The sequence below is a fragment of the Abramis brama genome, assembly GCF_963993115.1.
Source record: "Abramis brama genome assembly, chromosome: 12".
NCBI lineage: Eukaryota > Metazoa > Chordata > Actinopteri > Cypriniformes > Leuciscidae > Abramis > Abramis brama.
Window position 1 is genome coordinate 9606141 of NC_139974.1, and position 288358 is coordinate 9894498.

General features: G+C 38.2%; 8 protein-coding genes across 16 annotated transcripts in view; 3 read left to right on the top strand and 5 right to left on the bottom strand.

Moving 5' to 3' along the window:
- Positions 1-27000: 27000 nt before the first annotated feature.
- pvrl2l (PVR cell adhesion molecule related 2 like) lies at positions 27001-181361 on the bottom strand. 2 transcript variants are annotated; one of them, XM_084130124.1, is made up of 10 exons: positions 181072-181361; positions 117082-117191; positions 115761-116004; positions 113416-113709; positions 112176-112293; positions 109960-110108; positions 37238-37370; positions 36978-37035; positions 35684-35785; positions 27001-30683 (listed from the first exon to the last, which is right to left on the bottom strand). In XM_084130124.1, exons 1-10 carry the CDS (start codon positions 181133-181135, stop codon positions 30483-30485), a joined length of 1473 nt encoding a protein of 490 aa, XP_083986250.1. In that variant the 5' UTR covers positions 181136-181361; the 3' UTR covers positions 27001-30482. The 2 variants fall into 2 exon arrangements, with proteins under 2 accessions (XP_083986250.1, XP_083986249.1); XM_084130123.1 differs by lacking the exons at positions 27001-30683; positions 35684-35785; positions 36978-37035; positions 37238-37370 and adding an exon at positions 94980-95648.
- Positions 181362-209285: 27924 nt separating this feature from the next.
- tcf19l (transcription factor 19 (SC1), like) lies at positions 209286-215112 on the bottom strand. Its single transcript, XM_084130957.1, has 4 exons — positions 215007-215112; positions 213487-214103; positions 211518-212448; positions 209286-210580 (listed from the first exon to the last, which is right to left on the bottom strand). The coding sequence occupies exons 2-4, from the start codon at positions 213776-213778 to the stop codon at positions 210223-210225; spliced, it is 1581 nt and encodes a 526-aa protein (XP_083987083.1). The 5' UTR covers positions 213779-214103; positions 215007-215112; the 3' UTR covers positions 209286-210222.
- Positions 215113-215589: 477 nt separating this feature from the next.
- Positions 215590-233562, bottom strand: LOC311092988 (uncharacterized protein). Of its 2 annotated transcripts, none has more exons than XM_084130043.1 (9): positions 233395-233562; positions 230809-230867; positions 229898-229918; positions 229466-229741; positions 228584-228886; positions 227556-227843; positions 227266-227444; positions 220352-220444; positions 215590-219614 (listed from the first exon to the last, which is right to left on the bottom strand). In XM_084130043.1, the coding sequence occupies exons 2-9, from the start codon at positions 230852-230854 to the stop codon at positions 219201-219203; spliced, it is 1620 nt and encodes a 539-aa protein (XP_083986169.1). In that variant the 5' UTR covers positions 230855-230867; positions 233395-233562; the 3' UTR covers positions 215590-219200. The 2 variants fall into 2 exon arrangements, with proteins under 2 accessions (XP_083986169.1, XP_083986170.1); XM_084130044.1 differs by lacking the exon at positions 215590-219614 and adding an exon at positions 223079-223103.
- A 3827-nt stretch (positions 233563-237389) lies between these two features.
- flot1a (flotillin 1a) lies at positions 237390-247974 on the top strand. Its single transcript, XM_084130979.1, has 13 exons — positions 237390-237536; positions 238787-238836; positions 238931-239006; positions 240784-240874; positions 241060-241203; positions 241887-242006; positions 242085-242180; positions 242298-242450; positions 243226-243407; positions 244925-244970; positions 245119-245256; positions 246828-246992; positions 247103-247974. The coding sequence occupies exons 2-13, from the start codon at positions 238794-238796 to the stop codon at positions 247118-247120; spliced, it is 1272 nt and encodes a 423-aa protein (XP_083987105.1). The 5' UTR covers positions 237390-237536; positions 238787-238793; the 3' UTR covers positions 247121-247974.
- A 1867-nt stretch (positions 247975-249841) lies between these two features.
- On the bottom strand, positions 249842-264981 carry znf384a (zinc finger protein 384 a). 3 transcript variants are annotated; one of them, XM_084131182.1, is made up of 12 exons: positions 264841-264981; positions 261394-261461; positions 260768-261062; positions 260555-260677; positions 259024-259062; positions 258013-258179; positions 257685-257761; positions 256696-256920; positions 255113-255280; positions 254826-254904; positions 253644-253802; positions 249842-253504 (listed from the first exon to the last, which is right to left on the bottom strand). In XM_084131182.1, exons 2-12 carry the CDS (start codon positions 261454-261456, stop codon positions 253109-253111), a joined length of 1791 nt encoding a protein of 596 aa, XP_083987308.1. In that variant the 5' UTR covers positions 261457-261461; positions 264841-264981; the 3' UTR covers positions 249842-253108. The 3 variants fall into 3 exon arrangements, with proteins under 3 accessions (XP_083987308.1, XP_083987309.1, XP_083987310.1); XM_084131183.1 differs by lacking the exon at positions 259024-259062; XM_084131184.1 differs by lacking the exon at positions 255113-255280.
- On the top strand, positions 264733-271714 carry kifc1 (kinesin family member C1). Of its 4 annotated transcripts, XM_084131181.1 has the most exons (18): positions 264741-264780; positions 264871-265020; positions 265886-265912; positions 266204-266287; positions 266399-266495; positions 266584-266637; positions 267243-267278; positions 267410-267614; positions 267703-267868; positions 267964-268131; positions 268727-268846; positions 269147-269431; positions 269579-269743; positions 270030-270168; positions 270346-270485; positions 270897-270970; positions 271096-271171; positions 271259-271714. In XM_084131181.1, exons 3-18 carry the CDS (start codon positions 265901-265903, stop codon positions 271301-271303), a joined length of 1866 nt encoding a protein of 621 aa, XP_083987307.1. In that variant the 5' UTR covers positions 264741-264780; positions 264871-265020; positions 265886-265900; the 3' UTR covers positions 271304-271714. The 4 variants fall into 4 exon arrangements, with proteins under 4 accessions (XP_083987305.1, XP_083987307.1, XP_083987306.1 ...); XM_084131179.1 differs by lacking the exon at positions 264871-265020 and having other exon boundaries at positions 264733-264780; XM_084131180.1 differs by lacking the exon at positions 264741-264780 and having other exon boundaries at positions 264924-265063.
- Positions 271715-272453: 739 nt separating this feature from the next.
- zbtb22b (zinc finger and BTB domain containing 22b) lies at positions 272454-280246 on the top strand. The gene is made up of 4 exons (XM_084130745.1): positions 272454-272579; positions 273481-273707; positions 274471-275346; positions 276815-280246. Exons 2-4 carry the CDS (start codon positions 273483-273485, stop codon positions 277745-277747), a joined length of 2034 nt encoding a protein of 677 aa, XP_083986871.1. The 5' UTR covers positions 272454-272579; positions 273481-273482; the 3' UTR covers positions 277748-280246.
- A 736-nt stretch (positions 280247-280982) lies between these two features.
- Positions 280983-288358, bottom strand: part of daxx (death-domain associated protein) — an 11313-nt gene continuing 3937 nt past the window's right edge. For both annotated transcript variants that reach the window (XM_084130744.1, XM_084130743.1), the window contains exons 7-12: positions 287189-287420; positions 286820-286989; positions 285522-285696; positions 284908-285412; positions 283317-283446; positions 280983-282160 (exon numbers count right to left, since the gene is read on the bottom strand). In XM_084130744.1, the coding sequence (XP_083986870.1) occupies positions 282101-282160; positions 283317-283446; positions 284908-285412; positions 285522-285696; positions 286820-286989; positions 287189-287420 (1272 nt within the window). In that variant the 3' untranslated portion in view covers positions 280983-282100. The remainder of the gene's footprint in view (positions 282161-283316; positions 283447-284907; positions 285413-285521; positions 285697-286819; positions 286990-287188; positions 287421-288358) is intronic.

A 288358-nucleotide genomic window follows, 5' to 3' on the forward strand; every position in this document is an offset into this window, starting at 1 on the left:
TACATAAGATACTGTGCAATACATAACATTACTTTCCAACGGTGTTCTCAAGGCCAGATGAGAACACACAAATACAGTCCTGCGATCAATAAATCTTTACAGTTGTTTTTTGCAACCTGAGCTTGCTGTTCACACTATCTGCTTATGTCCCATTGAGTCTGGTAAACAAAGTTGTTCATTTCCAGAGAACAAATTAGCTGACAACATCCAAGCCACACTATACTTAACCTCTTTTTCATGTCATCCTCCATCAGGTCCCCATTGCAACAGCTGCTAAGTAACCTTGTCCCTTAATCAAGCTAGTAAGATATTGAGAAAATGATATGTGGAGGTGCATTTGTGGCATTGAAGGACATATTTAATTAACCTCTCTAAGCTAAAAATTCTAATTTAAGACAATACTTCTGAATTCTGAACTGCTGTAGAAGTTTCAGGTAATGTGTCTAATCATTCAACTTAGCATGCAAGCGCAGTTAAAAACAGTCTCTGTTTTGATTTAAGTGCACTCATTGTGTTCCCTAATAAGACTATTCTTTTACCGTTCTATAAAATCCTGCAGCTAGTGTTACATTATATATCTTTATGTCATAGATAAATGCTATATTAATCCCTGAGGTGAATTTAATGGTCATTCATTTAGAGCTTAGGACGTCTTAGACACATTGTTCTTATGCATGCTCAAGAACTCAACTATGAGTCATTGCTCTATTTTCGTCTTGGTCTAAATACGCAAGAAACCTCTAGTTTGTGGAAGTTTATACAACTACGTTGGTGGAGTCTCCCTTTTGTTGATGCCTAAACATCATGTTATTTGTCCAGTTGGATTTCATTTACTTTTTAATATGCAGCTTCTTGCATTCTGTATTAAATTACATGTGTAACTGTGCAATACTGTATTACATGTTAAACTTTATAAACATGGCTCAGGGTTTTTGAAGAATCCAGAGAGTGTTAAATGTAGTAAAAGTGAATGCATACTCGAGGCAACCTCTGGGGTTCATCAGACTGGCGAAAAATTCTCAATTTTTTTTTAAATGCTAATAATACAATGCAAATAATCATATACTCATAGTTCTGGTATAAAAACAATTAGGCTTATTTTAGTATTTTTTGTATTTTTAAAATGTCAAATTCAGGTTCATTTGCAGCAAAGATAAACGTGATTTGTGCTGGTCACATCTGTTTTGTGTGGTGAGAGCATGAAACCATCATCAGTAGATCTTTATACAACAAAAAGGCCAGTTCCCTGAATAATTTATAAAGCTTTTTGAAGATTCCAATGGTGGCTACAGGAAATTGGAGCTGAAGCTAAGTGCAAAATGGAGCCAGTGCATGCTAGAACATTAAAGATCTGTTTCGCCAGTGCAATACAAGGAAAACTTTCTGAAATATTTATTGAAGTTGAGTACACAACAGAGTAATCCGAGCACTTTTAGTTTTACAGTGGTGCACTGCCAAACCACAAATAACATTAGGAGTATGTGCTGTTTATAGACTTGCAGAAACCAGATTTTTTGATAAAAACAAATGTTGGTCAATCTTTATTAGATTTGTGCTAGATTTACTCTCATTCTCGAGCAAGAAAGGTAAGGGTTGAAACGATTTGGAAAGGGTTCAAGATTTGCCGCAAATCATGCCATTGCTGATCAATCATCTTGGGTGTCTTAAATTCACTGTAAAAAAAAAAAAGTCCTTAAAAATAGGACACAATGTACTGTACAAATACCAAGGAATTTTCAGTCTTGCTTTTTTACAGGTGTTTTACCTGTATTTTGTATTACACATTGCATTAGGTTGTGTTTTAAGGGTTAACAGAAATTTCCATAAAATTACTAGATAATGTCCTGGCAGAAAATTACCAGTACATTTTCCGTTTTTATTTTTTAGAGTGTATAACTTTAAAGTGTACATTCATACTATAGTATGAGTCCTGAAGAGCCCTGAAGCACCACCACCCGTAAGACTGAAGCGGTGTGCATAATGTGCAAATGTTGTCATAAAGTGAATTCAGGTAAATTGGCCCACAATTTGTAAGATGAATAGCATGCCAGCTTAAGTGCATTCACCATATATATATATATATATATATATATATATATATATATATATATATATATATATATATATATTATTATTATTATTATTATTTAAATTAATTGAAACTGACTGATAGACTATTTTTTACTCTTTACATTTATTGTGTAATTGAATCTATATTTGTTTGGTTTTGCATGTTTATTTGTGGGATTATTTATATGGAGCTGTGAAATAAAATATATGCAATATCCAAAACACAGATCCGCAAAAATGATTAAAAATGCTGTAATTTTCATGCCAGGCCAGTAGTTGGCGAAGTCACTCTGTAAAGAAACACTACACGCCTATAATGAACACATAACACGCATGCGCATGATGTCACTGTTTTCACAAATTCACATTTTTGTAGTTTAAATGGAGACTATAACGGTAATGTTTTCAAAGACTTTTCAAAAGTTTACGTTGTCTTCTCAGTTCTCGTGAACTCACTCAGAGGTCCACATGGAAGAAAATGAATAGGTGAATAAAGTCGTTATTTTGGGGGTTTTATACACACAAAAAGTATTCTCGTCGATTGATAAACTTAAGGCTGAGCCAGTCACTTGGACTATTTTAACAATGTTTTTACTAACTTTTCTGGACCGGCAGAATGAAATTGCCTAGAAGCGTATGACGGAGTCAGACAGCACTCAGATTTCATCAAAAATATCTTGATTTGTGTTCCTAAGATGAACGAAAGTCTTACGGGGTTGGAACAACATGAGGGTGAGTAATTACTGACAGAATTTTCATTTTTGGGTGAACTAACCCTTTAAATAAACGTACTGCTAGGAAAAATCCCTAACTGTACCTCTTCTTTCACTCAACCAAACCCTGACATTTTTGAATGATTTATCTATTGGTTTTCTATCTACAGTGCCTCTAAACATATCCCTCATACAAACCTTTTTTAAGTTTTCAATAAAACTTTTAATAAACTGTAAGTACAGTACCGCTGACTGGTCCACACAATAGGTTATTTCAGATTATCCTATTCTTGTGAGGACCACAGCAGTCAAAACCCACCCACACACACCTGCTGTTACATAAACCCTGAGTGAGTTTGGATGTGTGTGTATGACCATTTGAATCTGCATCTGACCAAAACACCTTACAGCCAATGATGTCTGAACTATTACCACCATTCATATTAATGACTCATTAAGCTTTCGTGTAAGTTTAGGCATCTAGAGAGCCAAAACTGTTGTGCTTCCCCTGCTAATATTAATGCAGGAACTAGTGGAAGATGTGGAAGATGTTCACACTTCCTCTGACATGAACATGATTTGGTTGCTAATGCCTTTCGTTCTCTCTCTCTCTCTCTCTCTCTCTCTCTCTCGTTTTTCTGGAGTGCCTAATCTGCCTTCAAGCTTTTTTTGTTACCCTCCTCTTCTCTTTCTTGTTATAAGCACCTCTTGTCATTTCTCCTTCCTCCCCCCACACATTCTGTCTGGAACGCTTCCTCAACAGCAACTGAAATGAATTAACAGAGATTATTTGCATGTTCCCATTTCTCAAATTGACAAATGATGCACATAAGACGACTGTACCAGATCTACTCAGACAAACAAAGCACGGAGGAGGATGGTGCGGTTTTGCATAACAGATGCAGAGGAAAATGTCACCGGAACAAAATTCACTTCTTGTAAGGTTGAACTGCACATCTAGCCACACGTTGACGGAAGACATAAAATGTCAAAATATTCAGTAATCATACATGAGGTCCTAATATTCATGAAATGCATTAAAAAGCAAAACGAATGCAAGTGAATGTCTGTCCAGCTAGGATAGATTTATTTATGTGGCAAGATTGAATTGAATCTGGATATTTGATTTACATGCCAAAATGTTATTTTGACACCTCCTTCATTATTCCTCTGGGTTTGCCTAGCTTATGTTTCTAGCACAAAATGCAAGCTTTGGTTTCTCCATAAAAACCAGTGATTCTGTGCAAGACACATGACAAAAGTGCCCATTATCGTATTTGAACCCATTAAACCAGAGCTTATGCTAAGCAAACCTGCTTTTTATTTACGTCAGATATTGATATCACCTAAAAGCTCATTGCCTTTTCCTCTTTTAGTTTTCATCTAGTCTTTTTCTTCTACTGTCTTCTACTGAGATCAGGTCATAGTAATGCTAAAGGCAAAACTAGCCTCCTCATGATCAACACTGAAGTCTGCTTATGAATGCAAAATCCTTATAACCTTGTCCTGTCCTATGACTGTTTCAGATATCTCCTGCAGTTTTGCTGCATCATGATAAACGTTATGCAGTTGTTAAAGAAGAAACACTAAGCATCTTATTTTAATCCTTCCTGATTATTCTAAATTTAAGTTTCAACAAAAAAGCGAAATATTTGTTCTGTGAAGGACTAAGAATCCAACATGGCTGCCATTTTAAATGCTCTCGTCTCTTTAAGCTCCAGTCGGAGAGCTAGCCAATCACAGAGGAGATGCTGCGAACGTCCTTGCCCGCGACCTTGATGAAGAGGGAACAGAATGACTGAAAACAATGGTTTATGAGAGGCACTGATAAATGGGTTTCAGCAGAGAGGAAGAGGAAGGGATGAAGATGGGGGGGGGGGGGGGGTGGCATGTGGCATCGGGAAACACACCAATCCTACAGTGATTGTGCTCGGCTTCCCCCATCTCTCCTCCGTCCCCTCCCCTCCACATCCCTCCATCTCACCTCCTCCCCTTCGCACTCACTACATTTCATGTGCGTAAATGTTTCATAATCTCTGCACTTGTAGTCAAGAGCTTGAGGCTGGAAAAGAAAAAAAGCACACATCAATGAACGAGTGATAATGCTCGCTCTCTTCTCTCTCTCTCTCTTTATCTCTCTTCCTCTCTCGCCTCCACTCCTTGTTTTACACATGGATGGGTTTGACAGGTGGTCTTCCGGAGCAATGACACATTATTATTGGCAGGTTGAGGTAGGACAAACACATGGAGGATAGCCTGCATTATGTGCCACCTCATTTAACAGGAAAAGCATTTAGTGGAAATGGAGGCAAACTTCATATTTCCCCGGGGTGTCATAAAAAGCTGTGCTTGCTTATTCTTAGGGCAGAAACATAATTCATGCAAAGACACAAACTACCAAAAGCATTGCAAGCATACAGTCCTGTTGAATATCATAGGCTATGTTTGTAAGATTCAGTACTCAAGGGGGCGATAGAGATACCTTCAAATGTTTTTAAACCAAGAGTGCTTAAGCTGGCTGTTAATACTTGCTCCACCTTGACAGTATTCGACTTGAAAGAGAAAAATGGCTGTAGAAAACTTTTATGCTAATGTGCCTAACAGCTAGCGCCTGTTCTGGCAATGCTGAGAACGCAACATGTCCTCGGGTGTGTTTTGGGTGCGAGTCAAGGAAAAAAAAAAGAAAAAATTAATACTTTTATTGAGCAAGGATTCATTAAATTGATCAAAAAGTGCCAGTAAAGACTTTTACATTGTTACAAACTATTCAATTTCAAATAAATACAGGTCTTTTGAATGTTAATCAAAGAATACTGAAAAAAAGTATTGAGATTTCCACAAAAATATTAAGCAGCACAAGAGTTTTCAACATTAATTATAATTTGAAATGTTTCTTGAGCAGCAAATCAGCATATTACAATGAATTCATTTGGGATCATCTTGGATCATTTGACACTGAAGACTGAAGTAATGATGCGAAAATTATTATTATTTTTTTTAAATTGTAATCATTTTTCACAATATTATTGTTTTTACAGTATTTTTGCCAAATAATTGCCAAATGTTTGAATGGTAATGTATGTTGCAGAGGTTGATTTTTATGAAAACATTTAGGACTATGTAAAAATATGGCAAAAATGTCAAATTTAGCATTTTGAGTTTTGAATTGCGATCTGACCAATTTCAAAATGCACCTGTGCACAAAACTGAGCTTGCGTAACCAGAAACATTTGTGCAACCCCCTAACAGCCAAATTAACATTCTAGCAAGACCCTAGCAACCTCATAGCAACACTAAAAACTGCATTGAGTTGACAACCACTCAGAACACCCTGACATAATGTAACGACTCAGAATTCAGTTCATTTCAGTTCAGTTCAGTTCAGTTCAGAACAGTGTACTGCGTTTACATTTCCATACAGGTCAGTTGCATACTGTCTTTTAAGAAAAGAAAAATCAATTCCGTCCACTGGGAAGAGGCAAGCTAAGTAACCAGTCTTTTGTCATTGCAGGAGGTCAATCAATCAGGCTCTATGTGCCACAAGCCCAACAAGCAACAGCAGGGAAGGTGAACCTCCCATCATTATAAACCAATCAACATCTTCCCACACGTAACAAAAGCCTCTAATTACACCCTTACAATCGTTCGCACCACACTGGGTCCTAGTGCTCAGTTAAAAAAAAAAATCCTATCTAAAATGGTTCCATGCCAGTAATCACACAAACCAAGAAAACAACTGCAATCAGTTTCATCAGGTCTGTATATTTGAATGAGATGGTTCTTTTTGGGTTTCAAATCCACAAATAAAGAATACTTTTTAAAGATAAATGAAAAACAAATTGGAGCCGTGACAAATGGTTAGAATGTCTGACACACCTGACCATTTTCTCCCCATCATTTTACAATGGTAATTAAGACAAAATGTAGTCTAATAAAAAGAAGACCCATGAACTGTTTTCCATGGACTCTTTATCAAACTTACAGTGATTTGAACAAACGTCTCCCACACCATTTGTGAATGATACTTCAAATCAAGGGGTTTACTGATGAAAAGTGAACTACAATTTTAAGTGATCAGACTTACAATTCCGCTTTTGCACGCCTCCATATTTTGTTACATATCATATCATTACATGATCCTTTTACATGAGAATGTAGTGTAGACATTAATTAGTGTTTGAATTATTCCTAGTAAGTCAATTAACCATGTATTACTGTTTCTGGAAGGCTTTTGTCTTTCAAACACATTAAAATGTACAAATTCACATAATTTACATACATGCAATGCAGGGATTCCCCAACTTTTCACCAGCTGAACCTCTTTGACCTAATATAGTGTTTACTTGAAGTACCCCCTGAGATTTTAAGCTAATAAGTTAGGTCAATAATAAAATGAAGTCAATAATAATAATACAAATAAATTAAATTAATTTCACAGTTCTCTGATGTCGGTTAATGATCACATGAAATGCAGGTAAACAAATTTTAAAAAAAAATTCAGGTAACATTTTTTTAGTAAAAGTATCTAAAAGTAATCAAAAATGAGTTTTATTTGGAATTTGGAATCAGTAACCCATTACAATTTGTATTAATCTACCCAGGACTGGTTATTGTTATTTATCTTTATGTTCTTGGAGTGTACGGACCTTAATAGTTAGAGTCTACATCAGAGTCACTCAGTCAGTGAATGTTCAAACTAAGACATCGCTCCACGAGTCATATTTTATACTATTGAAAATAAACCTGAAACTTTATGCGTGGGCTACTTTAGGGTCATGAGCTATATTGCTCATATGACAATTTACGTGCAATTAAAGATTTATGTTCACAACATAGTTTTGTTGTAAAAAATTATTAAAGGTACCTTTGTTTAGATGACATGTCAGAAGCATAATCAACATTTATTTATTTATTGTAAAGCAGGGAGAACATTTTTGTAAAAATGTATGACACGAATACAGTCAAATTGTAGTATTCAATTGAAACTAACTGAATAATTAATTAAAACCCTCACACACTTTACCAATTTTTAAGTATGAAGCTATGCCCTCAATGAACTTGAACTGCAGAACAACCATTGGGTGATTCTGTAATTTGTCAACTAAAAAAAAAATCATGTCTTGCTGCATAGCAACACCCTGAAACCAGTTAAAACACCACTCACATTTTCATCAAAAAATATATTAAACAAACTTGCTATAAAACGTGAGAGATGGTTTAATGTTAGCAAACACAAAGTTCCCCCACCACTTATCCATCAGACCTAAAAATAACCGCATACCTCACTGGCTCACTCGATCACGTCCACTCCCACGCGTCGCGTATACATGGGCCCCGGAGGGATGGATGGAGGGGGATGAGGTTGCTAGGAGACCACTGGCAGGCAGGTCATGTGACTGGAGATGACTGGCACTGGTATAGAATGCAGTCTCACGACACAATACACACACACTCACTCACTCTCATCACTTACTGTTTTAAATGGTGTAACTTAAAAATGTTCATAAAGATGTCTTTCACCTTTGAAAAGCCCTCTGTTTCACACGCTCAATGCAGGTTTGATGATACGGCTTGAACGATTGAGTCACTTTGCACCAGCTCAAAATGATACAGGTGCACAAAAAGGATATTGAGCAGCACAGTACATGATTAAACCGCTGTTGATTAAATGACTGTACAGTTTATAGATGTGTAAACAAGAAAAAGCTGCTTGTCTGTTTTTAAGTGACTGATGATGACTTAAACGGTTGTTGAGACCATGATGTAATACTGTATGCGAGTTAAATTACAGTATGTCTGTTCCATCTTCATAGCAGAGGCAATTTTGTGCATCTTCTTCTGTGAATGATAAAGGTTTGACTTGCAGGTCTTGCTGTTTTGCATTAATGCTATTTGAGACCATGATTTCATATTTCTTATTATGGTTATTGTATTTGTAACAGTCATTAAGAGGAAATATACAGGCACACTGAAAATTCAAAGGTATGTAACTTTTTAAGTGGTTTAAAAAACAAAATTGCCGGCATTTTGTGGAAGAACATTGTTTTGGTTGTGTTTTGGCTCTGCATGACTGTGCTGGTGAATATGATCCTTCATCATAGATAATGCTTTACAATGAACTCTGTTAGAGAGCTACATATGGCAATTTATCTGTTCAATAAAATACCTCACTCACCTGTTGGGGAACGTCACTCGCGTGACTGACATCTGAAACACGTGTCTGAACGTGACAATCTCATTGGCCCACGACAGTACATGACGTCATTACTGGTGCGACCGTGAGTATAACAGGGTGCCTGTAGTACACGTCATCAACTTCTTTGTCTGAAGGAGACGTGGGCAGGCATACCTGAAACATGGGAGTCTCACTCCCTTTCACAGGGAACCATGGTTACAGTTGTACCCGAGACGTTCCCTTTCGAATGTGAACTCGCACTGTGTCTGAATAAGATGCTATGGGGAACAAATACCCTCTACGCCATGCTGAGGGGGATATCTGCCACATCAGCTGTGTCGAAGCACTACCACAATGGGCAGAAACATGATGAATCAATAGACTTAACTGTCGAGGTCAATAAGCTTCCCCAACTCAGATGCACCTGATGACTCTCAGTGACAAAACTCTCTAAGGCCAAAACCCAAGCTTCAAACCCTAAACAAGGAAAGTCCCAGCCTTTACAGCCTTCTTCCCTTCCTTGTAGGGCCAGGCAAAAAGAGCCCGGCCCAATGACAGCACTCAAAGGTCTGGCAGCGTCAGTTTCTAATACACCGCATTTGAGGGAATACGGCCCAGGAACACTCAAGGGGAGCCAGCTACTCCCAAATTCAGTGCTCACCCCTTGCCAGGTGAAGGTTCAAGAGGAGCGGAGGACCCTGCTTAAAGACCCTCACAGAATCTCCCAGATCCAACTAAAGACAAACTAAAGGATTACCATAGTGAAACACATTTTGGAAGAAGGATTGAATACTGACTCATTATTTAAATTTAGTTAATTTTGAACAAAAAAAAGTTACATAGTGTAGCTTTAAAGTCCCTGTAAAGTCAAAATTAAGTATGTGTTCTGAGTTTGTCACACCACAGAAAAATGTGTTATTAGCCACCCAGCCAAATTTGAATGATAAAAAAATCTGCCAAGTAAATAAAATAAGCTATCAAAATCTTGAAAAAATTAGCAGTATTCTCTGCTCTCAAACGCAGGGGGCGTGTCCGCTGGTTGCGCTGAAACCACGCCCACTCGCGGGAAAGTTGACTCACGGGCACGCACTGCCAATCATGGCACCAGTTGTCGGCGGTACGGGAGAATGAAGGCCTAGGCGGGAGATAGTCGGTTCGGCCCCATTCACCAGTAACAGCGGATTATCAGTGATTCCCAGTTGTCTCCGACGAAAGTTTATAAAACTATCCTGTGTAAAATGATCACTACAGGGTAGCTCTCCATCAAGGTGGCTCTTCACAAAATTAATCCACCTCTTCTTGATATGACCGTTTTTCGGCAATTTAAATAAGGACACCGATCTGTTTTGTAAGTGATCGCATCCAGGTAATACGTATTTCCGTGACGAAGGCATAGCTAGCTAGCAAACTGTAGGCTGTAGTAACTAATAGTACTGACAGTAACTCGCAATTGAGCGGCGAACTGATGCAAATGTGCTCTAGTTATATTGTTAGGGGAGGGGCCAGCCTCAGTGGCTCCAGTGCGTCATCGACAGTAGGGGCGGGACCAGGAGCTCAGTGGCTCCAGTGCGTCATCGACCGTAGGGGCGGGACCAGGAGCTCAGTGGCTCCAGTGCATCATCGACAGTAGGGGTGGGACCAGGAGCTCAGTGGCTCCAGTGCGTCATCGACAGTAGGGGCCGGACCAGGAGCTCAGTGGCTCCAGTGCATCATCAACAGTAGGGGCGGGACCAGGAGCTCAGTGGCTCCAGTGCGTCATCGACCGTAGGGGCGGGACCAGGAGCTCAGTGGCTCCAGTGCGTCATCGACCATAGGGGTAGGGCTGGGAGGGTATGGATTTTTTCTTACCGCGGTTGAAAAGCAAGAAATTCCCGCAGTATTGCGATAAACCGCTTTAAACCTCAACCCCCCTCCCCACCCTCCCCCAGTTTTTTTTTTCTGCAACGTTGCGGCTGGAACAACAAACAAAGTGTGTCAATGATAATCTCAGGTAGTGTTTATGTGCTTTATTTAATGTTAAAAGCATGCAATGTGACTTTGAATATCGTTTAGTGCTCCAGCTTTGTAGCTGTAAAAGCAACAATGGATAATTCACCTCAGATCTTGAAATTAAACAAATGGAAACAAGAACGTTCAAACTGTGAACAAGTGTATTCTTTGACAAATATTGTTTTAGTAACTCATAGCCTATGTATTTTTAATAATGTTTAAATGGTGTAATATTTGTGAATTTGATTATGTAGCCTACTTATCCATTTTCTTGCAAGTGCCGTCAAGATTACTCTCTGGTGCTGTGAGTGTGCACTTGCCGCGACTCCGCGAGGGTTGACAAATGCGGTCTTCACGTGAGAGAATTGTGTTAAATAAGCACGTGCAATTAAAAGCTGAGGTCCTGCTTTTACTTTTTGTATTTATTTACGGTGCGGCTTAGACGCGGCGTCCGTCGAAAATAGACTAGGCGCCTATCTTTAGCGAAGCGGCGCGGAGAGACGCTTCTGAAACGCGCCGCGTCGTGGCTGTTGTAAACACAGGCATTGACTAGAGTGGGCGCGATCAGCTCCGGTAGCCGCGTCGCAGCCGTAACGCGTCACAGAGTGTAAATAAGGGGTTATAGTCAATAGCCTACGAATGGAATGTTATTATGTGTCATGAAACAACTTGCGAAAGGTCTGATTTGCTCCATCTTTTGATAAGTTTTGTTTAGAAAGCCTTGAATCCATGTAAGACACAATGTTATTAGACACAATCCATGTCATTAGAATCAATGAATCCATGTCATTAGACACAACGTGAACACATGTGAAGGCCAGTGTTTATTTTTTTATTTATTTTTTTTGCGGTGATGACGGTGACGAGCTCAGACCGCGGTAGGCGTCACGTGACCGTGGTATTGCGGTAATGCGGTAACCGTCCCAGCCCTACGTAGGGGCGGGACCAGGAGCTCAGTGGCTCCAGTGCGTCATCGATCGTAGGGGCGGGACCAGGAGCTCAGTGGCTCCAGTGCGTCATCGACAGAAGAGGCCGGACCAGGAGCTCAGTGGCTCCAGTGCATCATCGACAGTAGGGGCCGGACCAGGAGCTCAGTGGCTCCAGTGCGTCATCGACAGTAGGGGCGGGACCAGGAGCTCAGTGGCTCCAGTGCGTCATCGACAGTAGGGGCGGGACCGGGAGCTCAGTGGCTCCAGTGCGTCATCGACAGTAGGGGCCGGACCAGGAGCTCAGTGGCTCCAGTGCGTCATCCACAGTAGGGGCGGGACCGGGACCTCAGTGGCTCCAGTGCGTCATCAACAGTAGGGGCGGGACCAGGAGCTCAGTGGCTCCAGTGCGTCATCGACAGTAGGGGCGGGACCAGGAGCTCAGTGGCTCCAGTGCGTCATCGACCGTAGGGGCGGGACCAGGAGCTCAGTGGCTCCAGTGCGTCATCGACCGTAGGGGCGGGACCAGGAGCTCAGTGGCTCCAGTGCGTCATCGACAGAAGAGGCCGGACCAGGAGCTCAGTGGCTCCAGTGCGTCATCGACAGTAGGGGCCGGACCAGGAGCTCAGTGGCTCCAGTGCGTCATCGACAGTAGGGGCGGGACCAGGAGCTCAGTGGCTCCAGTGCGTCATCGACAGTAGGGGCGGGACCAGGAGCTCAGTGGCTCCAGTGCGTCATCGACCGTAGGGGCGGGACCAGGAGCTCAGTGGCTCCAGTGCGTCATCGACAGTAGGGGCGGGACCGGGAGCTCAGTGGCTCCAGTGCGTCATCGACAGTAGGGGCCGGACCAGGAGCTCAGTGGCTCCAGTGCGTCATCCACAGTAGGGGCGGGACCAGGAGCTCAGTGGCTCCAGTGCGTCATCGACAGTAGGGGCCGGACCAGGAGCTCAGTGGCTCCAGTGCGTCATCGACAGTAGGGGCGGGACCGGGACCTCAGTGGCTCCAGTGCGTCATCAACAGTAGGGGCGGGACCAGGAGCTCAGTGGCTCCAGTGCGTCATCGACAGTAGGGGCCGGACCAGGAGCTCAGTGGCTCCAGTGCGTCATCGACCGTAGGGGCGGGACCAGGAGCTCAGTGGCTCCAGTGCGTCATCGACAGTAGGGGCGGGACCAGGAGCTCAGTGGCTCCAGTGCGTCATCGACCATAGGGGCCGGACCGGGAGCTCAGTGGCTCCAGTGCGTCATCGACAGTAGGGGCGGGACCGGGAGCTCAGTGGCTCCAGTGCGTCATCGACAGTAGGGACGGGACCAGGAGCTCAGTGGCTCCAGTGCGTCATCAACAGTAGGGGCGGGACCGGGACCTCAGTGGCTCCAGTGCGTCATCGACAGTAGGGGCCGGACCAGGAGCTCAGTGGCTCCAGTGCGTCATCGACAGTAGGGGCGGGACCGGGACCTCAGTGGCTCCAGTGCGTCATCGACCGTAGGGGCGGGACCAGGAGCTCAGTGGCTCCAGTGCGTTATCGACAGTAGGGGCGGGACCAGGAGCTCAGTGGCTCCAGTGCGTCATCGACCATAGGGGCCGGACCGGGAGCTCAGTGGCTCCAGTGCGTCATCGACAGTAGGGGCGGGACCGGGAGCTCAGTGGCTCCAGTGCGTCATCGACAGTAGGGACGGGACCAGGAGCTCAGTGGCTCCAGTGCGTCATCGACAGTAGGGACGGGACCAGGAGCTCAGTGGCTCCAGTGCGTCATCGACTCAGTGGCTCCAGTGCATCATCGACTCAGTGGCTCCAGTGCGTCATCGAGCCACCGTTTTAGCCCTGCCCAAAAAATCCTGAACACAGCAATGGTGAAAAACTGTTCAACGGTCTAAATCCACAATTTAGTACTTCATAGTTCACAGTCTTTGAAATGTGTTTTAGCAATACATTTCTATCATTTATAATGTGTTAAGATTTTTTTTTAGAATTGCCTTTACAGGGACTTTAATAAAATCGCTCAAATCTAAATTTAAATCTCTGGAAATTTGATATAATCCTGGACATTTTTCAGTGAATCTTCTCACTTGTTTTTCAGCTGCTTCATTATTCGTCCATCCAAGAAGGCTGGGTCTGTGGAAAACTTGAAAAAGCAGAAAATTGCTAAATGTATTTTTAAGACTGTAAAAGTTCATTGTAAACAGCTTTGAAATTATTTATTGTGAAAAGCTAAATAAAAATAAATTGAACTACATTTTATCTTCAGGTTTACAACATCTAACAAAAAAGATACGCTTACAAATGCAAACACTTTATTATCTTTTAGACGAGTTTGAGAAAGCAACTCTTCTAAGCTAACTTACATTAGGCTTCCATGCAACGGCTTTTTACGTAAATCCAGCACTGTAATCTAAAAGAAAAGAAAACAGGTATTACATTTTTGCATCCAGATTATTCAAAAGCACAGGAAGAAAGAGACAGAGATTAAGTGAAAGAGATATTTAGCAATGCTTGCTGCTAAATATACCAGAATGTAAGTGCTCACTGCTCACGCATCCCTGAGCATTCACCTTGAGCACGCCAGGCCCACCACCATTGGAGGAGGATCCGGGACACCTCACGCTCTCATTGGCCATGAGTGGCCAGCCTGTTGCTGGGCTGTTTCCATGGAGATGGCTTATCGAAGGTAGTGCTGGAGCCATCACTGGGGAAATAGATGGGGCAAAGATGGTTAATGAGAAAAAGTGAGGATTGTGTGTGTGTGTGTGTGTGTGCGTGAAAGAGAGAGACTAAATGGATTGATGTAATGACGCATAAAAAGGATGGATTAAGCAAAAGAAACAGGTTGGTCGTATGTGGCTGATAGAGTGTGTGTGAGTGAATGTGTATCAATCAAACGTGTGGAGGAATGTCATCATTGGATACGATGGATTACCGAAGAAGAACAAGATCAATGCACATTAACATATGGCCTATCTATGTATGGATTTTAAAGTTTGATGTTTTAAGACGAGGGAAATCAGGTGAAAGACAGAAACATCCATTCTGAAGCATTCTGATGTTAAAAAATGTAACAATACATCTGATCAATAAGCTGCTAAAGCCAAATCCATCTATATTTTAACACTTTTCTTGCATGATGAAACACATTAAAGTGAACGTACCTAAAATGATCATGAGATTTTGACTGACTGAACTCAGTCCACTCAGAAAAGGCAGAAAATGTAATACCACTACACTTAATACCCAATTCATCTGACTTTATATTTATATATTAGCACATCTGCTGGGAATATGATTAACGTAATCCGACAGCTAAAATAGAGAAACAGAGAGGTTATGTTCAAAACAAATACAATTATTTTAGCTTGATATGATAAAAAAAAGATTAGCAGCATATTTTTATGATTAAATATTATTATCTTCACAAAAAAAGGCTATGGTGTAACTTCATGACATCTATAAATTCATAAACACTTTCATTGGAAATCATGGCATACGGTAAGAAACATTACTGATTTGTTCATAATTTTACATTTTAAAGGGAAACACTTTTTTAAAAAAAGCCAGCACACTAATAATGAAGGGGAACCAGTGGCAAAACAAAGAAGAAGTGGCAAACATTTCGGTCACGTGACCTTTCTCAACACATGTGACCGAAACGTTTGCTACTTTTTATTAAAGCACTGGTTTTATCTTGCAATTGGTGGTTGGCTTTTTTGAAGTGTTTCCCTATTTGGAGTTTTTGGTCTACGCACCTCATTTAGACAATTTTTAATTTTAGACCCATTCTCACCAATGCATCCAAAACAAATCGATGTCTTACAGCTGCATAAAGTTACCTGGGCCTAAATCAGCAATGTTCAGTATCTAAAAATTATAATGTTTTCATTTGCAACCAATGAACAGTGTACTGAGTATTGTAGATTAAACAGATGAGAATTAGAAGAAATGGGACTTCTTCCAGCCATTCTACTTAGTCATCATGCATACTGTCTCTGTATTTTGTAGCAGGTGCCATTTCAGGATGCTGGAAGCTCAATATCAGTAGAGTGTGATTTTTACTAGAAAAAGCGAATAGAGTCATTCAGCTGATGTTTGTACAGCTTCTGTTATCCTCATTAGTGTCCACTGACCTTCAAATGTGTTCCAGAGCGATACTGAAGGATTTGCCACGGAGACCAATCTCCACCCATGCAGCACTGAAGCACGTAATTAGCTCTGATCAGATCCTATGGTTTTAATAATCGGAGATGTGTCGAGCAACATGATTCTGATTCATTAAAAATCTAAGGATGATTGTAATCACTTAATTTACAGGGAGCAGCATTTGATCTTAAGGGTTTATATGTAGCTTAATGTATGAGATTAAAATAACATTAGTCTGTCTTTGACTAATGATTACTTTATTGCTTTGAGAAAGATTCAAATTTATTAATTATTAACCTCAACGTCAACTGGACATATATCCTCATTTCACTGCAGGGAATTCACCTACAGCAACTGACGTGAAGTTGACATGCCCCGAGGTTCGACATGCTACTATATTCCATTGCACTGAAACTATTTAAAAATATTAAAATATCTCAAATATTTTCATTTAGATTAATTATTCAGTGGACACTAATGAGGATAACAGAGGCTGTCTTTATGACCTCATTAATTTTGAGTACAGTAAATAGAAAATTGAGAAACTAAGGGAAATATTTATACTTTTATATGTTTGTCACAGTATTGGACCATTAAAATTAAATTTTAATGTGATTAAATGTGGCAAAAATGTGACTAAAAATACAATTTCTTAAAAATAACTTTAATTATAAATTGAAAATGCATCTATTATGCACTGAAGTTCCTTGAATACACACATTATGAGATTTGACGCACATACAAAGGATTAACAGTGTGTTTTTTATCTCAAAGGATCAAGGAAAATGTAATTCCTTATATATCCTTTAAAGGGTTACTTCAGGATTTAGCATTAAGCTTTGTATTAGTAGAAAACCTGTAGTATTTTCGAATTACCATGCTTTCCACCCTCATATCCCTCTGAGAGGAGAGATTTATGTATTTTTTGTCTGGAAAAAATCCTCCGATGACGCAAAAATCGTCATTTTGCGTCATCGGAGGATTTTCTGGCCAGAGGCTAAAGACTACAGCCAGTAGATGGCGTTGTTCCGCATGTTTTCAGCCCGCCCATAGAGGGTGGGATCTCACTCACAGAATGTACACAGTGTCAGCCGTCTTTCTTTGGAAGCTAAGCTAGCAGGCTCTTGTTCTGTGGAGAATGCTGAATAGTTGGAGAAAGCTGAGTAAGTAGGGGTTATATCCTCCTTTTCCCGGACATGTCCGGCGGGCGAGATCGTTCAAAATGTCCGGGATTCGGCTTTTGCTTTCTGCGGTTGCCATTCATTGTTTACATGCACACCTCTTGTTTCAATCTAACTGAATTCATTCCGACCGGTGAGTCTGAATGTAGTGTTTACATGAACGCTGATCAAGTGATCGGTTGATGTGCGTTTTAAACATTGCTAAGAAAATTCCTGCACCTCCGTTGCGAGACCGGCGCGTCTCAGTAATGACGCCACCGGCCTCGCGCCGTTCTCCCGCGGCCGTCAGCCTCGTCCTGCTCGCCACAGTAAACATGATGAATGAATGGCGACTGTAGAACGCAAAAGCCGAATCCCGGACATTTTGGGCGATCCCGAAATCCCAGGCAGACTCGTCACGGAGACTCACTGGTAGCCTCATAGGGTAGCCTAACCTTGTTTTCAACTGCGCTGTCTTACCGGTAGGCGTGGCCTCCTAGGGCAGTGAAGCAAGTGCATTCTGGGAGTTGTTGTCTTTCATCCACATAAGCCAAAAATACATTTTCTGGCTTTTCTCAGTCTAGAAAGCTCCAAAGTAAAAAATTTCTTCACATTTCTTCTACATAAATGACCTATTTTAAATACACATTCATCTTCCCAGAGGTGAAGTATCCCTTTAAGTATAAACCACATACTCGTCTGATATGTGAATGCTCAGTTCAAACACAAATGACTGGAGACAGAGAGAGCGCCACAGAAAAATACATTAAACAAGCCCAGTGCATGCTTTAATTAAATTATGAATCCACTGGGGACGATGAAACAGCCTCGGCTCTGTTTGTATCGCATCCCAATCACTCTTAGCATGGAGCTGAATGACATGGATTGATTTTGAATGGACAGAGACTATTCAACTGAAATGAAGCAAAGCCAATACAACTCAAGTAACGAAATGCTTGAATTTACAAGCAAACGCATATAACAATATTAAGGCAGATGAATGACCTTGACAGTTAGTTCCTGGACAAGGCCTGCGAAATACTAATACCTTATTCGAGAATGAAGTGTTGCAGAGATTGAGCTCACTTCCGTAGCGGTTAATGTGAGGAACGGCGCCCTCTGCTGTTTTTGGAGGATAATACACTTTCCTATTTCAATCTCCTTGTTTAGTGGCAATAAGGAATGGATGTGATTGATATGTTTTTTTTTTTTTTAGATGTGTGACAAATAAATCAAACGAAACGAACGTCTAAGTCCCGGTATACACAACTAAAGCGCATTATGCAGACGTTTTACTAAGTTTATCGGCAAAAGATGTGGCGACATCTTGTGGTCGAATGACACCATAAAATTACCTCAAATCAGAGCATCATCGAAGTTACTAATTTTCTAAAAGACAACAAATTTACTTGTTAAATAGATAGGAAATGAAACTTAGCCTAAATAGAGCCACGAAATGAAAATTAAGAGATAGCCTATATTCAGTGAACTGTGACTAGTTTTGTTTGCCGCGTTTTCTCACCTGCTCGATTAACAAGGTCTGCATGTAATTACCTAGAAGGTCTGCATGTTATTACCAGAATCACCAACCTTCAAAATCCCAAGATAACACAACCATAGTTGTCACCAAAATACCATAACAGACTGTCTACCGTCAAACTGTCTGTTAGAAAATCTGATTCAAGCTAGTAGCTGCATGCTTTGTATGATGGCCGGTTCCTAGCAAGTCACTGGTGGAGGCTAGATCAGCAACAAGGTCAGAGGTCATACAACCCTTAAGTGGTCAAGCAGGTTTTTAGATGGTGGGGTCAGTGAGCTAATGATCAGCTTGCACTAGCTAATGACCAGTCACTAGTTGTGGACAGTTTTTTATTCCTGGAACAGAGGAATTGGTGTTTGACCATCTGTTATTGGTGCTATGTTGAATTTGTATGTTCTGTATAACTTTATGTAGGCTAATGCACGACTCATGAGTAAAATTTGTTTGGTTGGTCCCTTATTTCATGTAACACTTGAACAAAAATCTAAGAGATAGGTGTTACAATGTTACACAATAATAAGCCTATAGTATTTTCACGGATAATGAATCTGCCTCTCTTAGTGTCACTCCTTTATATATATAATTGCTCTATATTTCCCCTATGTTTTAAATAATTGCTTAACTTTTTAGCATTGCGTAAAATCAATACAATGCCCTATATCCAACAAACACACCATTGTTGTTTTATTATTTATCTGATCCCATTTTAAATTTTAAATCGAACCTTCTTTTCTATTTAAAGAATTTCTCTGTTTCCTGCTGTCAGTGAACTTTTTGATGGGTTTTAAACCCGCTGTGACATCTGGTTGTAGTTATGTAACACTAACTGGTGCAACATGCTGTAATATAATACTTCCATGGGTGAAATTCCCAAGTGGCTGCTATGTAATAATTCTCTCTCCCCCACACACATATAGGCGTTGGATATCCAAATCCTTGTTTTACATCTTTTACATTGCTGTCTTAAATAGTTGCCATTTGATATCTGCTTGTTAACTACAACTGAAGATACAGTGATTGCATGGATTATCCCTTAGTGGTGACCCCGAGGTCACATGCTTTGCTCAAGGACACAATGGTGATAAAACAGGAATGTTACTTAATTTTTTATAGGACACCCTCATTGGGAATGAAACTTGCATTCCTTGTGCTGGCAGCCATAACCATACCTCAAATTTTATTAAAGGGCAACATTTTTTAAATATTAGATTCTCCCAGGCAATATTTAGCATCTTGGAAATGGGTTTTCACACATATTTACTGACTTTAATTAAACGCAGCATTTTGCTTGAACATCTGCATCCACAAGGAGAGCACACAGCTTCTAGTTTCAGCTTATAGGAAGCCCATTATCACTAACTGATCGCAGATATTCCTCACAGCTGGGCTGTTTTTAATGAAGGCCTGGTTTAGTAGTCTGATGCAGTATTTTGTTACTGCATGTGGCCTGCATTAAGTTGGATAAAACATCTGGGAAATGACATTTCTGTTTGAGTTAAGATTCACATAAAGTATGTTATGAACTATCAGCTAAAGTAAACAGAAATTGCTCACTGCTAAAGTACTAAGTAAGCACTATCCAAGGAGTCCCATTGTCAAAATTGTTCCGGTTAACTTCAAACATTTGTTCACTTACCAGAACGCACCATAGACACCTGTGAGCATCAGCTGCTTGCTATTCACAGCAAGAAATGTCATCATGTCTTTTTTGCAGTCATTATATATGAAAAACGAGGGCATATTTTACAATGCCGCAGTACTTTTTAACAGCTATGATGAAGAAGCACAAGAAACAAATCAAATGACACCAGGAAGATATTAGTCATGCCCTGTGTTATACAGGCATGTCCTTTATAAATACCAGCTACATTTTAATGTGCGACCTATAATTGTGTCTCATCAGTAACTGAGGCATCAGTTTCACAATGTTTTGTGGATAAAGACCCTTGTTAGTGCCTGAATTCATGTTTACACTAGGGAGGATAATAAGACACAGCCTATGTTCAGACTGGAATACTACTATGCAGTGCAGCCATATTTATTACAAATATGCAACATTTTGATAAATAGTATTCTACATTGATGTCCCATGACCTAATTATATTGCATATTTAATTTAACTATGTTAAGAGGTAAAATTTGCATTGGAATTTTTGGGGTTTATTCTTTATATGATAGTACTTTTGTAATATTTTAAATTAGCTTTTATTTTTATATTTTCAGTTTTCCTTTTAATTTGACTTTGTTTTAGTAATTTTGTTGTGTTATGCTTTTTTTGTAGTTTTAGAATTTTTTTTAACACTTCTATTTAACTTTATTTTTTATTTCAGTTTTAGTAATTTTAGTCCTACTTGAAACTAACAGCATTTCATTTCATTTTTAGTTGCCAAGGCAACATTTCTAATTTATGTTTAAGTTTTTAATCTGACATTTATCTTTTATTTTATGTCAGCTTTCAGATTTTAATAGTTTTAGTTAAAGGGATAGTTCACCCAAAATAATTGTTCTGTCATCATTTACTCTCCCTCAAGTTGTTCCAAACCTGTATGAATTTCTTTCTTCTGCTGCACACAAAAGAAGACATTTTGAAGAAAGTCGTTAACCAAACAGTTGATGGACCCCATTGACTTCCATAGTATTGTTTTCATACTATATGAGAAGAAAGAAACTCATACAGGCTTGGAACAACTTGTGGGTGAGTAAATCGTTTTTGGGTGAACTATCCCTTTAACAATAACAACACTGGTCCTTACTTAATAGTGTGCTTCCTCCCATTTAAACGAATAAAATGTCCTCCTTTATGCAAATAGCCTACATAAATATTGAGATTGAATGTCGTTAAAAGTCTAAAAGCACTGAGGTGTTGTTCTGGCACATGTAAATGCCTCTTTTGTGAGACTTTGCAGTATAAGTAGTGGCCACATGGAGGTGCTGTCTCCTTTTTTCCTCCAGTGGTCCACCACTTTCCACATCTCTCCCCGCACGTGCTACTACCTCTAATGTATCGCACCTATTCGCGATTTCTTTCCCAGCCACTTCGTCATCTCTTTATCCACAACAGAGGTCAAAGGCTGAGTAAACACGTCTGAAGAATGACCAAAAGGGTTCTGCGCCTTCATTTTTCTCTCCTTTTACCTCACTGCATTGTCTTCATTTCCGTCGTTCTCTCCCTCCTCCTCAGCTCGCGGTCTCTGCAGCCAGAGGTTAAACCGAGCATTAGCCCGAATGGCCCGTTTTAAATCGCTGATTGCACATCATTGCTATCAACATTTAATCATGGCCTCAGTCTCATCCCCGCACGCCCACAGCTGACTTAACAGGCTCTGACACGGAACAATCGCCACACTCAGCTTGTATCTCATCAGAGATGGAGCCTTGAGATCCAGCTCATTAAGGAAAGGGCTAACGAATGCAGGGTGACAGGTGCTGAAGGAGGCAACGTCGTTTAAAAAAGTCGCTAGTCGCTGGAACTGGTGTTGTTGTAGGCTACACTGGCGCTTGAAAGGATAAATTAGCAATGTATTCATTATGTCCTCATGAAAGCGATGTCAAGTCGCTGTGCGCAAGTGTTGAGGCCAGTTGGGTTTCAATTAGAGAGAATGCTATGAAGAGTTAATGGGAATTAACATAGAGTATGTGCTGCTAATGAATCAGGCAGCCTTTTGGTGGGCAACAAATGGCAAACAGTGTCTGACTCAAGCAGCCTGCAATCGCCTGCTTCTTCGGGGTGTCGTGAGGCATACAAATGACCCAAACGGCAATGAACAATAGTTGATGTCTTTGCAATGAAATTAGCATATTAATCAAACACAACAGGGGACTAGTTCTCATTGAGGTAACTGCATTCTCCATGGTGATTGGTTTTAAATTTCATGCTACCTGCCTGGGCCTTGTGATCAAAAGTTAGATGGGCTGTCAGAGTTTTCCTTATAAATCACACTATAGACCTTATTCAGAGCAGCGCCATGACAGGTGTGAAAGTGAGGCTGTGAGGGATAGACTTGCCGTGTTTCCAATGGCATCCACTGTAAAAAGCTGTATAAAGCTCGTAGATTACTTACAATTTTTCACAGCTTATATTGTCGGGAGTTTTTTGTCAACTGAAATTCCTTGGAAAGATATTTTTCCAGTGTTTCATGAGCAGAACAATCCAAAAACACATTAAATAACAGTACAGCCCATTGAAAAGATGCATGTCTGTCCCTCCCAGCCTCGCTTTCATTCCCATTAAAAATCAAAGATTTCACAGCGCTGCTGTGAATAAGGTCAATTGTAGTAGGCCAAGTCTTTCTGCCATATTTCACGTGGGGCCAACAAATGGTAGGCTACTTTTTTTTTATTGTAGGCTGCATCTGAAATCGCATTTCTGAGTAGGTTATTTTGAATAAGAAATTACTTTGCGACTGCTAAAAAAGTACGTTCTATATACTGTTGTATGAATGCAATCCGGACATACTACATTCGCCATGTTGTTCTTATCATGTGACCCACCACACGATAATGCGTCGCTTTACTGCCATTTGGCAAATTCCAATTGGAAGTGACTACCTGGCAAGCAATGTTGTTTTTTAAAGACGTCTAATAGCCGTCCAACACAGCCCAGACGTCAAGGCTAAAACAAGGCAAAATTTGGGCTGTCAGTGAAAATTTAATAGACGTCTAAACTATAGCCCAAGAATAGACTAGTCATCAATTAGATAAAGAAATGAAATGAGTGAAGAAATTAAACCAAACGTGTTATCACTGATTACTGTGCTTACATGATGGAATATCATACATCTCGCAAGTTATTTTGGCAAAAACGACATATAACCAAATTCAAGGTTATTTTGGCTAGAAGTTGGTTACTCAGCTGGACTTTATCGGGTCTATAGTTAACCTAGACCAGTGGTTCTCAAACTTTTTCGGTAATTCCCCACTTTGGACAAGGGGGAATTTCCAAGCCCCACCTGCCTCAACATGCTAAAGAAATAAAATGTTCAAATTTATTGAATTAACAAGTAGTATCAGTATAGTAACAAGTTATATCTACATACAAACTAACTATCTACATCAAATAACAGCAAGTTCAAAAATAAATACAATAAAAGTGCAGCTGTGTCATAATTTACATGAAATTCAAAAATAGAGAAAATAAAAGTGCAGCTGTGTCATAATTTGCATGAAATTCAAAAATAGAGAAAATAAAAGTGCAGCTGTGTCATAATTTGCATGAAATTCAAAAATAGAGAAAATAAAAGTGCAGCTGTGTCAAAATTTGTATCAAGTTCAAAAATAGAAAAGCAATAAAAGTGCCAGTTTGCAATCTGTTAAAAAAGAAAAGAAGATAAATCCATTTGGCAAGACAGTTCTATTTATCCCTGCATTAGTGGCTGCAATGAGCCTGTTTTGCATTGCACAATTTATTTATTGCCCACACTAGCCTGCTACCCATCGGCGCGAAACATAGATATAGCTACACATATACTCACTTAAAGGATTATTAGGAACACCTGTTCAATTTCTCATTAATGCAATTATCTAATCAACCAATCACATGGCAGTTGCTTCAATGCATTTAGGGGTGTGGTCCTGGTCAAGACAATCTCCTGAACTCCAAACTGAATGTCAGAATGGGAAAGAAAGGTGATTTAAGCAATTTTGAGCGTGGCATGGTTGTTGGTGCCAGGCGGGCCGGTCTGAGTATTTCACAATCTGCTCAGTTACTGGGATTTTCACGCACAACCATTTCTAGGGTTTACAAAGAATGGTGTGAAAAGGGAAAACATCCAGTATGCGGCAGTCCTGTGGGCGAAAATGCCTTGTTGATGCTAGAGGTCAGAGGAGAATGGGCCGACTGATTCAAGCTGATAGAAGAGCAACTTTGACTGAAATAACCACTCGTTACAACCGAGGTATGCAGCAAAGCATTTGTGAAGCCACAACACGCACAACCTTGAGGCGGATGGGCTACAACAGCAGAAGACCCCACCGGGTACCACTCATCTCCACTACAAATAGGAAAAAGAGGCTACAATTTGCACAAGCTTACCAAAATTGGACAGTTGAAGACTGTAAAAATGTTGCCTGGTCTGATGAGTCTCGATTTCTGTTGAGACATTCAGATGGTAGAGTCAGAATTTGGCATAAACAGAATGAGAACATGGATCCATCGTGCCTTGTTACCACTGTGCAGGCTGGTGGTGGTGGTGTAATGGTGTGGGGGATGTTTTCTTGGCACACTTTAGGCCCCTTAGTGCCAATTGGGCATCGTTTAAATGCCACGGCCTACCTGAGCATTGTTTCTGACCATGTCCATCCCTTTATGACCACCATGTACCCATCCTCTGATGGCTACTTCCAGCAGGATAATGCACCATGTCACAAAGCTCGAATCATTTCAAATTGGTTTCTTGAACATGACAATGAGTTCACTGTACTAAAATGGCCCCCACAGTCACCAGATCTCAACCCAATAGAGCATCTTTGGGATGTGGTGGAACGGGAGCGTCGTGCCCTGGATGTGCATCCCACAAATCTCCATCAACTGCAAGATGCTATCCTATCAATATGGGCCAACATTTCTAAAGAATGCTTTCAGCACCTTGTTGAATCAATGCCACGTAGAATTAAGGCAGTTCTGAAGGTGAAAGGGGGTCAAACACAGTATTAGTATGGTGTTCCTAATAATCCTTTAGGTGAGTGTATCTATGGGCGCGAAAGTTTGTTCCGCTAATATTAATATGCCTTTATAGTCACACAAACACACACACACACACACACACACACACACGCACACACACACGCACACACGCACACACGCGCGCGCGCAGTCACTCTCTAGTGCACGATTCCTGGAGATTGGATCTCATTTGCGGGCCTCAAGGAGCCGCTATCAATATGTGGGAGACTCCCAGAACTTCCGGGACAGTTGGGATGTCTGGATAAAGATAAAAAGGCATAAAAAGGAAAATTTCCTCCCGCTTGGCGCGCCCCACTTGTCACGTCTCTATTCCCCACCAGTGCGGTGCGCCCCACACTTTGAGAACCACTGACCTAGACGGTGAAATGACGACTTTTGCTTGCTGGGTAGTGAGGATCCCTATGCCCTACTCTCTGGCTGCGTCCGAAATAGCATATTCAAAATAAGTACCTACTCGTAAGGTGCAAAAAATGGTACGTTCAATATGGTTTGTATGCAATCCGGACGTACCACATGCACCATGTTGCCATTACCATGATGTGACTACAAACTTCACTGATTCACAAATCCTCTCCCTTGGCCTCATGGGATAGTAAAGTGTACCCCACCCACCCCAATTATTATTATCAAAATGTCAAAGTTGTTTTCCATACAATGAAAATGCATGGTGATCACTGACTGTGAAGTTTAGCTGCAATTTTGCTTGGTTTATTTAAACAACAAACTAATATCAACAAAGTAATATCCTTGCTTTAATATTTCTTCACATTTTGGAATAGCCTACTTTTCATCCATTTTATGATACAAATTATTTTAGCTGTCAGGAATAATGAGTTTAAAGCCCGAGTCTAAATGGGTCCATATAATTACTTAAGTCAAATTCATTTTAATATAAAATATGAATCGACCAGCTCAAGAGCAGCCTTCGGCCAGATAAAATTAAATAATGTTCATTACCTATTTTAAATATTCAAAAGCCATACAATTTTTATCCATTACTTGTGTCATAATTGCCCCAACCTCACAACCATAAAATAATCCTATATAGCAGCGATGGTGTCATTCATGTTAACTTTTATCTGACAACTATGTTGAGAACTTTTGACAGCAATTAAATAGAACCATTAAAAATGCAGAAAAATGCAGAAAAAATACGAATATGAAAGTCTTTCAACGTCACACTTGTTAGAGAACTGTTCTGAGTATATCCTGAGCTTTCACTCCAGTTTGTTTGTGACTGGAAAAAATTTTTTTATCATTATGCATTATTTATATTGCCCAGTCTACCAGACATATGGACAGAATGAGAGCATTTCAGAGGCACTAAAAGGCTTCTAAATTTGTATTTACCTAAAGTCGCGCTCTTAAAGTTTAGACAGGCTGATGTTTGTCTTGAGTCTGACATTTTCCCAGTTCAGGAGTTAAACCGCATCTTCTGAAGGTCTCTCAGATGGTAAATCAATAAGTGAATGCTAACCACTTTTTTGGCATTTGTTAATATCCACAAACTGCAGTATACATGTATTACACTGGAATTGTAGAACAAGGAAATTCTACAAAAGCAGTAGATTATACAGAAGCAATAATACCGATTGCACAAAGACGCTTCACAACAGGAGCTTTGGCTTTTAGTTTATTAGACATCACAATGATCCATAAAACATAGAACAAGTTGCTTATGCATATAAAATAATCTCAGTAGGGAAAGAAATAAGATGCAAAAACAAACATTAGAAATAAAAAATAATCACAATTCTCCCCATTAGGCGGTCTATATAGTTGATGATTTACTTTCATCTCAGGCAAAACAAAATCAGGCTGAAAACAAAGTAACAAAGGCACATCTGGCTTGACGATGACAGGGCAGCGCAGCGCATAAGCAAACACGTGGCAGATATGATTTGTGATAATGAAGTATAAACAAACATATGGCAAATCAAGTATGTTTGATTTTTCGGTGGAGAGTAGATTTGATTAATGTCAATAGTCGTTCTGTAACCAAAGACTAATTTTAGAGGGCCACTACTTTGTTAAAGAGATAATTCATTGCAAAATGGAAATCCTGTCATCTGTAAGACTGACTTTTTTGTTGTTTTGGACCCCATTGGCTTTCATAGTATGGATAAATATAGCGTTCTTCAAAATAAAAAGTCAGGTTTGGAGCTACATGACGTTGACTAAATGAGGACAGAATTGATTTTTTTTACTAAACAATCCCTTTAACATTCCTAAACTCCTTTGATTGTCTTTTTAAAATCCAAAATGACATTAAATATTTTTACTAGGAATTGTATGTATGTGATCTACAGTATATAAGACAGAAACGTAAAAAAAAACAAACTTAAATACAGATAAGCAATAATTAAATTAAGTTTAAAAATGCAAAAAGTCACAGTTTAAAACACAGAAACCCTTATGGATGAGTATAACATACAGTGATTGTCTAATACTGCACCATTGTAGCAAATGAGGGTTGCGTGAAGACGGTCCATTTGCGCGTGATGATAACATAAGCGAACCCCAGATCTCATGCAGCATGCAGACGTATACATTCCCTTCATCAGAAACAGTGACGAGACCACAACCCAGCTAACCCGAGATGACAGGTGAAAGATTGTCGTGTCACGTCATGAATAACCGTTTTGCAAGAATCAGTAATTTGCTGTGTTGTCCAACAGGCCAGAAGATCAGGCAGTGAATGTGATCGATGATTAATCAAGAACAAAGGAGGGCTTGTTAATTCATCTAGGGGAACCGTACCGTTCATCCATTGATTTCGCATGACGCCTGCCCACCTATTCATCCATTCACCCATCTGAAGGTGAGCTTTGTGAATGTGCAAGTTTCCGCTCCAGGTGACCATTAAAAAGCTATCCATTCATTCCCTTTATCACCTCTGTCACCTGTTAGCAAGACTTTAGTTCATTGCATCACTGTGGTTTTGATATGAGTTCTTTGGCACAATTACAACAATGTATTCAGACACTATGACACGATGATCTATCGACAGCTTTAAGTGGGTGTGCAAAGATTACATTCAAGAGTGAAAGACACAAACCGTGATGGAATTAGTTGCCATGCCATCCAAGAACCAGTGAAAAAGAAAAAAGACCATTAAAAAACTACTTCTGTAGTGTTCCTCATATATCTCTTAAAGGAATAGTTCACCAAAAATAAATTCATGTCTTTAAAAACTCTCTTTGTCTTTTCCATACAATGGAAGTAAATGGTGACCAAAGTGAACTTAAATTCCATCATGTCGAGAACACAAAGCCATCGTACAGCAGTTCTTGAAAATATCTTAATATCATAAATATCATATCTAGAAACAAATCATATGGAATTGCAACAACATGAAGGTGAGTAAATAATTTTTTGGTGAACTGTTCCTTTACATTTTCTCCTCTTCTTGCAAATCAAATTCTACTTCTTTTTGAGAAGAATTATAGGAATAAGAGAGCGTTAATGATAACATTTGGCCAAACAAAGGCAACAGAAGCGTTGTGGCCATGCTCAAGAAAGTGATACACAGTGCATTTAAATATTAAAGACCACATAAAATCAATGGCTTTCAATATTAATATCTGTTAACTTTGAAACCAATAGCTATATGTCATGGTATACTCCTTAAAGTTTACAAAATGATGTTTTTAGCAGATAAATACATTTAAAATGTACAATCTTTCTTTTGGAAAACAGATCAAAAATATTGATGACTCATCCTGCACTAAAAGTATTGTCCAATCAAATGCTCTCTAGGAGGAGAATGTCCCTCCCCGTAATTCAAACTAAACCCCATTGGCAATTTTAAAATGGGTGGGATCTTTTGTCTTTTGATCTTTTAAAATGTTTCAATAGGAAATGTCAGTACAGAAAGAAAATTGTGCTTGTCAAGAGATTTCACAAGGTCTTTAACATTAATGTTTCGCTTCAGAAGTGCAGAAAATGATCCAAACCTCCTGTCACCTTCAGCATCTCTATATGCGTATTGTGCTTCTTACGACCAGAAAATAGGGAAGCGAGGAAAGGTTGCGACAGGTGCCCACTGTTTTTAGGAAAGCAGCCAACCATGCCATGCAGATTATACAGTAACAAAATCCACACGTATCAATAAGTAAAACATCAGCATACGACTTTAGTAATACCCGTTAAAATAAATGTTAAAAAAAATGTACACTTTTTCATTTTGCACCCCACTGGCATTTTTTTTTTTTTGGATTTGTTTGCATTTTTTCTTTTTTTGTTCTTCTTTTTTGATTTTTTTTTTTTTGACGCATGTTAGACTAGCTATATATATATTATTTTCTTAAATTATTTACAGAACTTATTTGGTACTTTTCAAAAACAATGAACACGCCAAAGAATCAAAGAAACAAAAATAAGAAAATAATGCATACATCTGTTTTTAGCTGATATAATCGATCAAAATGACATCAAATATAAAATATAAAAATACATTTTTGCTGTATGTAAAATACATTGCATATACCACAACTTTTTCCCTTGACGCACAAAACCGACAGAAGCTAAAGCTTTAAAAGAGCACTACACCAAGATCGCAGAATAAAAATGTAGAGATCAGAAACATAAGCAAGATTTCACAGTATATGCAGTGTATTTTAAAATACTGAAAGAAAAATTCTTATATTTAGACCTTTCAGGAAAATTAAATGTTTGTCAAGTCAAACTGGTGCGACTATGTTTGCTTTTCACATAACCAGGATTAAAATATAACATAGTACCTCAAAACTGAATAGTACCTAACTACGATTCTCATGGTTTTGTTTTACCGTTCATTTTTTAAAGTTTGCTTTTCTGAAGTACTAAGAACTTGTTGTCATAAATTATTAAATGTCCAAAATCGGTCAAAAGTCTAAGGAACACGGATCCCAAAGATATCAATGTGTTTCACGGACCATCCACAAAACCATGAGAATAGGTTAAAAGGTAATTTAGCCACTTAAAAAAAAACAAATAAAAAAAACCTTGCACCAGGCTGGGGTGGTTTCTGATGTGTGTGTGCCGAGCCTGCTGTTGCTGTAATGGGCGTCCGCTGCTGGGTAGGACGGTGGCAGTGCAAATCGCAGGCACGGCCTATGTTTTTAGACCAACATGGGCTGAGACACGAAACTTTCTTCACGGGCTATGTTAGCATGGCTAGCTTCAATATCATTCTGGTCAGCTGGTGCGTATGGTGGAAGAGTCTCAGTGGTCGACTCATTATCAGGAGGGTGTCCCGAGCCGTCCCAGACATTGGGGGTGCCGCCGTTAGCGGGAGGGCCCATGTTGTCATCATCCAGATCCTGAAGCACATACAATAAAAGCATAGAGTAAAGTTATTTAAATGCATAATCCTTCTAAATAACATATAATGAATTATATACCATGGTTTATCTGAATACTTGATTCTGATTGGCTGGAAGGTGTGCATTAAAAGGACCGTTCACCCTAAAATGAAAATTAAGTATAATTTACTCACCCTGGTGTTGTTCTAATGGCGTATGCCCTTAAATGGACCATAGAATGAGAATTTTTTTTTAAATGTCCCTTTCGCACTCGTCCATATAATGGCAGTAAATAGCTGGCAGAATCAAGCTGTGGGTATATATACGATATGAAATGTAATGTGATGTATTATTTAACGAAAATCCTGACCTTGACCATTGGTCTGTGCATGGCTACATGACGTGCACGTTCGTGTGACTATAAGGATTTTTTTTAATCCTCCTTTTGTGGTACATTAATAAAAAAGTAGGGCATACGGTGGCAAAAACTCCAGGGTGAGTAATTTACGACTTAATTTTCATTTAGGGTGAACTATTCCTTTAAAACCATTCCAAGACAGTTTAATCACAATTCTATATTAATGCACTGTTTTAATTGAAGACACACAGAGATCGGAGATCGCGCTGCACACACACAGAAACTTGTCAATGCTGCCTGCGGCTTTTATTAATAAAATAGCTTCGCTGCTGAATCGATACATTATATTTCTCAGCAACGAGGGATTAAAATCACTGGTTTTGAAGTAATTAAACTCACAGCTTTGTTGTTAATAGAGAAAGACGCTGCACAGATTCAGGTAATTCACACACGCATCGCGCATCGCTCATCTCTCTCTCTCTCTCGATAATTACTTCAATAATTAATTAATTCAAATAAATGTAATCTTACACAATACTTTATCTCTCTGTGTCTGATTGATCTAATGATCCATAACTGACGAGAATATCCGTAATTTTTACCTGTCCGGTCCAATATCGGACGCTGCAAACGTCAATAACAGATTTGAGCAGGGCCGTGCACAGACATTTTGAGGGGCAGTGGCTTAAACCAAAAAAGGGGGCACTATAAGGAGTTTGAATGAGGCAGTATCATCTTAATACAGAAAATTAAAAACAACTCTTTTATATGAGCAATAAGATTACAATTAGGATTTAGTGCAAAATCAAGTTATGTTGTTATAATTACTCTTCCAAATAAATAATTCAATGCCAGTTTAACTGTCTGATGCTCAGTGGGCTCTCACTCTCTGAGCTGCCTCATCCTATGGAAGTAGTATAGACATTTAATTTAATATTATACACTTAAAGTATAAATTGAAATGATATACAGGTTACAACAGTTATAAAGTCACACCGGGGTAAAATGCGCATTTGACTTAATTCTCTTTTATACCACTCAATGGCACAAATTCTGCTCAGCACTTTTTTTCATAAACGCTTTTGATGAAATTTGGCTGATCGTTGACTTGATCAAAGTTGATTCTGTGCTAATTTAATCTACTATTTTATGTATTTTTTTTAATGTTTTAGACTTATGTAGCAATTTAAATACAAAGATCTCAAGAATCTTGTTTCTGTATTTTTAAAATGAAAATTATGACAGATAGCCTATATTTATTGAACAAACATTTATTATTTAATTGATCAAAATAACTCCAAAATTGTTATAAACTTTACTAAAGTGATTGGTTTGAACAAGTATCAACTTAGACATTATTAAAAGCATATTAATTTAGCTTAAGTATTTTTATCAATACTGTGTGTTTTACCATGCTGGTTTTACCCCGTGTGTAGCCTACCTCCTTGCCACCTCATACATTAATAAGATTTTTAAACAAACCACCTTTCTGATTTATTTTCACACAAAATCTGTTGTTCCATAAATTTTCAAACATATATTGTTCTGCAATCATACACTGGGAGTAGTGAAAATTAGAATTCTTGTTCAATCAAATTATTTAACCTGATCTAATCTAATATAAATAACACTAATAAATAAATCATGAATAAATAAATAACATTTTCTGTTGTTTGCAGATTTTGTAGACAAAAAAACAATGCCTTCACAAAATTAGAAGAACAGAGTGAGAAAGAGCAAAGACAAAGCCTATTCAACATGGCAAAAAATTGAATCAAAGTTCTAGAAAGCCAGAGGGTAAATCATTATAGAATATTTAGCAGACAGTTTTTCTAATCTAAATGAATAGTACTTTAGTATAGTAGGTTACAAGGTGGCTAACGGCACAAAACACATTTGCTTTTCTTCCAAGAACATGGATGTTGCACGAGTTGTAACTTGTTAGCACTATTTGAAGACCAGGAGCAAAACATTTTGCGACAGAAATACAAAAACATATTACCAAAATACTAATTTTGTGGATCGACTACTGTCTGTAATGTGGATTGTAATTTGTAATCGACCTGTGAATGGGACGAAATTCTATTCTGAAACTGTCGTCGGAGAGCGGGCACATGCTTGTCTACGAGTGACGCTGCGGAGCAAGCAGGAAAACACGGAGCGGATTAGCGGAATCAGTGGATCTTTAGCGGAGCGATAACAGAACGTTTTTATGGGAATCTTCTGGAGGGTTAGGGAGGGGGGCGAGAGGGGCACCTCAGCTGATGAGGGCAGAAGGGCAGTGGCTCTAGCCACCGGGCCACCCCCCTGTGCACGGCCCTGGATTTGAGTTGTCAATGCTGGCAATTGACCATGGTATAAGTGGGAAAAATCCAGGGCTAGCTGCGATTTCCAAATAATTTCCAAATAATTTCAAACAGCTCCTCTGATTATTAAGGCTGAGATGTAGTTTTGTCACGACACACACGTCTGGTTCAGACACATGTAACTAGCTGCACGTATACACACATTCACAATTCATTACAATCACTGAGGTGGTACTAATGCCAATTTAATAGATCCTCAATCGGTCATTAAGCATCAGTATAATAGCTGGAGAACAGAAGCACACATTCTTATTTATTAGAATTAATTTACACCGAATGAAGATTCATCTGATAAAACGATTTGATAGAACACTTCACCTCCTGACTCTCAGTGAGCAAAAATTTAATTTAAAAGTGTTAATGTGGTGTGATCGCTATCTCTTGCATGTACGTGTGTGATTCGGTGTCTGAACGATTGAAGCAAAAGTTTCTAATTATGTGAGGCGAATGTTCTTTTTTATGTCATAACGTAAGGTGATGCCAGTTCACCCCTGGTCATTTAACCCTTTTATAAAGGTCTGGACACAGAAAGGATATAAAAAGGGTTAAATTCTGTTTAATTTTTAAATTCTGAATAATGCCCAACCCTTCTGGCTAAATCACCTAAAACAATAAATACAGGCAGTTATTGAAAGCGCAAACTGAAGCCCTGGGGGCTTTATCACAAAAGGTACGTTTCTGAGTCTGGCCTTCATACACAGATCCGCTGTAGTAATTGGCTTTACGGTTATCATAGTTGATGAAATAACCAGCTCATCATATTAATCCACATAAAAGACCCTTTGGCAGTGTCAGCACATGCCACGCATAGTTATGAGTCACTAGCCTTCGCCGTTAGCATAAGAGTGTAAGCCGTCTGCTGCAAGACGGGGTGTCTTCAAGTCGGCATGAAACAGAAGTTGCAATAGTCTTTTCATTTCTTCCCTATTGTGACGTATATCCGAGTGGAACGACTTGATTTCGTCCTATGGAATCAGTGCCGGTCCTACGCTTCTGGGGGGCCCTAAGCAAAGTTTGGTGAAGGGCCCTCGTCGATATGACCCCACAACCCAGAGATCTGGACTGGAGTAGTTATTTTTTATTTCTTCAATTTAATGGTTTGTCAAGACTAAATACAAATTTGAAATGTTACAAAAATAGATACCCATTTCGTTCTTGGCACATTTTCTTTTTCTTTTGTTGCTCCAGACAGATAGCTTTGTTTGGAAGCCATAGCCATATGTCAAGACGCATGTAATTACTTGCTGCCCTGCATGATATTCATGTCCAAAACAGTTATTAAATAATGATATAAATTAGGGATGCACCGATACTTTCATTTTTGGTACTTGCCGATACAGAGTACCGATACCGATACCTGTATTTTCACTGCATTTGTCATTTTTAAATGTATTGGGTAGAGAAACCAAAATAATATAAATCATATTAGTTGGCTTAATTTGTTCAGCAAATATATATTTCCTTCAGTTATTTTCACTGACAAATGACACTATTCCACGCTGAGGGTTTTAGGGGTGAGCGCTTCGGATGTTTGTGTGTTTGCGTTCTTGACTTGCAAACATGCTGTAAAAATTTAGGGAACCACTCGTTATACATAAATAATAAGGTAACAGTTCATGGTTTACTTACGATTTAGTTTTAATCCAAATGACACGTGTGCCGAGTGAACGATCAGCAATCAAGAACATGCAACAGTAGTGCGTGCATGCTCTCTCTCTCTCTCTCTCTCTCATTGCATTACATACTCTTGTTACATTTTACACACCATATTCTCTTATTTTGCTCAATTTCACCGATGAATATAGTTCCAAACAAAACGGTTACTGAACAGTTTTAACGGAATGAGTGAGTCAATGATTCAGTGACACATTCAGAAATATTATAATTAATAAATAATATAATTAATTCATATTCATGTCACCTCTGAGCTGCATTAAACAGTCTGTGAAAATATACCTAAATGCCACTTCAGATGCAACTTCTGAAAAGTTTGTGTAATAAAATCAAAATATTTTTCTAAAGTTAATTTTTTTTAATGTCTATTCAATGCTGTTGTCTTCTAACACAATAATGACTTTAAATGATTAATTCACAATTAATTAATCTGCAAATTGTGTAATTAGTTAGATACAAAATTTGAATTGCTTGAAAGCCTATAGTCATTCAGGATGCCTGAAGTCATTCATTCCAACACCGTAAAAGGAGAAATGAGACGCCACCGAATGGGGGATGCTCATGGAATGGGATTCACAGCTTTCAGCATTGCACATCAAAGTTTGGAAAAGGGATCTTACCGTAACGGGCTCGCCAGAGTTAGTTTCATAGTAGTATGTCTCGGGATTGCTGAGCGGCTGGGTTTCTGTGATGGCTGTGGCCTTGTCCTGAGGTTTATTCAGCTACAGAGGGACAAACACATGAGATGATGAGTTCAGCACGCACATTTTAGTGCAGACGAGTCTGAATCTTGCTCAACTGCCAACTTTTTTTAAATAAAACTATTTTAATATATATTTATGAATGCAAAGCTGCATCATTCCTGCAGTCTTCAGTGTCACATGATCCTTCAGAAATAATTCTAATATGCTGATTGCTGCTCAAGAAACATTTATCAATGTTGAAAAAAGTTGAATTTTTTTTTTTTTTTTTTTTTTACAGGATTTGATGATGAATAGAAAGTACAGCACTTATTTTAAATATTTTTTTATATACTTTTTTTAAAATACATTATAAATGTATTTGTCGTCACTTTTGATCTAACGCGTCCTTGCTGAATAACAGTATGTTTATTCTTTCTTTAAAAAAAAAGTGACCCCAAACTTTTGAACAGTATAAATTACCAGGTCTCAAAGGCTAAAAAGGCTAATCCAAAGTTTTTACTGGTAAAAGGCAGTGTTCAGTGAAATAAGCTGCTAAAAATATAATAATATTTTACTGCGGCCGCTATTTTCAGCAAACATGAAGCGAGATCTCATAATCACATATTTTGAGGGTGCTGACAGCTGAATTAATCAGCTTTTTTAGGGCAGCCGAGATGAAAGATGCCTGTGATGCACAGGCTCATTTGCTCGTGCGCACACACATACACAAACATGTATGCACACACAAATTTATCTCCACCCACACGTTCTACATTAAGCTTCAATCAATACACATTACCCCCATGTTAACCCTTTCTTTCTCGACCGTAACCCAAGGGCAACATTAGCAATTCTCATTCTATTCGCTCGGCTTGCTTTTACATACTTCACAATACAAATTTGTTTCAAATGTGGTCCAAAACCAACCAAGCGAACAGGAAATAATCGTTAACTGGGGAAAAATAATGCAATTACCCTGGTTTGAGCAATACAAATTTTCCCTCGTCCCAATACGAAGTTTGTTCTTCAAAGGTTTAAATTCAAAGATCTTTTTTATGGTGGTTTATGTATATGTGTGTTCTCACCAGCTCTGATTTAATTGCCGCGCGTAGCCTGGAGAACTGTAAGTAATCTCAACATTGCGTAATGAAGAAAGCTCAATGCATTGAGTTGAAAGAGAATGTTTGATGTGAGCGTTGAGAGGTGACTGATGGAAAAAATGTCCGCTCACCATTTCTGTTGAGCTGCCAGACTTCATCGGAGGAGGTGGCTTGTGTTTGGGGGGGCCTCTGGAAAAGTAATACAAGGAGATGTTAAGCAATAACCGTGGAGCGCATGTATGCCATACCGCGAATTCACAAATTAAGATGAGTTGAGAATGAAAGAGATGAAAATAGCTTGGGTGTTCTAGCCAGGAGTGAAAGAGAGAGGAAAAAAAGGATGTTTCACATGAATGTGTGATTGTGTTTGTGGGTGCGCGTTCACACTTACTCTCCGTTCTCGGTCCTCTGACGGCGTTTGTGGTACATGGCCACACCAGCGCCGATCAAACACAGAATCATTACGGCTGCAATGATGCCCCCGATAACTGGCCCAGCCGAGGTGACTATTGGTAAAGGTTGATCTACAACAAGCAAGAGACGCATACAATTATCTTTGAGTTTTTTTTTGTCCTGTTAAAGTACAAACCATCCATGTAAACAGATATAAGAGAATGAAGAATTTCCTTTACACTGCAAGACCTACTGACTGATTTTTATCATCTTATCAAATCATATCTGCATATGCTATCTGAGCCTGGACATATAGCCGACTGTGATTACACGTGAAAAGATCCGCTCCGTGTTCAGCGGGTCACGCAGATGTTGGTCAGCACCACGCGGATCATTTCAGTAGCACGGTTCGATCCTCTTTTGGAGCATTTTGTTTTCCAAACAGCTTGTAACTACATGAAACAGGCTGTGGGACTATGAGGAAGGATTACTGTAATAGGTTTATGTCATTTGACATGCAGAGGCAGCGGATTTTAACATTTCTAAAATAAATACATATAACAGCAAGTGCTCTTATTCTTATCGCTCACCAGCGGTGGCACGTGTGTGCTCCCATGATGCACTGGTAGGCATTTCCATACGTTCATTAACCACCTGAATGCCAAGTGGGGATTTTAGACTGAATTCTGAGGACAAACAGATAGTTGATATCAGGGTTGTGTGCCAATCAGAACTGAATTGTTAATGCACTATAGACAATTCAGGAATTGAATTTGGACTGTGGCAGCAAACTTGAAGAAGAATTGTAATTCAAGATTGAATGTAAGGAAGTCGAATTTAAAATAAATTGAAATTCAAAGCAATTCATATAGCTAATTCATAAATTAACTAGAAAAGCTATTTTGTCAAAAGTTTGTCAAAACAGACTAAGAATAGTAGCTTGATAAAGCCTTTGAAAGTTTTATAGGCCTTGAGAACGACAGACAGACAGACAGACAGACAGACAGAACGATAGACAGACAGACAGACAGACAGACAGATAGATAGATAGATAGATAGATAGATAGATAGATAGATAGCACTATTTTACAGTCCCATTTCGCATGTATATACTATATACTTATTGTAGTGAGTACAATAAATGGGTAATAACCTACCCCTAAACCTAACCTTAACCCATGTAGTTACCTTATATTATTCAGTACTTTCTTGGTAAGTACACTGTAAGTACATTGAAAGTGGCCGTACAGTAAAATAAAGTGCAAACTTTTGCACAATCCTGGTTCAGATGTAGGTCAGATGACCACATACCAGATATAAACTGCTCTAGATTTCAAACCACATTTGAAATGGGCCCAAATTGGATGTGTAAAGAGATGTCTATCAGCCTTTTTTCTGTTTCATCTCCATTGTGATGTCCACCATTAGTCCCCCGGACCAGTAATCCGGTTTGAGAACTAATACACCACAGCTCCTTATCTTTCCCTTCGCAGTTAGACATTTAAAGCTGGAGTGATAAGGTGCTTTGTAGTGCGGCTCAGTTTGATGAGGTATTCACAGGGAAAGCTTGCTGAGACTTGCTGCTGGGGTGGGTATGCTAAAATTAGCAAGCCCCACTGCTCTCAGAGCGATTGATGAGACAGAAGGGAAGTGAGAGAAAGAGATGAGATGGGTGAGACAGAGAGATATAGAAAGGGGGATTGCCATCACTGAATATTTTATTGAAACTTTGTCCATTGTCATGCCAATGAAATGCTCTTGAAACGAGGTATGACGACTGGGAGAGGTAGGAAAAGACAGGAAGAGTTCAGTTGCGTTTGGACGGAAACAACAGTGCAGTAACGCTGCTGTCCACCAGGATTGCCATTTTGTAAATTCCTAAATGCACATTTGATCTGCAAAGTCACAATGGTGATCTTTCTGTGAATTGCAGCTTTTTTTGGACGGATCAGATTAACTCTGTTTCCAGTGATTGTAAAGAAACAGATGTGCTCATTACTTGCACGCACATACACTTGTGGTCACACATACATTTTTAATATAAAACAGATTCTTGATGAAACCGGGCATTGAGCCACAGAAATGCATGAAAGCTCACACACTGAGGACTTGTAGGGGGGCGAAAACAATATTGGACACTCTTAAAATGCAACAGTCTTTTCAACAGCAGCATCGAAATGGAGAAATCAGATGAATGTTAGAAAAAAAAAGTCTTTATTTGATAAAAGCTGATAGCCACACAGCACGAAACCTTCAGCAATCATTTTTACCTGCTGTGTATATTAAACAAGAGCATTTATTATCAATGTCCTCCCGAGCGAGAGGGTTTTGCTCAGTGTGTGTGCATGTATCAGTGGGGTTTATCGTATAGATCAGGCACCGAAAGCAACCTAAAACTTCATCTATAAACAAATGGCTGTTGTATATCGTGCAATTCTGAAAATGTATCGCACGCTGTTCATCTGCTCACGGCTTAGACTAGCTACTATTCCTCCGCACGTCTCCTCTGTTGGTGGGTTCTCGTTCTCACATTTGCAGTGCGTTTATTTGGCTGGGGTAAATTTCCTCTGAAGCTGCTTATGTTGGGTCGTAGCTCGTGCTGTGCGGATTGTTAGTTTGTTGAGTAGTGTCTCGCAACAAACAGCTTGCAATTAAACGAGAAACACTGAGGGCAGGAAGGGAACTTGAAAAATCCTTGCAATTTTAGTAGAATGAAGACTGTAGGAAGACAAGCTAAAAACAAAACAATATTGTAAATTAAATGATAATGATCACAGATAATAGTTTTGATGTAATCTGCCCTACTGAGACCTGGCTTAAAACAAATATTTCAGTCTTAATGAATCTACTCCATCAGGCTAGTGTTATAAGCATGAGCCTCGTGTCTGATTGGTCATGGTGGAGGTGTTGCAACAATCTATAGAGATATTCTTAATGTTACTCAGAAAACAGGACACAGGTTTAATTCATTTGAAGTGCTTGCCTTGTACTAAATAATACACTTTCAGATAAGAAAAATATCCCAGCTATCTCTTGCTCTGGCTACTGTGTATAGATCTCCAGGGCCCTATGTTGATTTTCTAAGAGAGTTTGCAGATTTTCCTCCAAACCTATTGTACAACGTTGATAAAGTGTTGAGTGTCTGAGATTTTAACATTCACATAATACAAATTATGTTAGGAGTTGCGATTACAGACTAACTAAACTCTTTTGGGGTCAAGCAAAACGTCACCAGACCCCATACACTTGATTTAATTATATCTCATGGAACCAATCTTACTGATATAAATATTCAACGCTATCTCACGACTAATTCGTACGAATTCGTACGAATGATAAAAAGTTGGCTAATTCGTACTAATTCGTACGACCTAGCTCGTACGAATTTGTACGATTTGTCTAAACCCACGTGATGGGTAGGTTTAGGGGCGGGGTCAGGGGTAGGTCATTCGTATGAATTCACACGAATTGGCCAATTCGTACAATATGTACGATTTTGCAAAAATCGTACTAATTCGTACGAGCCAGGTCGTATGAATTCGTACGAATAAGCCACCTCGTAGAATTTGTACGTTTTCCCGTGAGATCGGGCTCAAATATTCAATCGCCAAGTTATGATGCCACTGATCACTACCTTGTAACATGCTTTCTGCGTATACTGCGTATATTTGTCATAGCACTCCGCTTTATCGACCAGGTAGAACAATTATCCCAACCACTATAGATGGATTCAAAAATAACCTGCCTGATCTGCCAGCAGTGTTCCCATAAACACAAATTAACTTGATGAAATGACAAAGAGTATGGGCACTATCTACTTTGAACCTACTGTAGAATGCGATACAAGAATCCAAGGTTTCTATTTAGTACAGTGGCTAGATTAACAAATAAACAGACGTCACCTTAACTGAATATTCCATCACAGTTTAGTAGTAATGACTTAATGAATTTCTTTACTGAGAAAATCGAATGCATCAGAAATATAATTGTAAATGTACAATCTTTGACAACCCCCATCAAAGCACAGAAACTGCACTCGTTAAAATGACAAATGACTTCTAGCTTCTGACCAAGGCTGCATCTCAATACTAGTTTTACTTGATCTTAGTGCTGCGTTCGACACTATACAGTTTATCATACTCTTAGATCGACTACAAAATTACACTGGTATTCAGGGACAGGCATTAGGGTGATTAAAATCGGACTGTTACAATTTGGTTTATTTAAACTGGGAATTATCCAAATTAACATTGTAAATCGAAATAATGGAGGGCCGCAAGGGTCTGCTTTAGGCCCTCTGCTATTTTCAAAATACATGCTGCTTCTTGGTAATATTATAATAAAACATGGAATTAGTTCACACTGTTATGCCGATGATACTCAGTTATATAATTCATTACGACCAGAAGAAATCTCTAAATAATCTATAAAAAAAATATAAAATATTGGATGACCAGTATTTTCTTCTATTAAATTCAGATAAGAATCTCTTAGAATACAATTCAGGATGTACTGTTACTTTATCCTCTACAGTTAAAGAACTGGGTGTTATATTAGACAGCAACTTGTCTTTTGATAATCATATTTCAAATGTTACAAAAACAGCCTTCTCCCACCTCAGAAAAATCTCTAAGCTTCAGAACATGTTCTGACGCAGAAAAGGTAGCCTAGTTCATGCATTCCTGATCTCTAGACTGAAATATACACTACGAGCTGGTTGCCCTCCATCCTCAATAAATAAACTACAGTTAATCCAAAATGCAGCTGCTAGAGTTCTTACCAGGTCAAGAAAACATGATCATATAACACCAATTTTATCATCTCTACACTGGTAACCTATTAAGTTCTGTATCGATTACAAAGTATTGCTACTGACCTATAAGGACCTTAATGGTTCAACTCCTGCGTATGTAACCAATCTTCTATCACCCTAAAATCCATTACGCTCTTTCCGGTCACAAAACTCTGAACTTTTGGTATGTACGTCCACTAAGCGTTTTCACATTTGGCTCCTAAACTCTGGAATAGCCTTCCTGATAATGTTCGAGGCTCAGACACGCTCTCCCAGTTTAAAACTAGATTAAAGACGCATCTCTTCAGCCAAGCATTCACATAATGTACCGAATAACCTTGTACTCCAGTTATATCAGATGAAATGCACATGATTATATTTTGCTTGAATGTTATGAACAGCAGCTATGCTAATTATTTTCCATTTCCACCCGAGGTAAGTAGTACGCCAGCTCCAGTTTGGATCCAGCCCCGCACAAAGATTTCAGATGCGAAGGGATGACCCCAACCACTGCGAGGACTTCAGATGATGCCAACTCTGAATCAACATGCACCACTGACAAATTTTCTATATATTGTAATCATAATGATCACAATGTGTAATAATTGCTTTAATGAGATCATTGTTTCTGCCTAAATGAAGACATGATTAGCTAACTGCATGATATGCATTATCTTAGAACTGTACATTTCTGACTAATGGACATTACTTTTACACAGTCACCTCTGATAACAGATTACTTCTGTCCAAATTTCATTAGAATCAGGACTCTAATAAAAGACCAATTTTCAAAACTATTTTGTGAAGTCTCTGAAAAAACGACTTTTAATTCCTTCAGAAATCCTTGAGAGAATAATCCAAATTACAATTTTTAATACGAATGAAGAGTCTTGAAAAAATAGACTGCCACCAGGAAATTACTGTTGAAACCGCTGTTCGTGCTGATGCGTTTGTGTCTGTTTGAGAGGAACTTCTTAAAATCATTGAGTGCATCATCCATATTGCAATTTCATTAGAGTGAAGACTGACGGGGAAAAAAACTAGACCGTGACCAGCAATAAACCACAATTTCTTGTGAATCCGCAATGTCAGAGAGGGAGAGTCAATGGAATGACAAAAAGAAAGACAGACAGACTTGGACATTTATCTATTGATTTCCAGGAATGTAATGATAAGTACAGTACTGGAAAGAACCAGAAATCAAATGCATCACTGGAACACACAATCAAGAAAACTGCCATTTCTCTTCCTAATATCTCAAAAACATTCAACACTGTTATGTTTCTGCCATGTCACCCAAGGCCACCGAACCTTGCTTGTGTAGGAGGAAATTAAAACACACACACGAGTGTAAGAGGTGGGTGGACATTTTGGAGGGACTGACAAAAGGCTCATTGTTGAAATAATAATAATTATCAGCAGCAGCTTGACTTCTGATTCATCCCATTATCGCCCATATTCTTTCAGCATTCCACCACTATACTTAGCCGCCAGACTTAGAAAGAAAGAGAGAATTAGAGAGAGGTTGTATGCTGAGCTGCCCTTAAAAGCTTTATAAAGATCATGATAATTGAGATGTGCAGTCTGAAATCTGTCCACATGCAGAAAAACAGCCCTGCTCAGTCCACTGCGGCCGCTTCTTAATGCCACAAAGAGGATTACATGTATACATACACACACACACACACACACACGCTCAAAGTGTTTTTGCTAGCCCGTTCCTATTTTGGTGACCTGGTTGATTCTTGCCTTTACACAAATCCTATTTGCATACTCATCTGTGATTTGTTCCTGACTTGATTCATACTGGTGTTTCTAAACAAATAGTGGAAGAAATATTTAAAAGTTTAGGGTTTGCGTTTAGTCTGTTAAAGGGGAACTATGCAGTTTTTTTTAGCTTAATTTACCTTGACTGAACAGCTTAGGAGTCATTGGAATGGTTATATGACTTTTTTCGGGTTGAATGGTGGCCGTCTTGCTTCCCCCTAGCGCCTGTGAGCGGAAAAACCACCCTTGCAACTTTGGGCCAGCGGGAATTATCGCGTGATATCAGGTCTCGCGATGTAACGAATTGCTTTACGGCACTGCACACATACATTTATATGCTAGCCTTCTGTGTTTCATACATACCTCAGTGGACATGGCTCTGTGTGTTCGCCGGCTTCTTTGAAAACAAATGCACATGACCAGCGGGAGAAGATGGGAGGGGGGGCGAGTCGCAACGAGTTTTTAAGACAGTGTTGTCAAATATCTACTCCGAAGCTGTAGGGGGAGCTCTACAGAGAAACCCGCAAGCAAAAAACGAGAAAACAGCGAAAGATGTCAAAACTGCATAGCGCCACTTTAAGTTAACTTGCATTATTTTATTAAAAATACAGTAAAAACTGTAATGTCTTAGTTTACGTTACTTAATGCATTAACAATGAGCAATATATTTGTTACAGTATTAATCTTTGAAAACATTAGTTCATAAAAATACAGCTGTTCATTGTTAGTTCATGTTAAGGTTTATTAAATAATATTTACATACTTTTGATTTTAATAATTTATTAGTAAATGTTAAACTAAAATGAACTAAGATTAATAGATGTTTTAGAAGTATTCTAAAACATTAATTGTTCATGTTAACTAATGTTAACAAGTGGAACCTTATTGAAAAACAGATATATTTAAGAAATACTATTACAATATAAAATAACTATTTTCTATTTGAATATATTTTATAATGTAATTTATTCCTGTCATGGCAAAGCTACATTTTCAGCAGTCTTCAGTGTCACATGATTCTTCAGAAATCATTCTAATAGGCTGATTTGCTGCTCAAGAAACATTTATTATTATTATTATTATTATTATCATCATCAATGTTGCTTAATATTTTTGAGACTTTGACAAGTAACTGCATTTATTTGAAAAATAAATCTTTTGTAACATTATAAATGTCTTTACTGTAAGTTTTGATCAATTTAATGAATCCTTTCTGAATAAAAGTATTAATTTAGAAAAAAAAAAAGAAAAAAAATCATACTGACCCCAAACTTTTTAATGGTAGTGCAAGAACCTAAACAGTTTAAGTTTGTTACTTGAAAAATCTGAATCCCATTTGAACATGTACATGATAAGACCAACATCCTTTGTTAATAATTAATAATGTTGTTTGGAAATATAACTCCATCCTTTACATTTCCAACACACATTTTCTTTCCCTCTCTCTCTCTGACAGCAAGTCAAGGAAAAGTCTCTTCCGAGGAGCAGCAAATTCTGTAAAAAAACGTTTGTACAATTCTCTCAATATTTGATCCGTCTGCCAGCACTACTCAACGGATTAAAGGCACATCTATCGTGTGGTGTCTCTGCAAAACTCCCTCCCTCGTTCTTTCTCTTCCTCACACTCATAAGTGCATTTCTGCCTCTTCAAATAAAACAGTAGGATTGATTTTCTTTCCATAAAAGCCAGGGTGAAGTGAACCAAATGGATGGGGGGAGGAATCTTTTTTCAGGAACAGGACAGAACAGTTTTAAGCTAAAGTCAGTTTGATACAGGCCAATCACTCCAAATTGCTTTCATTGTGAATTGCCTGAATGAAAAGCAAGTTGTAGAAGAACGGATTCAAATGAAGCTTGTTCAGAAACCCATTGAGGCCCAAAAATACACTTTGTCTCACAAGGTCAGATCTTTTTTTAAGGATTTCAGAAGACCAGAACCATATACAGTATACAGCTTTTTTTCTGGTCAGATGTCCTTGTGCAAGTCAGGGTTTTTCAAACTGAACTGGGCTCCTAATATCTAACAATCCAAAAAAGATACCATGTTTAATTATCATTTTCTTGTTTGGTCTTTAGTATGATGACAAATTAAGGCCAAATTTATCAGGGTTGTCTTTAAGATCACACTTATTATTTCACACACATAATAGCAGCTATTTTAGAATCATTTAGATACTATTAGTTTTCATAAATATTTTAAATTAGGTTTTGCTTATATTTTCTGTTTCTGTTCTGTGTTTTTGTCATTTAAGTTTTTTTTTATAAATGTACATTAATTTTATTTATATAACGTTTTTATTAATTTTAATTAATTTTTTTTTAAACCAAATGAAAATAGGAAATTTTATGGTTTATTTTATTTATTTTCAATTTTTTTTTTATGGTTTTAGTTTTCAGTTATAATAACAACCCTGATAAACGGTTCTTTATACATCAAAGTGGCTTTTTCTTTCCTTCCAAGGGGATCATCATATTTGGGTGTTTTTCTCATCAAAAAGTACAACCCTCGGGTGATTGTCACAGTGACTTGAAAGGTTCATTTTAAAGAGTTTTAGATTGATTTAACATAATATTATATCTTGCTGTGTCTTTGACTCCTGTGTGTATGTGTTTATGTTCAGGTCTGTCTCAGCGGTGGAACTCACTAGATGGTGTCTTAACTCCCTGATGGAGTGGTTACCTGGAAACTGCATGCATAAATAATTGGGCCTGAGACAAGTGAGTAAGTGTGTGTGTGTGTGTGTGTGTGTGTGTGTGTGTGTGTGTGTGTGTGTGTGTGTGTTTGGCTGCCCAGGCTCATGTGGAGTTGCAAAACACCTGCGTGGCTGGCAGCAAAACAGTATTTTTTTATTTTTTGTCGTGAATTAATAAAACAAACCATCCTCGACTTGCACTAAGGTTCTCCTCTTATATCTGATGGACTCTCTGTAGGAGAAGCCAGTGCTACTTCATGGCATCATTTGAGCAATTTTGGCTTTGTGGACGATAAAAATCTGCAGTTACAGACAGAGGCAGCGGAGCCATTTCCATAGAGACTTATGCTGTCACGATTTTCATTTAAGTATATCAATATAACATTTAATTAAAAAAAACTCATAGTTCTCAGTACTTTATCATGGCAATTCAATTAAAAACATTCCACAAACTGACATATTAAGCTTTTGCTTTTTATTTTTTATCCTAGTCTGAGTGCTTTAGACTATGAGTGTGTTACAAGTGAGACTCTCTTATTCAAAGAGTAGGAATTAATTTTACACCCGAGCAGCATACCTACTGTAGCATCCCTGGTTTGACTGAACATTTCATAAACACCATAGCAAACGGTAATATGCAAAACACCACACTTTTATATATATATATATATATAGAGAGAGAGAGAGAGAGAGAGAGAGAGAGAGAGAGAGAGAGAGAGAGAGAGAGAGAGAGAGAGAGAGAGAGAGAGAGAGAGAGAGAGAGAGGTTTAACAAGCACTTTATTATTATATGAAACCACCTTACATCACATTACTGGCAGTTATTAAAAAATAAAATAAATAAAAATAAAAGCTTTATAATTTAAAAATTCACAATGAGCTGATCATTTCGTACTATACATAGTACCTCATTAAAACACCATACATCACAAAAAAACACCACATTATTTGTAAGTCTATAATAAGCGAATTCGATTTTCAGTCTTCCCTCTACCAGTTTTCTAAACATCATTTCAGGATCTAGTGAAGCGAGTTGTAACCCCTTGTTCTTTCTTGTTTTCCAAATTGCAAGTTTAGCTGTTCCCGTCAAATAATTTAGTAAACATATTTTCCTCCTCATTGAAAAAACATATTTCATTCCCCCAATAAACACTTTATCGGAAAAATCCTCATTGAAACTTCTAAACCAAGTCTTAAGCAAAACAAAAAGGTCTTGTAATCTGTTACACCTTAAAAACAAGTGTTCTAGATCCTCCTGCTCCCCACAAAATCTGCATTCCCCAACTACTGCCGGATCCAGGTGTGCCACATGTCGGTCCGTAGCTATGGCCCCGTGAATAACCCGCCACTGTAGATCAGCAGTGCGCTTCTCTACAGGGGGTTTATACAGGGTCCGCCACCTGTCCCGCACGAGAAAGTCTGGTTGTAAAAGTTCTGGCCATTTAGAAGCTTTTTGCCTCTTCAATGAATCTCGATGTGTGACTTTAACTGTAGTGCCGTATATTGCTTTCTTAGACGCATTTTTAAAAAGGTCTAGTTGAGGAATCCTGAAAGATAAAATCGAGTCTTCAACTTCACCTTCATCTTCTTCATTTGTGACAGGTGCAATTTTTATTTCTGGAAAATCTTGACCAGTTCTCGTGTCCTGTGTCTGTCTCAGTCCTATCCAAGTCCTGCAGCTGCTTGGTAGTGCGTTACAAATTTCTTCTTTCAATTTTGAAACAAGACGCAAGGACTTTAACCCTGTCATCTCTTGAAGTGCCTCGATTGATTTCCATCCCCTCTCATCCAGAAGATGTCCAAGTTTCTGAACACCATTCCTCAGCAAACATCTCCTCACGCTTACGGAGGACAACAGTCTAGTCTGGACCATTGGGTTGAAAAACAAAGGTTCCTCTGGAGTCCAATGTCCTTGGTCACTCATATCTCGCTCCACTCTAAAAACAGTTCTCCATGTCTGCAGCATAGACTTATAAAAGGGTGGAAGCTCTGACAGGCTTACTTCGTCGAGTTTCATTAAAAACAGGTGTCTATCAAAACCAAGTCCTCCTGCCTGCTTCAAAAACGCACTGGCAGTTTTGGCCCATACCACATCCGTTTTGTAGAGAAGTCTCTGCACAGCTTGAATCCTAAAGGCCCGGATCCGACTCCTCACATCCACCAAGCCTTGACCGCCCTCTTGAACTGGTATATAAAGGGCAGCTGCACGGATCCAGTGTTGTCCACTCCAGAAAAAATTAACAAATGTCCTTTGTATCATAGAAATAAGTTCCTCAGGAGGCTCCATAGTTATAGTCCTGTGCCACAACATTGACGCAGCGAGATTATTAACAACCAGAGCTCTCCCCCTATAGGACAATTGTGGCAATAGCCATTTCCATTTCGACAATTTAGCAGACACCTTCTCCAGCAGACCCTCCCAGTTTTTCTGTTGAAATTGATCATTCCCCAAAAATACTCCTAGTGTTTTCAATCCGTCCTGTCTCCACTGTAACCCACCCGGGAGTTGAGGAAAACCAGTACCTTCCCACCTACCAATAATAAACCCTTCACTTTTAGACCAATTAACTCTTGCAGAAGAGGCTTTTTCATATATTCCAATAGTTTGGTTTAAGGTTGTAATATCCTTTTGACTTGTGATAAAAACACTAATGTCATCTGCATACGCAGATAAAAATAATTTAAAATTATCATTTGAATTAGGAATTACAACTCCTTCAAGATTCCTCCTCAATCTGCACAACAAAGGTTCAATAACCAAGCTGTATAATTGCCCGGAAAGTGGACATCCTTGTCTAATGCCTCGCGACACAGATATTGGTTCACTCAATCCACCACCTGCTTTCACCATAACAGAAACATTACAATACAACAACCGGATATAGGATATAAATCTGTCACCAAACCCAAAATACTTTAACACATTAAAAAGATATTGATGATCGACACGATCAAAAGCTTTTTCTTGATCTAGTGACAGAACTCCAAGGTCAACATGATGAAACTGATTAATATGAATTATATCCCGTAATAAAAAAAGATTATCCATTATAGATCTTTCAGCTATACAATACGTTTGATCATTATGAACCAACAAGTCTAAACAGTGTTTAAGTCTATTTGATAAACATTTGGAAAATATTTTATAATCAGAACATAATAAAGATACTGGTCTCCAGTTTTTGAGAAGTCCCAAGTCCCCTTTCTTCGGAAGCAGCGACAAGACTGCTCTACGACAACTTATGGGAAGAGTTTCGCCTCTAATGCAATCCAGCAACACTTCATAAAAATCTTGTCCAATTATTTCCCAGAACTGTTGATAAAAGTCTATAGGTAGTCCATCAATTCCAGGAGAACGGCCAATATGCAACTGACGCATTGCTTCTGTAAGTTCTTTAAAAGTGATTAAATTGTCCAGTACCTTTTTCTGTTCATCCCCAAGCTGAGGTAATTCCTTAAGCAAATCATCAACACTTTCAGCATTACAGCTCTCAGCACTGTATAACTGTTTATAAAAATCTCTTGATAACTTTCTCATTTCGACTGGATTTGATGTTACTGATCCATCCTGACGACGAAGATGACACATCTGTTTTTGATTGACACATTTTTTTTCAAGATTAAAAAAGAAAACACTTGGAGCATCCATATCTTTGATAGTGCAAAATCTTGCCCTTATCAACGCTCCTTTGGCCTGCTCTTGTAGAAAAGAATTCAGTTCTTGTTTTTTCTTTTTCAACGCATCACAATGTACACCTTCATTATTAGTTACAAGATTTTTTTCCAACAAATCAATGTCATTTTGTAGAGATTTTACTGTTGTTTTAACCATAGTTGATGTATGAAATGCATAATTCTGACAAAATAATCTTATATTCGCTTTTCCCACATCCCACCATTGACAAAGATTCTCAAACAAAGGCTTCTTCAACTTCCATTCACTCCAAAACACTTTAAAACTCTCACAGAAAAAAGCATCATGTAATAATTTAACATTCAAATGCCAGTAATAATTAGATCTTAATGTCTTCTTTACATTTAAAACCAAAGTGATCATATGGTGGTCTGAAAACCCGTTTGGAAAAATACAAGCATCAACTACTCTATTATTCCACATTTCTTTTATATAAAATCTATCCAATCTTGCACCCCAAAATCTATTGTCACACACTTTCAACCATGTATATTGTTTCACACCGATATTTCTTGTTCTCCATACATCTATTAATTGAAATTCATGCATAACTTTTAACAGTGTGCTACTTGATTGACTATGAGGCTCTTCCCCATTTCTGTCCACTGTAAAGTCTGTTGTGCAATTCCAGTCCCCTCCAATTACAAGACACACACTATCATCATACTTCTGGATGGCATTTCTTAATTTCAAAAAAATATCTTGTCGCTCAGGACCACTATTAGGGGCATAGACATTAACAAAGACAAACATATTTCCATCATACTCAGTTTCTGTTAGCAATAATCTACCTTCAACAATCTGTTCCACATTTAAAATATTAACATTCATGTTTGCAGAAAATAAAATAGCCACTCCCGCACTATTAAATGTCCCATGACTCAAAACAAACTTGCCTTCCCACCACATACCCCATTCAGTTTCATTATCCTTATTCGTATGCGTTTCTTGTAAAAAAGAAACATTAACCTTTTTAATTTTAAGAAATTCTGAAACCACTGCTAATTTACCCCTGTCTCTTCCCCCATTAATATTTAGAGAGCCCACCCTCAAACTATCCATGTAAGAAGAGAAGTATAGAGTAGGGAAAGACAGAAAAACACAGCAAAGTATAAAAATCACCACGTGAGATTTATTCATCTTGATGTCTTTGAGAAACAAATTTATCTTTTCGCAGTTTTGTTACCATCTTCTTCAATCGAAATCTTTTCTTCTTGTCCAAAGCCTCATAGCTAACCGTTCTCTGCAACAACAACACTGTCGCAATAAATTTCTCAGTGTCCGGGAAAAAAACAGTCACATCAACAGTCTTACCAAATGTCGAATCTAGGAAGTAATTTACCTCTTGTAAAGTGTAAACTTCTCCTACTATCTGTGAGCCCATATCAGAAATCTCGGAAAGCGTATCGTCATCTCTTATCTCTGTATCACAACTTTCTTCATCCCTTGATGCATCAACATTATCACTTGCCACGTCAACATAAATCTGGTCACTCTCACTCACATTATCGTTCTTTTCACTTGATTCTGTTTCAGCAACCACATTCTCATTTTGACCATTCTCAGAAACGCTTTCAGCCCGTTCAACAACTTGAGCGTCCCGCTCCTCCACAACCCTAGGCAGCGCGTCCTCTGAGGCCTTCGCCGTCACCGCAGCACTCGGCTCGGCGCTCGCCACACTAGTCCCGCTACTCCCAGCTTTATGTGGGCATGCTAGCCTCTTATGACCAACATCCCCACACTCAAAGCATTTCATGCTTCCCGTGTTTGCATAAATCATGTATGCCTTTCCTTCATACAACACTCTAAAAGACACATCTAAATTTGGTTCATTCAAAAACATGAACACCTGTCTTCTGAAAGACATTACATGTTTTAACGCTTCATTTTTACAGCCGAGTGGAAGCGTTTTTATCGCGCTAGCAAATTTTCCGTAACGTGAAAGCCCTCGCTCAATTTCATCGTTCGGAATAAACGGAGGAACATTAGATACAGTTACCTTTGTAGTTGGCGCAACCAGCGGTGAAACAACAACAAACTCTCCACTTACCACAATTCCATTACTTATCAGGCGGCTAACTTGAACCTCTTCCTTCACAAAAACGACCACCGCTTTGTTCATTCGAGAAGCCGATGCAATATTCTCATGCCCGATCTCCTCTCCAACAGCCATTAGAACATCCTCCACAGTCACACCGGTCACAGGAACACACCTGACGCCGTGTCGAAGGGAAACAGGTGGCGCTACCCCTACGAAGAGGGACGCCATCCTGATCCCAAACAAAACTACACAAGTATCTCACACAATTTTTTTTTATTTTTTTTAAATTATATAATAGAAACCGAAAATATAGTATTAGATAGAAAAAGCCCAATAAATCACCCTCTCCACGTGGGAAACCCTCAGACGCCCAAACCTCTCCTCAGAGAGAGAGAGAGAGAGAGAGAGAGAGAGAGAGAGAGAGAGAGAGGTGTTTTTGAGTGTAACTGACGATTGAAGCAGCATGTCTGATCATATTCTGTAACTTGTTTTGACTTTACACACAACCTGAGTTTATAAGATACAACCAACAGCCACCCTAAGAGTAGAAGACGCATAACATCACAAGTTTGAGAAACCGTCAAAACAAGACATTCAGCGCCTTGAGGTGGTTTTCTGTATTGACAGTATGAGTGTACAGTGCTGTCTGAAGTGCTGTGTGTGTTTGTCTCCAGATTTCTGCATCGTTCTGAGTCTAAACTAATCTCCTCTCATCCTAGCTGTGCGTTTGGGCTGTCTGTGGATTACGGCAAATGACAGTGAGATGTCTGTCTGTCTGTCTGTCTGTCTGTCTGTCTGTGTTTGTAACTTGAGCTGATTAAGAAATCAAATTTTTCTGGCAATATAAAATGCAGCAACAGCGCAAATATCACAATTATTTAAATGCAAACATTAGGTTTCCTAAAGAATGTGACATTAGATTAGATTAGTTTTGAATCAGATCAAACTCATTCAGCTCCATTTCAATTAACTGATTCAGAACTCTGATTCAATGATTCATTATTTGCATCATTCTAAATATTCAGTCTCCATGTGGCATTTTTCATGTAATAAAATGTTTTAGTAATACCGTATACCGTTATAATTGTGCAAATACAGTATATAAAATGATTAAATATGTTACATGATTACATATAAATATATTTTGAAAGTTTTTGACAGGTGATGTTTAATTGGGTCCTGTGAGTAAAAACATCTTAAAGGTGTAGTAAGAGATTTCTGAGAAACACTGTTGATATTTGAAATCAACCCAAACAAACACACTCCTCCCTTCATTGCTCCGCCCCCAAAATGCACGACACACAACGCAAGAGTGGATGTGTCTTTATCATAGCTGAAGCGAAGCAAAATAATGCTTTGTGAAAAATAAAGTGAAGATGACGAACGAAAGACAAGGAAAATGAACATACAGTACACAAGAGTATATACAAGCAAGAGTTGGTTGTTAGTCGCCAGCAGCACAGCAGCTCCAGACAAACAATGACACTCAAAACTGTCCTGTTACTAGAGCTAACATTACAACAACAGCATGGTTCTGTGAAACAGCAAAACCAATGTAACTCGCGTCTAGATCAGAAACAACGCAACCTCGGCATCCGTTTTCAGGCCTTCCCGCTTGGGTCTCTCCAGCACTGGAAAGCTTTTCTAATATTAACACGGGTCCTAAAGCTCTTGCCTGATCGTAACCCTTCTTTTTCCAGTGATATTCCTCTGACCTTTTCTCTTTTGTAATGTCTCTCAGCCATCTCTCTTTCAACAGTCTTTCTTTAAAATCTTGCTCACTCTCTCTCCTACCCAATCATGAGTGGACACGCCCCCTACTGCTGATTGGCTACAAGTGTGTGTCCGATCCACTTTCAACAGCATTTCTCAGAAATCGCTTACTGCACCTTTATGTTTGTATTACTGAATGTATTTTTTTTTTTTGGGATTGAATCGGTTATGAATGATTCAGTGACTCAATCTGAATCATACATTATGACATCATAAAAAGGATGACAAATATTAGATATAAATATATATTTTTTAGCTATATCACTCAGCTCAGCTCTCAAAATATAAGACCCCCTTCTATGCCGTGGCAACTCTCTCTCTCTCTCTCTCTCTCTCTCTCTCTCTATCTATGCCGTCTTCCACCTCTCTCTCTCTCTCTCTCTCTCTCTCTCTCTCTATGCCGTCTTCCACCTCTCTCTCTCTCTCTCTCTCTCTCTGTAGGAGAACAATCTGCTCTCTGTCAGTCTTTGTTTCACTCTCTTTCCCTGTGAGTGTCAGTGCAGCACAGCAGGGTCTCCCCACTCCTCTCCATTTTTCTTTATTTCTCCCCATCACTCATTCTCTAAGAGACATGTATATCCGGCCTTCGTTCTGCAATATCCTTGAAATCCTCAACATATGCTGCCCCTTAATTTATATCACGCACTGGATACGCTCTGTATATTTTATCATATGTGATGGGTTATTCTGACCCTGTACTCTCGTTGAATACCTCTCAAGTTTACTGTAGTGTATTATGTAAAACCCATCTCAATATCTGCACACTCTGTGCATCACTATGCTATTTTATTCTTAACCACTGGAATTCAGAAGTCAAGAGCCTACACGGGGTCGACAATTTGTGTGAAATGACTGTTTTCTGTACTCTCATCTATTAATGAGGTACTTCGTTCCGCTCTTCTTACCACATCTTGTTCTTCATTTGCACTTTTCTTTATAACACTCATCCAACGCACCTATTTCTACTGTAGAGTGTTGGGGATTCTGCTTGCCGAGCTGTTTTTTTGTCTTACGCTTGATGCATTTCCTACTGAAACATGAAATTTAGGTGCACGTATCAAAGGTTTTGTTCATTGTTTAGTCACCATGAAATCAAAATGGGCAATTCTTGTTTTTTTATTAAATATTGCAGTGTTTATCATAAATAATTTATCAGTGCACATCATTTTTTTAATTTAATCGAATTTAATTCTTTAATCAAAATAACTTCCTCTCAGTCTTGCAGCATCATCTCTTTTCTTCTCTGATGATGTGTTTACTGGCACATTAGCTGCTCGCCAACATGATCGCCAACTTAGCTGATCAACTTTTAAAAGGGAGGGGAAAAAGCTTCCCAAATTGTTTGTTGTTGATGCCAAAGGTTGTACATCCAATCAGACTTAACTAGCGTTGGCAAATTAAACAGATGCTAACATTCAAAATTCAAAAGACATTATAAAATATTGATAAAATCCAGGTCCTGAGGCAAAATTAATTCAGTCAACTTTTACGAGAACATTAGCATTCAGATGAACTCAAAGCTAACGCACAAGGAGGACTAATAGCCACAAAACTCTGAATTTAATATTTCATGGTTCTTTAATCTCTCTCCCCATGCACTCACCTCCGCTCCATTTCTCTTTCTGTTCAACCTATTCTTTTGGCCTTGTCATCTCAGATATAGTAACAAAAGCGTCGTTGCCACCAATCAAGCCCTCTCCGAGCCAAACATGCACATGGTGCACCAAAGCAAATGGCATAGCTCGATTGTTTTAATGTGCTTAAACTCCCACAGCACAGGCTGTGCCATGTTTTTCAATCATTTTCTATTCCCCCTCTCATTTTCTTGCTCTCTCTTTCTTTCTCTCTGTGGAGCTCAGCTGCACATAATAAATTCATCTGCTTTCAGTATCTGTATCTGCAACGGAGCCAGTTGCCCCACGCCGAGTGAGCACTAAACAAAATGGTTGCCCGTCTATTGCACTTGTTCTCTCTCCATCCACAAAGGTTTTTCTATGTACCTCTTTTCAAGAATCATTCATTCTGTTGAGTGCATTACCATTAGCTACACACAGCAGTAGCACACTCCTGCCAGCTGTTTATTTAGCCTTCTGTTGTATTTCTCTACAGTTTGCTGGCTCAAATTCTGACAGAAACAACATTGCTATAACAGTCTCATTTCTGAAATGTGCTTGTGTGCTCGGTGGTAAAACACTTGGATAAAGCATCAATAATGCCTAATAGAAAGTTCTGTCGTGAACCTCTAGATGGCGCAGGCTGAACGGTCATTAACTCAATCTGCTTACAATCACATCATTATCTATAGGGCACAGCTGATTGGTTCCTGCTGTATCAGTAGCCAATGAGCTCGCTGCCCAACCTTCAAAAACTTGGTCAGCATTTGCTATAGTAGTTGCAGCGCGCTTCAGAAACCCTTCACCTTCCCCAGCTCCACCTGTATATATCTGCTATGGCTATGGGTAATTCATGCATGCTATATTGTACAGCAGCAACGTGTGTTTCTTGCTCACAGCAGCGAGTTGTGTATGTATTGGCAGTAACAAGTCCCGCACTTGTTCTCACCTTTCGGAGCCCAGACGTTGAATAGTTAGGTTGAATGACTTTCACTGAGAATCTCACCTTTTGTTCTGCAAATGGCTTTCGGACCCAAATGGCTCTTGGAGCCTTATGCTGATTGAATTAGGATTGGCCAGACCCTCACAGTCTAGGGTGTTACCTTAACCTGTATAATCATTTACATGCTTTGTTTGAATTTGTCTCCACCTCCAAAAGTCCCTCCCCCTTGGAAGGTATATAACTGTAAATGTATAATGTTTGAGTTAGACTGATGTTGGAAGTTTCTACAGCCGCGTACAGCAGAGTTCAATAAAGAATAACTTCTGTTGAACGCGATCCCAACTGTCTCACTGGTCTCTGCTTCGATGAAAGAAAACTTTACAACAGTTGCCATTTTGGTTTTGTAGTGTCACAAAGCAAGTGAAGTACCCCAATGAGCCTGTTTAATTAGCCCCTAGAGAACACATACACATAACCCTGCTGTAGGGAAGCACCGGTACGTAGATTGAGTACAAAATGAAGCACTAGTAAATACAATTTAAGTGCATCTTTAAAGTCAAAATGGCATTTGCAACCATAATGTGTCATATTTCCACATGAAAGTAGAAAAAATTGATTAAGGAATTGATTGCATCATGAAGAGTGGATGGAGTTAGAGCTAAATGTGAGTCAGTAGTGGATTGTGGAGAACTGCTCGCCACCTGAATCACCACACAATCACACACACATTTGAGGAGGTTTTTTGACCAGGACAATGAAATTCACCCTTCAAAGCAGCTTCATGTCACACATCTTTTTAAAATCTCTTACTGGCAAGATTTTAGCCAATAGATACCTACCGCATTACCTAAAGCAATGGCAAAATAGCCAGTTAGCTATTGGTTAACATTAAATAGCTCACACAGGCTTACTGACCTCAGCCAAAAAGGAAAGTCATTTCCGAGAAGCAGCATGATATTACATTTTGGAGAAAGATTACAAAGACAAACTTTTTTTCTTCTTCAGAATAATCTGCACTGAAAATCATGCACAAAAAGATTGGAAAAGTGTTGTAGGAATGTAAAAAAAAAGGTCACTTTTGATTACATGCTGCTTTAAAACATGGAAATGGTTCTCTTGCGGCATCAGGTTGTAAAAGCCATGTTAGTCCGATGTTCAAATTCTTTCTCTTATCTTGCATTTCTCTTTGTTCTGCTCTGTCACTACTCATCAATATGTTTATCTTTTCATTTATTTATTTTTTTTGCTCTGGGAGGACAAGTACTTGTTTTTTTGCTGGGTCAAGAGTTGAGGAGAGGTCAGCTCCAGCTCCACTGAACCAAGAAATGCTTTCAGAAAACACAAACCAGCTTTCTCCAAACACACACACATCCATCCATCCATCCATCAGCAAACAGCTCTCAACTATGACTTTTCAGCTCTTTTCTTTCATCTTAGCACAACAATACAGAACTCAAGAAAGAACGACAGAGATACAGAGTGGAGGGACATTCGGGAAAGCCTGAAGCACACTTAACCTCTTTTACGGGCTGCCGTGTGCAGTCCAGCGATGTAGCGTACAGAGCCACGGGCGATGCAGAGAAGCGGGCGCACAGGGACACCAACACTCCACACACACATCTGGCTTTAATGGAGAGCCCGGTGGCAATGGCACGGGCAACATACTTCACTCATTTGGCCTTATCATCTTATCTAATCTTTGGGAGTTCCCACAAGGCTTCAAGTCAGAAAGCATCAAGAAAGAGAGAAACAAATAATAACAGTGGCAAGACGGAGAGAAAAACCTCATCTTTATCGCTCTGCACATATTTCTCCTCACCCTTACTGAGATCAAAGGCTCCCCAGATGCAAGCCGACTGTTTTCTTTCTTGTTGCAAGCTAACTCAATAACAGAAAAAAAAAAAAAGTGTTTCATTAATATTCATTTCATTCAATCTCCAGCTCCATTCCGTATAAGAAAATCCACCATATGGTAGATTCTGAAAAGACAGTTTCTTCCCTATTGTGAGAAAACATGTGTTTAGGGAACGTGTACGGATGATTTTAGGAGTCGGGATCCAAACCAATCAAAAAATGTGCGTTCCCTTCCCGATGTGAAAGGAGATACGGAGCGAGAGCACACAGTGGAGCCCGAGTGCAAAGATGGCCTTGCTCTTTATGAGAGAGAATTGAATTTTTATCTCAAGTTAATATTAAGGTCTTAACAAAACTCATTCTGGTGGTTCTCATACAGAAGCGAGAAGTCAGGGTAAACTGACCTCTAGCGGTTCAAGGCTGAAGGGTTTAAGGCGAAAGAAAAGAAAAGTTTGTGTACATGCGTTTGAATGCAGTCTGAGGGTGTAACGTGACAGCGAAGATCTTCAAATGCATTTGTGAAAAGCTCTGCTTCTACTTGATTTGCATTGATTTTCTGCACTGGGAAAATATATGTATAAATCGCAAATGTGACAATTATCTAAGCTGAAAAGTGGCAATGATGAAAAATCAAAAACAAATTGCTAATAAAACTGCAAGTTATGCTGGTATAAATGGTCTGAGATAATGGTTAGATTTCTCCAATTCAAATTCAATTCTACCAACATCCAAATTAATTGACTTGCAATTCTACATATTGTTTGCTGCCTAAATTCATATTCAGTTCAAATTCTGGAAAAGAAAATGAATCCAAAATGCTTTCTCAGTTCAATTTAAGTGGCACACAATCCTGACCGCAATGAATGTTGGAAAAATCAATAAAATTACAGAATAATTATCCTCATATTCTGTATAATGTCAATATACACAACCTGTACAAAAGTATGTGGAAACCTAAACATCACACCCATACGTGCTTGCTGAACATTTACCTTCAAAACCAGCACCCTAGAAGAGCTGATACGAAGTAACACCTTATTTGTTAAATGTTACCTCAGTCAAAAGTCTTAAATAGGTCACATATTGATCTATAATTCATCAAAGAGGCTTTAAGTTGACCACCCGTTGTTGAGGCCAAGCCTGATCGCGCCCAATGCAATCACCAGAAACCAAGAGGCTAACCAGCCATTACGTAAAAACCATACAGCCTCACCACACTTTCTCACTTACTCGCTTGCTCTCAAACACATTCAGAGTACAAAACACTCTCACTTAAAATGGACAGCATCACAAATGGACATCCCACTCAGCACTCCATCAAGCGCTAGCGGCCCTATTAGCATCATTAGCCGCTAATATAACGTACATTACGTGGAGATGATGGTCGCAGAACACCAACCTTACCGCTCCTGAGAGTAAACATTCAAGGCCCATTAACTCTGATCAGACTGCATTAAGAGATGGAGCTTTGTGATCGTAACACAAGATGATTTTCAAGCCAGTGTCTCGTTTTAGCCAAGCGCTCAGGCCTCCAGGACCGTTCCTAAATACATTTAAAGGAAAGGGAGGAAGAGGGGCATAATCTCTTAATTGTCGTCTTTGATGTTCAGTCGTCTAAAAGCTATCTGGAGAGTCTTTCCTACTAAATGGCACAAGAAATTTAGAAGTGTTCCTCTCTCACTGTTTGAGGAGCAGTTGCCTTTTTTGTTTGTGACAAAGCTAAAAAGAGCTGGCTGCTCGTAAACAGCACATTGATATTAATAGAAGCTAATTATATATTTTATGTGCAGTCAGGCACACGAGTGCTGCTTCAGCCTCTGCAAACACTAACCAGAGTTTTGGACATGATGAAATAGTCACCATCACATTGACACTTCACGCCCATTTGATATGTGTGTTTCCATCTGGAAGATTTCACTGTTTAGAGTGTCATCATGTTGCTAAAACGTTCCCTGTTGGATGTTAGAACAGCATTTGATGCACTTTTGGAGATTCGGATTCATAATGTTTGTAATGTTTAGTCGTCTGTCAGTTCTTTGTATACAAATTTGATGAGAAGAACGGAATGTCCTTTTCAGATGATGCACTTTTTCCTTGTAAGTGTAAGTTTCCTTGACTGCAATTATGATGGAAGCTCATTATATATGCATAAGTACATTTAAATAAATACAATAAATTGCAATAAGAAAATCCAGTTTCTAACAATTATCACTTTATATCTCATAATTATGCTTTTTTTTCCTTCTCAATTGTGACTAGATACACTATCCACTGATGATGAAAAAATACAGTAAATACAGCAATCTTCTGAAAATATTATTACACTTTAAAATAACTATTAAAATGTAATTTATTCCTGTGATCAAAACTGAATATTCAGCATCATTACTCCAGTCCTCAGTGTCACAAGATCCTTCAGAAATCATTCTGCTAATTTGCTACTCAATTATTATTATTAATAATGTTCAAAATAGCTTAATATTTTTGTTTAAGACTGTGTTCTCAGGATTCTTTGATGAAGAGAAAGTTCAAAAGAACAGCATTTATTTGAAAGAGAAATCTTTTGCAACACATAAATGTCTTTGCTGTCACCTTTGATCAATTTAATGCATTCTTGCTGAATAAAAGTATTATTTTCTTTAAAAAATGTCTTACTGGCCTCACACTTTTGAAAGGTAGAGTACATAATTGCAACTTTTTATCTCACAATTGCGACTCATAATTGTATCTTTATATGCACAAGTTTTTATTTTGACGATTGAAACTTTATTTCTCATAGAGTCTCTACTTATTTCACACTTTCTCACAACTACCTTTATTTTTACGCTGAAGCAAAAACTAGCTTCCGCATGACATTGTAAGATCAACAAAAGCATAAAGCACTATAAACTATGAACACATACATACACATAGGGAGGCTATGGAAATTGGAGATAAACACCCCATGGATATGCACAGATCCTACACACAAACACACACATTCATAGCCCCTAATATACACTCCAGTCACAGCAGGATGTTGCTTTTATTAGCATATTAAACAAGCTGACGCCTCATTAATGTAAATTCGGTCACGGTCACCTTGAGTTTGTGATAAGGTGAAGCTCTGGACGCCAGCTAGAACGACAACTCTGTGTGCATCCGTGTGTGTTTGTGTAACTTTCCCCCAGGCTACCTTCCCTGTGTCTGCCAAGTCTACTGTACTGAAGTTCCTTCCCTCAGCCCGCATTTCAAAAAATATGAGCTGTGAAGTGACGCTTCTAATGGAAGAGGTTTTAAAAAGCAAAGCTTTGAAGGGTGAAAACACACTCATACTTTTGTACACTGACACCTTGATGGGTTAGCACAAGCCTGACATACCTAAGTCTGATTTGGAGGTGTGTCAGATCTGGTTACCATGGAAACCGAGAGCCCATGGCGCTGTAATAAATGAACACATTCTCACACACACACACATGCACGTATTTCCTCTGTACTGCACACAAAAACTCACAATCACGCCTTTCTTCACAATCGCACACTCACAAAGATCATCTCTTGCAGGTTGCAACACTAACAGACACGAACACACACACACACATATATATTTGCCCTCGGCTCTCCACTGCTGAGGTACCACCTGTATTTCAGACACGCAATCTTCGCCACTAGACTCTTGAAGCGAAAATCAATGCAGATCCGCCTCAAAGTGCTCTCTGGAAAACACTGCCCCATTAAAAACAAGCTGACAACCTGTCAGCCATTTTCCCTCCCGGTGCACTTAAACACTACAAGTACACACACACAAAAAAAAGATTATTTTTTTCATACCATAGTTTTCTTTTCAGCTCTTTAGTAGGAGCACAAATGGGTGGCATAATTCCATAGTGCAGCGCACAGGGAGCACATTTTGTGATTGTGAGTGAATTTGAGTTGGCACGCATGAAATGAGAGAAAATTAGGTTTAAAAATACCACACAAAAGGTGTGTGAAAGGAAACGTGCTGTGGTGATTATAGACTGTGGCATTAACATGAAGGCAGGGGACTGGTCGATCACTGGTCAGGTGATGGTCAAGGTGTTCCCAGAGAGAGAAGGAAAAGTTCACTTTTGGCAAACTCAAACACCAAGTCATTCAGTACAGAACCAATACAATTATGCATGTATACACAGCAAATGAAGAGCTGAATTAACTGAACTATAAAGGTCTGTGTGCAGACAGATTGATGAGTATGTGAGATTTAAGACCATGGGGCGTTTCCTTCGAAGAGGCAAGGGAGGCAGTGTCTCCTCAAAAAAATGGATGAGAAAATCATCTATATTACAAAAATAAAACATGCAATTACAAAATTGTGACATTAAAAAGTGTAAAAGCTCAGAGAGACTGAGGGCATATAAATCTTTAGATGCCAAGAACTATTTGCTGAATGGTCACGTACAAGACTTGAGTCTTGTAGCGCCAAGGCCAGAAGACGACCATGTAAAGAGTGACATTACTTTGCCAAATATAAAGATGTGAATATTTTGTAGAAAAAAACTAATTCAGATACAGCAAATTAATTTATGTATTTGATTATTCTTTCCAGGTTCTTCAAAAAGTCTATAGTCACAATCAGGGTTAGTGAGCGATCAGCTTAGCGAAAGTAAAGCTCGATGACTTCTGAAAATAAGTTATTAAAAGAAAAGCAGAGCATTAGTTCACAAATAATATATATTGTTTAAATTGTTTCTGCCTTTAGTTATTATTTTGGAATAAATGTAAAAATGCATAAAAACACTAACTTGATGAAATTTATACTTGGTTTTAATAAATAGAGAACATTACATAGTTAGTGAAAAAAAACAAAATAGAAATATTTGGTCTCTCTTTTTTATGTAGTTTATTTAACCAAGAAAATAAAGTGTAACGGACATAAATTTACATTTGATATGTATAAAATAAATGAGGATTTTGCCTCCTCATTTTAAAAACACTCAAACACACACACTTTCATATATATATATATATATATATATAAAGCCCTTACATTCTTCCAAATTTTTGAAATGCATGTGTATATACTGTACATATCATTTATATAATATAATTTTGTATAATATATTTTCTTGTCATAATAAATGTCCTGTGAAGTCTTATTCATAAGTGCTTTTCTACCGTTTTTATGGCAGTTGTTTTCTTTTAAGTCATTGCTAGCCATGAAAGTTTAAAACCCTGAGTTTGGCGAGTAGGGGTTGTTGCATCAAGATGCATTAGCGTTTACACTAGAAATGCGACGTGGTCACATGGGTGTCTGATCACTGTTGAATGTGGTTTGAGTGATGGGATCACAAAATGTTTTGGACCCCCGGTTACACCTGTATTTAGCACTGTCAACCTGTGATCAGATCACCCGCGACGGACGTTAATACCAGGTGAAAAGGGCCTTCCCCACAGGCCACAGCTATAATGAAAAGATGCTATTATAGTTTTGTATCTCACAGTGCACTATTGTAATCCATATTTAATACACCAACGTTACAAGATTACTAATCAAATCACATAAAATCGATCCAAAAAGCATAATTGAGCAGCGGACGGATGTTGAATGCACACAAAAGCATGTGTCAAGCATGATTTGAATGACATGAAACTCCATTTCATCAATGGACATTTCTCGTTTTAAAGAATTTTCCCTGCAGAACTGAAGTTCCACCTCCAACCCTGCAGTTAAAGAGGAATTTAGTGGAATTTAATTCTGCATGTGGTTGGCGCGCTTCTGTTCCATAGCATATAAAACATGTACACACACACACACACACAGCTGTTTAGACGCTGAAGGAATGCCTCAAGGGAACGACATGTTTCACCATGCTAATGCTCAACACTACCACAGAAGAACCGAGCGACAAAGAGAATACACTGTCTGACAGCCGTGAAGCCCCATCAAATGCATTTCACACACATGGACGAAACATGTCACATGCATAATGCAGTCAAATCCCAGTGCACTGCGCGCACACACACACTTGCTGCAATAGGTATGAATGCAGGACATTGGTTGGTACGGGGTAATTTTTGGATCATAATTGGATACGAAAATTAGGGAATATTTACCCTCTTGACTCACACACTGATTCTATCAATGCATTAAAGTTCCTTTGTCACTGCAAAAGAAACATTAACCCTTGCAGCAAGAGGAATGTTCTAAAATAAATGATCACTGATTCTTTAAATGATTAAAACAAGTGTTTAAACCATTATTGAAGATGGTAACAATGGTTAAAATTCATATACATATACATCGAAACATTCTGATTTATGATGCACTACCATTCAAAAGTTTTGGGTCAGGATTTTTTATTTTTTTGAAAGAAATGAATACTTTTATTCAGCAAGGATGCATCAAATTTATCAACAGTGACATTTATAATGATACAAAAGTTCTATTTCATGACTGTTTTTAATGTATTTTTGATCAAATAAATGCAGCCTTGTTTTGGCATAAGATAGTTTTTTCAAAAACATTTTTCAAAAAACTTACCGACCCCAAAATTTTGAACGGTAGTGTAAGTTTCTTCCAAAATTAGAGTTCCATTCAATTTAAATTTTGTGTTTTATTAGTACAAAAAATATTTTACATTTATATTTCCAAAGCGTTTGCATACAAGTATACAAATAAAATGTTGCAAAACCCTCATTTGCACTGAACATAACTTTAATCATGAATTATTAAAACCGAGGGTAATAGTTTGGACATCGAGCGTGTTTTTAGCCTAAGAGCTTAAGCTTTAATTTGCAGTTTATCTATATTTGTTCCATCAGTGATACAAAGTGTGAAAACTGCCAAATCAAACCTGGCCTCTCCATATACCGTACATGTATGGTATAGTATTATCTCACACACACACACACACACACACACACACACACACACACACACACACACACACACACACACACACACACACACACACACACACACACACACACACACACACACACACACACACAAACACTCCATCTGGAGCTCTCAGCTGCTGAGAGAAAGAGAGAGAGACACACATACTCTCTCTTTTTCTCTCCTTCACTTGCTTATTTCTACCATCTGCCACATTTCTTCCTCTTTTTGCAACATAACCAATAACACACATTTTTCTATAATGACTGGGACTTTCCATTGACGCTTGTAAATAGCGAGCTAATGATATTTTCCATTTTCTATAACCTGACACATTGAACATTTTTCTTTTTACATGTTCAGTAAGACATGTCTATTAATCTATATTATATAAACTACTGTTCAAAAGTTTGGGGTCATATTAAAAAAAATAATAATAATACTTTCATTCAGCAAGGACGCATTAAATTGATGCAATAGAAGTGACAGAAATCATCTGCAACATTACATATTTCTTTACTATTTTAAAATAAATGCTCTTCTTTTTTAAACTTTCTATTTATCGGATAATCTTCAAAATATGAACTGTTTTCAACATTGATAATAATAATAATAATAATAATAATAATAATAATAAATATTTGAGTACCAAATCAAGATATTAGAATGATTTCTGAAGGATCATGTGACTCTGAAGACTGGCGTAATGATGCTGAAAATTCAGCTTTGCCACAAAAGAATAAAAACAAAATTGCAATAATATTTCACAATATTACTGTTTTTACTGTATTTTTTGATCCAATAAATGCATTATCGTACATAAAAATCTTTCTTACCACAAACTTTTGAACATTAGTATTGAATGAATAAATGAACGATCGAACGAACAAACGAAAATAAACAGTGATTCTCTAACCCTCAACTATAAAGAAAGGCCATGAATGTCACCAAAGAGACATATTTGGTCACTTTTAGCTCACTTTTAGTAGCAAAACTAGCTTAGCAAATGCAAACACAAACAGCCATGGGGGTTGAAAACACAAATATTCACTCAGCACTCAAGTTTGAAATGCTTTCAGAAACCTTTCCTCAGCTTTTGGTGTACTCAAAGTTGTGTTTTTCATATGTATTTATGCAACCCTTTGAGATGCCACCAGCGCAGCAAGAACAAAGCCTCGTCCACACATGCCAGACCAGACGGTAAATATGCTTCTAACTCTCTGAAATGGAAACGAACGCTGGGTCCTTTATCCAATGCACACAGCACACAAAGTCAACATCAAGGCTGTGTACCAACACACACACACACCTTCATGCATAGCAAGCACAAACCTGTAGGCATCATGCCTTAAGACTAAGCGTGAGATTAAAGGGTTCACAGGAAACACAGCATCTAATCTTCACAAACTAACACTTTCATTTCCTTACAGCCGGTACAGTATCGTAATTGTAGCTGGGAGACTAAAAGCATGTTAGCGATACTAAGTAACCACTCACAATCATACCCAACACCTGTAATCCTGAGCCGAACATCACACCGCCTTGAGACTCAATATCCAGTTCGCCGTCATAACAAATATCAATCGTGGATCTGATGAAATATTCATCTCTCTTATTAAATATGAAGGGAACATCCAAACCGTGAAGTACACGAAGTGTGGTTAGATCAAGCAACTGAACAAATAAGCCAATATTAAGTAGGACATGTTCCTGAATCAACATCCTTAAATATTCATATCAACCAATCAGATTCATTGATGCATGATTCTTTCTCAAACAATATACAAAAAATGATTCGAAGAAAAGGTTATATATAGAACCTTAAAGGGTTCGGTCAAGCGCTTTATGTGTAACAGCTCGTAAACATACTTTATCAAAAGAAAAATTATATTTTTGTGAGCCAACCTAAAAAAAAAAAAAGTCTGCATCACCCTGGTTCCCTTGACAAAAACCCAATGACAAACAAAAGCTTATGATTCTTACATGTTTTGTTCATTGTGACAGTCTTCACAAATGAACACAACTTTTATGAATTTTGAAGCGTAAATACAATCGGCAGAAGTCAAAGAACGAACTACAGAACGGTCGCATGACTTCAACATCACCATCACTAAGCTTCCGGCAACTCTTTCAGTCTTTGTTTAAAAACATTTTCCCAGAAAGTTCGAGTTATAAAACTTTGCAAGAGCGCGATTATGAACACAACGAGGCTGTGAAAGTGGACTAGTGATAGGGCCATGTTTAAACCAGGTATTAAAATGCGTTTTGGTCGATCGGATCACAAGTGGACAATGCTAAAAAATACAGGTGTAAACGGGGTCTAAATTGTTTTGATCTTGTCCACTTTCGAACACTTCCAGAGTTAGATGAAAACGCATTCGACCGGATTGCTTCGTAGTGTAAATGCTCATGTGGTCGAATGCGATCGAACAGCCACAAAAGACGCCTATACTCTCCGCCTACTGACTTAATGAGTAAACATTACGCTAGCCTGACAGGACTTAAACTTTGTTGGCTGGAGGCCCCAGTTTGGTTTGAAGATGAAAAACATACCAAGCACAATGTTCTCTCCCCATTCCTGATTTCTAACACACACTCACAGCGTTCGCCGTGGTTTTGAGGCTATCAGAGCAGAAACAAAAGCTGAGTTTTTGTATTTTTCTGTCATCTCTGTGCATGTTCATATGGAGATTGTGTAGGAGCCATATATTGGGTTTGACTTGCAGAGCCGGACAGTAACGGAGTACATTTACTTGAGTACAGTACTTAAGTACAATTTTGAGGGATCTGTACTTTACTCGAGTATCATTTTTGGGGAGTACTCATGACTTTACTCAAGTACATTTGAGAGGCAAATATTGTACTGGAAAAAAGAAACATCTCGGAAACCCTCAATTTGTTGTTTCCCTCTCAAATGTGATTGGATTGTGCAGGCGCCACAGATTGGGACAGCCTATCAGCAATCACCTTCAGCTTTCCGCCAAAGTCAACTCCATGGTCAGATTTAGATAAGAGACGAAACCATGGACGAAACAATGGATGAAGACGAAGCAGGTCCATCCCGGGAGCGATATTTTTTTTCCCTGGATGGTAGAAATGGGAAATTGGTCTTAACCCCAGTGACGGGTAGGTTTAGGGGCGGGGTTAGGGGTAGGTCATCAGACCAATCAGAGTCTTCCCCTACCATCCTGGGAAAAAAAATATCGCATCCCGGGAATGTGCCAACCTGTGGCCCCACCTCGCCAGACTATTTCAATTTTCTGATGTTAATGATAGTTTTCGCTTCAAGTGTTTGTTGTGTTTACCAATGTAAGCACTGTGGCAGTAGTAATGCAATATTTAGAAAATGTACTCTTGTACTCTTGATACTCAAGTACTTTTAAAAACAAGTACTTTAGTACTAGACATTTAGTACTAAACTTTTTTTTAGTACTAGACATCTGACTGTAGTACAAGTACTACAGTCAGATGTCTAGTACTAAAAAAAAGTTGTACTTGTACTTGAGTAAAATTTAGCAAGGGGTATCTGTACTTTTACTCAAGTAATGTAGCTGTGTACTCTGTCCGCCTCTGTTGACTTGTCTTCTATGATATTTCCTCCTTTTTCTATACGGTTGTGTATGTGCACGTGCATAGTGACGTCATTGATTACTGTGGGTGTCACCGGGGGTGTGGTGTCTGTATCATGGTTGCAGGGTGAGCATGTGGAGAAACTTTCTGCTGACACAATATTGTGGCGTATAAACTTAAAAACCAATCTAAACGCCGCAGCAGGCTAAAACATGTGGGTTTATACTGAAGACGCGTCACACTGAACCATTGCACATGATGGGATGTCTTTATTGTTCCATTTCACAAGCTTAGAAAGAACAAACACTTACTTTAATAGATGCATTTCATAAGCTGTGCAAAGATACCTCAGACAGTGCATTAATAGAAGATGATGACAATGGTGGCGGTCAACAGAAAGTTTCTCCACATGCTCACCCTGCAGCCATGATCCAAACCTCCCGCCGTGGTGAGCACACACACTAATACAGACAACCACACCCCTGGTGACACCCACAGTAATCAATGACGTCACTATGCATGTGCACATACACAACAGTATAGAAAAAGGGGGAAATATCATAGAAGACAAGTCAAACCCAATATATGGCTCCTACACAAGCACGTGCACACATAGACATCAAAGAGGGCTTGAGCACCTGCCCTTTTTATTCCTGGAGAGAAAGTGTCCTTTTTTCCGGGGTGCTTTTTTTTTTTTTTTTTGAAAAATAATATATATTCCTGTTTGCGCACAGCTTCCCTGTCAAACAAATATATTTATTGAAGAATAGTATATCTAAATAGCAGATCAGGTCCCTGGTCCCCGATTTGTGTTGATTTTAAAGTGTTATGTATTCTGATAACACCAAAATAATTAAAATGATGTAGTGCCTTGTGCAAAAATAAACAAATTATTAGTAAAACACGCCCCTCTGCTTGATGCAGTTATTTAGGTTATTCTAAATATATACTTGAAACTAGTAGCATAGAAAATGTTTTCAAAACATGCACATTGTGGAATGGTTTCCTTTGCTGCTCTATAAACCTAGTGAATACTAAGGAGACCATGGTTTCTGTGTGAACTGATTATTTTGTAGACATCTTTTGAAAATGAAACAATTGCGTGAGTTTGAGGAAGATAAAATTAATTAACTTTTAATTTTTTTAAAAAGGAAGTCAGAGTTACATTAATATATATACTTTTTTGTTTAAAAAAAAACAAACAAAAAACCTAATTATGAGAAGTGCCCTTTATTTCACTTGAGCCCTGCCCCTCAAAATGTCTGTGCACGTCCCTGCTCCTACAGATTGCGCATGCTTATTTTGTCCATTAGATCAAAACATCTGAAAAGGTCCATACATTTACCCGCCCATAGACCCCCGCCTCGTAGAAATCAGGACAGAAGTGGTTGAAAGTGGACAGAAATAGTTGAAAGTGGACAAAAGAGACGGATTAAACACCAGGTGTAAACGGGTATGTGTCTCACTCGAATACTTGTGATCGGATCGACCAGAACGCATCTTAATACCAGGTGTAAACAGAGCCTAAGATGAGTTTACCTGTTCGGCTGATGACGTTTAATGTCCCCGACAGCCTCAGACCCTAGTTAGCAACCACCTTTTACAAGACAAGTAAAAGCTTTACACAAGGGTATTCCTGATGCATTTTATATCGTGGAATAAAACGAGAAAAAATCTTGAGCTTGTGTTCACCACAGACCATATATCACGCATTTAACCAAAAACCCACTGACTTCAGGATGATAGAACCGGAAGTGCTAAAATACTAGTTTCCGGGTTTTGGCCTACAAAAATAACTCATCCCTGCATCACTCTATTGTCATTTTCGGGTGAAATATTTAGTTTCTGGTGTGTGTTGTTTCATGCTGTGACGCTGAGAGTGACAGTGGGTCTTATCGATGGCACACAAATCAACTAGCATGTTTTAAATAACGCACATGCAGACGTACGTGATTTTCAGCAATGTTTTCTTGTTCAAACACATAAAACACGAGTATCGAGCCAATCATGAGTACAGGACACTAAGTATCTGTAGGTGGATTTAAAAATTCTCACGTATACATATACAAGCACTTAGTCACATATTGTTTTGATTAGTCTTAGCATGAAGTATCAAGTATGACTAAGTGTTGACTAAACCCGCATTTCACAAGAATCAGCTTGTGGCTTACTGGAAAAATGGTTGCCTGTAAATACCATGGGCATTTCGTCTGAAACAGAAATGTGGAATTGTAGGGAAGAAGAAAGCTACAGAAAGAAAGTAGAGAGCAAAGGAAATAAAAGTTCCAAATTACAAACTAAATCAAAACAAAGTGATTTAATTTACAAGAAACATCATGCGAAAGATTGCCTGAGCTAAGGTGTAATCACTTGCCGAGACCTGCAAAAACACTACCGTAAGTATTTCTCTATTATCCACAGCTCATCTGCGCTGGGGAAATTCTGTCTCTAATCTACACGGTGCGGGAAAAATCTGTTCAAGATTCACGTTCACTCAGTCAGCACTCAGTTGCAAATGTTTAGGAAATGAATCATCTTCTCCCATGTGAACCGAGATTGAAATCACCCTGTTTAAGAGTAAAGCACACTGAGGCGTAGTCCGCTATACGCATATTTGAAAGGAATAGTTAACCTTAAAATAACAATACTGTCATCATTTACTCCCACTAATGTTATTCACGACCCGTATGACTGTCTGTCTTCTGTGAAACACATTAGATGTTAGCAATTTACACACTGATCCATATAACAAAAGCATATAGTGACCAAGGTCTGTCAAATAATGCACTATAAAAGTAGTCCATATGAGTTGTGCACTATATTCTAAGACTTCTGAAGCCATAAAATAAGTTTCTGTAAGAATAAGACCAAAATTAGGTAACTTAAATTTCATTAGCATCCTAAATGTGGTGCTAAAATTTATGCCAAATGAGATTTGAGAGCTGCAGAAACTTTTGGCCTACTTTTCACACAAAAATATTAAATCACTTTAGAACACTTTTAATTTAACATGAGTCCGTATGGATTACTTTTATAGTGTGCTTTTTTGTCCTATTTTGGACAGCAAATGTTGTTATAGTTTACTAAAACTAACTGAAATCATTGGAATTTGGTACAGGGTTATTATAGCAAAAAAAAAAAAAAAAAATATTATATATATATATATATATATATATATATATATATATATATGAACGTTAACTGAAATAACATAAAATATCCAAAAACGTATTTTATTTCAGCTTGTTGCCAAGGCAAGATTTTATATTTTAATTTAGTTTTTATTTGATGTACTAAAATAAACTATATAGACATTTTTAAAAAACAAAAACAAATAAAAATATAGCTGCAAGCAGCAATTATCGGGGGCAATTAAATTAAATTTTGTTTCTAGCCCTTGTGGTTCAAAAGTTATTAGCATATAAACATGAGTGCAACTTTGGACAGCTGGTGGCGCTAGAGAGAATGAGTTGGAGACTCCGAATTTGCTATGCTGATAGTTCAGACTCTCCTCTATCAGTGTGCCAAATTTCATAACTTTCCCGCAAGCGGTTCTATGGGCTGCCATAGACTCCCAGTCGGAAAAATGAATAGTAATAATAATAATAATAGGAACGGGAACAGATACAATAGGTGCCTCCGTACCTTCAGTGCTTGGCCCCTAACTATCAAAAAGACTCACGAAAAAAGATTGGAAACATATTAAAATTCTTATCTAATTCAAAATATTAATAAAAACTATAATAGTAAATCAATATTACTAAAATAACATTGATTTGGTTATTGAAATAAAGCTGGATATTAGATATAAACCTTAAAGCTGGATATTAGATATAAACCTTTTAAAAATAAACCAAAAAAAAACTAAACTAAATGAAATAAGTCAAATAAATACTAAAATTACTAAAACTGAAAAAATTGAACTATTGAAATATAAAAAAATGACAAAAGCACATAAAAAAAACAAATTAAAATGAAAACTAAAAATGTAAAAAGTATTATTAAACATTAATATTACTTTAGTAAATGTATATAAATAATACTACAATAACACTGTTGACAGCCTCTGATAGCTGAAATGCTGTATGCTTTCATTCTAAATAATAATTTAAAAAAATTATTTTGTGTTCCACAGAAGAAAATTACTGACATGAGTATACAGAATTTTGGATGTTCAGATCCTTTAAGAGGAAAAAAACTAAAACTTATAATAGACAAGATAGGCCGGTAAATAAGCCAGTATATTAATGTTGTGTTTGGCCTGCACTTTGAAATATTGTTGCTCTAAATGAGCTCTTTTCACAATCAGCCAGTGTGTCTACATAAAACCCCTGAATTATGACGCAATCATTTTACAGTAAAACCTGGTCCCCATCCCACGACATCATAAATAAAACCGACTCCCTCAAACACGACACAACAGAATAAATATTCCTGACTGAACCCACTCGACCACGACTAGTCATCAGGAGCCAACTGAAAAGAAAGAACAACATACATTTACAGTCAAATCAAAGCTTAAGTTTCAGGCCAGACTGTGTCATTTCCCCATTTACATTCCTCTGCACTGACTGGTGGGAAATTCAGATCTTTTTCCCTGATTCCAGTCTCTGACGAACTCTTCAATCAAATAAAAACATCTTTTGACGGACTTCACTCACTTCACCGAGCACCACTTCATCAGTTATAATTATATGCACATAATTGCATGGTCTCAAGACTTGCCTATATATTAGTGCTCAGTCTGCCTCGCAGTTATCAATCATACAGTGAGAGGCAGAATGCATTATGGGTAACGTGCAGATCTGCAGTCATGAGCAGCAGCTTTATCCTTCCGTTTTGACCTGTCACATGCCTGTATTTCACTGTGATCAGATCTGAGGCCATTATGCTGAGATTGACAGTAATAAACGCTCTCCACCCTTTACTTTCATGTAATTTGGTGTTATCTTTTAGTGAAGTGGGGGTCTGCAAAAAAAAAAAAAAAAAAAGGCTTTTGTGAAAGTGTTCTGAAAATGCTGCTTTCGAATTAAACTCTGGCTATGTGTGTCTAAAATGCATCAAATACTTCGCAGGTCTTGCAGGTTTTAAACCAGGTTGACGGCCTTTCCGTGTCCCGGCTGTCCCATTCGTCCGTCACACTAACCCGAGGGGACGTGTGTGTGTGTGGGCATCTGTATCGTCAGATGCACAGCGTGAGCCGCGGAGTCCCCTAATGCGCTGATTTATTCCATACTGTGTTTGTTTGTGTATGTGACAACACCAGGAACCAGAGAAAGACATGAATAAAAGCCGAAAGAAAAAACAAACAAAAGAGAGAACATGAAATGCGCCGTGCGTACATGCTGTTCAGCGAGTGATTCGATACATCCAGCCATTTGACAACTGGATCTTTTGTGTCACCATCATCTGAACCAAAGCAGAAAGAGTGTCTCCAACACAAGACAGACTGACAGAGAGATATGGAGAGAGAGAGAAGTCCCAACGAAAACGGCCTATTCCGACTGTGCAAGATTGTGATGATTGACTTAAGGGAGATAGACAGACAGATAAAAGCAGAAAAGAGAGGTGAGGAGGTATCAGTGCCCTTCAGAAAAGAGGATATGGATAGACAGATGAAGACAGTGAGGAAGAGAGAGAAAACAATGATGCATAAAAGGTGTTTCCAAAAGCATTGAAATCTATGGAACGAAACACCATGGAACTGCATCAAAGTATTGTTGTAACATATTGGTCAAAGTTCAAATAATGTCAACTTTGACTCCATAAGTTACTGGATTTTTCAAATATCAAACAAAATTAAATGATGAATTAAATATGAATATTAAAAAATAAGGTTACACTTTATTTTAAGGTGTCATTGTTACAGTGTAATTATATATTTAAGTAATATTAAGCAACTACATGTACTTATAGGGTTAGTGTAGGATTAGGATTTGGTTGAGGGTTCGCTGCATGTAATTATGCATAATTTACTGTTATTACTATAGTACATGTAACATATGTAACAAGGACACTGTAAAATAAAGTGTTACCAAAAATTATAATACTACATAATTAAATTAATTAAAAATAATCTAGTATTATTAATTATAATGACAACAACAATAATAATTTAACTAAGTATTCTTAAATAATTGAGAATGAAGTGCTCCTACTAATGGTGTAATTTGTTTGGATGCACATGTGTTGCTTTAGAATTTGATTCTCTAAAGGAATTATGCAAATCAGAAGATGCTACAAACATGCAAAGTTAGTGTCGGACAACATTCTGCATTGTGCAATTCCTAATCTTGTAGTCTGGTCTAAAATGTCCAGCAGTTACAGCGCTATGTTGCAAATGTGGTGCAACTGTTTGTGAAATCGCCCTGTGTGTATGTAGATCAATTGAGATAATCATGTGTATTCAAAGTTTTGACCTCAAGTCAAAATTGAAGTTTTTTGGCTTTTAGTATGAATATGTTAGCCTTAATGTTATCCATACGCTATAGTGTGCCCTAAAACAATTACAAAATTCGCATTTAGAAGATATACTGTAAGCATTCAAAACTTAGTCTCTCACTTCCCCTCATATGGATCAATGATTTTGATGACATCACGCTGCACTTCAGCTTCTCATAAGATTTTCTGTCCAATCAAATGCTCTCTAGAACCTGAAGCGCCCCGCCCCCTACACTATAAATAGACGCTGAAGCTGTGGCTAAAATCTTTTTTTTGTTCACACATTTCCTATTTTCTACATGGTGAATGGCACATTCAGACCCTATCAGACCCATTTTAATTCTGCACAGAATGCTGTATTTTAAAGCAATATGGAGGAGATTAGGAGGGGAAACGGTTAGAGATTAGGAGGACACTGCAGCTTTACCGAGCTCAAGGGCTCCGGCCGAGCTGTGATATAAACAAAACGCTATTGGCTATTTTAAAAAGGGGGAGGAGCTGATAGATATGCCCCGCCCTCTTTTCATGTTTTAGTGGAAATTACATCAGCACAACACATTGAGTAATGCTGCACGTTTCAAGGCACTTCAGTGGGCCTTTGACATAAACATTAGTCTATATAAAACAGTAATGTAATAGTAAATAAAAATATTAATATGAAAGGGCCTTGAAAGATAAGGGAGGGGGGGGGGGGGGGGGGGGGTGAGCACAGGATAATACAACTAAGCCATCAGCACCATTTAATCGTGTTTCTGTTGAGTGCTGATGACAAACTGAGGAAAGCCTGCAGAGGAGAAAAGAAGATTAATAAAACAACTGAAAGAATGAGAACTGAAATTGTGCTTCCTGCCAGCTCGTAAGATGAAGTGAAAGGTTATTAATATTAAAATGTTAAAGTTGCAAATAATACTGAAGATCTGAGCGAGCCAGGTATCGTCTCCAACTTCCAGCGGCCAGAGAATATGGTCTCAGATGTAAATAGACCCACCTGAAAAGTGTTTTCCCTGCAGGAAACCTGCTAGTTTGTATTGTTATTTGCCAGATTATAATATTAATATTTAACAGACACGGAAGTCGATAAAAGCCAATATTAATTATGAAGGCTGCTTGATCCAAATCAAATTACTAAATTCGGTCGTCTCTACTTGCCATTGTTTGCGTGAGCTCAGAAAATCTCGCTTGTTTCTCTGCACTTATTCAACCACTCCATCCAATTTCTGCTTCCCATTGTTAAAGTGATGAGATAAGGAGAAAAAAAGAGAGCGAAAAATGAGGTAAATCATTTCAACATTCTGGGTGCATTAAAGATGCATCGCATGTGTCAGGGTGAGCGCTGCATGTTGGGAATTGTGCGGGAGGGGAAAGTAATGGATTAAACATTGAGTGATCCACACAGAGCCTGTAGGTATGAGACACACACACACACACACAAAAACACAGCATCAAAATCATTTCCGTCTCACAAAGCTATTCTTAGTAGCGAGACTAACCTTCCTTTGCCAGTCCAACCAGAGGGTATGTTAAATCACACTTTTAAGTGTTCGATTTGCCAATCAAACCCACTTTAGTCAGTGACAGCTACAATTAACAGCGGATGATATGAGAGTTTGGCCGCGTCATTGTGATCACAGCGGCTGACTGCGTAACGCGTTCAAACGACAGCTTTTCAAGTTCCTCTGAGTGACACAAACCGTCAGAGGCAGTTACAGGTCCAGCTGGACTTCACAATAAAGGTGCGTGCCAAAAAACAGTCTGTTAACATGGCAATTAGTTTGTAATTAGCAGAAATAATTATCAAGACAAAATTCAAAACAGCGCCCCAAATGCACCCACACTTGGCCGCCCACACCTCCCCGAACACGTGGACACAGGCTGGAAGTATTTTAGACAGAATTGATACAGATCTATTAGGAGTTGCGTTGTTTGTTTTGCATGTTTTAACGCCCAATTCACTGAAGGAATTATGTAAATCGAGCACAGGGCAAACACACCCACAAAATCAGTGCTCAATGCAATTCGCATGCCAAAATTCCCCATCTTCAAGGCCAGTTCTGAGGTAATGGAAGATGACAAACTACCATGATCTGGCATACTTTACTAGGACTGTACAAATAATAAATACATTTCAGGGCCAACAAATGATGAAAACAGATTATAATCAAATAAAAAAATATATATATAAATATAAATATTTATACATATTAAATTGGTGTATTAGATAGATAGATAGATAGATAGATAGATAGATAGATAGATAGATAGATAGATAGATAGATAGATAGATAGAAATGCACACACATCTGGATTCAGGTCTATGTCGGCAAGAATGCTTTGTCTTTTTTTAATCTTCATTTGATGACTAACTGCTGCTGTAATCAATAGAAAATATGTACAAAGATCGTAAATGAAATTCAGTTGACTGCCTGCTTTCCTCAGGCAGTAATAGCGCAAAGTTAATAGGCAAATAGTTTTGTGAATAAAGCACATTCTATTAAAAGCCCTAATTTACATAGAAGGGAGGCGTGATTGGGTTGAAAAGAATGACAATGAGTTGATTTAAATACAGCGGCACAATATTTCAGCACTTTCAGAGTCGGGTTCAAATGTATCGCAGGCCCTGGCAACAGTCTTGGTACTTTGTGCTGAAATACACAGCAACTGCTCAGTGAATCACCTCAGACTGTTTTTGACACTGGAAGAAACTGGGACATTTTGGGCACACATTCTGATAGAGTCTTCAGTCTGTTCTCAGAAAAAGTGTCCAGCTCAGGTGTTGTGCTCTCAGAGAGTGACAGACAGAGGAAAAACCTGACAAAGGGAAGGAGGGAAAAAGAGAGAGGAAAGGAGGGAAAAAGAGGGAGGGAGGGAAGGAGAGGCAAAGAGTCTCGAGTCTCTCTCTCTCTCTCTCTCAACCGAGAGAGACAGTGTTCCTGTCGGACTCTACTGTCATGCACTAATGGATGTCTGCAGATAAACACACACACACACACTCGTGTACAGGCATTCTCAGAAACACACACTAACAGTATCAGTGTGGTAGACATGCCATCCATAACAAAACTCGTACACATGGAGGCAGCTAGCCATCTCTCTCACAGGTAGCTCTAATTTACGCGAATGTTATGGTTCAATACTTCATATAACACAAACAATTCTCACAAAACAAGCTCACGCACATCATCCATTTCACCAGAGGGCATTACTAGCATTTTCTACAGAATGGAAAATATGTTTTAGTGTTGTTACTTCAGTGAAATTAAACAGATATGCTGTGAGTGCACACACAAAATAACTTACTTTTATAAGTTACTTGAATAACAGAGAATAACAATAACAACTGTTACTGTGATTAAAAACAAGCAATTCAATTTTTAATCTAATTAATTACACAATATGGCTATTAATTAATCATTCAAATTATTCGCAAATTATTCGCAAATTATTCGCAAATTATTCGCACATTAAATTTGGCTGATAAATAAATGATTGTGTTAAATGAGAAAAGCATCAAATATACATATACCTTTAATGGGGGTTTAATTAATATGGAAATACTGCTAGTGTTCAAACCGCTGATTTATTCAGGAATTAAGTAAATGGCTCTCTTCATGGATGGGCCATTGAATTATTGGTTCACCTGATTGATTCGCTGAAAACGCTGATTCGTTCAGAAACGCAACAGTGTTGCTCAGAGACACACAACAGCTCTGCTCTGGCTGTACAGGTAATATTTAAGTTGGCACAATATTGTGTCTGTGCTATTGTGGACATAATTCGTGTGATATTGCGCTCATTACTCGCGATATTGCTATCGTCACTCGTGTGATATTGCACACAGAACTTGCAAGTGCCTTGGTGGAAGAGTAAAGTAACATCTCACAGCAAGAACTGGCAAATCTGCTGCAGTCAATCCATGAGGATGAGCACTGTAGAACATAGCAGATGGTGATATTACTTTTAATATTGACCCCCGCTTTGTTCAGGGATTCATTATTCCCTTTCTGTTCGTCAAACATCTGTGAAATATATGTCTCAGTTGCTGAATCTATTTATCTTCATATAAATATTTAACCATGTTAAGAAAATTTGCTGGGAAAAAAGCAGTTGAAAGTGAAAGGACATTTCAACGCTCATTTCACACAAACAAGCGGCTCTGTCTGTCTCACGCACATGCAAAACTGTATATGTACTGTATATGATAAAAGGCTCACACCATATCCTGACCTTCTGTGGCTTCAGTTTTTTCTGCCATTGGTGAAAGAGATAAGAGAAATATTGTGTGAAGTGAAGTCAGTCAGAGCTGATACTGCTTCCCAATTTGCATACTATTCGTCCAAAATAGTATTCGAAATTAGAATTAGTGTGTACCAAATCTTAGTATGTTGAAATGAGTATTCCTGGATGGTCTACTTTTTCCGGTTAGAATCCGAAGTGCAGATCCGTACACACTCTAACGGCTAAAATTGCCGACAACCAATTGCGCGTTGGATGAGGATTTGATTAGAACTACAAACACACATAACAAGTGTTAAAAACTACAAACATGGCGGGTGTGGAAGGCAACGGTTATGTAGAGAGGTTTAGATAAAGGAGTTTGAGTGATTAATAATCAGTAACATGACGAAAAGATATTTATGCAATGTTACCTACATTATATTTAATCTGCAACAGCATTGTGAACTTTTGTAAAGATACATTGTCTTTAACTTTTAAATGCATCATTATGCAAATTGCTAACACATCAGGAGTTCTCCGCATGAAAGACCACGAATGGCAGATCAACATGATACTACATTTCTTTCCAAAGCATTAGAAAATTAAATTAATTTGAATGTGGAGGATTTTAAATGTGACAAGATGATTGACAGGACAGTTTAAACTGTGACAGGATACACGTTCTAAGGGACAAAGCTGTCCGTTAAAGACGCAATCATGACAAAGTATGTCCCAAAGCTTGCCTTCTCTTCTGCCACACACTCAAAATTATGTACTTTTTCTTCACAAATACTGTATACTTTTAGGGCATAGTATAAGTAGGCGAATTGGACGCAGCTATAGTTATGTAGAGACTATTTTGGAAATATGAGATTTCACTGTGGGAGCAAGTTCAAACAAGTGTCAAAAATGGAAGTGTTATTAAACTATTAGCGTTTTAAAGATCAATGTTAGGTGATTATTGGATGATGGCTGATGTAATCTAATATCTGCATGTAAAAAAACCTTGACAGGCTTTAATATCTGAGAAGCTTTTTGCAACAGTTTCAAAAGTAGAAACCATCCACCTCTCACCTTCCTCCACACTTTGTCAACCTGTGAAGAAACTAAGCTCAGGTGAAACAACACTATTTTAGGCAACGGGAGCTGCTGTAGCGCTTCACAGAAGAACAGACAAGACATGACGATCCAACCTCCATGGTTTTGTCTACATGAAAGAGTGGGTAAGTCCCACAGAGAGTGACTGTATGTGTGAATGAGAGGCTGTGAGTATGTGTCAGTGTGTTTCGCTGCGTTTTGGGGAGGCCCTTGCGGGGGAGGATGAGAACAAAGGATTGAAATGGAGAAATAAGAGTGGAGTGGAGTTTAACAGTGAGTTTCCGAATCCTCCTGAGCCATTTATCTGTCCATCTGTATCGAGCTGCAGCGAATAATAGAGAGACAAGCTATATTAACACACAGGGGACGAAGAACACACTCACACCGACACGCTTATATATAGTTACGCCACGTTTAAAAACCTCCAACACATCTGGAGCGCTCTAAAGTGAGAGGGTAAAAAAAGTATTCAAGATGCGGAGATTGCAACATATTTTTAGTTCAACTTCTATAAACGAACATGATCCATAATAAAAAATAAAAAAATGGAATGGAGATGGACGCATGAACACCTATGTGAACCGCCCTTAATTACGGTCTTAAAATGGCACTTTTCACGAATAGGGTAAAAACTGGTGTCCCATTTGTTTTAATTAGCAATATTAGACCAACTGGGATCCGGGGATAATTTTCCAAATAATTTTTTACAGTATAAATTAGGTGGGGGGGCATCTAAAAGTTTGAAAACCCCTGCTTTGGAGTACCTACAGTATAAACCAACACAGTGATCTGAAGAACCTATAAGCAAAATGAAGAAAATACCAATTCAGAATGTTACAGCTGGCCCGTATACTGCAACATAAATAAGGCAAACAACAAATTCTTTAACCAATAAATCTATTTATTTATAAGACAAGAAAACAATTATTAAACAATCAAAAGACAACCGACGTCTAGGGAGAAATAAATGTGTGTGTGGTTAATTAATGTGCACATGCTCTAGTACTAAAAATAAGTAGGAGAAAAAAATATATATATAATTTTTGTTTTCCCTAATGAGAGAGAAATGGGAGAGAGACCCCACTCTAAGGTGCATGTGTCTTTATACTGACGGCATATCGGAGGGTTAAGTACTAACTGAATGCACCTGTTGCCAAGCCAGCTTTTGCAAAGTTTAGCAGAGCCAACATGGGGGAACAGGCAGGCATTACACCTCCCCCACAAAAGTGTTCCTCTAAGGACTGCAAAAATAAAAATAAAAACCAAGGCTCCAACAATTATTCCTCACATCAATGGGTTCCCGCTTACTGGGATCTAGGAAAACAGGATAGAACAAGAAGAAAAGGAAAAGGGGGATACACAACACAGAATGTGTGTTAAATGTCAAGGTAAAGCCCCCGATATGTTTAATGTCAAGGTAAAATGGTACGTGTTTTCATACGGTGTAAAATCACCAAAGGATTATGGTCCATATACACAACAATTGGAATGGCAGATCATCCCAGATCAACTTGTGTGATAAAAGTGTTGGATAGCCAAGAAAAGGTTAAGTGCCACCTCCTCCACAACAGAGTAAACTCACTGATGGACATTGTTTTTTTGTTGTTGTTTTTTTATAACAAATTGGATGTTGTACCCCATCTTGACTTTTCAGTAAAAGAACAGCTCCAGTTTCGCTGGCATCTAAAGCTAAACAAAAAGGTTGAGAAAAGTCTAGTGCAACAAGCACAGGAGCACTAGCCAACGGGGCTTTGGCTCCATCAAACGTCTGCTGAGAACAGTGGTCCACTCAAAAGGTCCTTTAGTACTTATAAGATCGGTCAAGGGTGCCACATAGATGCAAAATTTGGCCAAAACCCATGATAATAACCAGCCTTTCCCAGAAACCAATGCAATTCTGTGATTTGTAGGCACTGGAAAGATAAAAAATAGACTCAATCTACTGTAAGCTTCAACTGGACGAGCCTGTCCATTTCCGACTTTTTTGCCTAAATAGGTGACTATAGCTTTTCCAAATTCACATTTTGCCAGATTTAAAGTTAAAGAGGTCCCAGTCAGGCAAGCAAATAACTGCCTTATTTGGATTAGGTGATCTGCCCAAGATGAACAATACAAAACCACATCATCCAAATAAGCCTCACAGCCAGATAATCCAGACAACACCTTATTTATGAGGCGCCAGAGGGTGGTTGGAGCATTTCGAACCCTGCTATATCGGAGGGTTAAGTACTAACTGAATGCATCTGTTGCTCAGCTAGCATCTACAGGGTGGGCCATTTATATGGATACACCGTAATAACATGGGAATGGTTGGTGATATTAAAGTCCTGTTTGTGGCACATTAGTATATATTAGTACACACCACCCATCTTGAGGAGTTTGCCCCCTCACATATACTAATGTGCCACAAACAGGACTTTAATATCACCAACCATTCCCATGTTATTACGGTGTATCAATATAAATGGCCCACCCTGTACACTGTTTAGCAGAGAACAGGCAGAACCCTATAGAACAAAGTTCCTCATAAGAGGATGGTTTTCTGCTGATCCTAACGCACTACTAAGTTTATTGCATTTCACCCACCAATGTCCAGCAGAAAGAGGTCAGCGCGCATTGACGGCAGACAAATAGACAAACACACTCACTGAAATATAAGATTCAAGTCACAACCAATTCCATCCATTCCCTCCATTAGCCGACACAGACGAGCCATTAGAAAACATCAATACCACGGTAGCCAGACAGCCCATGCACGCCCCGACCTCTTGGTGAGGTCAGACCATCAAGCCAAGGGCGAGGGATTTGAGTTCCAGCGCTGGCGGGCAGGGAGAGTCAGCCAACCGCAAGGGGGGGATGATTTGGTTACGGTCCTGATCTGTCCAGCACAGTCGTGCCCCTGAGCAGGACACTTAACTACGACTGCTCTGGTGGCTTTCGTCTGGCATCAAAACCAACTCATAGCCTAAACTGGCTTTTTTATAACCTGCCTTGGAAGACCTTCTGGACATTCAGAAAAAATACTTTCATTTAGCAGCTCTTCCATTTGAAACTAAAAGCCAACATAGTAATGATGATCCTAGAATCTAGTTTCATGGTAATTTACATTTCAAGACGGTATCTACTTTAGACTACCATTCAAGAGGTGTTTTCAAAAAAATGTATTAATACTTTAATTCAGAAAAGAGGCATGAAATTGATAAAAAGTGACAGTCAAATGATTTCTATTTCAAATAAATGTTCTATTTCATCAAAGAATCCTGAAAGAAATTGACAATTATCAGAAATGTTTTTTTTTTTTTTTGAGCTGCAAATCAGCATATTAGAATGTGACACTGAAGACTCGAGTAATGATGCTGAAAATTCAACTTTGCATAATAGGAATAAATTACATTTTAAAAATATATTCAAATACAAAAGTGTTACTTTAAATTCTAATAATATTTCACAATATTACTGTTTTTACCAACCCCAAACTTTAAAATAGAAAATGAATATGAACACGAATAAATGCGTTAAAATAATAATGTTGTTATTGTTAATTCATCGCATCAACTATTGATGAACTTTAACATCTGTTAGAATCTAGTACTTTTAGCCTTGTGCCTTTTAATTTGTGAAGGGAGTCAGAAAAGCACAGGAAATGATGCAGAGAAGAGGCAAGATCAGGAGATGCCACATATGCTCTACACACCACGACGAGGTATGTGTGCTAAACGCTAGGCCGTGGCTTTTACGCCACATTGATTATTGATGTTAATGGATGATAACACTCAGTCTTACCACAAGTCCATCTAAACTCCAGACGGCAGCAGTCAGTTCAGCGTTCCCAACTCAACTTGATCTGTCACGGAATTACATTCCATGAAAGCACAAACTGATTTGGAGCTCAAAATAAAAGGCTGCTCTCTGCAGAGCCAATGGGTGGAGCTTGACATCCAGCTGCCCCTCTTTGGACATAATGGGTGGGGCTTGAAGGTCCAGCCACACCCTAAACCTAATTAGGTCAAGCTCAACCTATTAGATCCAGAGAGGGGGAGCTGGATGTCATTTGGCTCTGCAGTGAGCACAACTTGATAAAAGTTTCACTAAACAGGGTTGGTGCAATGCAAGCCAACTTTAGTAACAAACATTTAGCCCATTTTATCTTTAATACAGAGTGCAAATAGTCATGCGAAAAGGCTGCGTTTAAAATAAGTCCCCCACCGGCGTGTTTCAGTGGCTCATTAGTTCAGCATGAAGCGTTTGGTTGGTAATGTCTTAATTTCTGAAGACCCCACGAGGGGGTTGGAGGCAAGAGGACTAATAAAATCTCACATCCAGTGGGGGTGTTAACCATAATGAGCCCGAGCACAAAAGGGTGAATTTACCAAGACTGTGAATTTACCAAGACTGTGAAACGAATAAAACTTAAAGAACAGAAATAAAATTATTCAAATGAATATGACAAGGCAAAATGAAAAAGATAATATCGGAGAAAATGTGAATTATTTCACGCCCAGGGAACAGATGGCTGAGGTAATAGGTATTGGTTAAAAAGAGCTTTCATTCCTCTCGAGGCTCAAAGGGAAATTTGTGAAACTGCAGAGAATGTATAAATGAACAACCCTCTTCTTATTAGATGTAAAAAGATCTTGATGCAAGCTGCAATAAAAAGGGACACTAAGAAAGTCTGAAAGGAAGGGGGGGGAACAGTGAGATGAAAAAAAATCTAAAACTTTGTCTTCCCTGTTCTCTAGGTAAAATGTAGTTCTGGAGAATTGTTTTGAGAATTTTCATTCGTCCACGGCATGAAGCCATGTCAGACAAACAAAAAGCTCTGAGCAAATGGCTGCACAGGATAATTGAGGCCTATCAGTCCTCAGCGAGCCATTAAAAAATAACATTCTCACTGAGAAAAGCAGCGGGAAAAATGCATGTTAAAAGAGAAGCGCAGCGAGAAACGGGGCGAGCCGACATTCCTCGAGAAATAGGTTTCTGAACATGACTAATTATTTAGCAACCAAGCTTTTTTTTTTTCCTTGTTCGCTTTGAAAACGTTAAACAGCTGAAACGTCCCAAACAGCTTTTTTAAACAACTTATCAGCTCTGGTATGTGTTACACATTCAGCTTTGTTTACATATTCATATTACAAAAATGTTATTCCACAAATTTTCTTTGGACGTGTCACGTGACTTAGACTTTAAACAGGACGGCACATCAAACAGACTGTACTTCCTTCAAAGCCTTTTTGAGGTTGTGTTAAATAAAATATGGTGTCTTCTCTGACTAATATATATATATATATATATATATATAGTGCGGTTCACAACACTGAAACCACATAGAAAATCTGATATTTTTTTATTTTATCATTTAAACATGGAAATAAACAGCATTATACCTGTTTAAAATCCTTAAAAATCAATATGACATAAAATGCATACGTCATATTTAAGAGCCTGCTCTATTTATGATATATTATATATATATATATATATATATATATATATATATATATATATATATATATATATATATATACATACATACATATACATATACATATACATATACATATACATATACATATACATATACACTGCACTTGATTTTACATATATACATGTAAAATCAAGTGCGGTAATTTAAACAAATAAGAACATAATTCAACATTCTCACATTCATGTTATTCATTTAAACTTTTCACAGTTGTTATGCTGAAAATATAATTTTGCATAAATACAGTGAGTGCATTTTCAGTATTGATATTATTAGCTATGTATTTTTATATTTTCAAGATATAATATTAATATTAATAATCAGTGTGAAATTTTTGTACACTTTTTTTCTTTACAAAGAGATATCTATTATATAACAGTTTTCAAAACTAAGATAATATTTTTACATTTATGTTCATTGTTTCAACGTTGTTACGCTGTTTAAATAAAAAAAAATTATTTATATTTTCATTTAACGTGTGTGTGTTTATCTAGTGTTGACGTCTTGTCATGCTGAGAGTGTGTGTCATATATCAATGTTGGAAATATCATTTTTAATAGAGAAATAAAAAATACAGTAGATACATATTCAATACTGATATTTTTAACGTTTTTAAAATATTTTCTAGAACTAATATTTATATTTTTAAATAAATGTGAAATGTTCTATATAAATTCTAAAACAGTTGTTCAATACTCAGACAACATTCTTAAATTCATGTTAATTGTTAAACTTTTCACACTTGTTTTTAATAATAAATAACTGAATATATTGATATGTTTAGCTGTGTATTTTCATATGAAACATTTATATTCTCAAATAAATGTGACATTTTATTTACAATTTTTCTTTTCTAAAATTTTGCTTTATAATTCTAAAACAGTTTATCAGGGAAAAATAAAGCATTCTTTCGAGACTAAAGGCCCGTTCACACCAAGGACGATAACTATAAAGATAAAGATATAGTTCTAAAAATCGTTCTCAATATTAAAGAATAGCAGAGTTCAAACCACAGCTTTAACGATAACGGCACAGAGAAACGGTATTGTTGGAATCACTTTCAGAACGATTTTAACCAGCTGATGAATGATTGAATGAATGAAAACATTGACAGCCAATCAGAATCCATCCTGCAGTAACGAGCTTGGGCATTTAAAGAGACAGACAAGCACGCGCTTACAATAAACACAACGATATCATCCGCTGCTGTGGACGCTAATATAGTTATCTTTACAGTTATCGTTCTTTGGTGTAAATGGGCCTTAACAGTCATTTTTGCAATTTTGACTAAACTATGTTAGCCAGATAGATAATCTTGGTGACAAATCAGCAGTATATGCAACAACAGTACAGAATACATCACAGAAACCTTTACGTTTACAAGGCATAAAAGCGGATGTAGAAGATCATTGAATATAAAGTTTCTGTGGCATGGCAGCACTGGCCTGAAGGGATGAGTGACAGCCCTGTCAACTGTCTGGAAACGCTCTCACACTGGCTCCGGGCCATTCCTATTGTTGAGCGCTGATTGGTCTCAGATTGTTGGACCCTGCTGTATATATCAATGGCAAAAAGCCAATTTACCTGAATTCACCCTGTTATGCATCCGTGCACTACGGATAAAAGCACCTGGCAGATGGCCGAATGTGGCATTCCTTCAGGAATTCCAATTCCAGTTGTGTAAGGTTATTAAATAATGACAATCATCTCAGTATGAGATCATCTTCTGGAAGACTGCTGATACTGTAACTTTCCCCAGGTCCTAATCAAACAGTAATGCAGAGCTATTTTAAGGTCTCCTACAGCAGTCAGTGTTCTTCATAAACTAAGCGACGTGTCTGGCACAAAAGACCCTTTGCGGACTGTGTCCTTGCGCAGGGAAGGAAGAAGAGAGACTGGAGCTGGTGACAGAGCGTTGTCAAGACGACAGATGCGGGAGCCTGAAGTGGGCCCTCCAGGCAAGGCTGAGGGGAGGCTCGCTGGGTCTCGCTGGAACCAGGCCACAATGGGCGGCAGGTTTGTCAAAAGCCATTAGCAGTGTAGGATAAAAGGACAGGGCTGAGTGGAGGTGGAGGATCCCTCTGGAAACCCTCAGGCAGTTTGGTCAGGTATATATTTTTTACATACACTACTGGTCAAACGGTTTGGGTTAGTAAGATTTTTTATTTATTGTTTTGGGAAATAAACTAATACTTCTATTCAGCAATGATGTGTTGAATTGAATATTTTTTCCATAAGATTTCCCTTTCAAATAAATCAAAGAATCCTGAAAAATTTGTCAGTTTCCACAAAAATATTAAGCAACTTTTTGATGTTTATAATGATAATAATAAGAAATGTTTCTTGAGCAGCAAATCAGCATATTAGAATGATTTCTGAAGGGTCACATGACACTGACGACTGGAGTAATGATGCTGAAAATTCAGCTTTGCATCAGAGAAAGAAAAAAAACATTTCAAAATATATTAAAATTGCAATAGTTCATGATATTCCTGTGTATATCTCAGGTAAATGCAGCCTTGGTGAGCATTAGAGACTTCTTTCACATTTTTTACTGACCCCAAAACATTTTAACAGTAGTGTAAATATAATAATATAAATGGCATTTCATAAACATTTATTTAAAAAAGTTAATCTATTAATAATATTAAAAACAGTTATTTAAATAATTGTGTACACACATACATTATATATATATATATATATATATATATATATAGACAATTATTTATTCAAATAATATATTTATAAATTATATTACTAATAATATACTTTTTTGACAATATTTCTATATAAATATTAATATATTCAACTATTGTGTGCATGTACATATTATATATATTTCTAATATATTATATATATATATAATATATTTCTAATATATTGTAATTTGTATATAATCATATACTATATATATATATATTCTCAAATAATAAATATTTATAAATATTAATATATTAATAATAATATATTACATTTTATATAATATACAATAAAGATTTTAATATAAATATTAATATATTAATAACCTACTGTGTGTGTGTGTATAATATATATATATATATATATATATATATATATATATATATATATATATATATATATATATATATATATATATATTCTATTCTATTCTATTCTAATATAATTTTATACTAATAATAAACATTTTATAACAAATATAAACATAAATATATGAAACCAATTTCTAACTGGTTCTATGTATCCACAGGATTCAGTTAATGTTGTTTGTGTGACTGCATGTTTCTGTCACTTTGACCTCTAACGGAGCACATCCCAGCGCTGATCCCACTGACAACATGTGACCCACTTTTTGGGACGTGTGCTCGAGGAGTTTAGCAGCTCGTCATGCCACTCCTGCCGTACAAAAAACCACACCGACATTCTTCAAGGATTGCGTTTGGGTGGATCAGAATCTGAGGCTGCATCACGAGCGCTCCTGAGAGGCAGCGAACACACACTGCGTTTGATCGCAAAACACAAGATGCAGAGAATATGAAGTCAACAAACAGACAAAGCACTTAGAAATCCACCAGGTTTTAATTACAACCAGTATACAAAAATAATGTGACAGGACAAAAACTGGGACTTGGAATGTACACGGTTTTGTTTCCGCTCCAAATAAACACTCCACACAAGTTTAAGTGTTTCTGTTAGTGTTAATCAGTGGAACATCATAGTGATGCCAGAGCACCCTTTTCCCCTAAAAGAGACTAAAATATCTTACACAATGAAAAAAAAAACCCGCAAAACAACCGAATGGCGTGGAGGTAATGCAGGGCTGCGTATCAATTAGTAATGTGTTTGCTAGTTCTCTAATTTATTTATAGTGTTCACAAGTAGCTGATGAGAGGGAACAGGCAATGAAAACACGTGGAATGGCAATTTTGCCTAATGGCTCCGAGTTGCTTTGAGACTAGAGGCAGATGCAAACTGGAGATGCCATAACCCATTTCTGTTGTCAGAAATTAAGAGTAGTGGCTGCGTAATTGCATGCCAGAAACATTGGGTTTTAACCTAGCAGTGTTCTGCCCGCTGTGGCACCATTTTCAGAGAGGATTAGTGCCCCAGTGCTTCCCACTTCATCTGGGAGTCTTTCAGGGTTATAAAGCCCCATGACCAGAGAGGAACGGAGGAAACTAATATGAATCTTGATAATGTCTTTTACTGAACAGGATAATACTGGTGTATGTCAGCGTAATAGTTTCTCACGTTGCTTTTAACTGCGGAGAATAAATCCTGGATGGACACAGTGTGTGCGGGGTGATCTGAGGGCGAATCTCACAGAGAACACAAAAAAACATGCCTGGTTCATATTTCAGCCCAACATCAGCAGGAAATAAAAAGAAAAAAAATATTTTTAGCATTGTACCATTATTTTCATGAAAATTATGCAATATAATCATTGAAATACTGGATACTGGCAACAAAAGATACAAAAATAACTCAAATGTAAACTCTTTACAGCATTTACAATTTTGTAGTGATGTATTTTTATTTTGAATAAATATTTTAAAATTAAAATATTCAGATTAATGTAAATGTAATTAATGTAATTAAATTAAGATCATTAGTCCTAATAAAATAATGCACATTTTAACTTTTAAGATTTCATATTTCAGCCCAATACAACAAGGAATTTATTTTTTTAGCGTTGTTTTGTTATTTTCATAAAAATTATGCATTTTTCTTTGCCATGTATAAGATTTATTCCAAATATTAAATAAAAATACATGACAAAATTAACTCAAATGTAAAATATTTTCACCATTAAAACATTTACATTTTAACTGATAATTTTGAAGTGATTTTTTTATTTAATATTTTAAATTAATATTTTTAAAATTCAAATATTCTGATGAAATCTAATAAAATAAAATAATAAAAAACGATGCACATTTGACCAATGAATTTCAATGACTTAAGATTTCATTTCAAAAAGGAGAAAAAAATAATATTTTGCAATGAAAAAGACCATTATGATTTTTTAGTGATGTACCATTATTTTCATAACAATGATGCATATTTTCTATGCCACAATCATTCAAATATTGAAAAAAAAAAAAAAACACATTTATTCAAAATCTAAAATAAAAATACATTACAAAATCAACTCAACTAAAATTTAAACTACTTACACTATTAAAACATTTACGTTTTACTCATGTTAATTTAGAAGTGATATATTTTTATTTTATATTTTGAATAAATACTTAAAACATTTAAACAATATTCAGATTAAATCAAATAAATCTAATAAAATTAATATTGTTAAAGCCATTAAATAATTATGCACTTTTCTAGGCCTGGAAACTTTGAAAAGGTCCTTATATGGTTCTTCATGACCGCTGGAACAATCGTCTTTAAACAAAATGTAATTCATTATTTCTTTCCTCTGAGTCACGGGTGTCATATGACCAGGACACGTGCGTGAGATCCACCCGCTACAGTCGAGTGAGTGTGTGTGTTTATCTAGTGTTGACCTCTTGTCATGCTGAGAGTGTGTGTCATGTCATTGAGGGCTGAGAGAGGGCTGAGTTGTCAGTGCAAAAAGTTTGTGTGCGAACGTCAATCCCTACTGTACTTCAACACAGGCCGCGAGCCAGTTACTACCTAACTAGTGTGCGTCGGGGAGGCTACGTCTGCTGAACTCGCAGTATTCACGCCTGTCGAAATCACCGGACTCAAGGCAGCTGAGGTTATTCTCATCTACTCTGGGATATTAAACTACTTCTGCTTTTATATTTGGTTTTGGCCATAACTGACCACTACATCTGTTATTTACAGTACTGATAAATAACACTTTTCTCTCACTGGATTTCTTGATGATAAATACATACATATACAGTATATAGATATCTGACACACAGGACACGTCACGTCATAATACACACCATCAAAACCTCACAGGATAACACTGGTTTTCCATCCATAGTATATAACAAACTAAACAAACAAAAAGAAGAGAGTATAGATCGTTCTCACAAGTATTGACAAAGATTGGTTGTAGTACAGCAGTTACGTGATGTGATATGAAACTGTGGACAGTTGCAGTTTTTACACAAAAGAAACAGGAAGTCTGACGCCAGGCAACAGCGTTCAGTCCAAGTGTTCTTCTTACACAGTGTCACAACCTGACAGCACAACACAACATTCAGAGTGAATGAATAACAAGTGTAAATCAGCTCGGGATGGCATCCACTGCTGATGAGTTAATAATGACTTGCACCATAATGTGGAGCAATTAAGGGTCATCACGTGGGGGCAATTTGCCGTTGCTCAGGCAGTCTTGTTTTTCTTCTTTCCTTAATATTGTTGATTGATCGCAGTCTTTAAGTCTAGCATTAATTTACAATATACAGGGATTTCACCATCGCATGAATTGTGGCAAGCCTCCAACCCTAAAAACACATCCCAGAAGGCACTTACATCAACTTATCAAAACATACTGTTTTGTTTTATAATATTGAGAACACATGGATAGATGGTATCTTTCATCTCTAAACATTACCAGTTAACCTGGCCAAGTCCAGGTCATATTTCACTCCAAAATCAGACATCAACTAAATTACAGAAATATATAGTGTCTACTTTGCATTATGGCATTATATTCTTCACAATTAAACTGATGCTTCCATACATTTACATTACATACATTTATATATCTCAATATCTTTTTGATTTAAATTGTGATGAACTATTACATGGGTGTATGTGTGCATGTATGTTACTTAATTGTCTTTATGCAAATTAAAGTTACTTTAGATTCTGCAGTAAAATATGACCCAGACATATTCTTTTGTGAGATTTCCCCAATTATTTCAATAATTAATCGCTATGTAACCTTGGGATTCTGCAAATGAGAACACGGCATCACATCTAACCCTTAATACTAATATTCTATAGTAACATTCAGAAAAGTTCAACCAAAGATTCTATTAAAACACGAATACTAAGAGTTGAAAAACTTGATTTGGCAACATTGCTCTTTTAGTATTCTCAAGTCTCGAATAGCATTTGTCAAGTCAAATGTTCACAACCGTCGTCAGTAAATCACAAGACATCACAGGCCTCTCTGAAAGCATGAATCTGCCAGACATTGATTCCAATTTCATAACTAAACAGGTAAAGTTAATACATTTACAACTGCAAACAACACACTATTGACTGACGCATTAAGCTCCCCTTTTCTCTCTCTGCATCTTCTTTTTTCCGTCCAAAAATTTTCAAGGCCTTAGCAGCTCTCAGAAAAGTAGCTTTCCCATCCTTATTTTTCAGTGCAGTGATGCAACTTGAAGAGCTTTAGGGAGGGGAAAAAAATTAACAGCCTTGCAAATCTGCAGCGTGGGTGAACATTGTAGGCTATGGCTAGAGTAACTACTGTCTTTACAGTCACAGGGTCCAGATAGTATAATCTCCAAATTACCCATGCTATATCAGCTATGCTGGATACAGAGTTCTTTCTGGGTTGCGTCGCATTGGTGAGTGTGTTGCTCCTTTGTCATTATCGCTCTAACCTCCCTCCACCGAAGGCTCGATGCTGTGAAACCAAGGATGAATGAGTCACGGCTCAAGTAATTCAGAGCACTGCCAAAGCATCCATACAAGCTGCATGATATTATGCAAAACACGCATTCGCCGACACCCGGAGACAAATGAATCCACATCTGGACTCACTGTTACGGTTACACACACATAGTTAACAAAATGTCTGAAATGTCTTCTTCTGTCATTTTTAAAAAAGTCGGCTTATGCGTGAGGCATTAAAACAAACCATTGACCCGCTCTAGAGGGATGCGGTAAAGTGAGTGTTCTAATCTCGCTGCTGAACATACGGTGAGAGCGCCTTGTCCCTTGACCTTTTTCCACAGCTGGCAGCTTTTCAAGACCGTGGACTCCGCTGAACCTGGCAACATATGCCGGCTGGCTTAACGGTCCCTGCTGGGGTCCATCCACGCTTCGCTGTCCAAATAATCCCACACTCAAAGGCACATCAGTTGCGTTTCTCTCAAGGCCCCGCCTTCCCCACAGATCTATGATGTGCATTAATCTACTTAATCTGTTGTAGTGAAGTTAAAAGACAAAAACAACAGTGCAAGCCTATTTCCTCCTGGAAGGATCCGTGCTAATGCAAGAGGCTGAAGTCGTGCTGAAGTGCTCCAGTCCAGTTTTTAGATGTAGCATTCTATGGTTTTGATATAACTGGATTAATCGAGAGGCGGGGGGTGGATGGGGAACATGCATCAGCCCAAAATGCACACGGCTAATGCACAACACTCTGAATTAAACATGGTCTGGAACAAACTGCAGATGCTGACCGGAGAGGCAGAAGAGGAAAAAAACAAAACACCATTACGCCACTGCCGAGAACTTGAGTGAATCAGAAAATTCCTTTAGCGTAACAAGACATCCGATTAATGAACAAGAACTAAAAAAATTGTGGGGGAAAGTTAAAAGCGTTCACTGCTGGAGTTGATCAGCGGCACAGATGAATGACCCAGATGCTGGAGCGAACGTTGCGTTGTCTGTTTTCTGTTTAACTAACAAAACATCCAGCTGTTCTTGAAGACGACATTCTCTGTGATTGATAAAAGAAGCCGTATACAACCTGGCGAGAGCGGCCTTAGCTTCTGGGTCACAGATGCTGAGCCACTTGTGCAATGTAGCATTGAAAACCCTGTATGGGCAATCACAAGGCTTTCTATTCACTTCAAAGGGCCTACTTGAGTATTGTGCTCATGGGTGTGAATGAACCACAGAAGGATGGATTCTGACTAGAATGGGCGTTAACAACAGGTTACAGTTACATGACAATCAAATCACTTATGATATCTCTTAAAAGTACGCATCGTGAAGCAGGCAAAATTAATGTTTTTTCTGCTTGATGATGAGTGTTTTCATCCACAGATGTGACATTAAACCATTCTGCTTCCACTCCTCAGATGGCACGTTTCCGTCTTTGTTTTAAAAGGTCAAGTAAATATCAGTCAGGTGTATTATCTGCTTCTTCTAGACATAGATGGCAGTCCGGGAGATGATTGAGCCGTCTCGTTGAGACTCCATGTCGTCATCCAGGTAAGGAGCACACTCGTCCTCGTGCCGGTGGATTTGGTAGCTGGGCGGCAGTACGCTTAAACGGTCGTACCTTTCGTCCTCTTCCTCTTCCTCCAAGCTGTCGTTCAGGGCGTCGAACTTCCGTCGCACCGCTTCATTCAGCTCGCCGCTCAGCAGGATGTCATGGGCGGTTGGCGGGCTGGTTGTCATGTGAGGGAACTCGTTGCATTTCTCTGTCAGGGCTCCCGGCTCGCTTTCGCGGTACGTGTAGATCGGGCCATTGTTGTTGGCCCCTGTGCCGTTCTTGCTGGCCTTCTTGCCTCCAAAAAGACGGGTTTTGTTGCCGTAAGCGCCCTGCTCGCCATCGCCCGAATATCCATGCTGCTGGCGACGACTTCGCATCACTAACACGGTGACCAATGCGCCGACCAAAACGAGGGCCAAGAAGCTGCCCAGGATGGCTCCGGCCACCATGCCTGCACTGGAGGGGTCTTCAGTTGACTCTGCAGAGGAGGGGAGGGGCACAAAAGAGGGAGTTGCTGCTTGGTGGTGGGAGCTATTCTTCACCATACAAGGTGGTGGTGTACGATTTGGTTCAGTTTAGCCTGTGAAATGGTTTTTGGCTGCCCCCAGTTCCCAGCTACAAGTCCTATGGTGTGAGCCAAGTTTGCCGGATCCGCTCTCGGTTCTCGATTCAAGAAAACAACACAAACGTCCGTTCCTTCTACGCTCGGGAGCTGACCAGGTGAAATTACACTACACATATAGAGAGCAAGAAAGAGAAACACACAGATGGAGAAGGGATGTAAAGATTATGTCACAGTATGGTCATGCAAAGATGAAGAATCGTAAGTTATGCTGGGAACGCAGTCTTCCAGCTAACGCCAGCTAATTGGTCAGATTGTGCATTCCCACCAAATTCCCGGGAATGTGTCCAAGTCACAAACACTAAAGGAACACCTGCTTCAGGAAGGATTAGCCCCATTTCATGCTGCAACCCACAGGGCCTGCATGGAATGTGCTGCTGAGGCAGCGTGCTCAATACAGGAAGTGATGTCTATATTCATTATATATATATATATATATATATATATATATATATATATATATATATATATATATATATATATAGTGGTGAAGTCAAGAGTAATAATATTTACAGTCTGATTTAATCAAAAGTTTTCTGACTGAGCCTGTCTGTGCAACTTATAGAACAGTAATTTGCAAGGCCACTGCATTGATTTTGGTTACATTACTGCATTACACTGGTCAATATATTAAAAATGCTGGTCATACAGCTAACCTTATAAATATGCAAAGCAAGAGAATTAGGAAAAAGTGCATGAGTTTGAGGTTTTCTAAGAAGCTAAAATGGATTAAACGTTCACTGATTTAAAAAAAACAAACAGTCAGTGCAGTCAGTTTTTCTTGTCAGTGCAAAGCTCTTTGCTACACTGCTAAAGTGTTGTACGTGCCAAGGTATTCCTAAGTGGTCTCTTAAATCGCTTTGAAATACAACAGAACACTTTCTTCAAGATGCACAATTTGCGAAATCATGTCCATAGAGTATTTTAATAATCATTCAAAAAGATTCAAACTCAAGAAATGCTATTTTGAATCATAATAGAAAGCATTGTTTTACATATTATATTTATTGATCAAGTCATATGGTTGCAATGTATATGGTTGTTTAAATAATAATAATAATAATAATAATAATAATAATAATAAAACGCTAATTCGTCCAGGCAGAAAACACAACTACTGTGTATTGCTAGGAGAATTACAACAGTTAGGCTGTTCTGCGGTGGATTTGTTTCAAACTAGCGGAGCAAAGATATGATATGCAAGTTACTCAATATTAACTTGCTGTTTATTGTATAAACGCAATTTGCCTGTTGCTCAGAATAGAATATAATTATGAGGGTCAGAGTAACAGTGACCCTAGCCTTAGCAAACAGCGCTACTGAAATAAACTGAAGCTTTCTAGGTTGTTTAAAGCGTAACTCTCGTCAAAATGCAACCTAGGGTGTTTTTGTGAATCTACTCGAGGAAAACTTTCATTTAAAAGCATAATTAGGATGGAAACGTCACTTTTAAGATTGACCATATTTTCATTTTCGGTCAAATTGCCTTTTGAATGGCAGTGCTAGGGGACAGACTATGATAGCATCAAAATCGCTATTTTTAAAACACTAAGGAGGCTCGACACAACATGAAACTTTGCTTGAAGTATCACCAGGGGCTCTAACAACAGCTACAGTGAGTTGATCAAAATCTTTCTTTTTAGTAAACTCTGTGTACACAAAAAATGTTCTCAATGCTCGAGTTCATGTGTAGAGCCTCTGGTGATACTTCAAGCAAAGTTTCATGTTGTGTCGAGCCTTCTTAGTGTTTTAAAAATAGCGATTTTGATGCTATCATATTCGTGCCCCTAGCACTCCCATTCAAAAGGCAATTTGACCGAAAACGAAAATACGGTCAATCTTAAAAGTGGCGTTTCCATTCTAATTATGCTTCTAAACGAAAGTTTGCCTTGGGAAGATTCACAAAAAGACCCTAGGTTGCATTTTGGCGAGAGTTACGCTTTAATTCAAAGGCAAAATCGCATGCAAACTCTTCTAACCTTATGCTTTGCTCTCGGTCAAGCAATCACCAATTCCACCTCCTGCAATTTCCCCTGTTACCATGACAATTTGAGTGATTATGGATTCAGTCTACTAGAAACAAGTCAAGAGGCTTTTCCCAAAAAATCATGCAGTCTCTGCTAATGTTCTCTTTTGCACTACGGTCTCTGTAACTACTGAGAAGCGTTTCATGAAAGACTGAACAGTAAGCAAATTATGAAAAAATATGTGTGAAAATGTATACACGTACATTAAATTTCTTCCCACACAATTTGTAAACGACTTAATATCCATGCAATATAACAAGCATACAGCCGCTCCCTCTCCCACACAACTTTTTTTCCTTTTTGTTTGCTCCTCTGCTAGTTTGATTTATCCCGGTAGACAGAGAGGTGCTAAAAGAGCTCTTTCTTAGGATACCCTGCTTCGTTTCACCGTGCCTCTCAGTCCACCGCCATTAAAGTCTCTTCAAGCTCCGCTGCTACTGAGAACGGGCTCGTATGTGGGAGTAAGACACAGACACACACACAACTACACAACCGGCTAACATCCCCAATCTCTCTTAACCTCACTCTCCTGACACTATCTCTGCCAGATGCCACAGCTCAGGATCCATTATTCATCGGTCTGGGAGACAGTATCCGTGAATCCTATGGTCGACATCAGGCTCTAAGACTGAGACAAAAGACAAAGGTGGGTTGCGGAAAGATACGGCACCGCGTCACCGTGATTTTGAGTACGACCGAACAACTGACTTGTTACATCTTGACTGCTCTTATTCTAAGGTTAAAAAAGAGCTATACACTCTGGATATTTTAAATTTTAACAACCCTGCATCTTTAATAGGCCATAGTGTGAGGGCTTATCCTTTCTTTGATTAAATTCAAGATATCGTCATTGAAATTATGGCACTTGGCCAGCAAAGAAGTCTCACAGTATTGATCTACTCCAGGGCTAATACAACATTAGGCCGCCAAATTTACTAGCACAACTCTTTATGAGTGTTATTGAAAAAACATTGAGTTCCTACAACCCACATTGAGAGCGAACCTTTAGAGAGTTGTGGAAGCTGTTAAAGGTCATTATTGTCTAAGAATGTTGATGGGCTCGAGGACAAAGCACCTCTCCAGTCCTCGTGACCTTTAACTTGTCCGCTACGCTCCTCAAGTGCCATAACTACAGCGCATTATTATTCCACCGCACTCTGTTAATGGCATGCTACAAAACCCTTCGACATTAAAGTCAATTTTCCTGAATGCATACATAGTTGGAATCTGTTGCTTGGTAGCACATGTACTAACACGTACTTACATTAATGTACTAATAATCTAAGAGAGCTAAAAAAAAAAATGATGATAACTTCTGAGGGACTTTATTAACACGTATATAAAGAGCAACAGTGCCTGCACACACTTTTAGCGGTGTTGATTCCGGAAGTATTTTTTACATTCATTTTTCTCATAGGGATTTTTTTAAAAAAAGTCTTCAATAAGGGGTTTTACAACATGTACCAAACCAACCAGTTACGGGGTGAATTACAACATTACAAAAATGTATTTGAAGCAAAAAAAGTGTTTGAAAATCGGACAAAAAGACAAAGGTACAAGACTGTGTACATAACAGCTTTAATGAAGGAAAGAACTATAATCCCCATGAAGCATTGCAATCAAATAAAAACTGTTGATTATATATAAAGAAACAATATATTTTACATTTATTCCTAAATATGCATATGCATATGCAGTTTGAGAGCACAGGGAGTCTGACTTGAGTACATACAGTAATTCATGGTGCTTCATGGAAGTGGGCGTTTACTGCTGAGATCTTTTGCTGCGATTTGCTTTCTAATATTTATAGCATCATGGGTAATGTAGTTTTTCCACCAGGAATCCTACTGTTAAATGAGATTCTTTAAAAAATAGGTTGCACTAATATAAACTGATGGCCTCAACAAAAGCATATACCATCAATTTACAACCTAGGAGCTCACAGTATAACTGTCTTTAAAAGTTATCAAAAATCAATCAGAAAATTAACCCGATTGTTGCACTTTATCCGAATGTTGGACAGTATTTGCATACGCAAGTTCTCCACATTGCGTCATCAATTTCCCGCTAGAGTTAATAAACTCACGCTAATTTCAACTCAACAAGACGGCACCTTTCCCAAGGCACAAGAATACGCTAAGTATAATTATAGCATTTAGGGTGGTAATTTATGTCATTATTCATGTTTTTCTAAACTATAGGTTGTAGTTAGAAACTACTTGGCACTCTACAAACTGATTGCTAGCAGAGCTCTATACCGAGAAGTCACAAAGCCATCCGCTTTTCACTCGACTATAAACTCCCATTTATAAAAATAACACAACTACCACCACCCCAGGTAGAACTACAAATACTATGGAAGCAATCAATCACACAGAAAAACACCGTACCCAAAGCGATCCGCACATGTACCGCGTGAGTGCGAACATTATATTCTAATTTATTTCTACTAAAATATACAGGTTTTTTGGCAGTATAGGAAAGAGATGATAGATGAAGCAAACACAGACAGATCGCATTTCCTCTGACTGTAAAGGATAGGCTCAAATCTCAGCCATGGCCTGCGGTGGCCCCTCCTTTCCGGAGTCTCACACGTCCTGTATTGATTTATTGGAGAACTCAAGGCACATACATTCAGCTTACACCAACCTCTCCTGCTGTCCTCCTAAAGCCCGGGCTAACTGACAGGTGACGTGTTGACCACTAATGGTGCTGCCAAAAGTGATATGGGAAAGCGTCCTAAGGGCTGACTGACAAAGAGTTGAATTCTACACAAGTTAATTACTTGGAAAAACACTAGAAGGCCCGGTTTTGAGATGCACATATCTGATAATTGAGTGCACATATCACTAGGTCATGTGCAACGCTTGTTAGAAAGTGCTAAATCCAACAGATTTCAAATGTATAATTGGGCTCTGAGCAGATCTTAATAACCCTATTGTCAGAGACACTCGTTTCCGTGCTAGAACACGCTCACGGGGTTGACGGCTTAAAGAGTGGTAGAGCTTCTCTGGAGGAGGATGGTATTTCTGACATGCATGTTTCTCAATTTCGATCTGTGGCAGGCAATAATCCCAGGGTGCCTATCTTGATTTCTTTTGTCCTGTTAAAGTCACCATGTGCACTGTACATCAAAGACCCGGGGCGTAAGCATGGCTGAGTGGATTACAACATCAGGATAAAAAGAAAAAAACCTTGCCAGGTCTTGGGTCGTGAACATGAGATTTCTAAAAATGTCATAACAAGCAAAAAGGGCTGGATAATGAATCATAAATCATATGTGTGTGTATGATTTATGATTCATTATCCAGCCCTTATATATATATATATAATAAATATTAGGGGTGTGACGAGATCTCGTGTTACGAGATCTCGCGAGATTAAAACGCGACGAGATTTCTCGTTGAGGTGAAACTGTCTCGTGAGTTGTTGTGATGTCAGCGTGATGGAGCGTGAGGGTGAAATTAGTATTGAAGATGCCCCTGCCACTTTTAATCATTTGTGTGCCGGGCCAATCACACACACACTCCGCGCACACACACACACACTCACTGTCCCTCGCTCACTCACTCACTCGCGCGCGCACACACACACACACGCACACTCACTGTTGCTCGCACTCTCACTCACTCGCGCACACTCAACCCGTCGTGGAGGACCGTTAAAATTAAACATGCTAGTCTTTCTGTCGTGATGTCCTGAAGCATCGCAGACGCGTAGGTTGTCGCCCACTATGACACACTATACGAAATGAAACGATCGAATCTTGCGTCCCGACGCCCGTTGTCCTTTACGCATCTCCACGAAACGGATCGTGCCAAAATCGCGCTAAAATAGTGTAATCTGAACCAGGCAGGTAATAAACATTTGACCTATCGCGCAAAGAACCTATTAAAGCACTAAGACATGGGAACAGTATAGCTAACATTCACATATCACAAGTCATATCGACATCGCAATATTAAACAATGTTATCGCACATCGCAGCTTTTCCTCATATCGTGCAGCCCTAGTTACTGCCCAAAGGTCTCAACTGCTGCCAGAAATCGTCGACATGCTTATATTCTTGAAAAAGAACATGACCATAATCTTAGTTTGTTCTGTGTAGTTAATTTATCTCTTTTTCATGCTTGAAGAAATTTTTTTTTTCTGTTTGAACTTGTAGTTTTGAGAGAGCAGTAGGCTACTTTGATTATGGATACACACTTACTGTTTGCATTTAAAGTGTTATTTCAGTTATTTATATTAATTTTATTTATACTGTTTTATTTTTTTTTATGTTCGATTTGTGGAAAGGAGTTAGATTTCTCATGTGAAATCGTACAGGGGAGAAGCCAGACGGTAGAGTTTATAGCAAAACATTTTGCAGTGTTTGCATGTCCTTTACTGCATAGAATTCATTAAAATAGAAGTAAAATAACATTCATTACAAGTTGATTTCAAAATGCACCTAAATTGTTTTGCATTTTGTGATTTTCAGTTGAATAAAAGACTATTTTCCATTCATACATTTCATCATTGAGGATTTCTTAAAAATTGTGTAAAAATCTCGTCTTGTCTCGTTCTCGTGAACCCAATCTCGTGTCTCGTCTCGTCTCGTGGAGTAAGCGTCTCGTCACACCCCTAATAAATATAAATATATATGTATATGTATGTGTGTGTGTGTGTGTGTGTGTACTTGTACAACTATCTTTGTGAGGACCAGTTTGAGTTTTAGACCATTGGAGTGAGGACAAAGAGTAAAGTGAGGACATTTTGGCCGGTCCTCACTTTCTGAGACCCCTTTAAAGGCCTGTTTGAGGGTCAAGACTTGGTTTTAGGGATAAGGTTATGAATAGGTTAAGGGTAGGTTTAGGGTAAGGGTTTGGGTTAGGCACTTAGTTGTGATGGGTAAGGTTAGGGTAAGCGGCTAGAGATTGCATTGTGTCAATGAATGTCCTCATAAATAGGGATGTCCCGATACCACTTTTTGCAGAACGAGTCCGATACCGATACTGTAATTTTTGGTACTCGCCGATACCGATACCGTAACCGATACCTGAATTTTCACTGCATTTGTAATTTTTAAATGTATTAGTAGATAAACCAAAAGATTATAAATCATATTAGTTGGCTTAATTTGTTCATCAAATATATATATTTCTTTCAGTTATTTTCATGCTTAATTAAGCCTGCTAAAATGCATTGTATGAGCTTCTGTACTGTCATTGTTCATTCTATTGCTCTATCATATTTTATCTTTCATTTAATAGCACAGCACATATTTAGAGCTGCTTCAGCAGGGCTCAGTGCTGAGGATCGGGTCAGCGGTTCAAATGTTTGTCAAAACCAGTGAAATATCAATTATTTAATCCAATTTTGAGACTACAACAAAAACTAGCAGCCTAATTAATGTGAATTTAAAACAAGTAAGCAGTCAGTAACAAAATAAAAACAATCAATCGAATTACAAATAGGATAAATATATACAATACAACAAAGAAAGGCTACAAATGAAATAAACAGTGTTTTTAGAGTTTTTTCAGGTAGATCTAACAGGTACAGACATTTGAATAAAGTAATCAAATGTGAAAAAAGCATATTCATTACTGTATAAATTATATATAGATGGATATTTTTGTAAAGTTGAAAAGGGTAGCCTATTTAGTCAAGAGCAGTCAGTATTTCTTTGTCCTTTGTTTGATTAACATTAAAACACAGAAGCAGGTTTATCAAACTGCTGCCCCTTTAAGACCGAGCGCACCAGAGCTCATTTGAACATGCTACGTTCATTTGAGATATAACCGACTTTGTTTACTATAGGATACTCACCAAGACGGGCGTTATTACATAGTTGTGTGTGAATTCGTCCGTACAAGCGCAAGACGTGAAAGACAATTTAATTCAGCATTCGCGCGCTGAGACGCTGGTTTGTGAGGCGCGCGCTTCGGATGTTTGCGTTCATGAAACTTCTTAACCTGCACACGTCCTGTAATTATGTAGGGAACCACTCGTTATACTTAAGTCAGGTAACAGTTCATGTTTTACTTTACTTACATATACGATTTAGTTTTCATCCAAATAACATGTGCTGAGTCGATCAGCAAAGAGCATTCAACAGAAGTGCGCTTCTCGCTCTCTCTCTCTCTCTCTCTGTCTCTCTCTCTCGTCAGTTAACGTCAATAATAAGCTAAAGCTACATGCCTCGTTTAATTTCGTTGCCATTGACATCCGACTGAACAAACTTTCCACTAATGTCTGTTTAAACTAAGGGATGTGCTCGACCAGCTCGTGCGTCTTTGACTCAGTTCACCTCGACAAAGCACTCGCGGCGGCCAGTTTCGTTTCGCAAAATGTACGTGGTATCGGTGCGTGGTATCGGCGAATTTTTATGAGTACGAGTACGAGTATATGAGGGCAGTATCGACCCGATACCCGATGCCAGTATCGGTATCGGGCCATCCCTACTCATAAAGATAGATGTACAAGAATGTGTGTGCGTGTGTGTGTATATGTGTGTATATCTATATACATATATATACAAATAATGTATATTTATATATTTTTAACAATTTCAATGACTCAAAATATTCTCATCACTCTGAAATGTTTATAGAAGTCATTGCATGACATTTTTTCATTTATTAAAATGACTTGGTAAGAATATGTGTAGGGAATTATTGCTGTTTGTTGAGACAAAATATATTTATTGTTAAATAAATAAAGGATTAGTCTTGAGTTATTAAAAACATTAACTAGACTTCTTGTATTTCACTTTTGTATTACACGTTTTGAATCCAATTGGCTCTATGGTTGAAATGATAGCTCCTCTGATTTGAATAGAGATATATATATATATATTGAACATCATCAAAAGGTTGGAACATATCAAGATCCATTTATCAGCCAGCCCTTCCAGTAGAGCACAAGTTTATTAGAGCGAAGGCTCAGGTAATGACGAATAATGACAGATAACAGGATTGTGGAAGCAGAAGAAATCGCTCCACTAAGCCAGGCTAACTACAACTAAGCTGTAAAAGGATCCTGTAATGATTTTTCAACAGTTCATTGCATCCGCCATCACATCAGTGTCAACATCCATGAGAAATTCGTGAAAAATGTGCCATTGTCCCATTTCAGACAAGCTGCTCCTCATAATCCGACTACTTTCCCAAAGAAAATCGAGAGGAGTAATGAGAGTCTGAAAACTAAATGTTTATGAAAAAACGCCGGCTCCATCTGGCTAGGCATGGCGTGCATTCTGTTTTTGAACATCTAAACTCTGACATGTATAAGGAATTGCTAAGAGAGAATGAAGGAGCGGCTCAGTAAAAATGCTGCTTTTAAATAAGCCTCCATTGATTCCGACCCAGAGATGCATCTTGATACATCTTTAAAGCACTCCGAGCTGCACTTCTAGGGTAGATTGCACAAGCGATGCATCAGAAACTACGCAAAACAGCTTTGATACTCAATTTATTGTTGCTTAAAAGGAAAACATTTCAATTAAAAGAATACATAATTAAATATTTTACTGTTGCCAAATCATGGTTTCTAAATGCCTAATAATGTTCATGAATACTTAAATGTTCTGGATGAATCATTTATTCATTGCTTATTTAAGGAAAGACCAATAAATCATTAGAATCCGTGCGGGTCAGAAAGGTATAGCCAAAAGCAAGAGCCAGAGAAAGCCTCATTGTTATTCTGTAAGTGATCAAAGCAAAGAAAAAGGGAATCCCGGTGAGCCCTCATGTTTCTGCGGTGGGCTCTAAGGTTTCGGAGTATCTGTAATGAGCCCTAATGATGGACGGTGTGGGCTAGGAGCCAGGTAATCTTGGCAGCTCACTTTTCTGACATTTCACTTAATGTTAGCAGGGTGAAATCTCCTCGCCCTCTCATTGCCTCTTTCTTTGTCTCGGTTTTCTCTTGCTAAGCCGTGGGTGACAGGCTTCACCCAGGTGTCAGTCGACTGAGGTCTTACCTTCACCTTATCTCACATGCTGAGTTTCAGACATTGTTTTCACACAGTGAGGCTGAAGATGCTACAGGTAAGAGTGCCAGAACAAAGGTTTGATATGATGAAGGCTCTGAGAAAGGGAATACATCAAATCTGATTGAGTACACAACCACATTTTCAGGACTGGAGGGACCAAATGTCATAATTTAAAGACGAAGTATGTTTTTAGATGTTTACGCAAGTCAACGTGAAGCGTAAGAGCCGATCTAAGACTGAGGACCCATGGAAAACCACAAAATATTCTCCATTCATTTTATTCAAATCAAAATACGATTGAGATTCAGGAACCACTTTGATTGGTGGATATCGCATTGGGTGTCCGTGGGTCATAATACTTGTATATATACTTTATATAGAGAGCAGTTATTTGAACAGTTTATTATAAATTACACTTCACTTTTAAGAATAAACCATTTAAGGCCAGTACAACTGAGCATTAATCTGAAGATCTACTAATTACAGAACCGGATCTGATGGCTAAGATCATCAACAAGTGTTGCAGTCTGCAATCACCACTGCATGAGCTAATGTTTCGATTCAGAAAATCATTTCACTCTTTCTCTCAATGTCCTTGTTGAAAAGACCAGCTTAGACTAGAAAAAGCTTATTTTTAGTGCATGTTTGGTGCTGGTCTACATGATGGATCAGTAGCCATGCTATTTACCCTGAGGGTGTAGAAATGATCGGAAAAGTAGGGAGGTCAAGATGAGTTAATATTTTATATCTTGACTCATGAATATTAATTATCCAATGTGACATCTAGATGTAAAGCAGAGACGGACAAACACGCACTAACCATAGCAGGAACTTGTAAATCTTTAGATTTGTCTTAAAGTTGTTTTATGCGGTTGGCTAAAATTTGTTTTCTTTGCACTGTGGCAAAGCAAAACAAAATCCTCAAAATACAGTATGATGATTATTTCTCAGCTGGCAAGATGGGTCAAAGAGCATGGTCTTTCTGGTGAAGCTAGTTGACAAGTGAAGCCTTACTGACAAATGAACTCATGCATTCAAATCACAATGGTCTTTTCAGCAGGGACGTGCCTTGTGTGCTGTTTTAAGCTGTGCATGCACTTGCATGCATGCATGCAAATGTGCGCCTGTTTCTTTCTGCAAAAACTCAGTTGTTTGGTTCCTTAAGTGCAGCCACTACCAACCCCAATAAACAGCACAAGAATTTAAGCAGCTAAATGGCCTCTCATTTCCCCTTAAAGGGTCTACAATGAAAGCCTTCAGTTTTCTGCATTAGATGTCTGAAAATGGTTAAGGAGGGGAAAGAAATGAGGAAACACTCCTCCTTGGCAAGCTGCATGATTAGTCTGTTAGCTGGCACAAGCTAAAGTCTCCCTCCTTTCAAGGAGAGAGGAAAACGGGAAGAGAAAAAGAGAGTGAATTCAACTTCAGGAGAATTCTGTCTGGGGGATATTCTTCTTAAAAACAGCCCTCCTTCCGTTCTTTTCTCGCTTTTTAATTCAAAAACACACACACACACTTTCTCTCCAGCTAGGCTGGTGGACCCACTGGGAACCAGTGCAATCTAGCCTCATTCATGTGTACAGTTTTAGGAGTTAGGGGGATTTTAAATTCCTCTTACGTCAGCACAAGTCTCGCCTGCAATCCGCTGAGCTTTGTCATGGTGTGACATTCGTGTCTGCATTTATATTAGGCCCTGTTTACACCTGACTTAATGACTTAATTGAAATACACATGGCGCAGTACAATACCAACACAAATTGTGGCTGGTAAAAATAAAAAATGCGGCTAGGTAGTGAACAATTCAAAGTGAATTATCCCCTACGTGTTCCCTGTCGGGGAAAAAAAACTAGCTTAAACCAGCCTAAGGGAATTTTAGTGCTGGTTTTATCTTCTTTAATCTGGTCTCCACAAGCCAAGGATTAGCTAGTCTCCAAGCCTGACAGATTAGGGTTTAGCTGGTCAGTCTATCTGATATCCCACTCTGACCATCTGAAAAGTGTCCAAAACCCCTCTAAAACCATTAAAACTTAACCAACCTGGGAGAGATTAGACATTAGCTTAAACCAGGTAAGACCAGATATCTACTTTGAGCTGGTTTAATTTTTTTAGTAGGGTGTTCATGATTGCTGTCACCGCAAGTACGAAAAACTGCTTAAACCAGGCCTAAGGTCTCTCAGTTCGTGTAAACTGATTAGACCAGATTTTAGATGGATTTGGGACAATTTTCAGCTAGTCAGGGTTGGAAATAAGCTAGACTGACCAGCTTAACATCAGCTTGTCCATTCTGGGAGACCATCTATATCAGTTTAAACCACTAAAAATTTAAACCACCAGTTAAAACCAGCTTTGTTTTGCAGAACAAAACAAAACACTCGCGTTTGCGTTAGACCAACTTAACCTGGCTGGTTAAATTGGTTGGTTTTGATTATTTACGGGGGTTTTGGATACATTTCGGATGGTCAGGGTGTGAGATAATATTAGACTGACCAGTTAAACATCTGGTTGCCAGGCTGGGAGACCAGCTAAACCATCTTAAACCAGTTAAAACTAGCAAACTATTTGGGGATGGTTTAAACTGCTTGTTTTTCAGTAGGGTTTGCAAGATTAGTCATTAGTACTAAAGTACTTTGGTACTCTTCCACATCCATAATATATATATATATCAGCCCGATCTCATCCCAAGGCGTCATATACTGACGCTTTTGACATTTCGTCTACATCCAACGCACATGGCACCCTTTAGCGTCAATATGAGACGCAGATAGATATGGGCCAGAAGGCGCCTCCTAGCGGTCTAACCCTAACCCTACACCAGACCTAAACCTACCCATAACCGAACAAAGCTCTGTGCGTGTCATATTGACGCTAAAGGGTGCCATGTGCGTTGGATGTAGACGAAATGTCAAAAGCGTCAGTATATGACGCCCTAGGATGAGAATGCGTTCATATATATATATATATATATGAGTGTGTATAAGGAAAGTATCAAAGATCACACATACAGTCGAGTACTTCTCTGCCAAAGGCACATTTCAATAACAACTCAATTCCCAGTCAAACAACTCAAATATACTGCTGAAAAGACCTGCTAGACCAGTACTAACCAGCCTTTCAAGCAGAGACAAAATGTCTGCGCAAAACATCACGCAAAAAAACAGATATTTAACAATGCAATGACTTTAGCCTTTGTGACAATCCACTGTTGTGCGGCAACGGTGAATGTATCAAGTGAAGGTACGTGAATGTTTCTGTAAGGACCAGGCGTCCTTATGACTGCGATAAAAGTCTCCTTATAATATCGTTGTGAAAAGGGAAGAAAAAACATTTGAACAACATCCCACACTTTCTCGCTACAGTGCGCCTACAAAGAGCCTTTGTTCTCCCACAAGACAATTGAAATTTCCAAAAGGATTCCCACGGATTCTAAATACAGCTCTTGCGCTTGCCTTGGCATGAGAAAGTGCCAAAAGCATAGTGGCTCGCGGGCCTACACGCGTCCATTTAGTGAAGCAGCCACTCCAAAGTGTATCGACAAAGGCTAACGTTTTAAGAAATGGAACATCAAGACGGTGTTGTGCATTAATGCTTAGACAAAATGTGTGCGTTTCGGCACAACAAAGCTGTAGGAAAAGAAAGAAAACCATGCACAGGGCACAGGAACAGAGAGGAAAATAACAACAGCATTTTTTTTTTCTATTAAGAGAGGTTAAATAAATATACAACATTACGGTGTTGTTAGGTATGGTGAAGAGGGAAAAGAAAACATGTGAAAAGAAGAAATAAAAAGCAACCCGGCAAACTGGCTCACACCAAGTGACTTCACATAGTACAAAGGCTTCTGGAGAAAATCCCGCAAAATTAGGTTAGACAGGCCAACTAGAAATCCAACCACCAAGTAAGAGTCTGGCTTTTGAAGCCCACCCACATTAGAGAAGTGTACATGATTACCAAAATGTATCTGTATTTAGCAAGGAGAAACCCTTTTCCCACATTTTGTGTCCTCCTACGTGTGACGGAGGTGGCGTGCAACACCGTGTCCTAACCAGGCACATGCTTTAGCTCACTGCGCCTGGTTAGGACACTGTGCTTGAGCTGAAAAGTGTATTGAATTTTTACATCAGCACAGACTTGAGTGCATGTGTCATTCCTGCATTGCGCCACTCACCGATGACCGTGGCGGAGAACTCTTTCTTGGCAGAACCCAGACTGTTCTTCACCTCGCACACGAAAGTGGTGTTCACCGTTTCATCCACCTTTCTCACCAGCAGCCGGTTCTGATCAACCCATACCGAAGGCGGCAACTGACCCGAGGCACTGAGGAATCAACACAGAAAACTGCATTTCTAGCTAGTTTTTGATAGCATCTTGGCTTATTTCAAAAACGTAAAACTTATTTACTGAAAATACACCGTATATCTCTAAATATCTTGTTAAACACGTTTGAGACATTAACTTGTGTGACACATAGAAGACAATGATTGCATGTGTCATTTTTTTTTAATTTGTCTTTGTGTGCTGAAACAGGTTTTTTTATGACACTTTAATGCACACTATTATACAATTAGGTCTACTCAGGGTCCGAAATTAACACCCGCCAAGCGCCAAATGCGGGTAGATTTTCCGTTTGGCGAGTAAATCTCGAAAGGCTATCCGCCACACTAGCGGGTGAATGTTCATACCAAAATAGTAATGTAATAATGTGTTTATTACAATTGCATTTTGTAATGTTATAAAATATCTGGCATGATGGCACGGAGTTGTTGTGTTTGCCAGTCACTAATCTGGGGACGAGGTTAGCTAGCCACAGAACGTCTCTAGCGCTCCAAGTCTCGGGGGCCGTAAGGTAAACAGTGCCGCGAGACTTGGGAGCACTAGAGACGGCCTGTTGCTAGCTAGTACTGCAGCTAACTTCCGGTCTGCAGCTAGCTGCTGCTTATTAGCTGTTATGTGGCGACATTTACCAGGAGTGAGCCAACCTTTGAAACAAAACCCACAGAAGAAAAGGGGGACGAATTACATTAAAAAAAAAGTTTTGTGAGAAAAAGAGCTGGCTACAATATGATTCTGATACTGTCGTGATGAGTTGTTCTGTGTGTCGCCAGTATGCTAAAGATAATGCACTCCGTACAGCACTTTTGGTCAACTATAGTTTCTATAAGTGCTTTACAAATAAAGTTGATTACATTTTGATCAATATATAGATTTTTTTTTATTATACATTTCAAATTTTGCTCTGGACAATTTTTTATGTTTGTATTCAACATGATACCTTATTATCTCAATTAAATGTACTGAAATGAATGTATATGTGAGAAAAAAAAGGCTGTTTATTATTTTGGACGGTAAAAAATATGCTTGGCTGGTGGAATTTTTCATCTACCAGTCCCCGTGGCAGGTGAGCCAAAAAGTTAATTTCGGACCCTGGGTCTACTCCATTCGAAAATGTGCCAAATAAATCTGTAAGTGTTGCATATTTATCAACTAACTTGAAACTCTGCAATCAAACGGCTGCGTCTAAGTATCACCCAATAAGTCATGCAAATAAATGTTGTTTCTCGATCTGTATCGATTCATGTTCTCCTTTGTTTTGGAGAGAAAATGAAGTTGAAGCAGTGAAGCATTAATAGGCTGTTGTTGTTTTTATACCACAGGCAAAGATGCTTCCTCAATTCAGAGCCAATTAGCCTGTGGCTGTTGTTTGCAGCAAAACTGCCATATTTGATTTTGTTTCAGTCATATTGGAGATGGCAACAGCACATAAATATAAATATGAAATATGGATTCTCTTCAGACTAAACAAATACTAATGCTAATAAAAACAAATGAAAACAAAAGTTTTGTTTCTTTCTGTTTTGAGTAAATTCTGTCATCATTTACTCACTCTCGTGCTGTTGTTTTTTTATTCTGTGGAAGGAGATATTTAGCAGAATGTCCAAGCAGTTATTTTGTACACTACAGTTAAAAGTTTGAAGTGGGTAAAAAAAAAAGGATTTAAAAGGTTTAAAAAATTACTTTTTTTCAGCAAGAATGCATTAAATTGATCAAAAGTTACAATAAAGACATTTCAAAGTAATGATGCTGAAAATTCTGGAAATTAAATCACACAAATAAATTACAATTTAATATATATCAAAATAGAAAACAGTAACTTAAAATTATAATAATAATAATACTTACAATTATAATAAACATTATTTCTGTTTTTATTGTATTTTTGATCAACTAAATGCAGCGTTGATAAGCATAAGTCAAATTTAAATGTGCTAACTTAAGCACATCTCCTTTCGTGTTCGACCAAAGAAAATCTTATGCGCTTGGAATGACATGGATAAACGATGACAGAATTTTAAGTGATTACTTAAAAGTTATAAATGTACTCACGCTGTCCAGGTAACATTAGTGGGTTCTGGGTTGGCGTCAGCCTCGCAGATCAAAACGGCATCAGTTCGACCCATATACCAGTTATTATCATATCCTTCTATTCTCACAGTGGGTGGGTCTAGAAAGAACGTGAGAAAGAGAGAAAGACATTCATCTGAAAATCCTGCATTGAAAAAGCAGCTGAAAGGCTGGTTATCTGCCATTCAGGGGTGGGAAGGGAAGATACAGGCTTGCTGAAGTTGGCACTGCCCTTTAGACTCTTAAAGGGCTTTGACATGCTGGAGAAATGCAGAATGAAAGTGCAAGAGGTGAGGATGTTCCAACAGGAGCATTTATAAAAAGAAATGGCGAAGTTGCAAATCTGTGACATCCTCAAACATTCCCCCTCAGCTTTGCAAACATAGACACCTCAAACACTCTGTAAATAGCTTTCATGAAAAAAAAAAAAAATGCGAACAATGTGTTGAGGCAGACATATGAGGCAGAGGCGAAGATGCTTAAATGCATTTTTTGATGAAAAGGAGGCCGGGTGAGGGAGAAAAGGTGTTATGAGCGACTGATACGGGACGGATTATGAGTTCACGTGTGTGTCACTGAGAACGCACTTCTTTAAAGGATTAGTTCGGCCAGAAATGAAAATTCTGTCCTCGTTTACTAACTTTCGTGTCGTTCCAAAACCATTTGACGTTCTTTCTTCCGTGAAACACAAAAAGAGAAGTTTTGAATAATCTCTTGGTTGGCTTTTCTTTTCAGTTACAATGAACGGGAACCGAAGCTTTCAAGCTTTAAAAAGGACACAAAAACCACTATGACTTTTATGAAAGTCTTCTGAAGTCATATGATAGCTATGTGTGAGGAACAGACCACAATTTAAGTTTTGTATGTATTGATAATCTATTAACTGCTGTGACAGGAGTCAGTGAACTCAAGAACCGAATAAATTTGATTCACAAATGAATCATTCAGACCAGGGCTGCATTCCCCAAAAGCCTCGCAAGCCTAAGGAGATTGTAGAAAATGTTGTTACAATATATTGTATGGATAAGCCTTGATTTGTAAACTGGATCAGATTTTTTAGAAAAGATCAGATTGGCGAACTTAACAGCCCCATTCATTTTCAAGACATTGAAAAGCCAGGTAATTCTTCATAAAGTGTCTTTTTGTGTTCCACAGAGGAAAGAAAGTCATATGGATATAGTGAGCAAATAATGAGAGTACAGTGTGTATGTGTGAATCTTACACTCCACCACCAGCTTCAAGTGGAAGGTTTTCGGTTCGTTCTGCGTCTTCTGATTCACCAAGCAGGTGATATCCTTTCCGTTTTCAGCAGGTGTCGGGATCATCCGATACTCGCTCTTCACGGTCACTGTGCCGTCCATCTCGGGCACTGAGGTGTGGTTATAGCGGCCAGTGATAGCTGTAATCCAGGAGATCGTTGCCTCTGGTTTCCCTTGGGCTGCCTCACATCTTGCCACGACAACCTCAGAAGAGCCGGCTTGCACTGGGATGGCGGTAGCTGAGTTTTTGGGTTTAGCTGATGGAGAGAAAAAAAGATTTAAAAATGAGGTTACAAGTTACAACATGAATTTGGTTTTCAATAGCCTTTTTTTATTATTCAAGTGGCGCTTGAGCTAAACAAAAAAAAAATGCAGCAAAGCAACACAGTACTCAGACATGTCACTGACTCTTATTAATGGGATAATGTACAGTCAGCCAGTCATTTTCAAAAAATAAATGTCAACAGGGTGTTTCAAACATTCAGACCTTATTACACAGCTACTTACCAAATAAAAAACCTGAAATATTGATTAATTACATGAGAAGAAAGAGCGCAGAGTGATACAAGAGACATGAAATTAGCACAGTTATGTAGGAAACTGGATGCCTGGGACAATCTAGGACGGTCAATTATAGAGGTCATTATACAAAAATACTTTGATCACAGAACTGAGTGGAATCAAGCATATCAGAGAACTGTGTAATAATGTCTGATAGGGGTTTTTCAGCGCCTAATTCTGACATCAATGTACCCGATGGCCAAGGAGGAGCTCAAATATTAAAGATAAATGGTGGCAACCAAATGTAAAACTGTTTGTTTGATTATTATTATCAATGTTTGTTTGATTATTTATTTCGTCATCATTTAATGAAAGCCAAGGAGACACTTGCTGAAATCAAATTATGCTGAAATTGAATTTTGTCTTAATTCACTAAAATTATTATAAAATATAATTAATGATACACTTAATAATTATATGTGGCAATTTGCATGTTTTAAAATACCATACCATCTTCTTCCACTTAATCGGGGCCAGGTGTTTTCAAAATGTTTTAATTAAAAAGTATATGTATGCAAATATTGATTTTTATTATAAATTGTAACGTGTGTGTATATCATATTAGCAACAAGACAATTTTGAGATTATTTATGTAACATTTAATCAAAGTATTTTCTGCAATATTGCAACATTTTTTACACAGTTTTTTCTTAATCCACTAAAATTAAAATTTAATGAAACCAATTGGGACACAAAATAGCTGAAGTTAAATTAAATAATCACTCTGCGGAATTATACATGATTTTAAAATGTTATAATTTTAAATACTGACCTTTATGATTTTTATCATTGCTTATACGATCATCTTACACACACATACATATACATATACACATACACACATACATACGTACGTACGTACATACATACATACATACATACATACATACATACATATATATATATATATATATATATATATATATATATATATATATATATATATATATATATATATATATATATATATATATATACACACACACACACACATGCATATACATACAGTATGTGTGTAAGATGATATAAGATGATTATTAGCCAAGCACATTTAAAAGCAAGTGGTTAACAACAATAAAAGATGAACGCTGAGTTAATGTTCTACTTGGTTTACCCAGGGGTAAACAGTGAAAGACAAACAGAGCGAGACACTTGAACACAGCCAACATGGATAAACAGGCAGCCCTGATTCATACCATCACTTGTTCTCTGATGATAGCATTAGCTTAGTCATTCAACTGATGAATCAGGCTAATGGGTGACATTAGAGTTAAAGCAGACAGCAGAAATGCTCCTGTGAGCAAAGCTAATGTAGTTAGCACGACTCCTAACTACACCCAGAGTAGCCAAAGATTCAGCAGTCGAAGCATCAAACTTGAGGTATGTTGTTTAGGCAGATATTTAATTGAACATTTAAAACATATTTGATAGAATTTTATTTGGCAATATAAAATTAGAAAACATTGTAAATACTGCTTTCAGTAATGCTAATTTCACACTTCACTTCTTTAAAAGCATCTCTGATTTTAACCAAAAGGCCAAAAATAGCGACTGGAAAGTTTGATTCATTTTCATGAATCAGTTCTTTTGAACCATATCACATCAAAATACTATGTTTGTGTCATCATTTGACATGGAACTTTATTTTTTAAAAAACAAACAATGGTTACATTGTTATACTTGAATCTGTCTTGTTTGCAGGAAGCATTGAAGCAGGCCTATAAATAAACACAAGTGAGTTACTTACCCAGCATGATAAGAGTGGTCGTTCCCTGCTCGTTTCCGCTGGGGTAAGTCGCGTACTCGCAGATGTACCTGCCAGCATCAGACATCCTCAGTTTGTCGATCCTAATGGATGGGTTCTCCAGGGAGCCTTGTGTGAACTTAACTCGACCTACAAAATCTTTATTAGGGAAACTGGCTCCATATTGGGGGTGGAATACAGCAATGTTGTGCCTGTCACCCTCAACACGCTCAAACATCCACGAAACCTATGAACCAGAAATAAATAGGGAATTAATCCTCGGATGGCATTGCTTTAACATACAGCATGCTGCCAGCCATCTGCTTGTTGTTTAAACTTAGGATTAACCATATGGATGGCGATAACATTGGACAATTACTGTGCCTGTGCTGATATATCACTATATCTTACATTTGTTCAACACGTACAGGTGTTTCACTGATTGCCAATAATTAATATTCATGTATGCACTGAATAACGTTGTTGTGAATTCTGCATATTTAAATATGCACCAATGTATTATTATCAAGCAGGCAGACATAGATTTTATCGAAAAAAGTGATGATGACTTCTGATAACCTTGAAAGTTTAGAATGATGCTATCATTTATAAAATGCATAATCTTACAACTATTCTGGCAAATTAAAAGCCTAATAAATTATTTGTGCAATTTTCTCAAGAAAACCTGCTAGTTATCAAACTTTTGAATGAAATTCTCTTATGCTCAACAAGGCTGCCTTTATTTGATCAAAAATACGGTAAAGCTATAATGTTAATGATTTAAAACAATATATTTTATTTCTGTGATCAAAGCTGAATTTTCAGCATTACTCCAGTCTTGATTAGAAATCATTCTAATATGCTGATTTGCTGCTCAAGAAACATTTCTTATTATTATCAGCGTTGGAAACAGTTGTGCTGCTTAATATTTTGTATCTTTTGAGTACATTTTTAGGTCCCCATGAGAAAAACAGTATACAAATTATACAAAATGATTTTTTTTAAATGCAAAAATGAAGAAGGTTTTCAGTGAGGGTTGTGTTTAGGCGTAGATAGTTATGGTTAGGGGATAGAATATACAGTTTGTACAGTATAAAAATCATTGCGTCTATGGATAGTCCCCATAAAACATGGAAACCCAACATAGTGTGTGTACTGTATATATTTGTGTAAAATAGGATTATTCAGGATAATAAATAAAAAAATCAGTCATCTTAATGGCAAAAAGTAACCCAATTTACCTGAATTCACCCTGTATATATGGCGAGAGCCTCAAATATCTAATTTTTGACACTTTGAACTAATCAAACTTATCTTGTCTCACCTGTGTGAGTTTGGTGCTTCCGCTTTCGGTGAACTCACAGCGCAGATTGACAGATCCATTTGGACTCGCAGTGACCTCATATTCTACTCGAACACGCTGACTCCAGACCACTGCAAAATAGGAAAGAGCGAAACATTAGAATTTTCCAGTATCGTAGCCTATATTAAAATGATGAACATGAAACCCAGACATCAGGCTAATACGAAACACACCAAAGTGACTGTTATATTCCTGGGCCTGAGCTTCCTCCGGGAAAAAGAGCAGTCTTAGAGTGATTGGAGCTCAGTGGCTTCACATCTATCTACTGAATGTGCAGACTGTCTCAGCATGAGACTTATCCTGCTTTGATTGCCCATAATTAAAGAAAAAGAAAAACTTGAGCTATCTCATCATCACAGCATCAATCTACACGATCACGAATATGGATCAGAGCTCGGTTGAACAAATGCATCTGGATGAAAACAACTATAAAAGTCGTTTTACTTCAATAATACAACGCATTCCCAAGTGAAAAATAAATATTCAATAAAGAAAAAGTAAGGTTGCGCTTGATTTTATACATAAATAACATGATTGGATTCCATGGATGTTAACAGGTCTTCATGGAACCATTGAAGTCAATAAAGAACCTTTATTTTTAAGAGGAAATTAACTCTTTCCCCACCAGCATTTGGTGTCAGTTGTCAGTCAGAACATGCAATATAATCAAAAGCCAAACAGAGCCTCTGCTTTAAAAAAACATTTTATTCTAGCTTCATGCATTCTTTTTTTAATCAACACTTGAATGTGGGTATGTTTCATAAAAAAAACATTGTTGTCAAAGACTACAACAGGATCAGATTTAGAATGATTTTCAACACACAGATGAAGTAGGTCACTTGAAAGCACCCCCAAAGCTTCACAGTCCTATACCTCGTCCTGTGTCGGCAATCGGCATTTCATTCGGAAATGTAAGGCCATTTTGATTTATATGCCGTTTAATGTTTGATGATCGCGTTAGCTTACATGTGTGCAAGCAATGCTTCTATTGCTTGTTTCTGCTTCTTCGCCTGTGTTTTGATCTGGAGATTCTGTACTCTTTCAGAAGATACGTAATAGCGCCCGTTGTGTCATAAATGGCGTAATATTCCGTAAATGGCGGAAAAGCATTGTGTCATAAATGACAGAAAATTCTGTCAATGACGGAGAAGTATTGTGTCATAAATGACAGAAAATTCTGTCAATGGATGGGAAAGAGTTAAAGTAAAGGTCGTTTGATCCAGGTTCACTTTAAAGTTTTTACTTTATATATACACCCATAGCAAACTTTCTCATTTTTTTTGGGGGGGGGGAAACAATTTAGATCTTAATTATATGTTCAAAGGCCTCATATTAATATGAACAGAATTTTAATTGTTTTTTTTGCTTGTGCGCAATATAATTAGTCTTAACTTTCTCAGCATCACCGACTAACACATCTCTCTCAGCAAATAACAGATGGATTCTGCAAACTGAAAATTACATTACACACTTGACTTGTAAGTAATTAAGTGCGCAAATAATTAAAAATCATCATTAAAATGACGTTTATGCTGCTTTTAAAACAATTTTGCCCTTCAACATAACAGTCAAGTGATCAAAACTTTATAGTGGGAGGCTAAAGCCTATAAAAGAAAATTATTGCACATTTAGTGCAATAAAAACAAACCTGTGATTCTAGAACCCGACATGAGTTGTTCTGCAGTCTGCATCACACTGATGGTAAACTGACACTGCATTGCAGTCCCAGCCATAGCACTTTTAAAATTGCTTTCCTTCTGCATTTGAACATTTTGACCCGGTGGCCATGATGCCAGACGGTGATCTTTGTGTCGGCACAGCATTCACTTATGAAAGATTGCAAAGTTCAACTTTTTCAAAACTCACTCGCTTTCTCTTTGCTTTCACGTTTTCTCACCCGGCCGTACACAAAGGCAGGTTAAAATAAACAACCCGGGTTTTGACTCGGGTAGTCCGCCGACTCCAGCGAGCTCCTGTGGATACAGAAGCGAGAGACCTCCAGCTCAGAGCTCTAGGAGTCAAAGGCCAGTGAACAGCATGAGAGCTGCTCCATATATACTGATGGAATAAGGAATGGCTCAGTGCTCACAAACACACACACACACACACACACATTCACAAGCAGCTGCATTTGACAATCTACAGAAACATCAGCACACTCAAACACTCTAAAGACAGACCTCAGATTGCATGAATCCCGGAGAGGATTAAATAAAATACAGGGTTGCGGCCACATAAAATGATACATAATCAGAGCTCGATTCTTTCATAGAAACGCACACTTTCAAATGCAAAAGCATTCACCTCTTATGCTATAACCCCTTCGCCACATTGAAAAGATCCACCTCGGTTTATGTTCCACAAAGGCATTCAATCGATATGACCTCAGGTTCGCAAACCTCTTATAAATCAGATCTGTTACCTAACACCGACTGAAAGGTATACGACACACTTACAGACGATGCCAAATACTTGTACTGTACTGTAATGTGTCTGTATTAAAAACCCTTAGGCTCAATGACTTAAGCTTGATTTCATCCATGATTGTGTCAAAACACAATTTATATTGCAAATACGCCACAAGGGGTGCTAAAGCATCCATTAGCAAAAACTGTCTTCGTCTATGGTCAGTTTTTCCTTTCAAGTCAAGTACTGCCATTGCAGTGCAACAGTTTGAAGAAAATCTTGCTGAACAGCTTTAAGTTAGTTACATTGCCATGTTTATCTAGCTGATTTACCTGAATAGCATCGAATAAATGTGGTTTAATGGCACAGACACTCGAAGGAAATTCCATATACGCACCATTAAGCATTCTAATGATGTTTATATCTGTCACAATAACGCAAATTAGACCAGTTACAAACTTAACACAAAGACAACCATGCAGAAAAACAGCCATAAAGCTGCCATAATGTCCACTATAGAACCCCTTGTTGGAAAGGCTGAGAATGCAATGCAGTGCCACGTTTGAAGAACGCACAATGTGCAAAAACGAGCTCGCACGACTAAAAGTAGTTGCACACATATACTTGTGTAGATTATGTTTCAGGCCATGGTACATACAACGACAATGCACTGCACATTTATATTGCTGCAAATAATTTCCATTTCAAATAAATGTAAACTTTGTTCGTCAAAGAAAATGTTTAAATAATAAGAAATGTTTCTTGAGCAGAAAATCAGCATGTTAGAATGATTTCTGGAGGATCATGTGACACTGAAGACTGGAGTAATGAAAAAAAAAAGCTTCTATACTGGCATCTATGGGTCAATGAATAACCTTTAACATCCATGGGACCTTTCAATTGAACAAACAGTTCTTTACAGTGGAAAAAGGTTCTTTATATTATTAAAATGGTTCTTTTAAGAGCTGATGACTGAAAGATTCTTTGGGGAGCCAAAAATGTTTCTTCAGTGGCATTGCAGCAAAAAAAACTGTATTTTTACTGTATTTTTGAGCATAAGAGACTTTCGTTCAAAAATATTTTAAAAATCTTACTGACCCCAAACATCTGAACAGCTTTGGTAGTTTATGTAAATGTTTTCGTATAGTTGTTCAACACAATTTATGTCTCTTGACAGTTTCTATATACAGACATTATAAAGATTTATATGGAATTTGTGAGATTTTTTATTATTATTATTATAAGACAATATTAAATAATATCTTGTCATAGAAGCCAATTTCCCTTTAGCTTTTTGTATGTACTAATTCATTTTCATCTCAACTTTTCATTCTCATTACAAGAACTGCTGCTGTATCGCTATTTGTATTTGACAAATAATCTTTGACTATTGCATTTGTTCTGGGTATTTACATTTAAGTTCCAATTAACATGCCATCCATACAAGGATGTATGCGAAGGCATGCACATATCACAGTGTGCTCAGTGCATGTCCGTATCCAGGGCTCTCATGTCAAGAAGTGTGTGTTTTCATTATGCGAGGAACTGCGTGTGACTCAATGTAGCAGAATTCCCCCTGAAGGTACACAATGGCCTGTCAGACCAGCTCTGTGGTATAAGAAACAGAAACACAAAGCATTTATTCACTCACCTCGCTCCCTTTACCTCTCTCTCTCGCTCGGCCCTGCTCCTCTTTTGTTTCCTTCTATCTTTGGCTCATAACTCTATTTCCCTCTCTCCCTCTTCCTCAATACACATCAACAAATGAGTCATCGGGTGGAATGTAGTTGTACGATGTTTTAGTCATTCGTTTTTCATAGGGTCAATGAAAGAACGCCATGGGTTCAAAAAGAAGGAAAAAATGAGAACAATAAAGTAAAGACCCAACTTGGATCAAATATCTGTCTCATTTGCATGCATACCAAGCATGCTTCACTCCCTCCTTTTGTGTTCAAGTGTTTCTGTTCATATTCCTGTAATGATCTACTATTTGCACTGGTTTTAATACCTCTGAAACAGCCGGGGTGTCTGTGCACTGCTGATACGCTTTACTTAAGGATGACAAACGAACCAGAAGTACGAAGTAGGGCCGCAACAGGCTCTTCAATAAAACACAAACACATTTAAGGGGCAGAAGCAATTTACAAAAAGCACATAAGCTTGCTTTATGAACTCAATGCAAAGCTCATCGGTGCTTATGTTAAATAACGTGTGAAATTCACCTCAGAGTCATTAATATATTCATACATGCGCACCGCAGGGATGACTCTGCCCTAGGGCGTTACCTATTTGCACACTAACTAGCATAAATGTTTAATTTTAGGTATATATTTAGGTGTAACTTTAAAGGATTAGTTCCTCCAGTCTTTCTGTCACTATTTACTCGCCCTAAAATCATTCCGTACAACTTTCTTTCCTCCGTGGAGGATTTGATCAATCTTAAATTGTAACTGCACCATAAAAAAAGCAACCAATATGTTATTGAAACTTCAAAAAGCAAAAATAATCATTAAAATGTCCATATGACTCATGCATTATATTTCAAGTTTTCTGAAGCCATACAATAGCTTTGAAATAGTAGGACTGTTCATGAATTCACAAAAGGGTAGCAACGTCCAGTTTGTATCAGATCGTTTTTTGACCAGAGCTGGCACCAGTGAGGCTCTGAAGAGTCCGAAGAAACGAAAGGGGTCGATGATGTAACGCAAAGTTTCCCCGCTAGAAAAGCATATGTGGCCCAAACAAACCTGTCGCTGCTACAACTATTAGACTAGAAGCTACTGAGCAAATACATATGGCAGAGCATTGAATAATATCCTAGATAAACAGGAAAATTGCCTAGGCCAACATTTTCAAAAATGAAATTTCTGTCATCATTCACTCACCCTCTAGTTCCAAACCTGTATGAATTTCTTTCTTCTGCTGAACATAAAAGAAGATATTTTGAAGAATGTTTGTAATCAAACAGTTGATGGGCCCCATTGACTTCCATAGTATTTTTTTTTTTTCGATACTAGTATGGAAGTCAATAATGTCCATCAACTGTTTGGTTACAAACATTTTTCAAAATGTCTTCTTTTGTGTTCAGCAGAGTAAATGGGTTCATTTTTGGGTGAACTATCCTCTTAACTAAAATGTTGCTATAGTAGCCTAATATTAAAGGGTTAGTTCTTTAGTTAGTACTTTTTGTGTGCAAAAAAAACGACTTTATTCAACTATTAATTTTCTTCCGTGTGGGCCTCTGACGTGAGTTCACAAGAGCGCCACGACGCATGCGCGAGAACTGAGAAGACGACGCTCACGATCATTTGATGGGAAAGTGTGAAAGGTATAGCCATTCAATTTTGCAGCATTGCAAATTAGGCACTTTTACGTTTTCTCGTTGGTTTCTCACGATTCGGATATCCAGGAAAATGCACACTTTAGAACTGTTTTAAACACAGGGTTCTTGCAGGTTTCAGTAAGTCAAATTTAAGACCTTTTTAAGACATTTTAAGACCACAAAGATTGAAATTTAAGACCTACACGACGCATTATTACTAGGGGTGTGACGAGATCTCGTGTTACGAGATCTCGCGAGATTAAAACGCGACGAGATTTCTCGTCGAGGTGAAACTTTGTCTCGTGAGTAAAAAAAAAAAAAAAAAAAAAAAAAAAACTTTGTCTCGTGAGTTGTTGTGATGTAAGCGTGATGGAGCGTGAGGGTGAAATTTGTATTGAAGATGCCCCTGCCACTTTTAAATCATTTGTGTGCCGGGCCAATCACACACACACTCCGCACACACACACACTCACTGTCCCTCGCTCACTCACTCACTCGCGCGCACACACACACACGCTCACTCGCACGCACACTCACTGTAACCGCACTCTCACTCACTCTCGCTCACACTCAACCCGTCGTGGAGGACCGTTAAAATTAAACATGCTAGTCTTTCTGTCGTGATGTCGTGAAGCATCACAGACGCGTTGTCGCCCACTATGACACACTATACGAAATGAAACGATCGAATCTTGCGTCCCGACGCCCGTTGTCCTTTACGAGTCTCCACGAAACGGATCGTGCCAAAATCGCGCTAAAATAGTGTAATCTGAACCAGGCAGGTAATAAACATTTGACCTATCGCGCAAAGAACCTATTAAAGCACTAATACATGGGAACAGTAGGGCCTATAGCTTAAAGTCATATCGACATCGCAATATTAAACAATGTTATCGCACATCGCAGCTTTTCCTCATATCGTGCAGCCCTAGTTACTGCCCAAAGGTCTCAACTGCTGCCAGAAATCGTCGACATGCTTATATTCTTGAAAAAGAACATGACCATAATCTTAGGCTTATCTTAGTTAATTTATCTCTTTTTCATGCTTGAAGAAAAAAATTGTTTCTGTTTGAACTTGTAGTTTTGAGAGAGCAGTACTTTGATTATGGATACACACTTACTGTTTGCACTTAAAGTGTTATTTCAGTTATTTATATTTATTTTATTTATACTGTTTTATTTTTTTATGTTCGATTTGTGGAAAGGAGTTAGATTTCTCATGTGAAATCGTACAGGGAGAAGTAGAGTTTATAGCAAAACATTTTGCAGTGTTTGCATGTCCTTTACTGCATAGAATTCATTAAAATAGAAGTAAAATAACATTCAGTACAAGTTGATTTCAAAATGCACATAAATTGTTTTGCATTTTGTGATTTTCAGTTGAATAAAAGACTATTTTCCATTCATATATTTCATCATTGAGGATTTCTTAAAAATTGTGTAAAAATCTCGTCTTGTCTCGTTCTCGTGAACCCAATCTCGTGTCTCGTCTCGTCTCGTGGAGTAAGCGTCTCGTCACACCCCTAATTATTACCAAATAAATATTCAAATCAAAGAATTAATTTTATTTCAATGAATTCAGTAATTGAAAAAGCATTAATTTAATTTACAGATAAATCACATTAGTAACCTTCCACACCCAACAACGCGTGTCAGAGAAAAGAACAGAATCAGATATAATTTTTTTATAGAAAATTTTACTTTGCATATTATACTGTAAAAAACACATAATTAGTTGATTTTAGTTGATCACAGTTGATCATAACTAAAGATGAAATGGCATGAACATTTAATTTCATGATTATAGTGGCAAAAATGATCATGGTTATCACAGAATCCTGTTCAAAAAGTATTAATACTACACAATGAAATTGTGAAAACCAAGTTTTATGTCAAAAACCAGCAAATAACAAATAAATTTAGCATCAATATGCACTTTTTGTTTACATAAACATTAAAATAATACCATTAAAAATGAACATTTTTAAAATGTCTTGCATACTAACATGTACAAGTTAAAATAAAGGTTTGACAAAAAAGGTTTTATAAAAAGATAAACCTCACATATTTCAGACTTTAAATTATTTTTTATAAAAAGAATGAGTCAAAAAAGATAAATTACTGACATTTACAATGCACTTTAGCTTATCTTTTATTATTAATAGTAAAATTCGGTCCGATTTTCCCGTGGCGTCTGTCGTTGCTATGCAACCATGCCCTGCGTCTCCACAACGAAAAATAAGTTGTAGTAGCTAATGGATTTCCACCACAGAAAAACGCTTGCTGTGTAGCTCTGTGCACAAAAAGTATTCTCGTCGCTTGATAAACTTGCAGATATCAATTACCTAGCAGCCTATGAAGGAGTGAGCCAGCTCTCAGATTTCATCAAAAATATCTTCATTTGTGTTCCGAAGATGAACGAAAGTCGTACGGGGTTGGAACAACATGAGGGTGAGTAACTACTGACAGAATTTTCATTTTTGGGTGAACTAACCCTTTAATGCTAGAAAGCTTATGCACTTGGTAAATGTGATTTTTTCTAAACAGTCTATTCCATTTCATCATTAAAATCCATTGACTGAGTGAGCAGGACCCGCCGGCCCGGTTTTTGACTCTGATTTTTCAACGAATTGATTGATTCTGTTCAGAAAATCAGTGTGAATGCTATGAATCAGACGAATCCACTTCAAGTTCACTAATTCAATCCAGACACAGAGTTTAAAAGCTCACTGCAGGGGAAGATTTGTCAGTGACTAATCAAATACATTTCTAATATCCGTCCCTCTCACAAAGTCATCACATCACTTCTGAACACTTATATAAGGACATCAACCTTATTTTTCATCATGGAAGTAAGTAATTTCCTGTGAATGTGCGAGACTTTCGATGCATATTGCCACTTTAGGTAAACAACTAAATTAAGTAAATGGTAAAAGCTATTTACACTAAAAACCAGTGTGTTGATTAGTATAAAGAATTAAAATAATATGAAAACAACTACCAGTTTGCCTAACACAAACATTAAACAGCATAACAGACAATTTTGCACAGCTAAAATAACTGGAAGCAGCTGACACTGGAGGCCTATCACTTTCATGTGAAAAATGTAAAAAATAATGTGGATAGTGTATGAGTAGTGTTGGCTACTACTGTACACAATGCTTTCATGGTGTTTTTGCATCCTTATCCATTGAAGTCTTCAAAATTTATCCTTGTGTGTTCCCCAGAAGAAAGTCAAGTATTCCTTTTCCCATTTGAAAACACCACACCAATTTAATGGAGGTTTGAGACAGCTAAACAATTGGATTGTCTTTTCAGTATGCCGTATTTCACACCATATTTTGAGCAATACTTCCTTGAAAAAAAATGTCATTGACAAGAGAAATAATTTAACTGACAAGGCCATAATACACATTCAAGAACTTGTCTGTTCAGCCTGTTTTCAAATACTTCTTTCATTATCAAAAAATGTTTCTACTTGCACTAAGCCTCAATTTCTTTTCTCTCCCAGACGTCCTTGTCTTTCTAAAGAAGTCACATGATGCACAAGCTAACCACATTTAATGGGGAAAAGCCATTTACCAAACCACATATTCTTGCTGTATATACTCAAGGAAAACCTCCAAAAATGTTATTTGTTAAATAATATGATATTCATTATTATTCATATATTAATAAGTTATGAATACCCATACCTTAATGTTGTTTTGTAACTTTCATGTCAATAAACATTTATCAATAAAAAATCAATGTAAAATGTAAAAATGTGTGTAGGCTATATATATATATATATATATATATATATATATATATATATATATATATATATATATATATATATATATATAATGTGTGTGTGTGTGTGTGTGTGTGTGTGTGTCAACAAAACATTTTTATGCAAATTACAAAATACAACAAGCTTAAGCCCCATTCGGACAAGACTAGTTTAACATGGAGATGGGGTAAAGCAGGGACGTCACTAGGTTTGGAAGACAGGGGGGCTTAGCCCCTAGGGTATTTGTAACTTGCGTTTATAGAAAATCTTACAGTGAATTTGAGTAAAAAACAACTATGTATATGTTTAGCTGTATTTGTCTCTTCAACACCGTTACCATCTTCAACCCTGTTACCCTAGTCTCAACCCCGTCACACCTATATATATATATATATATATATTTTAAGTTTATGAATAAGTAATTTAATGTTTGTTGAACTTAGTCAGAAATGTTCAGAGCAATCATAAGAATACTGATTTTAGTTCAAATTCTGAAGTTAAGCCATATCTTTGATCAAAAATGCTGTCACAAAAAGTGCCCATTTCAGGCTTTATAGCATAAGTGTAAAATAATATGTAAATTTTATGGTGCATGGTACAATTTCTGGTAAGCTACGCTTTTTTTTATTATTTCAATTCAATTCAATTATTGTAATTTGATTTAATATTGACTCATTTGGATAAATATTAGGTACATAGGCATTATTTTTTCTCAAGATAAAAACTCACCCAATGCTGTAAACATACAGACAGCCCTATCAGCTGGTAGTATTATTTAAGGTTAAAAATAACTCAAATTAAATATAATGCGTTTTTTTTTATTATAATAACAACAACTTTATTTAATGATATAAGTAAAAATATAATAAATATGTAATATAGAACACATATTTAGCAAAATACTCTCTTATAGCTCTTTTTTTCTTGCCAACTACGTGCTAGCCTATATTATGTTCATTAAATGGCTTTCCTGAGGTAAATGTGACATAATTGTTCTCCAGCTATGTTATTGAACTCTTCACGCTGATAAAAAACACTGATTGATCGATATTATGTATGAGAAATATACATTTCGGTAAGTTGTAGCCTACTACTGTATCTTTCAACAGTGTTCGTGTTTTACTATTAGCTAGTAGAGATGATGGGTTCACGTGCGCTAGGGATCCGTCACATCACATTTCCAAGCGCCAAAACGGTATTTATTGTTTGAATTTCGTAATAAAATTGACAGAATCTGAGAGCTGAGATTTTTTTTATATCATAACTAACCTGCTCTGTCTAGTCTGTCGGTCTCCGTGTCCTCTTTGCTTCGCGATTTTTCTGTGCGTGAGAAAATGGATGTGTGGCGTGAGAGCGTGTGAAAAGTATCAATTGCGTGTGTCTCACGGTGAATGCGTGAGAGTTGACAGGTCCACAACTTCCGACTTTTCGGCTATTTTTTGTAGCTGGATATATATCATTTGTTGCGTCTAAATATGAATGAGGATACGGTTCTTGATAACTCGAAGTGTTATTGTTGTTCTTATTATCATTTAGGGGGGCTTAGGAACATTTTGGGGTAGCTTCAGCCCCCCTAAAATAGGCCTAACGACGTCCCTGGGGTAAAGTAATAATTACCAGAGCTTCTCAGTGATTTTAGTCCCGTCCGAATGTGCCAACTCAGTAATCATTACGGACAATGCCAGTAAAGATTACGACTTTACCTTCAGTAAAAAGGTCCGGAAAAATGACGTCAGGTAATAGGCCTACTAATCCCGTGCGAATAGACCCGCTGTAAATATTCCGTCATTTTGTGTTCAAAAGTAGTTTCCCACGGGTTTTTAAGTATGGATACGCTTGAAAAAGCCTTGAGTTGCGTTCTAGTCTCTGGCAAAACTCCATTCAGAACCATTCAGATCAGAAAGAAGATTGAAAGCACTTGTTAGAGGCACTAAACATCTTTTAGCATTAAGTAAGCGCCTATTACTAACACAATCCAATCTGAAGTTAATTAATACATTGTTCAACCGGACATAACTGTTTTATATATAAATTCAGGTTATATGTGTTCGCGCACGTGAAATCAGGAAGCAATACACACATGACAGGAAGGTGCTGCGCAAATCGAGTTACCCCTCCCACTTCTGCTAGTCCATTATTATTACAGACGTCCTGTGGTAAAATTACATTAGGCTACTCCATCTACCCTTGTAAAGTTAATCCCGTCCGAATAGGGCTTTAGAAACTGTAAAATATAGGCCTAGGCCAGAAAGCTCTCTTTATCGTTTGTTGATGTCAAAACCACTGAATTCCCTAGACATCTAAAAAATAAAAGCCTGCCATTCAGGGATTGACTGTTCAGTCTGCTGTGTAATGAAATATCTTCACATTATCAGCGGCTTGATCTACATTCCTCTCAGCCAGGCTCAAATCTCCTACCGTGCGCGCGAGACAGGGACGCACCGAATTTCTGAGGGTCTGGCGACGTCCCCAAGGTCAATCGTGAACGGTGAAGTATTTCTAGAACACGTTAGCTCTGGATCCCGTTCCACGCGTGTATGTGCAAAAGCCTCAAAGACGCTAACGGAGGCGTTGGACCACGGAGTGAGAATGGAAAATAATTAGCACAGTGAGAGTGCGACATGGGGGCAGCAGCACGCGCTTTCAGAATCTCACAGGAATGTGTTTCTTCCCGCCACCCGAGTGACCGTTATTAGTTTGAATCTCAGATGAAGTCTCTCAGTTATTATAATGACTCCGGTGAAATAAGACATTCCTTAAAAGTCTCCCTGTGGTGAAAATCAAGCTTTAATGTTGTTTATATGTCTATGTGGTGTTTTTAATATGCTTTAAGACAAACCATGTGCAAATTCATAACTCAACACCACTGAGGAGTATTTTCTCTTTAAAACTGCAGTGAACCAAAGTGAGTCAGTCTTTAACACGCGGTTTGTGGTGTCTCTGACGTTACAAACTACATTGTAACCAATCAGTTCAACTTGTGGGGACATTCTAAAACGCTTAACGTGAAAAACGCTTAACGTGGCTTACTACTAAGACAGTGATATTAAATGACTAAACTCAGTACACATATTAATAAACCATACTATGTATAAAAAATCAGATGAGCCCAGAAATTGAACGCAACGCGTTTAATTACACGTTAAGCATTTTTCTCCCATAGAAAACCGTTATTAATATGATGTGTACTGACTTTGGTCATTTAATATCACTGTCTTAGTACAGTAAGCCACGCTAAGCGTTTTCTTATAACAGTTTTCTATGGGAGAAAAATGCTTAACGTGTAATTAAACGCGTTGCGTTCAATTCCTGGGCTCTGATTTTTTTATACATAGTATGGTTTATTAATATGTTGTGTACTGACTTTGGTAATTTAATATCACTGTCTTAGTACAGTAAGCCACGTTAAGCGTTTTCTTATAACGGTTTTCTATGGGAGAAAAATGCTTAACGTGTAATTAAACGCGTTGCGTTCAATTCCTGGGCTCATCTGATTTTTTATACATAGTATGGTATATAAATATGTTGTGTACTGAGTTTGGTCATTTAATATCACTGTCTTAGTAGGGGAGAACCGGGGCGAAAGTAACGCGGGACGAAAGTAACAAAGTAATTTTCTCAGAGCCCTGACTATATTAGCATTTCAAGCTATGACAGCACGTTTAGTACGCAACCCTTGACAGAGCTGCCAAATATCACGCGATTTCGTCATCGTTTCCCGCGGTTAGGTCCAGTAAGCAGTTTTCGAGTGCGATAAGTAAATTACTGAAGCGGTACTTTTTTTCTAATTACAAGTTGTGTTTTTAGTTTCATGTCACACAGTAATGATCAATCTACAGGTTATTAAGTGCTGTAACACATCCTGAAGTTTGCCTTGTCAGAGTTTTTCAGTATAAAAGTAAATCGGGTTTAAATGTCCGGAGTTCCTGTCGGGACGAAAGTAACACTTGTTACTTTTGTCCCTCTATAGTGAAAACAAGTGTTTCTTTTGTCGCGCTGCTAATGTGGTGACTTTTTCTGTGTTGCAGCATTTATTAAAACATGTTTATGTCATATTATACTAACATAATATGGCAAAAGTGAGGGTCAGTAAGACAGATAGAGGTCTGATTCAGCCAGATGTTTATGAGAGGGCGTTCACATTTAAATCAGCTGATTTCTGTGTAACCATTTTTTTACACTCAATCTGTTTCCATTTACCCTAGTCACATTTAGGTTTTAGCCATACCTTATAGCTTTTCCACCTCCACCTATGGATTTGCAGGGTTTCCATCCTGATGTTTTTATGCAGATTTTAAATCTATGCATAAAAACAGCTTGATGGAAACATGCCTATTGTTACATTATGTTGTGAATTTATATTATGGTAATTTAATTTAATTTTCATATTGTTCATGTTGAAAACACATTTTATAAAATAGATTGACATTGCCAATAAAAAAAAAGATTTTAAACAATTCAAGTTTGTACTGTTGGGTTATTTGAAACATTGATGAAACTGAAATTTAAAATGAAAATTTAAATTTACAATTTTTTGCTTATATAAAGGCCAAAATATCTTTGCAGTTACATATTAACAAGGTCATATACTCAGGTATATTTAGGCTAATAAAAAAAAAAAAAAACAACAAGAGTAACACAAAAAATCTAGCTTGTATATTGTTGTGTTACTTTTGACCCACCTGTGTGTTACTTTCGTCCCAACTGACGGGGTCGAAAGTAACATAAGCAGTCTTAAGTTCAAAGTGAAATTATACTGAAGTCCTTCTACATTTTTTCAAAATACCACCTGCTATTGATAGACCACACTTGTAAGTGTCTGACCACAGCAAAAATATATCTCTGTCTAAAATATCATCTTTTCAAATTAAGTTTTTCTGAAAAATGGTACTTTCGCCCCTGCTCTCCCCTACAGTAAGCCACGTTAAGCGTTTTTCACGTTAAGCGTTTTAGAATGTCCCAACGTGTGATCGTCAATATCTGAGCTGGTGTGAATGTGATTGTGTGGAGGCGGGGATAATTTGCATATTCATAAAATGGTGTATAATATAGCCTACTAAATGAGGCAAGGGTGTAGAGTAGACTATGTCAATTTGGTGATCAATGATTAGTTTTAACTTAAGGGATAAAATTATTGACTACAGGGGGACTTTAAAGGGACACACTGTAATTTTCTCCTCATTAAAAAGTTTTACACCAAGTACTTTTGAAAAACATGATTAATGACCACTACAACTAGTTCTACCTCAACAACTCCCCTGAAACTGGCCTTTCTTCACTTGTGGAATAAATAAATCATTGATCAGGGCAAACAGATTTTTAGACGTAAACTACTGTTCAGAAACTTGGTGTTGGTAAGATTTTTTAATGTTTTTAAAGCATCTTATGCTCACCAAAGCTGCCTAAATAAAAATAGTCAAACCAGTAATATTGTGAAATATTATTAAAATACACGTTTACTATTGTAATATATTTTAAAATGTAATTTATTCATGAGATGGCAAAGCTTAATCTTATGCATCATTACTCCAGTCTTCAGTGTCACATGATCCTTGAGAAATCATTCTAATATGCTCAAGAAACATTTCTTATTATCAATGTTGATTATCAATGCTGCTTAATCGAAAATGTTTTACAGTTTTTCAGGATTCTTTGGATGAAAAGTTCAAAAGAACAGCATTTAACGAAACTTTGTAAATGCCTTTACTGTCACTTTTGACCAGTTTAACGGATTCTTGAATAAAAGTATTTTATTATTGTTGAATAAAAGTAGCAATTTATTTTAAAAAAAAATAGCGTGATGCAACATTCACGCTGCAGGTGTCATTGAAAGTCTAACCCTGCCATATCAACACATTAACACAAAATAAACATAAATAGAGAGATGCACCTTAAATAATTAACCATAAAATTTATATTCTAATATTTCCATCATATCTGTAACAAAATGTAAGTAGAAGAATTTATAGTGGACAAACAACACATAAACCAGTATCAAAACTGTGTGGCTCTAAACTGCACTCAAGCACTTCATTTTTTATAGTTCACATTAGAGCCTCCACATTTAAAATAATTGTATGCTATAAAATACCATTTAAACTCATTAAAAATGCATTTAGTTTTCACACTGCATAAAATAAACAAGTGTACAAAAGCTAAAGGCCAAATGAGGACGTACTCTTGCAAAAATAAAGAGCCACCGATGAACTGTAACAGCAGTTTCACTGAGTAATAATTACAAAATATGTAACCTGATTGATTTAAAAGGTTCCTAACAATGTTTCAACCAATCCTATGGCCTTTATATGAATAAGTACAGTTCTTTAGGAAGGAAACGCAAAATAATAATGGGAACCTATACTGTCTCCTATACTTGCTGTATGTGACGCAAGTTATTTTACAACGGTAAGGTGAGTTCAAATCTTTAATCTCCAAATGGCCCGGAGGTGTAAAAGGTCACTGTGGAAGCAGAGGGGAAGAGAGCATGAGGTGAAGAAAGGGAGGCGCTGGAGTTTGAAGGCAGGCAGCGATGGGAAAGTAGTGAGTAGAGCTTGTTATAATCCGGGTGTGAAAACATACGCGTATACCCACTCATGAACCGAATGACCTCTGCGTTCCCTGCAGGCACGACGATGGTATCCATGCCATAATAAAGACGACCTTGAATGTGTGTGTGTGCCGATCATCGCACACACCTCCAGCTCACTGAATCCATTATCTCTGCTGATTTTGTGATTGGAGCAAAATGGCCACAGAGAGAAATTATGTAAAGGTGGCCTGGCTCACCTCTCTTTATACGTTTCCGTCCCTCTCTGGTACTTTTCTTTTTATTCTCTTCATTTCGACCATCCTTTACAGCTCTGAAGTTCTCACTCTGTTGAATGTGAAATCGTGAAACAAATTCCATCTATGGCGCTTTATGCCATCGCCGGCTCGCCCTCCCTCTGCTGTCTCTCACTACCTAGTAATCTTCTATCCTCTATAAACCCACTCTGTTTCTGTGTCTCTCACTCACACACCCCCTGTCAAACCTACGCCAGGGGACACACCCTCATCCAGACATAAAACACTAGCTCAGAGTGAGCACACACCGCCTAAAGCTGTGTGTTCCCTCTTAGACATCAAGCAGATCTTTTCTCCTTCTTGATAACATCTTCTGCATCTTTATTTTCTCTCCCTCCCATCCCTTTTTTTCAAGGTCACCTTGCGACTTCCTCTCAACCATCCCTCCATATTTCTCCCTCTTTCATCTCTATAGTTCCTCTATTCATGCCTGTCTACCTGCATCTCCTTTCCGCATCTCAATTTTTTGATTCTTTTCACTTCCACTTCACTTTCATTTCACTTTAGGGTTCATTCTTTTATCTTTTGTTAGATTTTCACCTTTCATCCTAGGACTGCTAAGATAGCCCTTTTCTCTAAAACAGGAAGTGTGCCATAAGTGGAACGCGGTTTCCTGGCCACTCTCATCTCCTCCTCCACTGAAACTCAGCTCATTCTGTTTTTGTACACTTCAGTTTGGTTCTAAACCCTAGTTAGTCGCCTAGCCGTCCACTGCCTACTTAGGGAACGACATTCATAAGTGACTACCTTCCTAACACTATCAACGGCAAAATGAATCTTCAACGGTCGGAGCTATCCGAAAATCCGAATAAAGGGTAACTAAACCCCTGGTCAGAGCCTGACTCCACCCACTGGCAATATTTGAAAAATGCTAGAAAAGTGGGCAGACCCCAGCGGAGATGACGGAGGGGACGAACCGAGGGCGGGGCTGAGTGGGGCGGCGTGCACCTGAGACCTGCTGTCAGACTCTATAATGGAGAGTGACTCACAGGGTCGCAAGACGACGTAAAGTACATGCATCTGATGAGTTTTATCGAGTTGATGTCAATAGCGCACGCTCTCTGTAGGCATATTCATATTTTGCCGCTATGTGAAAAAATCCAGCAAAATGCGCCGGCGCGTTTGTCGACCCCAGAGGATTAACTTTAGCCTAACCATAAATTGTGATTAAAATATATATGATCACTCGCATCAAGATGCCGCTGCGGTGGTGGAGTCCATGCAGGAGGAGTAGCGTTTGGCACTGTGTCGCTTTTCAGCGCGAGCTGTGTGGAGAAGCCCATTTCCACCTCTATTGCGTTGGAGAAGCAATGCCGCGTAAAATGCAGGTTGCACACTTGAGCTCTAGGCGGGAACTCACGGTCTTCCAGGCCAAGTGCATGCAACCACTGGCGCCTAATTTCCAAGTCTGCTGGAAAGCTATGCAGTCCAGCAGTGCTGTTGCAACCAGCAACACTACACCTACGTATCCTCCTGACCACTGTACTAAATACAGATAAATCTACGCTAGCTCGTACCAAGGGCGTGATGAGCTGGAACCTGCTTACGTCACGTAGTACCGCTTACGTCACGTAGTACCGCAAACATCCATTCAACTGCAGTAGCCACCGTTCAACCTGAAGAGGGCAGCACTCAGACATTTTTACACCATATATTGTAGAATTAAAACACTTTATACCCAAATGTCAAAAAAGTTACTCGAATCAATGAACAGCACTAATAAAGCCCCATTCTTACAGATAATTAACTAAAAAAAGTTGGTTTAGGGTTTAGTTACCCTTTAAAGTTGTGCGAGTACGTGATTAATGATTAATCTAGCAATTGTTCTGATTAATCGATTAATCCTTTTAGTTAATTTACTAATAATAGTAACCAATAATTTGGTTATTAACCAAAACCAATAAACCATCTCAGGGCAGTTTAAAGGGTTAGTTCACCCAAAAATGAAAATTCTGTCATTAATTACTCACCCTCATGTCATTCCACACCCTTAAGACTTTCGTTCATCTTCGGAACACAAGAATTCCAAGAGCTTTCAGTCCCTCCATTGGGAAGAATTTACACATTCAAGGTCGAGAACGATAGTAAAGACATCATTAAAGTAATCCATGTGACTCCAGTGGTTTAACCTCAATTTCATGAAGCGACGCGAGTGCTTTGTTTGCACAAAAAAATAAAAATAAAAAAATAAAAATGCACCTCTATATTTACAAAAAAAATATTATCCAACGCGTGTTCATGGAACAACTACCGGTCTGGAGTCAACACAACACATGGTGCTCCCCCTACTGTATTGCAGGTCAATATTTTTGTAAATAAAGTGGTAAATTATGTTTTTTTTTGTGTGCAAACAAAGCACTTGCTCGCTTCATGAAATTGAGGTTAAACCACTGGATTCACATGATGACTTTAATGATGTCTTTCCTATCGTTCTGGACCTTGAACGTGTAAACTGCGTTGCTCCCAATGGAGGGACTGAAAGCTCTCGGATTTCATCAAAAATATCTTAATTTGTGTTCTGAAGATAAACGCAAATCTTACAGGTGTGGAAGTTTATCTTCGGGTGTTTTTTATTTTTGGGTGAACTATCCCTTTAAGATATGTTTTTTGCAGGGAATTGCAGGGATTTCAGTTTTGGCAAATATATGGAATCCTAGAAGGCAAAGGAATGGCCTTCGTGTGCTGCCTTCAAATGCTCAGCTTATAGGTTTTCTTATTGTATTGACACTGGATTATGAACACACAAGCATGTGTGTACAGTACTTTAAGTAATATTGTATTTATTTTCTATAAACCGTTACAGGTCACTTCACGCGAATTGTCTTTCCCGCATTGTGCATTTATTTGGGTGAATAATTTAAAGTGCGAGTTTTGTTACGTGACAGAGGTTATGGGTATGCCTACTGGAAGTGTCTGTGGTGCACTAGATTATGGCTGTTTTGCGCGTGTATGTGTGAGATAGGCACGCATTTCGCCATCCTCCCCGAGGACAACGAAACGGCAGCAACAGCAGTCGTGGCCCCATCTTTTTTCCCCAGGAGATGGTGTTCATATGCGTGTCTGTGTGTCTGTGTTTGTGCACATGTGCGGCAAGGACCCATTTCTTCATCCCCAAGTGAGAGCGCCTGAAATGGAGACAAAAAGCCCTCCTGCCTTCTTGCGTTCTTTACACTCACGCCACATGAATTATTTCACATAACCCTCATGCACTGATTTTTTTTTTACCATGAGTGTGTATGCATTCTTCTGCTTATTTCACAAATTCTCATGGCTGTTTTCCACACAAAAAGCAGAGGCTGGCTGTACAAACTTATTCTACATGTAAGCCATGTATTATTGATGCAACTGTTTGAAAGAGGGGGAGACACACACTCCTCTCTTATTAAATTATTGACAGGCAACATTTATGCTGCCAGCACCTGACCCGAGGAGGAGGAGGAGAAACTGATGAGCCGGGAGGGAAAGAGGAGGAGAAATTATAGAGCAGAATTAGAGAAGACAATGACGCCTGTTTTAAGGATCATTAAGATTCTTCAAGCAATATAACTTTTCTTTTATTTATAGGATCCAAAATGGATATCTGCCAAATGCCGACTGAGAGTAAAAATGGACATTTGCCAAATAAACTGTAGTTGCCAGTTGGCTAGCTAACTCCATTTAGAAGTGGAACTGCAAGATGCTACATGGTTTAAGACTCTGATGTAAGAGATGTGCACAGTTAAAATTAAATCTACTAGATAAATCCACTAAAGAAAATGCACTTATAACTAGAATCAAATATATCTGCATTATTTAAATGATTAAATAATGAAATAAGAAGTGAATTGGTCAGTGGGAAAGCATATAATTTTGGAACCTGCAAGGACATGCTCATGCCATTTCAGCCATTAGGAGATGGAGAGACCAAGAAAGCAAAAGACTTGTAAATGGGCGCTGAGAAGAGCAAGAAGGAGATGGAAAGACAGACAGATAAAGAACAGCTGGCAATGAAATGATGTAGAGAGTAGGGAGGAAAGAGACTGAAAAGAGAGAGAGAGAGAGAGAGAGAGAGGGGAGCAGCAGGAGATGACAAGGGAGCTAAAGAATGAGGTGAAAGAGGTGGAACAGAGAGATCGGAGCTGGGGTGGAGGAATTGCAGGGCATGAGAGCAGAAGGGAAAGATAATAAAAGAATAAAGATGCAGGTGAAATGAGAAAACGGGCAGTGAGTGAGAGAACACTGATGCAGAGGTGAAGGGGGAGAGCCAATCTGCAAAAGGTGAACAGGTGGAGGAGAGAAAACTGCGAATGAGAGGAAGAGAGCATGCCAGGGGAAAAGGGGAAGAAAGAAGAAGAGCTGAGAACGAGATCAAGTATTTATTCAAAAGGATTAGAGCTGCACAATATATCATTACCACATTGGATATAGTGATTTGTGAGAATACCAAGCATGAAAGTGTGTTTTTGCATTATTATTTCTATTTCACTCCATTTTCCTGGAAGATATTATTTATTTATTTGAAATATTCAATGTAAATTTAGTTCCCTTTTAGGGTAATACTAGCATTAATATGACTTTGGCGCTATCAGACACGGACAAAAAGCCAGAAAAACTCAAAATTAGATTTCACGGGGTCTTTAACCCTTTAAGAGGACTATCCATAGAAGCAGGACGCTCTGAAGAGCTCTTTTCCCTTAAGAGCGCATGTTAGATTGAGTGGCTGTAAGCACATAACGATAGCAGATCCCAAGCTGTAAGCATTCATGCATAGAAATGAGCCGGTAAAGTAAATTACTTGGAAAAAAAAAGTTTGAACAACCTCTACAAATGATACTTTGTTAGGCATAATAAACTAATTATGCATGATTTCTCCATCTTTCATGCTGTATGAAGCCAAGCTTCCCTTGTAGCATATTATATTACTGATATATATAGTGTAGATTTATAATATCACGAAAATACCAGCTCATTGATATTGGCAAGAATAGACACTCTTAAAAATAAAGGTTCAAAAAGAGGTTTTCGCAGGGATGCGATAGAAGAACCATTTTCGTTTCCCCAAAAAAAGTTATTTTTTTAAAACTCTTAGAACAGTTTTTCTGTGAAAAACATTTGAATAATATCTAACCTAAAGAACCTTTTTCCATTATAAAGAACAATTTGTGCAATGGAAAGATTACGGGGATCTTGAAGGTTATTCAAGGAACAATGGATGCCAATACAGAATCTTTATTTTTGAGAGTGTAGGTGCATTTCTAAAAACGTAGGTTTGATTGTGGGGATAAATGAAGGGAAAAAACAGCTCATCTGCATGACAAAGAGAAAAATGAGAACAAAGAAATGAGAGAATGGATATAAACAGTCTGCAGGTGGGCACACGTACGTGAACGCTGCACTTCCTCCATTATTCCGCCAGCTGGATGCCGAATCACCGGGGCCTCGAGGCGCTGGACAGCCAGGCTTATTTGAGTGCCATTAGAGGCAGTTCTCTTTCCTCCGGTTGTACACTTAACGCTGAACACGGAGAATAAGGGTGAGAGCGGAGGGGAGGAAAGAGCACTTAAAGAAACGGAAAGAGACGGGGATTGCTACAGCATATTTACTCGCCGTCATCAATTCTCTCTCCTCATTAGCCCGGCACAGGCCTGATCACTTTGTTAGAATTGATTCAGGACTAGTGAAGTTGTTTGCCCGCCGCTCTGTCTAAAAGGGACGACAGTGTACAATTACCTTACAAGCATGTAAACAAGCCAAACAAACGCAGCGAGGGAGAATGAGAGGCGCTGCGCTTTTGTGGGGCCCGACTGCGTCTAATGTGTGCATGTGCGAGTGTGCATGTTTGGACAAAAGTATTCCCTCCACAGCGGGAGCGAGGCATTGATTTTCCCATATTACCACACGTCAGGGCCACAAAGAAAAGCCGCCGCCACCATAATTACAGCGTGCCAACTGCAAATTCCCCAGACCAGCGCGTTCGCCTCCAAATCCCATTCTGATTGACTGCATTTCCCAGAATTCCCTAGCAAATTCAGACTAGAGAAGTGAGAAGTAATTTGCTTAAAGGATTAACAGCCTAAAATGAAAATGTATTCATTATTGTAATAGCCGATATAAAAATAAAAAACTACTAAAATAGATATATATATATATAAAAAAAAAAAATATAAAAAAAAAAAACGTATCATATGACTTAAGAATATAAATCATATAAACCACTTTTATGATTCTTCTTACTCATTTTGAAGTCTGGGAGCCCTAGTTCCCATTCACTTTCATTATATTAAAAAAAGAGATCAGGATATACTTTTAAAAAAAATCTTTTTTTCCTCTCACAAGAAAGGGTGCTTTTTTTGTGTGAACTTTTCCTTTACACAGGGAGAATGAAATCGGGGGAGGGGGGAGCAAAACTCATATGTTAAGGATTAGCAATGCGGTCTTCTGGGACTTTCTCCCACTAAATCAAAGGTTAATCGCATTACGAAAAAACTGCATAATAGAAAACCTCACCACAGCAAATAAGAGAGGGTCACAGGCACGGATGTAAACGTGACTGATTCGGTATGTTTAAAAAGACGTGGGCGTAATGGGGGCGAGTGAGTGTGCATGCGTGCAGATTATTCAAGGCGCGCTGGAGCTCTCAGATGAAGTGTGATCATCTGCGTGTGACTCAAGTGGCCGTGCGTCGGCCGTGCGCTGGAATCAATTAACGGACACCTGTGTGTGCTACAGTAAGACACGTTCCCATGAGTGGGCCAAAATTGTCAAGACCGCCCCATAATGGAGCCCCAGCGAGCCACTTGCACAAACTTAGATACGAGCACACATTCCCCCGAGAGCTACTGTCGACATGCAATGCTCAGCGTTCATCACATTACCGAAAAGCCCTAAATCACATTACAGCCGGAGTGTAGCCTCAGAGCTAACTGTTAGCGCTGATCTCTGGTAGGAGACAGCATGGCAAAAACCAACTTTGGGAGGCGACGGCAGCTGGCAGCTCCTCTCAGTGTTCATATTTATAGGAAATTCCCACTGTACGTTTATGAGCTTCCACTGTGGTAAAGCGCCACGCTCCCATCCCGGGTGATTAGCCCCCTAAATGAGAGCGGGTTGTTGCTGAGCACACTTCAGTGAGTATGCACCCGAGAATAATGGAGGTTAACAAGTGAGCAGGCGAAACGGGAGGGATTACAATAGACACTAGCGCAAGTAATCAGGACGCTCTGACATTGAAGGCTTTTACAGAGACACGCTTTCCATTCAGTAACCGTGGAAGAGACGGAGCATGTTTCCAATACTCAATGAGGAATCGAGGAACGGCGTAGCCAGACTTTTGACTTTAAGTCTGGTCATCATTGCTGCTTATTATGGTCGAGATTAGCCCACTTAGATAAGAAAGGCATAAAACACCAAATGCATTTCAACTAACCAGACACAATACAATGAAGCAACAAGTTCTAGAGAATCCATTATATAGCCTACAGTATAATAGGTTTGAGTTAAAAATATTGATTTCTCAATTATAATTGATTCTCGTTTTGATTTTGACCATTTTTTTGATTGGTTACAAAGAATGTTGTGCTCGACCTTTTCCGGCGCCTATGCTGACATTAACCAACAAAGATGGCTGTTTATCGTTAGTTCATAAACGAGCATTAACTAATATTAATGAATTGAACCTTATTGTAAAGTGTCACCAAAGAACTTGTTAGAGAAACCCAGTACCTTATCAACACTCCTAAAGGACATGCTATCTGAAGCAGACACACACACAAAATATAATTGTTCCAAACCCAGCAAAGGACTTTCAATTCTCTATTCCCTTTCTGAACTTTCCAATCTCTCAAAAAAAACTCAATACGAGACAATACGCAGGTGCACCTGCGGACAAACCGATCATAGCATCCATGGCCTTCACAGAAGGCAAGTTTCCTTTGAATCATTTTAGAGGGAAAAGCTCACACTCAGCAAGGCTGCGGATTTCTATATCAAGCCTTTTAATCATAACATGGTATTTGGAATTGAATGAGGCAGAACAACCACCCTGCTACAGCTTATCTGGGCTAAACGTCAGGTGTTTTCATTCGCTGGTGTTAGTTTCCATGCATAGGCAAACCCGCACACGCGCACACACACACACACACGCACACTGATGGCTTTGGGATTTGGAGCTCTAAATTAGGTTGCTTGTCGCATTTTCCCCATAGCGAGCTGTGCTCTGATTAAAAGCGCCCAATCTCTGGTTCGGTTTAGAGCGTGGTATTGGTCTCTCTATCTCTCGTGCGCTTAATTCCGTGTCTACCGCCACACTGATCCTGGGATTTCAAGGATCTACGACTCAATTTATGCATACAAAATAAATAAATAAATATATATATATATAACAAGAGCTGTGGAAACCAATTATATAACATCGGCTTTACCTTGGGTGGCTGCTTGCACATCATGTAGCATGAAGGACGTTACCTCCATTTAATAAGATTACCCTATTGGCTTATCTGGCTGTCAATCACATCCGTGCACGTCCTTCACCAAAAGCAATACCCAATCATTTGATCCCAGGCCATGAACACCATCTGGGTTAACCTGAGATAGATTACATTGAGATGTGCCAAACCACAAAACGTCCTGAGGGGTCAAGGTCCAGCTGGCTACAGTTCATCTGGAGGAAAACATCCTGGGCTGTTCCTGAAAGATGACAAACCGAGATACGAAGACAAAAAGGCACATCTGATACCATTGTTTGTACATCATCCTGCCCTGTGTGATACCTTAAGGGTTCCCACACTTTCTGACAAATTAATTTACATCATGTTTCTTACAGGACTTTAAGGTATTAGAGTTAAAATATATATTTTTAATTAGATATAAAAAATATCCATATTTCTATAGAGATTGCACTTATAAATTAGCCTAGAAATCTAGACGCAAATTTTATTTTGCAGCCAGTGTCGTCTAGCAACTCTCCGTTGGCTTTCGAGCTGGAAAAACCAAACTCTAGTCAGGTCAATCACATTGTGTACAGAGTCGGCGGGCGAGCTTAACATAATGACGACAGAGCTGCAACGGTTCCCTGCTACTTGAAAATAAAGAATGGCTGCTGCTGCTGGTGAACAGCGGTCTTTCGAATCGGCTTTGGCCGCGACTATGGAGGACTTGGAGACTCTATCCTATTGCGTGCAGAGGGAATTTGAAAGACAACCGTTTATCCCGCCCCTCGGATTGAGCCCTGCCAATGGTGAGTTCCGAGACCCAACATCTTGATGTGGGTCTGGCTTGCCAGGCTACTTGTATATGGTAATTTAGAACTAGTAAAAAAATATATATACTGAGAATATAAAAATGTCCATGACCTTTTAAGATTTTACTACTCTCTATGCCTTTTAAAGGCCACAATTTGGAATTCTCTGATATTTTTTGTTTTTTAAGGAACCCCTTACGTTCCTCTGGTCGATTTCTGCAGGTAGCATATTCTTCACTGCCTATGATATCCCATAATCACACAGGTGAAAGAGTAATTGAATCTTGGCTTGATAAAACCTTTACAATTTTGCATGACGCATTGCCTGGCTATCACATTTTTGGATTTAAATAGGCAAACGCTTAAGAGTCTACACTGTGAAAAATGACTGCTGTGATTATAACTTAAACTTTAACATTAGAACAAGAAATAATGTGTTGTTTCAGCTTAAAGTATGTGTTTGTGCTTGACTTAAAATATTAAGTTTAGTTAACTTCAGTTTAGTTGGATATTTAAGTTATTTCTGCAAATTTTAAGTTGTTTTATAACTAATTGCAGCAACATTTTTTACAGTGATTGGATCATGATTGCAGTGATTATTATGTTTCTAGCATATTATATGTTTGACAACAGTTCTTCTAACCATAATTGATGGAGTGCGTAGCTTTTCATTTCTTAAAGGCTCAAATCGTGAAAGAATGGTTGGGAGGGAGCATGAAGAATCATTTTCACACATGAATTGGCACCTCTGAGTCTAGACGTTAAATTCATCGAAAGTCTTTGGGATGTGCTGGAGAAGACTTTACACTTGCATTGTCAATCTTGCAAAAAGGAAGAGAAAGTTGGCACACCACAGCTTTAAAATTTTAAAAATATGTATTTCATGTTTTCACCATAGGCGACGAGCCTAATGTCTCTTCATCAAACTTTTTGCAATTTATTGTGGTTTTTGCCCATTGGATGTGTGCACTTTGTGTTGAACCTTTGTAATGCAAGATCTTGACTAAAAATGAATGCACCTCTTGATGGAAATAACATCACAATTATTTCCATCAAGAGATACATACATTTTTGGTCAAGATCTTGTCTCAAATGTAGATGGCTGTCACATCACACCTCCTTTCCCTGTGTGTAAGCCCTTCATTCAGCTTTTCAGAAGCTAATCCTCTTCACACACACATAGACACACATCTCTCTCACAGATGTTATGCCCCTCAAATCAATCACAATACATCTAAACGTCCTAAGCCAAGATTACTCTGCACCACCACCCTTGAAATCCCCCCCGTTTTCCATGACCTCCACCACAACGTTAAAAAGCCACAGCCTTTAGCATTCAACTATCATCTTTTTGGAGTCAGATGGCTGTTTGCAGATCGTTCCCACTCATTAGCTCACAGTTACTTTGATCAGACGGGACAGATGCGGATCAGCGCCCTGATATAATGCCCTTTGCGGTGTCTATTGCAACCCTACTGCAAACACATCTTTATGCAAGCAAGTCCGTGTCCTGATGGGCTTCTAACAAGCTTGCCCGGGTTTGTTAGAACAGGGCTTTAACAATATGCCGCCAATATGTGCTTCCCCGGAAGAAAGGTCGCCCTTCTCCGCTTTGAAAAATAACACCGGCTAAAAAAGAAGAACTGATCAAAGGCCAACGCATACAAGTGCGTCGACACATCAAGAGAAGAGGATGGTGAAGGGATACGGGAAAAAAAAAAAGCTGCAATCTCGGTCACGCCCCTTGTTTTCCAGGAACATTTGTTGTGGTGATAAGAGTCACTGTCGTCAAGGCGACAGCGAGAGAAGAGGCAGCTGGGTGACGGAGCAACAGCTGCTCATTCACAGTCACATCTGGCGACAAGAGCGTTCATCTTTGTGCCAACAGAGCAGAGAGTGCCAGCGGAGAGATGGAGAAACAGACAAGAATAGAGAGAGAGAAAAAAGTAGGAATGTTCAAAACGGCATATTTTCAAAAATGAACTAATGAGTTGGTTAGCCTGAACAACTAGCCAACTAATTGGCCTTAACAAAGTCCTGTAGAATTAGACTGGCTTCAATGGGGGCCTTTACTTACGACATGTTCCTTTCGCATTAAAAACAAACGCAAGTGGCTAAAAAAACACTTTATAAAAGTATCTGTAAAGTGTTCCTTTGGCACACAAATTAAAGCACAGCTTATATACACATATTAGGGGTGTAACGGTACACAGAAATCACAGTTCGGTACGTACCTCGGTTTTGGGGTTTGATACGAGTTTGGTACAACAGAAAACGGCAACAAATCCCAATGCTATGTTTCTTTTCCTTTTTTCTTTTTTGAACAGACAGTAGTCTGACAGACAATAATTTAGATGATGTCATCTGATATGCGTTAGCATGAATGATTCCTGATTGCCTAAAATAAAAAAATTAAGGAATTGTTGATGTGTTACTCTAATTGATAGATTGACCAGTGCTGTGCAGTGAAATGCAAAGAAGAAATATCCTCTCTGTATCCTCACAGAAAAATATAGCAGGACTTTTTAATATATTATTACATACATAAAAATGTCCTGCTATATTTTCCGTGAGGATGGAGAAAAACACCACATAAAGGGGCTGGAGAAATTAGTCCAACTGTTGCATACTTCTTTTTTGTATTCCAATCCTCATGTGCCGTCAATAGTTATTTTGCTTTGCCTCCAAGCATTGTCTGTTCTACCTCAGAATGTGGCATCTGTTCCCTTTCTCCAACTGTTTTTTCCCCCTCTTCCACTGTCTCCATCTATTCATCAACACCCATCTCAAAAACAATGTGTTAAGCAGTCCTTCAGAAGCATGAACACCCCGGTTCTCCTCCGGCACACAACGCTGATCATCGCAAAGGGTCAATTTACTGGCTGAATTTCACAAACTTGTCAAAAAAATTCTCCAGGTGATATTTCACCCCAAACTCAAAAGAAAGAAAACTGAAATACGGTTTTGCAAAAAAATAAAGCATTTTTTTAATTTATTGTGACACGGTTTTCATTCAAAGTAAAAAAAGTAGGGAAAAAATCTGTTTAAGTGTAAAGTACTTATACATCATGGTAATATTTTATGTACTGAGTGTACTGCTATGTATTTAATAATTTAAAGTAATGTTTTACAGTACAAAGTTGCTTTTATACAGTAATGAGATTCTTCATATTCAAATTTTTCATTTAAAATTTCAGGTGTAATTTGTCCCATGATTCACTCATAGTCCATAACTGAACCCAAATAAAAGCAACCTCACAATGTAATACTATAAAAACCATCTGGGTTACCAACAAATTATTAATCGGCTATTCAAAGAAACTGCGTAAACAAGGTGAAAGATTTCCTTGCAAGCAGAAATTCTTTCTTGACAGTTACAGCTCTCCTGTGCTCTCCCTCCTGCGTCTACATTATTATTTAATAATGCTTACTTCCATTTGTCACACTAAAAGCAGAACACACCGGTCACAATAAAGATGGACGGCCAGCATTAAAAAACCTTCGAGACCCACGTGCTTCCTCAAACTTGAACTGGCAAGTGTATTCAAAGGGCTGGGCTGCGCATGAGCTTTAACACAATATACAACAATCTACACATCAATCTTCACTGGGGCTCACAGGAAAAGGGTACTTCAGTTATTTGGCAATCCCCTAGCAAAAGTCTGCGGCATCTCCAAACGCCAGCTTGCTCACCACAAGCTCCGCTGTGCTAGTTTCTCACCTATCAAAAAGAACCAGAGAGACTGTGGCAGGAAAGCCTGGCCTAGCTGGCTCCAGAAGCTCTCGTCTCCAAACTGCACTGGGTGGTCATGCGAATCTATAGGGGGCTAATCATAAAACAAATGGCCTAGAATTGCTTTGGAGGAAAAGCCAATTCATGAGCCTCAGTGTATGTTATCAAACATTTTTCCTGTCCTACTTCCTTTTTTCAAAGTCATTTTCATTCCATTTCCTCTTTTTGGTACAGTATGTCAGGGCTCTTTTTCTCCCACACTAAGTAGGCCCAGAAAGAACTGCAGATTTGTCTGCATTTTCGGGTGCTGATTTGATGGGGGAAAAGTGAAGATCTGTGGAATGAATTTAAATATGGTAAAACATGTAAAGTGCGACACTTAATTAAAACTAAAAGCATCATCAGATTCGCTAAAATAGAGGTCATCAACCTTTTTCAGCCAACGGACCCCTTGTTGGATAGAATGATGGTGTAGGAATGCATTTTAAGTCTGACCTATGACAGCATGAGTTCCATCATAATGGATGTACAGTCATATTATATTTTGTATTACTTCATTTTAACCTGAGAGCAACAATATCAATTAAAAATAAATCAATATTAATAGATAAATGTACATTACCGTTTAAAAGCTTGGGGTCAGTAAGACTTTAAAAAAGAAACTTTTATTCAGCAAGTATAAGGGATATGATGTAAAGACATTTATAATGTAACAAAATATTTACATTTCAAACAAATGCTGTTCTTTTGAACTTTCTATTCAACAAATAATAATTTCTGAAGGATCATGTGACACTGAGACAATGATGTTGAAAATGTAGCTTTCCATCACAGAAATAAATTACATTTTACAGTTACTTTAAATTGTAGTAACATTTCACAGTAGTTTTTTATTGTAATTTTGGTCAAATAAATGCAGCCTTGGGGAATCTTACCAGCCCAAAACTTCTGAATGGTGGTGTAACTTTTTTTGAGAAAAAAAAAAAAAGACCAAACAAACAAAACAAAACTGCAAAATTCATCAAATCACAAATTCTACGTGGTGTGGTCAAAACCTCAGTAATATTGCTATGGACTACAACTGTGTCAGATGCTATGGATAATTAGCCTCAATGCAGTGCAAGATTAAGCAATCAGACTATTATGGCAGAGTACCCTGAACCTGTGTTTGAAGAACATGTAGTATCTCATGAGTTACTAAACCCACACCTAAAACTCCAAAAGTATGTGGATTCCCAGAGGAATTCCTCCCCTAACAAAACATGATGGGTGGACAGCTACAGAAGTTCTCCAGCACTTCGCTATGCTAACAATAACAGGCTACAAACACATCTCCACCTTCAAAGAAAACCACAAGCAGATTTTTTTGCCGAGCGACGCCTTCAAGGTTCCCGTAGCTAAACTAACAGCTTCTAAGGGGAATCTGCTGTGAGAAGTAATAACACAAGTTGGGAGATCTACTGATCTGTGCAGTCGCCGGCAGTTTTTGATATTTCTTGTAAACCACTTAAACCGGCCCACCACGGAACAAAGCGGTCCGCAGTTACACAGCGTAGCGGTTACACACCGAGACGTAGCGATCCACAATAAGCCTCGAGGTCAGCTTTGAAGTGTAGAGGAGAGGAGCTCTGATGCCGGCTGAGATCAGAGGCCGAGAGCCATTGATTCGGGCCCGAGCTCGTGATCCGGTGTCAGTGTGCGCGCTGAATTCGCAGTGGAACCGTGGCTCATCCATCTCCTACGGTGGCTTTTTTTTCCAGCGGGAAACTCCAGCGCCAGGCCTCCCTAATCTTCTTCATCACCTCGGCGCTGCTTCTCTTCGCTCGCGTCACATCAGCTCATTAGCAGACTTTACAGACACCTTCCCTGTCAGACTCGCACTCCTCTTTCCTGTTTTTAGATTCCTACACTTATAATGAGGTTACCCCACACATTTTTTTCCCCTTCTCCTCTTCAAACTCGTTCGAGCTTAAGTGCCAAAAAGACTCCACCAATTGAGCTTTCCTTCGTTCTTTCTCACTCAAGTTGACTTTTATTTCCCACCTCTTTCTTTTTCACCTTCAGCTGATCTTGATCTGATCTTCTGTACCATTTTATTTATTTACTACAAATTCTGTTTTCTGTTTTATTTTTCCTGGATTATGTTTTAATGTTTTGATAAAAGTTTGTGTCATTAAACAGCATGTCTAATCATTTGAAGTCAATGATTAATGATGAGTAATGATTAATCTAATGAAAGTTCAACAATTAATTTACAATAAAATATACCATTTTTTATTTTTTGCTGTACAACTGGGAACTTTACTGTATAAATTTAAAATTAGATGTAAAAATTATGATATTCTTTAAAATAATAATATTAATAATAATAATAATAATATAAAACCAATGTTGTTGTTGTTATTAATAAAAATACAAATTATTATTATTATTATTAATATAATCATAATTTCTTCAACCCAATTTTGGCAGATTGTCATGAAGATTTTTTAGTTCTATGAGTATTTCACATGCAATTATTTTTTATAAATGAAATGGTGAAATGCACATTGCTTTCAAATAGCAGTCCTTTTGTGTTTTAATAATAAATACTTCCTCTAGTTCATATCCTGATTTGAATTTAATTCATTTTACAGCTCTACTTTTGATTTATTATTCCAAAATTTGCCAAATTCCATGACATTCCACGCCACACAATAAATTCCATTTTTATGCCTGAATTCCGTAATTCCGTCCTTGCTTTCTGCATAACGGAAGTAATAGGGCCCTATTTTCTGTAGTAACTGTTTCCTTCCTCAATCTTATCCTGCTTTTAGTCATTCCCGAGCTTGTTTAGCTTTAACAAAACATCTCTTTTTGCCTTCTCTACTTCTTCCCCTCTCGCTTTTCTCAAGCACCTGTGCCTCATTAACCCCCAAAAAGGCCCTATTTGACTTTCTGTTCGTCACTCGATTGCTGATCTTCAATCACGTCACAATTCACATTTAATTCAGATACTCCAAGCAAATTTGTATCAGTTAAAACTGACAGCAGCTCGGCGGTTATAAATGGTTTACTGCACGACTGCTCCGCCGAATAATAAAGCCACACTTTTCCGGCTCTTTTCAGCGAGCTAATTAATTAGGCAACTCCTCGCAGGCTGTCATGTGCACATGGACCATACACACGGCTGGTTCCACTAAGAATCCCCCGGGTACAAATCCAGTCTAATAAAGTCTTGTAGCCGTGGCCCGTAATGGAGTCATCAAACCGTTCCCTTCTACGGAGAAGGCCCTGGACCGTCTCTATTGAGTGAGCGTGTCCATGTATGTGTCTTTCTAATCAAAGAGCGCTCTGTCATGCTCAAGCTCAGCTCATCACATCCTCCGTCGTATGATCTGCTGTTGATACTCGGAGTGTCTCTGGCCATCAGTGTCATATAAAAACACATTACTAGTGGGTGCTCAGGGTCACCAAGACTGGCTACAGATATTACGACACCACACTGTCGTCAAGTCGCCTCTATTAAGAGAAGCCAGCTGTTAATTCCACCATAGCATGCTACGTCTATATTTCAAGCAATGTCACGAAATCAATTTGACTGTGAAACACAAGCAGACTAACACCAGTCCTCAGTTAGGCTGACCTTACAGATGCACATAATGTCTACATGCCTATGGATACAGACATTTAATTTGCATGTAATAATTTTAAATAGTATTCCTGTACAGTCAAAACATCAGGAAGTTTATGGATTCAGTATCTAGAAAATGTACAATTTGAATGCAGTGTATCAATTCAAATGAAGGTGTCAGCCAAATGTATAAACTATAAAAAATATCATGACTAATATAAATATAATATATAACAAAATAGTAATATATATTTTTTTTTTATATATTACTATTTTGTTATACTATTATGCAAACTGCACTAGCTTATTGCCTTATGCAAACTACAAAACTTGCAGGGCCTGTTTGCATGGTGGCGTTACCATCCGCCTCAGGTGATCTGTTCATAACTGGCCAGCCGAGACATGCACTTTGTTTACACTTAAGAGTCTTATATGTGTCTCTTTTGACCACTTGTCAACAAACTACATGCATCACGAACTACTGTGATCCATGTTAATACAAGTTGAAGAGCAGAAGAGCTGAAGTATTCTCCTTCAGAGGTAAACTGTTGACTCTCTGATTAGTTGTCCAAATCCAATTTAACATGAGTGGAACGTAAGATATAGTCATTTCCACTTCTCCACTGACATCCTCTTTCCAAAACCTCCCTTCCGCCTCAATCCTTCCATTTCGCCGGGTCTCTATCCGTCTATCTCTACTCTCTGCATGTGAATAAATCAACACAGGGAGGGGGTGCGGAAAAGAGGGTTGGGGGGAGAAAAAGTAGGGCACTTCAACCTGCTATGGGCAGCCCTAAGTAATACCACAGAGAGAGAGAGAGAGAGAGAGAGAGAGAGAGAGAGAGAGAGAGAGAGAGAGAGAGAGAGAGAGAGAGAGAGAGAGAGAGAGAGAGAGAGAGAGAGAGAGAGAGAGATGTAGTTTCTAGCAGAGAACACAAATAAGCTACACTCCGATGAAAGAATGAAAAGAGAAAAAAGGACCGTTGGATGTGGAAATAGGAAACCATTTATACAGCAGGCGAAATTGCAGATAGCGTACGAAAGAACAGGGCCGAATCTGGGAGGGAGCAGCGATAAAGAGAAGAGAGGGCAGAATGGATTGAGATGAGGGAATGATAGAGGTGAGCAAATTAGGGGAAAGGATGTCGCCACTGAGAATACAGAGAGAGCTGGCAAAAGAAATGGAGAAGAAAGAGGACTTGAAAGGGGAAGAGAAAAGTAGAAAAAAATGAAGCATTACAGATGGGATGAAATGGAGATACCGCTAGCTGAAAGACTGAACAAAATTACAGAAAAGTAAAAGAAGGTGGAGGATGGCAGATCAGGAAAAGTGCACTAAAAGGTGAAAGTACAAGAAACACAACGATGGAGAGGTTGAGAGAGCGCAGAAGGGCCATGTGTACCCAGAGACTGTGTATGAATATCTTATGCAAGCTCTGTAGATGAAAGCACATGGTTCTGACATTCCCTCTCTTTCGCGCTCTATCCGTCTCTCCTGAGGCAGTGTCTATTTAAATGTGTGTTTAATCAGGGAGTGTTACAGCTGTAATCGCGGCTTGCGTCACACAGAGCACACATACACACACACACACACACCGCATCCATATCTAACCATGTTCCCACTCTCCTCTGCATCTTGCTCTCTTCCTATCATCTCTCTTCTAATCAATATCTCTTTTGCACATTGTCATGGATGGAAGGATGGACGGATGGACGGATGGACAGATGGATGGACATGGATGGATGGATGGACAGATGGATGGATGGATGGATGGATGGACGGATAGATGGACGGACAGATGGATGGATGGATGGACGGACGGACAGATGGATGGATGGATGGACGGACGGACAGATGGATGGATGGATGGACGGATAGATGGACGGACGGATGGACGGACGGACAGATGGATGGACGGACGGATGGATGGACGGACAGATGGATGGACGGACAGATGGATGGATGGATGGATGGATGGACAAAAATAATGGACAAACAAAAGAAATCAAGAAACAAACAAATGAAAGATTGACCATGGATGGATGGATGGATGGATGGATGGATGGATGGATGGATGGATGGATGGATGGATGGATGGACGGATGGACAGATGGACAGATGGACGGACGGACAGATGGACGGACGGACAGATGGACGGATGGATGGATGGATGGACAAAAATAATGGACAAACAAAAGAAATCCAGAAGCAAACAGATAAAAGATTGACCATGGATGGATGGATGGATGGATGGATGGATGGACGGACGGACAGATGGACGGACGGATGGATGGATGGATGGATGGACAAAAATAATGGACAAACAAAAGAAATCCAGAAACAAACAGATGAAAGATTGACCATGGATGGATGGATGGATGGATGGATGGATGGATGGACGGACAGATGGATGGACGGACAGATGGATGGACGGACAGATGGATGGATGGATGGATGGCTGGACAAAAATAATGGACAAACAAAAGAAATCAAGAAACAAACAAATGAAAGATTGACCAAACAAAAACAAATGCTTTCTTTGAAAACTGTAAAAAGTTACATTATCAATAAGTTATGACAACATGTGTTTTTACATTGCTTTAACTCATTGTTTAACTCGCCTTAACAATTTTCTACTTTTTTAAGTTGACCAAACAAAAACAAACAAAACACTGTCCAACAAACTAAGGACAAATTAAAGCATGAATAAACTGATAAAAAGAACGAGGGAACAAACAAATGAACTAAATGAAACAAAACAAACATTCAAGAGAACAAACAAAAGAGGAGAAAAATCATCATTCAAAAATCAAATGATAAAAGGACCAAACATGTGAAAGACAGTATGAATGAACAAAAGAAAGGACAAACAAAAGAAACAATGAAAAAAGTACAAAATAACAAAAAAACTGACTGAACAAAGCGATAAATGAGCAAACAAATGAAACAGAACGAATGAATAAAAGCAAGGACAAACTAAACAAACAACAACCTAAAGTAACAAAAAAATGAACGAAGGAGAGGCCAAACAACAGAATGAGTAAACATACAACCAAAAAAAAGAAGGAAAGAATGAGAGAAGGGCTGTGAGGCTGATGGTGGTAATGAAGATGAACTAATGAGTTGCTGACAAACCCTCTTCACACTCAGCGGGGAGATGACAGAGGGAAGGAGCTACCGGAAGAAAAAAAACAAAGCCCTTTAAAAAGCGCAGCAGATGAGTGTTTCCTCTGCAGGCTTTTAATCTGGTTCGGTTCAAAGTTTGCTCGGAGTCGCCCCACATGAGAGGAGCACGCAAGAACGAGTCAGGAAAGTAGAGCACTGAAGAAAGGGGTGCTCAAGAGGGGAAGAGCAATTTTCTGGGCAAGGCCAGAACGACTCCCTCTCTCTCCTATCCAATCCCCCCTTCCCATTTCCCTCCGCTCCCCAAAAACTCGATTACACTGTATCCGAACACACACACACACACACACACACTGAACAAATTACAAACACTGCCTTGCGGCGAAATCATGAGGCCCTCTTAGGGTAATAGCTTGTACGGGTGTGTATGTGTGGAGCATTGGAGAGAAAAAGAAAGCCAGTACAGTGTGCCACGGGAGAGATTGTGTCCATTCTTGTCCGTGCGCTTTTGCAAAGCAAGGACAGATGGAGCAGACAGTGTCTAAAGCCCAGAGGACTAGCCACGCTAAACACTGCAGATAAGCCAAGCTATGCTTCTAAAAGCCCTGTTATCGTCTCTCTTCTGCTGCTCTGTTGATAAGCTCTCACCACCCAACAGACACATCCAAACACACTTCACTCGCCCATCCAATGGTCCTAACCTGAAACATGTGTCCTTACATGGGCTCGAAATGTGGAAATGTAAGAATTTAGAATTGAATCTATCTATCTATCTATCTATCTATCTATCTATCTATCTATCTATCTATCTATCTATCTATCCATCCATCCATCCAAAAACTTGAACACGGTAAGATTTTTTTATTGATTTTTGAAAGAAGTTTCTTGTGCTCAGCAACGCTCCATTTATTTATATCAAACATACAGTAAAACAGTAATATTGTGAAATATTGTTACTATTTAAAATAACAGTTTTCTTTTTAAATACATATTTTTAAATCATTTATTCCTGTGATGCAAAGCTGAATTTTTCAGCATCATTACTCCAGTCTTCAGTGTCACATGATCCTTCAGAAATCATTCTAATATGCTGATGTGACGCTCAAGAAACATTTCTTATTATTATCAGTGTTGAAAATAGTTGTGCTGCTTAATACTTTTCTTTTGATCTCCAATTCATAATAGAATTCTGAAGTCCATGTGTCACAATTTCCACAAAAACGTTTATTTGAAACAGAAATCTTTTGTAACATTAGAAATGTCTTTACATGTCACTTCAGATTAATTTTATGCATCCTTTATGAATAAATGTTTCGTTAAAAACAAAATCTGCCTGACGCGGTTATATGAAATTAGATTTATTTTTTATAAATATAAATAAAATCTAGATAAATTTGTCTACCTCACTAATTGACTAATTGACCACCCCTACTCTGAATATAAGAAAATATATTTAGTTAAAACCAGTCTATTTATTCAGGATTTCCTTGAGATTGATGAGTCCACTAGTCGTGCGGGCATCCCACCACCAACTAGTTTTGCACATTCCTATGTAAGAGGAATCAGTAAATCTTCCGTTATCTTTGAATGCAAGACTGCAGCTTTTATAATTTGGTTGTATTTTTAGAAAGAAAACATTAGCTTTTAATGCAAGTCTTAGAGCAACATTACTGTAAATGTTTCTGCTTGACTCATGCCGCATTTTACCACGTATGTCGGTTTGCTTGCTTACTGCTAATGTTCTTGTTGCTTTATGCATGTTAGAAAATTATATTAAAAAAACTTCTGTTACATTTTCTGTTGTTACCCGTACAAAACACACTTACATGATGTGGTTGCTAGAGCAGTGTTTGGTTGTTGCCTAGTGTTTGTTTACTGAAGTCAGTAAAATAATTTTTTGGTTCCTCAGTATTGTTCAGGTCACTCTTTATTGTTCTCTCAGAACAATAACAAAAATAATATACAAAAAGGAGTTTGAAAATCCCTACCTTTATGTAATTCACCGACAATTATGAAAAAAATCTATAAACAAAAAATATAATAAAAAATTATAAATAAAATTATAAGCAAAACTATATCAAATTTAATTTAAAAAATATTTTACAATAAAAATATTTTACTAACATTTTAAAATTAAAAAAAAAAATTGTGAAATAATGTTGAAATAAATTTATATAAATAAATATATCTGAAAAAATAAATACAAAAAAATTATAATTTAGAAATAATCAAATTATTTTTTTAATAAATGTTTTAAAGAAAGAAAGAAAGAAAGAAAGATGAAAGAAGAAAGAAAGTGCAATGTTTGCCTTAGAAAACACAAGAAATTAAATGCAATTCATACAGTATTGCCATTCAAAATATATGAGAATACTGCTGTGCTAGCAACTTCCATATGATACATGATAACCTCCAAAGATGAGCAAGAATCCTCTGAGAGACATTTTGGAGGTAAATTGTAAAAACATTGCCATCTTTGCTTCTGCATCTCTCCTCCTCCTCCTCTCTTTCACTGTTGTGTTCTTGGATGGCTGAGTGCTAGCTATTGCCCACTCCAGTGTGGATACGCTCCGAATCACCTAATAACTCCAACAATTTTCTTCAGGGTTGGTCTGCCTCTGCCATATTTGTCAGTCTTGATGGTGACTCTCAAGCGACCTGTGTGACCTCTGTCAAGCCCACGGCTCTGACGCCAATCCCCCGAACCTCCGCTAGCTCTTCCTGAATCCTTATGATTTCAGGCCAGATGGAAGGAGAAAAAAAAAAGAGTAAAGAGAAGAGGAAGAATGTGGGAAGAAGAGAATTAGAGATGATTAAAAAGACACGCGCGCATGAAATAGTGTGCCGGCTAAAAGCGAGATGGGAGAACGTGAGAGTTTAAGATTGAAGGGAAGGGTAATAGAATGCAAATTTCACAACATCTGTCCGCTTTGTATTTGTACCCGGAGAGGAAGTCTTATCAGTAGATGATTGTTAGCATGTGTGTAAATTTAGAAAAATCTGGGTGGGCAGCTGCTAATGACTTGAGCGCTGCCGCTGAAGTTTGAATGGCCGTTGAATTGAAAGGTCAGGAGGGCCTCTAAGGAAGACATATCAGACCTGACCATCTGAGAGCGTACATATGTGCGCACACACGGCTCACTGGAGGGGAAGGTTAAGTCACCGTCTCTCAAACCCATGGTGTCTGTTCCCTTTTCTCAGATGATTGCGCCCAAGCCACAAGCCCACTTGCCCTTTAGACAGCACAAAAAACACACACTTCCGCACACACACCATTTTTTGAGTCTGAATCCAATTTGGTAACATTTCATTTCTGGAGAAAGTAATCCCGGAACAGAATATTCAGCTTCACAGCAGCACTAGTCGGCTATTTGACCTCGCTAATCGACAAGTCGTTTTTTTTAACTTTTTTTTCTCTTTCTTTTTAATCTTCCAAAATGTGTACAACATTTCTCATATGTTTATTTTGCGAACTAAATACATACAGAAAAACAACAGAAAAATAAATAAATAATAACAATTAATTAAAATAACCAAATAAAATGTTTTTAAAAAAATGTAAAATTATTAAAGGGCATGAACTGCATTGTTTCATTGTTTATTATTTCATAATGTTTTCTGGGGTGCACTTATAATGTTACTATGAATTTTTTTTACATCAAAAATGGTCAATTTAGAAATAAAAGGCATTTTTATCTAGCCTAGAAATCTAGACGCACCCTAGCGGCAGCAAAATGTATTTTGCAGCCAGGGTAGTCTAGCAACTCTCCATTGACTTTCGAGCTGCAAAAACCTAAATTGGGTCAGGCCAATCACGTCGTGTATAGAGTAGGCGGGGCGGGCTTAACATAATGACGACAGAGTTGCGATGGTTCCCTGCTGCTACTTGAAAACAAAGAATGGCGGCTGCTGGAGAACAGTTTGTCGAATCGGCTTTGGCCGCGACTCTGGAGGACTTGGAGTTAAGTTTTTCTTTGAGAAAAGAGCATAGAAGAAGAAGTCATTCTTAAAAAAAGGAAGATGTGTTCATAGTTTTGCCGGCCAGATATGGCAAAAGTTGAATCTATCAACTAGCTCCGCTGTTGGGAAAACGCTCTGGTTGGTTGAAGCGCTGTCCTATTGCGTGCAGAGGGAATTTGAAAGACAGCCGTTTATCCCACCCCTCGGATTGAGCCGTGTCTATGGTGAGTTGCCAGACCTAACATCTTGATGTAGGTCTGGCTTGCCAGGCTAATTTTTACCATGATTTTAGCCCTCTGGTTTGAACGCTCTCTTTGAACTAAAGGTCAACTACAGAAATTACAAACAGCCCAAAACAGAGCTGCCAGGTTAGCATTACATTGTCCCTTTAGAACAAATACTATCAGTTTGCACCGTCGACACTGGTTAACGGTGGAGAACAGGCTGGTTTTCAATACAAATACATTTTTCAGAAACACTGTCTTTTCGTCTCAACCCGATTTCTTATATAACCAAATTGTTAGGTGTGATCAGGTTCATTCACATGGCCAAAATCAAATGCTTTAAAAAGAACAGTTATTTATCGTGCCATCAATCATTGGAATAAGAGCCCACTGAATATACGTAAAATGAATGGCAAAGTCTCTTTCAAGTACCATCTGAGAATGCACTATTTAAAATTGTGAGTAGGGAATGGACATATTTACTCGTTTCACTTTGGTGACAGCTAATGGGGATCCTTTTAACAATAAACAATAAACACTGTAAAAAGTTATATTATCAATAAGTTATGACAACATATGTTTTTACATTGCTTTAACTCATCAAAATAAGTTAAGCAGTTTTCAACTTTAAGTTATACAAGGTTCAACTAATTCTAGTCAGTTTGATGTAATTTAAGTTGAAATGACTTAAACATCCAAGTTGACTGTACTTAATTTAAGGTAGCAACTTTTTTTACAGTGAAGGGGCGTGTCTGCTGTGAGACTTCAGTGTAAACGCCCACTGCTACGATTGGCTAATATTTTTGCATATGAAATAGCTAAGTATTACATGCGAAAAATCTCTCTTTTTTTATTTCAGCTGTCAAGGTTAACTAATCATGAAAAGAGTTGATTATAGCACTATATTTAGATCTATAGCATTATATTTAGATCATGGCATTGAAGGTTGCAGTGATGAGCAACAAAATAACAGACTTATTTAAACCAGCTTGTGATGGCATAAATACATTAAAACTATTTAGTATAGATGTAAAAGAGTAAGACTCGTAGACAAAATAGTGTGAGTGTGGACTATTGTTCAGCTTAGTTTAAGTCAGTGAAAACATGGTAAGGTTAGGAAAAGTTTCTGCACCAGAATCTGCATGAGAATCAGCACCATTTTGATGGAAAACACAAACACAGTCATACTCCGTCCCGTCATCCATCATATTCAAGGCAGAAAGCTTTCGAACACATGGCTGAGTGCTTGCGTGAAATACTTAACATGTGCAGCTCTATTAGTAACTAGCTAATGCCATCAGCCAGCTCACCATATGCACATTATGAGATTTGTACTCAGTAATGGAAATGTAAGTCCAATCCCAAATGCCCCAATCACATTTTATGATCACACTGGTTAGACTGAACAGGAAATGAAACTGACACTGCCACCATGTCACCACTAATGAGATTTTTACAGTGAAAAAGTGAAGAAACCAGCCAAGAACCACATTTAAGTGTCCATGTTAAAGGGTTTTTACAGGCATTCTCATGTTTAAGGGGAATCTGTACAACGAAGTATTGCATTATTTCCTGCATGGGGAAATCAATCAAACTATTAGCTCTCGTTATCAGACAGTCTCACATTACGCTGTACAGTAAACACAGCGAGACCTCAAATATCTGATTTGAGATTAATGATCTTGCTCTAACAGCTCTAAAATGTATTAGGTGGTAAAAGTGTTCCCCCATCATCTGCCATTAGCATTTTTTTCCAGATATTGCATGTAACAGATTAAGCATAAGCAAAAGCGATTTTAAATACAAGGCAGAAAACGCCTCGGCAAAATGCTGACTTCTGCCCCTGCGCTGAGAGAAACAAACGGCCTGCCAAGTTCACCAGTGAAGACTTAATAAAGCTACACCACAGAGACTGCATGGTTTTTACCTCGCTCTCCATGGCTAAAAGGAAATAACACAAAAATGTGACAGACAAGCAAACGGATAGACAGCAAATCGGCCCATTAGACAGATCTGACAATGAACAAACCCACCAGACAACAAACTAGCTTGCTGGACACATTTTTTACATCATTTTTTCTCTGAACTTTCCATGGACACACTTGCATTCCCTCCTTCCTTACAAACTAGCCCACTAAACATCCACACAGAAGGATACAATTAACGATGGACGAATCGAATGAACAAAGGATGAAGATTTGAAAGATAGAATAATAGAATGAACATTTAAAAGAGTAATGATATAATGAACAATAGATTGAACAATTGAATGACAAAATGAACATTTGAATGATAAAATGAATGACAGAATGAATGTTTGAATGATAGAATGAACGACTGAATGATAGAACTATAGACATAATGACAGACAGACACAATGACAAGACAGACAGACATAACGATAGACGGAATGACAGACAAACAGAACGATAGAACCATAGACAGAACGACAGAATGATAGACAGAATGAATAAACAACAGACAGAATGACACAGACAGAACGATAGAACAATAGAATGACAGACAGTGATAGAACGACAAACAGAAGACAAACAGACACAGACAGAACGATTGAACGATATAATGACAGACAGAACGACAGAATGACAGACAGAATGATAGAACAACAGACAGAATGATAAACAGAATGACACAGACAGAACGATAGAACAATAGAATGACAGACAGAAGACAAACAGACACAGACAGAACGCCTGAACGATATAATGACAGACAGAACGACAGAATGACAGACAGAACGACAGAATGACAGACAGAATGACACAAACAGAACGATAGAACCATAGACAGAATGACAGAATGATAGACAGAATGAATAAACAACAGATAGAATGACACAGACAGAACGATAGAACAATAGAATGACAGACAGAGTGATAGAACGACAAACAGAAGACAAACAGACACAGACAGAACGATTGAACGATATAATGACAGACAGAACGATAGAATGACAGACAGAACGATAGAATGACAGACAGAACGACACAAACAGAACGATAGAATGATAGACAGAAAGACAGACAGAATGATGGAACAACAGACAGAATGATAAACAGACAGACAGAACGATTGAACGATAGAATGACAGACAGAACGACAGAAAGACAGAACAATAGAATGACAGACAGAAAGACAGACAGAACAACAGAACCACAGACAGACGATAGAACGATAGACAGACAGACAGACAGATTGAAAGATGGATCGACAGAATGACAAAAAGATAGAAAGACAGATAAAACACCAGAACGATACACAGATAGATAGAACGACAGAACAATGATAGAAGGACAGACAGAAAGACAGATGGACAGAAAGAAAGCTAAATGGACAGACGGACAGATAATCTGGCATGTTTCAGGCTGTTAGTCGGTGCAGCAGGAGATTGATGCTGAAGTGAAGAACCAATCTCAGCAGGAGTGGGATTGAGACATTCGGTAAAGGCCAGTTCGACTGCAATATGGGAACTGTCAGCTCAAACACTCGAACATACACACACAGCGGCACGAACACACACAAACACACACGTGTGCATAAACAGGCCGCAAAGCCGACAAGTAGATGATTACGCTTACATACACACAAATTACCAGTTAATTAGTCAGACAACAGTCCATACAAACGCCTACGCACAAGACGGATAAACTACAGAGGTAGAAGAATCGAAATAATAGACAACTTTAATACTAACTGATATAGAGACATAAGCGCAGCATTTCAGACTAATGATACCAGCTCTACCTGCTCTACTGGTCCAACTACTCGCTCTTACATCATCCCTCATCCCGACTAAACACCCACTACTGGCTCTCGGCAAGAATACGCAAAAAAATACAAATGAAAAGATGGTGGAAAGCACCTCGGGGGAAGGAAAGCAGAGAAGAAAGGCGTTGAAAAGAGCTTCTAAGACAACGTAAGAGAATAAACATGTCTCGCGCTGACAGTTTCTCAATGATATCTGCTGAGCCAGGCTCAAGCTAGCAGTGCCTCGGAATGACAGATTAGGAGTGTATATCCGGAACAGAAGGAGGGGAGAGACAGAGCGCGTTGTTATCATGCACTATAATCATTTATAATATTTACATAGTTTGGTAATAAAATGAGGAGAATTTGTCACACTAACTAGACAGGCAGGACAGGTCTGTATAGAGATGCGCGGAAGTACATATTTTCATAACCGAGCGGTCGGTCTACAAATAAGCGGATTTAGGGTCATGTATGATCGGAAGCATTTTTAAGTCACACAGGAAGGATGCATTCTTGTGTTCAAAGAGCTGAATGAGAGACTTTAAAATATGGCGTACCATCACTTCAACAGTTGCCACTTAAAGGGATAGTTCACCCAAAATATCATTTACTCACCCTCAAGTTGTTCCAAACCTGTGTGAGTTTCCTTCTTCTGTTGAACACAAAAGATGATATTTCAGGAATGCTGGTAACCGGACAGTTGACTTCCATAATATTTTTTTCCTATGAAAGTCAATGGCTACCGTCAACAACATTCTTTACCATTTCTTCTTTTGTGTTCAACAGTGAGTGATGACAGAATTTCCAGTTTTGGGTGAAATATCCCTTTAAGGAATTCAATTCATTAAGTCCAAATAAATAAATTAACATTCAACACAGTTTATTAAATAACACTGAGTTAAAAAAATGCACTTCAAATTGACAAATGAAGAGATGAAAAGAATTGAGAAATGAAATGATTATTCTTTAAGGTTATTTCTATTATTAATCCATTCAAACATTAATCTTGTATTGATCCATTTATGCTTTTTGTCTATTACATCGTTTAAAATCATATACTCATAGTTATAGGCCTACTCATATTCAAATGTTCTATTCAGACCAGACATTACTTCTACTCTGACAAATGTACGTCTATATCTGGGCTATAGACATGCTACTTGTTTTTTCCGTTTTCTTCTTAGCTGTGGTATGTGTGCCTATCTTGTTTAGGCTAGTTTCATATGAGATGGTTATCATACCTGGAATTAAGGTACAGCTGTATTTGCATAAGGTGGAAATACTTATTTGGGCCTTTGTGCTTCTTAGGGCTGGTTCACACAGAAAGCGGTTTTGCTTTGAAAAATGGAAAAAAGACGTGGGCAGTGGAATGGGGAGAAAGCACAAGGTCTCTCAATACATGTCTTTTAAAAGTTGAACTTATTTTAACTTTAGTGCCGCGTTTTTAAAGCATTGTGTCATGCACGAGACGCTGCATAAGACGTGAGACTCAAGCGCAACGGTCATACATTGAAAAATAAAGTAGCGCAGTGGAATGGAAAAAAAGTGATTTTCCGGTACAGGATGAGAGCTTATTATTATTTATTTTTGCTAATTATTATTTTGTTTCAGTTAGTTTTTCAGTAACTGTTGTTAGTTTCGTTTAGTTTTAGTTTTTCATTTATGTTGAAATTTCTATTTTATTTCAGTTTACGAAAATGTTTTTTGACCAATAGTTTTAGTCTTAGTTTCAGTTTTCATTCACGAAAATAACCTTGGATTCTATCCGACCTAAAAAGCCTTGGCATCCAGCTAATTAAAACGTGGATAAACCAACTCATCAACTTACAGTGTCAAGCTTGTTGCTTTCCATTGTCAATTACGCTCGTTTCGGTTGAGTTGAGTTTCCTCAATCTGGCAACCCGAGTGAGTGTCGAGTCTGAGGAGGAGGTGTGTGGAAAAAAACTCTCTCCAATATCGTGAATTTGGACAACAGTAGCCTATTCATTTCAACTAATAGCTAAAAAAAAATCTAATGTTTATTCAAATATTATTAAAAACTTGTTAAAGATTGTTTAAGCATATTGCATAGTTGTCAATTGTTTTACATGTCATAACGCAATGGAACATACAGACATACTTTTTGGCAAGGCTATCACACAAAAAAATTATGAGCACATACAAAAACAAGAGAGAACCAATTAAATATTAATAACTGATTATGTTGTAGTCAATGTTTGCTTTTTCCTGTAAGCTTTTTGTCGCTGTAGTTTGCCAAATAATTTTGTCAACAGATAAAAATGTTAAAATGATAAAATATTTTCCTTATATTTTGATGGTTTTAATAGAACTTGTAGGGTAATTAAAAACAAATATCCCTTCTGGACATAATTTGTTGCCACTGCTGTATAAAATATAAGAAAATTTAAAAAAAAAAACAGTTTTAAAAATAGGCAAAGCAACATATTGCTTTTCTCAGACCATTTACCAAATGGCAAGAGTTATTAAAATATGCCACTGAACAGTTTATATGTGAGTCACCACTGAACTCTCAATTGAACCGTTAATTTAAATATGATTAATCATAAAAATAGGCAATTAACAATTAATAGGTGTCAGGATGTATTTTTATCATGAAACAAGGTCATAAAATCATAAGAGACACATGCAGAGACGCCAATCTGCATATGTACATAGATCAACATTTAATTAAAATGACAAACGAAATGGAAGAATGTGCCCTTAAATTATCTTAAAGTATTCTCTCAACAAAAAATTATAGAAATTAATTTCATTAATAATGTATTATGCTGCATATCATGTACTTTGATTAAAATTCTTAATTGTTCGCCAGCCCTAATCCTGAGCCGTCCCTAGTCTGTATTCCGACCGTCAAACTTTAATTATGCCTAAGAGTGAGAGGAGGAGTGGGAAAATGGATAAGGGGAATAAAAGAGATGATTGAGGTGACAAGGGAGGAAGAAAGACAGACGAGAGGGAGGGAGATTGAGTCAGTCTGTCAGACATCAGGGGACAGAATCTCTGCTTGGGTTGAAGGAGGTCATTGACAAAGATAAGAACTAAAATAGACACACAGTCTTGACCTTCTCAATACACTTACACAAGAGAGCCAAACAAGAAAGAGAGAGAGTGAGGCTTCATTTCCAGGAGCGCAGAGTTGTTTGTGTTACGATGTATGAAAGAAATAAGGAGTTAGTGAGAGGCGAGGCGGAGAGAAACAAAACAAGAGTGAGGGACTGGAGATACAGAATGGGCGACAGTGGAAGACAGGGGGCAGAAAGCCAATTTAGCTTTCACAAGTAATCATTCTGCTAAGCCCTTTTACAGCACAAGAACAGAGATATGGTTTTTTTTTTCGCTTGACAAGGCCATTTATATTTTTTCTCCAGGCTGATGCATTAAAACCCTTCCATTGTTCTGAATCTCTGCGGAGAATACACTTTAAATCGAAACCAATTCGTGAGCGAACGCGGCACGGAAATGTCATCAAGGCGAAGGAAAACATTTGATAAGAAGAGCGTCAACGGTGTGGTTGTTAAAGGGCTGAGCTCTGCTTCTATAACAGAGACACAGAACACCTTGGCCCAGGAGACGGGGACCCAATGCCATGTTTTTGCGTGGGGTGTTCGGAAGGAAATTGAACAAGAGCTGTATTCTAAATCCCATGCTATCCATACTATATACCGTGCAATACATGGATTAGTGGATTTCAAATCATAGTATAGGCTATTACCCACAATCCCTTTCTACAGAGGATGAGGATGAGTTTTTTAAGTTCTAGAAAAAGGAGAGAAAATGCAAGAACAAGTTGTTTTTCAATCATGATTCCTACAGTACAAGAGGCATTCAAGTCTGGAAGTTTGGACACATTTATTAGGTCCAAAATTCATTTACAAAAAAAAAGTAATATTGTGAAATATTGGCAAAGCTAAATTTTCAGCATAATTACTCCAGTCTTCAGTGTCACATGATCCTTCAGAAATCCTCGTAATATGATGATTTGCTGCAGTTGTGCTGCTTAATTTTTACATTCTTTTTCAGGATTCTTTGAAACGAACAGCATTTATTTGAAATCATTTTTTTTTCTCACAATATTCCATAATATGCCGTCAATACAGATTTAGTTCTGATCCTTGTAGTAGTTTATTATTGTAGTACTTTGGTTTTGAATTTTTTAGCAGTGGTGCTTTAAATAACATGCATGCATTTATTATGAAACTCTGGTTTCACGGATCCCCATAGTTCATAAAAGTGTCAATTTATTCACCTTCATGTTGTTCCAAACCTGTATGACTTTCCTTCTTCAAAGAAGATATTTTAAAGAACCCTGAAGTTCAAACAACACTGGACTCCATTGACTTCCATTGTATGTATTCAGAAACATTTCTCAAAATATCTTTTTTTTATGTTCCACAGAAGAAAGTCATGCAACACAATTTCCATTTTTCGATGAACTATCCCTTTAAGCGTGTAATGTAAGTGTGCAAATCAGAATGCAGTAAACGACTGGAGGAAGGAAATTAAGAAGGAAGGAACAAAGTGATGGGACTGATGTGGGTGTAGACAGTGAAGGAGAAAGACGAAAGACAGAAGAACATACAAAAGAAGAAAGGAGAAACAATGGAGACCCAGAAAAAAGGAAAAGAGTGAGAGCGATAGATAAAAGGGATGAGGAAGAGCGAGAAGAGGAGGATCCGATGAGAGAACACTGTGGTCGACAGTAATTGCTTCGTCTTGCTCTGATGCCCATATATGGTAATGGAATGCGTGACTGAGAGGGGGTAACCTGTATTGAGCCGAGAGCATCACCACGTTCCCACACACACACAGAGAGAGAGAGAGCAATCAGACATGCTGATTACAAAACACATTATCACTCAGAAACGAGAAGACCGACACTCAGAAATAAACACTCTACAGAAAAACCTTACAAGAGCTCCTGACAGAAAGAAAGAGACAAGAGATACTCAGTCAAATTAAAATCATACATAACTGCTATCATCAAATTATTATGGTCAACATGAAAGGACCTCCGAAGCCCATTTACTTCTGTAATCGGAGTGCAACAGGATACTCAACAAGAAAATAAATGTATGGGGAATTTACTGGATTGCAACAAGTGCATACCAGTGTATACTTACCAAAATGCAGTCAGGCGATTGGAAGGTGCTATTGATCATGCACGAAGGTATTCAACAGCTGCTTTCACACAACTGATATTTTCAGTTTAGAGGTTGTGTGTGGGCAATATGTGTTTTTGAAATACAGAAGTTGCAAAGATGCTGAATTTTGATGCCCTGCATGTGTGAAAAATAAATAAATAAAAGATTAAAATTTGAGCACGTACATTGTTAGGGTGCTTTGACTGACGTTCCTTTTTACACAGTTTTTTGTGTTCAAGTTTTTGCCTTTACAGAAAATATCCTTGAAAATTAAGTCAGTATTTCATCAAGTCATAATTAATAATTTTTGCTAATTTTACTGAAAAGGCATCTAATTTATGTCAAGAGAATGCAAAACCAAGCAAGCAAATAACAAATAAATAAGCGATAGGGATTTACCGATATGAAAATTTTGGCCGATATCGATAACCGATAATTCTTTATATTTGAAAGCTGATAACCGATATCTATGCAAGATTAATTTAAATCCAAATTTTTATATTATTTTTTAAAAGAGCCTGATCATAAAAACAAATGCTGTTATAATTGTATGTAGCCTATATGACGGACTTGCTCTGCACATGTATTTTCCTTTTATGATTCCAATCATATTTCAAGCAATTCAAATCAATCATGGCAAACAGTGCACATTTGAAGTGTCGAGTTAAAGGAAATTATCCATTACTTATCGGCTTTAATATATCGTCCAAATTTTCTTATCGGGCTGATAACGTTAACATTAAAAATGAACATGTATTTGCCGATACCGATATGGTGGTCGATATATTGTGCATCCTTAAAGGTGGGGTATGTGATTCTCTTTTTTGTCCATTTTTTCAAAATCACTTGAAATCCTATTCCTAACCCACTTACAGCCACTGAGTTAGAAGCACTGAAATGAAAATTAAACTATTTAATCATCTGTGGAACGGGCAGGACTCGAAAAACTCCAGCCAATCATTTCCAAGACCACCTAGAATCATTGGACAGTAAGTTCGTCAATCAAACGGTCGTACCCCCTCCCTCCATCCCCCTCCCATCCATTGCACATCGAATGGGTGAAGTCAGGGCCAGCGTTGGAGGAAAGAAGGTAGGACCATTTGAGTTGTGTATTTTCAAAATCTGCCGGCCGTTTTGCAAATCCCATACTCTACCTTTAATAAGAGAATAAATATGCAAATAAATAAATAAATAAACATGATTTTATTGTTTAAAATTAATGATATTTATATGCTACTATTTCATCAAAATCTTTTCATAAAAGACTGAAAGCGGATGCGTGTGAGATTAACAGATGTGGTACATTTACCGGAAAGGTAAAACCGCAATTTACCTGCAATATAACAAGTATGAAAGTGGCTAGTAAAAGTGACTACTATCATGCGATAGATTAATCACTATGCTTCAGTAAGAGCTCAGAACAGGCCACTGAAAAACCCATATTGGTCAACTACTACTCTGATATCAGCCAGTCAAAAGCTGCACTTTTCATACATTGTGTTGGCTGATCATAAGCATCCTCATTACTGCAGGTATTATAAGCAGAGATTCTGATACAGTCAGCTACCTCCCACAAACACCTAGTTAAGGCCCCTCTGTGCTGCACGAGTGTGACTCATCCCATCAGACATGAGGCTGAGGACGCAAGCACAGCGAGTCTTGGCTATCTCCTCCGTTCCTGCAAGTGCTGGAAATCTGGAAGGGCACCAGGACTACCTCAGCTCCCTGGCACGCCAAGGACGCCCACATGACCGGCCCCGGCTCTCGTGCCAACTCAGGACCCCTGCATAGACTCAGCAAGATTTGACAGGATTCTGTTGGGCTCATCTGTGAAGGACTGAGTTATGAGTCGCCGCAGAACCAGTGTTGAGGGAATATGCAGTATGTCGAGAAAGTCTTTAAGTAATACGGAAAACTGAATATATAGCACAAAAGCAGCACGACACTGAATATATAGCACAAAATTTACTATAAATAGACTAGATATTCTCCATATTAACTAAACTTGTTGTGAATGATCAATGCAATCTCATGGCAATTCGTAACTATTTTACGTTTTGGCTTATTGGTGGCTTAATTGTATGATCTCATTCGTACAATCTACGTGTGCCCATATGTTTAGGGGGGGGACCTTCATGCTTAATTTTTTTTTTCAAATAATCATACGGTTTTGTACAATTCACATAATACGAACTCAAACAAAATCGACACCTCATAAAAAGTTACATTTTCCAGTGAGATGGAGTTGAAATGATTCATCAGAGCACGTTATTCTAAAGAAAAACATCTTTTTTTGTAAACTTTCATTAAAGACAACAACTACCTCTGCCTCTTAACCAAGACATTTTATGACATGCATTATCATACTGAATATCCTGTTTATAAAAGTAAAATGGGCTGCAAATGCGGTTTTATGTTGATGAAGACTTTTAGAGCGGCCAAAAGCAGAGGAGATGAAGAAATCACTATTGCTATCGCCAGGGCTTGACATCCAGCCATTGTGGCTACTAGTTTTCCAAAGTTAACAGCCACTCAACATTTTCACTGGCCACAATTCTGATATCAATGAGAAAAACTGCCATATAGATGTTTTTAACATTATCTCATAATTTGGCAGCAGGTATATTAAGCTGCTCTCACTTTAAGACCTGATGTACGGATCCACTATACCGTTACACATGCGTTTTCTTTCTCAACCGTTTACGTTCACTTAAAACATGACTATATATACGTGAATTGTGTGTCAACTCGCTTTTGGAGAGATAAGAGAGCGAGAAAGCGCAGCTGGTATAACATATTCGGTGGAAAATGAGTATTGGAAGCGGTTCAGAAGATATTTCAGTATCAATATATATCGAAAAATCTATATTTTTGACAAAAGTACATTGCCCTTAGTTTATTATTTTAGATGCCTTTTTACAAATACTACAATTGAAAAATTTATATATAATTTATAAAATTCAACTATTCGCCAAAGTGGTTATAGTGACTGTGTTACACACCACTGCTGAAATCCACCCGCATTTGGCGGGTTGGCGGGTGTTTGACAAGCCCTGGCTATCACAAAATTGACATGACAATCAGCATGCAACTAGTTTTCCAAAGGCAAAGTTTATGATGCCTCTGCCATGCCATTTTATTTACACATGTAAAGAAGAAATCTTTACGCATCTTGGAATATTGGAAGCAGCCAATTAAAGTAAACATAAAATTGCATTTGTTTCCAATTTTCCTTCACAGTGAAACATCATATTCCAACAAGAAAAAAACATAATGACTTTTTACGCATCTGAAATTCATTGGATCAAGAAAAGTGGTCTCTATATGACAGGTGATTGCAAAAAACAACTATTTTCAGTATTAACATACACAGATAAATCTCAGTATGACTTGGAACATGAAGAAAGAAAAACACCTTAGAGCGCCTTGTGTAATTTCTGCAGCTCAAGGCAGACTGAACTGAATTTCAAAATAAAATACTGTTGGCAAATAGGTTTTCCCAAACAGCTATTTGTCTTCTCTTGGTTGCCCAAAACAAATAGTCCCACCCCCAAACTCACGCCATTGGTTGAGAGTGGTTGAAATGCTTGCATACATTTTTTGGAGAACCAACCTACAAATGGTAGATCTACAATCTACAAATTACTTACTTTTACAAGAAAATAATTTTAACATAAACATTTGAGCTTAAAACAATATACACAGCCTAATCAGGACACGCTTCATCTCTGTAATCATGACTTCAAAAATAGTTCTAAATATGTCACGATTGTGACGTGGCCTACGGCAGTGCTTATGCTAAACTAGTCAAGAACACCAAAGCGCAAAATCCCACCTCCCTTCATTATCCTAGCTCTCCTCAAGTAAAGCCATCAAGAAATATGTGTGATAATATGTGCCAAAAAAGAGCTTTATTTGGGGGGGGAAAGACGACATTAAAATAACACTTTCAAGTCTAGTTTTGTGCATTAATGCATTGCGGCATTGTGACTCATCAGAGAGACCTCATTTCAGGTGTAACACTATATGTCTACAGCTCAATGCAAGTTTCCAAGCCGCCACTCAAATAACGCCACTTCAAAAGAAACATCTGACAGGTCGCGATGTTATATTTTAACGAGCTTGTTTTTGTGTTGAGTAATATTTGATGGGAGTCAGGTTAATACTTGAGCAACGTGTTCAAAGCAGGATGCAACAGGACACGGATGTTTTGATGTTGACATTCAGAAGACGTGATTGTGAAAGCGAAACTGCGTGTTTATAAATGGGCACTACTGCACACACCTTAACCTGGTCATGTGATTAACCAGAAGGCAAACAGCTGATGAAAAGATAAATGACAGTGCACGATACATAAAATCACGTGAAATCCAAGAACAGCCTGGTAAAATGCCAACACGATATGGGATTACCCAATAAACTGGCTTTGTTTCAGGGCTAAATATAAAATATGGTTCCTGAAGCAAACCCAGTTTATGGGAAATTCTTATTATATCTTATTATATATTATATAATACAGTACTTTTTTTATTGCTGTTTTTTATTGACATTGTTATTTACTGTTATTTTCTGTTTTAATATTGTTACTGTTGCTACTTGTTGTATGGTGACCTTGAGTGGTTTGAAAGGCACCTTAAATAAAATGCATTATTATTATTATTATTATTATATAATATATAAATTATATTGCTTGAGACTATACCTTTGTGAAAAATCCTTTAGCATACTGTTAAAAAAGTACTTATTACAGAAATAATATACTTTACATTCAGTTCACACTTAAGTATATTCTTTTATGTTTTCAGGCACTCAATTGCATGTTAACTGATATTAAAAGAAAATGTATTATAGTTTACATTTATATTGAATGTAATTAGCTGAACTTTAGAGTGCTTTTTTACATAATTTGTAATTTCATAATTACGAGTATTGCCAACTGTACAGACAAGCATTTATGGTCAACAACATTTTATGTTATTTCTATTGAAATGTGTATGTCATGTATTGTAATTTAGTACACTTAAAAAATAATATTAAATTAAAATGTAATTTTTAATAAACTACGGTTATAAAATTTATTAGTACTTAATTGTGCTTTTTGTTAGTCAACACATCAAAATTATAGCTACTCTATACTATAGCACGACAAAATATTATTAAAACAATGATTTAAAATGTACTTTAAAGTGAAACATTCAATTTGGCATTACAAAGTGTACTTCTTAAAAGTGTACTTAAGTGTGTTAAGAACCAGTCATGAAAGTGTACGCTATAAATACACTTTAGAGTGCTTTTATTTCATTAATATTATATTACCTGAAAGTAAAAAAATTGTAAAACATATTTTTGAGATTTAAAGTACATTACAAGTCATATTCAACACAATTAAGAGCACTTATATTTCACAAGGATGGACTTTTCTCTCATTTCAAGTAAATAAAATGATACAATAGATCTTTTTCTTTACAATAGGTCATTATCTTCTCTACAATAACCAAAAGCAAATGAAATGGCATTAAAATAAAATTAAATTAAAAATTACCCTGAACTCTAGGTCCAGCAGTATTTTAAATTATTAGCATACCATGAATTGGAAAAGTGACAATTTCGCCTTCTACACATCTCTTGAATTTCAGCTTCGCCTTCTATATTCTCCACAAATTCAATAGTGTCATTCCGAGAAATGATTTGTTCTCCAGCCTGAGAGGGACTTACACATTCAACATCCTTCTTATGATTCAGACCACGTTTCCTAATGAAGCGGTATTTAACCTCTGTCTTCTGATTTACAGTCAATTTCCTTCGGCTCTTCTCTCTTTCTTTCTTTCTTTCTATCTATCACTGTTCTGGGAAATGGTGCAGGATGAGACACTCGCCAGTGTGAGAAAGTGAGAGGACGAGTGAGAGAGAGAGAGAGAGAGAGAGAGAGAGAGAGAGAGAGAGAGAGAGAGAGAGAGAGAGAGAGAGAGAGAGAGAGAGAGAGAGAGAGAGAGAGAGAGAGAGAGAGAGAGAGAGAGAGAGAGAGAGAGAGAGAGAGAGAGAGAGAGAGAGAGAGAGAGAGAAAATGGGCATAAGAGTGCCTTAGAACAGTGTTGGTTATGACAGTACGGACAAACTTTGGAAACTTCTGGGCTTCGGAAACTCTCCGGATCCGAGAGCAGCCACCTGTGCAGTGTCAATGCGCCTGACACTCAACCCACCATGAGGTTTTGCCTGGCAGACAGATAACTATCGGATGGAAGAAACGGGGAAAATGAGAGTGCCAATCTTAGGACGAGACCCCTCACATAGGACGGAAAATGAGAAGTGAGATTAAATGGAGAATAAATGCAGACTTTGACTTGAGGGGAGCCATCCGAGACGTTCTCTAGCAGAAACTTCAACTATAGCGCTATAAAGATGTGTTTTGCATGCATACTTTGTAATTTATATTCCATCTGAATCAAAATACATCTGTTTTTCTCACATAACCTGTGTACAAATTATGGAGCATTTACTTGCTGTTGTTCAGCCAACTCAGACAGGCCTTTGAGAAATCTATTCACATCTGGATAGGAATGTCTGTGTTTATGGGGTATTATTTTAACCTTAGTTGAATACCAAAGCTAAATTTCTGTAGGAAACAACCTTGAACATTTGATTAAAAAAAAAACTTTTATCCATGTGAAATCCATTCTTGAAATGACAGTATTACTAATACTAATAATAATAAAAAATGTAAATAATTAAAATAAATATTAAATAATAATACATAATAATACATCAAAATACAATAGAAATTGAAATGTTATATAAAACATAAAATGAAAGTACCTTACAATGTGAAAACAGGCAATCAGGGAAAAAGAAATCTTACTGCTGAGCCTAGCTGATATTATTTCCCCCAAATATATATAATATATTATATATTTGAATGTATATTTGAATATATTTATATCCAGAGCACATAATGACCTTCATTGCCGACATCCAAAAAAAAAAAAAAGTCTCATCTTAATAATAAAAACTACAGATATCCCAATCTGATCCCATTTGAATCAGTTCATAAAATCACAGACATCTGATGTTAATAATTATAACTCAAGCATCATTTGGAAAACTTATCTCATTCGAATAGTGCATATGTAATTAGATTTGCAAAGACACCAGGACTGCAACCAAAAATAAAAAATTGTATCAAATTATTAGTTTTATGCATTTTCACATGTACTTTTATAGCCTTATACTCTATCATATACCAACAACTTAATTTTTACTTATCTACATCTGAGACTTATTGTACGTTTACACGACAACGACGTACTAAAAACAGAAACGTTTTCCTTCGCATTTTTTTCACAGATGACACCATTGTCAAAACGATCCCGTTCACACGGATCCGCGAAAACAACTACAAATGCTGTAATATTCATGCCAGGCCAGTAGTTGGCGATGTCACTATGTAAAGAAACACTACGCACCTATAGACTGAACACGTAATACACATGCACATGACATCACGGTTCTCACAAATGTGTGTTTTTGTAATTTACATGGAGATAACGGTATCGGTTTCAAAAACCTTGCACTTAGAAACACGTTTTCAAAATTTAGTGTTTTCAGGCCACCAAAACGCTGTTGTCGTGTAAATGAACGGCCAAAAGGCATAAAACGTTGTCCGTTTTTTGTTGAAAACGATGTCATGTAAACCGCAACTCCTGAACTATAAAAGAGCAAAAGAGAAATATGATTTTCTTCAGCATGTCTGTCTCTTTGCACATAAGCCTGTATGTTCTCTATATCTTCAAGGACGTAGGTGTGCCTGGAAGTGGACAAAATGCTTGTGAAAAAAGCTCCTGTGTGCTTGAGGAGAGTGTGAAGCAATGGCTGGATATCTTGCGATTCAACTCTCAGTATATATCCAGACAAGTGTGATTCTGTAAACTGCAATTCTACAGTCTGCAGAAGCCCGTCTGCTCCTGCTCCGTTACTAAAACCTCTTTCAGCTATTTCCATCGCTACAAAAAGCTGAACAAACTGCTAGTGCTATATAACCGCCAAGTCAGCTGGAATTAAAAAGCAGAAACACAGAGACAGACACACACACACACACACACACACACACACACAGGAAGACTAAGTCAAAGGCATGACAGTCAGCCGCTCAAATAAACATTTATGAAAAGTCCCCACGGAAGTCGTTTTCCCTTACATCATGACTGGAGGTCCACAGAATCATCAAGAAGCATTAGCCTTTCACCCTTCAACCAGCTTTGGATGGCAGCAACTCTGAAAATTCTCTCCAGGGTTTAAGTTTCCAGCTTGAGACATGCCTGCCATCTCAAATTCACAGAACCAAACTTAAAAGCCAAACAGGAAATAAAACTTATTTATTCTGTTTTGTTTTCACCAAAAGTCTTAGTTTATCAGCTCTGAGTGGAAGTCATTCTCCATCACCCTGATTTATCACCCAAGGGACTAATATTAAAAACGGAGCAAAAGAATATCCAAATTTCAAATTGCTTTTAAATAAACAAAATCAAAATTGACACGATTTACTTCTTAATACATGCTCATGGTCATCGGTGCATGTTTTTCTGAAAACATGTTAATCTTCACAATCTTTCATTAAATTGTGACAACTTGCACAGTCCAATCAATTCCCACCTTTTTTTTTCCTCATTAAATATTGTTTCATTCAGAAGTAAAATGGGTTGCAAACACACTTGTCGACTTTGAAAAAAGAAAAGAGCTTTTAATCAAAACCATTCCAGTGCTGGAATTCAATTCCTTGCGAACTGATCGTGAAGACCCAAATCACCGTTCCCCAAGTGTAGGCTAACTCAAGATTTAATGGCAAATTGCATTTGACACAGTCATCAAATTCACCTCTCAGAGACAAAGCAAAAGATGAGAAAATTAGATCCTGTAAGCCTTTTTTTTTTAAATGACACAAATTTATAGTTGGTAATGAGGTTAACACGGCTGTAAATTACAGAGGTCTGCTGAGGTGAAAGTGTGGTTTCTATTAAAAAGGTAGATTAAGCACATAAAGACATGCGCGCACGTTCGCATGCGTTTCGGCACAATTAAAAGCACCGTGCTAACGACGTGGGGCTAAGAAAGTCAATCAAGCAGAGAGCTTCTGAAGAAGATCAGTCGGTAATTAAGGCAATTTCAGCTCCGCCCTCAAGAGGATCTCAATGAATCAGCGTAGTTTGCGCTAGCTCAGGTAAAGGCTGTTAACACGTAATACCCATCACCGATCCAGCGGATGGATGGATGGAGGGCCGCCTAACCTGCATGTATGGACACGTTAAGCTAATAAAGTCAGAGATTTTAATATGCACTCATATTTCTCATCAAATTCTTCCAAGATGAAATTACCTTTGGTAGTCTATGCCATCCACATTAATTTTATAGCTCTACACTCAATTATTTAGGTGTTTCTTCTAGAACTCCTATGAGCAATAAAAACAAACATAAACGAGAGGTTCCCACTTACATGAAACATAAATGAGAACTCCATTAAGTCTTCTCAGTTATGAAAGAGCAACATTTATGTGCCTCATGTGCTTAATCCACCACCAACACATCTGACAGATGAAAGGACAGCTAACATGCATTTTAAGACACGTTAAGCTGCAAAGAACTAGATTTGCATTTTCCTTGAGAACTTGCACAGCAACAATCAAAAGTGCTAATGCTTGAAGTAACTTTAGGTTTAGGCTTTGGTTCTGTGCAAATAAAGGCCATAACTGAGGTTAGCAGTCCAGCACTACTGGTACCAGTCAGTCCTAAAAAAGCGTGTTTTTACAAACGTTGAGCATTGTAGTAAATCACAATCCTATCTTTTGAGAGTGTGAATGCAATGGCCTTTCAGAAGTGCTAGTCAGTAAGCTAGTCAGAATCCGCTTGACAGCTGAAAGCTCACAAGGTTTTGTTTTGTTCAAAGCGAGCCACACGCTTGTGAATCCTTTCACCAACAAAGTGTCAATATAAGAAATACATTGTACAATTAAGACAGCTTTTTTATTTTATCATTTTCGCGAGTTTTCGCAAGAGTGCAGAATTCAGTGAGTTTGAGCTTGATTGGGAGCCTATAAGTGATTATAAAGGGAGGCTCTTCTCTTGCTTTCCATTTATTACCCATTCATAATCTGATTCAAGTTTAGTTTTTCATGCTGCTAAGCACACTGTAAAGTTTCTGGATTGACAAACATATTTAAATGTGTAATTGAATCTGAAACTGTGATGATTGACAGTGATGACCAACGGACAAGACAAAGCAACATTTATAATAATTTCACTTAAAGGGATAGTTTGCCCAAAAATGAAAATTCTGTCATCATTTACTCACCCTCAAGTTGTTTCAAACCTGTATGAATTTCTTTTTTCTGCTGAACACAAAAGAAGATATTTTGAAAAATGTCGGTAACCAAACAGTTGATGGACCCCAATGACTTCTATAGTATTTTTTTTCCTACTATGGAAGTCAATGGGGTGTAAATGAAAATAACTGACTTCCGGTAACGGTCGACGTGCGTTCGCGGGAGATGTATGCTGGCTTATGACATAGGACGTAGCGTTTGATTTAGCTATACTTCATTCTACGTCACGACGCTTCCTACGCTACGTCCTACGTCATACACCGGCATCCATCTCCCATGAACGTGCGTCGACCGTTACCGGAAGCCAGTTATTTTCATTTATAAAGTTTTAAATATGTATATTTTTACGACAAAACCGCACGGATTACCCTCAGAAGGCCTTCGTTTATCCCCCTGGAGCCGGATGGATTACTTTTGTGAAGTATGCATGCACATTTTGGGACTTGAAGGAGGTGGACCCCATAGCTTCACATTATAACCACTGAAAGATCGAAGACATTTTCTAAAATAACTGAAAATGTGTTCGTCTGAAAAATTTCATTTCATTTCATTTTCATTTCATTTCATTTTATTAAGGATAACCCCTTGAGATGGAACATCTCATTTTCGAGGGGGTCCTCAAAAATTTTTGGCATATGCATCTCGAACGGCTTGAGGGTGAGTAAATCATGGGTTTAATATCATTTTTGGCCAAACTATCCCTTTAAGGCAACTATGTGGTTAAAAAAAAGAAAATAGTACCACAATCCCAAATCAATTTGCATGTAGATATACGAAAAAGACCCAAACATCAGTTGTCATTCACATTTTAAAGAAGTCAATAAGGACTTTAATCTTCATGTTTTACTACATTTTAAATAAAACTTCAATATAGTGACGCAAACACTGTCCTAACCAACCATTTCAGCTGTAAACATATATCCCATTGGGTCAGAATACAATGAAAGCAGAAACCTATGAAACAAATTTTAATATAAAGCGATAGTTCACCCAAATTTTCATTCTGTCATTCATTACTCACCCTCATAACCCTAACCTTAACCCAGAAGACTTGGATTAAACTGCTCGATTGTGGATTAATTTTACTATCTCTTTATGAACGTTTTGAAGCATCAGAGTTTTGGGTGAATAGACTTTCAATGGAAGGACAGAAATCTTTCAGATTTCATTAAAAAATATCTTCATCATTTGTGTTTTGAAGATGTGGAACGACATGAGAGTGAGTAATTAATGACAGAATTTTCATTTTTGGGTGAACCAACCCTTTAAGTTAAAACAAATCCTAACCAAACTGTTTGAGGCAGCCTACATCAATGCAGCACAGTAGAGAGATGGCTGTCTCTCTTTGCTTAAAGGATTGATAAAGATGAAGGTGTTGAAAGTTTTAAAGAGGGTGGAAAAGCCCTTTGAATGAGCCCAGGGTCACAGAAAAGGCTGATCTCAGAGCCCACACACAAAAATCCCTCTCTTTAACCATCATTTTATCAAGCACAGTGGTGGGTGATAAGAAGGCATGGCTGGCCTCCAGGAGTCCTCCGGCCTTCACTAACGGCACCGTATGACCACATCAGTGGTGAGCGGCAGAGGAGGACAACGAGGGAGAAAAAAAAAGAGGGAGGTGGGAGACTAAGAGTATCTCTTTCACGCCGTGAGACAAACACATAAATCGGGAGACGGACGGAGACACAGAACAGATTTTCCATCTGTTATGCGGCAACATCTGATTCCCCATTTACGACTGCAGCATATTTTCAAGTCCAGCGAGCAAGATTGCAGCGATCAAACAATTTTGGGGTTTTGTATGCTCTGGAACTTACTCATTTCCAATATATCATCTACATTACAAAAGAGACCTCGGAAATGGCTTCTAGATAGTGGGGCCACAATAAAGTGTAAACCATGTGAGACAGAGGTAAATTGAGGACAGACGGGGAAACTTTTTTTGTCAACACACTCCGAGAAAAACGCTCTCCTGTGCACTCCAGACACTCATAAACAATGGAAGAAAAAGGAGACAGAGGGTCTTATAGGGCGACCAATCACTAAAGCCACCAGAACAAAGGCTTGAGACAGAGCTTTGAATGCACACTGGGAGAAAAAAAAAGGAGGGGTGCGGGGAAAGGGCACTCATTCAAAGACAAGCAATTTTAGTCCCTTGCATGCTCAGTGTGGGTGTGGGTGAGAGTCAGAAAGAAAGACAGAGAAAGGTTTCTTGTGAAGGTGTTAGTTTCATTCTACTCTCTATTTTGGACAATGCAGACACCGAGGTCTTTTGTTCTTGGAAACCTGTTGGCATAGATAGAAGCATATTGTTCGGCGGGAAGAAAAAAGGAATACAAGGGAATTATCACGCCTCTGTGAGGGAGTTGCTATTTGCCGCCGCTCTGACATTTGTTGCTTCTGACAGTAATGGAAGACCAAAGGGAACCAATAAGAAAAGTATCTACTTCCATTTGTCGTGCTTCCCTGATCCCAAACTGAATTAAACACTCGGCAATAATGTTTTAAACTCCCCTCAAAGACTCTAAAACAAGATGGATGCCATCAGATCCCCAATGAAAAGAGGTCTCCATGACAACTGTGAGGAACCTTAACCTCACCCCTGAAGATCCCCTCTGAGAACTAATACACAAACCTTTGACATGTACCAGTAAGATTAATGGGCAACCAGAAGTCTTGCGTTCATCCTGAGGTGTAAAACGCCTTATCCCACGAAGAAATTAATAGAGGCGAACCCCAGAGTGTACCCACGCGAGATGAGCGGCACTGAAATCTTGGCATGACTAATTGTGGTGCCAAGATTCATCCATCCAAAACTCATTTATCCAATGGCCAAGATGCTCATCTTATTTCTTGTGAAATATGTGCAGAGGGAACACTTCATTTACAGTCACCCGTTGCCGGCATCTCGAGTCTCCTAGCCCTACCCATGTACCCGAAAAGCCAAGCGCACACTATAAGACTGAAGCTAATATTGTATGGAACTAGTATGTGATAAAATAATCTGGATTAAAGTTAACTAAGTGCGTGCACACACTGGTTTGAAACTGGTTTGAAACCTGCCTGACCAGTTGACAGGTGTGCACACAAGTGGGTAAGCAGCAATAAGACGCAGCCAATGAAAAAGCGAGACTGCAAACAAGCATGCAAAAGTCACCCATATTTTTGGCATTTAAGTGCTGTTCATTCCAAGGACGATAAATTTAACGTTTTAATAATCATTCTAATTCTAAGAGAATAGTGACATCCACGCCCCAGCTATAACAATGACAGCCCAGAGAAACGTATGTTGCAATCACTTTCAGAATTTTTTTTTTTAGCTGATGAACAATAAAAACATTGACAGCCCATCAGAATGCTTGATAATTTAAAGTGGCAGACAGCAAAACTGCAAAATGCGCTTATAATAATCAGAATGTTATCGTCTGTCGGTGTGGTTGCGTCATCATTATAGTTATTGTTAATGTCTTTTATTCTTTATTTTTCCTTTATCTTTCTTATTTTATTTGTGCAAATCATTTAAAAAACGACATCTTGTAGTTGACACACCTGCATTTAGTTGCGTAAAGTGCACACTACATTGACAAAAACAAGAAACTTGAGTCTTTAAATATGTGCAGAGCTTCAGTCCTGCAGTGTAGCCTCGGCTTAGACTGAACCGCAGACATGTCTCTCCTTATCAGAGGAAACCAGCCCCTCTGAGACGCCATCAAATCACTGTGATGTTCAAACCACCAGGGAAGAAATGTCTAGGACCATCACCACTAGCAAGACTAGTGTGGCAAACAAGGGGAACAGTAACTTAAAATGCAATTTTATAGCAGTGGTATCTCAAAATAGCAGAAGACTTACATACAATTCAGACATCATTGCATTTTATAAGGTTACAGTCAGCAACATAGACTTGTCATAAACCTCTAAGTGTTAACAACTAAACCCTGTTGCATTTCTTGCCTCAAATATACATTATAATACATATAACAAATGATGTATAGATGTAAAAGTTTAAAACTGTAAAGCAGGTGATTAAGTATGACATTTCAATTACACCTGCTGTTTTCCAGCCTTAGAAAAAAAAGAAAAAAAAACTGATCACGACAGACAGGCCACACCTTGCGTAACATGGAGTACGAGACAAGGGATACGGGTTACGGTCAGTGGCTCTTATTAACTTAACCAGGATAACCCAGATAAGCAGGTAAGCCGTAGAAATCAGCGCGCGCAAGCGTGACACATGCGTGCAACTTGCGTATCAATACACTTGAGACGGGCGACTTCATGTTAACCGACTACTGCATCATGCAAATTACCTCTAGGTAGGTAGGCTACAGTTTCAAAATAACAAGAGACCGGTTGAGCAGTAAAAAAGAAAAAAAGAAAAAAGAAAACGAAAAAGAAAAGATTAACCCACAAGTTACTGAGTCACATTACCTTGGCTGGACAGAAGGCACGCGCCAAGAATCAGGCAACAGTTTATCATCGTAAAGTCGCTCATTCCGCTCTTGTCCGCGGGAGGTTAAACAAATCCTGAAAACTTTAGCATAAAATCTCTTTCACTTTGCGAGGCGAACCGGAGGCGGTGTGTTGAGGCTCGTCAGGTCGGAATCTCAGTCTTACAGTCCGCTCCAACTGCTAGTAAAGCCCGGAGTGTGTGCAGGTATGTTATTGTGCTCGTGATGCCGTTGACTCCTTCTGCCTGACGAGACTAGCTCACTTGTTCTGTTCGGTCGCGAGAGCGCTACAGATGGAACTGGTCGTGATGTCATCGTCGCGTCACATCATAGTGGGAACGGAAGGGCATTGAAGTTTAGAACTTGTGGCTTGGGTTCCAGAGACACCATTAAAGCGTAAAATCCACATTCTGGATTTCCGCTTCGATGTAGCCTACTGTTTTGGTTTGAGATTGTAATCAGAGTGCGAGTAAAATTAGCGGGGGATTTAGACAAAAATCCCCCTGTAGTAAATTCCTCTGGGTTTTACCTAACATTTGACGTTGTAGAATTTATCACATTCTATAGCACTATTTTTAATCTAAATAGTAAATCGAATATGATATTAAAGTTTGTGACAGTAAACAACATGTCTAACAAAGAACTATCGATTATGTAAAAATATGCTAACAGAGCGTTTCCTGACATTGTTGTATCAGTTGAAGATTTATTTATGTTCATATAGTGACAAATAAACGACACGCTGCTTTATGTTCTTCAAAATATGCCCTCGTAAACGGTGAATGATGAAAAGAAATGATTCTGAAATTCAATTTCCATGGGGCGACTATTAAATTCCATAATTAAAAAGTTAATTTCCCACACTGGCAAAATTGTCAGACAATATAAATCAGACGACTTGGCTGTTTTTGTATGTTCTAGTAGTCGAATCTGAACTTGTAAGTTAAAATATTTTATACTCATATTGGCGGACTTTCTTCATACTTACACGGAGGCCCATAACTGCCGTTGATTGACTGTCAAAACAATGCGATTTATTCAAATAAGGAGGAATGAAGGACGGGATTGATGAATTCAGTGCTCTTCTCCTCTGGGAATGGCCTGCATACTAATCAGTGACCTCGCTCTGCCATCTATTGACTAGTCTGTGAAATTACGCGCTCACATTCATTAGCATGCAGAGCCCGGAAGATTTCTGTCAAATGAAATACAGCGTCCCCTCGATAATGCATAAACGGTTGCTTGCGTATACGTTTATAGTTTTAACTAGAAGTTCGACAAGGCAAACTTTGATGTAAGCTGACAAAGTCTTCCCTGGCAGCTTGAAAAACTTAAAAAGCTGCGAAGTTTGAAGGTTGCATAGGCCATGTGCACTTTGAATACTTGAAATACCCCAAGAAATGATTGAAAGGCACCGTTTTTCTTTTATTTTCTGTTTCTGTTGAAACATACTCATTTCAGAGACCATTTAATTGGACAAAAAGCTGTTCAGTGCAGCATGAGTTAGGTCCAAATGCACATATAGGCCTATCTGCTTGCTGGTCATATTGTGTTAACAGCTAGGAGTGTATTAGCATATGCATGACCGACCTCATGGCTAATAGACATAGACTAAAAGCCACACATTTTCACTAAAAAAGATGGCCTCTTGCAGGTGTTTAATTAGAGTAGGAACTAATGCTGCATCGAGACTACTAAAAAATCGTCCATCTTTTACTTGAAAATAACCACTGGATCTGGACTTCAGTGGGTATGTTTACATGCACTAATTTCCATCAATTGGATTGAATCCAATCCAATTTCACAATCTGAAAGTTCTGTTTATGAACCCTACACGTTGTAGTCCGATACGTTTACATGTGCATTAGTCTACAGGTATTCTGAACAATTATCCAGTTATCCAGCGTATATGTGCAGTGCTGTAAAAAAATAAGTTATAAAAAAAAATTACGCCAGTTTAATGAAATTTAAGTTGAAATGACTTAAACATCCAAGTTGATTGAACCTAAACATTTTGCATGTTCACAAGGTATTTCTGAAAATGATTGAGAGAATAGTTGGATTCATGCCTTAACATGATTTTTTTTTTTTTCTGTTGATCAGATTATTTCAGGTCTACACCATCCCTTTCAATCCAATTGAAATTTCATTCAGATCAAGCTCAATCGAATTTGATTGAGGTGTTTACATGAAGGCTTTTCAGTCAGATTGAGCCATCAATCCATTTATAAACAGATCATTTGGGTGCATGTATCATAGCTAGTGTGACGGGGTTTTTTTTTTTTGTGACTAAAGCAACATCCCATTAGATATTTTCAAGTGTTGATGGGGAAATTCCAACAGTATTCCAGTGACAATTTGAATGTAATAATATCTGTTAATTGTGATTTATTGAAGCAGCCCTAAATGACATTGACCCCACAATGAATATGGATGTCAAAAGGATACAAAGGCAATTCTGCATGCTCAAAGTTTAGTGCAACCGCACACACTAAAAATAAAGCTTCTTTATTGGCATTTGATGATTCCATGAAGAACCATTAACATGGATCTTTTCCATTTGACAAAAAGTTCTTTATAGTGTAAAACAGTTCTTTATATTTTCAAAATGTTCTTTACACTAATAAAAAATGGCTCTTTTAAGAACTGTTCACTGAAAGGTTCTTTGGGAAACCAAAAATCTTTCTTCTGTGGCCTCCCTGCAAAAAAACACTTTTTTTTACCTTTATTTTTAAGAGCTTAGGCTGTCAAAGGGACATTCGGAGGTTTTCAAGAAGCCTCACAAAGCTGTGTTAAAATGGGCCATTGAACAACATCAAATTAAAATTTCTTATAAATAGTAAGATAATTACGTAGGGCTACATATGTCAATTCCACATCTTAATACAAATAATAATTTCCTTCTGGAAATTACCACTATTAAAATCCTCGGGTACACCATTAGCAGCTTTTCTAGGAGTGTCCATTTACTGAGAGTGCCTTAAGGTCAAATGCAAATGCTGGTATATAAGAGTCCTGTGAACTAAGAGTAGCATATTGTCAGTGGGAGTGGGCTATAAATTCATCTTCAATCTATGACCTTCATATACACTTTTTTCCACCCCACAGAACATTCAGTAAGATTCCTGATTATATTGTTACCTAACAGCACTCACCCCCTCTCTCACAGATGCATCCTTAATATAGCTGAGTCATGGTTAGCCGGAACACAGGAAAAAGAGCAATTGAATCCTATTAGAATCTGTCTATATTCCCCCACTTGGTACTGTGTGTTCAATTGCGCTTGACGATGTGTATCTCATCTCGGCCAAAAAATAGCTTGAATTGCCGCTCACCGGGCCAAACGCTTCTAACGACCACTGACAGTTTGGCACTAATGATACGTTTTCAAGCATTCAATGTCATTGTCTCCAACACACTGTCCTAACCGGAGGTCCAATAGGATGGCAAAATGTCCAAATCTGACAACCCTTTTAAAAATGGCCTGAAACCTCCTTCACACTCACATACTTTGCCCTCCATCTGAGCTTTCTGAAAGATTGTTGCTTAGCTCGGCCTAGCAGGCTCAGATTGATTAAGCTTGGTGGCTGCTTTAATGTGATCATGTATCAGTTGCCTGTCGACACCTTTACCGGCATAACTCTCCGACTCGGACAGACTGATTAATACACTGAAGTGTCCATCCCCATGCCTTACTGTTGCCTTATTTTTCTATTCTCCTCAGGTCTCGATCCGGTTACCTTCTGCCCCTCATTATTACAGTATATCTTAAAGCTCCATTAAACTGGCCCAGCTAAGTGTTGCTCTGCTAATGACGCACCAAAGGGCTGCTGATAATACGCTATGATTAAACACATTAAAGGGCCGAGCAGGCTACCAGCCCACAGCAGGGTTCTTGTACGTTCTGCGTACACACTCACTAAAATGTCTCAGTTCATTTGCCTCAAATGTCTAATTTCTCAGGTTTTCTTAAAGGCATAGTTCACCCCAAAATGCTCATTTCAAGCTTCGAAAAGGATGCAAAAGCATCATAGGCCCTGTTTACACCTGGTATTAAGATGCGTTTTGGTCGATCCGATCACAAGTAGACTGGGGAGACACATAACCGTTTACACCTGGTGTTTAATCCTCTTAATCTCTTTTGTCCACTTTTGACCTGATTTCTTCGAGGGGAGGGTCTATGGGCGGGTAAATGTTTGGGGGTTTTCAGATCTTTCAATCTAATAGACGAAATATGCTTCCGCAATTTACATATGAACGCGACTGGAGACAACGGAAAAATACACTGAGCAGTAGCTTTCGTTTCTGCTCTGACAGCCACAAGAAGACCACGCCAAACTCTGTGAGTGTGTGTTAGAAATCAGGAATGGTGAGAGAACATTGTACTTGGTACGTTTTTCATCTTCAAACCAAACTGGGGCCTCCAGACAACAAATCCTGTCAGGTTAGCTCGTAAAGTTTACTCATTAAGTCAGTAGGCGGAGAGTATAGGCGTCTTTTGTGGCTGTTCGATCGCATTCGCCTTCGAACTGTTCAAAACTCGTTCTGATTGATTCATTCACAAATTGCACTGATTTAGTTCTTAAGTTCAATTCGCTGACTCATTGATCCAGTCTCGACATAAATTTCAGTCTATTTCTCACTTATACATTGAATAAAGTGGAATAGTGCCACACTTCTAATATGATTTTTATTGATTTTTGTGTTCAAACCTTCAGTCCCCCAAAGAAACTAATACAGGTTTGGAATGCCAAGTAAATGACCCAATTTTAGGGTGAACTATTCCTTTAAGACTCCTTTCATTACATTCCTTTTTAGTGCTCTTTCGCTCCATTTATGCTTATTCACCTCTTGATTACTGTGAAATCAGGCACTTTGTTTTGCTGCTGGTTTGTGGTTTCTTTCATTAGATCTTTTATGCTTCACTGCAGATTTGTTTAAAATGTGAGTTTTAAGCTACGTGTGTGTGGGAAAAGAAAGCAAGAAAAAATAGCGAGACAGGCATACAGAAATCTTGTCTATAATACTAATATATCTCAATTTAGCTCAAGATTTCAAAGGATTTGCTTGCGGTGTGAAAATAGGAAAAAAAGGTGTCGCAAATATGTGCTTCTCACACATTTCAATGAATTCTGCCCATTCACATCTTTTCACGATGCATCTGTTTGCACTGTTCTTGTGTGTGTGTGTGGCATTCTCAAGCCACAATGTACTCAGACACGCACACAATGACTGGCTCACTGTGATCGGCTCACATCCTCTCAACACCCCTCCATATATAGAAAATCCTCCGCCTGGGGGACACAAACAACATTTGAAAAAAAGGATTAAAAGCGATAGAGTGAGAAAAAATAGCTGGAGTTGAATGTGTGAAGCAGGAAAGTTGGTATGTTGTTTTTCACTTCCAGTGGGACTGTTCTCTCTAATTTTATATATTTATACACTGTGTTATACATTATGGAATTGAATTGAATTGGCAGGAAATAATATTTCGTCTGTTCTGGATCTTGAGAAAGTTATGTTTAAATGAGTGTAAAATAACATTATACCTTCAAACACGCACTAGACTGACGTATCTGACCGCTTGCTCGCGTCTCGCATATTTTGCAGCATCTAGTGCATGTCGAGGCATTTGAAAAATGCGGCAGTCAAGTAAAAACAAGTTCAGCTTTTAGAGTGTTCAGCTATGCTGTTTTAAAGCTCCCTAATTTTGTTTTGGAGGTCTCCTACAATATGTACATGCATCAAAGATCAAAAACACTTTAATTTACTTACAATGTACATTGCACATCACCTTATTTATAAAAGAGTCTGAAAACGGTTCATTCGAAGATTCAGGCTACGTTTACACGTGGATGGCTATTTTCATAAACGGACATTTCACCCCTCTTCGTTTTCAAAAATAACATTGTGCACACGAACCTGTGTATATGCTGTCAAGAGCATGCCAAACCTGTAGGTGGCAGTGTAACGAGAAGCTCAAGCCCACCTTAGCCAATCAGAATCCCGAAAATAGTCACATTCTGTGACGTCGCTGCCTAAAACTCTGTTTTTCTCAGTTTACATGCAAACGAAGATTTTCAAAATCTCCACTCTGGCCGGAGTTTTTAGAAAGAATCGGTTTCATTGGTGAATCCTCCGTTTGCGTGTAAACGAAGGGAAATGTCTCCGTTTTTCAAAATAACCATGTACGTGTAAACGGGGCCTCAGGCTCTCTAAACCCCTCCTTTCTGCAAGCCTACTCCGCTCTGATTGGTCAGATGGCACAGTCTGTTGTGATTGGTCTACCACTTACAGCGCTCCAGAAACAAAACGCTTATTACCAAATTTGAATTTCAGCTCCAGATCTTCCTCAGCGCTTGATATACTGTGATACGAACAGTTACAACACGGTCGTTTTTTTCCTTATCAATTCCAGCATGAGTCCTAATCCTTTTGAAGTGCATGCAAAGTGGATTTGCTTTCTCAGCGCAGAAAACATGACAAGAACCAAACTTTTCCAGTCTTAGCTACAACTTTAAGGGTGGGTCAAAGCAGACGTTGTTCACAAGCAGCAAATGAAGACCATAGATGCAAATTTGTTACATTGTTAGGTATGTAACAGGAAGTGAGACTGGAATTGCTGACGATTGATAGCCTGGAATTCCAGACCTAAATCTGAAAGATTAATGGTCTAGCATCGACTAATGAAAATCGGCCAGCTCGAGGGGCGGTACCAAGCATGCATTTGAAAATCTCACTGCAATTGGATAACACTACGACCAATCACAACAAGCCCCATACGCTTAGCTACCAGTGGAGCTAACTGGCAAATTAGACTCTTGCCGTATCCAGTCGGCAAAACAGCAAAAACACCCTTCTTGCAAAGGAACGATTCGAGCGGCGTCTTCTGTTCCTGTTTTAGATAAAAAGCCAAGTCTAACTCGTTCATTGTAGCGGCCAAAGCCGTTTCAAACAACTGGTGTTCATCCACAGCCATCTTGCAATGTTTACTAATGACTTCGACATCACAGCGCTGTCGTCATCTGTTTAGCTCGCCTCTGGCCCACCTATATCAGATAACCCGATGTGATTGGTGCAGCTCGGATACAAGGGCATATTTAATGAGCATCATTACTCGACGCCAGAGTAACTCGCTGAGCAAATTCAACTTGTGCTCTCGCGAGAACTCTGGATTTCCAGGGTAGACGATTGACACTTTGATCTTTAAAACTTTGCAAACCTTTTACATTCACAAACAGCTATATGACACAACATGAAAGTTGAAAGCATAATAAGGGGGATTTTCAAAAATGCATTTCTAGACCTTGGGTTTTCTCTCTCGCTTCACTGACCTGACCTGTGTTTTTCCCCGCAAAAAAGTGTTTTTCAATTCCTTTTTCAAGGCTATTTTTTTCATTGATTTTCTATGTAAACGCACTGGACTGATGTGTTTGATCTCCGTGTCCCGCTTATGAAACGGTGCACTAAAAACACGGCTTTCAAGTTAAAAGAAGTTCAACTTTAAAAAAAACAAAAACGTGTATTGAGACCTTGCATTTTTCCCCCATTCCACTGCCTGTGCCCTTAGAAAAAATAGGTTCAGTGGGGTTTATATTTCACCCTATAGCAGGGATAGACAACTCCGGTCCTGGAGGGCCACTGTCCTGCAGAGCTTAGCTCCAACCCTAATTAAACACACCTGAACAAGGCAATCAGTGTTTTCAGGATTACTAAATAGATACAGGCAGGTGAGTTTTTATCAGGGCTGAAGCTAAACTCTGCAGGACAGTGGCCCTCCAGGACCGGAGTTGTCTATCCCTGCCCTATAGGGTTCTTGGCTCAATTTTTTTAAGAACCCATTATGCCAAAAAGGTTCTATATAAAGAAATGATTGCATAAAACTTTCATATTTAATGGGTTATTTGATTTTTCTAGTGATAAAATATGTTTACGATCTGATCAAAATTTTATTAAAATGAAAATGAATGAATTAAAACTAAATCCATAAAATAATCCCATGGGAAAACTTTAAAGGTTCTATATTTGAATCGCCTGACAGAAGCCTTCAAGGTTATAGAATCTTTCTTCTAAGAATATAGATTGTTTTTGAAAGATCATGTGAATAAAATGTTCAAGTTTCTCCTGTATTGCGTCAGATTATAAAACTCATCTCAGATCTTATTAGAAACCATCTTTATGAGTGAATTCTAACAATAAAGAGATGGAAGAACCTGTCAAAAGGCAACCATCTCCGCAGGACGCCATCCATCAGGTCTGTATGGTAGAGCAGATATATACAAAAGCCACTTGAGCATTGAGAGCAAGTCAAATGAAGCTTATACAGACAGATTTTTGAAGGCAATAAACCCTGGAGTGCACACAACCTGAAAAAAAGCTGGAAAAAATACTGTAGACTTTAAGCATCGCAGCAACCTGGTGTCAGATTGCAACAAAAATCTATTGGAAAGGGAGAGAAGATTGCATTTACAGATTCACATCCATAATTTCTGACAATGCTCAAGGAGGCATGCATGGATAAGCAGGAGGAGCTTCACAAATTGAAAGATTGTTCAGAAACCGAGCCAAAGGGACTTGAAGCTGTAATCACTGCTGCCCTACACAGTTCTGAATGCTAATGTAATGAGATTTTGGTTTTAAATTTAAAATCAATATTCAAAAAAACGCCTTTCACAAAGTCAGAATGAGACATTGTGTGATGGAAAAAAAAAAATCCGAAATACGCCTACTGCTGCAAAGTGAGGCATTCCCTCAGGGCCTTATAACACATCACACTTCCGCTTACTTTTTTGCTTTTTATCTCATTTCCTTTTTGTTTTTCCGTAGAGCTAAATAGCTATTTGTCTTATGCGCACACAAAAATAAATATCTAACATTTCAGCCGTCTTTGTCTTGCGTGTAGCTCATTTCTCACGTCCACATGCATTGCGTCTCGCGTCCTGATGTGTTTTTGCAGTCTGAGCTGCACGTAGTTGTTGGTAAATAACATAAAGCTGTGTACAGCTGAAGGGAAGGACCGGCTTGATTACAGCCCTGCAGTCTTTATCTGCTGCGTGCAGGCACACTTTGACGCAGATGAGAATGGGAATGAGATGGAGGGATTTTGTCATCACAGAGCTGTGGGACGTTTGCTTGTCAGCCATGATCTGCTTAGAATGGTCCTGAGTGCACACACACACACATACACACACAAATGTTCAGTTCCACTGGTGTGTGTGTGTGTATGATGGAGAGGAAGCAGAGGTCATGTCATTTTTGTCAGTGATCACAGTCTCACAGTCATCCCGTGCATGATTTATTGAAGCAATGTGCTTGTGTTCGCTGAATGAAATCTGACTTTGAATACAGAAGCCTTGACCATGAAAGAAGTCTGTATGACTTATGCAGGATATTCCTAATGTTCTGAAGTTTTACAATAGCTTTGTGTGAGGAACAGACTCAGAATTTCCTCTTTTTCAGTGCTTGAGTGTAAATTTGAATTGAATTGGCTACAACTAACAGGATGTAAAACTGCTATTACAATAGGAATGAGGAAGCAGATTTTACTGAATCACCCTGCAAAGAAAACAATAACTCATAAGATATGTAATTAAGCTGTTTAGTGTTTCCATCTGGTAATGGATGTTTGATGCTTTTTGATTCCATTTTGAGTTTGGGGGTAAATAGCATTCTGGGAAAGGAAGCGTTTTCCAAGACGGTCCCAAAGAGGGTTTACATCCTTATATCGTAATATTCTATTATTTTACAATTATTTATATAATTATTTATTTAGCCTGCAGTTTAAGTTTATATTACATTTTAAAATATAAATATACAATAATAGGATTTGTTCAATTTGATTTGTAACACATTTTTAAATACCTTTTTATAATTAAGTAATTAAGTATTAAGTAATTAAGTATAATATTTTTTATAATTAATAATAGCCAAACAATTTTTAAAAAATGTAAAATTTGAAAATGTCATTGAAATTAATTGTATAGTTTATTATTATTATTATTATTATTATTATTATTATATTATTATTATTATGTATTATATATATAAATACTGAATAATTCTATATTTTGTAATTATTTAAAATATATTTATATAATCCATAATTTATAAAAATCAATAAAAATGTACTTATATTTTGTATGTGTGTATATCTATATATAGATTTACTTAATATTATATATATATATAGATAGTGAGGAAAATAAGTATTTGAACACCCTGCTATTTTGCAAGTTCTCCCACTTAGAAATCATGGAGGGGTCTGAAATTGTCATCGTAGGTGCATGTCCACTGTGAGAGACATAATCTAAAAAAAAAATCCAGAAATCACAATGTATGATTTTTTAACTATTTATTTGTATGATACAGCTGCAAATAAGTATTTGAACACCTGAGAAAATCAATGTTAATATTTGGTACAGTAGCCTTTGTTTGCAATTACAGAGGTCAAACGTTTCCTGTAGTTTTTCACCAGGTTTGCACACACTGCAGGAGGGATTTTGGCCCACTCCTCCACACAGATCTTCTCTAGATCAGTCAGGTTTCTGGGCTGTCGCTGAGAAACACGGAGTTTGAGCTCCCTCCAAAGATTCTCTATTGGGTTTAGGTCTGGAGATTGGCTAGGCCACGCCAGAACCTTGATATGCTTCTTACAGAGCCACTCCTTGGTTATCCTGGCTGTGTGCTTCGGGTCATTGTCATGTCGGAAGACCCAGCCTCGACCCATCTTCAATGCTCTAACTGAGGGAAGGAGGTTGTTCCCCAAAATCTCGCAATACATGGCCCCGGTCATCCTCTCCTTAATACAGTGCAGTCGCCCTGTCCCATGTGCAGAAAAACACCCCCAAAGCATGATGCTACCACCCCCATGCTTCACAGTAGGGATGGTGTTCTTGGGATGGTACTCATCATTCTTCTTCCTCCAAACACGTTTAGTGGAATTATGACCAAAAAGTTCTATTTTGGTCTCATCTGACCACATGACTTTCTCCCATGACTCCTCTGGATCATCCAAATGGTCATTGGCAAACTTAAGACGGGCCTTGACATGTGCTGGTTTAAGCAGGGGAACCTTCCATGCCATGCATGATTTCAAACCATGACGTCTTAGTGTATTACCAACAGTAACCTTGGAAACGGTGGTCCCAGCTCTTTTCAGGTCATTGACCAGCTCCTCCCGTGTAGTTCTGGGCTGATTTCTCACCTTTCTTAGAATCATTGAGACCCCACGAGGTGAGATCTTGCATGGAGCCCCAGTCCGAGGGAGATTGACAGTCATGTTTAGCTTCTTCCATTTTCTAATGATTGCTCCAACAGTGGACCTTTTTTCACCAAGCTGCTTGGCAATTTCCAGCCTTGTGGAGGTGTACAATTTTGTCTCTAGTGTCTTTGGACAGCTCTTTGGTCTTGGCCATGTTAGTAGTTGGATTCTTACTGATTGTATGGGGTGGACAGGTGTCTTTATGCAGCTAACGACCTCAAACAGGTGCATCTAATTTAGGATAATAAATGGAGTGGAGGTGGACATTTTAAAGGCAGACTAACAGGTCTTTGAGGGTCAGAATTCTAGCTGATAGACAGGTGTTCAAATACTTATTTGCAGCTGTATCATACAAATAAATAGTTAAAAAATCATATATTGTGATTTCTGGATTTTTTTTTTTAGATTATGTCTCTCACAGTGGACATGCACCTACGATGACAATTTCAGACCCTTCCATGATTTCCAAGTGGGAGAACTTGCAAAATAGCAGGGTGTTCAAATACTTATTTTCCTCACTGTATATATATATATATATATATATATATATATATATATATATATATATATATATATATATATATATATATATATATATATATATATACACACAGTATATTACCCAGGGGGCAAAGGAGGTGAAAATGAAATCTATGATGTCTGAGGATCACAACCTGGGTGGACAACCCGGTCAACAAGCTGCTGGAAACTTGTAATTAGGGTCAAAACAATGCTACCTCAAATTCTGCTTTAACTCCCCAGAATCACCCAAACATGCTAAAAAGGTTTAATTATATTCATGGATCCTGAGCCATATCTCCCTGATACTTTATGCTAGAAACAAACTGAGCACACCTTTCAAAAGAGTGGAAGATAAGCTTTCATCTGATGCCTTGATTTGTAATTAGAATGTAAGAGTTAACAATGCCTCTTAATTCATAGGTAGGAAAAAAAAAAGGAAAAAAAATTGAACATTCTATTTGTAATCGGTAGCATTCTTTTCCCTTTGTTGTTGTTAAAATAAACAAATTACCATGTGAAGTTAACTTTTACTAGATGAAATCATATTTTTATCATTTTCACTAACCAGACAGTCCTCATGGCCCATAACACATTTAATTCAATTTCAAGCCTATAATAGCCTGTCAATTCAAACCATATCCAAGAAAGAAGTTTACCTAGCCTGACGTCGTCATATTCGGATTCTAGTCAGAATGTGAGTCTGATACTGCTCCATTGAGCTTTGATTATGGGGCGTGTTTCAACCGAACCAGGAAAGAAAATGCCTCTGCAATCAATTGGATAGACCTACAACCAATCAGAGCAATGGAGTAAGTGTCGTTTGTTTTTCATTCATGTTTCCGATCGACAAATGCCTTGATCGCGGTTCTCTGTTCCTCTTTTAAAATGAATGCGCTGTCGATATCTTCTATAATAGACGCGATGGCGGAATCTACAGGTTTCGTAAACAAAGTTCGGGAGAAGCACGTTCAAATAATCAATCCAATCAACTTGTCATCAAACGAATGCCATGCCTACCTTATCAGCATGAGAGGAAGCATATATTTATTCACTCTGTCAACTCACCTAACATTCCTTGACAGTTTTCAGCATCCTCCAATCACTCTCGGCTTGTTCTTCCACAGCCTGGAATACGGGGGGAGTACCCTGGGTTCGGGCCGAATACCGAGCCCGCCCTTCTCTTCGGACAGCACCCCAAATATGCATTTAATCTATATGACTTATTTATAAGTGTGAAATCTAAATTCTCCAGAGGCAGTCATCTTTTCTTTTACTGCATGCATTAAACGAATTCAACCCAAGCGCTCTTTGATGACGTGGATGATTACGTTACCGTTGCTCATCTGTCCATCATCGATTAAAGCCCGCCCTGCCGGCAATTTGATTGGCTCGGCCTTCTGGGAGCCGAGCATATTACTCCTCAACGGATCGAGTCCAGACCGAACTTCCCGACCAAAAAATATTGTGGGCGGGGTTCGGGCTGGCACCCAGGCTAAAGTTTACCATTAACTGGTGTTAATTGTATACTGCTCTGTTTCTGTATGTACAGTATATCGTTTGCATATTTATGCAATATCTATTATTTGTATTGCAATGTCTAGTATTTCTAATATTCTTTCACAAGTGGGATAGCTTTATTTATTCTATCGAAATAAAAAAAAAAAGGATTTGAGGATTTTGGGTTAGGCTGGTTACTGTTCAATCCAGGTGTTTGGAGTGTGAGACAAAGGTACTGACAACTAAATGTTGAAAGACTAAAACACACAGGAGTCATGTGTGGAGTAGATTTAAAAGTATTTACTTAATTAAAACTGTTACATTAAGTAGCAATTTGTACCAAAAAAAAAAAAAAAAAAGAAAAAAAAAGAAAGATTAAAGGGTAACTAAACCCGTGGTCAGAGCCTGACTCCACCCACTGGCAATATTTGAAAAATGCTAGAAAAGTGGGCAGACCCCAGCGGAGATAGAGGGGACGAACCGTGAGTGGGGGGGCGTGCACCTGAGAGTCCTGCTGTCAGACTCTCTAAAATGGAGAGTTTGCTCACAGGGTCGCAAGACGACGTAAAGTACATGCATCTGATGAGTTTTATCGAGTTGATGTCAATAGCGCGCCCTCTCTATAGGCATCATATTTTGCCGCTATGTGAAAAAATCCAGCAAAATGCGCCGACGCGTTTGTGGACCCCAGAGGATTTACTTTAGCCTAACCATAAATTGTGATTAAAATATATATGATCACTCACATCAAGACGAGGCTGCAGTGGTGGAGTCCATGCAGGAGTAACGTAGCAGCGTTTGGCACTGCGGCAGCGCGAGCTGTGTGGAGAAGCCCATTTCCACCTCTATTGCGTTGGAGAAGCAATCCCGCGTAAAATGCAGGTTTCACACTCACGGTCTTCTAGGCCAAGTGCATGCAAACACTGGCGCCTAATTTCCAAGTCTGCTGGAAAGCTATGCAGTCCAGCAGTGCTGTTGCAACCAGCAACACTACACTACATACCCTCCTGACCACTGTACTAAATACAGATAAATCTACGCTAGCTCATATACCAAGGGGGGCGTGGTAGCTCGTACCAGGGGCGTGGTGAGCTGGAACCTGCTTACGTCACCTGCCACCGCTTACGTCACTTGCCACCGCAACATCCAATAGGAAAATTCAACTGCGTATTATACAATGTATAATTCTGAAAAAAAAGAGAAAAAAAAGGAAAATTCAACTGCAGTAGCCACCGTTCAACCTTACGTTTCTCGTTTTTACACCATATATTGTAAAATTAAAACACTTTATACCCAAATGTCAAAAAAGTTACTCGAATCAATGAACAGCACTAATAAAGCCCCATTCTTACAGATAATTATCTAAAAAAAAGTTGCTTTAGGGTTTAGTTACCCTTTAATGAAACAGACAAACAGATTACAATTCAGGGTGATAACTAATTTCTGTAATAATGTTTATACAATTTGTTTAGCTGTTTTCGGAGTCACTGCTGCTGTCGCTGCTCTCTAGTGTTTCAGCATGCTGTATCCTACTACATTTGGTTGCCAACCCCTGGCAACGGCATCTTGGAGCAGTTCTTCTGACAACCTTTAACCAGAGATGGGCACAAATACATCAAAAAGTGTTTAATTACAAATAACAAATACTTACTCATCAAATGTATTTAAATAAAATACAAAATACTGCTGTGAAAAAAGTATTTAATTAAAATACAAGTAATTTGTAATTTGAAAATACAAAAATAATTTTTTTTACAGTCTTCTGTAGTGTAAGTGTGGCGTTAGATACATGTAAGAGTCTAGAATATTGCAATATCATTGTTTAGTGCAGAAGATGCGCTTTTTTTTACACAAAAACTAGTTAACGCTGCTGTGAGAGTGTTTCTAATAGCGCGGCTGTGACAAAGTTGACAACTTTCTCTCTTCCAACTGCCATTATCTATTTTTTTACTCTTTTTGAAAGTTGTGAAAACGCTGTTGTGGCGTTTTTCTTTTGCTATTTGAGCAAATTGGAACACAAAAAAATATATTTAATGTAGTCTTTCATTCACTGCTATAGAAGTTTACCCAACTATGACGCCTTCCACTTCTGAGAAACCCAGAAATGTGAACAGGGTCAATAGGATTTGTCACATCACGTGATGTACTTGCCAAAAACTGTGATAGGCAATTTGGTAGTCCTATTTGTATTTTATGTCTATGGTCCTAGGGATAGTTCACCCAAAAATGAAAATTAGCCCATGATTTACTCACCCTGACGTTATCCTATAGGTGTATATGACTTTCTTCTTTCAGAAGAATACAATCAGAGTTATATTAAAAAGTGTCCTGGCTCTTCCAAGCTTTATAATGACAGTCAATGGGTATATTTTTCATCTAAGTGCATCTATCCATCATATAAGTGCATCTATCCATCATAAAAGTGCCTGTCAAAAGGTTGTCAGAAGAACTGCTCCATGCTACATAGGATGCCGTTGCCAGGGGTTGGCAACCAAATGTAGTAGGATACAGAATGCTGAAACACTAGAGAGCAGCGACAGCAGCAGTGACTCTGAAAACAGCTAAACAAATTGTATAAACATTATTACAGAAATTAGTTATCACCCTGAATTGTAATCTGTTTGTCTGTTTCATTAATCTTTTTTTTTTTTTTTTTTTTTACAAATTGCCACTTAATGTAACAGTTTTAATCAGTAAATACTTTTAAATCTACTCCACACATGACTCCTGTGTGTTTTAGTCTTTCAACATTTAGTTGTCAGTACCTTTGTCTCACACTCCAAACACCTGGATTGAACAGTAACCAGCCTAACCCAAAATCCTCAAATCCTTTTTTTTATTTTTTTCGATAGAATAAATAAAGCTATCCCACTTGTGAAAGAATATTAGAAATACTAGACATTGCAATACAAATAATAGATATTGCATAAATATGCAAACGATATACTGTACATACAGAAACAGAGCAGTATACAATTAACACCAGTTAATGGTAAACTTCTTTCTTGGATCTTGTTTGAATTGACAGGCTATTATAGGCTTGAAATTGAATTAAATGTGTTATGGGCCATGAGGACTGTCTGGTTAGTGAAAATGATCAAAATATGATTTCATCTAGTAAAAGTTAACTTCACATGGTAATTTGTTTATTTTAACAACAACAAAGGGAAAAGAATGCTACCGATTACAAATAGAATGTTCAATTTTTTTTCTTTTTTTTTTCCTACCTATGAATTAAGAGGCATTGTTAACTCTTACATTCTAATTACAAATCAAGGCATCAGATGAAAGCTTATCATCCACTCTTTTGAAAGGTGTGCTCAGTTTGTTTCTTGTTACGAACTGCTCCGAGACACGAAGGTTGAGGATCCAAATGCAGTTTATTTAAAGTGTTATTCAGAATCGTAATCAAAATCCAGGCAAAGGTCATACACAGGCAGGCAATCTTACAAACAGACAAATCCAGAAGGTGAGGCAGAAACAGGAAAACCAGGACACGGGCAGAGATCAAGAACCAGGAACGACAACAAAGGAAACGCTCAGAAATGCAGTGGAATAACGTACAAAACTTCGCAGGGAATGATGAGGTGAACCAGGCTTATATGGGGTGAACTAAACAATATAATGAGACACAGGTGAATGTGATAATCAGGGATGATGAGTCTGGGCAGTGAATTATGGGAAATGTAGTAGTGAGTGAATAATGATAGTCTGATGTGGAGTGCCCTCTGGTGGCTCTCAAGGGCACTCCAGCTGGTGACCGTTACATTTCTAGCATAAAGTATCAGGGAGATATGGCTCAGGATTCATGAATATAATTATACCTTTTTAGCATGTTTGGGTGATTCTGGGGAGTTAAAGCAGAATTTGAGGTAGCATTGTTTTGACCTTACAAGTTTCCAGCAGCTTGTTGACCGGGTTGTCCACCCAGGTTGTGATCCTCAGACATCATAGATTTCATTTTTATATGACAACCTTTTACAGCAGCCCATGTCTGATTTCCTAAAAAACAGGTGTTTTGCCCCCTGAGTATATATATATATATATATACACAAAATGATATATAATGTGTAGCATTTTAAATGCCGAATATCATATTTCAGAAAGTATGCCATATGTTGTGTTTTTGCAAGTCTTGTGATCGATTGTGACTTTTTTTATGTTTGGAATTGAATTTGTTTGTGAGATTTGAGAGCTTTGCGTTTTAGGAGCTTGAGAGACTTTTTCCCATTTGTGCAAAACAACAGCTCAAACATTCATGCATTCATCTCCTCTCGTTTCCAGCAGAGATCGAAAATCATAGGTTTAGAACGACATTATGGTGAGTAAATGATGACAATTTTCATTTCTGGATAAACGATCCATATAAGAGTTACACACTGACAAACGGGGGGACATTATATCTTTGATGAGCTGCAATTAGCCAAATTTAACATTGATTTCTGCATCCAAACTCACTAGAGCAACAGCAGAGAGGTTTAATTTAGTGTGAACACCATCCAATACAACACCGAAAGAGTTCTTCTGTTGAAGTTCACTCTCTATATGTGTCACAGTGGTTCAAATGGTTAGAAATTACACAAAGGACAGTTTTATTGCTTATAGGGATCGTTCTCTCAGAGCTCAGAGAAAATTCCCCAGGAGAAAGACAAATCAGACAACAGTTGACATAGCTATGTATGTGGCTAGAATATAGATTTTTTGTATTGAGATCTCAGCTCATTTTACACTGATCTCTTCTGAAACTGCAGAGGAGACGTGAAATTACAGTCTTTTCCTTACACTCTTAAAATAAAGATTCTTTATTGGTACTGAGGGTTCCATTAAGAACATTGTAACCTTTTCATTGCACAAAAGTTTCTTTAAGGGGGAAAAACAGGTGTTTCATCACATATGGCTCATGATGACAGATAATAAGCTATAATAACAAATGAAGTGAATGAATATGAAATGAATAATTATGAACACATCCATACATACACTTCAAAATTACAGCTTGATTGGTAATAATGGGCAGTAAAAAGGGATATTAACCTTGATTTCTCTTTGTGTTTCAGATCATTTCATCTACTAGTGAACTCAGATTCACCAACTTCTGAAAAAAACTGAAAGAAAATTGATATAACAATATTGAAATGGTTCATATTTGTGTCATTTTATATAGATCATTATTGCTATAATAATGTTAGAATTCATTTTATAATATATTTTCATATGAAGATTTAAAATAGACAAAAGTAAAGCAAGAAATTCCACACCAAAAAAGTATTAGAAAGTAAGCAATAATAAAGCAAGGCATGAAAAGTGTAAGAAAAAAATCCTGTTCAAATAAAAAATGAAACCCATAGAGTTGTAATGCATTGAGAGAACAGAACGGCCACTCACTGAAAATTCTCCACAGAATTTGGTCTGTGTTAGAGAGTGCAATGGACATAAAACCTTTAGATTCCACCCTGTTATTTCTGCTCACTGATCTGAAATTTGGGCATGAGTAAGAGTAATGTGGCAGGTATCGAAGCCACTCATCCTTCTTCACGGAGCTGCTATCATCCATCCATCCGCTCACATCAGCCCAGCGATGACCGGAGGAGAGGAGATATTTGCAGAGGCATGAGACGTGGACACCTGTGTCCTGTTCACACACACACACACACACACTCACACTCAAATCACCACTCAATGTCCGAGTCTGACTGCACCGTAAGGCCTGCAGAACCATATCAATAACAAAATCAATAACGCAAAATGCATTCAAGTTCCCTGAATTTATTGATCTGTTTTCCCAAATGTATGCACTGTGCAAAAAGTCTAATTGATGAATTAGTTCAATTGTTTTCCCTTGTTGGGTAACAAAAATCTTTTTCACATTTTCAGAAGCAAATCTGAGTGGCGCTTACCATGCTAAACTCACAACAGTGTTTGCTAGTTTACTGTAATGCTGTTGAATGAGAACTGAACTAAGCTAGATGACTTTTTTTTCCTTTTTTTTTTGCAGAACTGCTTTAGGTGAAATGAACTAATTTAATAACTGATGATCTTTAAAACGGCATTGAATCAACACTGAACTGACTTCAGCTGAACAACAGCCGAAATGCATAATTTTTCTGTTATCACTGCTTTGAAACACTCTGAAATGTATAAAGCACTATATAAATAAAGGTGACTTGACTTGATTATTCAGAGTGTTTTTAGCATGGTGATATGTGGTTGCTAGGGTGTTCTAAATGGTTGCTTACTGGCTGACGTAAAAATAGCCATTTAAAAGTGTCTATGATAACTTGTAAAATAAACTTTAGGCAAGGCAAGGATAATTAATACAGTTTAGAATAAAAAAGAAAATGAAATACAGTGTAATCAGTCGGACGCACAGTGGCACAGTGCTCATTCCGTAAATGCACAGCTAAACAGATGTGCTTTGAGTCTGGATTTGTATGTGACTACTGTAGGAGCACGTCTGATCTCCTCTGGAAGCTGGTTCCAGCTGCGGCTGGCATAATAGCTAAAAGCGGACTCGCCATGCTTAGAGTGAACCCTTGGTATTTTTAGTTGATGTGATCCTAATGATCTGAGTGGTCTCTTGGGTTTATATTCAGTGAGCATATCTGCAATGTATTGAGGTCCTAGGCCATTGAATTATTTATATACCAGTAATAATACTTTAAAATCAATCCATGTAACTGGGAGCCAGTGTAAAGACCTGAGTACTGGTGTGATATGTTCATATTTTCTGGTTCTGCTCAGCGTTCTGTATGAGCTGCAACTGTCTTATGGTGTTTTTGGGGAGTCCATTACAATAATCCACACTGCTGGTGATGAAAGCATGCACAAGTTTCTCAAAGACTTGACTGGAAACAAAGCATTCTTGCAATATTTTTCAGGTGATAGTATGCTGATTTAGTTATTGCCTTGACATGACTACTGAAGCTAAGGTCTGATTCTAGAGACACACCAAGATTCCTGACTTGATTTATAGTTGTTTGACCCCTAGAGTGAAGGTATGCGTTCACCTTGAGAACTTCACCCAGCAAGCAAAAGTCATCAGTTCACCGTCTAGGTTAACTATAGACCCGATATAGTCCGGCTATGAGTAACCCACTTCTAGCCAAAATAACCTTGAATTTGGTTACATGTCGTTTTTGCCAAAATAACTTGCGAGATGTATGATATCCCATCATGTAAGCACAGTAAACAGTGATTACAAAGTGTTTGGTTTAATTTCTTCACTCATTTCATTTCTTTATCTAATTGATGACTAGTCTATTCTTGGGCTATGGTTTAGACGTCTACTAAATTTTCACTGACAGCCCAAATTTTGCCTTGTTTTAGCCTTGACGTCTGGGCTGTGTTGGACGGCTATTCTTTTAAACGACAAAATTGCTTTCTGGGTCATCTTTGTTTCCAAACGCAATGACTTCAGTTTTGTCTTTGTTTAACTGAAGAAAGTTTTGGCACATCCAACTGTTGACTTCATCAATGCACTGGCACAGGGAGTCAATGGGGCGATAGGGCTAAGTAGATCTGTGTTCTCGTCTGCATAGCTGTGGTGAGCAATTTGGTTCTTTCTCATTATTTGGCTCATTGGGAGCATATACAGGTTGAACAGGAGTGGCGCAAGAATTGAGCCTTGAGGGACTCCGCATGTCATGGATGTCCACTCAGACTTATGATCTCCTATACTCACATGATAACCTCTCCCTTCTAAGTATGACCTGAACCATTTTAGGACTATCCCAGAAAGCCCCACCCAGTTTTCCAGCCTGTCAAGAAGTATGTTGTGATCGACAATGTCAAATGCAGCACTGAGGTCGAGTAGTACCAGCACTGATCATTTTCCTGAATCAGTATTTAAGCGAATATCGTTTATTATCTTTATGAGCGCTGTCTCTGTGCTGTGGTGCGGTCGGAAACCAGATTGAAAATTGTCAAAGTATCCATTCGAGCTTAAGAATTTGTTCAGCTGATTGAAGACAACTTTTTCAATGATCTTGCCTATGAAAGGAAAATTTGAGATCGGTCTATAGTTGCTTAATATGGATCCAGATTGGGTCTTTTTCAGAAGGGACAAACTCATTGCATTTGCTGTCTGAGAGCAATTCATTGGGAATCTGGCTTGGGGGGTTTGTCAGTCTCTCTACAGTAGCAAAAAGAGTGTGTGTGTTGTTTAAGTTGCTGTTTATAATATTCGAGAATAAAGTCTGTCTAGCTTTGCATAGTTCCATATTGAAAGCATGAAGGCTGTCTTTGTAGATGTTATAATGAACTACAAGTTTTGTCTTCCACCACATGCGCTCAGCTTTTCTGCATTGTGTTTTCATATTTTCACTGCTGTTGAGTTTTTCCAAGGTGCTTTTTGTCTGCCACTCTTCTTCCTGACTGTCACAGGAGCAATATCATCAATTACACTTTTAACTTTTGAGTTAAAAGAATCAAGGAGAAAATCACTTGTCAGCAGTGACTTTCAACAGAAAGTTAGCAGATATGCTTGGTGTTAAAGATATAGCCTTCATAAATAGTACACTAGTGTTCTCATTTAAGCATCTCTTCTTGGCAGACACAGATCTAGCTTCAGTGGCAGGAGAGATCAATATATCAAAGAAAATACAGAAATGATCAGACAGTGCTACATCCTTAATAACAATCGATGAAATGTTTAGACCCTTACTGATAAGTAAATCTGGAGTGTGTCCACGATTGTGTGTGGGTCCATGTACATGCTGAGTCAGATCAAAACAGTTTTGATTTATTTTGCCATATCGGTTTCTGCATTATCTATGTGAATGTTAAAATCTCCAGCAATGGCAAAACAGTCCAACTCTGAGGTAATTGTTGATCACAGTTCTGTAAAGTCCTCAGCAAAATGCTGGAGAGTATTTTGGAGGCCTGTAAATAATAATAAGTAAAATGCGTGGAGCACCTTTTAAAACAATACCCAAATATTTGAAAGACAGGTAATTCACAAATTATATTTGCTTACATTGATAGACATCTTTAAAAAGACCAGCTACACCCCCACCTTTCCTACCCACTCTGCAGACACTCATAAAATTAAAGTTAGGGGGGATGTTTCATTGAGGACTGTTGCACTGCAGCCGTCTTCTAGCCATGTTTCATTTAGAAACGTAAAATCAAGGTTGTTTGTGGTTATTACCAGTAAGTCATTGACTAGAAGTGATCTATTTTTAAGTGAGCGGATGTTTAAAAGTGCTAACTTAACAGTCTTACTTTTTGTCCCCACAGCAATCTTAGTCTGATGTGTAATAGGCACCAGATTAGATGGGTTTGCTGTACGGCTTTTGAAGGGCTTAGACTTTCTATCATGTAATAGAACAGCAATAGAGAAAGATACAGGCACACTGGGTCCACACTGGTTATCATAGCGGGGGCCCGACACATATCACTGAGAGCTGGTATCAGTTGTTTCTGGTTCACCTCGAGCAGATGGAGGAGGGTGTGGGCCCTGGCGTTATGGCAGAGACTGAAGAGCTCTCACAGGAGGTGGGGGAGGGCGAGCTCGGACCGCAGGCTTTAGTGTTTGCGGGGCCTGACAAGAAGAATTTTTTGGTTGATATCTGGGGGCTTGCAGCAAAAGAGTGGTTCCAGCATACACCAGTCCATCCATTTTCTCTGGAGAGAGGAATAACATGTCTGGTGAGAGGGGCTATTGCTCTGATGTTATCGGAGGCTGTAATATGCTGCCCTGGCTTCCCTGGCTGTTTTCCAGAAAGTTGTCCTTGGGTGCTGAATCTTGGAGCAGTTCTAATATGTCACAGTTTGTCTGTGGTGAGCTCTGTGGGCTGGACAATTTTTTTAATAAAACTTTAATAAAACTTTTTATGAAACAGCTTCTCAAACAGTGAAGCGGCTTCTCAAACAAGAAAAACATGTATGGCGGGACTTGATTTTGCCCAACGGGAATTGATTGGATGGTTGAATGGTTGTGGTTTGCTATTGGTTCAATCTCATGTGAGTGACAGGTTATCCCTTGTGCCAGTAAACGTCATCAGAGAAAGAAAGAAATGTTGCTGCAAGATGGAGGGTAAGTATTTTAATTAAAGATAACAAGAATTAAAATAATGATGTGCACGAATAAATCATTTATAATAAGCACTACAATATTCCATATCCCCCAACCGCGCGCGCACACACACACACACATCATTTGTAAAACAAACTCCTATACACAGTAATGTTAAATTCAGGGCCTGACTGGTTCAGATAGGCTGTGCCACAGAAAGTTGCCCTGAGCGCTTTCGTCCTGAGGTTGCTGAGCGATGTTGTTTTCCAGAGAGTTCTCTGTGCTGGCAGCCCATCTGCTCACCCGGTCAGCAGAAAATGGATGAATTTTCAAGTGTCTCCATGCACTGCTATCCCATTAGATCCCTGTCAGTCACCCAGACGATCTGAAGCAGAGCATGTTCTGATAACCCAACCGTCTGCCTGCAGTCCATCACACTTTAAGCTGTCAGGTGGTTAATGCCTGCTTTTCAGTTTACATTACACATTATATTGCACGTTTATGCTGCATGTGGGGGTTTAAAGCATCATTTATATTACCCCAAGTTTGCATGTAGTAAGGACAAACTAAAACTGTCAGTATGAATGGAGAATTCATGTTGGCAGGAGACAAGGGATTTAGGGCCTATTAACAAGATTACTGTTTTTTTTTCAGTATTCAGTTTTAAGAAGTTTTGAGCCATCCAAGCTTTGAGATCGTTTAGGCAGGATGAAGGGGGAGAAAAAACAGAATTAGGCTGAGCAGAAAGATAGATTTGCGTATCATCAGCATAACTGTGTAAATTAAGACCAAGACGCTGGATGATCTGACCCAGAGGAAGCATGTAGATTAAAAACAGAAGTGGACCAAGAACAGATCCTTGAGGTACTCCACTGGAAACAGTGGCATAATGAGATTTGTGTTTGTAATGAATTGTAGCCTGTCTGAGAGATATGAGCTTGAAGGACAATTCCTGTAATACTGATAGCAGTTAGACGAGATAGGAATACAGAATGGCAAACAGTTGCAAAAATCTGCAAAAGAATCAGAAGGCTGAGGACACCAGTATCAGAGGCAAGAAGGTCATTCACTCATTCACACGTTCTGGTTGTAAGAATACATCTCCTCCAGTTCTCTATGGCTTTTATCCTTGATAAAAAGTAGGGAAGAAACTGAAGTTGTGAAAGACCTGTATCCGAGTGAAACAGCTTCTTGAACAAGAAAATGTGAAGGGTGGGACTTGATTTTGTCCACCGGGACTTGACTGGATGGTTGTGGTCTGCTATTGGTCGATCTCATGTGAGTGACAGGTTGCCCCGCCCTCGCGCCAGTAAACACTTCATCAGAGAAGAGATGATGAAGTGGAAGCTATTTTGATTAAAGATTATGAAAGCACTGTTTTTTAAAACAATAATGATGTGTGCGGATTAATCATTTACAATAAATAATGTAGTGGTCCATAACAAATAAGAATTGTTTATTTTGATTTAATTTACGCTACTCTGTGGGAATGTTTCACCTGTTTTTGTTTGAGCGTGTTAGATTGATTAGTAAAGTAGCAGCGTACCTCTATAATTATAGTCTCATTCATGTCTGTTGCACAGACAGTGTGAGACGAGGTACATGCCAAATTTGAACACATTAATTATATTGAGGCTCAGGCTAATGGGACAAGAGTGCCCTCTGGTGGCCAAAGGAAGCTGGCATGTGCATTAATCTTCCTCTTTAAGCCGTTTTATTTCGCTTCATCCCTACTAGCTTAATCAGACTCTTAACTAGCACAGCAGTATTCAGCTTTGTCCTCGCATCAGTTTGTTTTTTTCTTTCAACATTTGTCTCTGTCTCACAGGTCCTGCCTGCCACACACTTCCATTGACTGCAAAAAGCATCGCCATGGCAACACGGACAGACTGCAATCCATTGCCCTCATTAGGAAGAACCTGAAAAGATTTCACACCTCTGTTTTATCTCTCCTTGATAACGTACACAGATGTCAGGTTTACATGGCAACCCAACGGCCCTGTACATATAAGTGCACAGGTGAATTTATCTTCAGGAATCTAGTCTCTGGAGTAGTATGTACTTATATATAATAAAATAATTCCCTTTACTCAATGCTGGACACATAAATAACATTAATAATAGATTACTCGGTCCTTAATTCTGCAGTGCAAATGTATTATGCAGGTTATTTTTAAATGAGTTCATTATTAATTGATGAATATCATTATCATTGACATGAATAAAATTCATTAAATATTAAATGTTGTTAAAAAATGATCATAATTCTCTTCAAAGTAAAATTAATTTGTTAATATGCTCAGATTAAGAAATTCCAAAAGAAAGGTAACGTAAAGAAATATATATATATATATATATATACACATACACATATATATATTATATATTTACAAACTTTTATTTTAGATGTGTTTAATCGATTTGACATAACTAATATATATATATAATGTAATTCATGAATACATATATTGAATACATTATATATTATTAATTGTGTGTGTGTATATATTATTAAATATATATACACACTATATATTAAAATATATGAAACAAAAAAAATATATTATAAAAATACAATAAAATATACATATATACATTGTATGATGATATAGACTAGAGTTCAATATATATTTAATGTGGAGTTTAATATAATGATGATAGCAAATCAAACGCCCTCAGTCCTCCAGATGCACGCCTACAGATGTGCAAAACAGCCAGCATTATTGAAATTTCACAAGACTAGACGCGCTTCACTTTATCAGAGCAGAGAACAGTTAATACAAGCCATCCATCAGAGAGACAGCCTCTGTAATGCACAGGTATGAGTCTCTGCTGACCTCAAACCCACTAGGTGTTACAAATGCCTCCCAGAACAACAGGGATGTTCAAGGAATGGACAAATGGGACGGGATGTGATGTGACAGTAGGTGATTCAGACATTTAGGTCACAGACTTCATAAAGGTCAGAGGAATTGTACTGGGTTCCACCTGACAAACAGTCCAGTTATAGGGCAGCATTGTAACACGTGCTGCGTAACAAAAGAATGAACCCCACTGGTTCTTACTGAAGCTCAAACGTGCTGCGTAACAAAAGAATGAACCCCATTGGTTCTTGCGGAAGCTCAAACGTGCTGCGTAACAAAAGAATGAACCCCATTGGTTCTTGCGGAAGCTCAAACGTGCTGCGTAACAAAAGAATGAACCTCATTGGTTCTTGCGGAAGCTCAAACGTGCTGCGTAACACGAGACTGAACCTCATTGGTTCTTGCGGAAGCTCAAACGTGCTGCGTAACACTAGAATGAACCTCATTGGTTCTTGCGGAAGCTCAAATGTGCTGCGTAACACTAGAATGAACCCCATTGGTTCTTGCGGAAGCTCAAACGTGCTGCGTAACACTAGAATGAACCCCAATGGTTCTTGCGGAAGCTCAAACGTGCTGCGTAACACTAGAATGAACCCCATTGGTTCTTGCGGAAGCTCAAACGTGCTGCGTAACACGAGACTGAACCTCATTGGTTCTTGCGGAAGCTCAAACGTGCTGCGTAACACTAGAATGAACCCCATTGGTTCTTGCGGAAGCTCAAACGTGCTACGTAACACTAGAATGAACCCCATTGGTTCTTGCGGAAGCTCAAACGTGCTGCGTAACACGAGACTGAACCTCATTGGTTCTTGCGGAAGCTCAAACGTGCTGCGTAACACGAGACTGAACCTCATTGGTTCTTGCGGAAGCTCAAACGTGCTGCGTAACACGAGACTGAACCTCACTGGTTCTTGCGGAAGCTCAAACGTGCTGCGTAACACGAGACTGAACCTCATTGGTTCTTGCGGAAGCTCAAACGTGCTGCGTAACACTAGAATGAACCCCATTGGTTCTTGCGGAAGCTCAAACGTGCTGCGTAACACGAGACTGAACCTCATTGGTTCTTGAGGAAGCTCAAACGTGCTGCGTAACACTAGAATGAACCCCATTGGTTCTTGCGGAAGCTCAAACGTGCTGCGTAACACGAGACTGAACCTCATTGGTTCTTGCGGAAGGTCAAACGTGCTGCGTAACACGAGACTGAACCTCATTGGTTCTTGCGGAAGGTCAAACGTGCTGCGTAACACGAGACTGAACCTCATTGGTTCTTGCGGAAGCTCAAACGTGCTGCGTAACACTAGAATGAACCCCATTGGTTCTTGCGGAAGCTCAAACGTGCTGCGTAACACGAGACTGAACCTCATTGGTTCTTGAGGAAGCTCAAACGTGCTGCGTAACACTAGAATGAACCCCATTGGTTCTTGCGGAAGCTCAAACGTGCTGCGTAACACGAGACTGAACCTCATTGGTTCTTGCGGAAGGTCAAACGTGCTGCGTAACACGAGACTGAACCTCATTGGTTCTTGCGGAAGGTCAAACGTGCTGCGTAACACTAGAATGAACCCCATTGGTTCTTGCGGAAGCTCAAACGTGCTGCGTAACACGAGACTGAACCTCATTGGTTCTTGAGGAAGCTCAAACGTGCTGCGTAACACTAGAATGAACCCCATTGGTTCTTGCGGAAGCTCAAACGTGCTGCGTAACACGAGACTGAACCTCATTGGTTCTTGCGGAAGCTCAAACGTGCTGCGTAACACGAGACTGAACCTCATTGGTTCTTGCGGAAGGTCAAACGTGTACTGCATTCATTTTTAAATGAACAAATATTTAAAATAATAAAAATAAAAATATATAGTAAATACAGCTGAAAAGTTAATATATCTTCATACATTTGATCAAATTAGAGAAATGCATGTCATATTATCTTATTGTACATTTATATTTATACTAAGTTTTCTTTATTATATAAAATACACTGTCCTATGGTTACTAACAGCTCCTCACTGCACTCTATACATACTGACAAATCATATTTTAAATATAGAATTCTTTATTCAGCCCTTGATTCCCAACAAGACAAACATGTTGACAGAAGTCATTTGTCATTTTTAGAATGTTGAGTTAAAGTGAAGACAGTGAAAGTATCTTTTAACATTCATACCACAGAAATTCTATTCTTATAAACAGTTATACATCTACACAGGGTTAGTCCAGACCAGAATCAAAACTTGAGTTAATAACAGGCCACATTACCAAAAAAAACAACTGACAATCGTGTGTGCGATGAAATTTCAAGGTTAAAATGTACATAGAAATGTTTGCATTTATGCATTCAATCAAAAGCTTCTGGAGTGATTTCAGGTTTAGCTGCTCTGATATTAATGCTTATGAAACTCTTGAATAAGACAGCACATCTTCATAACTGCATGTGTATATATTCTCATCACCCATTTAAAACCTTTCATACAGTATTTAATGATAACATATTACATACCAGCCATAATGTTGATAAAGTATGTTTAACCAACTGAATCTAGTTAAAGCCTATACAAGTCTTCCCCGATATTTTAATCAAAAGACTCAGTCTCTTTAATTCATCAATCCATACTTATGAAAATATAAAATCCCACAAAAAAAAGACTATAATAAGACTAAAAATATATTCATACATATTTTTGATTTTTAGCTTTTAGGAGATTACATCCTTGTATATGTGGAATACATGTATCATAAATTGTCAGAAGGCATCCAGTGTCGAGTTCTAATGGGATGCAGTGCGTATTGAAGCTGGTGTGCAAATCCAACACCCTCATTTGATCCGAATCAGATTAAATCACCATTCAAAGCAATTAGCACCACTGCAGAGAACATTAACTCGTCATCAATCGCACGGTGAATGCCAAGAAGCAGCATATCTGCCAGTCCCCATGAATTTGATGGTAATAACAACAATGTCTGAGAGCATGTGGTTTATTACAGAGCTTTGAATGAGGAGGAGGGCGAGTGGCAGCCGCAGTGGAAGTCTGCATTGGGGTCGAACAGCAGCGAGTCTCTGTTGTGTTTGTGTGGCAGGCAGTCGAGGTGATACCAGGCGTCGCAGTCGTCACACTGGATCCACTGCACGGTGTCCTGCTGCGGGAGGCGACAGTGTGCCGCTGCGCACGGTTCCACACCCTGAGCGACCCCCACGTCAGCGTCATCCTCGTCTTCAGAAGAGGAGGAAGAAGAGGAGGAGGAGGAAGAGGAGGAGCTAGAGGAAGATGATGATGAGGGAGATGGCAGGGAAGGCCGCGGTGGCAGTGGGTGTTTTCTAGGCCTTCCACGTCGTCGCCTGCAGAAAAAGTAGTCAGTAAAATTATATATTAATAAATGAAATATATAATTGAAATAATTGTTGAAAAAAATTAAATCGCTTTATTTTCATAAAATATTTTTTAAAATTGTAATATACTTGTTTTTATATTTTTAAACCATATATTTGAATAAAGATTTTATTCATTTCCATACATTTTTCAGGCTTGGAAATCCCAAATTCCGATATTTTACATTAAAAAATGCAATTAATTAGAAAAATATACTACTGACATTTAGAAATATGAATGACTTTAATGATCTATATATAATCATTATATTATAATATATTATTATACATTATATTCCATTTTATATTTTATTCTATTATTTTATTATAAAATATTTGATTAATTTCTATATATATTTTCAGGCCTTGAAAACAAATTCCCTGATATTTTACATTAATGATACAATAATAAATTAGAAAAAATATTCTCACTCTTAGAAATATTAATTTTATAAAAGACAGACAGTCAAGAATAAAGATTTTAATCATTTCAATACATTTTCTAGGCTTGGAAACTACAAATTGATTCCTGATATTTCATAAATCATATATAAAATGCTATATATTTCCAAGCCTAGAAAATCTATGGAAATTATTAAAATCTTTATTCTCATCTTATCTATCCATCTATCCATCTATCCATCCATCCATCCATCTATCCATCCATCTATACATACAATTAATTAGATACTAAATAAGATAAATTAGATGCTAAAAAATATGACTTTCATTTTAGAATATATATATATATATATATATATATATATATATATATATATATATATATATAGACTACTGTATATAAATTCCTATATGAATAGATTATAAATTCCTATATAAATTCCAGATTTTTTCAGGTTATTGATGATCGTGAGGCTCCTGTATGTGACTATCCAGTATCACTCACCCAGTTGAGGCCTGAAAGCGCGAAATCACCCCCCTCGCCTTCTCCGTCTTGCTCATCCTCGCTGATGGGGAGGTCAGGTTGTAATTCTCACTTCCCATCCTCGGGGAAGAGTATATCGGAGAGCTGTTTGCCCTTGGTCTCCTTCCAGGTCCAGACAAGCAGGGCTTCTGCTGGCGGAGGGGAGTCAAATTGATGCTGTTGCCTGTGGTGTGACTGATGTTCACAACATGATTGAACTGCCTGTTCTGTGCCGCATTGAAAATGCTGCCGGTGTGTTTCGACACGTCAAACTGTGAGCGGCCACTCTGCTCCAGTTTGGGTAGATGGGGTTGAAACACCTCTGACTCTGATTTGTAAAGTCGTCGTCTTTTCTTTGCTTGTGCTCTCCTCCCGTCCTCCAGGTCTCTGCGTCCCGCAGGATCATCTGAACTGTCGTCCTCCAGCAGAACCGTGTGGGCTGACTTGCGTCGGCTCTTTGAGGACGGCGGGACAGACTTGGATGAAATCTCGCCAACAGCCTGGAAAGGAGGCGGGGTTGTGGGCGGGGCCAAAGCGTTGAATGGCGGAGCATTCAAGGTGGTCGTTTTGTCGCTTTTCTTAAAAGTCCAGCAGCTGCCGTTCATCTTGCTCAGGCTGCCGATGGAGTTGAGGATGACCGTGGCTCTGTTGATGGACAGCTTTGAAATGTCCAGAGCGGGTTCAGGTTTACGGTCCGAGGACGTTCTGATCCGGTTCTTAATGTCGGATGAGAAGGAACCCGCTTTGGGCACAGTGATGGCGTCAAAGTCCAGAGGGCGAACCCGTACTTTCTGGAAGAGGAAGTAGAATTCTGGGCTAGTCCGTCCTGATTGGCCACCGATGGTGAGGGTGTCGCCATCAAAGATTTCCTTTAACACCCCTTGTTGGAGGCGCATGTCATTTACCCATGTGCCTGTGGAACAGAGAAAAACTTTTTAGAAGATATTTTACATCAGAGCTTGTACTAAAATAATCTACACTTGTCCCAGAATGCAATTGGGTAGGTCATGTTCACATAAAAATACAATTAGGCTATACGTTTAAAGCTAAATATTATGAAACAAACAATAACTATTGCATTTGTAATATTTTATATGTTGAAATTATCATTAACTCTTTCCCCGCCATTGTCAGAATTTTCCGTCATTTATGACAGCGCTTCCCCACCATTGATGGAATTTTCTGTGTTTTCACTGGTATACGGTAGGGGAAGCTATGACACAGAATCTCCTGATCATAACAAAAAAAAGCAGAAACGAGCGATAGCAGATGCATATGTAAAATAATGCTATTATCAACATTAAACAGCATAGAAATCAAAATTGCCTAATGTTACCGAATTAAATGTCCAGATTGAGATATAGGACTGTGAAGCTTTAGGGGTGTTGATGGACTCGATCTACTCCATCTATGTTTTGACCATCCTTCTGAATCTGATCTGGATGTAGTCTTTGACAAAAACACTTTGAAACGTACCCATATTCAATTGTTGATAAAAAAGAAGAATGCAATAAGCTAGAATAAAACAGGGTTTTTTCATTTAAAAGCAGAGGGTCTGTTCTTTCTTTTGATATACTGTATGTTCAGATATTTATACAACAAAATATTCTGGGGGCCATGAAAATTTTGTGAAAATGAACAAAAAGGCTAGCGGTCGCTGGCAACTAAAAAAAAAAAAAAAAACTTTGGCGGGGAAAGAGTTACAAAATAGTGCTGTCAAATAGATTAATCGTATCTAACATAAAAGTCTGTAATTATATATATATATACACACACACACAAATATATTTATATATATAATATGTTATACACATATTATATGTTTACAAACTTTTATGTTTGATGCGATTAATCAATTTAACATGTATATATACATTTATATATTTATATATATATAGTATGCATGTATGTATGTAATTATTTTTTTTTTTTAATATAGCACAACACCCACCATAGCTGCTGCGGTCCTTCACTTGAACTTTCCAGCCCTCTTCTCCAGAGGCATCAGTTTCTCTATCCACATGGAGCTCAGCATGGATACGGGACACAATTGTTGACTCCAGAGTGACGTCACAGAGCTCTGTGGCCCGTCCCAGCCGAAACACACACTCGGCCAGAGCGGGGCGGAAAGTGTACAGGTCAGGCGCAGAGTCAGATGACTCATTTCCATGGGCGTTACTATTGTTCGTATGAGACAACCCAATCCTCAACAGCTGAAAACACGGCTGGACTCCTGACGACATTTTGACATCCCACAAATAAATGGGGAGAAAATCTGCAACACAGCCGGCAACAGCTGGGCCAATCACATAACACTGGGCTAAACGTCCTCCATCAAAGACTTGCTACTCAGAAAAACTCTTTTGAGTGTGACCCTTATAAATATATTATTACGCCCAGTAAATAACATCTGACACACTAGATATTATTAAAATATTTGGAGGACAAGCTAAAAAGTTGCAGCACAGATAGATAAGACAGATTTCTGCGCAAAATGTCTAGGGATGTGAAGTATTAAAAGTGGATATGCAGTGCCGGGCCAGATGCCGTCACCTGCAGGTCTTCATTCTGGAAAACAGAACAATACAGCGCTTTAGTGACATTACAAATATTACATTCTTTATTGCAAATTATTTTTTAGCATTTCTACAGTGAAAATGAAAAAAAAAATCTAATCAAAGTTCTGATAATAATTAACATGCTTTCGTTGTTCTAATCATACACAGACACACACACACACACATACAGACATATATATATATACATATATATATGTATATATATATATATATATATATATACATACACACACACACACATACATAAATATACACACACACATACATACCATGCATAGTAGTATGCGTTTAAATATTTACATGTATATTTGTATATATATAGTTTATTTTAATATACACAATGTTTAGAGATGCTGTATTGATCTTTATACAGAGTAATCCGTGAATAATGTAAGAAATAGCGTACTATTTTCATTATATTAAATACATTTACAAAAAACTATTTAAAGAGTCGCTAGTCAACGTGGACCATCGCATTGCCCCACCAATACATACATTTATAAAACCTGATAATTTATAGCTTGACCAAATGTCAAAGTTAGTAGCGCTCGTCTACAGTATCACCGTCTGATTCTGATTTACACCATGCATTGTAGCCTATAGGTTTCTTTATGAAACTTAAAATCATATACAGTTGTTCAAAAACGTTTCAAAGCAGACGTTTAGAAAACATGCGGCGTATTTACAAAGCGCAGACGTTTGTTTGATTTACATATTTCGCTACAGCACCGTCGCAAAAAGAAATGTTGGTGTTTGTGAAGGCTGAGCAGTGGATGGCTCGCGCATGAAGCACATTCACACAAAGCGAGTTGAAAACAGCTGTTTTATAAATACAACCATCTCATTTCGTCGAACATTACGACAATAAAACACTTACAAAAGCATGACATACCTAAATTATGAAGGTATATGTTTAGTAAAACGCTACATGGGTCTTTTATTTGTGCTCCGTGGTAAATCTTATCGCCTCCTCTCCCCAGGAAGTGCTTTGAAATTTGGCGCGCCAGGACCAGGACTCGTTTCCTTGCGCGAAAATCAACGCCACTTCCGTCGATGTAGTGAAGGAGACTGGTGTCACAATGCAGTTGGTTTTTAACCACAGATGAGCTTTTATTGTTGTTGTTAACATAATCATAGCGATTAATTAATGTCATAACGACACACTTTGATGGATACGCTCATTATTACAAAATTAATAAATAAAATAAATAATATATATTTTCATAATTATACAAATTAATTATATTTGTATTTAAATATGTTAATTATATTTATATAAATACTTAAAAAATACTAATTTTATTTCTTTCATAGACTATTTCTATTTCCCTGGTGGGGAATTATTACCTATTACTGAATAACATGCCTTTGTATATTAATGCTTAAGGAGTCATACAGTTTATAGTGTTCATTTAATGTCTAAATAGTAGTAATTATGCATTATAGAAAAAACAAACAGACAAGAACATCAACCATGAGATTGTTAAAGTTCTTTTATTTTCATCTTTCATTCACTAGGAAAAAAACAAAGTTGAACTAAAGTTGTGCTTGAAGTCAAACTATGAAGCCACATGTAATACTAAATTAACAAAGCAGCCAAAAAAATATCTTCTGCACCCTACTTTGTACATGACTGAAGTATTGTTAATATTCATGGTTCTGGAAATCAGTTATTTGCCTGTTATCTGGCGTAAAGCAAATACATCTGAGTTTCAATGCTCATCCGAAAGAGGAAAAATGCTATAATGATCACAATCACAACTTTTCCAAGACAGCTGCAGATGAATAAAGCACTTTGCGAAACCTGTCTCCTGTCCTGAGAACTCTTAAGCTGACAAAAGATCGATATACCAATGAACTCAGCATAAGTCGATGAGGAAAGCACACACTCCTGAGCTCGTTTGATAATGTGATGCCAGCATCTGTGTAAACCGCTGATCAAACCTGAGCAGACTTACAGGATGGACTCGTATTGCTATGGTTCCTTTACCCCAAAATACTGACAAATCTTTTTACCGTGCACTTTTCACTGCGATAAGTGCACTCTTAATTTGATTTATCAAGCTCAAACTACTCAGGGTAAAGTTCAATTCACCGAACGCAAACGCAAATTTCAACATATTTAAAAGCAATGACCTTTGTAAATCTGACTCGCACTGAACTTCAAGAGGTGAATGCATTTGTTCAAGTACAATCAAGTTTATACACCTGCTTATTCTGACTGAACACTAGTTTATCAGAAAAAGTATTACCATTTCCTTAGATTGACCAGCTAGTGAGTTTTGATTCTGTTGTGCCCAGTTATGTTCATGACTGTATTGCATAATCCTAAATTTGACATCCATTATTTGCTAACATTGAAAACAATTTCATATTAGCCGCTAAAATAACATTGACATTAAGAATACTTCTCATCAGAGGCAAAGTAATGCAATGAAATCTCCTTTCTAGCAGGCAACCTCTAGTTTAGCATGCTTCTGTGATGCTTTTAATAGTGTATATAGACTATATCTATGACATCAGCGCATATATAAAGAGTATAATTAATAAATAGCAATAATAATAGTCTCAGTGAAGTATATCTTGAGTTTTGCATTATCAAAATCATTCTCAAGTGCAAAGATAAAAAGCAGTCAAAGCATTTTGTTTCTTATTTTAGTAAAGCATGGAAGTGCTAAAGGTTTCTTGTTTTTTTTTACCTCGATAAGGTCTTGTTTTAAGGGAAATGCATGAGAATCCAGCAATCATTGGAGTGAAAGAGTATTGATCATTGGCATGCAATATATTTATGTACAGAAGTGTGTCTTGTTTGTGTGTGTGTGTGGTCTCATTTAGGAAACATGAACGGAACAAATGTGTGTAAATCAAGAATGAATACATTCTTACATAAAATGTTCCACTGAATTGAGTATAAGCATTATTGAAAAATGGGTTTATGGACAATTTACACATAAATCTGCTCTGCTCATGTTTGATAAATGAGGCCAAATATTGCTTCATATAACGGCACATTCAGTCATGTGACATAAGAACAAACTTTAACAATACAATTTCTGAAGTGAAGCGAAGGGATTTAAAAGGCTTGCTAGTCAAAAAATTAGGGCTTGATCATGAAATATATCTAAGTATCAATGCAATATATAAAACCTTTTTTTTTTTTACCTTTCATACAATGCTTTAAAATTACAATCTATACCTGTTCTGAATGCAGTTACTAAATCAAAGCAAAAAGGGATCCATTTCATTCGTAATTTGACCTGTTTTTTCCATAATTTTTTTGCAAACCACTGTATTTAGATTAGTTCAAATTTAATTCACATCTTTACAAGGATTTAGTCCTTTAATTGTGCTTTTTTCGACACCCTGTCTCTTTTTTTTTTTTGCCAGTTTCCCTCTGTCATTCAGACATTAAAACATGAGGTAGCGATCTTACCAACAGACTAAGCCACGCCCCATGATGCAAGACTCCACCCACCAGCTACAGCTCATTTTAATATTGCGTTATCATTTACCTGTATAAACACATTTATCCTGTAGAATCAAGTAATGTTAACCTAAAAATCAAGTGCTGTGAGAAGAATAATGAAAGAGAATTAGAACTATACACTTTTAAAGTTTCCAAAAGGGGGTTTTCGCAACAATGACAGAGAACCACCAATTTGGGTTTCCCAAGAACCTTTCAGTGAATAGTTCTGCATGGAACCATCGAAGCCAATAAAGATAAGAGTGTATGGTATGAAGAAGGATCAGACAGCTTTGCAAATAAGGTATTTGCAATTATTAAATCTGAAGTATGTGATCATTGATTTTGAAGAGGACCTATTAGTCTTTTTTACATTTTCAGCTTTTTTAGCATGTTGCTGTTTGAGCATGAGAAAGGTCTGCAAGTTACAAATGAAAACTTTTTCTAGTAGACCCTCCCAAAAAAATCCAAGACTTAATGTTTAACTAGCATGTTACAGCTAGATGTGTTCTATGCAGATTCAAGTGTACTGTTGAAACACAAATGATTCAAACCTACATAATAAAACCATATTAGATGTTATGAATATACATGTTCCTGTACTCAGTTCCACTTACACTCTCACTAAGTTCATTGCTTCTTATTGCGAATCATTCTTCGTGAATAAATGTCAACGTATGTGATTCTCAAGCCAATTTCTGCAAAGCTCAAAGCAGCTAAAATGTATTCAAATGAGTGAGAATAAAGGATCGCATGAGAAGCGCAAGAAAAGAGATCACCGGAAAGGCCCAGGTTGTGGAGAAACCCTAGTGGAGTCAGCACCTGAAACTGCTGAGACAAGCCGTTTCTTCAGAGGAGTTCCTCTGAACCAGGGCCAAAACCCTCCACCACAGCTGATCCTATTTACAGTGTTAAGCCCCCGTATCAGATACCTGTCATCCATGCGGACCTGATTCATCAAGGTGTTTAGTTTACCATTGGCAGGGATTATCAGCACAGCTCTTCAAAGCTGGAGGCCAATGCAGATGGTCCAAAAGGGAGCATTCACACCAGGAGAAGCGCTGGGAAAGTGTGTTTGCCAGTGAGATGCATTCAGGTTGGTCTTGAAATCTCAAAAAAAATATTCTTTTGGCATTTTGTAGATGAACTGCTTGAAAAATGTGAGTAAGATACCCATTTACAATCCACTTCAGGTGTTGCTTGAAGCGTCCTTTGAGTTTCAGGAAGTTTGACACTCTCGTAAAAGCTCTAGATAGTGGCATGGCTAAATAAAGTTAAAGAAAAGTATCGTCAAGACTCACAAGTGATGTGTTTTTTTTCTTCTTCACATGCACTACATGGCCACTCTAATCTGGCACTTGGCTTTAAACTAGTCAAGAACTCCTCAGTAATTCAAATGCATGCATAGTGCAGGACCGTGTCTGTTCTTCAAAGTTTATTTTTTAATCATTTTTTTGCTTCTCTTGGATTCTTCTTCTCTTTTTGCTTCTTCACCAAACCATTTGTTAAGCAACAGATGAGTCCAAGCAAGATGTGATTTTAGAAGTGTGAGATGATGTTGCGAATGAAAAGTGGCCCCACCGGTGTAATAGATGTTGGTTAGTGCAACTTAATTTACATTGCTCAGGTTGTGGTTCCATTAGTTGGATCCAATTTAGTGGCTTTCTCAGAATGTGGCGAAGCATCTTTGCTCATCTTTGCATCCAGCTCGTTCACCATTTCCTCAGGCGTGGTTGCGCCGATCAAGTCGCCATCCGTCTGAGCCCCAGATTTGGGCGGGACAACAGGGCTGGCGCTCAGAATGGAATCAGGGGTGCGAGTGGCGCTATGGTCGCCCTCAGAAATGGTCGGGGGGACGCCAGCGAGAGTGTCGGGCTCAAGAAGGAGCTTGTGAGAGGTGAGATTGTCGGGGACATCTGTGTCACTGTCCAGAGGAAGCGCAGACGAGGTGAACTCCACGCCTGAGTCGTTCATATCCAAGAAGTTTTTGTCAGATTGGAGGGCCTGGTACTGACCTGGTTTCGATACCTCAAGACCCTAAAAGTGAACCGCAGAACTGTGAGATGAATGTCTGAACTATTCAAATAGTCATAGAAATAAAAACAAGAAAAAGTTCTTCTAAAATAAAAAGTCTGTCATTATTTTGTTTTTATGTTGCTGTTAATTTCATTTAATTTTTTTTTTTAATCTAAACTATAAGCAGATGTTGTACAAGCTGCATAACAATTCTTTAAATAATTCAAATACTCTGGTCCATGGAAACATTGCCATTATTTTAGTAATATTTTTATACTATTATAGTTTTATTAATGTTCTGAACTATATTTTATTTTGATATTTTCAAGTTAATTTTTCAAGTTTATTTTCACTTAATTTTTTAAGTAATTTTGTTATGTGCTTTTTTAATTTGTATTCGATTTTTTTTCTTCTTAAATATTACTATTCAGGTTTCATTTGTTTTTATTTCAGTTTTAGTTTTTATTCATTTCCAGATAGTAATTTTAGTAATTGAGAAATTAGTAATGGCAAGGCAACATTTCTAATTTTCATTTAGTTTAAGTTCTTCTAATATTTATATTTTACTTATCAATTTAAAAAAAAGTTTTTTTTATAGTTTTGGATTAATTAATTAAGATTAATTTTAGTTAACAATAATAATCCTGATTTGGGACAACATGAGGGTGAGCAAATGATGACAGAATTTAAATTTTTAGGTGAACTATCCCTTTAAGATCATGTTGGCGAAAAAACAAACTTAAAAAAAAATCACCTACTTTGATCTCAACTTCTGTGCTCTCAGTGGTGTTCTCCCATGTGGACTGCACAGTGGACTCCTCTGTGAATCTAGTATAAACTTCATGAACCACCTGAAAAACATATGTCAAAAACAATCATACTGTGCTGTTGGTGGTCCCGCAATAATATCAAAATCATAACAAGGGCTTTTTCACACTAGAGCTTGTGGTTCGAACCAGAGTCCATTAAAGGCGAGTTTGGTTTGTTGGGTGTGAAAGCTATTTTTGAACATGTTCCTTCACAAATCTACTTGAAAATGGGAGTATGATGGATGGTTTATGTGGAGTATGGTAGTCATTTCTGCAGAAGTGAACTGCTATTGATATAGTGAAGTGAACTGTCACTTTTTGACAGTCCAAAAAGTCGCCCAATTTACCTGCGTCTTATAATCAATCAGTCATTCCTGTTTGCCTGTAGGAATTGCCTCTGGCATTCTTTGCTTCTCTTGCCATGACAGGCGCAAGTGACGTTAAAATCTGCTAGTGAAAATCAAAGGGACTAAAATATGAATACAACAATAAATATTGAATTTTGCTTTCCATTTTGGCTCGTTCTCCTGAGCTGTTATCTAGCTAGAGTGGCAGACAGCTGCTGTTGGTGATCACACTGAGCCGGTGATGCAAACGTATCACAGTTTGGAGCAAAATAATGAAATGTTGTGTGAGGGCGGGGGGGCAGGGGGTGGAAATGAATTCAGGTTCAGACCAACCAAATCACACCAAGTGTGAAAACAGCCTGAGAAATCAGCAGATCCAGAATAAATATTCTGCACACACATTAGGGTTGTTGGAAATACTGTATACTGTAACATTGTGAAAACTGGATGAAGTTTGAATAATTTAAAGCACAACAACTCTCCTGTATTTGGCCTTTCACAGTGTCACAAAATATATACAGTATGAGCATATTGTAAAAACCACAATAACCCATAATTTGAGGGTTAACACAATGGTGTCACAGACAAACACATAGACAACATGAATTTCACTAAGCTGGCAAATGATTAATTGCTGGAGTCTATAACTATGTTCAGAATAGCATACTAGCATACTATTACTCTTTCTGCAGTATGCAGGATTTTGTATATTGTGTGCAGAATGCTTGCCATGGTAAGTGACGATAGCAGTGTGAAATTTGATATCAAGTAAAAGAGGGAAATGTTATGAACGAAGCAACAGCCTAACGAAAAGAATAGCCTTATAGTCGTCTAATGAAGAGTTTGCAGCTAATGGCAAATTAAATGACAGCCAAATGTTTTTAACAGACATTTCAAAATGACAGCATACATTACCTTGACAGGAACTGTTGTTCGAAGGGCAGAACAAAAGTCAGTGGCTTATCTGGTTACACAATATATATCTTAATTAAGTGTGTAAAATATTAATACAGTAAACCGAACACTGCAAAGGAATCGTTTGCAAAGAAGTTGCATTTAGAAGTCAAGAGCATTATGAGAATGACTGAACACGCGAAACGGATGAGGTTTGGTGAACAACACGCAATTTAATCTGATTGAACGTTCAGATAAAATAAAAAAAATTACAAGCTTGTAATTGGGGAGTTGTTGCGCAACAAATATTTTACCACATTTTCCCACCTAGAATCCAACCAGGAGTATAACCGCGGATATATAGCGGGTTTAAACGCGTTTGTGAAAATGAAAATTACGTCATTGAGGCAAGTCTAGGGTGAAGTATGCAAATTTTCACTTCCTTAGCCCATTATTTGATTGGTCTAGCAAACGTTTTTAAAGTCCCCCTTTTGGTGAAAATCAAGTTTTTAATGTTGATTTACGCTGGTCTATGTGGTGTTTTTAATTTGCAGTAAGATAAACCATGTGCACATTCATAAGTCAACATCATTGGGTGTAGAGTTACATTCAAGCTATTTTAAGGTATGAAGACATTTTTTTTCACAGGAAAAAACATTTAAATATTAATTTTGGTGATCACAGATGAGTTTTAAGAGATAAAAGTATTGACTACAGGAGGACTTTAAACAAAATTTGACTAAAAATGCAAAACAAACGTTTTTATTTTCGATATTTCATGAGGTCATAGAATAGTGACCAGCAGTATACATTGTTTTTACGTGTCACATAAATATGGAGTTTAAATGTAAAAAGTATACACGTTGTAGTATGCAGTATGCTAGTATTCTGTTCTGAGCATAGCCTTATTTCTGTTCTGTATCTAATTTGCAAAGCTAAAAACATGAAATGTGAGAGGAAAAATTATTAACAATTACAAAATCTGCAACAATGTAATTCAATATGAACAGGACATAATTCAAATTTGAAGTGACTCCATCAATCACTGCCAACCATATGTACACACTCACACAGCAGCATATAAACAGAAGTCAGCACACATATACACACATACACATAGATTCATATTTACCTCTCCATATATATAGCATATGTGCATGTGTGTTTAAAGCACGGCAGAAGCTTTAACACACAGGTGTATGTACCTTTATACCTATTTACATTAAGAGTTCAAATTAGGATCAGTGCAATACACCTGAAGTAACTCATCTCAGGAGATCTGAGAGGAAAACGAAGGGAATAATGGACAGGTACACAGTCACTACGAGTGACAGGAAGGCTTTTGGGACTCCTATTGCGCTACCACAACACCAATACAGATTCATCAACTTAGCAATATAAGAAAATACGACACCGGAACGCAAATCTCTCTCACCCAGCAGGGACTCCGTCAGATGATCCTTTAGGGGGGAGAAATGGAGTGTTAAGCTAACCACCACAAAACCTCTTTCAAATAACTGTGTTTGGGAGAAATACACACATTCAATCTCACTTTACACTCCACAGACAAACAGACAGATTATATTTGTATTGACTGATGGATGATAATAGATAAGACTGGCAAGATTGGATTGCTTTGTAGTTGGAAAAGGGATGAATTTGGCAGGTTTCTAATATGGGCTTGAAAGAAAGGGAGATGTTTTCTTAAAGCTACAACAACATGCTACAGGAGGTTTTGTCTCGTACGGTAAAAACAGGGTAAAAGCAAACTACAAATTACTCAGTAATAGTCAAAATGATTAAAAATAAGCATTTAAAATTAATAAATAATTAAAAGGGGTTAATCAGAATGAACTGGAAAAATGACCAAAGACAAGAGAAGAGACTTACATAAACACACAGACACATAGTTTTGTTCAATCACATTTGCTGAAACTGATTTAATTATCATTATATATTGTATAAACCTACAGTTACGTTTAAAAAAGTTTGGAGTCGGAAATACTTTTTAATGTCACTAAAAAATACTTTGTAAATACAAAGAAATACAAAGAAGTCACTTATGCTCACCAACGCTGCATTTATTTGATACAGTAAAAATAGTAATAACTTTTATTTCTGTTTTAGTAGCCATTATTCTAATAAGTGGATTTGATTCTCAATATATATTTCTTCTTGGTATTATTATCAATGCTAAAAACGGTTGTGCTTCTTAAAGGGGTCATATAATGGTACATGCACTTTTACAAGTTGATTGTACTGAAATGTGTGTTGGCAGTGCCTGTACACAACCATCATAAAATGATAAAAATCCATCCAGTGTTTTTTTTTTTAAATCTTCTTATATGTTTTCCCCCATCTTTTTTTATTTTTACTTTTTTTATTGCAGAACTTACACATAATTACAAGCTCAGGGAAGTGAAGCAAGGTTGCATCTCTTACAATGAACAAACAATGATACGAAAAAAATAAAAAAATAATAAAAATAAAAAAATATCCTGGATTTGCATACAGCACATTATGTAATTATACATACAAAAAAAGAAAAGAAAAGCATAACAACAAGGTTAAGTCATATCTTTGAATAAATCATCATGATGCATCAAAAATTTTGCACTTTTTTTGTTATTTATAAGTCTAAGGCAGGGGTGCCCAACCCTGCTCCTGCCGATCGACTGTCCTGCACGGTTTATCTCCAACCCTAATCAAACACACCTGAAGCAACCAATTAACGTCTTCAGGATCGCTTGAAAATTAAAGGCAAGTGTGTTTGATTAGGGTTGGAGAAGAACTGTGCAGGACAGTCGATCGGCAGGAACAGGGTTGGGCACCCCTGGTCTAAGGGATGAAATAAAAGAATTAAGGTCAGCAAGAAAAAGAGGGAAGCTCAAAGGAGACTTAAGCCATTTGCTTGTGGATGAAGAATTTTGCATACAAGATAAGGAAATTAACAACATGCTCAAGGGACAGCTTTGGGTTTTCATTATAAAAGATAACCTCTTTGAGAATGAAGGTGTGGGTCACATTTGTAGGGCCAAAAACAAAAACACTCAATTCAGCCCAAAATCTATTGGTTACATTACAGTCACAAAATAAATGAGTGACAGTTTCCTCAACAAAACCACAAAAACAGCAAGTCTCATCAATATCAGAATATTTAGAGATGGATGAGTTAACAGGATAGATTTTATGAAGGATTTTATAACTTTGAAGAACTTTGTTGGATACACAAAATTTACTAGGCAAAAGCCAGGCCTTTCTCCAAATTACGTTTGTTACAAGGGATCCCCAATAGAATTTACCCCTTGGAGTAACCTTTCTCTTCATTTGAAAAATTGTGCGAATATATCTGTTGTTGCATTTTCGATCTAAAAAATCTATCTCGCCCAAGCGTAAAGCCGGATAAACACTATTACCTTTACTGAAGTTAAGGTGATTTTTAATTAATTGAATTAAGCCTGCTGGGATAGCTTTTATCAAGGTATTATATTACTTTGGTGGAACTGGAAAGTTATGGAGATTCAAAAATTGCTTATAAGTTAGAATATGACCAGAATTGGTTTTCCCCATCTCAAATCAAGCCGTTTGGTTTTGTGACGTCACAAAATCGACGCCCCTCCCACGATTGTTGATTGACAGCAGCGTTTCAACACAGAGCTGTCTCTCAATATTCCCCACGATCAACAGCAATGCTTTCATGTTTGCGCGAATCATCTCACCAGACTGCTTTATAAACAAGAACATTGAAAAAGGTATTAGCTCCTGTCTGAGTATGTGTTGTTTATGTGCCTAATGACAGTCATAGTCTCACAGACTGGTTATTTTTTAAACGGATCAGTAAAATTTTTGTGCTTCAGCACTGACAGTTGCACCTAACACTGCATAGATAATGTTACGCATCACGGACAAGCCTACAATTACCGAAAAAAAGTTTTTCATGACCATTAGCTGTAACATCAATCTGTCAATGAACTAACGTATACATCAGTAAACACATAGCGTTCGTATCTCACTACTCTACCCTGCCAGTACACACAAAGATAGATCAAAGTGACTAGAGATGCGCGGTTGGTGGTTACAGCCGCGGACTCCGTGGCGGGCGGTTGAACCAAACAAATGAACCAATCAAATGAAAAATATATGTATACATTCAGAGGATGGCGGGCGGGTGCGGTTTTGAAAATTGGTCAAAAACGTTGGTGCGGATGGATGGCGGACGGATGATGAGTTTTGTGATGCGGTTGCGGATGAAATAATAGCCCATCCGCGCATCTCTAAAAGTGACATTACATTAACCAACCATTCAGAAACATCCTGTTTTCTGACTCCGGTTCAAATTGATATGGTTGCACGGTGTCCTCAGAGACACCCGCTGCCATTCTTCAAAATATACCCTCAACTGTTGTCAAGGCAACACTGCACGTGTGTTGTTGTGGCAAAACGCCCACAGAACAGAGGGGCGGGGTGAGCAAAGCTCATTATCATTTAAAGACACATGCACTTAAACGGCGTGCTGAAAACAGAGCTGTTTTTGACCAGGTAAAATTAGTGTTTTCTTATAATACTAATGAGAATTTTTAATTAAAGTATATTACAAACTTTTAATTTATACCCTAAAGAATCATATTAGCTTGTACAAAAAATGGCATTATATGACCCCTTTAATATTTCTGTGGAAACTGATAAATTTTTTCAGGATTCTCTGATGAATAAATAGAACTTTAAGTATTTATTTGAAATGGATTTTTGTAACAATGTCTTTACTTTCACTTTTGATATAATTATTGCATCCTTGCTGAATAAAGGTATTCATTTTATAATTATATAATTTATAATTATAATTAATTAATAATTTATTTATTTTTTTAATTTTTTTTAAAGCTGCAGTAGGCAAGTCTGTCAGATTGGGTCGACTTAGCCAAAATTTTGAATGTTTACAACTCTCATGCCCCTCCCCCACTACCAGCGAGCACCCTCCCATCGAGGTCGTGCTCGTCAGTGCGTGTGCACCAGATTTTATGTGAACGCGTCCGTCTCTTCAGCATCGATCAACACCATGGACTCGGAGGTAGGCTGCCCTGGCTTATCTACCCATAGATAGATAGCAATAACCGAGGAATTGGAAGCTTGTTAGTAGATTTTCTCTCCGCCATCACGCTTCGACAATCCAACACACCTGCGAACTTCAGGCGTGTGCATGTGATTGTAACGTGCGCGAGGGGGGAGTGGGATCTGTGGCGTGTGCACGACCTGTGATTGACAGTCAGATCTCACACCCCCCTGCGCTGATTGGACCCGATGATCCGGGAGCGGTGGATTTTTGCAAAACAAATAACACGCTCCAGGTGGAGTTAGAAGCTCGGGTTTTTTTTCTAAAACCACCTTATTTATGTTGTTCTGTCGGATTATAGTGTCGATTTCACTGAATATGATCAAAAAAATGTTGCCAACGGCAGCTTTAACTGCCCTCAAGCTATTGAGCGACAGAGTATTTTGCAAACTTTAATATACTGTCCAAATGTAGAGGAGCAGCATCCAACATTTATGTGTTTTTATTGAATTGTGTTTAAAGTAAGTAAATTTTACTATACGTCTGGGGTGTCTGAAGTTGTTTGGTTTTACCTGTCTGAAAGCATCACCGTCGCCCTTGCCCGCCTGCTGAGCGATTAGGGAGAGCTTACGTGCTCTATCTGCCCGGCGGTGAACCTTGATCAGACAGGACAGCAGACACACCAACAGCAGGAACGCCAGCAGAGACACCAAGGAGATGATCGCCACATAGAGTTGTGGAAGCTTATAGGCTGTTACGGGAGAGGAGAGGATCATGGGTACAGGTAATATACCTCAATTTGTTAGTCATTAAAATCCGATCCAAACACAATCAAGAGTACGTTCTCAAATTCTCGACTCACGCTCCACGTTAAGGTAGACGTCAGCTATACGGAAGCCTGAGAAGTCCATCACTCGAAAGACACCCATGTCACTGACTTTGACCTTCTTCAAGTAGAATACGGATCCTTCCACAGACGCTCGACCATCAAAAAGAGACTCAACAGACACCGTCAGCTCTCCCTGGTCTATGAGGAGTCGTTCTTTGTGGTCAGAGTCCGGGATGTAGACCATTTTGACTTTGGCGTGGTCCACGTGAAGCTTGATCTTCAAGGTTTCACCATAATTCAAGTGCTGAAAGATATGATGATCTGTGAAATGGAAAAAAGCAATGATAGCTCACACTCAAAATTCTGACTGGATATACACTGATATTGAATCTTGAATTCAATATTAATGCACCAAATTTCTATGTACCTGAAAACAGCTGAGAATATAATCAGAATTATCTGATTAATAATAATAATAGTATTATTAAAAAATATTATTGGCAATAATAAATGTAATTAAAGTAAATAAATAAAAGTATGAGCAAATAAATATTTTTTACTAAATATTTTAAATAAAGTTTTGTTTTTAACATTGATGTCCTTTATCATCTCATGCCAAAGAACAACCATCATCTATGTTAAAAAATAATAATAATAATTGTGGCAAAAGTGACAAAATATTCATTTGTAAGACTGTAATATTTAGATTAGAGCAAAAATAGCATGTCAAAACTAATATCACCATCTTTGTGCTAGTATGGCATTTCTGTATATTCAGCTTTGTTTTTAGAGTTGATTTTGGATTTATCCTGCCAAAAACTGTTTCAAGAATAAGCAGCAATGTGAACCAAAATGAATACCGATAGTCTAAAGTCTGAGTCTTTTGTGCTTACATGTCCTATTTTTTGGTCCTTTATTCTTTCTTTCCTGAACTCCCTCTTACACTTCCCTCTTTGTACTTTTACACCATTTTAAGGCTTTGACACATGTAAGGCTTTCTCTTTTATCAAGCGCTGAAACAGTCTCCTCATATAATGCTCACACAAACATTGATTTTGCACCTTTCACGTTGAGACAGGCCCTCAGTCGGACTTTCTCATCCCGGTCCACGATGGTGTAGCTGCCCTCATCGTCCCCTGTAACCAGAAGGAGGTTGACCTTCTTCTCCCCCACGGTGAGGCGGCCCTTGTACTGTTCCGTGGGGAGGTCGGTCTGGTTGAGGAGAACCACAGGTTGTTCTTCTGTGGTCTGGTTAACTGGAGTCAGAGCTCCAGGCCTGAACTCAAGGGTGTATGGACCGATCGCAGGGTTGATTGGAATATGATACGTTTCTCCATATTTCACCACAGTTTCTAGTGCACAGTCTAGAAGAACAACAGAACTGAAGTATATCAACACACCTACGAGGACATTCTTTTTGACTACACACTGTAAAAAAAAAAAGGAAGTATATATAGATATATATAGTCTTATAAGATAAGACTGGAGTAATGATGATGAAAATTCAGCTTTGATCACAGGAAAAAATTACATTTTCTATATATATATATAGAATCATTACGCCAGTCTTCAGTGTCACATGATCCTTCAGAAATCATTCTAATATGCTGATTTGCTGCTTTTTTTTGGAAATCATGATACAGTACCATAAAATTTGGGGTCAGTTATCTTTTCATTTCATTTATCAAAGGTGATGGTAAAGATATGTTATATTATAATATTAAAAAAGTTTTCTATTTCAAACAAATGCCGGTCTTTTGCACTTTCTATTCATCAAAGAATCCTGAAAAAAGTAACACACAGCAATTACAGCAATCACTGTTTATATATAACATGTACTGACCTCATCATTTAAAAAAGCATTTTGCTTATTGAATCCTTTCCTGTCATCTATCAAATAACCAACAGAGGAGGAACTTATTCAGTGGGATTATAACTTTTACCTCTAACAACGAGAATGATTCGTCTGACATCAGCTGGGGCTGCAGAATTCTTCACCACGTATGTGCCCTCATCCTCCTCGCCCACATCCTCCAGGATCAAATGGCTGATGTGAACGTTCAGTTTGGCTCTTTGATCCAGAATTGTCCCGTTCCGCAGGAGAACCCGCTCCAACACCGGCTCCACCCTCGGCTTGAACAACACCTCTGATGTGTCCAAAGCCGACACGGGAATATGAACATCCTCTCCAAAGAAAGCAGTGCGGTGTTCATCTTTAGCTGCATAGTGACAAGAAAGACAGAAAGTCAGACAATATAATACACTTAACTACAGAAAATTAAGAAACATATTAAAAACCAAATTTAGATATAAGAGATTGGCCCTAGTAAGTTGCTTTGTAATTATTAGGCCTATAATAATATCAGAATCATTACCTTTAATGGTTGATGACCAAGCTGGAAAAAAGAGAGAGAAAAAAGGTAAATACAAGTAATCGAGGCAGACAAGCCATTTCTATTCCAAATATCTAAGTGTTGTCTTCATTTATGCTACAATAAACTTAAATTTAGTCACCTGAGTCACCCTCTTGGATTCATTGTGCAAAAAGTACCATTTTAAAATGTTTTTCACTCATTGATACCGTTTTGATTTCATTTTAATTAATGCAGGTGTTTAATAATTGCTCATATGTAACTGCAAACAGAGTTAAAAGAAAACAGTACATCCTATTAAATTATCTAAACTGTTCAGAATGCCACTGGCAATTTGAGAGTATTTGCTCAGGTGACAGATCAAATTTCTATTATATCAAATTTAGCTTATCTACAGTATATAACTGCTGCAAAATAGCAATGAATTTGCCCTTACGCTCTCAACAACTAAATCACTTTGGACTTGGAAATCAGCAGTTATGAAGGAGAATAACAAGGAGACAAAGTCTCTCTCTCTTTATGTACAAACTACTGTTGAAGCAATTCACTCCTAACTCAAAAGACAAAACAAAGAAAAATGCAAGCATTTCGTGCTTTTAAAAAACCAATGGCCTGAATATACAGGCTCTAAAAATATATGGCTTTTTGCTGACGATAAAAATACACCTATCTGAGAAAAGAGTTTCCCTTCTCTGCAGCACGAACAATATGAAAGGACTATTAGGAATTCTGCCACGTCAAAACCGCCAACTGTGCACTTTCAGTCCAGAATCTATGATAAATGATGCTGCAAATGTTGCCCTTGTGAAATAAAGCCATTGCAAATGAAAGGCTAAGTCTAGTATTTGTTGTAGCAACATTTATTTGTATACTTCCTTCAGAAATGTGTTCTAAAGAGGTTTTCAATCAGTTACCTGAGCACATGAGGGTGCTAAAGACGGCCACACAGGTGATGATCATTTCGGCTGGATATCTGTGTAAACAAATGCAACTGTGAAACAACATAAACAAGCAAAACTTATTTCCAGCAAGATATGGGAAGAAATAACAATTAATGATACCTTATATGACATATAAAAAATACACTTTTCACTTAATTTGATAAATATGTTGTTCACTGAATTAGAATATGGTGTCTCAAGCTATGCATTTAAAATGAAACCGAACTTTCAATTATTTTCAAAAAAAGATTTCATAAATTCATGATGCAACAAGATGACACTAAAGAGGCTTTAAAGAGATTCTTGTCGTAGTCTAATAGCACTAGTTATCTAACTAAAGGCCTGAATCATTAATGCTAACTGAATTCACTCTTGTACATCAAGAGACCACTACTGCTTTTAGGTCAAACTCTACAGCAGCGTGACAGTTTGATCAGTGTCTCTTTAAGACTGATTGTAGATCTGACTAAGGGAGGAGATTGGTTGGCTGTCTCTCAAACAGTAGCTTTGTAATGGATGCTTACCATAATGCAATGACATCCGGTTTCTGACAGTATACTACTTGTCCAGACTGAAAGGAATAGTTCACTTTAAAATGAAAATTCTGTCATCATATACTCACCCTCATGTTGTTTCAAACCTGTATGAATTTCTTTCTTCTGCTGAACACAAAGGAAGATATTTAGAAGAATGTCAGTAACCAGACAGTTTCTGGGTCCCATTGACTTCCATAGTATATATTTTTCCTACTATGGAAGTCAATGGGACCCAGAAACTGCCTGGTTACTGACATTCTTCTAAATATCTTCCTTTCTGTTCAGCAGAAGAAAGAAATTCATACAGGTTTGAAACAACATGAGGGTGAGTATATGATGACAGAATTTTCATTTTAAAGTGAACTTGAAGGTTGAACTTCAACTATCCCTTGAAGGTATCTGACAGTGCCACTTATTCCAAAAGCTCTATCTTTCCCTTATAAGATTTAAGGTTTACCTTTTATAGCCTAGCCCTAGACAATCATTCTTAATCTTAACCAATAGGTTGAGCCTAAAGGTAGCCTAATTATTTCCAGTAGGCTAATAAAAAGTGTTCACTAGTAGTTTCCTACACTGGAAATATATATATATATTCCACTAACACATGTATTGTGGCAAAATATGGTTCAAAATTGTGAGAGCGAAAGAGAAAAATACAATCTTCTTTGTTCAAGTCCTTTGCCAAAGTAGGCCTACTCTTTGGCCTCATTATTGAATCAGAACTGAGCGCCTCAGCGTGAAAACGAACTGCATCTGCTCCGCTTCCACTTGATTAACAATCGATTTCAAAACACCGCATATTTTGAATAAATCTGTTTGGTTTTTAAGTGCACTTTACCCGAAAGCACGGTCATTTTTAGTTCTTAATAGCGTAAGATATAACGCTAAGATGTTGGCCTTAAAAAAAAAAATTAATGGATTGAGTGAGGATACGTTATGACTGACAGGTCATGTTTCAGCGCGTGCCTTTTAAATCGCTGACTCAGAGAGATTATTCAGATTACTGTGACTGTACTAATTAAACGATCAATCATTATCTTTCATACAGGATTCCTTCTGTATAAACACGAAAGTCGCTGTCGCTTTGACATGGTTAGGTTACACAGCTTATATCGTGGTTTTCAGTCGTGAGGGAACGTTGCCCTTTTCTCCGTTAACCACACGGGCCCGCGGATGCGACAAGGGTGTGTCACACTCACAGTCTTCTGCTGGACCTGTACCATCAAAAGGATTGTGAGGACCCCATTTAACCAGAAATATGTTCTTATGCATACAGCCTAAGCTTGAACAAAGCAGGGTATGTACAGAAATGAGAACATGCACGATGAAACATGACGATCACTGTTGTCTTATTTATCGAGATGAGGAACAGACGTTCAAATAGACTACCGTAATGTCTGTCGGTTCTATTATATAAAAGAACTGATGCGTCGCGAAAAAAATGTGGTTATACAGTAGCGCTCAGCGGCGTGTCGATAATAAAGTCACTAGCTTTAGTGTCCACTAGCCTTTGAGAGCAGCATGTCACGGGTAGACAGTATTTGATGTCCCATTCAAGAGGAAGCTGCATCAATCGATAATGAACTATGAATCAATATTTTTTCGTGTTACAAATACGGCCACTTCAACTGACAGGCGCTACAACCAAGGCGCTAAATTATATAAGAATTTATTTTGATACAAACGAGCAATGTAAATGTACAGTCATGTCGCTATAAACCTAAAAACTACGTATAAATAGGCTACAACATTCAAATAGCCTAATTGTGCAAAAGGTTTTACGTGTCCACATAGTTCTGCATTTAGCCTAATAACGATTAAAATGTAAAAAATGTCCCGATGCGAACCGTTTCTTGTTTGATAGTAGACCATCAATAGAAACGCCCTAAATCATGTTATCATCACTGCATCTAAGAAAGTTATAAAGCAGTAAACGACAAAACGGCATCATTTAACCCTATTATTTATTTTGCCTTATGTGAAAGCATCATTCTTAAATATGATAAAGAAGTAGTGTAGTTACCTTTGTAGGCTATATGAAATCCAAATCTGCAAAAGGATTGGTAGCCTACGCTATATGAAATAAATATGGTTTAAAAGGTTGGTTTTCTTCCTCCTATTTCGCAACCCTTCTTTATCGCCCCCAAACTGCTAAAGAAAGACACTTCCGTTTTTCAAATCGGCGTTATCTGGAAGACTTCGTCCGATTTCGTTTTAGAGGCAATTTAAGCTCGGCTTTGCTCGGATGTTGTCGTTAATTTCCGGAAAATCACTCTCGCCTATGCTCTACCAGAGCAATCACATTTACATAAAGCCTAATATAAAAGCATAAATCCGTGCAGCTCTTGGCAAAATGAACTTAACAACTGTTATCTCAATTAAATTCAAATAGCTTTATTAGCTTTACTATAATTACTAATACAATATTGCCAAGGTTTAGAGTATTTGCACACACAATTCTTCCTGTATAGGAAATGCAATGCCTAAATGGTGCCTTATATTCACATGCTTATCTGTATCACAATAGTGTATGATCACAATAGTTGATGTGTAAAACTAAGAAAGAGGAAATGTTTTCATTTCTTTTCTTATTCCAAAACCCTGTATATAATAACAGCACTCCAAAACAATCCAGTCTTTGTGCTCCTGCTCTGCTCACTGCTAAGAGCTGAAGTAGCTTCTGTAAAATATGAGCTGTCAGCATCTTACATTAAAGTACTAAATGATTTAATCTTCTCTAGATCTTAAGAGGAATTAGAAGAGATGGGGAGGGAAAGGAGGACAAAAAGCTATAGGCCTAGCTATTATGTGCATAAGTCCTAATGCACAGAAATAATAATAATAATAAATAATAGATCATTTTTACCAGTTTCTAGATAGATAGATAGCACGCTGGAGGAATACATTGTGGAGTTTCTGGATCTCTACAATGAAGCGCGCTGGGATGATGATACCTTTGAACAGAATGGACAACATTCTTGGACAGATGCTGCTATTGAGGGAGGAGCACTGTCGCTTTGCAGAGTTCATGGAGTTTGCCTTATGGGTTTGCGGATCCTCCCTCACCATGGAAGTTGCGGAGGATGACGCTATCAACTCCGACTCCCCGGGACTTTCAACACATTTCAAGCAGCCATCTCCTTGTCCACTCCAGATAGGGTTTGTCGTCCCAGCCGGGAGAGTCCCTGACAGCAAGAGAAAACCTCCACCACAGACCTGATGATGATGCCCGAGGCCGCCACAGAACCAGAGCCTGAGCCCCCTCTAACCACGGAGTCAGAGCCAGCCAGAGTTCGTCCTTGAGTCAGTGCCAGTTGACATACCCATCCCTAGATTAGTGCATATCGGCAGGTCCATCACGGACACAGTGCCGTTCAAACAGTTCAACCCAGGGCCAGATGAGGATCACTGGCTGGCTCAATAATTTTACAGAGGAGCAAACTCTCACGCACCCTCGAACTCTCTCCTGCTGGTTAAGCTAGCTATGATTCTGGATATCCCACTCACGCCCAGGACCATTCCCATCCCGTTACTCCTGGATTCTATGCTGGCTCCTTTCAGTCCCCTGGACTTGGCCTGTCCTGCAGGTGCCTCGCAGCTCCTTGTCTCCGCCCTCGCTGATGACTCCTGCAAGCTCTTTGGCTCCGCCTCGCAGCTCCTTCACCACCAGCACGACTCAATGAAGTGGATCCTCTGGCTACACCTCAGGCCTCCAGGCTAGGGCTGCACGATTAATCGCAATAAAACCGCACGCGATTTGGCAAAGGCTGCGATTATCTTATGCGCAGCTTGTCAGTGGAGTGCGGCTGATCGGTAGTAAATACTGCTCCATCTTAACGCCAGAGGGCGCTCTCACGCAAACACGCTAAATATGCCCCACCGCAGAAGTACAATAACGGCATCATTCCAGGAAATCCCTATCGCTGTAGCTGAATAAACAGAAGATTGAAACGCTTTGATTAAACATGACATATATATACATGACTGCCTTCTGTGTAAGAAGGCACATCATCTCACAGAAGGATGCTCAACTGTCGTTATGAAGTGAGTTTGGAGTAAATGCATGTTATTAAATGTTGTCTTTTGTTGGACAAGAGGTTCATAAATGATTCTCGTGTTTGGAAAGATGTTTGACGCGTGTTGCTTTTTCAAATGCACGTTATAAGTGACTCAAACTCACAGTGCTTTCAGATGGAGCAGTGTTTACAGAGCCGTACATCAATGACAAGCTGCGCATAACAAATAATCGCAGCCTTTGCGATTTCAAAATTGCGATAAGCCAAATCGATTTAAGTGCGATTACATGTAAATTGCGATTAATAGTGCAGCCCTACTCCAGGCCCATTTCTCCACCTCGACTGGTCTGCCCTTCGGCTCAACTTTGGTCTGTGCTCCCTCAGGTACACCGTGGTCCACCATCACTCAGGCTCCACCGGGCTCCCTTGTCCCTCCGGCTCCACCTGGTTTCGCCACGGACTTCCAGACCTCCGGCTGTGCCTTAGCCTCCACCCCTTCGGCTCCACTGAGTTCCTCCTTCCCTCCGGTTCTGCTTTGGTCCTTCCTCCATCCGGTGTCGCCCCATTCTGCCAAGCCCCCGCCTCCACCATGGTTACTTGAGCCGACCATGTCACCTCGGCCCTCCAGGCCTGCAATGTCGTCCTCACAGTTACGCTAGGGTCTCCACCTCGTCCTGTTCCATCGCCGTCGGTCGGTGCTTCTCCCAGGAAGACGAAACATTCAGAAACATTTCACCTGTCCTCAATGCAAAAAGAGTTTTAGATTGAAAGAAAATCTTAAACGTCACATTAGAATTCACACTGGAGAGAAGCCTTTCAGCTGTCCTCAGTAAAAGAAGTAAAAGAAAAGCTTAAACATCACATGAGAATTTACACAGACCTGCCCTCAGTGTGAAAAGTGTTTCGCTGTGAAACAAAGCCTTGAGAGTCACATGAGAATTCACACTGGAGAGAAGCTTTTCATCTGCTCTCAGTGCAGAAAGAGTTTCACGCGACAAGGAAATCTTGGGCATCACATGAGAATTTACATGGGAAAAAAGCCTTTCAAGCCTTTCAGTGTGGAAACAGTTTCATGCAACAAGGAAGCCTAAAAGTCACAAGAGAATTCACACTGGAGAGAATTTTATCACTGGAGAGAATAATTCTTGTCATGTTTTTCCAATGCTGAATGACCTTATGTTGTGCAAAGAAACATGCTTCATGCGCAATGCTGAACTGTAACAGATGAAAATAATAACTGCATCATATCCACAATCTTAAGGAGAAGAGGTCTCTGTGGTATCCTTACCTTCAAGGACTTTAAGGCACTTTACGAAGCAGAAAATTCCCATAATTTCTTGTTAAAAGAACACATATGTTTCTGTTTATATGCAGTCAGACTCAGAGCTACGAGTTACACACACAAAAAAAGACTTTTTGTATTAGTTCATTTTCTGCCTCTTGCTCTTCCCCTGCATCGGTCTACTGAAGAGTTAAATTGAAAAAAGTATGAATAACTTTGAATATCAGATACAATTTTATTCGGCAGAACACCTCTGTAATGACAACTTAATGACAAGACTGTAGCAGCTGCAAACCAGAAAGGCAGTGTGAGTAATTGATAGCTTTAAATAAATAAATTCAAACTGTACCTTTCCATTGTGTCACAGGATTTTCAATTGGATAAGTTTAAACTGAAGGACGGTGTGCCTTTTTTTTTTTTTTTTAAGTTGAACTTTATCTGCTGCAACTAGAAGCAGCGAGCGCAAAGGATAAACAATGGAAAAGCAGGTGGTGTAACGTTAGGCCTACAACAGCAGGAGGTTTGATGATAGGCCTATTCTAAAACGCGTTCTGTGTGAAAGCCACTTATTTTAATAATTCAATGCTCATCCTTCCGATACGCTGGGGCAAACTGCATCGATAACATAATTTTCAAATGATTCATTTAGCCTAGGCCACATGCGAAGAACGGCTCTAATTAAGTCTCACCGTGAGATGGCGCCAGTAAGTCTGTGTGACTGGGATCCGGGCGGGGCGCCATCATCATCATCACTATCATACACTGATGCTAGTTACAGCCTGCTGGATTACTGCGTCTTTATTTTACACCATTTAGAAAATAACCCAATATCGTGGTATTATCAACTCGAATAATATTTACCCAACGGTAAGAGTTTTTCCTAATAATTATTTTCCTGTTTTCTATATGCAGTCTGTTCCGAGAGCTTTAACGCTGTCGTGACGTGCTGGATGTAAACACTGGATTAATGTCCCTTCTGCCGACCAATAAAATATTGCGAGATTATAGGAGCAGTTGTTGTTTTTTACTTTCAGTCTAGCAGGAAAATACAGTTTGGTGTTGGTGTAATAGGTAAAATAAGACTATATTTATTTGGATTTAATACTGTTACACAAATGTGATTATACTAATGTGATTATTAAGGCACTCCTAGTCCACCGCAACCGTAATCATATTCAATTTTTTTTTTTTAAATATACCATAATTCAAACACAAAATTAATATATATATATATATATATATATATATATATATATATATATATATATATATATATATATATATCAGAGCTAAATTGTGATAAATAACGAGATGTTCGTATTTTACTATAACGCATAGCACCCTTTAATAAGCTAATTAAATTATACTATAAATGCTCTGCAAACGTTTATTTAATAAGCAACCAAGCCAAGCCCACCATTTCCGAGAAGCAAAATCGATCGATAACCTAATGCATGGCCATGGTTTATGCAGATTGTAAGATAGGCTATTGTTTGCATTATTGTACGCTATAAGTACATATAATTCGTTAAAATATTTAAGAGTTAAATAGAGTTGTTGTTTAAGAGTTTAATAGAGTTGTTTTTTAAGTGTTCTGTTTGTGGTTTTTGCGGGTCTAATTTGACCTAGATTTAAATGAGTTGTTTTCACTTTTGGCGGTTTAGGTGTCATGTAGCCTACTAAAATGTATTTGTAATTCTAATGAATCAAGGATCCAAATGATCTCACACATACTGTTCCCTATGATAAAATACAAATGGGCCCTATGTGGGTAAAAAATATGTATTTGATGTATTTTTGTTTTCCTACAAAACACAACATGACAGAAAATAATACCACAGCACTTTCTTAAACACCTGTATTACTGCAGCAATTTGTTTTTGCATAAGTACAACAGAACTGATTTATTGTTATGGTTATGCATAGTGTGTCATAGGATGTTGCAATTACAAAAAAGAAATACTCCTTTACTAAAGTGTAAATTACTAAGAGCAGAATAATACAGTTGTTGTTATAAAATATGTGTGAGATATTAGGGAATGAATCCAATTTTCAGAATATTTTTTCATTTGAATATTTGCAGAATATTTTACCCGCATTCTGCTGTTTTCCCATAGTGTGGAAATGTTTTACACTTGCGGTCCCAATGAGGCAATGGTGGTGTCGGGTAAGACTAAACATCACAGGAATGTGTTTATACAGAGATATATTTTCAGTAGAAATCATGAAAACATGTTCTCATGTGTTATTGGACTCCTCAGGTTTCTGCCGCTCTCCACCGCTCATGATATCTGGTGGGAGAGTGTTTGTTGTCCCATGCGTTCAGCAGATTCAAAGGTATTATTCACTCTGTGTGTGTGTGTGTGTGTGTGTGTGTATATATATATATATATATATATATATATTCATATATATATAGTCTGTATATATACAGTGAGGAAAATAAGTATTTGAACACCCTGCTATTTTGCAAGTTCTCCCACTTAGAAATCATGGAGGGGTCTGAAATTGTCATCGTAGGTGCATGTCCACTGTGAGAGACATAATCTAAAAAAAAAAAATCCAGAAATCACAATGTATGATTTTTTAACTATTTATTTGTATGATACAGCTGCAAATAAGTATTTGAACACCTGAGAAAATCAATGTTAATATTTGGTACAGTAGCCTTTGTTTGCAATTACAGAGGTCAAACGTTTCCTGTAGTTTTTCACCAGGTTTGCACACACTGCAGGAGGGATTTTGGCCCACTCCTCCACACAGACCTTCTCTAGATCAGTCAGGTTTCTGGGCTGTCGCTGAGAAACACGGAGTTTGAGCTCCCTCCAAAGATTCTCTATTGGGTTTAGGTCTGGAGACTGGCTAGGCCACGCCAGAACCTTGATATGCTTCTTACAGAGCCACTCCTTGGTTATCCTGGCTGTGTGCTTCGGGTCATTGTCATGTTGGAAGACCCAGCCTCGACCCATCTTCAATGCTCTAACTGAGGGAAGGAGGTTGTTCCCCAAAATCTCGCAATACATGGCCCCGGTCATCCTCTCCTTAATACAGTGCAGTCGCCCTGTCCCATGTGCAGAAAAACACCCCCAAAGCATGATGCTATCACCCCCCATGCTTCACAGTAGGGATGGTGTTCTTGGGATGGTACTCATCATTCTTCTTCCTCCAAACACGTTTAGTGGAATTATGACCAAAAAGTTCTATTTTGGTCTCATCTGACCACATGACTTTCTCCCATGACTCCTCTGGATCATCCAAATGGTCATTGGCAAACTTAAGACGGGCCTTGACATGTGCTGGTTTAAGCAGGGGAACCTTCCGTGCCATGCATGATTTCAAACCATGACGTCTTAGTGTATTACCAACAGTAACCTTGGAAACGGTGGTCCCAGCTCTTTTCAGGTCATTGACCAGCTCCTCCCGTGTAGTTCTGGGCTGATTTCTCACCTTTCTTAGGATCATTGAGACCCCACGAGGAGAGATCTTGCATGGAGCCCCAGTCCGAGGGAGATTGACAGTCATGTTTAGCTTCTTCCATTTTCTAATGATTGCTCCAACAGTGGACCTTTTTTCACCAAGCTGCTTGGCAATTTCCCCGTAGCCCTTTCCAGCCTTGTGGAGGTGTACAATTTTGTCTCTAGTGTCTTTGGACAGCTCTTTGGTCTTGGCCATGTTAGTAGTTGGATTCTTACTGATTGTATGGGGTGGACAGGTGTCTTTATGTAGCTAACGACCTCAAACAGGTGCATCTAATTTAGGATAATAAATGGAGTGGAGGTGGACATTTTAAAGGCAGACTAACAGGTCTTTGAGGGTCATAATTCTAGCTGATAGACAGGTGTTCAAATACTTATTTGCAGCTGTATCATACAAATAAATAGTTAAAAAATCATATATTGTGATTTCTGGATTTTATTTTTTAGATTATGTCTCTCACAGTGGACATGCACCTACGATGACAATTTCAGACCCCTCCATGATTTCCAAGTGGGAGAACTTGCAAAATAGCAGGGTGTTCAAATACTTATTTTCCTCACTGTATAGTCTGTATATATATATGTATGTGTGTGGTTTTGCAAACAAATCTTAGCTTTTTCTCTCTCTTCCATCACAGGATCTCTCTGAACACTCTGACGCTAAATGTAAAGAGTGATAAAGTCTACACACGTCATGGAGTGCCCATCTCTGTCACTGGAATTGCACAGGTTAACACACACTCTCTAATAAGCTATAAACATCATTTCATATGGGTTTTGGAAATCAGAACCTGTTTTTGTAATTTTTGTCACAAATGATTAAAGGCTTCATCCTTCTTTAATAGGCTAACTTTTCTGTAGAAATCCATTCTTGTTGATTATGTGGCTAAACAGATTATGTGTCTCTCCTACAGATGAAGATTCAGGGCCAGAATAAGCAGATGTTGGCTGCAGCGTGCCAGATGTTCATGGGAAAGTCGGAGGGTGAGATTGCTCACATTGCCTTGGAAACACTGGAGGGCCACCAGAGAGCCATCATTGCTCACCTGACTGTGGAGGTAAATAGATAAAGTGCACAAATAGTGCTCACCTTGCAAATGTATGGCACTCTGCAACATTACAAACAGTAAAACTAGATATAGGGCCAGATTTACTAACAGATTGCACTAGGGCAAACCCTCTTTTGGTGATAAAAAAACAGGATTTACTAAAGAAATAGCAAGAAATTACATCACTAACCCTAAAATTTACATAAACCCCGCCCCCAGGAACGTGATTTATAGATTATCATGACAGAATATGCTAATCAATGACTAGAAGATAGTAAACTCAACATCAGCTACATAAATTCATCAGCTAACCATCCAGAACTGCCCTGTTGCATTCTACATGTTGTCACTTCTTCTTGAGTCTTTCCATCTTTGTCCTTCTCTGGTTTTAACATAAAAGTCTAAAAGTTTTTAAAAAATGTCAGTGCATGTCTGTGTGAGGTAATCGAAGATGCTAACACATGAGCTCTTGAAGCTCCGCCCTCAGCAGCTCATTTGCATTTAAAGGGACACACACAAAAACAGTGTGTTTTTGCTCACCCTCATAAAGTGCGATCGCGGTCTAGTATACCCCTAGTATTCAAAATCTGCACTTTCAGTCCTCAGCTTTGTGAAACCTTGACTTCATTTTAGCATGATGGCTTTGAGGTTTCTCTACAATTAAGTAAGTGGGTTGTGTGTTTGTTCTTTAGGAGATCTACAAAGACCGCAAGAAGTTCTCCGAACAGGTGTTCAAGGTAGCTTCATCCGACCTTGTCAACATGGGCATCAGCGTGGTCAGCTACACACTCAAGGATGTTCACGATGACCAGGTCTGTTAGTTTGTTTAAATGCTTTAAAACTGTAAAAATGATACTATGTGAGTGGTGAATCAAGCCCTTTTCTTTCAGGATTACCTGCACTCTTTGGGAAAAGCCCGTACAGCACAAGTGCAGAAGGATGCACGTATTGGGGAAGCCAAGAACAAAAGAGATGCCGTGATCAGGGTGAGCCTTTTTCTGAACTTTATTTCAAATACAGCCTATTTTCTAAATATCACTGAGGATTTCTGTTAAAATGTTCTCATGTTACGCCTCTCTCATTTGCTCTCTTGCTCTCTGTAGGAGGCCCATGCTATGCAGGAGAAGATATCTGCTCAGTACTTGAATGAGATCGAGATGGCTAAGGCTCAGAGAGACTACGAGCTAAAGAAGGCTGTCTACGATATTGAGGTCTTCACCAAAAAAGCTGAGTCTGAAATGGCCTATCAGCTCCAGGTAAAAAAAACTACAACCAAACCTTTTGGTAACCATCAACTATGTGAAAGACTTTCTTGTGCTTCAATGTATCTTTGGGGTTCTTGTTAACTCTTTCCCGCCACTGACAAGTTTTTCCGGCGATCCGTGCACTGTTAGACGGTAGGGGGTGCTGTTACGGATCTTCTGAAATAGTACAGCATCTCTGGATCCAAAAACAAGAGATGTAAAAGATCTGCATAAACAAGAAGGAGCAGATAAAGTTGTTTTCGCACAAGTAAGCTAACTTGATCACCAATCATTCAACAGCATAAAAATCAAAACTGCCTAACGTTACAGGTGAAAATGTCGAACCCAGGACGAGGACGGTGAAGCTTTGGGGGAGTTGATGGACTCGATCTACGTTTTGATAATCATTCTGAATCCAGACAAAGTCTTTGACAAAAACGCAAATTTCTCAGCTTTTTGGTCGAAACGTTGTCTTTATGAAATTTAATCACATTCGAGTGTGAATGAAGCTAGACTAAAATGTTTATTTTGTTGTTTAAAAGCAGAAGCTCTGTTCTTTCTTTTTATATGTTGACTGTTTACATATTCATAGGAGAAAATATTCTGGGGGCCATGAAAGTTTGTGAATATGATCAAAAATGCTGGCGGTGGCTGGCAACTTAAAAATACAATGCTAGATTTGTTATCTAACATAACTATGTGGCATGAGGGTTTTTTTGGGGGGGGGGTTAAATTGACTTGCATTTATTCAGGTAATCTTCACCCTGCTGTGTAATTGTCGCATTAGGTGGCGAAGACGAAGCAGCAGATCGAGGAGCAGAAGATGCAGGTGCAAGTGGTGGAGCGCTCGCAACAAATCATGCTGCAGGAACAGGAGATCACACGCAAGGAGAAAGAGCTGGAGGCCAAAGTCATGAAACCAGCCGATGCCGAGCGATACCGGCTGGAGAAACTGGCACAAGCCGAGCGGTGAGATGGATGTGCCTTCAGTTCAGATAACTGTTTGTTTTAAAGGGGTCATCGGATGCCCATTTATGATTCTTTAGGGTCTTCGTGTAAAGTTTGTAACATACTTTGGTTAAAATTCCTCAATGGTTGCGTAAAACAACACCCTTTTTACCTCCTCAAAAACAGCTCTGTTCACAGCGACCCGTTTCGGTGCATGTCTCTTTAAATGATAATGAGCAACTGCTCATTCCACCCCTCTCTTCCATGGGGGGTGTCGACACAAGACACGTAAAGTGCTGCCTTGCCAGACCGTATACAAATGGCTGAGGGCGTAAATATGCTAATACAGGACAGTCCGTCAGCGGTCGTGGGCGGAGCATGAGCAATATGACATCATATTGCTCGAAAATCCAAACGGCTTGATTATTGAGAGTGTTTAGGCTTTTTGAGGATTAAAAAAAGGAGCGAATGGATTTGTTTCATTGTATGATGGTTGTGTCCACACACTGCAAAGACACATTTATATGCAAACACCACACACAAGTGAATTTTGCATCCGATGACCCCTTTAACATATAACGTGAAGGTCAATTTCCACAAACATTTACCAGTTACTTTTGTGTGTACTAGTGTGTCATTTCTGCACTAGTGTCATACAAAATAGCAAAAAGACTATTTTAGCATAGAAGTGCATTTTACCTTACATGTAGTGTGTATATTATAGCTGTTTGTAAATTACAAATTTTCAAAGGTCAAAGAACACGACAAATATTGTCTCCTAAAAGAAAGAATCAAGTCTGAACTGCCTGAAATGTCAATTTCAGTCTTACTATGTAGGTTTGTAACAAATTTACGTAATGCTTGCTTATGTTCTTCATTGACTGTTTGCGAACATCATCTACTTTGGCCTGGTTTCAAACACTGTAGATTTAGCTGAGACCTGGAAAAGTTTGTGTTGTTGAAATGTTGAGAAGATGCTCAACTTTGCATGTGCTTCCAACAGAGGAGGACTTGAATTAATATGGTAAAATTACACCATTGTTACTGTTTGTATCACTGTATATATAAGTGCTGAAGAAGCCCTCTGAGCTGAAATTCAGATATGGTAATGTTTGGTTGGTAATGGTGTCTGACATGTGCTGTTTGCAGTAGATCAATCATAACAGACTGGGCCATCCGACCAATCAGAGCAGACTAGCTTGCGGAAAGGAGGGATTTAGTGAGACTGAATCCTTTATCGATCCATTTCAGACACTGTCAGAAAAGAGGAGATTCTGCAATGTATATTTTGAGAAAAAATGTGTGTTTCTTAACCATGGATGCATGTAAACCTATTGTAGGAGACCTTCAAAATTAGGAACCTTTAAAATAGCATAACAGGGACACTTCAAAAGCATTAAAAACGCATATATTAATAACAGTAGTTTTTAATTAGTTAATAAGTTAGGTTAATATAGGTTAATATATTGAATGTGTAAGATATGACTGTAAAGTGTTCTCTCTCTGACATCATCTGGGCTTTTTATGCTCTCCACCAGTCTTCAGCTAATCATGGAGGCAGAAGCTGAGGCCGAATCCATCAAAGTAAGTGATCCGCCATCTCTAATAATAAGAGGCTATTATTCAAAACAAAACTGTTTGTGTTCTACGTTATCTGTGTCTCTAAACTTCACAAAGCAGATTTTGTGTTTGTAAATTAAGATATGTCAGCTCACACACTTTCTCTGATCAGGTGAGAGGAGAGGCCGAAGCGTACGCCGTGGAGGCTAAAGGTCGTGCCGAGGCCGAGCAGATGGCGAAGAAGGCTGAGGCCTTCCAGCAATACAAAGAAGGAGCTATGGTGGACATGCTGCTGGAGAAACTGCCACTGGTGAGAGGGTGTTGTAGAGTGAATTTAGTTTTTAGTGTGTTAGCAAATGCAATACACAGAAATATATAGCATTTTACTGCAAAAAAGGGAATCATTCTGGGTTACACTTCATTTTGATGGTCCACTTTAGATATTCTACTAACTATAAGTAACTTTGCATCTACATTATGCAAAGTTAACTGTTCGGGTTAGATGTTCGTGTTCAGGTTAGTAGAATTAGTTGGCATGTAGTTGCAAAGTTAGGGTGTGTTCACATTTGTAGTTCGGTTCGCTTGGTTAGTTTGGTCCGGACCACAAAAAATAATCCATTTATGGCGCTTTTCCATTACCAGTACCAGCTCAACTCGACTCACCTCGGCTCGGCTCGCTTTTTGCTCCGTTTTCCATTGCAGATAGTACCTCCACAATAGTACCTGGTCGTCATAGCGACGCCGCAGGAAACTGCCGTGACTTAATCTTCTACGCGACACACACCCGCTACCCACACACACAGGACAATGGAGGAAATCGAGTGTATGCTGTTTTTGGATGTTTTTGTTTTTGCTGTTTTTTATTCAGGATACTCCGTCTGGCGCGTGCAATGATGACGCAGTGAATAGTGACGATTCTCTCTGACCAATCAGCAGTCTGTCGTGTTTTCACGTCACATTTTAGTATCGCCTCAGCTCGCTTAGAACCTCGCCGGAGGTGGTACGAAAAAAAGTACCTGGAAGCAGGTACAGGTACAACTTTTACACAGTGGAAAACCAAACAGAGTCGAGTCGAGGCGAGCTGGTACTGTGTAGTGGAAAAGCGCCATTAGTTCTAGTCTTCTTAGCATTCACATTGGCATTTTAACACTGAACCTAAAGATGCCAAACCTAAAGGCATAGGGATACGTTCACAACCTGATTGGTCAGCTTTTATGATGTATATTTTGAGACGCAACTTACCGAACATTCAAAACAGTGCTGTGTTCTGGGCTAAATGCGCTCGCTGTGTGTGCGTAGCCTACATATGATGGTCTTTTGACCAGCTGAGAACTCGTGTATGAGCTTATAAAATGTGTAAAGGAGTCAAAACAGCGGCAGGAATCCCTCCGTCACACACACAAATGAAGATCTGCTGCGAGGAGACGCGGTTCTGACGCCTGTACCGAACTGTGATGGGCAACGTCTCGACTATGACCAAAAAAAAATGGGTATTCATGAGCATTCTGACCTTTTTAGGGTCGCATCTTGTGACATCATGTCCTGTTTTTGGTTTGTTTACATGTCTTTGGTCCGTGTTGCGTTCATATTTACATAGTTTGTTTGTTAGCGGACTGAGACCCATTTTATCAGTGGTCTCGGTCTGCTTGTTTGGTGGCACCAGGGTTTGGATGGCAGCGTTCACACTTATTCAAATGAACCGCACTAACAGAGCAATCGCACGAGAGTTCGTTTTAATCGAACCAAACATGCCAAGAGTGAACACACCGTAAGATATAGCTAGTAGAATGTCTAAAGTGGACCATCGAGCAGAAAGCAGTTTGATGCAGTTTGAGCTGACGTTGTGTATTGATGGTGAATTGTGTTTTTTCTATCCATTAGATGGCCGAGGAAATCAGTAAGCCTCTGACAGCTGCCAATAAAGTCACCATGGTTTCCAGCGGAGGTGGAGAGATTGGCGCAGCCAAGCTGACAGGTGAAGTGCTCGACATCATGACCAAACTGCCTGAAACCATCGAGAAACTGACCGGCATCAGTATTTCCCAGGTGAAAACAGCATTTCAGATAATCCAAATACAAAAGTTGTTTTTATGCAAATGATCATGACGTTATTTATATAATGGTACAATTGACACAGAATTTCTCTTCTCCTTTAGGTGGCCCGAACCGGTTGAACCCAACATGACATCACTGTATGCATGCTTTATGGATCTTTCCTTTTATAATTCTCTCACTTGTCTCTCAGTTTCTTTCTTAAACTCTCTCCTCTTTCTGTAACAATGTATTGCTCCTTGTATCTTTCTTGTCTTCTACTCTGCATCTCCTTTGTTTACCCTTTCTCATGTTTCTCTCACTCGAGTCTCGACTTACACTTCCTGTCTGTCTTGCCTTGCTGCCAAAACCCAAAGTGCATTTTAATCTAAAACTCCAGGGAAGAAAGCTGTTCTTTGTATTTTTAATGTAATCATCATAAGAAGAACGTGAAGTCCAGGGATCTGTTGAACGGCATTAGACACTGCAGACATTTTGAAATGTTACATTCACCTTCAGTTTTTCGTATAGGTGTGTGTGCACTAAGAGCATTACATTATACTTGAGCTTTCCATTAGTTAACCTTTTAGAAAGCCAAAGTAACATGAAGGGAAACATATTTATTATGACTGATGCTGTTGTCACTTGTTTCTGTGGGTTTCACTCTCACTTTACCTCAACGATGTGTTTTAGCTGTATTAGATGGACATTATTGTGTAGGAATTCTAGCAGTTATTCTGCTTCAAATGGTACTGTGCTTTGAAATCTGAAAATACTGCCAATAATCTCAGATCATCATTATATATGTTTAAGTGTTTATTCAAATGAACAATCAGATCTCTTTATATGTAATGCTGAAGTATAGGTCAGTAAATATTCTGTTTGTAACTTATTTCACAAATATTATTTGTAGGATTTTTGTATTGTTTGAAGTGTTTTCATTGCTCGACTCAAGGGTACGATTAAATATTATACATTTGCACTGTTTCATCTTAAAGCAGACCATATTGTGTTCATCAAATCCTTATGAAAATAGTTTCAATACCCCTTTTAACTTGTTTCATTAAAAAAGGGATGTTAAGTTAAGTAAAAAAGCTCCAAAATGTTTTGTTTGTGATTATACAGTATTTAATTTACGAACATTATTGTGATGAATGTTCTTTTTTCAAATGTTTAAATGTCAGTACAATATGTTGACACTTGACTTTTCATTAGATAAGCCTTCATAATTCATAAGCAGTAATGACATAATTTGTCCCTTACATTTAATAATTACTAACAGTATGACTGTGTAAACACTCTTATGGTACTATAGATGTTATATGTAATGCAGACTGAACTAACCACACATTCACACTTTTGTATTTGTTTCTACAATCTTCATGACTAATATTTTTGAAGTAGAGTGCATTACTTGAAGGCTTTATTATTGGTGGGCAGATATTAGCTAAGCCTATACAGTAATATTTGGATTGATGTAGTATGCAGGGCATTAGGTAGACTACTGTTATGCTGTAGGCTAGGGCTGCTATGTTAGTGTGCTGAAAGAAAAGTAGTTTTTGTCAATAGAAACTTTTTCTATTCTATACAAAGTATCTATACAATTATCTAAACAAATCTCCAATTTCATCTGTTTCAGCATGCATGCAAAGACTAACAAACCAAAACCTTTGTGTTGTCTGTTTGTGCTTATGATGCCTTAAAGTAGCAAGTAACATGCCTACTAAAATAAACATTTAACTATTTGTTCAGGCTAAATCAATTCATTTCAACATGTTCCCTGCAGGAGAACGACAAACCCTAGTAAACGTTAACATGGTAAAGTGATTGATGGCCTAAGCTTGCGGCCCAAAGTTTACTGAAACCTTTTCAACCACATTAAATCTAGTTAATAGAATGCCACCATATTAAACTCAATTACCTAGCCATATTGAGGTCTCATTGCTTGACAAACTAGAACACCTGTGCATATATAGGCTCCGGTTGCCCCAAATCCACCAAACACCGCATGTACAACAAATCCACAGATTCTCAGACACTTGTAATTGTAATGCATTACTGACAGGGGCGTAGTTTGTGGGGGGGATGGGGGGGAGATAACCCCCCCAATATTTAATTCTATGCATTACAACCCCCCCAATATTTATACCATGATCACAATATCAGGAGGCATACCCAAACTTCAACCCCCCCAATGTTCAAACCAAATCTACGCCCTTGATTACTGATAATATACTAAGCCTACTAGTCGTATAAATAGTTCCAAACAAAGTCAAAGTAGAAACAACCGTATAGTCGCTGAGCAACATGTAATTGTTAGTTCATTCGTTCCTGAAATATCAGTGTTTTGAACAAATCAGCTGAGTGAATGATTCAACCACTCATTTGTTTCTGAATGAATCGGATCCTCTAATGCACAGACTGACCGGCTGTCTGGAACATGCAGCGACACGATAAAACCTTTTCATTAACACATTTTTTTTTTATTTATGATCATTTTAATGCGAATATGTTCTTATTACAAAAACATTGTTAAGCACTATAGATAAAACAAGCACTTTTCTTTAAAACAAGTGTTGTATGTTCTGAATACGGCACTATAAATATCCCAATTGCTCCTAAAATGTTCATCTTTGTAAATACCCACACGTTCTAACCTAAACGCTGTATGAAATGTTACAATTTTATCTGAGAACTGCAATTACAACAAATCAGGACTTTTTTTTCAGAGGGGAGCAAAACTAGTATATGTGCATGCAAAAAACATTTTCCAAGCTCTTAAAAAATCTAAAAGAAAAGTCAAACAGCAAATTGTGATTTTCATCCAAATTGCATTGGACAATAACGTGACTATTCCAAAAAAATGTGTTTATCTTTTTTATTGTTCATATTAGGAGAAACAGTTACGTCAGATGAATGAGTGTTGATCTATACAGCAAAGTCATCTTAAAGAGTAGTTAATAATAAGTATTAGGAGTGACAGAAGTAACATTAATAATAATATTGAGAACCGTGTTATTTTCCAAAGACATATATGGATACAACGAGGATTATAAGTGGAGGACTAGCCAATCACCTGGCTGCTTACTGGACACAGATGGCATCATGTAGGTCAGTGATCGGATGGTTTAGCAATATGTTAACATCCCGTACTCTGATCTCTAATGTTGCCTTTAATACATTTTTTAAAAATCATATTTCAGCTGGACCAGAAAGACAATCCTTCCCTTTAGAATGAACACGTCATCTCTATATATATATACACACACAGAGAGAGTAACTCCCAATGGATGGTGATAGTAATAATTGCATAAAAAATAACAGTTAATATAATAATAACTAGTATTAAAGGTTTTTAAAAAAACACTACTAAATAGTACCTGGTAACCAAATTGTTGTCTGCACAATATTTTTTCCCCTTTCCTTCCTTTCTGAAAAACAAAAAACAAAAACTCTTTGTAAGGAAGGTCAAGAAAATATAAAATGACTAAACTTAAGGTTTTAAAAAAAAAAATCTGACAACTTTATAGATGTTTTCACACATTCATCTCCTTCTTAAAATGTTCTCTTACATGCTTTCAACCAACCCTTCACACTCAAACACATACAGACATACATACACAAGGACAATAGAAAAATACATATGATAAATGGCTAAAATGTAACGACGAAAACAGAAACGATGAATAAAAAAAGTTCATTTAAGTGCCATCTCCCATAAACCATTAGCTTCTGTCCCTTTAGTGCAGTCTTGGCCTCCTCTTTCCAACAGGTCTCAGCTGGCAGTGACAAACCAGTTGCACGTTTACTTGACATGTCAATCAGCAGGCCTGCAAAGCAGTGTCATAAAAGGCATTAACACTCCAGAAGTGCTTACAAAGTCATACGGATTTGGAACAACATAAGGGACAATAAATTAAATGTAATTATTGGGTGAACTATTCGTATTGACCTGTTTAAATGCTGCAGGTCTGTGTGCATCTTCCTGCAAAATATTTCATGTAAACTAGATGCAATTCTGTACAATTCATTTATCGGATACTTTGGTTTTTGTCTATTTTGTTTACCAGCATTTGTAACATTTAGAAATGAGAAAAAAGTAAACTTGCTGGTTTTCACAGCTTGATAAAAGCATATGGTAGTCTTTGTTAACTGCTACTCATGAAGTTGCGATCATGATGTGTATCGGAGTGTTTTTATTCATACTCGCACAATCCCTGAAGCAAATTCATTTTTGTTTTAGGTTTGTGTGTTCATCTAGGTAGTGATGGAAAAAACGTGACAAATTTTATCACCAACATAAAATAAATTTGCTCAATTATCCCTTTTCCACTAACAAAGTGCTTTATTCTCTGAAATGGAATCGTTTGAAAACATATCTACGAACTGTTCACTATCAATTTTATTTATGTAGACCATTAAAACTAGCTAGTGGTGGTATAAAGAAGCCGAACGAAATTACTTATTAAAATATGTTCTAAAAATTAGGTGTAAGACCATGATGTGTTTATAGGAAGGTTTTGAAATCAGTTATGTCAATCTTTGGCTCTCAGATCATTGGAAACTCTTTGAGAGGTTCACAGATCCCTATTTTATTTCTTTTGATAATCCATGGTTCTTGCTGAGTAACTTTTTCAATGGCCTTTGTGTTCTGAAGTGTTTTTCCCATAGGGATTTAAAAATATATATTTTCATTAAAGTTATAAACCATGAACCAAACCAACTAGCTATAGGGTGAATCATCATTACAAACTTTGATTTTGAAGAAAAAAGGGATTTGAAAGTCGGACAAAAACACAAAGGTTCTAGTGCTTGGTGCAATTAGCTTGTTGTGATTAGCTTATTGGAGATGTCTTTGCAGAATCGTGGCCAATGTAGTTTTTCATCAGGAATTCCACTATTAAACTTGCTTAATTAAAAAATAAGTTGAAATAATGTGGATTGATGGCTTCAACAGAAGCATATACCATTGATTAACAACCTTGGAGCTCACAGTAGGTCTGTTTTGAATGTCTATAAGGGTGTGTTCACACTTGTAGTTCGGTTCGCTTGGATGGTTTGGTCTGGACCAAGAAAAAAAGAAATGTAGTCCTGGTCTTCTTAGCGTTCACATTGGCATTTTTATCACCGAACCTAAATATACCAAACCTTAAGGCATAGGGATACGTTCACAACCTGATTGGTCGGCTTTTATGATGTATATTTTGAGACAGAACTTACCGAACATTCAAAACAATGTTGTGTTCTTGGCTAAATGCGCTCGCTGTGTGTGCGTAGCCTACATATGATGGTCTTTTGACCAGCTGAGAACTCGTGTATGAGCTTATAAAATGTGTAAAGGAGTCAAAACAGCGACAGGAATTCCTCCGTCACACACACAAATGAAGATCTGCTGCGAGGAGACGCGGTTCTGACGTCTGTACCGAACTCTATGACCAGAAAAAAAAACAGGTATGCTTGAGCATTATGTCCTTTTAGGGTCGCATCTTGTGACATCATGTCCTGTTTTTGGTTCGTTTACATGTCTTTGGTCCGTGTTGCATTAGTATTTCATTCAAACCACACAAGAGCTTGTTTGGAAGCGTATCGAGACCAATCTTATCAGCGGTCTCGGTCCGCTTGTTTGATGCACACTAGGGTTTAGATGGCAGCGTTCACACTTATTCAAATGAACCGCACTAATAAAGCAATCGCACCAGAGTTCGTTTTAATCGAACCAAACATGCCAAGTGTGAACACACCGTAAGATATTGTTAAAAAATCAATTACCCTATGGAGAAAATGAACGGGATTTTTACTTCCAGAAGCCGACTGTTGCACTTTATAGTGGCAAAAGGGGTTGAGTATTGAATATATTGAAATAGTTGCTAACTGAAAATAGTCATCATGACAGCTTAAGGCCTTTTTTGTGACACTGCAAAGCAAGTCTAAAGAAAGACAACTCAAAGAGTTAATTAGCTCCTCCTTCATCTCTTCGTTTCTCCTCCATCTGCCATCCTTCCCTCCCCACGTCCTACCAGTCTGAATTTGGAAATCCTCCTCTGTCCCAAGGCAGTGTTTTTATTTCCTTCCCAACTCATGGTCCATTTCTCCTCGCCCCACCTCCTCGCTCTAATCCTCCTCGAGTTGCTCTACGAGTTCATGTGCTCCACCTGGATGGCAGAGGTGGAGACGGTGAGGCAGAGGTCTTTGTGGGCCGTCAGGTCGGCCACGCTGACAGGCTTGTACTGGATCTCTCCAGCCGACACGGTCTTGTACTGATGCAGGTCGAAAGGGCAGGGTATTCCCTCCGTAACAGAGTAACTGGTTGGCGGGTTGGGATTGGGCTGGTTCTGGGCTTGAGCCGCTGGTCCCGCTCTGGCTCCCGCAGCTCCACCGCCCCTTCCTCGCCCGCGACCCCTGCCGCTTCCTCCACCCGAGGGCTGAGCCGGGTTCTGGCCCTGCTGGGCTTGCTGGGCAGCCACTGCAGCCGCCACCGTCAGAGGGTCTGGGTTGTGTTTCCGCATGTGTTTCATCAGGTACGTCTCCTAGAAAAGAAACAAAAATAGAAAAATGCGTCAAACTCAAACATCTCTGACTAACTCCTATATATATTTGTAGGAGAATAAAACTGAAGAATGATAAAACAGTCGATGAAGGATTCAGGCATTGTGGGAGGGATCTTACAGATGTGTATGCGCGGTTGCAGAGGCCACAGGAGTAGAGTTTGGCGTGTTTCACCGTATGCGTAGACAAGTGAACCTCCAAGCTGGTCGCATCTGTATAACCGCGATTACAGTTGTGACATTTGTATGGCTTGTCCTTGTTGTGCTGTCTTCGATGAGACTGAAAAAACAGTCGGAATTAATAAAAAATACATACACAATTGTATTTGGAAATGTTTTATTTAAGTTTAGTGTTAGTTAGGGATGGGAATCATAAGGAGTGCAATACTAATGTAATGCATTTACTGCCCTCTGTTGCCAAATTATGAGAATTTCAGATTTGATAAATCAGAAAAAAATTCAAATCCAATTCTTGCAAAAGGCACATTTAAAAAACCTTTTAATGACATAAATGCAATCCAATATTTGGACCCAACTACACTACAGTTCAAAAGTTTGGGGTCAGTATGTTTTTTTTGTTTTTTTTTAAAGAAATGAATTATTTTATTCAGCAAGAACACATTAAATTATCAAAGTGACAGTAAAGTATATAATTCTACAAAAGATTTCTATTTCAAATTAAAGCTGTTCTTTTGAACTTTCTATTTTAAAATAATCCTTGAAAAATGCATCAGTTTCCACAAAAATATTAAGCAGCACAACTGTTTTCAACTGATAAAATATTTATTGAGCAACAAATCAACATATAAGAATGACTTATAAAGGATCATGTGACACTGAGGACTGGAGTAATGATGCTGAAAATTCAGCTTTGCATCACACAGAAGAAAAATGTGTATTTACACACATCATATAAACCAGTTACTAAACTGATTTAGGTCTCAAGTGACAAAATAGTTGATTTATGGTTCAGTAAATGAGTCAGATAATGCAATAACCACTCATACGTATTCATAAGTGTTTTTGATTCACTAAAACGAACCGAAGAGTCAATAATTTTGGAACTGAAGTGGGCTTTCATTTGCATATGGGCTTCTTGAATAGTAATTTTCAGTGTACTTTAGTACAGTGTTCAGTCCGCAGTGGAACCAAAGCTCATGAAAAATCATTTGGTACAGTATCTTATTAAAAACAAACTCTGTTCACAACCCTAGTGTCAGTTTATGCTGATCAGATTCACCACAGGTCCAGGATTTCAGTCACTTCTGCAGAAAGCATCTATAAATCAGCTGGAGATGGTTACCTGGAGGTTGGATAGTTGGGTGAAAGCTTTCTCACAACCGGGATGGACACACTTGTACGGCCGATCACCAGTGTGAATCCTTCAAAAAAGAAAGAAAAAAATAAGCATTTAATTAGATCTAGGATCTAAATTTCAAGAACACATGAATACATTCTGGAGTGTCTAGACTACACAATCCTCACAACTACAGCATGACAGATGACAGACAACAGAGGAGGAAGGAAAGAGGAACAGGATGCGAGGAGCTGTATATAGTCCAGGACTGATTCTCTCTCCCTGTCTGTTACCTGTTATGCTGCTGTAAGTGACTGAGCTGTCTGAAGGTTTTCTGGCAGTAGGAGCAGGTGTAGGGTTTGGCGCCGCTGTGGATGCGGATGTGCTGGGACAGGTAGCTGGAGTTGGCAAACGATTTGGAGCAGTGAGGACACTTGTGCGGTTTGCCCTCTGTGTGGTTTCTAACAAGGGATGAAGGGAAGGGGATGAAAAGAGAGAAAAAAACAGAGAGAGATTCACCAATAAATCAATAAATTACCCCTATGTGGATCAAATCATGACTGTATCACAAAAATTTGCTGTAGGTTTCATGCTTTTAGCAATGTGACGGTGCTCTTTGTGGTGTCTGGGTTACGAAACGCAGCACACAAAAACACAAGGCACTTCATCTTATCCTCTCTCTCTCTCATTCTCTCTCTCACCAGCATCCTTTCCCCCTCCCTAACTATAGGTTTATATGAAACCACCCCAGAGCCTTTAAACCACAGCAGAATGAAGCAGATGAAACAGATATGATGAAGATAAAGTGAGATGAAATTCAATTAAAGACTCATTCTTGTTAATAGCATAAAAATGACATGGAAATGAGAGGAAAAGGACATGACAAGCCAAATAATGTAGAAAAGAAACTCAAGTAATACAGAAGCAAACAAAGACTAAATGACGCTTTATATTCTTCAGGCCAGCTAGGCGCCCATTTAAGTGTATTTACTGTCAATATGGTTCTAATTAGTTTTTACACACTAAAGGGATTAAAGTCAAAAATTATTAAGGCTGCCCCCAATAGTCGACTAAACGTTAGTCTGCGAGAGGAGGCTTGGTCTATTCAATTTTAATTAGTCAGTCAGTCAGTCAAGGAAAGAAAACTCCACAGGAACTGGCATAGTCACGCAGTGACAGATCATAAACACGACTGGTCCAGGCCGTAATATGGTAAAGAATGACCACAAAAAGGTGATGTGTGACCTCAAACATGACTTCATCATTCAAAACATGTAACATTAGCAACTTCACATGGCCACTCGCTCTAACGTTAAAGGGATAGTTGACACAAAAATTCTGTCATCTTACTCACCCTCAAGTTGTTCCAAACCTGTATTAATTTCTTTGTTCTGCTGAACACAAAAGAAGATATTTTGAAGAACCAACAAGTTGGTTCAAGTTATTGGGCACCATAGACTACAATAGTAAAATATCTTTCTTTGCGTTCAGCTGATAAAAGAAATTCATACAGGTTTGGAACAACTTGAGGGCGAGTAAATTATGACAGAATTTAAATTTTTGGGTCAACTATCCCTTTAACATTAACCTGGATAAATGTGCACTAATATAAGGCTAATTTCTAAGTGTAAATGCAGAGTGTGGAAGCTAAATAAGTGCAGCGCTTACTGCACAGCATGTTTAACTTAACTTCTACGTCAGGGAGGTATAAAGGGAAAGAGAGAATGGAAAAAGATAAAGATAAACATGCTTATCCTAATCAAAAGCACAACTAGGTCAACTAAACAATGCCCTGGCTAGACGTGTGTCCATCCTGTAAGAGGTGTAGTAGTACATACTTTAATAAGGTACACAACACACACACACACACACATACCGTGTATGTTGCTGTAGGTGACTGAGCTGTCTGAAGGTTTTCTGGCAGTAGGAGCAGGTGTAGGGTTTGGCGCCGCTGTGGATGCGGATGTGCTGCGCCAGATAGCTGGAGTTGGCAAACGATTTAGAGCAGTGAGGACACTTGTGCGGCTTCGCCTCTGTGTGTGACTTGGCATGAATCTGCATGTCTGATTTGCTGAAGAACGTCACCGCACACATCCGGCACCTACAGAGAAAAATCAGCAGTGCATTTGCATTAGAAATCCAAACTGCATTAGAAAGTGATAGTAGCTTCTTAATGGGACACCATCACCATACTTCGGGAGGGGAATTATCTCAAAGTATTGTATGTATTTGGGAAGGGAATTACCCTGAAATACTATAGTATTATATTGTATTTTATTGGGGACGGGAATTATCCCGAGTACTGTAGTATTGTATTATATTGACAACCGGAGGTTGTCCGAATTGTCCGTGGTGAAGTCAGATTAGTTTTGTATTAAGAAGGCTGCTTTTGTATTGAAAATTTCCATGAAAACACTTTCAAGACCTTTAGTGAAGTTTTTTACTTGAAATACTGAATCAGTGACAAAAATGTATCACAATACATCTCATAAATTCAAAATAATGCATTACATTTATCTTCTAGATATATAGATGCTTTCTTACTGAAAACAACCATTTTCCCAGTCAAAATGTCATGAAATTAAACTTATTAGAATAAAGCTCAAATATAAGTATATAAACAGTGTTGGTGAGACCGTATAGACCAAAGAAACTTACTGTTAAACAATTACGCTTTCACAGTTGCATTTTAGTCTTTTACTGTTAAAAGTACCATTATTTTTTTACAGTCTTATAAATCAGATAATAGAGTATTAAATTAAAACCACAGAATTCCAAGATAATAGCAAATATTGAAGAAAAATGGCTATATTTTTCAATAATTCCCTGTTTAAATTAAGATATTCCTTAACCAATAATAGGTACCTGTAGGACTTGTTTCCATCTTTGCTTTGATGATCATCCTCATCGTTGGAGAGGTCGTACGGGTCACTTGTGTTGTGCTGTAAAACAGTGAGTAGCTTAACATAAGTAAACTTTTACTTACTTATCCCTACTTTTAGTAGGGAAGCGTGTTTTGAGAGTCTTTTAAACAAATAACAACACCACAATAATAAACTTGTCTATTTCTCACAATTTTAATGTTTTTACAATAAGAATTAAGATTTGACCCCTTTTCATAGTTGACTGACTTATTATAAACAAGAACTTCTTTATATGAAGGTAAAATTATGACACCTCAGCGACACCTCACCTGTCCCCCAGCGGCCAGGTGCGCAAGAATCAGCGCATCATTTCCTGTGGCGAGTGTGTGGGCTGAAACGGGACCTGTCCTTTGCATCATGGACTTCTTCTTTCTCCCCCGCTTCGCAGGAACTGGCATGACTACAGCAGGTGGGATACTGCCATCCTCTTTCTTGTCTGTTCATGTCAGGAGGGCAAAAAAACAAGAGTAATGTAATATTGATTATAAAACATAATGTGCATAATTTCTTCCTGCAACTACAATCAGAAGATAAAGCCAATGAGGAGTTTTAAACTTGTGACAGAAACTCTTTACTGCACTTTTCAACAAAATGTCTGAAATGTTCAATGGTCTGACATGACCTACAAACATTAAGTCAATTATTTCGTAAACCTTTCAGATAAATTTCAATAAAATTGACCTAAATGTGTGCTAAAAACCTTATGCAACGTTGTAATGCCCCAACTTTTAAAGGTCTACCTTGTTAAAACATTGCGGTTTTCCAAACCAATCATCTTATTATGCCTGAGTACAAAAATTTCTGACCCAATTTTAAAGCTAAATGACTGTATTATATTAAATAATGTTGTTCTAATATGAATTCATTAATTTAACTGAAATATTATCACAGCAAAAGGTGGTTGCTGACAGGTTATGTAAATACTATTAGTCAATAGCCATCACATTGCTAATCCATGTATCAAAGGGATAATTAAAGTATGTCATCATTTACTCACCCGAAAGTTGTTCCAGACCTGTATGAGTTTCTTACTTCCAAATCTTCAAAATATCTTTTTTTGTGTTCAGCAGAAGAAAGAAACTCATACAGGTCTGGAACAACTTTCGGGTGAGTAAATGGCAACTGAATTTTCTGTTTTAGGTGAACTATCCCTTTAAAACCACTAAATGAATACACAGGGTAAATAAAAAGTCATTTCATTGCAATAACTGCTTTAATGATGTGTGAGTGAGTGTCATTGCAGGTTTCTGGTAGAGATGTACATGTGCTATTATACTTACAGTGGCTGTGGAGATAGAGGGAAGGGGACCGGACAGCCTCTGACAGGAAAAAGCAGAACATACTCAACATATAGAGCTCCCTGTCCCTCCCTCTCTCCATCCATCATCCATCCCTTCTCACTACCTTCCACAGTCACTATCACTTTCACTTCCTACAGCTTCTTTGGCTCTGAGATGGCTGCGTAAGCAAGCATATCTGTGTGTGTGTCTGGTGTTTTAGTGAAAAAAATAATAATAATTATAGGGTATCTGCAGGTTCAGCACTTCCAATTTAAAGGTGCAGTAGGTGATCTGGGAAATGCTAACGTTAGCCTGCTAGCATTGAAAGCATACGATCCCACCCTCCCTGCAAATTGCCGTCTAAAGCCACACCTCCTCGAAAACACATGATTGCACACAGCTCTCTGCAAAGCGTCACGAGAGACGGCATTAAACTACCTCGTGTCTCAAAGCATAATTCTGAGTCTCAGGTTAGAACATCATGGGTTGCCATCTCTTAATTACAGTAGTTACAAAGTGAGCGCAGCATAAGCTCGTTGTTTTGATTTGTTAGGAACTGTAAAAGACGGCTGCTGTTTATTTGCTTTGCTCCGTGACTGAGGTCTGTCTGTATAAACTCTGCATAGCATGAAATGTGCTGATGACGTATGATGTCTGTGCGAATAGGGGCGCGAGGGAATGTAAAAACATACGTTGACAGGCAGTTAGGTCACTGTATTATTTCATTCGGACAGAATATAATAATTAGTTCAACATTTTATGGTCCTAAGCCTTCCACAGATGATATGTATATATAATACATTTAGACCATTTAACACAGTGATTGCTATCAGGATATGAGGAGACTTTTAACAATTATAACAAAAAAACATTCTGTAGAGAATCACCTATTGCACCTTTAATAGTTTTTAATACCATTTTTAAGATCTTAATTTAATTTAAGACCTGCACATCAATTCCATCGACATCTATGCAAACATGCGAAATCACGAAGCTCAACAAGGATATACGAATGAACAATGGACATTTCTGGGTTTAAATGAACTATAGCATGGTAAATGTCTATAGAGGTATCCAAGGAGACCACAGCAAATATAATTTTAGCATTAACATTTCCTCCAAAGGTGAAAGAAAAAAATCCACTATTGACTCTCCAATAGATGAAAATGATATTGAGAGACGGATCATGGCGGTCAGACAGAAAGATGTTAAATTTACTATCACTCCCTCAACAGCTGTATTAGAAACACCCTCGCACTTTTTTATTCTTTTGGTAATTTAATGCCAAGATACTATATATATACACGTGTGTGTGTGTGTGTTTATACAGTATACATACAAAAAACATGAATTATGTTACAATGAAATAAATGCAAGTTTAATACTATTTATTGAAGTTCTATACATAATTCATATTCTATACATAATAACAATCTTATTTCTAACCTTATACTTTTGGTTTTACAACTATGAATTTTTATTTAAAGGTGGATATGATGGAAGGGTCTGAATGGTAAGTTAAATTGTTTACCTGTGTTTGTTGGGTGCAGAGCGGACACAATCATGGTAGTCGTTTGTGGTCCAGAAACAAAAGACTGAGAGGAAGCAGGAGGAGTGACCAGTGCGCCCTGAGGAGTCGTGATCACTAACCCCGCTGAGAGACAGAAGGGAAACATGATTTTGACCAAATTTCTGTAACTTTTAGTTAATATCTCTTCACTTTGAGATAACTTTGAACACCCACCTGCAGTCATGATGCCAGTAGTTGGTACGGGCACCACTGTGATGTTCTGGGACGTGTGAGGTGGGTGCAGGTGTGCTCCAACGGCAGTCATTTGCGGCCCTGCTGTCCCGGCTCCTCCTCCTCCACCACCCTCCTGTTTCGGCACCCTCCCGATGGCTCCCGTGTCCATGGCGACCGAGCCTGGCACCGTCAGCACCGCCGTAGGGTAGTGCGCCGCGGACGAGTGCGGGAAAGAAGCGCCCTTGTCCGGTCCCAGCTGCTCTTTCATCTTGTTCAGAAACATGGCGTTCTCAATCTAAAATCGCAGGGGGAACGAATGGAAAAAAACAAGGGAAAAAAGGAAAGGAGGAAAGAGAAAAGGACGATGGATTGAGAGATAACACAGATGAAGGATGAAGGGGAAAAAGGAGAGAGCAGCGAGGGAAGGGTTACTTTTTCTCAATGCTTGTGCTGGGCTTCCAGTGTGTAACTTTCACATGGATCAGTGCGAGGCTGGTGTTAGCCATCCCGGACTGGTATGCTTGTTTTGTTTTTTTGATTTACTAAATTGTGCTCAATAAGCATGGCGTGTCTGTTAAAGACACAACGATGTACTGTACAAGAGAGTCCAATAATAAGGTGTCTACCTGTCCTTGTACTGTTGGTACGGGAGACCAAAAGTATGATGAGTTGAAATGGGAATCTTCCATTATTTCTGCAATTGAAAAGCAACATAACTTGTAAAACACCCACTCTGCCTTTGGCAACAGTTCTGAAATGACACCTCGCCCTTATGTTTCTCGTGTGGCCTGAAGATTTATTCACTTAACTTGGACAAGACTTATTCATTTTGGCACCCAAGTACCTTGCATTACATTTATTTCCTTTGAAACATCTGTCAAATGTCATGCATTTTTACTCTCTTGACTTTATTTATCTTTAGGCAAAGGATAAAGAAGCATCTTTCCGGTGGATGGCAAAGAGGCGTGTTGGGTTAGGAATCACAATACATGCACAACCCAATGTGTAAAACATAACTGACACAAATGAATAACATAAAAATGCATGCATGCCCACTCAGCCTGCATATTACCTCCCTGCAGGAAAAACAGCTTGAACCAGGCAACCAGCCAACCAGCCAAAGATGTATTGTTGGTCTCTCAGTCTAGCCAAGCTGGTGCTCAGCTGGTTTAAAGTTGGCATGAAACGGAATTTGCGCAAGTTTTTTCTTCTCTATTGTGATGTATATCAGAGTGAAACGTCTTCTCAAGCAAGAAAAAATGTAGGATGGGACTTGGTTTAATACATGGGGAATTGATTTGATGTTTGGATGGTTGTGGTTTGCTGTTGCTGTGATGTCATGTGAGTGACAGGTCGTCCCGCCCCTACACCAAAAACAACGTCATCAGAGAAAAGGACTGTATCCGAAATCGCATACTCTCTTGAATAGGTACTTAATTTGAACAAGTAATTACCGCTAAAAAAGTATGTTCTATACAGTATGAATGTAACCTTGACATACTACATACAGTCAGTTAGGTTGCTTTACTGCCATTTACAAATCCTCTCCAATGGCCTTCTGGGACAGTAACGCGTCCATCATATGCACACTTCAGAATCTCGGAAGTAGTAGGTCATCCGGGGACGTTTTGTCTACTCTTTTATGAGTACCCTGATTTCAGACATACTTCTTTTGAAACATACAGTTGTTTTGCCTACTATAGTAGGGAAGTATGTGATTTCGGATGCAGCCGAGACGTCGCTGATATAGAGGGTATGCGCGTGACGTCACCGTTGGCCGGGGTGACTGTGGTTACGCCCACTAAGTGGCAAAAAGATTGAACGGCAGCATTTGTTTTCAGCGTCAATGCCTGCGAAAAACACATTTAAAACTGGAGAGAGCTTTGTGATTAACTGTACAACTAGATTAGACAAGAAATCTGAGGTATATTTTTACAGACCTCCGAAAGCTACAGAACAGAGAAGCAAATGGATCGCTGAAATTCACAGAAACAACTGGACCCCAGGCAGCAAAAGATGGATTTGCAGTTATCATTCTGTGTCAATATGCTGAATTTAGGGGTAAAACCATACCCTATATATTGTATTGTTATATACTGTATTGACAACTCATCAATTAAATAATTAGCATCGTATATTCTGCATAATTGGATGTTTTTAAACAATACAAGTTTTAAGGCTGGACGATATGATGATAAATAACATTGATTTAAGTGATCACATGGATTTAGACCTACCTATATTGTATTTATATAAAGCGTTCACAGACAAATTTGCTTTATGTATTTCCCCGGGGTGGAAATCAGGCACATATAAATGTCAGGAAACACAATTCCTGGCTGCATGTCAATATCCATGATCACTGGATCTTTGGTAAGTTGTAAGGAACACTATATAAAGTCCAACCTTTAGTTTAAACTGATTATTGTTTGTTTTATTTGCGTTTTCGCAGTTTCCCCCTATTAACTCTTAATAGAGTTACCAGCTCTTTTGCCGCTCAGTCCAGCTGAGGGGGGCGTGTTCCTGCGGGAAAGTGCCGTCAATGCATACCCTCTATTGGGGTGGGTGGGAGGGAGATTGATTAAAGACAACAAAGGCACATACATTTTAAAATAATTATGTGCATGGATAAATCTTTTATAAAAAAAAAATACTGCAATATTCCCTTAAAAAATAATTTTTGAATGATTTCATGGTTTAAAAGTTTTGGCAAACTAGTCTACAAGCTAAAACCAGTCAAGTCCATACTGTGACATTCGTCTGAGTGTAACGGATTATTGAAAAAAACATGTAGGGCGGGGCATTTTGAGATGTGGGCATTGTATTTAAAGAGGAGGCAGATGAACATGAGCCTGCAGGGGCGGAGTTTAAGCAAACTAATTGATTGGAGAAGTCCTGCATACATCACCAGAGAGAAGCCTGTTGTTTTCACTGGAAAATCCAGTTATGACATTTTCGTTAAACATTACGAGGTCAAATAAATGGAGCAATTCCCACACCTTTGGTGCTCGGGCCCTAAACATTAAACACATGCACTGATGAATTGTTCACAATAAAATCATCACATACATTTAGAAAATATGGTGAATTTTCATTTCATACTGACTTTAAACCAGCCAAAAAACTACAATAACCAATCTGGGAGACCAGCGAACTAGGTTAGGCTGGTTAAAAAAAATAATTCAGCAGGGCTATATTAGTGACAGTTTTATAAAAGTTGTAAAAAAAAAAAAAAAAAGAGGTAAACACTTCGACTTTTTTTATATTAGATTTTTTTTTTTTTTTACAAACAACCAACCACACAATTTGTTGTTGTCTGTTGCAACTGCACCGCAAATTGTTTAATTGCACGAGAGATACAGAACTTGCATTGAGAATCGCGCGCGCTATAAATAGGCATCAAAACAAAAGCATCGATCCTGCGCCAAATCTGTGTGCGACCGATGATCGTAAGGGAAAACCAGATCAAATGTGCAAGTCAACCTCCAAGTCAACTTTTGTGCATATCTGACCGTCTTTCATTTCATATACATGCCAAAATAAAACCAAGGGAGGTGAACAATGTCGCGTTTTATTCGTTTTGCGAGGGTTGCATGCGTGTTTTTCTGCAATGACAGCTCATTTAGCATGTTTCTATCTAGTGGGACAAGGTTAATGATATATGCATTAACAATCTAAAGGAAATGTAGCTGGAAAGGCATAAAACCATCTATTAATGATATCAGGGCTTCCTCAACCAGCCTCCATTAAAATGTCAGCTTTTGTTATGCACGCAAAGAAAGCAGCACTATCCAAAAGCTATGCAACATGTAAACTTCCGCTTGCAAACAATAATGTCCCTACGCCTCCATCCCATCTCTCGGTTAGTCTCACTGAGAAAATAAAAAAGAAAAAAAAACTCGAGGATAAAAAAAAAAAACCGAAGAGAGGAAAAAAAAACGTCGACGCCAATGCGAGAGAGACGCAGCTTCATGCAGACTTCCGGCTGGCGAGACAGGGGGAGAAGCGCCCGCGTGAGTTGCTCAAATTTGGAGAAATAATGCACAATTGACTCATAACTCTGTGTTAATTACCGGTGCTGGCGATTCCCTTTCAACCCCCAGGGCTCCTCCGGGCCGGGACAGTTCGGAAACTTCGTCCAAATCCGCCCGAACCCCTTGGATTCACCGATTTTTTTCCCTTAAATTTTTTTCTATTTTTTTCTCTCTCGAAGGGTTGTCCGACTCCGCTCGACTACACTTCCTGCGAATGAGGTCAAAATGACAAAAAGCTTACCGCCAAATTCACTTCCGCCATGTGAGGTCGTTTTTTGTTTTGTTTTTTGTTGCAAAATGTTAAAATGATGTTCGAAAATCATCATGTATTTGTATATCATGCATATTAATAAGAATAATTATGTGAAGAAATATGAACACGCTGCAACCAGGTTATGATAACATGTTTACTTAACATTTAATTGCCAACAAGTACTATGTTTTTGCACATTTGACAAATAAACATTTATAAACTATATTTAAATAGCAAAAAACAAAACAGTCCTCTGTTATTCACAAATATAATTTGTGTCCATGAAAAGGCTGAAAACTGTCTGGCTGAAATCTGTTTGGTGCCGAAGGACCGTTTCCCTCCCCATGTGGGCGGGGTTATTGTATGCTTTGCATTGATTGGTTCCGATTCGACCAATGACAGCTCAGCGGGAAAAGACACACATTTTCAATTTGAAATCCAAACGGCTACGAAAGATTATTGCGCTGGGGTGTGTTTTCAGTCATTGTAATTACTAGATAGGTTTATAAAAGGTTAGTGATTTTTAAATATATATACCTCAACTGTAAGTATGATAATTTATATGTTAGTTTTTATGTGGATTTGAAGATATATAGAAATAAATTGTATAAATATGTGCGATGTTTCGTAAAGTTACGCGAATGACGTCGGCTAGGTTGCGATGTTTTTAGCCATTGTTTGTTTTAGTTAATTCACATTAAACCTTTTTATAAGTAACTTGTAGTTTGCTGATTTCGGCTCTTAATGTTTACGTTTACCTTGCTGATTAACGTTAACTAACCTTTTTAATGTTTTGGGCTTTGTCTTTACTTTGTGCTTGACTTCATGAAGAGCTGATCAAGATCCATGAGCAAAGAGGTGAGATTATAAACATTAAAATGCATTAGGAGATACATGCTCAACAAGTTCAAATCAACTGGCATGCATGCATACGGAGCCCAACCTACTTGTCATTGCTGTTTAGTTTAAAAGATACAGTATATATGCACTAATATATATCAATATGAAATATTATGCACTACATCAGCAATTTAGTTTTGAAAGCATTATTCTTAAACTACAACTCCTTTGTTTTGATTTTCATATCTGAAATAGCTCTGCTGTCATCTTTGAAAGTCTGTTCATGTCATTCTCTTGGTTCTTTTGCAGACTGCAATATCCCGTCTCCCTGTAATGTCTGGGAAACGGGCTCATGCCAGCACCATGGATGTGGAGTACCAACAGCCTGCGCAAGTGAGTTTGTAGTTCATTCAGATTTTGCATACTTCAACATAAATTTTCACTATTGGATGGGAATCCATATTTGAATATATATGTAATGAAAAACACCCTCGTTTGTTGCAGAAGAAGATGCGCAAGGTGGACATTGAGCCGTCTCAAAGGTTCAGACCTGCAGCTAGTGTTGCTCCCCCGAGACGGCCTCTGCCAGTCAAAGCTCCTGGTAAGTTATGTTCAAAAAAAAAAATATATATAGTTTTAGCTTTTGGGTTCTATTTGACTAAAATAGCATGTTGTCTCTCTTCTTTCAGCCAAACCTATTCGTCCGACTGGAGCCGCAACAGTGGCCGTTGCCCCCTCAAGAGGTATTGCAAAACATGTAGCTTTTGGGGGCATCCTTTAAAGTCAGCATGAAATCAAAATGACTTTTTTATGGAATATAGCAGCATTTATTTGAAATGATTTTGTTATCTTTTTAAATTCATATGCCATTCTAATCTTTAATCAAAATTACTTCCCCTTTCTCTTGCAATGACATCTTTTGTGATGATGTGTTTACTGGCACGAGGGCGGGGCAACCTGTCACTCACATGAGTTCACAGCATTCGTAAACAACGATCCAATCAATTCCCCATGGACAAAATCAAGTCCTGCCCTACTTTCTTTACTTTTTTTTTTTCTTCTTCTTTTTTTTTTTTTGAGAAGCCATTTCACTTAAATCTGCAGCACAATAGGGAAGAAAAGACAGCTTCCATTTCATTCCGACTTTAACTAGTCATAAGCACAAACACACACAAAAACTTGTAAAACGCTACTAAAACCAGGTAATTGGTACAAAAATATGGGTCAAACTATTCACCTGTCTTCATGTCCATTTGTATATCAGTGAACTTGGATATTATAGTTGCAAAGAAATATCATAAGTTGGAATATGTCAACATAACGTCATCAATTTTGTCTTTCCATCAAGGTGACCAAAGAAGACCAGTTGCAGCAGTTGCTAAAGGTAATATAACGTGTGTGTGTGTGTGAGTGTGAATATATGGTTTGAAATATTTTCCTATGTTTCCATTTTTAAATGTGTTTGAATTTACAAAACTTTAACATAATACAATTGGTTAATTTATCCACTTTCAGCAACTGCAGGTTCAAGTATGTCACGAAGGCCAGGATGGGACCTGAAGGGCAAAGTCAGTGATATGGAGACTAAAGTCCAGAGCTACCAGAGCAAAGTAAAATCTGTAAATCAGGAAAACGAGTGTCTCAAAGAGTCAATAAACAAAGCCCAAAAGTGTAAGGCTGAAATCGAAGAGGAGAATATTGGTCTCAAAAAGCGTCTCAGGTAAGTGTGTTAAAAATAACTCCATAACAAATCCGAACTTGGTGGTCCTTAATGTATTTGTCTGATAATTTTCCTGATTCTGTTGTAGGGATTGTGAAGAGGAGCTGGTAAAGCTAGCTACTGTGAAAGATGACCTGGCGCAAGCCTCTAAAGAGAGAGATGAACTTAAGAAAGACCTCAGCAAGCTAACCGAGGAGCATAAGGTTTTGGAAGGACTCCGGGATCATTTGGAGTCTGAGCTGCGCAATGTACAGGTATACATCTACACGGCCCCATTTAACCCTGGTGTTCATATCTGTCTCAAGGGATCTGATACTATCAAACTGTAACATCCTTGTGTTTTTCTCAGACTCAGCTCTCCATTCAGACCTCTGCACTGGGCCGGTGTCAAGACAGTTTGAAGGAGAGCCAAGAGCTGGTCAGGAACCTTGAGGAAACAGTGGCCCGTCAACGAGAAGAGCTCCACTTTGGAGAAATGGAGCGAAGGAAACTCCACAATACCATTCAAGAGCTCAAGGTAAGCTGTGATGAAGACCTATGTGTGTTTGTGAAGAACAATATAGAACTGTGTTGTTGTGTTTTTTTTTTGTTTTGTTTTTGTATGCCATTAAGTGATAGATCCTATCCATACATGACTGAAATGCATTCTGTTGGTCACTGGGTTTCAATTTGTCACATTGTCTGTGTCTGAAATCACATACTCTCTGAGTAGGTGTTCTTTTGAATAATTAATTACTTCACCATGTGACCTATCAGTGTCAGTTGTCACTTCTCTGCCATGCACAAATCCTCTCCCGTGGCCTCTTGGGATAGTAAACTGTCCATCTCACCAGAAGTATTAGTAGGTCTGTAGTTTTGCCTGATCTTATGAGGACTGTGAATTCAGACAAACTGCTTATCACACTGTTTTTTGCATACTGTATCGTAGAGAAGTATGCGTTTTTGTTTTTGTTTTTTTGGATTCAGCCATTATACTGGGCAGCTTTGCACTAAGTCAGATGTCAGTGGTCCAAAATCCCACTAATATTTTCAAGTATTTAGTCATGTATGTGCATATATGCTATGCATTAATTAATCGCACTCTTTTTTCTTTTTTTTTCTTTTTTTTTTAGGGCAACATCCGAGTGTTTTGTAGAGTCCGCCCATTGCTGACTGGCAATCAGTCTGATATTCTGCACATCCAGCTGCCGGCCAATGACAACAAGGCTCTCACGCTTGCCAAAATGGAAGAGGTAAATTCTTCTCCTCATGCTTCTGGTTTTATGGATGTTTCTTCTTGGTATAACCTAAAGCAGGGGTTCTCAACACTGGCCATCGTGGTCTACTTTGGAGTTTTGCTACAACCCCAATCAAACACACCTGAACAAGTTAATCAAGGTCTTCAGGATTACTGTAAAGTTACAGACGGGTGAGTTAGGTCAAGGCTGGAGCAAAACTCTGCTGGAAAGTGGACCTAAGGGATCAGAGTTGAGAACCCCTGACTCAAAGTATGTGACAAAGAACCCCTCCGATTTTCCACTTCTCTTCCTCAGTCGCACACAGGTCGCACTGCTGACACACAGAAGAGCTACAACTTCAGCTTCGACCGCGTGTTTGGGCCACGTTCCTCACAGTGTGAGGTTTTCGAAGAGATTTCCCTTCTGGTGCAGTCCGCTCTGGATGGGTACAACGTTTGCTGCTTTGCTTATGGCCAAACTGGCAGCGGGAAGACCTTTACTATGGAAGGGGGCGATCTGGAGGATTTGTGGGGGGTCATCCCACGTGCTGTCCAGCAAATCTTTAAGTCTGCCAAAGCACTCCAAGAGCAAGGGTGGCAGGTAAGGGCTTCATAGAGTTTCATCTGTTGTCCAAAAGAGGTTAAATATGTTGTGATGTATCTTTTCAGGGCATCCACTGAGTGTTATTGCTTTTGCCCTCATCATGGTTTGTTAATTAATGGAGTGTTCTTGGGTTGGTATTTTTAGTACACCTTCACCGCCAGCTTTGTGGAGATCTACAATGAGACCCTTCGAGATCTTCTCTTCAAGGGAAAACCAAACAAGAGACCTGAACATGAGATCAGGAAGATCTCCAACAATGAGATCACTGTTACCAACCTAACCTACCAAAAAGTTAACAATGAGGATGAGGTACTGCTCGTTTAAAGCGCATTTATTATAAGCGATTTATCAGTGCACATTAGAATTTTATACTTATTTTAATGTGTATTTTCTTCCTCTTTTCATTTGATAAGCAGTTTAACTTTGATATGACACAAAAGGAAAGGAAAGATGGTCACAATATTCTGCGATAAATTTTCTCCCTACAGCTTTGTTAAATTTCAGAGTAATCCCAGTTATAATTGATTTGTTTATATTGTTTCATACATGCTTGTTGCAGTTTATTAATGTGCCTCTTTCTTTCCTCATGTCTCAGGTGCAGAACTTGATCATGTTGGCAAACCAGAACCGGTCCACTGCCCGCACAGGCATGAACGATCACTCGTCACGTTCTCACTCTGTGTTCCAGCTAGACATAGAGGGGGAGAACTCTGCTCGAGAATCCAAGTGCAAGTGTAAGGATCACATACTACCTGCATCCATAATAGATAAACTTCTCTTCTTAAAGGGGTGTAGATGTCCAATTTAGAGTAGTCTTCATGTGTAATATTGAGTTTGTCCACAGTTTTAAAGTCAGATATGATATTTCACATTGATGCCTGATTTTAACTGTGTATTGATTTGCTTTTCAGCCACGCTGTGTCTAGTGGATTTGGCCGGCAGTGAGAGAGTACAGAAGAGTCAGTCTCAAGGTGAGCGCTTCAAGGAAATGACCGCCATCAACTCTTCCCTCACCAACCTGGGAATTGTGATCGCTGCTTTGGCCAACAAGGTACATTTTTAGCTAAATATATGGAGCCTAATGCTGAGCTATTGGGGAATTTAACACTCTTATATCTCACTTAAGGCCCGTTCACACGAAGAACAATTATGATGAAGATAACTATATTAGTGTCCACACCACACCAGCGGACGATATTGATCTGCTTATTCTAAGCTCGTGCTTGTCTGTCACTTTAAATGCTCAAGCTCGTTACTGCAGGATGGATTCTGATTGGCTGTCAATGTTTTTATCCATCAGCTGGATATATAATATACATATACAGTATAATTATCATCCTTTGTGTGAACGAGCCTCTAGAAGTGGTGCATTATTAGATGTAGAAAATGTCTTCAGTTAAACAAAATTGTTTACTTGCTGTGCAATAATTTCATGCACTCAATTTCTTACTCTACTTTTCAGGACAGCTTTGTTCCCTACCGTAACTCAAAGCTCACGTACCTCCTCCAGAACTGCCTCGGAGGCAACAGCAAAACGTAAGCAAAATGTTCAAGTACATGTTTTATAGCCTGTGATGTAGTTTTCTTTGAGGTTTTGCTGAATATAATTCTTTCATTGTTGTTTTAATGAACATGTGACTTATTTCTTTACCTCTGTACAGTTTGATGTTTGTGAATATATCACCTGAGGAAGAGAGTTTCAGTGAATCGCTGAATTCGCTGCGCTTTGCCAGCAAGGTGAGTGATCTTATGTGATCACATGTAAATGTTTTATTTTATGAGAATATAGAACACAGTCTATAACTCATGCTTGCTGTGTTGCAGGTGAACGACTGTGTCATCGGAACAGCCTCGGCCAATCGGAAGTAGTTTAGCTGTCATTTCTGAACATCCACTGGTCATTTTTAAATGTTTTTAACTTTGCATTATTTTATGTATATCCTAATCTCTCCTGTCTTTGGCATCTTATTTCTGTGCTGAATTTTATATATCTGTGATGCATTTTAATGTACAATCTTACTGGAAGACAATTATTTTTACTATTGTTTTACAACCATTAAATGCATATTGTGCTTCAGAGAGATCAATAAATTTTCCATTTTGGCCAAATGGAAGTGCAGTTGTGAGCCTGAATATGATGCCAAATGGACAATTTTGTTCTTGGAAAGCTTACTTTTGCTTGCTGTGAAAATACAAATGAGTTGTTTCCCTTACAAACTAATTACCATAGTAAACATGGTTTGTCAAAATACTTGTTTCTATAATAAAACGGTTAATTTAGCCACTGTTATCATTATTCAAATTTCACAGGCTGTCAATGTTTGAAAGAGATTCTGTGTTAATATGTTATACCCTAAGGGGGATTTTGATAAAACCATATTAAGAGCCGTTATTGATGCCAATAATGATTTCTGAAGGAGGATCACGTGACACCGAAGATTGGAGTAATGGCTGTTGAGAATTGCATCTCACAGGAATAAATTATTATAAAAATATATGCAAGTAGAAAATCTATTTTAAATTGAAAATTTTTCTCCCAAACAATTAAGGTAATATACATGGAGAAAATAGCACAAGTTTATGGACTGGGAAACTGAAGCGAAAAATAAACCAACGAAGGAAATGGATGTGGCTCTTCAAGTAAAATGTCCTGACGGTTTACGAATTTAGTCCCTTTTCCCAGTTAAATGCGCTTAAAAAGTACACGATTTATTTGTAATAATTATACTTACATCAGACAAATATATAAAGTATTTAGACAGAATCCAGGTGAAATAGTTTTAGATGAAGTATTAGCTATACTGTGACGTGTCATATAAACTGCTCGAATGTTGCTAAAAGCAAATATGGTTATCACGGCAATTTTTTGTATGTGGAACATGGTTATAAATTCTATAGATTCAGAAACCGCTTTGAAACAGCAGCACTTGTTGCCATGACAATAGAGAATGGGATCCAGTGTTTGTTTGGTTCCTTTTTTGTCGGCCGAGTCTAGAGCAGCTGTCTGGGATTTCTTAAAGGTAAAACCAGACTCCAAACCAGATGTCAGTCCACCATTACGCTCGGCATTCCCGAACGGTGGGAAACATCGACTTATCATAATGAAAACCCCCCTTTTGAGTGCCTGACGGAGATATTTAAATCGGTAAGATATCTTGCTCGATAAAAAGAGACTGATTTATGAGACGATCCTCATCCGTGCTTCTTAAGGCCACACGGGTTCGTTAGGCAGCGGCTGGCTAACATAATAACAGCAGTCCGCGAACCCTGTGATTTCTGACGCGATCACTTCTAAACGGATGTGCGAATTTATACGTGACGAATTTCATTTTAATACACGCTGACAGCGAGCTTGCAAAAGCACGGAGTGTTTGTTGATCATCAAACACCAATGCAACTTTCATAGATAGCAAAATATCCACGTCATCTGAGGCATTTTAACCGGGTCTGAGAAAACTATATTTATGGAAATTGTCATTGTTAGAAAACGGAAAGGCTTCTTGACACGCCAATAAAGTGAATAAATAAAGTGTTCATGCAGTGCCTGGTCAATGCCCCTTGTTCTTTGGACCTACATTATCATTTGCTGGGTCCAAAGAGAATTAAAGCATGCTTGATCTAAATGAATGCTGTTTTTTGTCTGTGGGAAATCAAAACTTCAATTTTTCAGCAGCTGTTCTTTTATATATACTTATGAACTTGCTTTAGTCCTATAATATACATATTATATAAAACAAGAATAACATTATTAATATATACATAGGTTTTCCATGTCAACATGACTGGAAGTCATTCATTTTCAATGTAAATTTCAATTTTGTGCAAATGAACAAAAAATTCAGTGAGTCCAGAATGTTTAAGGGAATCTGTTTGATTATGTAATGCAGTTGTTACTCTGGTTTACATCTAAACTGTGTGAATGCAAATATTCAGCACTTTAAAACAGGACTGACAACCATGCAGGTTACATGTAGCCTGTGTAATGTAAGTTTTGCATTGACAAATTATTATGTGATGGTTATTTTGTGATGCTCATTGTCTTGCAGGAATGCAGTCGGCCACAGCGGACCAAGGCTATGGTGACTCTGTGGGTTCAGCCACTGGTTCAGTGGTGCAGGTGTGCTTCCCCAGTGTGCAGACATCAGTGCTGGACAGCCTGAATCGGCAGCGTGAAGAAGGCCATCTCTGCGACCTCTCCATCCATGTTCAGGGCCAGGTGTTCAAGGCCCACCGGTGTGTGCTGGCTGCATCGTCACCATACTTTCATGACCAGGTATGTCTTTATCTAAATGCTGTAAAAAGGTTATGTCCTGTTTGCTGACATTTTTGAAGTTCATTGAAATTCCAAATGGCTCAACCCCTTGGTTACTGTTGTGTGGTGTTTTAAAATGAGGAGACATAAAGACATATCAAAGTGGCTGACTTGTTTACTTACTTTTTAATTAGTCTTTCCATTAACGGCATCATTAACTTCATTCAGGCCGATTCAAGCACGAAAACAAGAGGCGGGATTTATCACACGAACCAATCATATCCAGTCATAACCGATTACCATCTCACGTGACTTTCCACCATTCATTCTCAATTACCCGCTCGCTTTTGGGGATCTGTTAAAACTCAATGGACTTAGAGGAGGCAAGAGAGACGCTGAGACTCCCTCTATAACTTGAATCGAGGGTGTCGCTGTTGGACAGTGTTACTTTATAAAAACAAATGACTTTTACACTTTTTAATGTCACATTTTGTAACATTTGCATCATTTCATTTTTGTAATATCGATTATTTTCTCATCCAGTTTTTTTGAGGAGACACTACCTCATGTCATGCATTAAAAACTATTCAACCATTACACACATTCTTCAATAGACATTAAACAAGAGCAAAAACTTGTCAGACAATACGATGACAGCAGCAGTTTCCAAGGTGGGATTGGCCTGTAATGGTTTTTAAGGCACAAATGAACAATTAGCCAATTTCAGAATAATCTCTGCGATCTTTATTAGCAATATCAAAATTCTTAATTTCTTGTTTGCAAGGTGCTGCTGAAGAACATGTCCACCGTCTCCATCCCGGCCGTCATGGACCCCCTGGCCTTTGAGAGCGTCCTCAGTTGTGCGTACACTGGCCAGCTGCGAATGCTCCGCGAAGACATTGTTAACTACCTCACCGTTGGCAGTGTGCTTCAAATGTGGCACATTGTGGACAAATGCACTGAGCTTCTCAAAGAGGGCAGGGGAGGTTCCAGTGGACATCAGGGATCCGGAGACAAGGAGAATACAGGACACAGCGGCGGAGGGAACAAGGTCGCCCAAGCTGACGGAGGAGACGCACCTTCTACTCCTCAACCTCCCAGTCGACCTTCCTTCAGCGAGAGCCAGTCTCCGAGCAGCACCAATTACTTCAGTCCTAGAGACGCAAACTTTGGCGGGGCCATGGTGACAACAGGAGCAGTAGGAGAGGGTGCCGTACACTCCACCCCGACCTACTGCATGCCCTCCGGTGGAGAGGAAGGTTTCATGATTGAAGATGAAGATGACGACGACGACGAGCTCTTGTTTCCCAGGAAAAGTGATCGGGGAGGCAAGCGTAAGGGCTCAACCTCTGTCTCCGATCAAGAGGTTGGGGTTAGCGACAGCTTCGGAGTTTCGTCGTATCAAGACGGAGATTCCTCACCGACCCAGAAGCGGCCGTCGTACAGTCAGCCGAGCATCATGCCCAGAAAACAGTGGGTGGTGGTGAAGACGGAGCACTCGAGAGACGACGACCTGATCGTGGTGTCGGGAGGAGAGGAAGGAGGCGACGATGAAGAGGAACGAGAGATGGAGATGGTCAGAGAGAGGGACAGGACATTTAACATATCGAACGTTAGGACCCTCTCTGGATTTAGAGAAAATGCTGAAATGGAGGCACAGGTGAGTCAGGATTTTTCCTAAAATTGCACATGGTTTGCAACTAGGGCTGAACAATATATTGAATATTATCGTAGGCGCCGATGGCCTCGTGGTTAGTGCGCCAACATGTAGCGCCGTTGCGCTCTGGCGGCCTGAGTTCGAGTCCCGGCTCGTGGACCTTTCCCGATCCCATCCCCCGTCTCTCTCCCACCTCACTTCCTGTCAACTCTCTACTGTCCTGTCCCAATAAAAAAAAAGGCAAAAATCACACACAAAAAAACAATATAAAAAAACAACAATATATTGAATATTATCGATACATTCTATATGAATTTGCCTTCGATATAAAGCAGTGAGAGCATTAAGATGGTGGGAGGTGCTATACTAAAGCATACTTAATGGCTACATCTAAGCAACACAGGTGTGGAGAAAAATGTACAATACTTGGCAATGTTTGGTTTAGTCCAAATTATGATTTTCCTGACAGAAAATATAACCTAAATAGACATATATAGAATATTGTCAAAAATTGGGATTCTTTTGGCTATACATTGCCCAGGCCTACATGCAACAAGAACAATACACTCATATAGTGGTCCCAAAAAGCATTTGGACAATTAATCACACTTAAAATGTCTGAATGTCATTGCATTAGATACAAAATATCAAACCAAGTTGTTTCTGTAAACAAATTATGCTAGAGCCTTCCTCAGAACTAACTGGGAAAAAAACGAAATTTTGTGTCCTAACAGAATAACCACCAGTGTAGTTTATCACATCAACAAATGAACATACTCTATATTTTTAACAATATATCTACTGCTTCATATTTTGAAACCAATATTTTAAAAACAAACTTAATTTTGTGAAATACTTTTATTGAAAATGTGCTTGTTACTTGTTTTAATAAATGTTTTTGTTATTGGTATATATCCAACAACATGGATTTATAATTGAAGAGTTAAGATGCAAAGGCCTCTAAGTGCCATCTGAAATTTTCTTCTAGAATGATAATTTTTATCAAGCTTGTATATTTAAGTTCAGTAATTTCACTTAAATGACAATTAATAGGTAATTTTTATTGCCATTTAAGTGAAATTACTAAACTTAAATATACAAGCTTGATAAAAATGATCATTCTAGAAGAAAATTTCAGATGGCACTTTGAGGCTTTTGCATCTGAGCTTTTAATTGTGTCCATATACTTTTGTACATGAAATGTGACCAAGAATGTGGAGGAAAAAAGAGTCATCTCGTGTTATTTGCCACATACAATAATAAAAGTCTAATACACATATAGACAAATACAAAAATCTTATAGGCAACTGACAGATTATCATCAAATCAGTGATTGAGATTGTAGTACACCCATAGATAAAACAGGATTAGAATAGATGCAAAGATAATAATAAGACAAAGTGGACAGCTTATTAGGTGCACCATCAACACCTGAACTTTCTCCATAACTCAAATGTCTTTTTCCCTGTAGGTTGACTATTGCCAGTCCTCGGAAGACTACCTCAAGTTTGAGAGGGGTTTGATTGACCAGACATCCTCTCAACACCCTCCTGAGAATCCCGGTCAATGCCCCAATAGGGCCGTATCCGCCTTGCTCAGCTCGGTTCAGTCGACGGCCGCCAGAGCTCAGCTCTTCCCGCTGGATATGCAAGGAAACCAGATTCTTCTGTACAATCAAGCCGCCATGGAGTCTACATCTCCATTAGGGCTTGCAGGAGGCATGTCCGGGGTGTCTCTAAAAGGAAGCCTCGAACACGGAGCGGTCCACTTACCCGGCCAAGGTGCGCTGGGTAGCGGGATGGAAGGATTAGACGGCGGCATGGCTGGCAATTCAGGAAAGGTCTTCATGTGTCATTGCGGGAAGACGTTCACACACAAAAGCATGCGGGACCGCCACATCAACATGCACCTGGACTTGCGGCCCTTCCACTGCCCCGTCTGCGCCAAGAAGTTCAAGATGAAGCATCACCTCACAGAGCACATGAAGACCCACACCGGTCTGAAACCCTACGACTGCCACGGCTGCGGGAAGAAGTTCATGTGGCGCGACAGCTTCATGAGGCATCGCTCGCATTGCGAGAGACGCAGCAAGGCCGACGGAAGAGCGGGATCTGAAAGATCGGTCATCTCTCCGCCTCATCACCTGAAGTACCCATCGGCCAGCGAGCCCAGTCAAGGTAGCGTTGGCAACAGAAGCGGGATTCCTGTTTTGTCTCCGCAACATTCCATTAGCAGCAACGGCGTCTCGTGTCTCAGCATGGCAGCACCTGGGTCTCTTCTAGGAATCAGTTCTCAAAGTGGACCGCACAGCCATGGGTCTGGTGTTCTGGGCATTGGTGGTAATCGTAGTGGGGGTGTAGAGGAAGTCTGTGAGGGTAACGTTGACGAAAGCAGCGTCACATAGGCTCTTTCCTCCCAAGTCCACTGTCCCGCAAAACCTGAACACTTGTCTTTGGTTACAAAGGGACCACGTGCACAATTGTCTGATTCTTTACCTCATGTCGGTGAGTGCGCCATACAAGATGTCCCATGTGTGCAACGACCAAGTGCCCATTGCTAGCTCACGTATGTATCTACTTAAAGACCAGGCTGCTATGGTGACTGTCAAAACCGTATTCCGGCCAGGATTATGGTTCAGTCGCGATCACGTTCAAGCTGCCTCACTAGCACAGAACATTTGTTCACGGTTGCTCTGAAGTGCCATTCTGTTATATTGTACGATATTATGTTGTACAGAGTTGTACATTACTGTAACTCATTTGGTCCGTCTTGATGTGAAGTTTTATTGTACTCACTCAACTATATAAAGTATATTCATTTTCAAAGGTTGGTAGCACTTTATTTTAGTGTCATTGTTACATATGTTACATGTGGTTACTATAGTAATAACTATAAATTATGCATAAATACATGCAGCTTACCCCAAACCAATCCCAAATCCTAACCCTATAGTAAGTACATGTAGTTACTTAATATTTCTCAGTACTTAAATGTGTAATTACATTGTAACAAAGACACCTTAAAATAAAGTGTAACCCAAAGGTTTAATGTTTTGATTTCTAAAATAAGAGACAAGAATATACCTTCCTGTGCACTTTGGTATCTTACGGCCCCTTCACACCAAGGACTATAAGTAACTATACACACCAAGTAACTATGACAATTACTCCCTATGAAGTTGTAATAATTGCTAAGAAGAGAATAGCGAAGTTCACACAACAATTTTAATGATAACGAAACGAGAAATAATATAATTGGAATCACTTTCAGAATACCTTTTTACAGCTGATGAATGATAAAAACATTGACAGCCAATTGGAATCCAACCAGTTTTAAAGAGTGTTAGGATTTCACGAGTTCACACTTACAAATAATCAGATTCTTCTGTATGCGTATGTATGCGTATTTGGCTTGCTGTCCGATGGGAGGCTCTGAGCTCGGAATTTAGCCTGAACCCAGAGTACTCCCTCAGTATCCCTGGTTAGGATAGTACCCAGTCGAGGAGTCGAGGTGACGGAGGGATGCAGAAACTGTTGAGGAACGTAGGTGAGTCGGCCATGTATACATATAGGCCTCCTCTCGTGCTGATTGGATAGGTCATTTGAACTTGTTCCTCCCGAACTTTGTTAATAAAACACCATTTAAAGTGGCAGATGATTAAACTTCAACACACTTATAATAAACAACACTATATTGTTATTATTATAGTTAGCGTTTTTGGTGTGAACTGGCCTTGAAGCCTGAAGTCCACACCACAACTATAACAATAACGGCAAAGAGGAACAATACCTTTGGAATCACTTTCAGAACAATTTTTTCCAATTGATGAATAAAATGTTGACAACCAATCAGAATCCACCCGACATTGAAGAGTCGAGCATTTTAAGTAGGTGACGTAACTGCAGCGCATGCTTATAATAAATAGAACATTATTGTGTGTTGGACACTAATATAGTTATGGTTCTTGGTGTGATTGGGCCTTTACTGCTTGCAGGGCAGGGATGTGCAGGATTTTGTAGGTAGTTGGATCACAAAATGAATCAACTCACAGGTCAGTTTGGCTTTACTGTATGTCCTTTTACCCATAAAACCACCATAAACACTGAGGAGGACACGTCCTCCCCACATTCAGATTATTGGTCAACACGACATAAGCACCTAGCATCCAACTACTGAACTCCTGCGGTATTTTTGATGTAGCCTGTAGTGTGCCAGTAGTGATAGTTTACATGTTTGCCTTCCATGAAGGCTGAGACCTGATTTGCAATGTTTTAAATATAGAAACGGATAGATGAGAAGCTTGAATGATGTATGCAAATGACATGCCAAATTAGCATGAATGTCTGCAACTGTCGAGACCGTTTAAGACATGAAGGTGATTCAATGGATCCTGATTTGGATCCATAAGACTGTTTGGATACGCAAATGCAGTGAACAGTAGTTGCCTTGTACCACAGATGAATATGTTGACCATGAAAACCGCATACCTCAAATGTTTGTGCAACTATTCAGTATATTACAATAAATAAACCGGGATCTTGTGAGCTAGAAGGAATCACATATCTGTTGCTTATCCACACATTCATACTACTTTATATCAAAACCTGTGTGCATTTCAGATTAGTGAGAACAATTAAGTAGAGAACATTCGAAATTTAATTTAAAAATAACCAGTAGGTGTAAGCATGATTCAGTGCTCACTTGATGAGTAATCTGGTTAGACATCTGTATTTTGTACTGAAAAATAAAAAATATTTGTTCCGTCTACATCTGTTGTGGTGAATCTGAACTAAATATGCGATGGGCGGAAGCAAACTTCACAGTTCTCTAATGTGGGCAGAGTACATCAAAGGTTCACAAGATTCAACATCTCAAAATGAAAGAAATAAAGTACCTTGTGCACAAATTATGACTCATACATTTCTTATTACTGTTGCTGATTTCAAATTGAGGTGTCAGTCAGTTTTAGAATGTTACTTGTGTCCTTTATGGATATTTTAGTTTACCCTGGGGCCGGTTTCACAAAGCTATTTTAGACCGGTCTATAGTGTTCGACAAGTCTAAAATTTGCTCATAGACTAGTCTAATATAGTTAGATTGTTTCACAAGAATAAAGACTGACTTAATTTAGACCAAAGAAATTAGACACCTTACCCCAGGCTAACTGAGGTCTAAGACTCTATATTACCTTGGCAACCAGCAGTAACAATCAGTTACATTACAAACAGCCAACAGAAAAGGGAAAATGGCTCATAATTTAAACATTTCTTCTTGTTACTACATTCTCCGCTAAATTTCCCAAGTAAAATGTCCTTTGTAACTGTTATACTCCTCCAACAAACAAATAATTTCCACTGGGGTAAATACACTGAGCGGTTGAATGTGCTTACTTGATCCGTCATGTTTTTTGTTTTGAAAAGTGTCTTATTTTACCCAGAATGCATTGCAGTGTAGTCCTACTTAAGATAGTCAGAGTCTTAAGTGCTTTGTGCAACGGTCTGATTTAGATGTCTATCTGAAGTCTGACTATCTACTATATCTAAGCCATAGTCAAAGTCTATCTTTGTGAAACCGGCCCCTGAATGTTTTAAAGTCATAGTTCACTCAAAAAAATTAATTCTGCCATGTTCTGTCATATATAGAGTAAACAAATTTTTACTTTTATTGGACAAAAATCTTCAAATGATCTTATTTTGTGTTCTGCTGAAGAAACAATGCCATACAGGTTTAGAAGAACATGACAAAAATGTCATTTTTGGGTGAAATATACCTTTAAGTACAGAATAAAAAACAATTATCGTTATAAAAAAAGGCATTGTTTAATATGCCTTACTCCACCAGTGTGGTATAAATTAAGCATGATATGAACAAACTGTTATTAATATAAAAAGTAGAACTTTCTACAACAGATTTAATACGTTCTCTTGATGTACCTTGTCTTTTCTCATGCCAGTTCAATTCTCAATTAGTTAAGCAGCGCAATTAAAAAACAATTTTAATATGATAATATTGATCAATTTAATAGATCAATCATCAGCAGTTTACAGAAATCACTTCAATATCAAACGTCAAGTGTAGGAAGACACTTAACTTTTGTGCTTTGTCACCTGAGGCCGATTAAAGGGATAGTTCACCCAAAAAGAAAAATTCGCTCAACATTTTCTCACTCAAGTCATTCCAAATCTATATAGTTTTATTCTGTATTCCACAGAAGAAGCAAAAAATTACTATTCATTTAAGACTCTGAAAACAAACATTCCTATGCTTGTGAGTTGGAGCATATCAAGTAGCTTGAAAATTATTTCTACAGCTGCTTAAAAAAATCCACAGTGTACTGTACAAAGTAATCAACATGTAAGTCAAACTACACAAAATGAGAGCATTTATTGACTTGAGGAGGGAAAGCTCACTTCCCCCTAATGACTCTTGGCACAAATGAGGATTGCATCTAAACCCTCAAACTAAAACCATAAATACAATACAAGATAAACCCTCGGAGTAAGAATGTTTAGAGGCAAGACCCATTTACATTTTACCAAAATACCTCTAAAAAGCCAGAATGAATAACGGCATGCCATTTTCCCTTGTATAAAAAGTAAACAGTGGCATTGCGGAAAAGGGGCGGTGATTCAAAAGCTGATTGAACCAGTCCAAAGTAAAATAAAACATTTTTGTTTTAAGTTCACATTAGCAGGCACTATTGGAGCAGGAAGCTGTCTGAGATGCCAGTTCGGTACCCTGTGGCGGACGGCAGAGTTCACTCTGAATCCGAGAGAACGATCACTTCCTCTGGGTCGCACTGAGTCGCCACGTTCACCTGTCAACACATCAACCACAGGAGTTAGTTCTGTGTGTAATGGGCCTGTGAAGCTGTGTTGTTATTAACTAAAACTAATAAAAAACATTTATGGTAATTGAAACAAATTTTGATTGAAATTAAACTTTTAAAAAAAAAAACTTTCAGGTATACTTTTAGTAAATATTTCAGTTAGTTGCCAAAGCAACATTAGTAATTTTTCGTTTGGTTTAAGTTGAAGTACTAATTACTAAAATAAATATAAAAATGACATTTAAAAATAAACTAATAAAACCAACAAATATAAAAAATAAAAACTAATCCAAAATACTATAATACTATAATATAATACTAAAATATCTTGCTCTCTCATTGGCTGTAGGTCATCGCCGATGTAGTTTTCAGTCAATACACATTCACACAGAAGGATTTTGAATCGCCGACAGATTTAGCATTAGACTCATCGGCGATCCTCTCAGATCACGTCTTTGATCATTCACAATGCGTGATTGTCACTCGCGTAAACAAGCACTGATTTGCTTATGATTTCGGGCATTTGTCGGCGATCTCACAAACCCTGTCGGTGAGCGAAAATCGGGCCTAAAATCGTTCAGTGTGAACTCGGCATAATACGAATTTGCATGACGTCATCTTTTTCAGAGATTTGCGTTTTTGTCGTTTACACAGGGACCGTTTTTAAAAACTTGCACTTTGAAACCCGTTTTCAAAAGTTTGCGTTTTCAGGCACCGAAAATGCTGTTGTTGTGTAAACGAACGGCCAAAACGCATTAAAAAGTTTTGTTTTTAGTTAAAAACGGTGTCGTGTAAACAGCCCCTCAGACAAGTCATTTCACTCCACTCGGCGGCCATCTTTGAAACGCCTCTCGGGCATGCAAGTGCAGCTCCAATCTTTTTGAATGGGGAAACATCAAATTCTCCAAAACAAAACGAGTGACGCATCTTGTGTAACTCTATAGTCTTTGGCTTCAGGACAGTGTCCCTCCAGGAGCAGGATTGGAAACCCCTAGTCTATACAGTCATGCTAAAACATTTCTGAACTGTTAAAACCAGCCTTTTTGCTGCTGGGATAGTGTAATAACATGCAAATGCAATTCAACAGATTCAAATGGATTTACTGAAGTTTTTCAATGCAAGCTAAAACCAAACACACGGTCACCTTATTTCTCTTCGGCGGGGGTGTGGCTCTTGAGCTCCTGACCATGCCCTTCGTCGGAGTCCTTGTCCTCTTCCTGGTTGAGTCTTCCTGCTCAGAGAAGCAGATCACTCCCATATCCAGAGGAATATCACTGAGGTAAACATGAGAAAAACAGCACTGCATAAACAAGTAATAGTTCACCTAAAACTGACATGGTGTTCCAAACCAGTCTGGCTTGCTTTCTTCTGAGGAACACAGGAGGAGAAAACTCTAACATCCACAGATCAGCATTTTGACATCCGCAGAATGGCACGTTCTCGAGAGACATTGGCAATGCCAAAAACACGAACAAGTCATTCTTTTGAATCAGTTCTTTTTAGTGAAATCACACGATCTGCTTTGCAAAAACAGTCTGAATGATTTGGTTCTCAAGTTCAACACACTCACACAATGATCCAGTTCAACGGCTCCCTGAATGTGACTGACTGAAATATTAGTCTGTTTCTCACTGAAAACTATTGAAACTATTTCAAATGACTCTGAATATAATGTATGAGTTGTGTGGACCTCAATGACATTTATGGTGCTTTTGATTTAATTTTTTAATTGTATGGAGAGAAAAAATGGCCAACACAGTCTTCAGAACCTCAAAATATTTTGTTCAAAATAATAATCATATTTTATATACAAAATGTAGATAAATATTGCAGTTTATTACTAATATTGTTATATTGTTGCCTGTAAATAAAAACAATAACACATTTAGGAGCAACCCATGGCAAACCTGTCTTGATTTTTTCTTCTTTTTTTGTACTTGGCTATATTGGCCAGGTTTGGTCAAAAAATATAATCTTCTGATAAAAGAAAAAAGTAACTCAAAAGCAAAAATATGTATCATTGCAAATAAAAAAATATTAATGATGATAAAAATATTCATGTGAAAAAACATTTTCATTTCCATTTCTTTAAGCTTAATAATTAAAGTTTAATAGTCATTTAAATGGGACATTTTCAAAGTCTTGATTTTGTTTTTGGGCTCTACAAGAATGTTTTCATGCTTCAATGTTCAAAAAAAAAGCATTATTTTTCCCATATATTACCTTGTTGCAGCACCTCTCTTCCCAGTCTGTCAGTAACACTTTTAGTTCCTGTCTCTATGAAGCCCCTCCTTCTGAAAAGAGCAATGTGCTCTGATTGGTCGGCTGGACCAGTGTGTTGTGATTGGTCAACCACTTTGAGTGTGTTTTGGAAATGTCACACCCTTTACCAAAACTGCGAGTTTCAACACACTACTAACGCAATTCAACGAGGCCTCGCCCATTTTATGCCCTATACCTTGGGCGGGAATCATTTAAACGAGGAACATTGTGACGTTTGTTGACTATGACTCATGACTACAATGGAGGCGTTTCAGGGAGTTCAGACACAGTGCGCACTGATACAGAGAATAACTCCTTTTGGAGTGACTGTGCTTTGTAACTTTGCAGACCTTTCTCATGCTCAAACAGCAACATTACACACTAAAGAAAGAAGCATAAAAGAACCCCTTTAATAGTAAGTGATTAAACAAACAAATTGTCATTGTAAGTTTGTACATTTCCTTCAGTTTTACCTGTCCCGTGTGCATTTCCCATTGTAGGCGGCAGTTTGTTTTTCTGTCGAGGTGCGTTTTCTTTTCCTGTAGTTGCCCGTCTCGTCGATCAGCAAAGGGCTTGTTGGAGGTAGTGGGCTGCAGTTGGCTGATCTCATGGGAGCTGGCGATGAGCCCCGATTAGTGGAGACAGTCTCAGTGCAGATACTGGTGCTTTTAGAAACAGGTTTACTGTGATTAGTGGAAACAGGTTCTGCATTGACGGTAGGCAAAGAGTCCATTGTCTCTGACTGACTGATGTCCTCTGTGGAGAGGGGGCTTGGTTTATCAAGTGTGCCGTTGGTGTGTGTTTCCACAGCTCCTGCCTCATGTGTGCTGCTGGCTGGAGACTGCTGGTCCTCGTCGCCCGGATCTTCCTCTGTATCCTGTATGGATGATTTGATTGACAGAGGAGAGTTCTCATTGATTGGCTGTTCATTGTCACTGTTGTTCATCTGGTCCTCTTCGATGTCCTCTTCGTCATCATCTGAAACACGTCAGCAAAGGAGAAATTAGTTTTCTCACCATGAACTGGACACATTGAATATAAGCAATGGTTTTAGATGTCGGAGACTTAAGATTTATTCCCTTCATACCTGGACCAACTTGTTCTTGACTGGCTTGGATCTCCTCTTCAATATCAGGATCAGAGGAATCGTCCGTTTCTTCATCTTCTTCCTCCTCTTCTTCCTCTTTTACTTCCTGTTCCTCTTTTTCTTCCGTTTCCTCTTTTTCTTTTTCTTTGCTGTCACCCTGTTGCCCATTTAGTGCCTGCAAACGTGAAGGAAGGAAAAACAGATTTAAAATTGCTCATAGTTTTTGGTTTTTGGCCGAAAGAGAGAAACGGCTGTTACTTTCAATCAAATTGTGGTTATTTTATTTTATTGGCTTGTTTTTTTTAAATTCAGTATCATTAAAAGTATTGAATTTAATTAAAAAGTCTAATATTAATACAATTATACAAGAAAAAGCTAATATAAAACAATAAATAAATCATTTTTAAAAAGTATTTTCGGTTTAGGTTTTCGTGTGCATTAAGGGTTAAGTGCATCCAGAATCAACAACACAGCAAAATTTGCATCAAGAAACAAGTTAATTAAACAATATTATTATTATAATATTTATAATATTATTATTATATTAATATATTTATTTAATCTGTTAATTAAAATAGAATATTTTAACTTTTTCAAATTATATTAACTTTATATTGTTCATAATATGTAGATAAATATTGCTGTCTATTACTTATATTGCTATATCATTAAATATGAATACAAATAATTTTCATTGTACTTGGCAATTTAGGTCAAGTTTGGTAAAAAGAAAAATGAAAAGATTTTTATGAAGAACTAACTTGGAGCAAAAAAAAGGTAAATAGAATTATATCATTCTTTATAATAAAAATATTAATGGTGAAATATTACTAATATTTCTGATATACTAAAATTACTAAATTTAGTAAATTAACGGTTTTAATTACATTAAATATTTAAAATCATTATTTAATTTATTTAAAAAAATTATTGAATTAATTTTAATGAATCTTTTTCACTTTTTATACATAAATATCTTCTAAAAAGTGAAAAAGATTCATTAAAATTAATTCAATTATTTTTTTAATTAATAAATTAATTGACTTTTTAGAAGTTATCTAATTAATATCTTATTTATAAAATTAAACAATATCTTTGCATCAAGAAAGAATTTAACAATTATTTATTACATTTTTATATTTTTAAATATTTAAAATCATATTTAATTGATCACAATGCATTTCATTACATTTTAAGCATAACATTTCAGTGTGGTTTTATAACTGAATCAGTAATACTCTAGTTCTCTGTAGATTTTAAAACAAAATGAACAATAAGAATGTACTTTGTTCTTCTACCTCTTTTTTCAGTCTCTCTCGCTCTTGTCTTTTCTTCATTTCCTCGACCTCCATGTCTTCCTGTTTATTGGCGTATTTGTTGATCACCTCCTCCAGGCTGCTGATGGCCGTGTCTCTGTTGGAGCGTAGTCTGCGATGTAGTGTTGGGTCAACGAGTGCAGGATCTAACGCTGGAAAAACACAGAACAAATTTTTTTTTTTACTTACAAATCACTAAATATTACTCGGGTCCATCCATTATTACATCAATCCAGAAATGTACATAAAACACTGATGAGTTTGAAGCATCAAGGAAGCAGGGCATCAGACTAACACAATATGACTTCCTTATCTTCTCCAACTGAACTGATAGTAATTAAATTTAATTACTTGGTTTGTATGAATCCGTAAGGTGGGAGCCAAAGTTGTAGACCATGTCGAGGTGTCGTCTCTCCTGCAGTTTGTTGCCCGTCTCTCGGAAGGCTTCTTGGGCGATCTGAGTCATGTGTTTGCGGGCGAGCTGGAGACTGTAGCGTTCGTTTGCGCGCTGCACCACCTTCAGGATATCCGTGTAGTCCGGTGGATTGTGAAAAGCTTCTGAACTGTTAATGTAGCGTTCGATCTACAAACCAAAGAGAAAAGAAGACAGTAATATATGAAAACAAAGGAAAAATATAGATAAATATTCATTCTTTTATGAATATATCCCCTGGGATTTCATTCCAGTGCATGAGCAATTTTTACCTTTATGAGGGTGTCTTTCATCTAGCCATATAAAACCACACTTCGAGATAAAAAAAAGAAATCTCAATCTGAATAAATGTAGGAAAATATTACAATAAAAAGATACTTTTATAAATGTAATGTGCTAATAAAATTTTAATTAATAGACATTTTTGTCACTTTCTTTGGCATTTTTGCCTCAAGTTTGTCAGTTCACCTTTTAGGCCACGTTCACCCAGCAACAGAATGCGGTTATCAGTCCTGTATTTGAGTCCTTATTACGGTTACGTTCACACACAATATGGTTATTTACAGGAGTGACAACCGCATTCTAGTACCGAACTCACACATGTACATTTTCAGGACTCACAACTGCATTCTCGGAAAACCCGCACTGTGAGAACGGACCTGGAAAACTAGTTGTCTGTCCCGTCATACAGTGTGAGAGACCCAACAACTGTGTGTTGTGTGTTTTCACATGTGGTTTCGGTAACATACAGCGACGGAGATAGGAACTGTGTGTCACTGTGGTTTTAAATACAGTCACTATTCTCCATCCTGTGTGGCTTCCGTCAGTTTTGTGTTCTAAGCGCGAGTGTAGAGATACAGATATACAGTAAAAGCTGCTGTCGGTTAATGAAGATTTTACGGATGAACTATTACTTTGGTCACTGTTGTGGTTACTGGTTAGAGAATACAGGCTTGACTCTTGTTGCACGTTCACAAACAGTATTCAAGCCACTACTGTAAGTTGCTGTGTGAACAGGACATTTCAAGACTCACACCTGTAAGTAAATGCAGTTGTCAATCACAAAAAACGAACAGTGAACATAGACT

What these genes read in the sequence shown, in the direction of transcription:
- znf384a (XM_084131182.1), bottom strand. Translation starts at nt 261,456, where the DNA reads ATGGAAGATTCCCATTTCAACTCATCATACTTTTGGTCTCCCGTACCA. An exon ending in CCTCTATCTCCACAGCCACT is followed by an intron (nt 258,180 to 259,023) that starts GTAAGTATAATA and finishes TGACATGAACAG; the next exon opens with ACAAGAAAGAGGATGGCAGT. An exon ending in CACTTACAGCAGCATAACAG is followed by an intron (nt 254,905 to 255,112) that starts GTAACAGACAGG and finishes TCTTTTTTGAAG; the next exon opens with GATTCACACTGGTGATCGGC.
- flot1a (XM_084130979.1), top strand. Translation starts at nt 238,794, where the DNA reads ATGTTTTACACTTGCGGTCCCAATGAGGCAATGGTGGTGTCGG. An exon ending in AGGATGTTCACGATGACCAG is followed by an intron (nt 242,007 to 242,084) that starts GTCTGTTAGTTT and finishes CTTTTCTTTCAG; the next exon opens with GATTACCTGCACTCTTTGGG. An exon ending in AAAGAGATGCCGTGATCAGG is followed by an intron (nt 242,181 to 242,297) that starts GTGAGCCTTTTT and finishes TGCTCTCTGTAG; the next exon opens with GAGGCCCATGCTATGCAGGA.
- tcf19l (XM_084130957.1), bottom strand. Translation starts at nt 213,778, where the DNA reads ATGTCGTCAGGAGTCCAGCCGTGTTTTCAGCTGTTGAGGATTGGGTTG. An exon ending in GAAGGACCGCAGCAGCTATG is followed by an intron (nt 212,449 to 213,486) that starts GTGGGTGTTGTG and finishes TCTGTTCCACAG; the next exon opens with GCACATGGGTAAATGACATG. An exon ending in CGCTTTCAGGCCTCAACTGG is followed by an intron (nt 210,581 to 211,517) that starts GTGAGTGATACT and finishes CTTTTTCTGCAG; the next exon opens with GCGACGACGTGGAAGGCCTA.
- kifc1 (XM_084131179.1), top strand. An exon ending in ATACCATTCAAGAGCTCAAG is followed by an intron (nt 268,132 to 268,726) that starts GTAAGCTGTGAT and finishes TTTTTTTTTTAG; the next exon opens with GGCAACATCCGAGTGTTTTG. An exon ending in CGCTTGCCAAAATGGAAGAG is followed by an intron (nt 268,847 to 269,146) that starts GTAAATTCTTCT and finishes TCTCTTCCTCAG; the next exon opens with TCGCACACAGGTCGCACTGC.
- LOC311092988 (XM_084130043.1), bottom strand. Translation starts at nt 230,854, where the DNA reads ATGATCATCACCTGTGTGGCCGTCTTTAGCACCCTCATGTGCTCAG. An exon ending in TAGCACCCTCATGTGCTCAG is followed by an intron (nt 229,919 to 230,808) that starts GTAACTGATTGA and finishes TCTTTTTTCCAG; the next exon opens with CTTGGTCATCAACCATTAAA. An exon ending in GGCCTGTCTCAACGTGAAAG is followed by an intron (nt 227,844 to 228,583) that starts GTGCAAAATCAA and finishes TCCATTTCACAG; the next exon opens with ATCATCATATCTTTCAGCAC.
- zbtb22b (XM_084130745.1), top strand. Translation starts at nt 273,483, where the DNA reads ATGCAGTCGGCCACAGCGGACCAAGGCTATGGTGACTCTGTGGGTTCA. An exon ending in CACCATACTTTCATGACCAG is followed by an intron (nt 273,708 to 274,470) that starts GTATGTCTTTAT and finishes CTTGTTTGCAAG; the next exon opens with GTGCTGCTGAAGAACATGTC. An exon ending in ATGCTGAAATGGAGGCACAG is followed by an intron (nt 275,347 to 276,814) that starts GTGAGTCAGGAT and finishes TTTTCCCTGTAG; the next exon opens with GTTGACTATTGCCAGTCCTC.
- pvrl2l (XM_084130123.1), bottom strand. Translation starts at nt 181,135, where the DNA reads ATGAGCGACTTTACGATGATAAACTGTTGCCTGATTCTTGGCGCGTGC. An exon ending in GAAGCACCAAACTCACACAG is followed by an intron (nt 116,005 to 117,081) that starts GTGAGACAAGAT and finishes TCTGGTTCATAG; the next exon opens with GTTTCGTGGATGTTTGAGCG. An exon ending in ACTAATGTTACCTGGACAGC is followed by an intron (nt 110,109 to 112,175) that starts GTGAGTACATTT and finishes TTGATTCCTCAG; the next exon opens with TGCCTCGGGTCAGTTGCCGC.